Source organism: Podarcis raffonei, chromosome 5 (assembly GCF_027172205.1).
Source record: "Podarcis raffonei isolate rPodRaf1 chromosome 5, rPodRaf1.pri, whole genome shotgun sequence".
NCBI classification, from domain to species: Eukaryota; Metazoa; Chordata; class Lepidosauria; order Squamata; family Lacertidae; genus Podarcis; species Podarcis raffonei.
In genome coordinates this window covers 60859722-61148079 of record NC_070606.1, presented here as the reverse complement: position 1 = coordinate 61148079, position 288358 = coordinate 60859722, and the positions used below count along the sequence as shown (strand labels likewise).

General features: G+C 42.0%; 4 protein-coding genes, 1 long non-coding RNA gene and 1 pseudogene across 5 annotated transcripts in view; 2 read left to right on the top strand and 4 right to left on the bottom strand.

Moving 5' to 3' along the window:
* Positions 1–66224: 66224 nt before the first annotated feature.
* On the bottom strand, positions 66225–80507 carry PLEKHB2 (pleckstrin homology domain containing B2). Its single transcript, XM_053389597.1, has 8 exons — positions 80384–80507; positions 77954–77999; positions 76247–76399; positions 74732–74834; positions 72372–72411; positions 71027–71116; positions 70533–70641; positions 66225–68337 (listed from the first exon to the last, which is right to left on the bottom strand). The coding sequence occupies exons 2-8, from the start codon at positions 77988–77990 to the stop codon at positions 68201–68203; spliced, it is 669 nt and encodes a 222-aa protein (XP_053245572.1). The 5' UTR covers positions 77991–77999; positions 80384–80507; the 3' UTR covers positions 66225–68200.
* Positions 80508–83892: 3385 nt separating this feature from the next.
* FAM168B (family with sequence similarity 168 member B) lies at positions 83893–103271 on the top strand. The gene is made up of 7 exons (XM_053389595.1): positions 83893–84185; positions 89338–89418; positions 92343–92426; positions 94628–94770; positions 96180–96357; positions 97438–97562; positions 98544–103271. The coding sequence occupies exons 2-6, from the start codon at positions 89349–89351 to the stop codon at positions 97548–97550; spliced, it is 588 nt and encodes a 195-aa protein (XP_053245570.1). The 5' UTR covers positions 83893–84185; positions 89338–89348; the 3' UTR covers positions 97551–97562; positions 98544–103271.
* On the bottom strand, positions 102992–263123 carry ARHGEF4 (Rho guanine nucleotide exchange factor 4). Its single transcript, XM_053389587.1, has 15 exons — positions 262650–263123; positions 256589–256624; positions 204376–208719; positions 201603–201923; positions 200450–200579; positions 150805–150938; positions 117162–117341; positions 116357–116551; positions 115301–115480; positions 113472–113704; positions 112576–112705; positions 111670–111801; positions 108581–108824; positions 107994–108071; positions 102992–107283 (listed from the first exon to the last, which is right to left on the bottom strand). Exons 1-15 carry the CDS (start codon positions 262860–262862, stop codon positions 107126–107128), a joined length of 6708 nt encoding a protein of 2235 aa, XP_053245562.1. The 5' UTR covers positions 262863–263123; the 3' UTR covers positions 102992–107125.
* Positions 135098–138484, bottom strand: LOC128414392 (uncharacterized). The gene is made up of 2 exons (XR_008330650.1): positions 137895–138484; positions 135098–137545 (listed from the first exon to the last, which is right to left on the bottom strand). It is a non-coding gene; the product is annotated as an uncharacterized LOC128414392 (long non-coding RNA).
* On the top strand, positions 220808–220905 carry LOC128414966 (uncharacterized; annotated as a pseudogene).
* A 7192-nt stretch (positions 263124–270315) lies between the features above and the next one.
* Positions 270316–288358, bottom strand: part of AMER3 (APC membrane recruitment protein 3) — a 21584-nt gene continuing 3541 nt past the window's right edge. Inside the window, exons 2-3 of the mRNA XM_053389588.1 lie at positions 285774–288358; positions 270316–271211 (exon numbers count right to left, since the gene is read on the bottom strand). The exon at positions 285774–288358 is cut by the window's right edge and continues 431 nt beyond it. Coding sequence (XP_053245563.1) covers positions 285775–288358 — 2584 coding nt within the window. The 3' untranslated portion in view covers positions 270316–271211; position 285774. The remainder of the gene's footprint in view (positions 271212–285773) is intronic.

Genomic DNA, 288358 nt, shown 5'->3' with positions numbered 1-288358 from the left:
TGTGGTCTTTTTCGCCATGGGAAATTTGACAGTATAGGGTATCCCTTCATCACATATATCAACAGATCTCTTTCGTTGTTTTCTCCCCCACTTACCCACATTTCATTCTGGCAAAGTTCCATAAGATGAGCAGACACAGTGATTTAGCCTTAGACATCCCTTAGGGTTGCCATATTTCAAGAAGTAAAAATCCAGACACAAAAGGTTGCTGAGCTTTCCTAGGGCAATCGCCCAATTGCCCCACTGCCAAGCCAGAGCCTGAAACTGAGCTGCCTGGGGACATTTAACACAAATCAAATCCATAATCCAAGACATTTGCTTTCAAATATAAAATTATCCCTGGGTGGGCATGTAGGACTCCCAAAAGAGGACATGTCTGGGAATCCCCGGACACATGGCAACCCTACCTTTACTCTTCAGCATAATGCGTATTAAGTTAAGGCAGAGCTCTTTACTGTTTGTAATTCTGCTTACCTTTATAGTCCAGTCTCAACTGCATTCATTTTAATACATGATTTACTTGCTTCTTTTATTGGAAAAAAAAACCACAAAAAGGAAAGAAAGAAATTAAGCATGGGCAATCAGTAAGACAGACCGACTGACCCTTCTAGGATACATGTTGGCTTCGACTCTTTCACACAACTCTTTCAGCCTCTGTTGAGTCCCATCTCCATGGATGCAGCACTTCTACCCAAGAATTTTAAGACAGGTGAGGCAATACTGAGAAAGATAGAATTGCTGAGAAGGGTGAACCGGGTCACAGTGGAACTGAAGTCCAGACTTCCACAACATCACTGGCCCCATCTACACTGAGTGAGGGAGAACTGATATGTGATGGGATGGCCAGCTGCAAGTATAATGCAACAAGCCAGACTTTATCTCATGGATTGCACAGGTGCTGCCTATAAGGACCAATGATTCTGGCAATAAACCCTGAAGGAGTTGCCAAGTTAGACAATGTGCTTGTTAATTTTTAGAGAGGAGGGGGTCCTTCCTTCCTTCCTTCCTTCCTTCCTTCCTTCCTTGCTGCAACATTTGCAAACTTCAGATTTTGATTGTCAGTTATTACATATGGCACTTCCTCCCCATCCATTTGAGGGTCACAGTCTAAATCCTTGGAGAGAAATCTTACTAGATAATTAGGTAGATGTGCGATCAGCTGTGCAAGAGTCCATCACACATGTTTATGAAGCCTTAAATTATATGTTTTAAAACCCACAAAACTGATTGTTTCAGGTCCCATCTGCAGTTATCCAGTGGAAAATAAATGACAAGTATCTAATTTTTGCTTTCTCCTGGTTCAGCTTTCAAGAGGGGGCCCTTGTCATTCCCACCCTCAGTATGTACACAAACATACAGCCCCATATATTATGGGATAGGGTAGTTGTCTCTTCTCTGAGAGACATTTGTGTCATCTGGTTTATGGGACTCCTGTGAATTATCTGGCAGGCAATGTGGTAATTGAATATTTAGACTAACTAGGTTACATTCTCTTGTGGTCTAGCAAGCATTTATTTTGCTGATGTCTTGAAGAGTTTTTTAAATGCTGCAAGAAAAAACCCACCGTTGCATCAGAATAAACAGTTCTAAGTGGAGTTGCAGAGAGATTTTCGGGTGTTTGTGAACTTTCTTTGTGATAGAAATATAGCTTCAGAGATACCTGAGATATAGGAGCCTTGAAGATCCCTAAAGACACACTAAATTCCAAGTCTCTCTACCATGGGGAGGGAATCGATAATACTCTGGTTTATGAAGGACAGGGTGATTAATGAAACAGAAAATGAGTCACTTCTTTTATTCACTTAGCCTACAGTCCTGCACACAGTTTGTCTGCTTAAATCCATCTGAAGTCATTGGAAGTTTAAAAACCCAAGTGTATGCAGGGCTGCAGCCACAGATTGTTTTGGATCATTTAAAATTAAAAGGAAATAATTTCCAAAAGGTCCAGTTCGATTCTCTATCACAGGAGCCATCACCAATATCAGAATCTGTAGGGGACTCATAGAATCATACAATGCAGGAATCTCAACATGCGGTCTCCCATCCAATTGGAAACCATACCAGGCCCTGCTTAGCTTTGCAAATGCGCTAACAGTTTTATTGCTGCACCACTATGAGGACACAGAGAAGAATAAACTAGAGATATTGAGCTTAATCCCCATGGGTAGTTCCACTTGATACTAGCCAGAGGCCTTAGTTTGTGAGCACGTTGGGAGACCCAATGTCACACACGTCAAGATGTTGGGAAGAGCTGGGGGCTGGGCCAAACATGGCAGCTGTGTGGCATCAACGGTCGGCAGCTCCTCCTGGTGCCATCCCTGCGGGGAGGCTGCTTCAATAATAATAATAATAATAATTTATTATTTATACCCCGCCCATCTGGCTGAGTTTCCCCAGCCACTCTGGGCGGCTCCCAATCAGTGTTAAAAACAGTACAGCATTACATATTAAAAACTTCCCTGAACAGGGCTGCCTTAAGATGTCTTCTGAATGTCAGGTAATTATTTATCTCTTTGACATCTGATGGGAGGGCGTTCCACAGGGCGGGCGCCACTACCGAGAAGGCCCTCTGTCTGGTTCCCTGTAACCTCACTTCTCGCAATGAGGGAACCGCCAGAAGGCCCTCGGCGCTGGATCTCAGTGTCCGGGCTGAACGATGGGGGTGGAGACCTTCAACCTTCCTTCCCCTCCAGAGCAGCAGAAAGAGATGGAGCCGGCCACTAGAGACACACTACGCCATGCTCAGCTCTGCGCATCGCCTCAGTGCCTTTGGGACATTGGGGAGAGGGTGGTCCCAACCCCCAAAATATTGAAGAGGCCCAAAAGGGCTCAGCCCCCACGAGCTGGTGCCTCTGATATTAGCACAAAACTGGGCTCCACATTGGCGTATAATTCGATGGCTACCACAAGCATTAATGTACACAGTCTGGGTGAAATGTTGTGCTTGGGAAAGGAGACCATTTCGAGGTAGGTGCCAGACTTTTCAATTGCCCAAGAAGCAATTTGGAGATCCATGGGGGCAGTTGCTGGATTCTTTCTCTTTCTCTCTCTCTCTCTCTCTCTCTCTCTCTCTCTCTCTCACACACACACACACACAGACTGACTCATGGTCCCATGGGGAAGGGCTGTATCTCAGAGGGAGAGCACCTGCCAAGTTCAATCCCGGACACCTCCACGTAGGACTGGGAATGTCCCCTGTCCAAAATCCTGGATTGCCACTGCTAGTCAGTATAGACAGTACAGACCACAAGGTGGGGAATAGGCCAACTCAATATAAGGCAGTTTCCTGTGCTCCTATTTCTTACATGAACAATCATTCCCTGGAAAAGTGGGGAAAGAATTCATCTCCTTTCAGGCTAATTTCTTAGGAATTATGACAGAGAAAGCTGAGACAGAAATCCTCTCACGTGGAAATGCATGATTCCATCAATATCAAGCCCTAGTATTTGTCTACACTCTTCAGCAACCACCTCCCACCATTTTCCCATTCTATTTTCCCATTTCTCATTCTATTTACAAGCTATAATATTTTTCTGTAATGTGTTTATTCCATTTATTTCCAGGAAATCATAATACTAAATAAATATAATTGAACTGAATGTGTATAAAGCAAAAGGCAGATATTAAAATTGGATACAATAAAGTGAGTTAAATACAACTGCGGTTTAAAATGCTTCATGGTTTTGAGCATGGTTATTGTTTACCAGATATGCAAACATAGCCACTGGATTCATTTTATCATATTTATTTCCCAGGAGAAAGATATTCTTTTCTGCAATGGAAATTTAAAATCAGAGGATAGATTTACTTCAGAGTCTGGTACACAACTGAAAACTATACAAAGATCCTCAATTATACCAAGTGAATAAAACAACAGGAACTATTGTTTGTCAGGAGATACAGATACATGCATTATATAACCTGACACTGCAATTTAATATTGGATAGCTGTGTATTCCAAGATGCCGTTTCTGAATAAATCAATCCCAGATATTTAAACGTATTAACTTGGTTTATGATGTGTTCATCCAGGGGCCAAACATGCTTTTTAGGGCACTTCCCAAATACAATGACCTGCGTCTTAGCGTAGTTTATAGATAAAGCATTCCTCGTGCAATATGAACTTAATTTTGCAAGCAGCCATCTCAGGCCCACCTGGGTTCTAGATACAAGTACTAGGTCATCAGCATACATTAAGACCGAGAGTTTTTGGTCGAGAATTGTGACAGGGGCAAACCGTAGGCCTTCCAGTTCTTTAACCATGTCATTAATATAAAAATTAAACAGGAAAGGTGCCAAAATGCATCCCTGTTTGTCTCCAGTAATGGTCTTAACCTGACACTGTAGTCTAAAGGCATAAAAAATATACACTGGAATATTGACATCCTCATCATAGAATCACAGAATCAGAATTGGGATGTCCGCAAGGGTCATCTAGTCCAACCCCCTGCAATGCAGAAATTTCAGCAAAAGCATCCATGACAGATGGCCATCTGCTTAACAGACTCCAAGGAAGGAGAGCCCACAGCCTCCCAAGGGAGTCCATACCACTGTCAAACAGCACTTACTGTCAGAAAGTTTTTCCTAATGTTTGGTTGGAATCTCCTTTCTTGTAACTTGAAGTTATTGGATCAATTCCTGCCCTCTGAAAGAGAAAACAGGTTTGTTCCCTCTTTCATGTGACAGCCCTTGAGGTATTTGAAGATGGCTATCATATCTCCTGTCAGTCTTCTCTTTTCCAGACTAAACATACCCAAGCTCTCTCAATCGTTCCTCATAAGGCTTGGTTTCCAGACCCTTTATCATCTTGATCACTTTCTTCTACACACATTCCAGTTTATCAATATCCTTCTTAAATCCTATTTCTATACCTTACTATATCATGTATGGCAGATATTAAGACTGCAACTCTATACCCACTTATCTGGGAGTTTGCCCCAATGAACTCTATTGAACTTAGTTCCGAGTTGACAAGAGTAAGATTGTACTATGAAGATACTGACTGAGTTGCAGAACGTTGCTTTAGGGATTTCTATGAAACTTCATACAACCCAGCTCAGATATACACCAAAACAACCCTAGCATTAACTTCCAGTACATCTTCAGCCTCCTTCACACATTATATGCATTAAGAGGATACCCATCTTCAAGGAGGTAGTGGAACTCCACCATTGGCCTGCCTCCTGGTGTCCATGCATTGAGTTTGAACACCTGAGCAGAGGAAACCTGTGTACTAAAAATCTGCATGCATAGGTATCACCATAGCTCACAGGTCCGCTCAATGCATGGATGTTAGGGAGCAGGGAAGATACCGTATATTAATATGTAAACAGTTTACAAGCATAATCTGTGAGGAGGGCTTTCTTGAGTGGGTATATTGAGGATATCCTCAGCAGGATGGCATCTAGCAAGAGAGCATTATGGCCCAATTCAGGCATGTTAAGGCTTATGCCAAGCTATGCATGCCTTTTGATTGCATGCTCCATCCTTGCACTCTCTCTTCCATCCTCCCTTCTCAGCACATTGCAATTCAACACGTCTTGGATTAATTAACCATAGTTTAATTAACCATAGTGTATACATAGATGGCTCTTCTGAAATAATTACATTCCATTGTGAGCCAGGAAATTATTGTTACTAGGATCCAAACGTCACTATTCAAAGTTGGTCTATGATCTTAGCCAGGTAACCATAGTTTTCTCAATTTTTTTTTTAATAAAATTTTTATTAGTTTTTCAACATATATTATAAGACATTACAAAAAACAAAACACAAACAAACAAACATATAAACATGTATAATTTCATAATCTTTTTTTCTTATACCCAATTTCAACGACTTCCCCATGCCTCCCTTTTCTGCATCCCTGTTTTAAACTTTTTCAGCAACCCCTGATCTAAATTACTTATAAATCCCTTTCTTTAACCCTTTTCTTTCCTCTTATCCAATCATTTATCGCTGCAAATCTGCTATGCTTTACCCATGACATTTTAACACTCATTAATTTTGCAACAATTTTTAAGATAAAATTTTAATTTCTTCCAATCTTCTTCCACCGTCTCTTTCCCTTGGTCACGGATTCTGCCCGTCATCTCTGCCAGTCCCATGTAGTCAATCACCTTCGTCTGCCACTCTTCCAGCGTGGGTAGTTCTTGTGTCTTCCAATACTTTGCTAGTAAAACTCTTGCTGCTGTTGTAGCATACATAAAAAACGTCCTATCTTTCTTTGACACCAATTGGCCTACCATGCCCAGGAGAAAAGCCTCTGGTTTCTTATGAAAGGTACACTTAAGCACCTTCTTAATTTCATTATAAATCATTTCCCAGAAGACCTTAATCCTTGGGCACGTCCACCAAAGGTGATAGAAAGTACCTTCAGTTTCATTACATTTCCAGCATTTATTATTGGGCAAATGGTAGATTTTTGCAAGCTTGACTGGGGTCATGTACCACCTATAAATCATTTTCATAATATTCTCTCGTAGGGCATTACATGCCGTAAACTTCATTCCGGTGGTCCATAACTGTTCCCAGTCAGCAAACATAATGTCATGTCCAATGTCCTGTGCCCATTTAATCATAGCTGATTTAACCGTTTCATCCTGTGTATTCCATTTCAACAGCAAGTTGTACATTCTTGACAGATTCTTAGTATTGGGTTCTAACAATTCTGTTTCTAACTTTGACTTTTCCACCTGGAAGCCAATTTTCCTGTCCTGTTTAAATACTTCATTCATAGTTTTCTCAATTTAGATGCAGTGGGAAACTATGGTTCATTAACCCAGCAAGTGCTGAATTATGATGTATTATGAAGGAAGGCAGGAAGGGGTGGTGCAAAGACTGGGAATGTGGGCACAAGGCTTCTGCACATCTTGACTTAATAAGCAAGGGCACACATCCCAAACTGGGTGCTGTTTGGATTTACAAAGAGCTACAAGAAAGAAAGAAAAACCTCAAAATAGGATGATACCATTTTCTGGTGTCCTATCAATCCCACCTACCTAACTTTAGCCTGAGGCTTTATTGGACTTTCTTTCACATAGGAAGAGTGAGTTTCCAGTTAGTATATGTGTGTTGCCTGGCCCTTCATATGCACATCCAGCAATGGCATTACCCATGACACAAAGAGCATACACTGCACCAGACTTAGAGGACGATAAGGCTGCAGCTCTGTCCTTGTGGGAAGAACTGTCAGAACCATCTTCAAGAGCCAACCAAAGAACACAGCCTTGCCACCTTCCTCTGATTTAGAGGAGGAATCTACCATAGTACCTTTACTTCCCACGCTGCAGTCCTGCAATAGCAAAAGACTGCAAAACAAGGACTGCAAAACTGCATTACACCCCTGCCAATATTCTTCACCAGTGGCGTAGCGTGGGTTGTCAGCACCCGGGGCAAGGCAAGTAATTTGCGCCCCCTAACCCATGGATTTGCACCCCCTAACCCTAACCCCCAGATGTTGCGCCCGGTGTGGCCGGCCCGCCCCTGCACCCCCCACGCTACGCCACTGCTTGTACCTGTTTTGGGCATAACCTCTGAGGATCATCTTGTCCAACCCCCTGCAATGCAGGAATCTCAGCTAAAGCATCCATGGCAGATGGCCATCCAAACTCTGTGTAGAAACCTCAAAGGAAGGAGAGTCCATCCTCTGCTAAGGAGGACCATTCTACTGTTGAACTGCTCTGTCAGAAAGTTCTTTCTGATGTTTAGTCAGAATCTTTTTTCTTGTAACATGAATCCATTGGTTTAGGACCAGTTGTAGCTTGCAGCTTACACAGTGAAACCCTAGCCCTGTCTACATAGAAAGTAGAGTGAATTCAGTGGGGCTATCTCCTACATAAGGGGGGTTAGGATGGCAGGCTTTCTGTACAAAGCCAAAAATCCTATCCTTTGCTCCACACACTGTTCCCTCTGGCCTCGCCCTCCACTAGGATGCGGTCCGTGAAACGTTGCAGAAGATGGAATGCAGCGCCCAGCTGAAAAAAGATTCCCACATGGATCTCAGTGACTTTTAGCATGTAAGTGGACTCCTCTCCAGTAAATCTGTGGTGAATCCCATTTTCGGTTTGCATTAGTGAAATCCAGCATAAAAGGACTGCAGTGAAGGGAATAAATGCAGAACAGGATATACCGTAGCTTCACCTTATCCTTTGACTCCTCTCCTCTCTCTCTCCCTGGAGAAATGAAGCAGTGACCCGACAAGAAGTAGCGAAGGATGGGCGTGTTTCGTCCCTGATCCGGATGAGATCAAGGCGCCGGCAAGGGGAAGGAGGCGGGGGAGAAGCAGGAGCAGGCCAGCCGGGGCTGCTCCAGACCCCCCCCCCATCTCTCCCATCGCCGCTGGAGGGGTCATGGAGGCACTGAGCCCGGGAGGCGAGTAGCCAGCCAGGGCGCACCTACCCAACCTCGCCGCGCGCCCAGGCGCGCTGCTCTCTCCAGCTTCCTCCCGGCCGGGCCAGCGGCTCCACCTCTTCCTTTGCCTCTTTGAGGCGCTTAATTCCCAGCAAGCGATTAGCAGGCTCGGATCGGATCCTGCGGCAGGCGGCGCCTCCACCTCCTCCCGGCTTTGCTGCTGCTGCTGCTGCTGCTGCGCGGCTCTTTTCCCTCCACCAACGGCGCGCTGCGCCTTGGAGAGGTTCCCGCTTCCTCGAGGGGGGCCGGCCAAACGGAGATGACGACCCCCCACTCCAACCAAGCCTCGATTGCTTGTCCCTTCCCTCTGGACTCGCGCCCCCCCAGATGTTGCGCCCGGTGCGGCCGGCACCCCTGGCACCCCCCACGCTACGCCACTGTTCTTCACTGTAATTGCTGAATCCTGGAAAGACTTTTTGTTGTTGTTTAGTCATGTCCTACTCTTCGTGACCCCATGGACCAGAGCACGCCAGACAGTCCTGTCTTCCACTGCCTCCCGCAGTTTGGTCAAACTCATGCTGGTAGCTTCGAGAAAACTATCCAACCATCTTGTCGCCCCCTTCTCCTTGTGCCCTCCATCTTTCCCAAAATCAGGGTCTTTTCCAGGGAGTCTTCTCTTCTCATGAGGTGGCCAAAGTATTGGAGTCTCAAGATTTACATGTGAGTAAATGTTATATTTTCTTATGCTTACTACACATTCTGTTGCCTGATTATTTTTGTGGGAGGGGAAAGAGGGTGAACCCAGACTGCTGGGGCAGCCTGGGTAAGAATATTTAAGGCTAAGCAGCCTAGTTTCAAGTTTCCATTTTGCTCTGCAAAGGGATGGTAATATTTTAACAAAGAAAGGCTAAAACTCCAAACCTCACTCAAGTGAGACTGTGGAGATAATCCTCTCCTCCTTAATCAAAATCCATCCAATAAATTGTAGCCCACCAATATCTAGAGGGACAGAGGTTCCTTACTACTGCTGCACTAGTGTAGGGCACATGATTTGCTTGGGTTAATCTGGGGATCATTCCCTGGCATCAGCAATGAAAGGACATCAGGATCGAGCTATAAGTTGCATGTGACATTTTCTTGATATTTGTTTTTAATGAAAAACAGCCTTCAGAGGCTGAAAATTTGATCTGAGAAGCAGAAGGGGAGAAGCAGCCCTTTCGTTTAGGGCTTTAGCTGATCAGAATTGTCCTCTCTGACCTGCTTTTCCCCATGAGGCACTTCTTAGCTGGAAAATGATCAGCAGGAAAGGCTTGGTTTTTCCTTAAAATCTCACCACTTTTAATAGCATCCTCCCAAAACTGCTTAAAAAAGAAGAAGCATTGGGAGAAAGTTACCTACATCTTAGTGGTCATGCCTAGTCTGACCCACAGATAGCTGAGCCGGGAATCACCTCTCTCTGCCCAAGACTACTGACAGCCAGCTTCTTAGATTCTCACAAATTACTGCTCTGTGATAAATTTCTGTTAGCTAATGATTCCTATAAAACAGAGCCATCCTTCATTTTAGCATTTTGCTCAATACAAATAAATGCATCTAATTTCTTTTACCATATCTTTTTCCCAGGGTAACCAGTTGTTGATTGGATATTGTTGTAGCTCAGCATACACATTTGTTACAGAAACAGACCATTAATTAGGGAATGTATCATTTGAACTGGGCCATCATCCTTCTACCTGGATTTGTGCACAAATACACCATTAAGAATGACGAGAACCCGCCTGCGCAAGGTGGAAAAAACACGTCCCCAGCACGATTTCTAATCTGATAGTAATGATACATTTTATCATGTTAATGATTTACCTTCTATTCTTGGGTCTTTTCTTCTCATTGACTGCTCTGTTAAAGGGGGAAGGGGAGTGTTTGAATAAGAAATCTTGGTGGTGTACGTAAATGGACTTTGTATTCACCTGGGCCTTGGTAGTTATTATGCTACGTTATGAAAACCATATAGGTTTGTAAAATAATGTTCATAAAATGTTTGTCTTCCACCCCATAAATGAGGGGCCTGAACAGCACGAAAAAAGGGAGTAGCGTGCTGCCTCCAATTCTCACTGAGGACTGGTCAAGACACCCCAGATCATGAGACACACACACACACCATCCCCAGGCCTTTTGGAGGGCTCAGTAGTAGAGCATGCTTTTAATCAGAAATGCAAACAAGTCTGCATATAAGTTTTTCCATCTAAACTGGTAGTATGAGGTAGGATCCACATCAAAGAAAAGGGAAGAAGTACCCAGATTCTGATTACCTATTTTCCTCATTCTCTGATTACCGCTATGCTAATCTGTCACAAATAAACTTGAAAACCTCATTGCCATCTCATTCATTAGCCAGATCAGGGAAGAGCCACCCATTACCTTGGCATCCCAGCAGATAATATCAAGAGTCCTGCCAGGAAAAAGGTTTCAGAGCTCTCCCTTGCCTCTCCCTTTCTATACCGCTGTTGTCATATATATTTTTCACCTTTCTGGGTGAACATCTGTCTGTTGCTCCTCCACAGCAGGCTAGCATAGGCCATTTATGCTTCCTAGCTTACAGCGAAATAACACAAGCACCATGTTGGATGTCTGTGTTGTCTTTGTGGTGGCACTGTGGGTCTGCTCTTCTTCTAACTCACTCAGCCAAGCTATGTGGCCTTGCCCTGGCAACCTCCCATTCCTTTAGTGCCACTGGAGCTGTGACAGGCTGTCTTTGTTGGACTCTTCACAGGCTGGACTCATGTCACTCCATCATATTATTGATGGAGAACCCCATCAATAATATGATGGATTTTCCTATCAGATTTTGATGCGTCAGGCTATCTGTGCTGGTTGCCCGAGGCATTTCTGGCCAGATCCTTGGACTTGCTGGTGCAGACTGTAAAGTATAATGAGAACTGGAGAAAGTTCACCATTGAGACTATACATGCACATAGGGACTCTGAGACCCTGACTCAACAGGGGACACCTGAGATTTCATGCTTGGGTAAATGAATTCAAGCTAGGTTTACTACACTGCCTCAGAAAGCACCTCAGCTAATACTAACCGTGTCCAAACAAATCCTGAGCATCCACAATTACTGTTTTGCTTTCATTCATTTGCAAACAAAATCTCCATGCTCCTGTTTTTCGTTGGCCAGTGTGGACCATATAATCCACAGATGCCAGAAGTGTATGTAGTCCATTCATTTCATTGGCTCCCATCACCCTACATGTGCCAACTGAGGCTAGCAATCCGTGTTTCTGATGGGATTTCGTCCACAAAGGCTTATGACATGATAAATCTGCCAGTCTTTTGAGGCGTCACACAAATCTATTTCTTGTGTTAAGAGCATTCAGGCAGTTTAAAGCTGAATTGCAGCATCAGACACTTCCAACGTGTTTTGGAGTTTCAAACAAGAACATTTGATTCAGGGTCAAATCGTTCCAGATTAGTTATACAATTATAATGGGCTTCTCCTGCTTCTCTTTATGAATCATTTATATACTCATTTATCTACACAATTTCTCTCAATGGTTTCTGACATACCAGTGGATGCAGGCTTTCCACAAACTAGTTCCTTGATTATGTTGTTAGCTCTTCCTTATTGGATGCTGTATGACTGTGCCCCTTATGTTCCTATATCACTGCTTATGACTGACTCCTTACGACTAATTAGAAACAGTTATACAAATACGTATAACTGAATGGTACATAATTGTGTCATGTACCAACATAGCCAGCCACAGCAACGTTTTATGGAGCAAATCTATCCTGGAATGGAGTGTGACCATTCTTATTCCATAGTTCAGTTCATTATCCTGTGAACTAGTGAAAGCTTTTGTGGTACTTTCAGAGCAGGAGCAACAACAGTCCTTCTGGTCAATCTAATCATCCCATTTGCCCATGATTTCTTCTTGTGAATATTTTTACAGTGCAGTTCTATACAGTAAAGCTGCATTATTAGCTACATTTATAGCACAATCCCATGAATGTCTACTCAGAAGTAAAGCACATACTCCCACCTAAGTGAGTATAGGATTGCAGGTTTCGTTTCTGGAAACATACTGTATATGTTAAGATGCAAATAAGCAATTCTGACATGATTACATAGGGGTGGAAAGGAAATGCTTGAGCATGACTCACTAATGCAAAAAGAATGGCTTTGTTTTCCATCTTTAATGTCAGCAGATATATGAGTGAAGTGGAAGGCATATGGCCAACAGCACATTCTACTGCATATTTGAAGTTTAGACAAGCTTTAATAATCTGCCTCTTTCTGGAATTGTGTTCCCTGAATATAGAAGCAAAAAAACAAATTTCCAAAGGGTTTGGGAACATTCTCCCCAGTTAGGCAAATGTGATGTTCCATCTGGCTACAAATATGTTTATACAAACTATGATCTATGTTTTAGGATGTAATCAGATGATTTCACCATTGATGTCTTCTACTAATTTATGAGTAGAGGGTGATGTTTATGTTACAAATTTATTGTAATGTATGATGTTGGTCTTTTGTTTTTGTTTTGCTTTGGTTTTTGTCTGTTTTTTGTAAGTCTTGGCGGTTTTAAATTTGGAGGTTTAAGTACATTATGTTGGTATGGAAAACTGTCGTGTGATGGGCCAATGGCCGTAATAAAGATCAATACAATAAATATGTTTATATATTTTAACCTGAGATTTTAATGTTGGTTTAAGTAAACCAGTTTGCTTGGCAATGGAGCAACAACAACAAGCAACTTATTTGACCATGCTATTGAGCTCCACACATGTTTTTTCTCCATTGTCAAATGACTATCTGTAGGTCAGATTTCCCCTCCATACCTGATAAAGCAGGCTTATCCCTGTGAAAACCCAATTAACTTATATGGTGTCCTGGCACATTGTGTCATTCATAGTGGATGGACTTTCAAAAGAATCCTAATTCTTAGGATGCAACCCTACATGTACATACTTGGGAGTTAGTCTCATTGAACTCAAAAGAACATCATTCTGAATAGACATTGATAAGATTGCATTTTAAGTTATGCAATCCTGTGCCCACTTGCCTGTCATTAAGCTCAATAGGACTGACTTCTTGGTAGGGATGGGGGGGATTCAATTTGGTTTGTGTTTAAGGTTGAACGTATGTACTTCATTTACACTTTCTGAAATGACATGAGAATTGAAACAATCATCTTGCAAAAGTCACACTTCTCTGAATTTTGCAATGCAGTTCTCTGGATAAGTAATGGGTACAAAAATGCATGCCTTGGAGTAAACTGCATACAAATGCATACAATAGTGAAAATGACATACAAAAATGAATTATTTTAGGGGAACTGCTATGCAAAAGTTTATTAGACAAAATGCATACAAACATAATAGAAGAAATTTGCACTAAAATGCAAAATTTTCTTGAGGCCATTTTTTTAAAAAAAGCAAACTGATATGGTAATGTGGCAGACTGAACTTATAAAAATGAGAAACAGAGAAACCAAACTTGACAGATTTGCCCATCCCTCCTTCTGAGTAAGCATGTATGGAACTGCACTACTAAGGGGCTTACCCAGAAACTGGCCTCTTACTTGCAATCTTGCAAAAGACTGAATATTTCACCTGAAATATGCTTTTGCAATGGAGAGCTGTGCATAATGATTTCTACGAACCGATGCCAGTAATTGTCGCTTTGCTAACTTGTGCCTTTTTCAATAGCAAGGTAAGCCTGTTCTGGCCTGTGCTTGAAGCAGAAGCAGGTGCTGTCCTCAAGCTTTTGATCTGTTTGTAAGTCATTGCTGCAGATGTGTGTGCCTCCCCCCCCCCAGCTGCCCAAACCTGACACACACAACCCACCAGTTCTCTCATGAGGCCTGGGTAAACAGAACTCATAAAAGGCTAACAAATCCCTTCTTCTCCTAGACTGACTTATATGTGTGTTTCAATCTTTAAACAAAATGAGAAAGTTTAATGAAACAGTCCCCTTTTCAGACCTTCGCAAGAAGAGCCTCCAGACAAAATTAGATTGAAGTACATAAATTCTTAATTTGCTGTAGATAATGTCTACCAGATGATAGGATTGGGAGCATGAGTGGAAAACAGATTTGGAACAAATGTCATTCAGCACTTTTCATGCAGAGAATAATTAATGACTTGACCTCAGGCAAGATTGTCAAATCAGGGCAAAAAAGAGAGAGAGAGAGAGAGATCTACTGAGGTCATTCAAAAGACAATCCAAAAGATGGCATCCTTCAGGAACCTGACTCATTTGCAGAAAGAAGCCTAATGTATTCTTCCAGCTAGAAATGTACAATGCAGTCTAATCTAAAACCCTGCCATGAGGAATATCTATAGCTTTGCTGGCTGCAGCACCCAGCTGTATAGTGTTGGGCTGCAGAGCTTGCATTGCCCAATGGATCAAATAAATATTTTTAAAGAGTTATTGCCCTTGTGGACTGGGCACAAATGCTAGCAATGTAGGGCTCAGAGGAAATTGAATCCCACCCTGGAATCTGCAATACAACTGAGTTGAAGACACTGATTTTTCCCTGCTTTCTAGCAGGGATGAGGAACCTGTGGCCCTGAAGAGGGCTGTTGGATTACAAGACCCATCAGTCCCAGCCAGCATCACACCAATGGTCAAGGGTGATGAGCTGCATTCCAACAACCTCTGCAGGGTCACTGGATAGCCAAACCTTATTTAAAGTTCCTAAAATTGAGAAATCTTCAAACCACCACTAATTAAATCATTCTCCCCTCGGTATTTTAAAATAGATCCCCTGGAGAAATAAAATATAAGATGCCATGGGGCTCAAAACTGGGCATGGCTGCCTGCTCCCTTTGTTATCAGAGTTGAGGACTGAAAGAGGGAACTGTGGGCTGTGACACTAGGATCATCCTAGCCAAGAGAATCGAGTGCTTAGAGAACCACACTTCCATCACTGCCTAGAAAGTTCTCAATCCTTTCCTATTGTGCAGATAAGAGGCTCTCTTTTTGCCAATTGCCTGTCTGCTCCAGATACTTCCCATTCCTCAGGTTCAAACTACATCTGCTAATTGCATTTGTGCAACTGAGGTGATACAATTTTTGCAGTACAGTGGTACCTCGGGTTACAGACGCGTCAGGTTACAGATGCTTCAGGTTACAGACTCCGCTAACCCAGAAATAGTACCTCGGGTTAAGAACTTTGCTTCAGGATGAGAACACAAATCACGTGGTGGTGGTGCGGTGGCAGCAGGAGGCCCCATTAGCTAAAGTGGTACCTCAGGTTAAGAACAGTTTAAGGTTAAGAACGGACCTCCAGAACGAATTAAGTTCTTAACCCAAGGTACCACTGTATAAACAGCAGCCATGGGAGGGAGCAATCAGAATTGAGTCCATGGTGCACACTGAGATAGTTTAGTTCTTTCCCCCTTGCCATGGTCCCCATGGAAATCCCTGCCCAGAAGCTGTGTTTAGCCCCCAAGAGGGCTGCTTGCATTGGTGCTAAGGGACACCTGCCTGCTTATAACAGCTTGAGGGGCAGGGCATGATTTTTAACAGGACCACAGTGTGTAGGGTGGGAGAGAGTTCATCTCCCCTCCCCCCCAGGCATGGTCCCGGATCCTGGTTGTCATCACCACCACCCCATGGCTGATATTAAGTTAAAAATGTTTGTTGCTTTCAAAAATTCATGTAACTTGTGGTTTGATCATCTTATCTGAGCACCTGACAGAATGATTGAGAAGAAGTTCAGATTCCAAAAGGCTTTTCCAGCATGTGGGTGATTATGAGCATTCAGCTTGCAGAAGGGAAGATAAATGGTTCTGTGTATTCCTTTTAATGATTTCTAAAAACTCTGCCTCTCGGAAGGGGCAAGACCTACTCTTTTGCACACTATGCTACAACGACAGGCTCCAAGAATCACCATTAAACCAAAAGCAGGCAGCTTCATCAAAATGAGCCTTGACTTGGAAGAAATTTCATGTGCAGTCAAAGCTTTGCTCCCTCTTGTCACTGCAGCAGTTCCCCCCTGCTGTCAAGCATACACATTACATTTTAAGCTAAATATCAGTTTTGGCAGCAGAGACTGCAGCAGCAAACTCAGCAAGTGAAGCTGCAGCTATGCAGGTGGTTCTCTTCCAGCTACATACATCTTTTCTTTGGATCCTGGCCTCTAAATTAGTTGCAATGAGAACCTGACCATAATGACTAGGAACATGGTAGATAAAAGGCTATGGCCTTTTAAATGTGCTTGTGGGGCAGGGGTAATTGGTTTGTTTTTGGTTTATTCTGTATTTTGTGTTCTCATTTTGTATTTTTATATCGTGAACCACCCTGTGAACTTCAGGTGAAGGGCAGTATATAAATTTTAGTGATGATGATGATGATGATGATAGTAACTGCTTTATTCTATGTCAGACACTTAGTCCATCTAGCTCAGCATTATCAGCTCTGAACTGGCAGTGGCTCTATGGGGGTTCAGATAGGAGATCCCAGGAACTGAAGCTGGGACTTCACTGCATGAAAAGCTTGTGCTCTAACCACTGAGCCTCAGTGTCTCCCCTGAATGCTGTGCACTTGCAGAATCTGCAGCACCAACCAATACTGACCCCGTGGGGGTTTTTCCTTCTTTCAAAAAATGATTCCACTTAATACATTCCTATAGAGTTCGCCAGTTTATTTCTGTAGGACCAAAATTTCTACTGCATCTTGATGGATGGTAAAATGTAGGAAGTGTCTACATTTATAAAGAACCAGATGGTGCAATGGAATTCAGAAAGAGAACATGTCCCCCAATATCATGTATCATGTTGATTATCTGCCAATAATCTCCATGGCAAACCATACAGTGGTTCCTCGGGTTACAGACGCTTCAGGTTACAGACTCTGCTAACCCAGAAATAGTACCTCGGGTTAAGAACTTTGCTTCAGGGTGAGAACAGAAATCATGCGGCAGCAGCGGGAGGCCCTATTAGCTAAAGTGGTACCTCAGGTTAAGAACAGTTTCAGGTTAAGAATGGACATCCAGAATGAATTAAGTTCTTAACCCGAGGTACCACTGTATTTGTTAGCTATAGACTATTATCATCAGGGACGCGGGTGGCACTGTGGGTTAAACCACAGAGCCTAGGGCTTGCAGGTCGGCGGTTCAAATCCCCGCAATGGGGTGAGCTCCCGTTGCTCGGTCCCTGCTCCTGCCAACCTAGCAGTTCGAAAGCACGTCAAAGTGCAAGTAGATAAATAGGTACCGCTCCGGCGGGAAGGTAAACAGCATTTCCATGCGCTGCTCTGGTTCGCCAGAAGCGGCTTAGTCATGCTGGCCACATGACCCGGAAGCTGTACGCCAGCTCCCTCGGCCAATAAAGCGAGATGAGCGCCGCAACCCCAGAGTCAGTCACGACTGGACCTAATGGTCAGGGGTCCCTTTACCTTTACCTTTATCATCATCATCCTTATGATTGTCAATATTTTAAGAATTTTCTATGAAAGCTGGTCTGATATTTTTTTTAAAAAATACATTTTAAAGTAATACACTTGCTTTCTCAGTAAAAGTCAGGTCAGTATTCAACTAAGTTATTGAACTAGTGCAAAGATTAGCACTAGTACAATGGGATTTCACCCATCTCCTCCCCTTACATGTGTCCTGCACCATCCCCAAATCTGCTCTGGAAGGTTGTGAGATGCCCTGGAATAGATTTAGGGGGTACAAAGGAGAGGAAGAGATGGGGAGAATGTTCCATTGCACATGGGGAAATCCTTGCAGTGATGGAACATTCACCTTATCACTACATTGAATGCAACCCAGGAATCAGTATTTTTTTAATATGCTCTACCTGACTATATGACTGTTTCCCTAAGAATATTTTACAGACACCTGCCATGCTTTGGTTTTAATTTAAGATCATGTAATTTTTTTCTATTTAAAACTTCATCCTTGTATCGTGCTTTATTATTTATGACATACAACTGTTTGTCTCTCAAGGTCACATACCTAGAAAGACCAAACACTCTTTTTAAAAGGCATGTTTTATCTCTGAATTTCAATCAACTGAGGAAAGAATACCAGGAAAACTATAGTGGCAGAAACAAAAACCGTAATAGTTTCTGCAAGTGCATTCAGGCCTGGAAATCTACTGAACAGCTCTTTAGTGAACATTTCATTTTAATGGTACATTTAACTAATATCATATTTCACTGAGGGCTCTCTGAAAGCCCATATGACATGCATATAAATATGAGACCAATTCATCTGGACAGGTGTTGCTGAAAAGCATACTAAAAGGTGACAGCAAGCTAGAAGCCTGCAGCCAAAGTTCTAGGTGATAAATACCTATGTGCACAACCACCCAGAATCAGCAGATTAGGAGAGATGCCTGTCTTTCTCTCTCGTTCTCCTCCACAGTCCTAACCTTGCTCTTTCTTCCTCCCTACTGCTTGACATTTCACTTTCCTCATTTCATGATCCTAGAGATGGAGGCATCGGTCTAATCTAGGCCCATGACAATTTTTCATCCCTAAGTCTATACCGTCCCATTTTTTCATTAATCTATTACGCATTGCAGAATGACCATTCTTTTTTGAATACCTTATTGAATACATATTACAAAATGTGTACCTATTTCTAAACATATTTCATACTAAAATAGGCCATGTTTATGCATGTTGGTATGCATTTTGTGTAAAGAACTGTATCAGTCAAAGCACCAAATCTGAAGGATAATTACATTCTGATCTGTGTATCAGTCCTGGAGATGTAAATAAGGTCAGTTTGCTTAAAACTGTGGATCAAACAAATTATCCTACATCTCTGCCTCTGACACCACTATACCCCACCATTTATCTTTCACACATCCTTCTATAGATCGATCCTAATCCCCCCCCTTATTTTTCTCCATTCATCCTAAGCACCAGCCCTCCAGTCTCCCATAAACATACTTTCTTCTGCTCACTTCTTTCCTTTCTTACAGGTCTCCATTCATGTCTCTGCCACTCTCTCATCCTTCCCTGCTGCACATTCTGCTGTCATGCACTGTCTCTCTTCCTGCCTCATGCTACATGCTGCTTCACTGCCTATATTTCAATTAGTCCTTTTCAAATGCAACTAGCAATTCCAGCAAGAATGATCCCCAGGAAGGTTGTCTTTCCAAAAAAAATCACACATCTAGATATATATATTTTAAAGGGCATTGGGAAGGCAGAATCCAGTAACAGGTGGTACACATACAGCACTTCTGAATTTTTGACAGCAGTGAGGAGCAGACTGGATGTGGGAACTGGGTCTAGGCATCGCCTCCACAAGTGATCAGCACTGTCAGAACTGATTAACACCAATAAGCCATTCAGTGGGGAGGAATGGAATCTTTGTGTACCACAGCTGACAGTCAGGCACTGTGCAAAGATATTAAATTAGGCCCTATACATATAATAAATAATAATTTTTTTATATATACCCCGCCCTTCCCGGTTCAGAAACCGGGCTCAGGGCGCCTAACAACAAATTTAAAACACTTAAATGTAATACAACATAGAAACAGCATAAAATACAGTATAAAAGCATGAATAACAATAAAATTCAAAGTTCAAAAATCAATTTGGGGGAAATCCATCCAATAAGCATTAGTCACCAGGGCTAGCTGGCTGAATTAGTCCTACTTGGGCCAGTGAGGAGGCCAGGGGAGAATTAGCTGTGGGGTCTCAGAGTGGGTAATCTTTGTAAAAGGGGAGGGAAGAGAAGGCTGAATTCAAATTAAAGGCCAGGCGGAATAGCTCTGTCTTAAAGGCCCGGCGGAAGGAGGTTAAATCCTGCAGGGCCCTAGTCTCATTGGACAGAGCATTCCACCAGGTCGGAGCCATCACTGAAAAGGCCCTGGCCCTGGTGGAGGATAGTCTGACTTCCTTAGGGCCCAGGACCTCTAAACTATTGTTATTCATGGACCTTAAGGTCCTCTGCAGGGCATACCAGGAACCACTGCAACTGGTAAAGCACTGAATGAATATGCTCCCATGGCAGGGACCCCGCTGGAGTTTCTGGGACAGTTCCAAGGGCAGCCCCACGTAGAGCAAATTACAGTGGTCAAGCCTGGAGGTGACTGTCGCATGGATCACTGTGGCCAGATCGGGGCGGGAAAGGTAAGGGACCAACTGCTTAATGCAGCGAAGATGGAAAAATGTCGCCTTAGCTGTTGCTGTAACCTGCGCCTCCATGGAAAGGGAGGTATCAAGGATCACACCCAAACTCTTAACGGAACGCACTGGCACTAATTGGGCCCCCACAAGAGAAGGGAGTTGGTCCCTCATCCCCATGCCATCCCGACCCAGCCAGAGGACCTCTGTCTTTGAAGGATTTAGTTTCAATCGGCTCCCACGAAAACCATCCAGGCACAGCTTCCAAGCATCTGGTCAGTGTGTCCGGGGCCGAGTCAGTGTGGCCATCCATCAGCAGATAGAGCTGAGTGTCATCAGCATGTTGGTGACAGCCCGGCCCAAAGCTCTGGGCAAGGGGGCGCATAAAGATGTTAAAAAGCATCGGGGAGAGGATTGCACCCTGCGGCACTCCACACACCAAGGAATGGCATGATGACATCTCCCTCCCTAGCACCACCCTCTGTCCCCGACCAGAGATAAAAGAGCACAGCCATTGTGGGGCTGTGCCCTGTATCCCCACATTGGAAAGGCGGTGGTCCAGAAGATCATGATCGACTATATCAAAGGCTGCTGACAGATCTAAGACTCAGCAATCCTGACCCACCTTGATCCAGTTGTCTACAGAGATCATCTGTTAGGGCAACCAGAGCCGTCTCGGTCCCAAAACCAGGACGGAAACCAGACTGAAATATGTACTTATATTAACAGAACTCAGCAGTCCTGTGTTGATGTGATGCCATGACACAGGGGCACCATCCGGGGGGGAGCTGAGGCCCCCCTCAAATTTTGCAGGATGGGGCCAGGCCCCCGCAATTGCGGGGGCAAGCTGGTGTGCCTGCCATGTCAGTTATCAGGATTATACAAATGTGTAAAAATATAATTCTCTAAACCCAGTTCTTATGCAGAAAAGAAAAAGGTCTGGTTGTTTCTGAAAGTCTCTACCACCACACCACCCTCTGTACAATCAACCCTCTTACTTGAGTCAAGCCAGAAACTTGTAATTTAAAAAATAACTGCCCCACTTCTATCGCCTTGGCCAATGCCTTATGGATTGTTTTCCCCCAATTTGTAATACTGCAGATTACATTTCTGTTGCAATCATATTACTTCTCTGTGGCCACTGCAGAAATTGATGAAGTGGGAAAATAGCATTTAGGAGGCATCAGAGCATTTTGCCCTAATCAATAAGACACACCAAAATTACTTGTCCCTTAAAATTACATGAGTCCTTGTCCAGATCCATAATGAAGGAATCTGCCAACTCTGTCTCCTTGCTGGGTGGTTAGAAAGATATGAACACAGCATAATAAAAGCAAGACGTTGGCTTTCACTGGAACAAACGGCTGTCCCGGTTTTCTGTTGGGCTGGATCAGAAGCTATGATCCCAAATGCTTCAGTGTGAAAAGGAGCAGCCACAACTGCAGATGCAACAAAGATTTAACATTTAAACACAAAACAACAACCACCAGAGCTAGCCCAGGCATTAGGCAGGGTGATGCCACTGTCTCAGGTGGCAGAAGCCCCTCAGGTGCCTGCCTTGTCACCACCTCCAGCAACAAAATCATGCGAGATCTTGCCCAAAATTGGTATTGATAGCAGTGCCACTTCTCTGCCAGAAGCAGGCCACATGGTGGCAGCACAGCAGGCAATGGCAGGAGCGGGTAGGTGGCCTGGCAGCAGTGGCAGCAGCAGGTTAAAACGGCACTTCCGGTTTCGCCTCAAGCAGCCTGACACCAACATTGCAGCACACCTCATCAAGATTGTCAACAGTAGTACAACAACAACAACAACAACAACAACAACAACTCTTTAGTGGCAATTGAATCTGTGCAAACTAAAACCACCACATACTTAGCCAAAAGCCTTCTGATTACGAGTGTTCAATATGTGCATGACCGTGCATACGCACATCACTCCAAACCCAGAAGTTACCCAGCAGTGTCATAAAGACGTCACTGAGACATCACTAAAAGGGCAGAACAGGGGCAGAACAGGGTGTTTCCGGGCTTTTTGAATGAGTCTCGGTTATGTGCAATTTCACCCACACTCAAGTACCTCAGAATGTAACCCCCATGTAAACAGGGGGCTGCCTGTACACACATCACGCAGAATACCCAAGCACCTGTATCACCCTGGTCAACATAAGGTTCTATAGAAAGAAAAATGGGCATGAAGCTAAAGGGTTTTCATCAAACAGACATAGCACAGCATAGAATCATAGAATTATACAGTTAGAAGGGACCCTGAATGACAGTGCAGGATGCTGAACAAGATTACACGTGACAGGTGGCCATCCACCCTCTGCTTACAGAAGCATCATGAGGTCCATGATCAGGCAAACCATGTGAAAGGTCACAGGAACCTATGTGGCCCTCGGAAAGGCAATGGAGGGGGGGGACCTCCAGTGGACATAGTAGAAATGAATAGAGAGAAAACAAGGAGGTGCCTTCATGAAGGAAGACACTATAAGAAAGACAATGGGATAATATGAGGAACTAAGTGAGTATTAGGAAATTGCATCACTACCATAGACATTTACAGCTAATGGTAGCGTCACATCCAGATATGAGGTAGAAATTCAATTCAGTTTACCTAATCCCTTTCCAAAACAATACGAGAAATTAAACATGGCTCTCCTTCAAAATTTGCACTTCTCTGAATTTTGCAGTGCAATTCTCCAACCAACTAATGTGTAAAAAGAATGCCTATACTAGGGTAAATTGTGTATATAAGTGTGAGTGTGTGTGAGAGTGTGTGAGTGACTGTATTGTGTGTGTGTGTGTCTACAAAATGCATTATATTAGGGAGAACTGAATTGCAAAAATGCATATATTTGTCCAGATTACATGCAAAAAATGTTTACATTAGGAGAAATTCATGCAAAGATACTGATGATGTTTGGTGAGTAATTTTGTTATTTTTAAAAAATGCAAAGTGATGCAGAAATGTAGAGAAATGAACCTGTGACTTGAAGAAAAGAGAAATGGTGAGAAACTGAAATTGGCATATTTGCCCATAAAGCCTCAGCGCCTAGGGCTTGCCGATTGAAAGGTCGGCGGTTCAAATCCCCGCGGCGGGGTGCGCTCCCGTTGCTCGGTCCCAGCGCCTGCCAACCTAGCAGTTCGAAAGCACCTCCAGGTGCAAGTAGATAAATAGGGACCGCTTTCTAGCGGGAAGGTAAACGGCGTTTCCGTGTGCGGCTCTGGCTCGCCAGAGCAGAGATGTCACGCTGGCCACGTGACCCGGAAGTGTCTCCGGACAGCTCTGGCCTCTTAAGTGAGATGGGCGCACAACCCCAGAGTCTGTCAAGACTGGCCCGTACGGGCAGGGGTACCTTTACCTTTAACTTTAATCACATCGCATATCAACACATCCAATGTTCACAGAATTCTTAATCCCTTCAATCCCCCCAGTACTGCAATTCTTACTTTATTACTCCGCTCTCCCATTTTCTCCCAGCATCTGAGATATGACTGTGAAGCACTGCCAGATATAGATACTAATGAAATCATGATAACAATCTGCAATGAAGACATAGACAGAACATAATTGCAGCCACTGAGGTGATCTAGATCATAATCTCTCTCCTGGGTACACCCCTTGAATTTCCATTGTGAGAACAGTGTTAAATGTGGGACAGCAAAGGAATGAGTCTGACAGTAAATTGGCTCATCTATTTGAGTACTTCTCCTGGAAGAATTAAGCATAAGTTGCCAGATTCACTCGTGGGAATAAGCAGCTCAACAGTTTTTCAGCAGCTTATTACTACATACAAATTACTTCATAGTTCTTCCTTTGGGTACATTTAAATTATTCAAATTCTACAATGCCTTATTGCAAAAGGAGGAAGAATATCTCATTTGTAGGTTATCCACCATGAATTGGTTAGACAATGTTTATTCCTCCCCATCCTTGTTAATATTCGAGAAGTGTGTTATAAACAAAAATACATGTATGTGCTCTGCATATACAAACCAATAATTTCCCACTATTGATCTTTTATGCAACAAAATAATATATATCCTCCTTAGCCTCATTAAAGCCATTGACCTCTGAGAAATACTGTATAGGGTCCACCCTATTCTCTTGTTTGTAATTTGGTTTAACTGATTTTAATATTATATTTTTAAATTGTTGTGACTCAGTTTGGGACCTCATGGCAAATGATGGGTAAGAAGTCTGGTAGTGGTAGTAATCATCATCATCCACTGAGTTCATTTCTTAGATATCTGTGAGCACCTAGATATAGGATTGGGACGCGGGTGGCGCTGTGGGTTAAACCACAGAGCCTAGGACTTGCCGATCAGAAGGTCGGTGGTTCGAATCCCCGTGACGGGGTGAGCTCCCGTTGCTCGGTCCCTGCTCCTGCCAACCTAGCAGTTCGAAAGCATGTCAAACTGCAAGTAGATAAATAGGTACCGCTCTGGCGGGAAGGTAAATGGTGTTTCCGTGTGCTGCTCTGGTTCACCAGAAGCAGCTTAGTCATGCTGGCCACATGACCTGGAAGCTGTACGCTTGCTCCCTCAGCCAATAAAGAGATGAGCGCCGCAACCCCCGAGTTGGCCACGACTGGACCTAATGGTCGGGGGTCCCTTTACCTTTACCTAGATATAGGATTGGCTACTAGCTGGAGGGGGCTTTTGAGCTCATGCCCTACTTTGGGGCTTCCTACAAACATCCGGTTGGCCACTGTGGGTAAGCAGATCCAGCAGGGCTCCACTTGTGATTTGTTTCCTGTGATTTGTTTACTGTTAGACATCCAGAAGTATTCTAGATACATCATTTTAGCCCCCGTTGGAGAAGCAGACTTCAAATTTTGTGTCTGGCTGGTTGTCTTAAAGAGCAAGCGCTGATTTCCATCTCATGGCGTATGTCCCACATAACAAGTTACATTCCCAGTCACTGGTCTGAGATATTTTCAAACCATAGTATAAGATTCTGGCTTCTTCTAATCAATTATCTGATTATCTAATGGGAAACCCTGGTTACCTATTTTACTATATTCATTCAAGAATGGGTTAATGCAAGATTTCTTCAGTTGCCACACAACAAGGAGGGAGATATGAAGGGACAGTCCAAGGACACTGTGTGTGGGCACAAGGCTCATGCATATCTCAGCTTATGTTAAGCACGCTCAATAAAAATGGTTCAGAGCGCATGGAAAACTAGCCCAGTAAGCGTTAAATCACAGCATGCCAAAAAGAGAGGAGGGAGGGACAGCACAAAGATAGAGCATGTGCCTCATACAAGGCCCATGTGCATATTGCCTTCAGAAGCTGAGATCTATACAGCCAAAGCAAATTAATGTGTAATTTGACCCTCAAATGAATATTTCTGAAACTGAAAGCAAACATGAAATCTGTTCAGGTGCACAATTCACAAAAATGTGGGACTTGCCATCCATAGCTAGTTGCCGCTATTTTTATGGACAGCTTTCTAAGTTGAATTGATTAATGAGTTTCCTACTTACTATGAGAGGCTTAAATGTGAAGAAGCCATAAAAATTAGGATGAGAGAGATGAGGAAACCCTGTGACTTCCTCTGAGCTTTTGGGATAGTGTGAAGAGCAAATATAAATCTAAATAAGTAGGGAGAGAACTAAGTAAAATGTGGGCTCCATCTCCTCAATAATACAGGAGTCTTCCTCTGCTGCTGTGGGAGAACAATTAGCCCTCCTCTTACCGCCAGTTGCATCTCTACCTTCCCTCTATGACTCAGAGTAATAAATATTTGATTTTGAAGCCGATTCTGGTTCAGTCCTTCCATCCTGAAAATGTTTTTGTGAGAAGTAATTAACCTCAGCATGCTTCTATTCAACCTATGTGGCTAGCCTATCATAAATTCTCTTCTGACTCACAATCTGTGCCAAAGACACCTCCCTCGTCCACACTCCACTGCACAGTCAAGGGGCTGCATTTGGAACAGAGATGGATTCTGAAGGGATTCAAAAGCGAGCTCTTAATTGAAGTTATCCACAGCTATGGAGCAAAGGAAGGGGTCACCTAAGTGATGACAGGCTTCCACTGAGCTCTGCTGACGCTGTTAGACTCTCCCCCCAGCAATAAAGAAAGCTTTGGTGCATCAGTGAAGAACTCTAACATATCCTTGAGCGAACTGTGGGGGACTTTGGGGTACTGTGCAATGAATGAATATGGGCCACAAAAGCCAACTTACAGAGTGATTTCTGAAGTCTCTGTTGATCATGTTACTTATTGCCATTAATCATGTCCAAGTCTGCTTCTGATTAACTTAACAGTAGCCATGGGAAGAGTAAAGGAGGAGATGAGATCTGTGGCTGATGAGTGACAATGTAAAAATACACCAAGGGTAGGTGCTCACCAGATTCAAATGCATGACTCATCCAGATGACACTAATGGGATCTCAGGTGGCCAAGTCATTTCACAGCATTTGGGGAAAGCACATTTCACTTTAAAGGCATCAAGGGGAAATGGAAGGCCCTAAATATTCAGAAGTATATTCTTTGGCGATTTTTCAAATGTTCTTTATAGCCTGCCCTACCTCAAGGGCTTAAAGGGGGGGGGACTAGAGACTGGCACACATATTACTAACTTGAAAAAGGCCCTCAAAATTAACAAATCCTGGAAAGAACATTGCAATACACTGAAAAAAATGAAGTTGTCAACCCACAGAACAGCAGGTGCAATCAGCCAGTCTGTCTCAAATACTTTGTGAAAGAACCATCTTTCTTTATAAAAATGGCAAAGGACCAGCAGCAGGACCAGGAGGCCTCATTCCATAACTGGTGTTGTGACCAAGAAGTCATTTCCCCACATCTCCACCCTGTTATCAGAGAGTGGGAATACAGAGAAGAACCTCTGGTGGAGATCTGGGTCAGGGAGAGAGTGGTCCTTCACTCTCTAATAATAATAATAATAATAAATTTTATTTATATCCCGCCCTCCCCAGCCGAAGCTGGGCTCAGGGCGGCTAACAACAATCAAAATAATCCAACATTCTAAAAACATTCATTATAAAATTAATTAAAATCAAATTAAAATCAAATTGATGGCAACCATTAAGCAAAATTCTGTGCAGATTGCCAGAGGAGGGGGTCAGGCTGCGCCCTGACCAAAGGCCTGGTGGAACAGCTCTGTCTTGCAGGCCCTGCGGAAAGATGTCAGGTCCCGCAGGGCCCTAGTCTCTTGTGACAGAGCGTTCCACCAGATTGGAGCCGCGGCTGAGAAAGCCCTGGCTCTAGTTGAGGCCAGCCTAACCTCTCTGTGGCCTGGGATCTTCAGGATGTTTTTATTTGCAGACCGTAAATTTCTCTGTGGGACATACCAGGAGAGGCGGTCCCGTAGGTACGAGGGTCCTAGGCCGTATAGGGCTTTAAAGGTTAAAACCAGCACCTTAAACCTGATCCTGTACTCCACCGGGAGCCAGTGCAGCTGGTATAGTACCGGATGAATATGATCTCGCAGCGAAGACCCCATAAGGAGTCTCGCCGCGGCATTCTGCACCCGCTGGAGTTTCTGGGTCAGTCTCAAGGGCAGCCCCACGTAGAGCGAGTTACAATAATCCAGTCTGGAGGTGACCGTCGCGTGGATCACAGTGGCTAGGTCAGGGCGAGAGAGATAAGGAGCCAACTGCTTAGCTTGGCGGAGATGAAAAAATGCCGTCTTTGTTATAGCTGTAATCTGCGCCTCCATAGAGAGGGAGGTATCGAAGATTACACCCAAACTCTTAACAGACGATGCTGGCACTAATTGCACCCCTGCAAGAGATGGGAGTTGCCCCCTCAATCCCATATCGCTCCGTCCCAGCCAGAGGACCTCTGTCTTCGAAGGATTTAACTTCAACCGGCTCCCACGTAACCATCAAGCCACAGCTTCCAGACATCTGGTCAGTGTGTCTGGGGCCGAGTCAGGATGGCCATCCCTCTATTATCATCCCTGACTATTGGCCATGCTGGCTGGGGCTAACCAAAATGTAGAGGGCCACAGGCTTCCCATCCCTGTTCTTACTGGTCAGGTATATACATATGCATGGGCAGAACTTTTTCCCCAGCCAGAACCCATTGGAACTCAGTTCCGGCAATTCTCAGGTGGGCACTATTGTCATTATAAGAGAACAAGGGGGGTGTTCATGATGAGTTCCAGCACCTCTTTTTCTAGAAAAATAGCACTGATTATGGAAATGGTCTTTAAGAAATCTCTATTCCAGAGGGTGGTATTCAGTTAGATTTTAATGATTGGGATTAATGGGTTAAGAGTTGACCCATTGAAATTAATGAATCTTATTAGTTTAAGTACACTAATCTCAATGGATATAATAGCACAGTAATGTGTTCCCTTTATTTTGCCCCAATGAAAACTCTGGCAACTGCATCCTGGGTCAGCTAAGGTTTCTGACTTATTTCTTCTGAGAAAGACTTGGCCAAAAGTGTGAGCAGATCTGTCTTGTCTGGGACAAGCTGTTGGTGGACCAGCCTTAAAGTCCACCCAAGCCACTGTTGCCACCAGAGCATCCAACATTAGTGACATATCTAGGAACACTCCCAGAATGGGAATCTGATCCTTTGGGGGGAGTGCAACCCCATACAAAGCATTGTTTAAGCACCCAAATTCAGATCAGTCAAAAATCTGTGTTGGTTGGGATTTTGCCTATCTGGATTAAGCTTCAGCTTGTTTCTCCACATCCAGGCCACCACTGCTCTAAAGAGATTGCAAAGTAATACAGAAAAATAGATCCACAAAACAGGAGAAGCTGAAGGACTATGCTAATCACACTAAACAGCAGTGTTAGTCACTCAGCACATGTTCAGAGGGATCTTGAAATTTTCATCCTAGAATATGATGGGTTATTGCCTCTCCCCCCCCTCCCCCAATTACAAGGATTTATGGTGGAGAGAGAAAAAATCTCAATTTCCTTTAATTACTCCAAAATATTAATTATTGTTAACATCTCACTGAACCAATCTTTCGCAACAGCGCAAATCATTATTTTCACTAGCAGCTTTGTGTATTATGAAGATATATTGCAGCATTCTCATTAGGGTGAGTTATTTAACATTGCCATCTGCACCAAAACAACCTTCCACCTCAATAGCAAATGCTCTCCATTATATCTTTTAACCACATTCTAACATAGCTTTTATGTGTGCATAGTTAATACAGTGATTGAGGATTGGTCTTTTTTTTCACCCATTATAAGTCATGCTAATTCTCTCTTATTCTGTGCCGTTTGTGGTACAGAGAGTGATAGGGGGCTAAATTCTGCATTATTTCATAGTGCTTATTGCAATCATATTTTAGTTGTATAAGCTCAAATCACAGACAAAAATGAGCAATTAATGAACAATGGTGATTTAAAATGGCAAAACTCAGATTTCTCTTTTGGGATATACAACTAAATGAGAATAATTCTAGTTACTGATGCTATTGAAATGCTTTCTTCCACATCGCACTGTAAGACAAATGTTACCCAATCACTTTAGTGAGACTAAACAATATATCATATTAAAGTTTACTATCCAACAGAAACAAATAAAATATATTATAGAATGATATAAATATAAATATGTGACACCAACATCTTTCAGAACATTCTATTTGAGCCAGAGCAGAGACAAATGGGGAAAGAGAAATTCATGGGGCTTCCTCCTAGGGTTACAGCCACATTATAATAAGTTGAATTTGCTTGAAAATTCTTTAATTTAGCAATTTTGAATGTTACATTATTATTCCCAACTACGAATACTGTTGGTATTTATGATTTTATTTAGCATATTATATTAATTATTATTATTATTATTATTATACCTTATTTGTCACTTGTTGCTCCAAGTGACTTACATCAAAAAACCAACATAAAAACCACCAAGAAGAAAGGAAAGAAAAATTAATATAAACTTTAAAACCTGCTTTATGCAAAAACACACATGTGGAACAACCATAGGAAGCTTTGACAACTAGAAGAGACTTAAGGGCCTCGGACATAAGATCACCAGATTGATGGACTGGATGTAATGGTCAGAAAGGACTGACATAACCCGAGACCAGGAAGAAGGGACGTTGGATAAAAATTAGAGATATCAAGAAAAATTTCTTTTTATTTATGGAATTAGTGTAACTTACTTACTTACTTATTCAAACCTTTATTAGGCATTATACAAATAAAACGATAAAAGAGAAAGAAACATATAAAAGCCTTGAGATATAAACAGAAAGGCAGCAGTTGGCTACATACATATATATATATATACATATAAAATCAGTGGTTTTCCTTGTTAACCTGCTCCTTGGAGGACTGCTACCAAAAACTCGGCTACCCCCGCCGTTACCCTTTGGTCAACGTCGGATAGGCAGAATCCCACACATTCACCTTGTTGGGGCTCCAGACCGCCCAGAAGAGGGGACAGCACGCGTTGACGGAGCGTACTGTACAATGGGCACTGAAAGAGAATGTGCTCTACCGTGTCCGGGACATTCATAGAACATCTGCAGAATCTCTTATTTCTAGGGATGTTTTGATATCTTCCCCTGACAAATGCTGAGGGAAAAACATTCAAACGGGCCAGCATAAAAGCCCTACGTTGGGCTGGAATTATTAATTTGGTGATGTAATTGGCTCTGCTATCTAAGATATTTAAATCATAGAATATGGGCGAACAAATTTTGTTTACAGCTGCCATAATATTTTGCCTCTCGACATCCTTTAGCCTAGTTAGGATATTATGGAAAATGTATTGCTCATTAGAATTGTACAGGGGCTCCAGCTCGATGCCTAAAGATTCAATCTTTTTTTCGAGGTACTGATACCATCTTGATTTGTAGGAGTCTTTGAGCAAATCAGCGAGCAGACTTGATGGAGGGCAGCGAAAATGGCAGCGTAACCAGTACTTTATTGAGGTGGACCAGGCCCAATATTCCATTGTGTGTATGCCTATTTCTGCACACATTGTTTCATATTTGATCACAGCTGGGAGTCCAAGAATACGTCTCAGAAAGCTGGAGTGAATCTTTTTTAGATCACTATTATATGCTTGGACCCATAGCGGGATTCCATAGAGTATCTGGGATTGCACTTTTGTTTGGAATATCTGATTGGCCGCAGGAATAAATTGATTGCCTTTCTGATAATAAAAACGGGCAACAGCTGATGAGGTGCACTTTGCCTGTTTTATGGCATTTGTGCAATGATTTGCCCACCCTAAATTGCTCTGGAATAAGATTCCCAGATACCTATAGATTTTCACTTGTTGAATTTCCTGCCCTCTTATTTTCCATTTCTCTAATTTCCAACCATTCGAGAAGACCAAAATTTTTGTCTTCTCGTAATTTATAGAGAGCTTGTTACATTCGCAGTAAAGGATCAGAGAAGATATAAGGCGTTTCAGACCCAAGCTCGTTAATGATAGTAGAACAGCATCGTCTGCGTATAATAATAGAGAAACTGGTTTCTGATTAAGTTTAGGGGCATGTGATTCTATTTTTTGAAGGTGATCTGGCAAATCTGATAAAAATAAATTAAATAGGAAGGGGGCAAGAATACACCCTTGTTTTACCCCTTTCGAGTTTGGGATGTCTGATGAAAGGTGACCTTTGGTGTTAAGTTTGACTTGACAGATATTGGAAGAGTATAAATTTTTTATTAGGATCAATAAGCGCTGATCAATTTTTAATTCTGCGAGTTTCCTCCACAGCTTTGGGCGGTCAATTGAGTCAAATGCACCACGAAAATCTACAAAAGCAGCATATATCTTAGATTGCCTTTGAGATCTGTATTTTTCAACCAAATGCATAAGTATAAGGCAATGGTCTAATGTAGAGCAACCTTTGGAGAAACCTATTTGTTCTTTCCCTGGTAAATTTAGATTTTTCATCCAGGTAAGGAGTTTAGATAAAAGGTGCTTAGCGTAGATTTTCCCTATCACTGATAATAGGCTTATCGGTCTATAATTCCTTGGTTCTTTTGGGTCGCCATTTTTAAAGATTGGGATAATTATTGATCTTAACCATATCTCAGGTATGATCCCATATTTATCTATGAGAGTAAACAATTGAGCTAAGGGTTCTGCCCACCAATCTATATAGGTCTTAAATAATTCTATTGGTAGACCGTCTGGCCCAGGAGATTTCCCCGATTTGAAATTTTTAACTATCTCTCTAATTTCCTCTTCTTCTACCCTTGGCCACTCCTGGAGTTTATTGATTTTATTTTTAGTGGTTTCATTTCCTTTAAGTTCACTGTGTAGATTGTTAAATACCGATGTAAAATATTGGGACCATTTGGATTCTGCAATTGGTGGTAGAGTTAGTTGATTTTCGGGTTTCAATCCTCCGTACACTAGGTTCCAGAACGCTTTGTTATTTTTACTCTGAATTGAGTCGAGTAATTGTAGCCATTTTTGGGTTGCATATTTCTGTTTCTTTTCGGCCAGAATGTAATGATATTTTCTTTTTTCATCAAGATAAGAGGGCTCTAGTTTAGTGCGATTATTTTTAAATGTTTGGCGCAGTTTTCTTTTTAGCTGGAAACATTCATCGTCAAACCAAGGGCTAGCGCTATGTTTAAGTACCCAAACTTTAGGTGGAGTACTAAGTTCTACGAACATTTGGAAGATCTCATTATAAATTTTCGGAATATCGCTGTAGGAATTAGTGGTCTTTAAGTTGGATAATACTTGTTTTCTCAGGTTGGCTGTAAGTTTTTGCCCCACTACTGCACTCATTTCCTGGGACCATTTTAATTGGGTCATTTGTTTGTATTGAGAGGGTTCTATAATATTGTGCTTAGTTATCTTGGTTTCATCCTTTAAGTTAATAGACAACAATAATGGCTGATGGTCGCTTTCAGTACGCGTTCCAATTTTGAGGTCCATGATCGAATTTATAATATTATAAGGGACAAGAATATAGTCGATGACACTGCATCCTCGGGGGGAGAAGTATGTAAACTCCCCGCTTCTATCGCCTTTTGTTGAACCGTTCACAATCTGCAAATTAAAGTTGTTACATAATTCAAGTAGGCGTAAGCCTTCGTTGTTTACAACCCTATCTCTGGAGAATCGTCCTATTTTCAAGGCATGTGCGATATCATTATCAGTATTCCAATTTAGTTTGCTACATAGTTGTTCATTGTTGGTTCCCACTCTGGCATTAAAATCACCTGCTATTATCAATGAGGCATTTGGGTATTTATCGGTCAAATTTTCTATATAAAAGGTTAGTTGTGACCAATTTTCACTGTTGGTGTTGTTTTTGGATGGGGGGATATAGACATTTACAAGTAGCAAAGTATCGTCTTTTTGGGTTAAAAGTAGGGCTTGTGCAAGTGGCAAGCATTTTTCTAACTGCTTGATTTCAAACCCTAAGTTGTCTTTGATCATACAACAGAACCCTGCTTTCGGCCGGCCCTTCGTGTTTATTTTCAATGCGGGTTTCGTATAGGAGGAGAATCCATTGATTTTAATATCTCTAGTTGACCATGTTTCTTGTAGAAGTATTAATTCAAAATCTTTAAAGAAGTTCATTAGGTCTGGGTCTCCGTCTTTGTTTCCCCACCCTGCAATATTCCAGGACAGCAAGCGTAGGATCCGTTTTTGAGTTGGTGGCTGGTTGACAGCATTTAGTCATTCTAATTCTGTTATTGAGTCCAGCGAGGGATTTTGTCTTGTGCCGATACAGCCATTTGTCGCTACTTTCGGTGGGGAACATAATGGTGGATCTTTTAGATTCTTTTTTAAAGTGCGGGAAATTAGAATTTCCTCCCTTTCTTGATTTTCTTCCTTGGCTGTTCCTTGTTCCTGAGAGATTTCTGTGGTTGGTGGGCTATTATGGACAGTAGGATTGTTTTCGGTCTCTACTTCCATTTCTTTGGTTTCATTTGGTGTTGAGCTCAGTGTGTCAGGTCTGTTGGAGGTCATCTTTTGTTCGGCAATGTTAGAATCCTTTGTAGTACTTAAATAAGGGGTACCTATTTCGTTTGGAGCTAGTATTTGATATCTCAGCCAGGAATTTGTGGTCTCATTGCTGGAGTTTTTCCTTGTCATTTCATATTTTAAAGGAGGCTGGATTTGAAGCTCTGCATCTATACATTTGAAAGTTCCATTAGTAGCTCTCTTTTTGACTATGCATTTTGGGGAGAGGGCTGGTAGGTGTGAGGTTTGATTGTGTATTGTTTCTACTGCATTTTGTTGGCCTTGTTGGTGAATTTCGGTCAATCTGGCCTGTAGTTTCGTCAGTTTACTGAGTATGCTTGTTTGTTCTTTATCTGGTAAGTTGGTAAAGTTATTCAGCAGATCTTCTTCTTCTGGGACTGTCCAGTCTGTTGTGTCAAGGGCGAGGCTGTTAATTGATGCTACAATCGCATGATTTGGGAGCTTAGATTTTTCTTGCGTGATTTCTCGGGTAGCTGGCAGCGGTTTCTCCCATCTACTGGGTTCTTCCACGGGAGTAGGGCAGATATCGGCTTCTGTTGGGATGGCCTTGTTCAACTTGTTCTGGAATTAGTGTAACACTAATGAAATATCAGGGAACATGCTGGAAAGGAACTAAATTGGCTTTAGTAGAAAAGATTTAAGGAGATATGTATGAATATGGTTTAAATTTTGAAATTTTAAGGTTTTTAAGGTAAGATAAGGTTAAAGAAATTAAGGTAAATTGAATAACAGAATATACTAAAAGATGGAAAGGATATGTTGAATTAATAAATAAGATAGATTGTTAAGATAAATTATTTAAATTAAAAATTGAGAAATATGGGAAGAATTTGCTGGAATAATGAATTAAATTAGAATACAAAAAGGGAGGTGTGAGGAGGTCCAAGAAATAAGCAAATGAAAAGATGCAATTTGAGATTTGTATTTTTCTTCTTTTTTGGTTTTTCTTTTTATTTTATTTTTTTGCTGTATTTTTCTGTTTTTTTTTCTTTTTTCATACTTATGTATTCATGAAACTTTGAATAAATATCATTTTTTTTAAAAAAGGAAGCTTTGATAACACTCTTACAATAAAACAGTCCATCAAAGGCCTGAGAAAAAAGGGAAATCTTTACCTGGCACTGAAACAACATGTTAAGTGGACCTCACAGGTCAACTCATTGCAGTCTTCCCCATTAATGCGAGATCTATTGTGTTATTTAAATTAGAGTCATTGTTTCTGAATTTGCATATATTCCAAGGGTAGAGAAACATTTCAGTCCAGTGGGCCACATCACAAGCTTCCCTCACGCACCGTAGGCCACTTTTGACAGGTGACGGGGGCTACCCAAACAACGATCGCATCCTAACATCAGATGACACATTGCCGCTTGAACTCAAACAGCCCTGAAAGGAAGCAGTTTCCTTTTGAAGTTGCTGCCAAGCAGCTGATCGGCTCTGATTTTCAGCCTTGTTTTTAACAAGGATGGTGCATTTGGTGCCAAATTTGAAAAGCAGGGAGTATAAGCCCTGCTTGCCAATAAACAATTGGGAGAAAATTTTAAGGTAGTTGATGGCTCCTTTGCAGCTGAGTCTTTTACCTGTTCCACATCTGACATCAGGAGGGAGGGGAGTGGCTTATAGGAAACAGCCTCATGGGCCATATTAGGAACACTGTTGGTGATGTTCCCCACTGCTGATCTATACATATAAATTAGGATATCCAAATTGCTGTTTTCTTTTGTCTTTTCTTTTTTTTTTAGCAATGCATACATGGCCACCATAGCCACTCCCTGAATGAAATGCACATCCAAGCAGCACATCAAATATTTGTTGAAGTCAGCCAGGTAACCCTGATGGCTATGTTCTACCTCTACTGTTGGACACAGTATGTTTCTGAATACCAGTTACTGGAAACTGCAGGAGGGGAGAGTATTGTTGTGTTTGGGTTGTGTAGGCTTCCCGAAGGCCAAAGGAAGATCTAGGGGAGTACAGCCAGTGCGGTTGCACCAGGCTCAAAGCCTCTGGGATGCCATAACTATGACATCCAATGGAAGGCAAGAGTTGGGGGCTGTTGGATTTTGGCATCACTGAAATCTGAGACTCCAAGGCCTGCCACTGCAGAGGCATCTGGTTGGACACCATAAGACCAGCATGTTGGGTGAAATAGGCCACAAGCTGGATCCAGCAAAACTCTTCTGATATTCATCTGAATAGGTGCCCTTCTCTGTGCCTGAGACTTGGGAGGCATGGCTTATTGATGTCAAGCTGGATGTCAAAAGAACAGATGTGGTTTGAGCCATGGAGCATAGCTACAGGGGTGAAACTAGAGATGTGCAGGCCAAGAAAAATGGGAGGAAATCAAGAAAGATGTATGGCCCTGAGGTTTAATTTGCTGTCTGCCCTGAGATGCTAAGAATAAACCACCAATCCTGAGATTTAACTCTCTCCATCCTCCATTTCTCTTGCCCTCTTGTTCTCTTCTACACCGGTTATATACATAAAAGTAAAATTTTCTTCTCTTTTAGTGTTTATTTCTTAGAATTATTCCCCCACCCCATTTTTTTTCCTGGTGCTTCAAGGTTGCCTGCTGATATATCCTGTAACAGTGGCAAATATATCACAGTATACATCATCCTGTAGCTCTCTGCTTATTATTTCAAAATGTAGTCAGAGCCGTTTAGATCTAAACAGTGCACCAAGCTTGCTATTTTTCTTATCTCTTGTTTTTGAATATACTTTCAGTGGAGGGTTCTGATATTCTTTCAGTGGAGGGTTCTGATATTCAAACTAACAATCTAAGCATTTCTACTACTTTAAGGAGCTTTCAGACATTTATATATCAAACTCCCAGGTGTGCTTACCCGCAATCAGGAGAAAACAGCGCTATGCTATTATCACTCATTCCATCCACAAGACATTTTTAAATTGCCATAGTCTTTTTAGTATCCCTGTTCATTTTTTATTTGACTCAGGCTTAGCTTCAATGCTCTGGCCCAAGCCAGCCTACCTTTGGTAAACAAATGTTCTCTCAGTGGTACGATATCGCTGTACATTTCCTCTCAACTCTGATTTTATTTTACCACAGTTCTTTCAATAAAGCTAGAATTATCTGATGTTCCCATACAAACCCAATGCCATCACAATTTGAGGGGAAAAACTCATTTAATTAAAACTCATTGTAGTGTTCTGTCACATGGAACACAGTCTTTCGCAACCAGTTGCCTTCTAGGCATCTTTGAACTACAGTTCTCATTAGCTGTAACCAGTGCTAGCTGAGGCCAATTGTTCTCCAGATATTTTGGATTGCAACACCAATAGGTTGGAAAAGGCTGACCTATGAGGCAACCCACAACACTGTTAGATTTTCGCCACCAGATGGGTAAACTGATGCATTATGAAACTCCACTATGTGTCTGTCTTCACCTTTAACTTGATCACTCACAGCTGTGCTTCTACAATGATAACCAGGGCATGTTGTTCCTTTATTAACAGTGCATGTTTGTTCAGAAATAATTCCCACTGTTTCCCGCTCTGAGTGTCCCCCATGGTGCTTATTCTCAAGTAAACACACTTTGGAAGGCAGCCTAATTTGACTTTTCGGCTTGGCCTTGTGTGCTTCAGAAAACTACCACTCCTCAATAGTCTTCCTCTCCTAATCAAACATTCCCTCCCCATAGGACATGACTATTGCAGCACTAACCTGTTGTCCTGAACCACAGGGTACCTGGCAGCAGGTACTGCTGGAGTTCATGATCCCACAGCAGATGGTGGCACACAGTCCAACAGGTCAAAAGTCCAGTCAGGCCAGGTTCCCGTCTCTGTAGTCAATTCAGGGGTCAGGGCACCTGGAGGTCAGTCCCACACAAGCACAGTCCTGAAGAGCTCCCTGGAACATCCAAGCCATGGTCCAACCATTGTGGGAAGCTAAGCAGACACAGCCCCTCAGCTCTGCTTCCTTTTTATACCTTTCATGCTGACTGCAGCATCTGGGCTTGACGAGGCACATGACCCTCACCTGTTCTGAGCTTACTCCAGCTAAGGAATCACACCTGTCCTCCCATACTTAGCAAGCCCCACTTGGTCAGTTAGGGAGATGAGTGGTGGGGCCTCATAGAGCAACCTTCTTGCTGCTCCCTATACCTCAGTGCCTGCTGTATTCATGAAGACAGGGTCCCATTTGCTGCTCTGGTTCCTGTGCACTGATCCCCAACCCCTTGCCATCCTCCATTATGCCAGCAGTACTTCCTACACCAACCTCTCCCTCCCCTTCCCCAGCTTGCCCCAGTATGTTCCAGTCCCAGCTACCCATCTCACCAGGCTCCTCTTCCTACTCCCTGTCATCCTGCCAGTTCATGACAGCTGTTCTATCTCACAGATTACCAGACTGACAAGCCTTAGCAAATTCATGACAGGAAACAGTCTTATCGCTACATCCAGAGCTGGCCCTACCATTAGGCAGAGTGAGGCAATTGCCTCGGGTGACAGTGCTGGGGGGGTGGCAACCCAGCAATTTTTCCAGAAACCTCTTTGAAATTCTCCTCTGTTGGAAATCAGAGTTGTGTGTGCTGCACAGCCTTCCACGTACCCCAAAAGCTAGTGGGGTCCCCTAAGCTCTACTCAGGTGCAGTGGAAGATTCTAGCAACTGTCAGCCCAGTCAGCTTCTGTACATGAAATGGGGAGGTGGCAGTTTCCCATCTTATCCTTTGCCTGAGGTGGCCCTGACTACATACTGCACCAGTTGAATGTCTACCTGTAGTTTAGCTATTAACTATACAGAAGGTCTGCCATTAATGACTGCAGCAACCCTACTGAGGAAGCCATCTGCTAAAAACCACCCAGCCATGCAGACAGTTATACTGAATGGTAGAATAGCTCCGTCATTAAGAGATTCTTCATTCTCTCTGTTTCGTTGGATCGTTTTGGCTGTAAACCAAAGAATACAATGGAGAGGGCACATTTATTTCAAATGGCTACAGATGTGAGATTATCCAGGTCTGTGTTGATTTTGTTTATTAAAAAACCTTCTTGTGGGACTACTTTTGCAACCACAAATAAGCCTTACTAAATGGGAGCGACTGCTTATTTCTTAGAGTTCCAGTTCTGTGGAATTTGACAGCTTTAAAAAAAAATGAGATGAGGGAAGTTGGAAAATTGGAGCATACATCAATCAGGGAAACACAAATTTGCTGCACATTACCTTTAAAGTTTTTTGGGGGGAAGCTCCCAGACACAGTGTTTTAAAGTGAGGAAAACATGGAGCAAAAGGTAAGTGTGGATAAGCCCTTTGTCTTGCAGAAAGTAAAATATTTGGTAATGAGATTTTTCCTTTTGATATAAGGAACATAGGATGCTAAGAAGCTACCTCACACTGAGTCATACCATTGGTCCATCTAGCTCAGTATTATCTACACTGACTGGCAGCAGCTCCCCAGGGTTTCAGACTGGGGCCCCGTCATGATGAATGGCTCAAGTGCTCTAGGTGGAATTCAGTGATGCATGGATAGACTTCTATTCATACAATGGGCATAGCTGTCAACTTTTCCCTTTTCTTGCGAGGAATCCTATTTGGAATAAGGGAAAAGTTGACAGCTATGACAATGGGACTTCTCTTTCCTGTCCTTCCTCCATCCAGAGCAGATTTTGATGGAGTAAGGAGGACTGAAGAAGGGAAGACAAGTAGATGAAGTCTGTTCTGCTCATGCACAAACAGCAATACAACCTTTAGTCCCCAACTGAGGCCAATCATTTGCCTCTAACTAGAGAAACTCACAAGCAGGGCATTCGCCAACCCCAGTTGTTTGGTAATAGCAGGTATTCTAAAATTGGATACTTGGCAAATATGGATCATAGCCAGCCCTATAAAACTTTGTAAACTGTTTTATCCAATTCAGCGCTAAGTGAATTTAAACTTGTACAATGGGACTTCTCCTCTCTTCCCTAGTGGGTTCCCAATGCCCTGCAATAATTTGCTCCAGAAGGTTGGGGAAAACCCAGAACAAATTTAGGGGTTGTGACCTTGTGATGGAACACATTAGTTGGATACCACCCATCATTAGTTATCATCCTTTTCTTCATTAACAGTTGTCTGACAAGGAGGATGCCATGAAATTCTCTTGACTTTTAATCACAGACTATGGATATGTTTGACTGATTTCGACAGACAAGACAGACATTGTTTACTTCAGTGCTAAGATGCAATTAATATTCACCAACAAATAAATATTTGCCAATAGGGTTTGGGAGGGAACCAAACTCTCTCTGGTTTAGACTCCAGGTGTAACCCTTGCTTGCAACTGCCTAAAATACACAAATTCACACATCCAGCATTGGGCACTGAGTACAATGGAGTTTAAACAGGATTTAGCCTTTGGGAGCTTACACCTGCCCTTTAATCCAGGTAGAAAAGATTTCTCTTTGAAAGTTACCATTTTATTAGCTTTAATCTGACTTCTTAAGTGCCATAAGCTATTAGCACATAATTAGAAATTCCCAAACAGGATTTGTCAGTCATGTAATACTACATCGAGTAATAGTATAATATTTTAATACCATAAATAATTATAAAATGCAGCCAGATATAGTAATATGTTATCCAGAAGAAAACTGGTCAGAACAGTCTCTGGCAACAAGAGGACAGTAAGTACTTTGGCACAAAAAGGATTCAATTTAGTGTGACAGAACTGGGCTACTATAGGCAGACAGCTGTGTGCGCACGTGTATCTGAGAGAGAGTTGAGGGATGCTGGAGTATAAAAACCAGACTCACCGCCTGAAAGCTAACATTACCAACAATGCAAAAATATGATTTATTTGTATTTTTAGACAATCCTTCATTCTAGATCAGACACAAACATTAATGTTATATTAAAACCAGCCATTGTCATTCTAAGAGAACGAGGGAGATGTTTATGGTGAGTACCGGCAACTCTTTTTCTAGAAAAATAGCACTGGATATATACTTAAGATGTTACAAGTAACACCAAAAATGTAAAGGGTAAATTTATTTATTATTACATTTGCATCTTACCTTTTCTCAAAAGAGCTTAAAGTGGCATACACGAGTCTCCTCCTCCCCATTTTATACTCACAGCAATCCTGGGAGTAGGTTAGGCTAAGAGATGGTGGCTGGGCCAAGGTCACCCAGTGATTTTCATGGCCGAGTGTGGATTTGAACCCTGGCATTCCAGGTCCTAGTCCAACACTCTAACCACTACACCACACTGTGTCTTATAGGTGCACGTGGCATATATATGCTTGCAAGTATGCATACCTTATTGGTATTTTTGCTGCAGAACCACAATTGGCTGAAGGAACCTGCTGAATGAACTCTCAGTAATGTGTCAAATGGTTCCATCTGGCTCCATGATCCTTTGTACCAGCTGTCAGCACCTACGAGAGGCGTCATGAAATACGTACCGTAGTTCCCCAATGCTTGCCAAGAGCATGACCCAAAACCTCCACCCCTCAGATGAGGATAGACTGTCCAAGTACAGATAACCAAGTGATGATCTGACAATAACGTGTCTTAAGATTTACATTTGGATATGAACCTAAAAACTGCCTCTTTCCCCTCTACCAAAAGGCATTAGTTCGAAGGCTCCATTGGCAATGTAATCAGATTGTTCACACATTGCATTTTCAGGTCTTGGCTGCTTCAGAGGATAAGTGTTTACTTAACAGGAAGTGAACCATCTTAGTGTCAGGGGTGAGATGCCCTTCTTTGAGGGTAGAGTGATTCCCATCATTCCCTTTCAGATATTGCAGTATAGCCAGAGGTCAAACAACTAACGGTGTCTTCTATAAGTCTGCACAAAGAGACTGGCTGACAAACAAGGTCCTTCAATTTTTAGAAACATCTTTGTGCTGACTTATTAGAGACACTATTCCATAACTCACTTAAGAAGCTACCTGTTGTGAGGCTTTGTCCCCTCTATCATTTCGAAAACACTGCACAGATGATCTTCAGCTACTGTAATTTTGCTATTTTTATTTTCCTTTGCTTCAAAGCATCCAAACTAGTCTTCCACAGTTATTTGTCCATGTTTAGCACATAAGGGAGCAATCTAAAGCCAGACACCAACCCCATTCACACTGTCCATTCAAAGCAGTATCATACCATCTTAAACAGCCATGACTCCTCTAAGAAAATTCTGGAAACTAATTGGTTAAGGGTGCTAAAAGTTGTCAAGAGCCTCCTCTTCTCCTCATAGATTTATAATTCCCAGAGTTCCCTAGGAAGAAGGATTTATTGTTAAACTGCCAATGAGAATTTCATCCTAAATTCTCCCCTTTGATAATTTCCTTTTTTTTTTAATAAAATTTTTATTGGCTTTTCAACATATATTATAAGACGTTACAAACAACAAACACAAACAAACGAACATATAAACATGTATACCGTATTTTTTGCACCATAACACTCACTTTTTTCCTCCTAGAAAGTAAGGAGAAATGTCTGTGCGTGTTATGGAGCGAATGCCTACGGATGGCGGGGGGAATCTGCTGTAGTCGTGAGCAGAGGATCCATGGTTCCCCTTCCTTCCCTCCTCCGTGGCTCGCTTTGAAACAGCAAAGCGGGAGAAGAGCCGCTGAGTGGGGGGGGGGAGAGAGGGACAGAGAGCCTGCTTGCTTTAAAGGAGCAAAGCGGGAGAGGAGAGGAGCCTTCTCCTCTTATACCCCTCTTCTGCATTATTAACAGCATCCTTCTCCACCCACCCCATGAGTGTTCCTTGTCCCTTGAGTGCTTTTCCTTCCCTCCCCACTTAAAACATGGTTACAAAGCACGGATCCACATGGATCCTCAGGATTTTTGCACTGGGCTACCCCAAACTCACCGTCAGATCACATGTCTGTGGCCACAGCATGAACCACAAAAATCATACATCCACTGTTTCGTTTAGAATATTTTTTTTCTTGTTTTCCTCCTCTAAAAACTATGTGCGTGTTATGGTCGGGTGCGTGTTATAGAGCGAAAAATACGGTAATTTCATGAATTTTTTTTCTTGTACCCAATTTCAACGACTTCCCCATGCCTCCCTTTTCTGCATCCCTGTTTTAAACTTTTTCAGCAACCCCTGATCTGAATTACTTATAAATTCCTTTCTTTAACCCTTTTCTTTCCTCTTGTCCAATCATTTATCTCTGCAAATCTGCTATGCTTTACCCATGACATTTTAACACTCACTAATTTTACAACAATTTTTAAGATAAAATTTAAATTTCTTCCAATCTTCTTCCACCGTCTCTTTCCCTTGGTCACGGATTCTGCCCGTCATCTCTGCCAGTCCCATGTAGTCAATCACCTTCGTCTGCCACTCTTCCAGCGTGGGTAGTTCTTGTGTCTTCCAATACTTTGCTAGTAGAACTCTTGCTGCTCCCTTTGATAATTTCCAAGTGCGTTTTCTTTCCGGGGTTAATTGATGTAAAATTGTTTTAAAGAAAGCAGAAGAGATTTCCAGCACAGCACTAGCAAGTACTAAGTAGGAAAGGTTGACTTATATGAAATACTGCCAGATGCAGGCATTGGGACCCTGAGACCCTCCAGAGGTTGTTAGACTCCAACTCTCATCAACCCCTGCCAGCATTGCATGGGTCAAGGATGATGAGAGTTATAGTCCACCAACATCTGGAAGGCCACAGGTTCCCCTGTTCCTGATTTAATGGCTAGACAAATCAGTCAGTAGTAGCCTTCTCGGTGGTGGCACCCTCCCTATGGAACAGACTCCCTACAGATGTCAAGGAAATGAACAACTATCTGACTTTTAGGAGACATCTGAAGGCAGCCCTGTTTATGGAAGTTTTTAAGGACTGATGTTCTTCTTATGCTTTTAGATATTTTGTAATCCGCCCAGAGTGGCTGGGGAAACCCAGCCAGATGGGCGGGGTATAAATAATAAAAGTATTATGATTTATTATCCAGTGAATATCTTAGAATGTGCTCAGAAGGAAATTCTGCCACCAAAAATGCTAAAATTATTAAATAATGCTATTTATTTACCTGATGATCAAGATCTTTTTATAAAGCAAACTTCCAAAGCCAACTAAAACTGAAATGATTGCAAGAGTAGTTATGAATATCAAACAAATGACATCTGATTATTATTTTTTAAGCTGGAGAGCTGCATGCTGCCCTCTTCGATAACCCTGGGCATTCCATCATCCTAGACCTCAGGATTATCATTGGGTAAAAAGTAACCAATTTGCTCCCCTATCTTAGTAAATAAAATACTTATTTTTGAGATGACGAATCCTCTAGAGCATCTGATATGACATTTAAGCTTTGGAGCAGGATGACTGAGTGGAAGCTAATAGAACCTGCCTTAATGACAGATTGTGTGTTAACTTTCTATTCTCTCTCCCTCAGTCATTGTCAGCCTTCACTGTTTTATTATTTTTCTTCCCAGCTGAAGGTTTGTATGGGTTCTTAAGAAATACTTCATATTAAAGACTCTTGAAAACAGATGAGACCTTTCGAGCAGCCTTCTTAGAAATGTAAACCCATTCACATTTTATTTCTGTGTGGGCTTTAATTTTGTTTGGTTTTCTTGGCTCATACGCTGATAGGATTTCCTTTGGACTTCCCCTCGTCTTCAAAAGTCTAACCTTTACTGAAATTGTGCCTGTATTGTTTCATTTGGTTCCTGGCGTTTTCTCATTCTCAAGAGAAGTTATTGCCCATTACTCTACTGTGGTATGCATTCCAGAGCAGATATTTAGGCAGCGATATCTCCAGGTTGCTCTTAACAAATACTGATGTTACTCAATTGCCATACCGCGGACTCACACAACATGGGGCAGATTCACACAAGATGTGACATGGACAGACAAACATGTCCTCAAACACTCACAAATAGGGGTGTAAGAATACATCATTTCCCCTTCTGCTCTGCATTCTTCAAATGCAGCACTGTTTCCTTTCTGCTGCAGTTTGTCTTTCCCAAAAACTACATTATTCATATCGCTGTCTGCTGTGATGAAATTTTACACGTATTTTACATAATTAATTGTGTAAATTATGCTACCACTATACTATTCTACCCCATTGGTGTCAGTGCAAAGGAAACACCATCAATTATGTATTGTTTGCAGGCTCAAAGCTGTGCAACAGCAATCAGATTTATCTTTCAGGACATGGGACAAAAAAGCAAGCAATTTCCCCTCCTGGGGAGCCAGTGTGGTGTAGTGGTTAAGAGCGGTAGACTCGTAATCTGGTGAACCGGATTCACTTCCCCGCTCCTCCACATGCAGTTGCTGGGTGATCTTGGGCTAGTCACACTTCTCTGAAGTCTCTCAGCCCCACTCACCTCACAGAGTGTTTGTTGTGGGAGAGGAAGGGAAAGGAGAATGTTAGCCACTTTGAGACTCCTTTGGGTAGTGATAAAGCGGGATATCAAATCCAAACTCTTCTTCTTCTCTTCTTCTGTTTCTGTTCTCCGACATCCCTACTCACAAGACATGACATGGCCTCACATGCATACCATAACATGGACTCATACACACGTACCCCAACACAAATTCTCACACACATGCATGCCACAACTTGCATATATGCACACGCTCCCAGAACCACCTCTATCAGTAGCTCTTCCATATCACTGTGCCAGAAAGAGAGGTGGAGTCAGCATGACACAGACCAACTCCTGTCAGGCTCCTTTCTCCCAGAACTGTCTCCCGCAATGGTCATCAAACCTGTGTAACAGTCCAGCTGTTCCAAATGGCTTAATTAAGTATAAAATAAAGACGCAGAAAAGCAACAATATTTCCTTGGACTGAGGACAGCTCAATTCCACATCCTCTCCCTCTCCAGTCCGTTTTTATTACCCTTTGTTCTCACCAGCCGCATGGCTGCTTGCCAGGGTCTCATGTTACCTCATCTGGCCAAGGCTTAAGCCCACCCACACCATATAGGGTCATCACTGCCCAGAGGAAACACAACTCCTTTTAAGGTCAATACAATTCTAATACACGATAAGGCACAACCATGCTGGTCACCGAGGTCAGCGAGGCACCAGGTGGCGCTACAAGCCTTTGCCATGACTTCCTGGCTCCCACATGCCCTCTTTCTTTATATTTTAATCAGAATCATATATATCAGTACCAATACGGTTATATCGAGAGCGATAGGCGACTCTTGTGAGACCGGAAGCGGGCCGCGGACTGGAGAACCATGCAGTACATACAGAAATTAAAGAAGGAATACATTGTATACAGCAACACAAAATAATGCAAATAACTACTATAATAATCACTATAATCAATAAATGTCGAAGCCAACTTCCATCTGGAAGCCAAGAATATAACCATGCCCATGGATCAACGGAAGGAGGGGGGGCAAACGGATTGTGGGCTACCATGGTTTCCATATGGTCGATCGTCGCAGATATGCTGACATTATTATCAGGAATAAACATACAACAATGAGAATGAACAAGTGCACAAACTCCTCCTTTTGAGGCTAAAATCACATCCAAAGCAAAGCGATTCTGTAAAACCACTTCTCTCATTGCAGACAACTCCTGGTTGAGTTTCCTCAAAGCTTTTATGGTATCATTGAATAATCCTTCAGTCCAATTAGCTAGCCGATGGAGGTCCCTATAGTTCATTGCTGCACCCACTGAGGGCAGCAAGGCCCGAGAGACCTGGGTACCGATATATTGATTTATGGGTGAATTAACCTCCCGACGATTCCGTAGTCTAAGAGAAGATGGTAACTTATCAACCTTATACAACAACGGAACCACGAGACCCAATGTACATGTGCCTGTGAGGTTTCGAGGAATGGCTTTGTATGCTTTTTCGCCACAAAGCAACCATAACTCTCTTTGGAGTAAATAGCTGATATTACTACTCTGTTGGGACCAACTAAAGGCTGCAGTAAATAAGGAACTGATATGAAATTGCTCATCTGTGGCATTTGCTAAACTAGGGATAGAAGAATTCAGACTCCAATTTGCATGGTAGGTTTCTTTCCTAGTTTTTAGCCATGCACTGGTATCGCTTCTATAGCACTGAGATTGGTCACTGTATGTTCCTGTAAGAGAACAAGAGCTATTAAACATGAATTTCAATGTATATTGACAGTTTGGATATATGCCCCATGATTCTTTCCCCTCCTTAATTTGAAAACAAATGGGGGCAGGCTCATGGAGGGTCAATTGTACTGGAGGCCAAAAAGTTTGCTTAGGGGATATGATATTAGTAAATTGAAAAGATCCATTAACAGGCACACCATGAAGCATTATGCCTGAATGACTGGCAAAGGGCGGCATGTGCATACATAACCAACATTTAGAAGCATGCAATAAACTAGTAAACTTAATCATATCTTGTACAAAAATATTATTCCTCCATATCTTATGATAATTTTCACCCCTAAAAGTCTTATTCAACAACACTGTTCTTCTAGTTCGAGAGTGGCTGAGCCGTGGATACTGCCAGCCAGAGTAGGATTCAGGCGACAGCTGCTTGCCAGCCGATAAGGTGAAATATGGTGGTTTCAACTGGACCGTGTCGTCTGCTTCTCTTCCTTGTATAACGGTGCAGCAAAGGATGGCAAGGCAAATGGTTAGGAAGGCACTTCCACAGTTGAAGGGACTCGCCATGGCCGCACACATCGAGCTGGAACCCACAAAGGCTTGTCCTCGACGTCCACTGCCGCGTACCCTCGTCCCCACGTGATCAGCGGGACAGGTCCATGCCAAGCGGGATCAGGCAAGCGTCGGTACACCACCAAGGGGCGGGGGAGTGCCTCCTCCTTCCTAAAATGCAATTCCGCGGGAGTATGGGTCCTATTATGTGGATATAAAAGATGGTTAAGCACAAAAAGAACCTGGTGAACTGCCGAAGGGATGTCTGCTGTTGGTATGCTTCGGCCGCCAAGTTGTTTAAGCAATAGTGTTTTGAACGTCAGGTGCGCCCTTTCCACTATCGCTTGCCCTGTGGAGTTAAAGGGTATACCATGAGTTAATTTCACATTCCACAACATACAAAATTCTGAAAATGTTTTAGAAATATATGCTGGACCATTATCAGTTTTGATGCGCGCAGGTTTACCCATGACTGAGAAACAGCGGATAGTGTGCTGAATGACATGCCGAGCTGTTTCCCCCCTCATGGGCGTAGCCCATATGAATCCAGAGTGGGTGTCCACCGTGAGGTGAACCTTGGAGAGTGGAGCCAACACAGGTGTGTGTGTGACATCCATCTGCCAACACGCCAATGCAGACGTGCCCCTAGGATTGACAGCATCAAAAGGGATGGCCAGCTGAGATTTAGAACAAGAAGCACATTGGGACACAATATCCCTAGCTTGGGCCAAAGGAATAGAAAACTGCTTAGCCAATGCTTTCGCAGGGAGATGAAAGGTGTTATGACATAGTATAGGATCAGAAAAGAGAGAAAAGGCAGAAATGTTCTTCAGAGCTGAATCTGCTCTTGAATTTCCCTCTGCTAAATACCCTGGGTGTGATGTGTGGGAGCGAAGATGTGCAACATAATAAGGGAACTCTCTGTGCTGAAGTAAGGCCTGCAGGGCGAGAAACAAGGAAAACAAGTCAGAATCCAAGGAAGGAGTTATATAAGATATTGGTAAAATAGCAAAAAGGCGATATACATACTGAGTATCCACAATAAGATTGAAAGGTTGAGTAGGAAAGGATTGAAAGGCAAGAATCACAGCCGCTAGCTCTGCTCGCTGGGCAGAAGACTGTGGAGGGGTGAATAAACATTTCCATTTTCCTCCCTCCTCCCACGTCACTACTCCCCTACTTCTTGTTCCATCCGTGAAGAGGGTTAGCGCCGAGGGGAGAGGTGTGAGAGACAAGGGGGTAGCCAAAACATAGGTGACCTGTGTCAGAAATGTCAAACGGTCATCCTTTGGAGGATTAAAAATGATGACACCTATAAAATCAGCCAAAGCAATTTGCATGGCAGCATTTGTGATCAATAATGCTGCTGTTCAGTCTGTGAAAAAGGCAAATAAATTGATGCAACATCAAAACCGCTCAAAGCTATAGCACGTGAACGTCCTTTGATAACAATGTCTGATGTGGATTCAATTACGGAATAAATGTTCTTCGGAGGGGTATGAGGTAAATGTAACCATTCTATAATGCAGATAGTCTTCTTCTTGTCCGTCTGAGCATATAAAATTCCTGTTGGCAACAATGGTGTAGCAAATACGGCCAGGTGCAGCTCGTGTGCAGAGGCCTCTGTGATCCTGTCCACGAGAACAGATCGCAGTTGCTGATTAACAGTTTGTAATGCAGTGATCATTGCCGAAGTGACCTGGATTACATCTGCTGGATCCTTGTGTCCTGCGAGCGCTGAAAACAATGGTGATAATGTGCTGGTAGGTAATGCAAGGAAAGAGCGAGCCCAATTCAAGTGCCCAAGAAGTTGTTGTAATTGCACAAGCTTCATGTTTGAAGGGATAGTCAGTTGGGGAACAATAGGCAGTGCTGCTTGCGCAGAGACTTTATGTCCCAGATAGGTGGCAGGCAACATCAATTGAATTTTTTCAGGTGCTACGTAGAGTCCCGCTTCTGCTAACGTGGCAGAAAGTTCTTGAAAAATGCCAGGCGGGAGTTCCTTAGCAGCGATTAAAATGTCATCCATGAAATGATAACATATGACCTCTAGGTGGCGCCTGCGGAAAGGTTTCAATGCTTCATCCACAAAATGTTGGCAAAGTGTAGGGGAGTTCCGCATGCCTTGTGGCAGAACAACCCACTGATATCGCTGGGTGGGCTGCGAATTGTTATATACTGGCAATGTAAAAGCAAACCGTTCCCTGTCCGCTGGATCCAGTGGGATAGAAAAAAAACAGTCCTTTAAATCAAGCACAGCCAACTGATATTCTCGTGGGAGCATATTTGGATTTGGCATGCCAGGTTGTAAAGTTCCCATTGGCTGTATCTGTTGATTAATTCTCCTCATATCCTGTAAAAGACGCCATCTGCCTGATTTTTTCTTAATAACAAAAATTGGGGAGTTCCAGGGAGATGAGGACGGTTCAATGTGGCCAAGAGTCAATTGTTCAGAGATAAGCTGGGCCGCCGCTGCTAATTTTTCTTTTGGTAAAGGCCATTGTTCTACCCATACTGGGGTAGTGGTGATCCATCGTAACGGCAGTGCGGTGCGTGGAAGTGCAGGGGCGGCCCTTAGAATAAATTTGACTCCAATTTGGTGTCTGCAATAGCCAAAATATCGCGCCCCCATAAGGAGACTGGAATGTCCATTATTAATGGATAGAGGGTGATCTGAACCCCGCTATCGCTTTGGATGAGTATTGGGTGGAGACTGCGCCGTGCCTGTGATTCACCTCCCACACCAATAACTTGTGAGGCTGGACAGGTGGGCCAACTGGATGGCCAAGCAGATTTTGCCACGACTGTTACATCCGCCCCCGTGTCCAGAACTCCCACAATGCGCCGACCTCCCACTGTCAGAGACACAGAAGGGCGCGAGGCTGTAATGTTCATGGCTGCTGCAATGAGGGGTAGTTGTTCGGATGGGGGGAAAATGATAATTTTCGCCACTGAAGTATTTGATTGTATTTTGCATGGACGATCCGCATATAGCGTGATCTCAGGGAAATTCACATATGGTCCGTGTGTTAGCATCGGTACCGCATGAATTCCTGTTGCTTGTGCAGATAATAAAGGCAATACCAGACAAGTGGCATGATTGTCTAACCCTGTTTCAGTGAGAACATGAGTCTTTAAAGGGCAGAAAGGCAAATGGAATTCCACGTCCTGAGTCAGGCGAAGTTGTGGTGCTGTTTCCCTGGACTCTGGGGGGTCCCCTATTGATTTGTCTGGGCCCGGGGTGGGCCCTGCTGCCAGTTTCCCTGCTGTTGTCCTTGCTGATTTCGGGCAGTGTGCTGACCCTGCTGTTGGTTTTTAGGAAGATATCTGCATTGATTGGCCCAATGAAAGCCTTTTTTGCAGATTGGACATTTGGTAGAAGGACGCCTTGGCTGTGGCGTGGATCTACATTGTGCCTTAAAATGTCCTGGTTTGCCACACTGGAAACAAGTTTTATCAGTGGTTACAGGCTGGTTTTTATTTAGCGCTGCTGCCAGCAAATGGGCCTTGTGGGTGGCTGTACCAACAGACTGACAAATGCGAAGCATGGCTGCTGTGTCTGTGGCAGGATTGTGTATTATCGGGCGCAACGCAACCTTACAATCCTCATTTGCATTTTCAAAGGCCAATTGTTTGATAATTATTTGTTTGGCTTCAGGATTTTCAATTTGTCTACTCACTGCTGTAATCAGCCTGTCCATAAAGGAAGAATATGATTCTCTAGGTTCCTGTCTGATAGAACCCCACCTTGATTGAATACTGGTGGGTTCCGGGATTTTTCTCATTGCTTGTTGAGCAGCAAGAGCAGTATCCCTCAATAAGATCTGCAGCAGTGTGGCTTGTACCGAAGCCTGAGCAAAAGGGCCACGCCCCATCATAGCATCCATCACATCTGCGAGGGTAAGATTTGGATTATTCCCTCTGATTTGTTGTAACAAGGCTGGAGCATAACCACGGCAGGCAGTTTCCCATTCATGAGCAAATAATACACCAGCTGATGGGGGTAAAACTGTACGTGCCAAAAGCTTGATGTCATCTGGAACCAAAAGCTGGGCTAATGTGGCTTCCAAAAGAGCTTGTGTAAAAGGAGCTTGCAGTCCATTTGTCCTAACTGACAATTGGAGCTCTTTCAAGATTTTAAAGTCAAAAGGTTGGTGCTGAGCTTGTGTTCCTGCTGCAGCACCAGCAGGGGGCACAATGACAGGGAATGCCATAGTATCCTGAGATAAGGAACAAGCAAGGACTGCACGTTGGAAAGGGGTAGCTGGTTCTGCTGCTGCTGCTGCAAGAGCAGGGTCATTTCCAGCCAGACCATGGTATTTTTGCAGGATTGGGTCCTCTAGTGAGGAACTGTAGTCCGGAGGTTTGGGGTCTGGGGCTGCAGGCAAAGCAAGGGCTGGAACACATGGCAGGACAGCAGGCTGAATTAAAGAAGCTGAAGGTTGTATTGGCAATGCAGCCATGGAGATATTTTTTGGTGATAAAGAACCCATAGCATATCGAACCTTGCACCATGCATTTAAAATCCTAACATCAATGCTGGGATGTCCATGAAAATGTGTTCCAATCTTGTCCCAATGTTTTAATTCCCATGTCCCATCTGCAGGAAACCAGGGACAATGCTCCTCAATTGCCAGAATGAGCTGTATCAAATCACCCTCAGGGACTTCCAATTTGTTGGAGGAGAGGAGAAATTTTAAGTCTTTAAAAAATTTTTGTTGGGGAGTAGTCAAAGAGCTGCCCATTTTTCTAAAATCAATATAAAAAGAAAGAGAAAAGGGATCGGTCTCACCTGGATCTTTTTAAAAGATGAATTCAGCGCTGTGAAACCCTTGCCGGGCGCGATGAGCCGATGATATCCACTGCTTGGATCGAAAATCCTCTCACAGTGTCTTTTAAAATCCTCTCAGTCTGTCTGAGACTGCTTGCTTCAAGTTGCTTGTTTTTTTCTCTTTTAAAACCCTCAGCCGTATTCTTTTATTCAGCCTCACACGGGGCACCACTTGTAACAGTCCAGCTGTTCCAAATGGCTTAATTAAGTATAAAATAAAGACGCAGAAAAGCAACAATATTTCCTTGGACTGAGGACAGCTCAATTCCACATCCTCTCCCTCTCCAGTCCGTTTTTATTACCCTTTGTTCTCACCAGCCGCATGGCTGCTTGCCAGGGTCTCATGTTACCTCATCTGGCCAAGGCTTAAGCCCACCCACACCATATAGGGTCATCACTGCCCAGAGGAAACACAACTCCTTTTAAGGTCAATACAATTCTAATACACGATAAGGCACAACCATGCTGGTCACCGAGGTCAGCGAGGCACCAGGTGGCGCTACAAGCCTTTGCCATGACTTCCTGGCTCCCACAAACCTGGCTATTATTTAATTATGTAACACCACGTAAAAATAGACAAAAAATGCTTATTTTCTCTTCATTCCCCTGTTCCTTTTCTAAATTGTAGAATTCCTATTAGATCATAAGCTACTCTTGTCAAATGCAAAGCCACCTCCAGTACTTTGGCCAAAAAAGGCTAAATTTAATTACTTAGCCAATTAATTAAGCCCTTGCATTTTAGTTTCTATTAGAAATATTAGCAGGTGATTAGCCAAGGCTCTAGACAAATGGGTGCATTCGTGCAATAATGTAAAAATACATCATCTCTCTTCTCCCCCCCCTTGTTGTTTTTTAAGAGAGACTTAGAGGCTCCAATCACAAAGAGAGGCTGGTTAAAGGCTAGGAAGTGAGAGAGGATGTGAGATTTTTCTCCAGACCAACTGGCCATATGTTTGTTCTTCTTTAACAAGTTACAAACAGCTTTTGTATACACAACACACACACACACACAAATAAGAATGCAGATGTTAGAAAACTGGGCAGGCTGCATTTTCATTGTTCCATATACAATCTCTTCATCCTGTGATCTCTTCAACTCTTGTAATCTCTTCCTTGGCACCTCACTCCCCTTTCTCTTAATGCCAGAAGTTGGCCTGCTCTGATGTCACTCTGTGGGTGTGTTGTGGGGTGGGTGTGTTACTGGCACACATCTCATGATGTCCCTTCAGGCTGCCATTTAGTTCTTTGATGTAACGTGGAAGCTTAAACAGGGTAGAGATAGCTTTAGGGATTTGAAATATCTGGGACTTGGAATGTTAGGATTAAAAAACAACAGCACTTTGGTTAAATTAAATGGCTTCATCATTAAACAGATACCATGAGGGGTTTTTTTTAAAAAAAAAAAATCTTAGGCTGCTTCTAGGCCATTGGCATTTTGTGGATGGGATTCAACCACATACCCAAGTTGCTCAATTAAAGTGGATTTGACGCTCATGCACAATCGACCTGCTTCCAAAAAACGCAAAAGTTTTGCTGCAAGGAAAGTGATGGGGAAATGCACTGGAAAGTGTAGAACAATAATTTGTTGATGCAACGTTGTATAACCTCCCTGCAAAAACTGTTGTATCACCATCCCATAAACTTTGTCAGGATGATCGTTTAATCAATGAGTCATCCAAAAGTGACTTTTGTTAGATTGGTTTGGTTGAACAGTTTCAGAAATAAAAAGAAAACATTTGATGCTTATGCATGTGACTCTTCTTAGGAAGTCTGTGATAAATGAGAAAATCTGTTTAAGAGCCTTGTCAGGCATTCATTAAAACAATGATGGGCAAACTTGGCCCTCCAGCTGTTTTGGAACTACAATTCCCACCACCCCTGACCACTGGTCCTGTTAGCTAGGGATGATGGGAGTTGTAGCCCCAAAACAGCTGGAGGGCCAAGTTTGGCCATCACGGCATTAAAGGAATGCATGGTTGAAAGGTTGGGCTCGCACCCATTCGCCCTTCACCTGACCTCCATACATTCCAATGCCCCCTTTCCCGAGGGGCTATGTGTGTACATCTGAGCACACCTAACCTCAACTGTTCACAGAAGCACACTTACAGAAGCTTACAAGCATTCAGGGCTACATGTATGTAGGCCCTGTACAAACAGGCTACTTGAATACCTGGACATTGAAGGAAGGGTGGGATTGCAATCCCCAACCTTCACCTATTAACTTAAACTGCTTAAATCAGTGCCTGAATACGACTGTAATAGTATGAAAGTGATAGGAGGAAACTGATCCTTAACATACACAAAAAGCAAGATGTTTACGGCTGTGCTCCAGTTAAATTTATGCTGTCTGATCACTTTCACAGACAGAATAACAGACAAACCAGCTTTGATAGTTAATCTGAGATTGGGGCAGTCTAGATTCGAGCCCCTAAAATCAGCTACTTTGCCAGTCATTGACACACTCTGAAACTCCATCAATTTCCCAGTAATTATAGAAAGATGTGATGTGCACTACCTTGTGTTATTTTCCTCTTAACTATACCCCAGCACGTCCAGAGCTCAGGGATGGGACACTCAGAACAGGTGGGGGACTCTTCCAGGCAGGTTGGAGCCTCAGCACCTCTCCTTATAAATCAAACTCTTGTTTGCATTAGGAGGACGCAATAAAGTAATCTGGCATCACCCCTTGCGATGAGCTAGCAAACCCAGTTTGAAATGGAATTGAGCTGAAAAGCACTCCAATCAACTTACATTGGAAAAACAAATCCATCCTACCCTTACTGAACAAAAGGGCACAGCTTCAACAACAATTAGTTCCACTGATAGCTTATCTGAATAGCTCTGGCGTTGCCACAAGATATTGATCAGAGCAAAGAGCTATTCCAGATTGTGACATCTGAAACAATTGGCTTTAAAGCAGTCAGAAGTAAAGCTATTGATTTAACTGAGGATTGTTTTGTCCTTTCACTCTGTTTTGTTTGTTTGCTTTTTGTTTTGTTTTTTCCTAACCTGTCACTGACTTTTATATATATTGCGGAATTTTTGAGGGCATTCATTTCAAAACCGTGGCGTTTCCAGCACCTTGCAGGAATGACTGACTGTCTTCCGGGGAAACTACTTAAAGTAATATGCTGCACCAGCCATCTGTGATCACAGATGCTTTGACCTAAGATTTAAAGGGGCTTTGCCAACCTTAGTGCGAAAAATACAGATGAGATGTCCCACAAACCCAATTCCGCAAATGGCAGAAAAATCTACACTCATTTATCTTCTCACACAAAAAGCCAAGAATAAGCCCCAAACACTTGCACCTCCCCACCTCAGAAGGAGGATGGGGAATTCCCAACATAGAACTATACTGCATCACCAACCAAGTATGCTATATAATCCCATACATTCTAGAAGACGAGACGAAACAATGGGTACACTTGGAGAGAGACATAATCGAAAACACTCCCACCACAGCATACCCTTTCCTCCAAAACAAACTAAGGAAAATCCCCACAACACAATAGGTTCACACAGACCATGCTTAAAGCATGGAAGGAAGAAGTAGGCAAACTGTCCCCAACCCCATCCCCACTAATCCCCCTGGCTCACCACCCACTATTCCACCATGCAGCACAAAATCTCCAGATAAAAACCTGGCAAGCCAAAGGTCTATATCGCCTAGCAGACTTCTACAAAAATAACAAACCCACTTCGACACGAGAAATACAAAACAAACTAGGGGACACCCAAATACCTTGACTAACACACCACCAACTGCATGCCTTTTTAAACAATCCAGTATTAAAATCAACAGCCACTAGGCCCTTGACCACCTTCAAAAACCTTCTCCTAACAACAATGGGACATGGCAAGGGGATGGTGTCCACAATATACAAAACACTGCTCTGAAGCCCCACAAACCCCCTTGATGCAATCAAAAAACAATGGGAGGATGACACAGGCTATGAAATTAACCCCACCCAATGGACTAGAATGCAGTCTAAACCTCCCTTTAAATCCATATCAGCAAAAAGAAGGGAACTCACTCTGAAACTCACTTACAGATGGTACCTAACACCATGTGAACTGGCACTGATATGCCCAGGAACCTCATCAAAATGCTGGAGAGGCTGCAACTCCACAGGCACATACCTCCACATGTGGTGGGAATGCATCAAAACCCAACTTTTCTAGACAACAGTCATACAGGAAATAATCAAAATAACTAAACAGGTACTAGAAGTCACCCCAGAACTGGCCCTACTGAACATCTTCCAAGATAACGGTGCCCACTCACACTATAAAGAGCTCATAAGCCACCTACTCTCAGCAGCCAGAAGCATCCTAGCCAGACCCTGGAGGGACCTGTCAGGAATAAACATGGAACACTGGTATCAAGTAGTATGAGAAATAGCCTTACTAGAAAAGCTAGCCAATAGACTGAAACTGGAATGGGGACAAATAGAAGAGGACACCTTCACTTCAGTATGGCTCCCCTTTATCACATACACAATCCAACAAGACAACAACATGAACCCACCGTCAGCATACGATTCAATATGGCTAACTTAACCCACGAGCCCCCCCTTCACACAAAAACAAATCCCACTGCAGTCAGCCAAAGACAATCAGGCACACCCTAGGCCATCCCAACCTCTCTTACCACTAAGGAAACATAACAAGCGAATAGAAAGAGAACACACCCAAGTGATGTTGACACAAAACCCCCACACATACTCTAAGAACCTAAGCTTTACCACCCCACCCCACCCCCTCTCCCCTGCCCCCCTTTCTTCCCAACCCTATACTACATATAACACCAATGTCTCACAGTAAATGTAACCAGTCTGTAGAAAACACAACCTGAAGAAAGAGATAACACATGTGCTTTGTAAACAAGGAAAATCTTAAAGAATAATAGTAGTAGTAGTAACAATGAAAACAACAATAAAAAAGATGAGATGTCCCCTGATTTTTTTCCTCTAAAATAAATGTTCAGGCTCACAAAAGCTGAGATTATGGTATAATAAGGCAAGACTTTTCTATAGTCTTAAAAGCTCATACCTTCCATCAGGGAAAGAGGCAAGTGAAGTCAACATCACATACTTACTCCTGGTTCAGCTAGACTGTCTGCATCTCCCCACTCCTACAGCCACATAAGACTAATGGTCTTGAAAGAGAACTAGAAGAAACAGGTCAAGGCTGTTAAAAGTGTAGAACCCCTGTCCTCTTCCATCTTTTCTCCCTGGTAGTCTCACTGGATTCAGTAATCTTTGTAATGATTACTGGCAATGCAGTCCCATGCATGGAACATGCGTTTGATGGGAAGTTTATGAATGTGATGTTAGAACCCCTTAAGCATTTTTTCTGGGATCACCAGACTGATGGAATGATTCAGTGAAAGGCTCTGGGATAGCTCAGTTGATAGAACATGAGAATCTTAATCTCAGGGTCATGAGTTTGAGGGGCCCCGCCCCCCCCCACACACATTGGGCAACATATTCCTGCATTGCAGGGGATTCGGCTAGGCGACCCTTGTCCACAATTCTATGACATTATATATAAGACACCACATTGCATACTTGTTTCTGCTGTGAGTTGCTGTTGATGAACATTCTAAGCTGCTTTGGGGATCCAGTTTAAAATCGGAAAACAAATCAAATCAATATGTAAGTCCATAATGCCAGAATGACCATGGACAGCTCAATCAGCTTGGGAATATGCATTGTAGTGAGTCAGATCATTAGTCCATCCAATTTAGTGTTTTCTGGATGGACTGGCAGTAGCACTCCAGAGTTTGCAGATAGGAGACTTTACCAGCCGTATCTAGAAAGACCTGGGATTGAACCTGGAACCTTCTGCATTCAAAGCAGGTGCTCTGCTGCTGAGCTGTAGGCCTAAGCCTGTGCATATTTATGTAGCCCTCTGTCCCCTTGTGGTCAGTTACTCCTATCCCAAGTGTGGTAAGTGTGTACAGGATTGTTCTCAGGAGGAACATTTAGCCAGTGCGCAGGGTTCTTGAACATTCAGCCCAGTTTAACATCATTCTCATGGTTGTTGAGTTTTATTTCATACTTTTATTATATCTGGAGAGACCGGGAGACTCATACAAAATGTTATCTCTCTTTGCGCTTGTATTTGTCCCATCAGATAAATAAACACATGCAGAATCCAAGGAACCACTTGTCTATTGCACGTGCCCAGAAAATTAGAAGTAAGCACCATCAAACTATTGTAGTATCCTGTCTTTGAGATAATTTGATTTAAATGTGCCACTAAATGCTAAATCTGAAAATATCTGACCACCTATGATTTGATTTGAAATTCTTAATTATTCCTGTTCAAAATTATACAGGTGTATGAATGCATTATTTGTCCTTGAATTATTTGTTCTTTATATTGTGGTGATTAGCATTTACCACCAAAGTCTGTAAGTTTGGAATAAGAATATTTCCACCTCATAATGACCAGGTGTATTCCAAGGAGAATTGCTGCTAGATTCTGAATGCAAAATAAAACTATTACATGTTTGTGCTGCTTTTGCATTCATCACACTTAGGTGGTCAAGATAGGAAAAAATGCAAAAATAATAATAATGGAGAGCGTCCAAAATGATCCTCAAAACACAAGTGAATCTGTCCCAAGATACGTGTTTGTGTTTAAAGGAAATTATTTTTAAAGCAGTCCAATGAGTTTTGGCCAATTGTAGTTTATAAGGTCTTCATTGCGGGTTAAACTGGGGGCAAAGCCTGCAGAGATCTCTGTAAGATAAATCTCAGATGTGCACTGAGCCACCAACTAATGTGAGTGGGAGATATACCTAACAGAGAGCTCAGCAGGCTGTCTTTTCAATTCAAGTCCTGATCAAGATAGCAGCCACTGTTGGCGCATATTCAGAAGTTTATTATTTTAACACACCAGTGACTTTAAATCTTGATTATTGGTGCAACTGGCAAGAACTTTTAAAGGGGGCAATGCCATTTACAGAGCAAGGCATTGGCAGGTATGGAATCAACTGGCACCAGGAATTCCCAAGCTTGGGAAAAAACACCCTAGGTGCTTCTCAAATGTAAATATGTTTTAAAGCAGGGATGAGAAACTTTGGACCCTCCGAGTGTCGCAGGACAGAAATGGAGTACAACAAGATTTTGAGGGCCACAGGTTCCCCAGCCTGCTTTAAAGCAATTTACAATTCTGTGTCCAAAGGATTGGTGGGGGGAACCCTTGGTGTTTTTTTACATGGTGGGATCTGGTTCCACTTGTACCCTAAAGAAAACACAGAGGAAATGGAAGGAATCAAGACTAAGCAAAGTCCACTTCCTCTTGGAGTTGTAGCTGTCATTGATCTGGCAGGTGACATGGCTTCCTGGTGTCCCAACTACCCCAACCACACTCCTGTTCCAAAACGGTATTATGAGACTGCCTTTGTGTCCTGAAAAGGAAGCAAGCATGTGCAAACGTTTACAGCCAGTGTGGTGTAGTGGTTAAGAGCGGTAGACTCGTAATCTGGGGAACTGGGTTCGCGTCCCCGCTCCTCCACATGCAGCTGCTGGGTGACCTTGGGCCAGTCACACTTCTTTGAAGTCTCTCAGCCCCACTCACCTCACAGAGTGTTTGTTGTGGGGGAGGAAGGGAAAAGGAGAATGTTAGCTGCTTTGAGACTCCTTCGGGTAGTGATAAAGTGGGATATCAAATCCAAACTCTTCTTCTTCTTCTTCTACAAGCCAGTTTAAGAACTCCTGGAATGAGATGCATGCTCCAGTGGTGTTCCGAATTGCTAACCCAATTCCAAGTGGAGCCAAGGGGAATTCTCCCATCACGGATAATGTGCACTACGGTAGGTGCCCTCGGCAGATTGTCTTTAAAGCCCTGTAATACTGAAGCACAACCAAGCGCGTATTGTTGCCACTTGCCTTCCCAGCTCTTAAGAGAGTTGCTAACCCTCCAAAGCTCTAACGGCCATGTATGAAAAGCACTTGGCTGGCACAACTGTTGAAAGGAGCCAGCCAGCAAACCTGGAGAACAATCAGTGAGCTTTGAGTCTGTGCACCTGCCAGCTGCATTTCTGTTGCTCAGTGGCCTGTGTGCAGCACACACTGTTGGAACATGCAGATGAGGCTTCCCTGGAAAGGGGGCCGGAATTCTGGAGCCAGATGGCAGAATTAGAATGACCTTCACCTGCCCTTAATCCATGTGAAGCTCAATGGACATCAAAGCTTTACAGAAATAATAACAATAGGGGGGAAAGCTATGTCCTTGGCACAAAGCAAAGAGCAATCTCTTTCATTCTCAAACTGCTTCAAGTTCAAAGGCCCAGAGTCATCCTCCGGGGCTGTTGCATAATTTGTATTACAGTAGAAGCGTATGATCCATCTAATACCAATATGTCATGCGGTGGCCCATTGCAGTCCAATGCTAATACCAGAAGAAAGGGATGAAATACTCTCCACTTCCTAAACAGATGTGCAGTGCAGAGAGAAAAGATGTCCTAAATCAATATATTTGTGGGTAGGTCTATAGAACCTAGGGACGCGGGTGGCGCTGTGGTCTAACCACTGAGCATCTTGGGCTTGCCGATTGGAAGGTCGGCGGTTTGAATCCCTGCATCAGAGCTCCCGTTGCTCTGTCCCAGCTCCTGCCAACCTAGCAATTCGAAAGCATGCCAGTGCAAGTAGATAAATGGGTGCTGTTGAGTCGGGAAGGTAAACGGTGTTTCTGTACACTCTGGTTTCTGTCACAGTGTCCTGTTGCGCCACAAGCGGTTTAGTCATGCTGGCCACATGACCCAGAAAGCTGTGGACAAACACCAGCTCCCTCGGCCTGAAAGCGAGATGAGCACTGCACCCCATAGTCGCCTTTGACTGGACTTAACCATCCAGGGGTCCTTTACCTTTATAGAACCTACCATTTAGCTCCTTGGGGCTTAATCTCAGGGAAGTGTGTGGGAAGTGTGTGTGAAATGCAGCTGCAAGGAATATATTTACTGTATTTTTCGTTCTATAGGGCGCACCGGCCCATAGGACGCACGTCGTTTTTTTTGGGGGGGAAATGAATAAAAAAAATTTATTTCCCCCCCCCAGCCGCGGCTGCCGCCCCAAGCCTCGCGCGCCCGTCGGGACCTCCCGCCGGGCGCGCAAGGCTTGCAGACACTCGCCCGAAGCACGGGGAGCCCTCCGGAGGGCTCCCCGTGCTTCGGGCGACAGGCTGCCGCCCCAAGCCTCGCGCGCCCGTCGGGACCTCCCGCCGGGCGCGCAAGGCTTGCAGACACTCGCCCAAAGCACGGGGAGCCCTCCGGAGGGCTCCCCGTGCTTCGGGCGACAGGCTGCCGCCCCAAGCCTCGCGCGCTCGGCGGGACCTCCCGCCGGGCGCGCAAGGCTTGCAGACACTCGCCCGAAGCACGGGGAGCCCTCCGGAGGGCTCCCCGTGCTTCGGGCGACAGGCTGCCGCCCCAAGCCTCGCGCGCTCGGCGGGACCTCCCGCCGGGCGCGCAAGGCTTGCGGACACTCGCCGGGGCTGCAGGCTGCTGCCCGCAAGCCTTGTCAGCCCGCGGGAACTCCCGCCGGGCTTGCAAGGCTTGCGGATAGCTTCCTGAAGCCTGGAGAGCGAGAGGGGTCGGTGCGCACCGATGCCTCTCGCTCTCCAGGCTTCAGCGAAAGCCTGCATTCGCACCATAGGACGCACACACATTTCCTCTTCATTTTTGGAGGGGAAAAAGTGCGTCCTATGGTGCGAAAAATACGGTATTATATCCGTACTCCACCTTTGCTGCAAGGTGATCAGGGTAGTCTAAATTATCCTCTTTTATCCTCCCACATCTGTGCAGTAGATTAGGCTCAATTGGGTGGTCCTGTTGGTCAACGTAGACAATACTAAGCTAGATGAACCATTGTTGAGTTGCTTAGGAATGGATGGCTAACACATACCTGCATGTTATCGTCTGACTTTTGTGTCAGCACATGTTTACGTCTAGTTGACGGTTTCACCCAAAATAATCTTCCCTTCCTTTCCTGTTCATCATTGGCTCTTGTCACCTGCCTGTAGAATCACTTCAAAACAGTATTATTTATCTCCATAAAACCACTCCCCTGTAAAACATTAGCTCACTTTCATCTTAACTTGAATCCATAAAAATCTGAATAAGTGAGATTATATTGGGTTTTAGTAGCTTGGTGAAGGCTTCGTTTGTGCTAAATAGGTGAATCAGCCACTAAAGTGCGGCACATAAAAACCTTATTGAAGGGGATGTTACCGGCTTGTAGGCATTGCTTGATTTTGCCTGCCATCTAGTGGTTTGGTTCCGCCACACTTCTTGCTCAGAAAAAAAGAGTGCTGATATATGGATGCAGTTTCTTTTCGTAATGGCACAAGTCAAATCAAAGCACATGTGATCATTAGTTCAGTGATGCTTTCTTTCAACCAGTCACTATCAAACGGTACATAATATATAATTGGGACCAAGTGTAGCTCAACTTAAGCCTGTACCAGTTTTCATCATATTCGAAATGTCTGTCCAAGCTTATTACTGTGTTTGGGCTTGATATTGAGTACTTGAAACACAAATAAAAGCATGCTGAACTGTAACATCTAATCATACTCCTAGCATGTACAATTACTTGCTGAATGAGGTTAACAGCACTCTTGAAAGCAGAGGGTATATAACTGTGTTTTAAAGGGCTATTTGCAGAAATGGGTACCTGATTTCCAACATGCCAAGCTTCTGGGCTCTGACCCACTATTCTCAATGTATTTATTTAGTTTACATTTGTATCTCACTATTCTTTTGTCATGGAACGCAAGCCTCCCTGGCAATTAGCCATCAGCCACTGACCAGATCCAGACCTGCTTAGCTTTGTGTGCCTATTTCCCCATTTCTTCAAGGAAATCTCATTTATTTTCATTCTTATAACATGCAGTCCTAAGCAACTCACCAAAGGAACACTAAACAGTAGCTCAAGAGGCATTAGCATTAGCCATGGATTTGGCTTGGCACGAGCACTTCCTAATCTAGTGCTCCTGCTTTGCTTTCCTGAACTTCTTAAATTACAGTGGTACCTCGGGTCACATACGCTTCAGGTTACAAACGCTTCAGGTTACAGACTCCGCTAACCCAGAAATAGTACCTCAGGTTAAGAACTTTGCTTCAGGATGAGAACAGAAATCGTGCTCTGACAGCGCAGCAGCAGCAGCAGGAGGCCCCATTAGCTAAAGTGGTGCTTCAGGTTAAGAACAGTTTCAGGTTAAGAACGGACCTCCAGAACGAATTAAGTACTTAACCCGAGGTATCACTGTACTTCTAGACACCATCTTTCAGAGGTCTTGAGTTTAATGACCTTTTTTGGATATGTCCCCTGTTTCCTAGCTGTTCTTCATTTAGGTTTCCTAGCAAACAGTCATGTTTGTCATAATTTGTCAGCCTTGTTCATTTTTTTAAATGCACTTTCTCTCTTTTTTTTACTCCCATATAAGGGATGCCTAGGGCTTGCCAATCAGAAGGTCGGTGGTTCGAATCCCTGCAACGGGATGAGCTCCCGTTGCTCGGTCCCTGCTCCTGCCCACCTAGCAGTTTGAAAGCACATCAATATGGAAGTAGATAAATAGGTACCGCTCCGGCGGGAAGGTAAACGGCGTTTCCGTGCGCTGCTCTGGTTCGCCAGAAGCGGGTTAGTCATGCTGGCCACAAGACCTGGAAGCTGTACGCCGACTCCCTCGGCCAATAAAGCGAGATGAGCGCTGCAACCCCAGAGTCGTTCGCGACTGGACCTAACGGTCAGGGGTCCCTTTACCTTTTTACTCCCATATAATTCCACCAATTTAAATTGTGAGCTCAGTCACATTGATCATGTTAGATTGGCCTGTTCAGGATTTTAGCACAGATTTTCCTATGCCTTTTAATTTTGTAAAAATGTCTTTATAACAGATTGTGCAAAGCCAGTATGAACAATTGTGACGGGTTCCAGCCCAAGCATATTTTGCTATCTCTTTCCTCCCCATTCATACCACCACAGTCAATCATTCCAACTCTTCCCTCCCCATAGTACATTCCTGTGGCCTCTTACATTTCTGCCCCTGAAAGTAAGCCATAAAAGTTGACAGGCTTTTGTTTCTACTAAATAAGTTTCCATTTTGACAGTCTGTGTGCCAAAAAGCTGTTGTGTCTATCTCCAATATTTACGTAAGCGAAGCCCATCTCTCTTCATATTTTTTAAAGGGGCTGGCAGTGAAGGAGGAAAAAAAAGGGGGGGCTGGCAGCAATACCCTTGCCTGTTATAACCTGGGACCAGTGGCGTAGCGTGGGGGGTGCAGGGGGGGCCGGCTGCACCGGGTGCAACATCTGGGGGTTAGGGTTAGGGGGCGCAAATCCATGGGTTAGGGGGCGCAAATCCATGGGTTGGGGGGCACAAATTACTTGCCTTGCCCCGGGTGCTGACAACCCACGCTACGCCACTGCCTGGGACATTGTGGCCACTGTGACAATCACAAGACCATTCTCATATATTCCTGGCTGAGTACATTCAGCTGGTCAGATGCTCGATTTGGCATTTCCTTCTGGATGAGAAGAGGGAGATTTGTAGGTAGGGAAAGATCATTTACCTAGTGCTGGTTTGAATCATGGAACAGATTAATACGGTTTGCTCTTAGGAAGTTCTCAGCAAGGTTTAGAAAAAAGATTTATTAAGACATCCTCATTATTTATAACTCCCCCTTTTCTTCCTGGTATTATCAACAGAAATAAGAAAGCCAACTGAATTAGCAAATTTTCCATCTATGCTGGCAATGTCCTCTGCACCTGAGGGAAAGCAGGCTAGCTTAGGGAGCGCAAGTCACACAGCACACACAACTCTGTCCCTCCAGCACTCTTGCTATCACTCCCTGCTCTCTCCAAGCATCCGCTCCCTGAAGCAGCTACCTTAGTTTGTTCAATAGTAGGGCTGGCCTCCAAGGGTGCGTTTACAAGGCTATGTCTCCAGACTATGCCTTCTTTCTGCCACTTCATAGCAAATAATAACTCCTTGAATAATATTTGGAATTACGTGTCATGGGGAGGATAGATGACACTGCACGTTATCTTACTCGCAATCATATGATGCAAAATCTAGATTTCTACCCAAGTTTTTGGAACCCTTCTTGAATATTGAGCTTGATCAAGATTTATTTCCTGGTATTAATGCAAGATAAATGTGTTACCTATGGAAAGATTTTATTTGCTTTGCAGTTTACCGAATTCACTGGACATTTATCCAACATGAGCATATGATTTAGCAGTTATATTTTAAAATCCAGCTAGTCAATGCCTTATGTTCTTTCCCGTTATGCCCATTACAATATGCAAATAATTATTCAGGTAAAATGAAGGCCCCCCCCAGCTCATAGTGTACTTTTCTATGGTTATAACCAACTTGAACTTGACATCTTATCAAGGAATGACGAGTGTATTAAATTTTTGACTTGCCAAAAGTTCGAAGACTACATTTATTTTCTTCTCTCCTCACAAAGTAACAAATACAAAGAAAGGAGTTTTCTGGAAGTTCTACAGTTCTGTACAGTACACATAATAGCACAGAAGAGATGGTCTTAAAATTACACTAGATAAATTACAAAATCAGAGCAGAAACTAGTGCTGCTTTTAGTGTATTATCGGTTTCTTAGTAACTTACAAGGCTTCCAACATACTTGCCTGGGTATTAAATAAGAGACTGCAGACCTATTAAATAAAGCATCTTCAGTTCACACATTCTTCAGTTCACAGTACTGTCTTTTGAAATGTCCTAGACTGCTGACAGGGTTTTTAAAAAGCCACACTTTCAAATCCAACAACTGCTGGATGCAATAAGGTCCCCCTGTTGCATTTCAACAGCAGTTGCATAGACACACCCAAGGCAAACTCTGGCATACAAGGTGTACAAGACCAATATTAAGACTTCCAGCACCACTACCTTGCCTTTCCCTCACTCACAATTCAGTTTTCCCATTTAAATAGGAATGGAATGCATTCGGCTAGGGTTTGTCATTATGGCAGGCGGCACAACCCAAACCCCCTTTGCTCGCTGCTGTTCAAAGCTTGCAGGTTCACCAAAGAACACAGCACAGCCTATAGACACTTGGAAGAGTCTTGTGTAGATCTCAGATTTTAACAGGATGCACGAGCAACGGATGGATAAAAACAGGTGTGCCTTTCTTTTTGTTAACCTACACCGCTGAAAATAATTTCTGGGTGGGGATACTTGCTCATTTCTCTGTCCTCTCGCAGAAGTAGGGATCTTACGTCTTTAAAGCAGATAATTTAGCTGCAGAAGGAGAAGCACATACAAGACTGGAGCGTGCAACCAAAACAGAGGTATCTCTGTAGTGTGTCTGGAAAGTAGAAGCCCTTGTTAGAAGTAGTTTGTAGTTGCAGGTAAGAGAGCATAATTACTTTGTGTAAATCTCAATACAGATTCAAAAGGTTCCCATATACCTAAACCAGTAAGTTAGACTTTGAACACATTTATCCCCAGAATGATCACAACACCTCCTACCACCTATTAATTAACTATCCTTCTACCTGCCTTAGCAAATGTTCCGGAGGCCTGATGTCCGCATGTTAAACTTTCTTTCCAGCCACTGTTACCCTAAGGAACTGTTACTAGGATCTAAGTGAGGTTGCGGTTTCTAGGACACTGGAATGGTTTGCATGGTAATCCAAACTCCTTTCTAGAAGAAATGTCAGATTTTTCTATTGCTTAGACGAGGGAGAGGGAATTTGAGCTCTCCATATTTTGTTGAACTCCTGCCAGCATAGCCACTGATCAAGGATGATGGGAATTGTAGTCCAAGAGCATCTCAAGAGCCAAAGGTTCCCCGTCCCTGGTTTAGCCTTGGAAAGGACTTGTTCAGTAAGTGTGCAATCCTTGTCAAGCTACTGAAATGCCAGAGATCTCCCTTGAATACAAGAAAACAGTCAATGGATCCCATGGCATGGCTACTGAATCATCATCTTTGTCTTCTAGGAGTGCTAAGAAAAATATCGGATTCAAAATCCCCTGGATTCAGAAATGCCCACTTTTGTGCTCCCTTGCTTTCCAGTTAGCATTCTGAGGCAGTAGCTGAAGTAATTTTAACAAGATGGTTAATATTTGACTGTAAAAATGAGTCAACTGTGGCCATTTAGCCATCATTAGTAACACTTCATTGATATTACTGCTACTTACTTATCAATGCATAGAATCACAAACTCATCTGACCACGAGCCATTATGCTAACCACTTTTCAACTAAAGGGCACCTTTGGGACAGCTGGGAATTTTTGTTAACTACAATCTGCCTGTCACCAGCAAAAAGTACTACTAGAACCTATTGAAAAAAATTGTAGATTAAACTGAAGTACTTTGCAAATACATATTATTGCACACAGAAGACTTCAGGTCTCCCTTCGCTTTGTGGCTCCAGAGGGAGCCTAGAACACCCAGAACAACGAGCCCAGGGCCATTCCTGTTGCTGCTCCAGCAAGCATGCCAAGCGCCAGGTCCCCATCATTATCCCGATAGCGCTCTCGAATGATGACATGATTCGCAGGAGGGTGGCCATAAGGACCTGGAAAGAAGAACACCGTGGGATTTAAATAGAAATAAAACTTGAAACTTCTTGTTCCCTTTCATTGATCTCCTTAAAACTGAGAGGCCAACACATTCTGGACTCCATAAAAATGGAGAAAGGAAAGCCTTGCCGTTAATGTGGGCTAGATAGCTGGGTCTTTAAAAGTAAATGATTTTCAATGCCAGGGAACCTGAACGAACACACAGAGGAGGTAATGTGAAGGAAGACCGATAAAAGCTGTGGGTGATGTCTACGTCGTACTCAAGTAACTCAATCCACTCATTTTTACTGAGTCTACTCTGAGTATGACTAACACTGTATTTCACCCAGTGGCTACATTCAGATATCATGTTCCCCAAGGCAAGTGTGTACACACACACACACACACACACACACACACACACACACACAAATATGGCTCATTGCTGATCCTCTATAATGTGGTTTGGGCAGGGCAGTCCAACATGTGTGTGACCCAAGGGCCGCCTGTAGCCCTCAAGGCATTTTTGGACAGCCCTTGACAACATTTGGCACTCCCACACCACAGCCCTTGCACTGCCTTCCCAAAACTGGGTAACCGAGGCACTAGGCCAGGCATGTCCAAAGTCCATGTCTAATCCGGCCCGCTGGTCGGTTTAATCTGGCCCCTGTGGCAGTTTATTTCCTGGAGTAAAATCCTAAAAAAACCTTAACAACTTCAGTCCTAAAAAAACTTTGGTTGGCCCTTTGGTCGGCCCTCACGGCCCTTCACTTCATCAAATCTGGCCCTCTTTGAAAAAAGTTTGGAAAGTGCTAACTAGGCTTTGGAAAGGAGGCATGAGGGTTTGGCAGAGTCCCAGAGTCCTTCACCCTCCTTTCCCAAAGCCAAGTTAGCACTTTCCCAGCTTTGGGTAGGAGGTAGGAGGCCTCTAGGACCCTGCCAGAGCCTTACGCCTCCTTCCCAGAGCCTGGCATCTTGTTTAGCTGGCTTCAGGAAGGCAGCGTGTTGGCTGAGGTGGTGTCAAACTTTGGCCTCACTCCCCCTCTTGCGGCCCACTTGGTATGAAAAGTTGGAGCACCGTGGTTTAAAGGATCACATCTCAACGCTTGTTATTGTGAGGGCACAAACCACTCATGCCAAAGAACAGGAAGTCAGGCCAGTCAAACCATAAGGCCACATTCAAACACAATACAATCCATAAAGCAGCTGTCATGTCACAGAAGCATATGATACAGGATAATTAATCAAACGTTTTTTGTCTTATACATAGTTTCGCAGTAGCACAGGCTGACCTAATAATGGGTTGAGAACTCACACGCGGGTTTCTTTGCCCATCAGAAGTGACAGTGTAAGAATACGCCAACCTTTAATGGAGGGATGGGGAATCTGCGGCCCTTGAGATGTTGCTGGACTACAGTTCCCATTGCCATGACTACTGGCCATATTGACTGAGACTGATGAGAGTTGAAGTCCCAGAAACATCTAGAGAGCCACAAATTCCCCAGTACAGATTTAATTACAATCTGGCACTGAAACTCCCTCAGTAACCTGAGCATGGGCATATTTTATGACCATAACTGACTTAAGCAATTAAATATGGCATATTTCTGATACAAGCAAGCAGCAATGGAAGCCAAAAATACTCAGCAGTGCAAACCTTTACATGTTTACTCAGGAGTAAGTCCCACTAAATTTGTGGAGTATCTGAAAAACTATGATATATTTGTGGAATATCTGAAAAACAACTAAGTGCATTGGTAGGGTTAACTTAAATCAAGCAGTTAAAAGTACTGTTAAGATTAATTGTAGAATAATTCAAAAATGGAGTAAAGTAGAAAATGCAGTGTTAAAAATTTAAGTAAGAGAAGACACCAAAAAAGGGGGAACGGGAATTTGTATTGGAAGAACGGTATTGTAAAATCTGTATTTGTAAATTCTTGAATATTGATTTCTTAATTTAGGGTTCAAAAACACAGGGGTCATCTTATACATGAGGGAGTCTTATAAACGAAAAAATATGGCAAATGCATTATATACTGCAGAAATGGTAATTTTAGGGTATTTATTTATTTATTCATTTATTGTTGAGTAATAAAATACCTTACTACCAAGGGGGAGGGCGTTGTGTGGGGAAAATACTGAATGCAAAACCAAACTGCAGAGTTCCGAATGTACTAAATCAAGTCATAGAAGAATAAATATTACCAGTTACCTTGGTTTGGATATTGATAGGGGATTGCATACGTCTGTCCATTAGAAGTAAAGAAGACCTGAGCCCCGGGTGGTGGATATGCGCCATTGTACTGTGGGTAGCCATAAACCTGATGACATTGAGAACAATTGTTAGCAGTGTACATTGGAACCAAACATTCCTGAGTGCGGCATCCCATTCTCTTTAACTACAAGGCTTTTTGCTTGAAACTGAAGAGGACACCTATACAATACGCCATGCTGTGATGGAAGATAGGGCAAGGGTTTAAGACCTCTTTTAAAACTAGACACAGGGAACAGACTTCATCTGCTGAACAGCTCAAGCAAACGGGTGCTGCCTGACATCACCAGCTCAGGTATGATGCACCATCTGCTTCTTCAGAACAGGTGAAACCTGCCAGCTAAACTTTATGCATAGGTCACCTCACAAAATGCCCAGTTTTAAGCAACTTGCACTAACCAAACTCTCCTTATATCATGTTTCCCATAGCTTACCTCAGGCGATGGTGTTGCATAAGCCGTGTACGGAGGAGGAGACGAGGAAATTGTATTGTCGTCATACATCACTTCCGAACCAATATAGGCCTGGACATGTTAACATAAAACACAGAAGCAGCTGTTCAAATTCTTCAGTTGCAATCACTGCAGATGGGAGCAGGATTGGATAAATGGAGCACTCAATAGGAAATTGAAATGAGGTTAGCATCTTTGGGAAATGCTGAGTTGTTGACTTACTGTACAAAATAGCATTACTGATCAACAATACTTAAACTGAGGAATATAACGCACAATGCAGGGCAAAATGGAAAAGTGCAGCCTTCCCATTCTGTTCCATGTCAGGTAGGTGAGAAATGGGAAGAACATCAGACACAAGGCAAAGTGGAAAGAAGATGCCACTGTCGGAGGCAGAGGGAGAACATACCAAAATTACCAAGTTCTTAAAATTTCTCTGTGTTCTCTTTCCCTGCTCTCCAGCAGATGGCTTTGCTTCTAGCACACGAAAGGATTATTATTTTTGTTCACCCTGTGGATATGCGGCAGAAGAACCATGATGCCACTTTTATGTTCCGCAGAAGACAGCAGCAACCCTGACACAGATGGCTTTGTGGATGATCACCAACAGCCACATTGTGTTTTTGTTCAAGCTGCAAAGAGCCCTGTTGAGTTGGCTTGACTTGCTCTCGTACCTTTTTAAGGATCAAGGGAGGGAGCTGGGACAGGTCTGCAGCAGAGATGAGAAAGCACCAAAGGACAACACTTCTTGGACTACAGGGCCAGAAATGCATAGCAATTTCCAGCAGCCCTGCTGGATTCTTTTCTGATTCCAGGAAAGAGCACGATGACAAGGGTGTGTGCCTGTGTATTAAGCAGAATCAGAGGCTGCAGCTTGTCTGCTCCCCTGGGAAAGCTACTTGCTCCAGGCATGCTAGGCGAGTGGCAAAGGGCACCTTGGAAGCGTTACGCATCATGTTGTGCGTAATATTTGACTTTTGTTCATTTCTGAACAAAAGATTCCTTCCTAAAGATTCCTTCACTGGCTAACATGATCAAGAAATGGATCATACAAGTTGGGCCTGTGATGATGATAGGAATAAGGCCAGATGACCACTGTAAGAACAGGATGCTGAACTACAAGGAGGCTTTTGTTTGATGAAGCAGGTTCTTACTAAGCTTTCTATGCACTTCCTACGCTTACTCATTCCATCAGAACAAGGGAAGTGTGGGCCAAGGTACTAGCCACACAAAAAAGGTACTCAAAAAAGAAATCTAAATGGAAGGCTATTTCTCGCAATGCTACTATTGCAAACACACACACACACATACACAAAACCCTACTTACCCCATTTGTTCTGGCATCCTGGAGAGCAATTTTCCAAGCTCTGTATAAAATATGAAGCAAACAGTGTAAAAAAACAAAAGCATAATGGTGGAAGGATCACTAATATAAATTGTACATCCATGTTAACAAGTTTAGGAAAAAAATTGTAGCAACTTTTGTGACTATATAAACCTGGCAAGACTCACAGCATTCATAAGGGGACAATCAGACCAGAAATTATTAAAAGAAGGGAGGTGCGCTAAAGAGTATATGAAAAAACATTGTTCTGGAGTAAGTATATCGGTATGTAATGAATGATGCGTTACAGGTTAAAGAAAAGAAAAATGGTGTAAAAAAGTACAAAGATGGAAGTAATCTACACTAGACACAACAATTTAGTAAGAGTAAAAATTTTGAGGTCTTAGAACAAAGGAATGAAGTCAATATGTGTATATGTATGTAATGACTAGATTAGAATGATGATATGGTTTTATTTGTAGATGTGTGCTTTTTCTTTTCTTTTTTCTTTTTTGTTTTCTTTTTTGTGTTCTGTTTTTCTTTCTTGTTTGTATGGTATTATTTTGGATTCAATGTTTGTAATTTTTCTTATAATTTTGCATCAGATTGAAAATAAAATAAAAGATTTTTTTAAAAGAAAAAAATTGTAGCAACTATTTGTGGTGAAACTACATGGGAGGAGCATGATTAGAAGACCTAGTGTATTTTTATTATACAAAAAAAGTAGCTATGGTTGGGAATACAATTGCAGAGGGAAAGAGTCTAACTAATGTTTTTGGATTTGGGTCACAGTGTTTCCTCCCTTTCTCAATCCAAACTGGCTACTGAAGTGAAAAATAGCTGAGTTCAATGTCCTGAATCCATGTCTTCCCCTCAAGGACTAACAGCAAGCTTGGGGTACAATTAAAGCCAGGGAGCAAAGGGTTAAATCTCTCCAATCTAGCCACAAGACGTAGCCAGAAAGAAACCTTGGCTACAAGCTGTGGTTATGGAGGAGAAAGCTTCAACCACAAGCCTGGGTTCAGGCAACATGCTAAGCTGAAGGACCAGGAAGGAGCAAAGTGCCTGCATTGTCCCCCAGTGCCCACAAGTTTGGCTTAATGTCATGGTTTGGCTTAGCACTACATGCAAATGCAGCAAAACAAATCAGGGTTTGCTGTTACATGCGAATGCAGACCATGTGTAGCCTGATGCTCAATCTGACGAGTCACTAGCCTAGAAAATAATCTGACCAGCAACAACAATTCCCTTTATCAGTATGCAAGAATAAAATATCCCCAAAGACATAAATCCTTGAAAGGCTATTAATAAGTGGAGGGAAATTGAACCATCTGTTAATAGGTGATAATCTGGAAAGGAAAAATCAAAGATGCTCAGCTAAAGTCCTGGTGTGAAGCTGCCATTACACTCCCCCACTTTCAAAAGTGATGGGGAAAGTTAGTTATCGGACCATGATAATTAGCTCAAACATCTGCTTTGGGAAGTGAGCTAAGACGTGGGTCTGCTTCTTGCAGTTGGGAGAGTTGCAACTGTTTTGCATAGCAACTCATTCAAGAACATATAACCCACTGCCGCCCATTATGCACACATGTCACTCTTTCAGAAGGGAATCAGAGTTGGAAGAGACCACAAGGGCCATCGAGTCCAACCCCCTGCCAAGCAGGAAACACCATCAGAGCACTCCTGACATATGGTTGTCAAGCCTCTGCTTAAAGACCTCCAAAGAAGAAGACTCCACCACACTCCTTGGCAGCAAATTCCACTGTCGAACAGCTCTTACTGTCAGGAAGTTCTTCCTAATGTTTAGGTGGAATCTTCTTTCTTGTAGTTTGGAACCATTGCTCCGTGTCCGCTTCTCTGGAGCAGCAGAAAACAACCTTTCTCCCTCCTCTATGTGACATCCTTTTATATATTTGAACATGGCTATCATATCACCCCTTAACCTCCTCTTCTCCAGGCTAAACATGCCCAGCTCCCTTAGCCGTTCCTCATAAGGCATCGTTTCCAGGCCTTTGACCATTTTGGTTGCCCTCCTCTGGACACGTTCCAGTTTGTCAGTGTCCTTCTTGAACTGTGGTGCCCAGAACTAGACACAGTACTCCAGGTGAGGTCTGACCAGAGCAGAATACAGTGGCACTATTACTTCCCTTGATCTAGATGCTATACTCCTATTGATGCAGCCCAGAATTGCATTGGCTTTTTTAGCTGCCGCGTCACACTGTTGGCTCATGTCAAGTTTGTGGTCAACCAAGACTCCTAGATCCTTTTCACATGTACTGCTCTCAAGCCAAGTGTCACCCATCTTGTATTTGTGCCTCTCATTTTTTTCCCCTTTTATTTTCAAGTAAGCAGAAGAAACTCACAAGCAGTCATCAGCACTTTCTGCACAGAGGTTGAGCACTTTCCCATCACGGCAAATGATCTGCAGCAAGCAATCCCTAGGCTTCCCCTCTGGAGGCTGGAAACCTGCCCAAGAGAAAGGCAAAGTAAAAGAATGGTACTTTAGCTCCACATGGCACAAAGCTAAATGCGTAATTCACTTTTAAACTTAGATCCTTCAAAGAGGCTTGAGTAGGCACATACGATGGGAAGCCTGATTCAGCAACTAAAGCAGAATCCTAAGCTTGACAAACGGAGGAGACACACCCAAGCTCCACTTTATTTAAGGTATGTCAACAAAGCCTTTACTGCAAAAAGGAAGACCTAGAGGTGCAAGGCTGTGCTGCAAGTTTCCAGGTCTTTCAATTGCCCATAGGAAGTGGCAAAAGGGGGTTTGCCTAAACTTCATTCCCATTACAGCTGGGAAACGAGAAGTGCTTGCAGAGGAGAACTAATGACAGCTGCTGTGTCAGTATAGAGATCTACAGCAATTGCTGTAGACTGCTTATAATTTCTGGCATTGCTTGATTACAAAAGCAGGAGAAAAGGAATGTACATGTGCCATGCAAGGTCCCAGCTAGTGCAACTATTCAAGACACTGATGCCAGAAAGTATCCCCAAGGATGCCTTACCTTCTATATACCCTGCCCAGGCATGGCAATCTGAGGAAAAGATACTCCCAGAAGCGCCAAAAGTTCTTGAGATTGGTCTTATGTCTACTATGACCAGGGCTTTTAGTGTGGCAGCGGGTGCCCTTTGAAATGTACTTCCAATGAACACCAGGCAGGCACCTACAATATTGGCACCTAAGTGTAAAATTTTCTTTTTTACCCAGGCTTTCCCTGAGGTGGTCCAATTATGCTGACATACTAATCAGATCTACTGATCTATGATGCATTCTATTTAAGTTTGATCAATGTGGTTTTATCATTGCTTTCATGTTGTTCACTGTCATAATATTTTGCAATGTTGGTGACATAATTCTTTTTTGCAGATAACTAGAATAAAATAAAATAAGCAGCTTTACAAATAAGCTCCCTTCTCCCCTGCAAAAGACAAAACAAAAATATGCCAGTTATGTCCTGAGAAGCGGCAATGGGGATCCTCAGCATTTATGTGAAACCAAGTAGAATAAGGTTGTAATTCACTGCATGTATGGGTGCAGTGGAAATGTGCATAGTGCCACATTTATACCATCACTGGTCATAGTTTAGCACAGGCATAGGCAAACTCGGCCCTCCAGATGTTTTGAGACTACAGTTCCCATCGCCCCTGACCACTGGTCCTGTTAGCTGTGGATGATGGGAGTTGTATTCCCAAAACATCTGGAGGGCCGAGTTTGCCTATGCCTGGTTTAGCACTGTGAGAAATGGCTTTGTGAATTTAGAACCAAGTCTACATAGAGTGGTAAGTCCTTCATATTTGTATTACAGGTGGCACCGAGCAGGTGTATGTATGCAGAGGGTGGGAAAGTTCAAATAAAAAGAAGATATTCGCACCTCGGCATTCATTTCCCACTCTGACGTTGATGCAGTCAACTTTCATGTGAATTCGATCCTCTAGATCCTGCCGATGTTGGTCATCATAGAATAACAAATGGCCATGAGCCCACAGATCAAACCAGTTCTTCTTCCAGCGCCTTAATATAGTACCTAAAAGGAACAGGGATCAATTGGTTTTTCAGAGGTCTAACTAAACAGTATCAAATTCCACATTGATTAGGTTGCTAGATATTTGTTTTGCTTTCAGTGATCATGCTTGAAATGCTCTTAAACCAGAGTTCTCTGAATCTCTAACAGAAGTAGCAAAGGCAATTAATGTCAAGGAAAAAGCTCCTATTTCTACTTCATAGCAACTATTTGATTTATTCTGACAAACCTTTAGCCAGACATCAGGCAACCAAAGAACCAAGCAGACATCTTTTTATTCATTTGGTGGCCAAAAATACTGCCTTTAAGGAATTTTGCATAAAACATTGTTTGTTTTATGTTACCACAGCATGAAATTCACACACATATATACATAAAGTCCAAATATGATTTGTGTTTTTGCCATATTTTTCTGAAATAGACATGCTGAGCTAAGCCATGATCAGCATGAATGAACAAGACTGTAGCTACTCAGAGCAAAAACTGAAGAAGCTTCACTCCTCCCCAGACGCTGCTTCTGTTTTGCTATCCAGAGCTAAGCCATGATTTTGCTTAACATTGCATCCAAACCTGGGCTCATGGTTTGTATCGCTGAAAAAAACCACAAACTTTAGTCAAGGCTGTCATTTTTGCTCCAGGCATCAACATGCTTGCTTGTCCCGAGCCATTGCTTGCCTTAGCGTTGCATGCAAACAGAGTCATACTTTAATTCCAAACTACAGTGGTACCTCGGGTTAAGTACTTAATTCGCTCCCCAAGTAAGGACTGGTGTACCTAGGCTGGAAGAAGGTTTCTGAGACAAACTGTGCCTCTAGTGACAACAATGGGCCAATGAATATCCCTGTCTTCAGTGTGTTTCTAGTGTGATTTTTTTAACAACATTTTTATATAATACAAAACACTAATTTGTCCCCCTGAGACCTTGGGAATATAAACACAAATAAATGTTCACACTAAAGATAAGGGGAGCAAAATCAATACAGTGGTACCTCGGGTTAAGTACTTAATTTGTTCCGGAGGTCCGTACTTAACCTGAAACTGTTCTTAACCTGAAGCACCACTTTAGCTAATGGGGCCTCCCGTTGCCGCCGCGCCGCCGGAGCACGATTTCTGTTTTCATCCTGAAGCAACGTTCTTAACCCGAGGTACTATTTCTGGGTTAGCGGAGTCTGTAACCTGAAGCGTATGTAACCCGAGGTACCACTGTACACAGAATTGTACACTGTACACTAGAATTGGATTTCTGGTGTTTTGTTTTAATTCAACACAGCTAATTTAATCCAAGCAGAAGCGGGGTAGGGAGAAGGTTCCTGATTCCGAGTGTCATTCTTCCCATGAAGTTCAGAATAATCTGCCTGTGGGATATCAGCACAGGAGGAAAAACTCTCTCCCACTGCTCATGCTCAGGTCAAATTGTCAGCCTCAGTGGCTGCACATCACAGAAAATTTGATAAGATCCAGTCATGGATTTTCTACATAATGTGTTGCTTGGCACCGAAACAAGTCAGGGAGGGGGAGAGAGAGAGAGAGAGAGAGCTGACAGAATCCATTACTCACTTTGCCGGAGCAGCCATCCACTTTTCACCAGCGCCATCTTCAAACACTAGGGAGAAAAGAAGGGCACCAGTGTGATGATACAGAAGGACTTTCTCTGTCTCTCTTTTTCTCCAAATGAGAGACAGGCTTCCTTACAAGGCAGAGGGTAGGGTATGTCTGTGTCTCTTGTGTTTAAAGTATATGGGAGGTGGCAGTCTCCAGACATACTATACAGGGGTAGCAAAGCTGGTGCTTTCCATATGTGGTGGACTGCTATCAGTATGGCTAATGATCAGGGGTGATGGGAGTTGTAGTTAAAACATCTGGAGGGCACCATGTTAACTACCCCTCTTATAATTAATTGGAGCTGCAGGTTGATCCTTTCCAGGTTTACTCCAAAAGAAATCCCAATGAGCTCAACAATACTAATGAAGCATGCCTGGGATTGCAGGTTCAATTGGAGGGGAAGCTACTCTGTGGGCCAATATAGCTGATAAGATACCAAAAAGCGATTCAATTACAGAAAGAAAGGGACTTGCAGTGAGAGACCAAATGCACATTTATTTACAGATAAAGGATTAAGGGAAAAAATCTTAAATCTTCCCATGAAGTTCAGAATAATCTTTCCAGGAAGTAAATCCCATGGGACTTGCATCCACATTAACACATTTTTAAAAATTGTTCTAGGAATCAAAGTTCAGCTGCTGTGTTTACTATGTACATGAAAAGCTCTCTCTCTTGTTATGCACTGCATACCACATTTTCTCACAAATAATGAAAATAGCTGAAAATACAGTACTGGTTGTTTTTTGCCCACTGTACTAGGTTTAAAAAGCCACTACTGTGATTATGAGATTGTTTTGTGAGGGCTTGAGCTTGTCCATAGGAGTGTATGGATTTCCACTAGGCAGAGCCAGGCCATGGATCCATCTAGCTCAGTAATGTCTACAGGGTCTGGCAGCAGTTCTCCGGGGTTTCAGCCAAAAGTCTTTCCCACCTCTGCACGGAGATGCCAGAGATTTTTCTCATATAAGGTGTGGGCTCCACCACTGAATTACGGCCCTTCTTACTGAGAGTCTCCAGCAGGATTGTTGGATTGGGTCCTGCTACTAGAGGTTGTTTTCACCAGGAGATGCCAGGGACCAAGGCTGCAATCCTATACACACTTATCTGGGAGGGGCAGAGCAGTCCAAACTGCCTCCGTGCTGAGCAGAGGGCCCTGCCAGCTAAGCTGGCTTCCCGCTGACAACAGAGTGATGCAAGCAGCATTCCCGTGGCAGGGCACTCCCCCTTCCCCCAGCCAAATGGTCAGGTGGGCGTGCTGTCATGAGGAAATGACGCCACACCAAATAAATAAATCACATCTTCACTGTTACTCTAATCTGGAGACAAAGCTACCAAAGCAGTTCCCACCCTGCCATATTCTGTCCATATTTCAGCAGCACTTTCACACGCCGCCCAATTAAATGTGGTACAACCCAAGCTAGAAAAGAGAGCTCGACATCCCAAAGTGTGGTTTTTAGAGCAAAAATGACATCATCACCATTTAATTAAAAGCAGCAGTTTGACGATGAAACCATCTGTAGAGATGATGCTTTTGTTTTCTAGCAGGCCTCCCATGTCCTGAAAGCTGTCAATGTCCCCACCCCACCTCCAGTATGTTTAGTGAATGTGTTGCCCACCAAAGAATCCTGGAAAGCTTTGTTTACCCCCCTCACTGAACTACAATTCTCAGCACCCATAAACTATGGTTCTCAGGTTGTTGTTTTTTGATGAGGTGGGGGGGTGCTATTATACTACAAAGTACTTTATCGGCTTATTTTGTGCTCCTCGCACACAGGGGTCTATTTGACGAGGATCCTGAATTACATTCTGCTGTAAATTCCAGAATTAATCCACACTGCATCTTGAAAGCACAATTGTGATAGGAGGGCGACTTTGAAAGGCGTTCTCTCATAGCCGTCAACGTTTCCCCTTTTTTTAAGGGAAATTCCCTTATTTCGAATAGGATTCCTCGCAAGAAAAGGGAAAAGTTGACAGCTATGCGTTATCTTAAGAGCCCGCCACTCCACCCCAAAAAGGGCTTCGCTGACTGCCACTCAGACGACCTCCGCCCTGACTGAGCCCCCTTCTCCTCCGACGCTAAGATGGAAAAAGCAAAAAGAAAGCAGGAAGTAGAAGCACCTCAAGAAGCAAGCGGAGCGCTTCTCCGAGGAGGATAAAAGGCGAGGACAGCGACCTAGACTGCGTGCACTTGTTACAGTCCTGGGGATTACAAAACACGGTGGCCTGACCTCGTTGGATTTGACCCCTGCTCGCCCAGACAAGCTGTAGCCGCCGGACCAGCTGCCCGCCCTCCGTCCCCGGCCCACTGCAAGATCCACACACCGCGCGCCGCCGCCCTTCGCTCTTTCCCGGGCAGAGGGGGAAACGAGCCCCGGCCCAGCCTACCTGTTACGCCTGGAAGCGACCGCGCGAGCCCCAACAATCCTCGCTTTCTTCTTATTCTTCCTTGTTGCTAAAAGGAGATCCAAGATCGCGCGCCCCACCCCGCCCTCGTCTGACGCCAGACGGGTCCTATGATCAACCGCGTCACTCAATGTCTACTGCTCATGCCCGCAAGGGTAGATGGGAGTTGTAGTTTCTCAGAGCGGAAGGAGACGGCAGGGCAAATGTTTCATTAAAAAAATTCTGTATCAGCGTTCCCGCAGGTTTCCTCCGCCCCTATTACGTCTGGGTCAGTTCTGGAACAGTCCCTCCCCAGCATGCCAAAAACCGAAACTGCAGTTATGTATATTTATATACAAATATCTAGATAAGGCGAAGCGTAAAGCGATATGGAAATATGGAATTGTGCGCGGTAGGCGGCCCGATCCTATGGAAATGCGCTCGCAAGTAAAGCCCGCTTGTTTTAATCGGGGGCTGTCCCCTGGTGTTTAGGAGTAGGGATGCAGGAAGCTTTAACCTTCCAGATGTTGGTGGACTACAGCTCCCATCTTCTCCCACTACTGGCCATACTGATGGTTGGAATTCAACATCTGCGTGGCCACAACTCTCCCACCTCCCCTGCACACCTGATTTAGGATTGCAGCCTTCGGCACATAGTTGGAGGTGCCAATCTTGGCAGCGTCGTGCTTGTTGGAAGAAGTAGGATATCTAATACCTTCCAAGCAAGCAGGTATGCTGAAGTTTTGGTGTCAACCTCATCTTAAAGTACTATCACAAAATAGCAAAAGTTGCATGTACATGTAGTCTCTGAATAGATACAACATATTACTGTGTTTCTCACTCCAGATGGGTTGTACACTTTTCTATTCAAATAATGTTCATGAAGTACTATTATAATCATGAAATACTACTATTATAAAAAGTATTGTGACACCTTAAATACAAACTTCAAATCTTTAATTTCTTGAAACAACCCTGAGATCTGCGGGTATAGGTGGTATACAAATTTAATAATAATAAATAATAATAAAATCTTTCATGACTTCATATTGGCCCACTTGGGAGAAAACAATAGTGATTGAATCTGTGGTTGACATATGGGAGGGAAATTTCCCTTGCCAAAGTGCTTTTAAAGCAAAATGTTTCGGCTCTGGTTTTGAAGGGGGGGTAGAGTAATTACATAATTATTTTTTGCTTTTGTCCGACAACAAAACAATCCAAGGAAACACAAGGGAGAGGATTTAGTTTTTGTCTGAAATGCAACACACACCACAAACTGTTAAAACTATTCTAAGATCCAGGAAAGCTAGCACATGCGAACAAGGCTTGCTGGATCAGGGCCTATGGAAATAGCATGCAGATATGCATCCTTTTGCATAAGTCATAAACCAAGAACAATGAGATACCATAACATCCTAGAATGAAAACCTAAGTTTGAGTTTAAATATCACATATAAACTTTGCCTAAGATTCTTTATTCACAGTAATGTCCCCAACAATATTTCAAGAAATACGAGAGAATTTTTCTTTATTTTTCATAAATTTAAGAAATAACTTCACAATAAATAATTCAACTCTAAATCTCCAGTACAAGAAGGACAGTTCACCACACAGTAAAGTATGCTTAGGTACACTGATATCAGTGGGGTTAAATATGCTGGAAATATGGGTTGTGAATAAGGCTGTGCTTCAGGACCAATGACTGCTACAAAAAAGGCAGCTCCCATTTCTCAGCAGCATGTCCCAGATGCAACATCCAGGAAATTCTGATGAAATTAAATTACTGCCACCACTGCCAAAGGCAGCAAGCAAATATGATATTGCCAAATAAATCATGAAACAATGCTGAAAATGAATAAAATGAAATGACCTGTTTTTCATGCACACCCAAATGTGTGAAAGGTAGGGGACCACCACAGAGAAAGTAAGGTATGTTCCTTCTCACTTCCTTAATATGATTTGTATGAAAGATATTAAAACATTATTGATTTGAATGCTCTCATATTCTCTTTGTTATGCAGAATGCCTAAACATATTTTATTGGTTAAGAATGGCAGTTACAAATAGATAAGATTTATAAATGCATACATGTGTGTGAGGTGGTTTTTTGTTACAGAACAGTAAGATGCACAGTTCTGCAGTGCATTTTCTGAAGACACACACCTGTTTCCTTTCAGCAACTTCCAGAAGGCAAGTTGTGTTAAACCAATGAAGAGTCTTGGGGCACCTTAAAAACTAACATTATTATGTTATGCTATATTATTATGTAAACATTTGTGTATTAGAGTTGACTTCATCAGAATCCCCTTTTCACATTTGTTCGGGCATTTGCCCCAACTAACAAATGCTGAATTCGTGGACAGTGGGATATATGCAAGCCCTGTGCCCAACACCCCACCTCAATGCTTCTCTGCTCAGCGCTCAATCTATCCCACGCTGAGCACAGAAGTTCTGCAGGGGTCTTTTATTTGCACTGATTTCAATGTGAGTAGAAAACTCTTCGTGATTTAGGAACCCAATAAAACCCTTTCCCCCGTTTACAATTTTAGCCTTCTGGCGCCCTCCTTATCCGCCATCTAACTATTAAACTGTATTATGGGCAATCATTACCGTACAGGAATGAGTCACCTTGGCTCCAAAACAACACCAGAAATAGTTATGCAAGCATGTCCTCTCAGGAAGGTGGCTGGCTGCCATGAGCATCTCTTTGTGCTCTTAATCAATATTGGGATAGCTACCCGGCTCCAACATTTTAAAAAACTCCCTGGTCTCAAAATATGCAGTGCAAAAGAATGCAGACTGTGTTTAATGGATTGTGTAGTTTAAGTTTTAACTGACTGCATTGCAGCGTTTTATTTTGATTGTGAACCACCATTGTTTCTTTCTCCAACTGCACAGCCTCCATGAGAGAAACAGGTAGTGGAAGGGAGGAGCAGGACAGGCTCCTGAAGTGATTGTAACCCCGGAAATTTCCCCCTGTCCTCTGTCTTGTACGCCTTATACATTTATTAGGCCAACCAAAATAACACAGAATTGCACGCAAGCTTTCGAGTTCTGCAAGGGGAACTGCCCAAGCTCAATTCCCGAGCATGTCGAGGAAGGGCGGACAAACGCTGCCAGTCAGTGCAGACAACACCGAGCTACATAGGCCATCAGCCTGCCTCGGGATAAGCAGCTTCCTCTCTTCCCCACTCCCGCTCTGATGGTCCAAGACAATATTGAGCATGTGCCTTACAGGTGCAAATGACCCTGAGAAAGCGTGCGCGCGCGCGCGCCTCCAGCCTCCTACACGTGACCAGCCCTGAGGCCACCTAAACAAATAGCAATTAAAAAAACAAAACAGCCGTCGACTCCTTTGCTTCTTTTGCAGTTTGAGGGGGCGGGAGGGGGTAGAACAGCAAGGCGCGACGGCTCCTGCGACCACGTGAGAGGGAGCCGCGGCAGCGAAGGAGCCTTTCTCCCCCCGCACGTGACAGCGGCTTTCTGCTCGCTTTGGGGGGCTTCAGGCGCGCGCGGCTCTCGTCGCCGCCACCGCCGTCCATCCTCTGCACCCAGCCGACGGGCGGATGTGACGTTTTGGGCCGCTAGGTTGCTGCGCAGTTCTCTGGAAGAGAGAGAGAGAGAGCGAGAGAGAGACGGGAAGGCGCAGCCAGGAAGGGCTCGTAGTTGTGGTAGCGGCAGCTCCAGGCGGCACTAACACACATACACACCCCGCCCAGGCTTGGCACCCTCCCGCCTCAGGCCCCGAGAGCGAGAGAGCGACAGCCGGGCCGGGGCCGCCGCCGCGACGAAGCGCCGCAGTCTGGTAAGCGAAGGAGCGGGCGCCCCCCCCCGCAGCCCCTGCCCTGAGGGGAGGCCGAGGTGGTCGGCCGTCCTTGTACCTGCAGCTCCCGGCCTCTGCAGGCTTTCGGGGCCGCGGCCAGAACAGCTGCCCGGCGGGCTCCCTCCCCTCGGCTGGCCTAGTCACTCCCCGGCGGCGCCGCAGTCAGTCCCTTGCAAGGCCCCGGGCGAGGGATGCTTGGCCGAGGCAAGGCCGGGGCCGCAGACTCGCGCCCGCGGGCGACCTGCAGCAGCTCTGCTCCTCGCGTTTTCCGGGGGCGATCAGCCGCTTTCGTTTCTTCGCATATTCCCCCCCCCTTCTCCTTTCCCTTTTTGCACCTAGCCGTGCTGCTGAAAGGCGATGCTTTGCGGGCGCCTTAACTCTCCCCAGTCTTTCTCCTTCTATTTTGTGCTGGGGGAGGGGGGAGAGGTCACTTTAAAGGCTTTTCTCGGCCTAGCTTTAGAAGCGGGGGCGGCTGCGTCTCTTGCACAGAAAAGGATCTGCCCAATTGCCCTGGAATTCCTTGGGCCGCTTACTTTTCCCCGACGCTCCGCGGTGACAAAGAAAACGGCGTTTTAGGATTTAAACCGGTTTGCGCTTATTGGAGGCGGTCTCTGAGAGAGACGATCGCGCCCGTTATACCTATCGGCTGTGGCTTTCAAGGCTCAGTCTTGAATAACGTGGGTGGGCTTCGTGGGTCTCGCGTGTTTAATGGCAGCAGGCCTGTCTGTGCACGCTGACATGGAGGTAGCTTCCACTGAAAGCAGTTGATGGCTTTTTAACATAGACATGTGGACCAGATTGCACGGCTATTTTCTTATCACCCTACGGTGCCACTTAATGCTTCCAAATAAACATGCAGGATTGGGCTGCCCATCACTTCATTTTAGGCATATGTTGTATATGCACATTCTGAGTATGTTTCGGAGCAGTTTGCCAAAGAGGTTCAAGTGTCCTTGCAATATGTCACTGGCTAACTTGTTTAAAGCAGGTCCAAGTCTTGTCTTAGCAGCCATGTTCCTTAAACTGGATCCTTTAAATATCTGTTGGACCTTAGTTTCCATATTTGGGTATACCAATTCAGGTTGCATATGTGCACAGATAAGGCAGATCATCCTTGAAATGGCTCTAAGTCCAAAAATCAAATACAGACTATACATAATGATACCCTCATGATGCTTTCCTTAATTTTTTTAATCCAACTTGCTCTATAGTTATCTCTATAATAAAAATAGAACACTTGAAGGCCTTTTAGACTGATTTGCAGTAGACTGGTATCACTTGTTTAAAATACTTTTTAATGACATTATAAGCCAAAGAATATGTTTGTGTTGTCTGTTTTAATTATTATCAAGTGTGGTTTGAGAGTTTCCTTAATAACAATATTTGGCTCTTGTCTGTTCATCTTAATCTAATCTCTAGGATTTAAACCATATAGTAATGGAGAAACATTGCTGCCATGTGTGCTGCCTTGATTTTAACCTTACTCTGAAAGGGATAGATTGGAGTTTGCTTTGTTTTTTGAATACAAGCTAACAGGCAGACAATTAAAGTGTCCTCACATCTGGCATTTGAGCTTTTCTTTTTCTATATTTGTGCTATCTATATCATGCTTGAATAAACGAAATGCCTTATATTACAACTTAGCATGTCATTGTCATAACCCTGAGCAGTAACTCATTTGTTTCTGTTAGTTGTTTTTCACTATGACTATACCCTTTCCAGCTGTTTCTGCTACAGTTTTCCTTTTTGTCAATTCTCTGGCCATTTGCATTCAGTTCCAACTTCTAGGCAGCAGAATATTACTGTTTTTAGTTTTGTGGTCAGCGGAGCAGTCAACCTGATTTTCTTGATTTTGGCCTGATTAGGAACCAGGTTATCTGATTTGGAACCAGAACCCACCTGCAGTTGTCAGCCAACTTGGGCTTTAAGACCATCTTCTGAGGCCCTGCTCTCTATCTTGTCAATAAAAGAAGTAATGATTAATACCAAGGACCAGATTCTTGATGGTGGCCACATATTTGTGGAATTACCTTGCTCAGAAAATACTTGTGGCCTGATTATTGAAACTTCTAAAGAGAAAACTTGGCCATTTTTATTTCATTCTGTATTTTAAATTAATTGGTATTGTTTATTTTAAAGAGATAATGTAATGTGGCTTTAATATGATGGTTTCATATGTTATGTTTCCACTGAGAAACTTTGTACACTGCATTGTGAATGTCATTGTGTACTGAAAGTAAAGTTTTGAAATTCTTTTAACTAATGTTTCTTCCCTATAATTTTCCCCATCTTTCAAGACCTACTGCCACTCTAGTCTTGTCTTGGGTTTTCAGGGTACCCACATAACTTTTAACGACATATGTTCTTCTAACACCTAAACACATACATTTTATTCTTTAGGTTGCTTATTTTTTGCAAAGACATGAGGAGGATTTAAACATAATCATAAAAATGTAAGATGTTGATAGTAGCACCCTACTAATTTGACTAGACTTTCTGTCTTCTCAGATACAATCTTTTTAGAGAAGCCTATAATTGTAAATGTTATAAAAGTTTGAAGCTCATAAAACAGCAGAACTTCTCAAACACTGTTATCTGTGGGATACATGCAGTTCACCCTTCAGGCCAAAAAGTGTCTAGATTTTTTTTTACCCATATACGTATGCTTTCTGTTCATCAAACAGCTTCATCTTAGCTCAGTTTATCCTACCCAGTTTCACTACTAATTTCATCAAAATGTTGTGGGAGGATTATTGGCAGAAGTGGTATTTATACACTAGAGGTCAGTTTCCTTGTTTTCTAATCTATGTATTAAACATAATTTATAGACCACTTAATCAAAAGATAAACATCTTTAAGCAGTTTGCATAAAGTAGAATAACCAAAATGTTTATTTAAAAATAACATCAGCTAGTATACATTTTTAAAAAAAACAAATTGAGTACACTTTCCTAAACAAATAAGTTTTTATCAGGTGTCAGTACAGTGAAGGTGCCTGCCTGATGTTAATAAGCAGAGAGTTCCAGAGCATTAGTGCTGCACACTTAAGATTGATTTCTTGCTGATACAGAAATGAACATTATAAGAATAATCTTGCATTTAAGGCCTCAAGCTGTGGAAGAATCATCATTGACCCACTTTTCTATAATTTTCTTCAGAATTATGGAGGTACAATGCTTCTTTGGAATTCTGTTCTGTAAACTATTATTGTCACTAGGTTAGTTTAAATGAATATTTTTGATTATGATTCAAATGGTGTACATTCTGGTCTTTCAAAAAATCCTAGGGCCAGACACAACTTTACCAGCATTTTGCAATGTAAAATTATTATTTTTAATGCTGTTTCCCTTATGCCCCAGTCTTAAGTGCACTGAAGGAAAGTAGGTTCTGTTGATATCAGTAGACTAATAACATAAGATGTCTGCAATCCAGAAGAGCTACATTGCTCTTTAAGTACTCTGAAAAGTGTGAAAAGCACTCCAGTGATTCAGTTCTGAAAGGTCTTGAGTTGAAAATAAAGACACGGTTAAGGTGCTTACACATCCCTCATATTTGCACCCTTGAGTATTGTGATCAGTGTTCTACAACAGTAACCTCCAATCATTTCAAACCTAGAATCGGCTTTCAATAATTGCTTGCAACACAGGCCATAACGTGGTTCTTTAAGCATACACGAAAATTGGGCTTTTCTCTCTCTAGTTACCATATGTGACTGAGAACAGGGATACTGACTTTTAAAGAAGTGGAATTTTGGCAATGATAGTTTGTCACGAAGGGGTGAAAGAAACGGCAGCTGCCTCAATTTCTTCTTTACACAAATTTTAAAAGTACAAACGCCCTATCATAGCTTGCTGTTGTCATGCATATATTGACAACCCATCATTAACTTTAAGCCATAGTTCATGAAGTTTATGAACCCATAAGTAGTCTGGGGGACATAGCTTCATTTCCAAAATGAAATGTGTAACCTTGATCTTATATGCTGTAGTGTGTATTGATTTCAGTTACATGGATGGATGAGAAAACCTTTCCACTTGCGCTGTTTCAACTGTCATTGAGATTAATCATAGTTTGTTTCTCATGGGGCACCAAACTGCAGTTAATCTAAAATGGAAGTAGAGGCTTGTGGTCACCTTGTCCCCATGCAAGAGGAGTGGGAAAGCACTCAGGCCAGAGGCTTGTTCTCATAATACTGAACCCTGACTTAAACTATGCTTGAATTCACTCACACATCGTGGTAGGTGATGCCACCGGTGTCTCACCTTATATTTGTTGTGCTCTACTTATTGACCGAACACCAAGAAGCCAAACTAGTAGTATGTTTTGCTTATTTGTCTAGTACATTTATAGTCCACATTTTTTTCCATCATGGAACTGCAGGCGACATACTGTACATTGAGTTCCCAGACAGTTTCCCAGCCAATCAGCCATCAGGCTGAAAACTGCTCAATTTCTCCCAGATAGCTGCATTATGTACTTCACACGATGGCAAGACAAGTCTTTGGTGACTTAAGGATGGAATCCTAAGCATGCTGTAATGAGTAAGCTCCGTAGGTCACAGTGGGGCTTCTTTTTGCTCTTGACAGACACCATCTTTATATGGGACATCTTGTTTTCAAAAGTAAAGCCAGACTATGAACCGCACTTCAAAACGTAGTGTCAGAAACTACTTGTCTCATCTTCGTCAATTGTGCTCATCTACAGTGCTTTAGACTGCAATCCCAAGCATACTTAAAAGGAGAGCAAGTGTCATTAACCTTTTGTGATACTGAGTGAATAAATGTGTTTGGGATTACACCATTTGAGGTGTGCCATTTTGTCTACCTGTTATAAATTAAAGACCACTCTTGAGAAATGGTTCTTTTTCTAGATAGCAGTAACAACTGTTGACAGTTTTATTGCATCTCATGTAATAGATGCCCAGATATCATGAAAGGTACAACATATAGCCATATATGTTAACAAAATCTTAGTTGCACAATTAAAATAAAGGACTTATTAAGAGGGACTTTGTGGCAAGCACATGCCAGAATAACGAAAATGTAGTTGATAATATTGTAATAAACATTTTAGTTGAACGTTGATGACTAAGACTCCCTATTCTTTTTCTATACAAATGCTTTCCCCCCTATAGTTTCCGAAATCATGAATCCTGTTTATAGTCCTGGATCATCTGGGGTTCCCTATGCAAATGCCAAAGGAATTGGTTATCCAGGTATGTAACTGAATCTCTTAAATGTATTACCTGGGTGCTGTCTATTAATCAAACTGGACATTGTAGTAAACCTAACTTCAGGATGCATTGGTGTAGAGTAGTAGCAGTTACTCCCAAGTAAGTACCTGAGTGACAAACTTCACATATAGCCTGTGGACTGCACAAATAGCTCCAGAGAGAAAAGTGGACTGAGTGTTGTCATGTCATGTCAGAACCACAGAGGCATTTTATTTGGCTGTAAGGGCAGCCACAAACAGAGGATTGCTCTTAGACTGTACCATCTACCAGAATCCAGAAGGTCAAGGGAATGTACAATGCCTGCAGTGTAAATCTGTGTCTAGGCAGAGAGCTGTGCTGATAGTTTCTGCCCTTTTGAGGCCACAAGGAATGGGAAGGACTATGTATAGTGTTTGGGTTGGGGGAGACACTTTTTCCTACCTCTGCATTTCTGAAAGCTGCAGGTGATTTGAACATTAGTTTAAATTGCTGGTTTCTAACTGTTTTAGCTTAAACTAACCTTTCTTATATGGCAGCATATAAACATCTTACTGTTTCATGCAGTTTGATTATTATTATAATTCATTTCACTTCTATACCATTCATATTTTAAAGAAAAAAATCTCAAAGCGGTTTACAACACATTGAAACATCACATAAAGCGATCCAGAATAAAACAAGTTTAAGCTCCAAGGGAAATACTTCAGATCTTTCTCCAAGTGACATTTTGCTTTTGCAATTTTTATTTACCTACTTAATTTATATAGCTGTTCCATAGCAGAAGTACTCTAGGAAGCCAGTGTGGTGCAGTGGTTAGAATCTTGGGCTAGGACCTAAGAGATCAGGGTTCAAATCCCCACTCAGTCATGAAGCTCACTGGATGACCTTGGGCCAGTCACAGCCTCTTAACCCACCTCACAGGGTTGTTGTGGGGATTAGCATTCAGGCTAAGGCCACAATTTGGTTTTTCATGATGTCTGAACCCGGCCAGTTTTGAACTTGCTATTTATTTTGAAAAGAATACATACAAATAGAAAAATGCTTTGGATGCAGGCTTAACCTTTGTCCTGTAACTAACTGCAGATAAGAGAACACAGGAAGGGCCATAGCTCAGTGGCAGAGCATTTGCTTTCTATTCATATGGTCCTAGGATTGATCCTGGTAGAGCTGGGAAAGATTCCCTGCCTGAAACCCTGCAGAATTGCTGCTAGGTCAGTTTTGACATTACTGAGATAGTTGGGCCACTGGTCTGGCCCAGTAGCTTCCTGTATGTCCCTAACATCGTTTTCTGCCAGTGCGTGTCTTTAAAGCATTGTGCTTTTCACCCTTTGTTTCTCCATGCAGAAGTGCTTAGTTAGCCAAAATAGTCTGCTGTTGCTGTTGTCTCATTTCAGGCTGTCCATACCATTGAAAATATACATTTGAATGCTATTATAAATTATTATGTTATAACTCATTAAAATATCTCCCTATTTTAAAAAGTAGTTGAGAGTGAGAATATTAGGGGTGACTTTAATATTATTTAGAGCTTTTTAATTTTTTTATTTACCTGTGTGTTGCTTTCCACAAAGAATTCCTGAAGTGACTCATATTAAATATGAAACTACAAAACAGAGAGCATACATCAGTTAAAGGTTTGTCCACAAAAATGAGTCATAAAGCAAAAGACTCCTCCACACAGCAGCAGGGTTTAAGGACCTGTTGCTGAATTTCTCGCTTACACGCATAGGCTCGTACAAACCACAAGAGTCCCTAGTATCATTGCTGCTTTGTAATCTTAAAAACAGTTCTCTGAATACATAGGAAAAGTGCTATACTGGGTGGTAGTAATATTGAAGGTCCTAGCATTTACTATTTACTGTGTATTATGTGGATGGGAGTGCTTTACAGTCCTCATCCTCCAGCATCTAAAATACACTTAATTGGACTTTGGAATTAGCAGAATGCACAAGTAGTAGCGTATAACTGTGCAGAGGTTATTTTTTAAAAAAATAATTCTAGAGAGTTGGGGTGGCTTTGCATAGTATAGATTAAGGATAGACACCTGCCATTCTGAAGCCTTATGCATCTGGCTGGCATCCACACATGACCACAACTTCCTGATGCATGGGCAACAAACACAATGAAATAGATCCATAGCCATTTCATATGTGGCAATGTACCATATCAGGGGTAGGCAACCTAAGGCCCGGGGGCCGGATGTGGCCCAATCGCCTTCTAAATACGGCCTGTGGACAGTCCGGGAACCAGCATGTTTTTACATGAGTAGAATGTGTACTTTTATTTAAAATGCATTTCTGGGTTATTTGTGGGGGCTGCCTGGTGTTTTTACATGAGTAGAATGTGTGCTTTTATTTAAAATGCATATCTGGGTTATTTGTGGGGCACAGGAATTTGTTCATTTCCCCCCCCCCCCCAAAAAAATAAAAATATATAGTCCGTACCACCACATGGTTTGAGGGATGGTGGACTAGCCCATGGCTGAAAAAGGTTGCTGACCCCTGTACTATATAATACATTTGGTTTATTGTTCATGCCTATCCTATGAAGATCTCCTCAGAAAAGTGGCTACATTGCACTGTATAATTTCAACCTCTTTTTGGCTGACTGAAGCAGTTTTTTATCTTTGTGCAGTTGGCCTGGAAGCATAGGGGTTAGATGGCCATGATTAGACATGTCCTGTAGCCTTACAGCTGGCTAGGGTTGGAGGGGTTTAGAGCCTAACAGCATCTGGAGGGCACGACATTGGATGCCCCTGGTTTATAGCCTGAAGCCTCACAATATTAATCATGGGCTTGATTACATCACTGAGATACAATTGAAAGAAGTCATGTTCACCTTATTTTAATTAGTTGTAAGCTTGGAAAACAATACAAGTAGATCATTGGAGGTATTTCTAAAAGTAATTTTCAACTGTTTTCTCTTAGCTGGATTCCCAATGGGCTATGCAGCTGCTGCTCCTGCCTATTCTCCAAATATGTACCCTGCAGCAAATCCTACATTCCAAACAGGTATGTATGCAGACATGTCGAAGTCAACCATATAAAGCATTGGGTGGGAATAGTGATATTTTTTGGCATCTGCAGAGGATTTCTGAAACAAAGAAACTGAGTAGCCAAACTTTTTGTTGTTGCTATGTTTGAGAAAGGAGTGTGACAGACAGAGGTAGCAGGTTCATCTTTCCCCAGCTCCATGCTAGGTACTGTTGCATCCATGGCATTTGTCTGTCATGTACTCTGGAAAGGAACTGATGTCCTAATTAACTCTCACAGATAATTCCACCACTCCTGTTTCCCATTATAGGCCTTGATTCTGGGAGGCATGACAGTACGGGTTGGAATATGATGTTAAATGGCCATCTGTCATGGATGCTTTAGTTGAGTTTCCTGCATTGCAGGGGGTTGGACTAGATGGCCCTTGGGGTCCCTTCAATTCTATGATTCTATGATTTCTTCCCTCTGTATGTCGAAGGCAACTTGGTGCCCTGTTGAGAGACATGGGGATGGTAAATATTGGGTATTGCCCGCAGTAGGGTTCTGTGACTAGCTGCTCATTAGAGGGTGAACGTGCAAGAGAGGGTTCTGCCTCCTGTATACTCTTCCAGTTGATGTTCTTCAGCCTAGTTCCCACTCTCACATGGGTAGTCTCCTTGGCGCTTGCAAATGGTTATTTCACATATTGAGGAAGTTAAGACTAAACCTTATCATCCAATGTAGGGAGTTGCAATGGAACACTATCTGCATTTTGTTTGTTCTGCTTTTTGTCTTTTGCTCTTATCCTGTGAAGATAAATGAGTCATAAGTTTTTGGCAGTAAGATGGAGAGGAGTGTTGGGTATTCGCCAACATGTACTCCATGTTCCCTTCTGCGTGCATCACAGAGTTTACTGGGGTTTGCACAACGGGGGCTTCCTGGTGACACTGTGTATTCTTTCCTTGGTATTCCCTGCATGTGGGGATACTGCTACAACCTATTGGGTAATGGACTGTTTGCCAGTGCACAGTATTCCTGATTGTTGTTGCTGAGGGTGGGGTGGAGAAGGAAGGTGCACTGCATAGCCATTATTTTTCTTGATTGTTGGAGCAAAAGGTGGTCAAGGGTTGTTTGAACCAAGGTCCCCTCACTGTGCGGGGCATCCCTCCATTTTTTAATCATTGTGCCTTGTCCATCCAGCTCCACATCCTACCCAATTTTAGAATTAGGCACCATCCTCTTGAACCCCTTGCCCCCACCCCCTGGGGGTTTTAGCAACCAGGTTCAGATCTGTTCTGGATCCAGGATTATTGTTTTTCGCTCTGTGTGTATTTGTATTCCAAGATCTAAAGAAAGTTACTGTAAGAGATTATTACAAGATGAGTGTTGTTTGTTTTCCCTATATCTCCCCATCCCCCCGGCCACCCCTGAAGTGCAGAACTTAGTGGAAATATCACGATGCTTCTAGCTAGGTGAATGGCAGCTATATTAAAATAGTGCTATGCATCATGGGTATCAGAAATCTGTATAAAAACACTCCAAAATGGATTCTGTAATCTAACTTCAACCACAATCAGTTTTGCAAAGTGAGTAGACTTGTTTTGTTTTATTTATTTGGTTATAAGTATATATACTTCTATTTGTAAAATAAATAAATAAGAGTGGTTTATAACTATACATAAAACCATACAAAAAATTAAATCCAAAATTGGCTAACTATTGTGGAAAGACGTATTCTTAATTGCCCTCATAAGCCTGACAGAACAGAAAAGTTTTCAGCACCTATTTAAAAGCTGAAACAGAAGAGGGCCTGCTGAATCTATTGGCAGAGTATTCCAAAGTTATAAATACTTGCTGCCTCGTATTATTATTTTTAATCTGGTAAATAAAGTACAACATTTCTGTTGTGCTTTACCTAACTTTACCTAACTGTTGTGCTTTACCTAAAACCCAAGTACTATATTGACCAACCTTAATACCTGTACTACTCTTTGATATTCTGTTGTTGTTGTTTTTGATTATTGAATTGTGTGTGGTAGCAGATTCTATTTCACTAGAAAATTTAATGGATGTTACTAATTCTTCTGGTTTATTAATCTGCTTGATTGTTAGAAATTATGAAAGCATGTATGTGCATTCAAACGGCTTAATGGAAGGCTCACATTTGTGCCCAGGTGTGTTAAATAAATCTGATTAACGCTCAGCAAAAAAAATTTAAATTTGGTTTTTTCTGTTTGTAGGTTATACACCAGGCACACCATATAAAGTCTCTTGTTCACCTACCAGTGGTGCAGTGCCTCCCTATTCTTCATCACCCAACCCCTATCAGACTGCAGTGTATCCGGTTCGAAGTGCCTATCCACAGCAGAATCCATATGCACAAGTAAAAAATATAGATTTACTGTTTGCATTAATTCTGTAACAGCCCAGAATGCTATCCTTCTCTACTCTGTTAGTATTTTCTGTAGAATCAGTGTGTTGTGCAGAAAGTTTTGACTTCGGTTGCTCTTGCTTTACATTACTCTGTTAGGTTACTGCACTTGTGGGAATATCTGATTTTTCTGAGCATTATCATTCTTGGAAATATGTGGTGATGTTATTGTTTTGGTAAATATGGCTGCTGTGTAGCAAGGGCACAGTAATGTAGGCCACATATCCCAGTATCAGCATGGAAATTTTATAAATCAATTCTTTAAAAAAGGTTCAGTTGAATGATCTGAAAGAAGGCACATGAAACAGTAAGCTTGCTGCACCTAAGGAGACCAGGGTCTGACCGGTGCCTGAGTGAGAGACTGCTTGAGAACCATATGTATGTTGTCTCGAGTACCATGGAAGAAAGATTTGCATTTATATAAATACTAAATGAGCTCTTTTTAAAATGGGGCCTAAAAATAAGTATCAAGATGGATAAAATTACTTGCTTCAGCTAAAACAAAAATTTTTTCCCCCTTCCAGTAGCACCTTAAAGACCAACTAAGTTAGTTCTTGGTATGAGCTTTCGTGTGCATGCACACTTCTTCAGATTCAGCTGAAAAGGTTTTTTCTGTGCCTTCCACCCTCTCCTCTAGATTCAATTTTCACCTTTCCTCAAAATCTCTGCCTACAAATAACTGAGGTGTAAACCTGCAACTGAGCTTTGCCACTCAGATGGCAAGTAGGAACATTGCACACATTAAGACTCCATGGATATAAAAACACAGATGTAAAAAGCTATATATAATCCTTCCCCTGGGTGTCTAGATTTCTGTGTGCAAGGAATCTTTTAGCTTTATGCAAGTCCCCAATTGCGGGTGCTGTACTTGACCAGATGTTTTCTCTTAAGAGAAATAGTTGCAAATACAAACAATAGACATAAACGTCTGGATTCTGAATTACTGCGTTGTGGCATGCAGGGTGAAGCAAAAAAGAAAGATAACCCTGCTTTATTAAACTATCCCAAAGATTTAAGCTGATAAAATTACAGGATCTCAGTACAAAGGCGATCTTGCTTTTTGGAAACAAAATGTGAGACTTCAGGTGTGAGAATAGTGACAGTTCAATTAGAGATTAAAAAGGCAAGCGTTGTGGGTTTGTTTGTTTTTTCAGGGGTTCAACTCCCACCTGAGTTGTAATGTCAGAGGAGGAAAGAGATGTAATTTTCTGCCTTTGATCTCTCTCACACACCCCACCACTCCAAATTATATCTGTGGTCTGTACTTAATGGTATTTTTCCTGAAATAGTTTTGTGTGCCCTTTTAGGATGCATGCTGTGGTGGCAAGGATTTTACTAAACCAACTATTTTTTCCCAACAGCAAGGCACTTATTACACACAGCCTTTATATGCAGCACCACCCCACGTAATTCATCACACTACAGTTGTGCAACCCAATGGAATGCCAGCAACTATGTACCCAGCACCAATTCCGCCCCCCAGAGGAAATGGTGTCACTATGGGAATGGTGGCTGGGACCACAATGGCAATGTCAGCAGGTAAATAGATTTTTGTTATACTACATTCTGGGCCAGGGTCAGTATTTAGTCTCACTTAATAGCAATCAGTGTGGCCAGTTTGATAATGCATGTAAATTCTCGTGCAACTTGTGATAAGTGGATATTGTATATCTGAACTTTCTTGGCTACCATGACTGATAACAATACTTCAAAAAAGTGCCATTTAGAACTAGAAGTCAGATCATCCTGTAGCACTTGAGTTTCACAAGTTAATGTGCATTAACTACTCTGATTTGTCTGAAATCTGCTGCCCATACACTTGAGTGGTGGTTGGATTTTAACTTGAGACTTTGGCCTGGTTCACACATTGTTTAGTGTGGGGGTTCCAGGGGCAAAGATTGTGGCCACTTTACTCTTCCTTGGTATTCTGCTGCTGCACTGCCCTGAGTCATGGCTTGATTTAGTGTGTTCTGTGAACCAGGGGTCATGGTTTAGCTTTCCACAGACTAACCACAAGCTGTTTGCCCTATGGTTTACACAGCTTAAGGTCTGTCCAGGAGAGCTAAGCCACGATCCCAGGTTTAGACAACATGCTAAACCAAACCATGGTCACAGCCAGCAGAGCAATGGGGAGGCACAAAGTGACTTTGATCCCCTCTCTCAAATCTCACACAGTCACGTGTTCCTTCAGAGCCATGATTTGGCTTAGTTTGACTTGTGAACCATGTCACCCAATTCTACTGATAAATTTTATATGAAGCATTTTTATACAGTGGGGAAATACTGCAAGCTGAAGAACTGCTCAGAGGATGTAGATGTACTTGGGGCAGGGAGTGGGAGAGTCTTAACTCCTAAAAACCTTTCCTCTTCCATGTAACACACGAAGTAGCATCATGAGACACGCTGTCTCGGCCCCAAACTAGGATGATATACCTGCCTCTCGGTGTGTAACTTTCTCTCCTTTTCTTGCTACAAAATTGGGGGGGGGGGTGAGCAAAAGGGACACATGGCCACAAGCTTGCAAAACGATGTTCCTTTTAAATCCTATGTAAGTTTTTATCGATATGTTGACTTCTAAATTAAAGCAACATTATTATGAAAATATTCTTTGCTCCTCAGGTACCTTGTTGACAACGCATTCCCCAACTCCTGTAGCCCCACACCCAGTTACAATGCCCACCTATCGGGCCCCAGGAACACCAACCTATAGCTACGTGCCCCCACAGTGGTGATTACCACACAGTGTAAGTACTGGTATGGTTGTAACAATCATAGCAATGTCTTTGCTAGAGATCTAGCACAAGTCACAGGATAAGTTATAACTTTTTCTGAGGTGCTTTTTTGATAGTAGGTGCTTTGGTATGTGTCACCTGTAAATGTCAGGCATGGTTATATGTTTTTAAACATTGCTTCTTTCTGGGAAAGAATGTTTTACAACCACAGCGTTTTGGCTTTCTGAAGAGTGTCTTATATCCATGTATAGTTTTTCACTCTGTACAAAAGAAATTTAAAAATAAAATGAAGCAAGATTTATTTACCTGGTTAAAGACCCACCTATGTCGCTTTTGTGCTTTGGGCTCCTTGGATGAATACTTGGCAGATAAATTTTTGAATTTGGCATTTGGATTCGGAACTGTGTGGGCTTCAGTGGAGAGTACTGATGAGAGTTAGCTTTGGCTAACATCTGCACTGCCTCTTAATATGATCCAGCAGCACATGGAGTTCCCTGATGAAAGGGTCTCCCTCATTCAATTTTCCTGACTAAGATAGTCAGGAGTTAAAAGAAGCTAAAACAAGCTTTGAGCAGCTGTTAATTGCATGAAACGGGGCATTTACTGTTGATTTTTGCTTTAACATATTACATATATCTCTTTGACTGAGGATCTGATTACTCTGCTAGAATGTTCTGATCCATTTGCAGAATCTGACTGTCTTGAGTCATGGGGTTTCTAGGCTTTCTAGTACAGGTTGGATAGATGAGCTCTGAAAGTGAAATCTGCTAGGTTAGATTGAGGAGGCAGACAGAAGAATAGGGCTATCTTGCTGTTGAGCACAAGCTATGAATCTGCCAGTTCTTGGTGAGTATATGGAACAAGGCGAGTCTGAGTGCAGAAGTAACTATTATGTGCCACATTTGAATTGTTTCTATATTTGACATTGCATGGATCTTGTTACATGAGGTCAGACATTTACTTAGTTGCCTTCTTACCCTTCTTTGAATGTAGGTTTGAAGATGGGAGATATGCAATCAAGTAACTGAGGTTTAAAAGTTGGTGCTGAAGCCCTCATGCCTCCAACCAGGACTTGTTTCTTCTGAATGCTTGCAATCCTTTGCTAAACACTAATTCCACATCACTGAAGATTTCCCAGTGCTGCATATCTTACATCTTGGAACTCCAGCAGTTAGTCTTAAAGCAAATCCTGTTTTGTGGACTGTCTTGCAATTTTTAGCTCATTATAATGATTAAAGGGAGTATAAATTTATTGATCATATCTAGTTGAATGCATGTCTAAGAACACACAAAGCTTGCTCAATCTACCTGCTGTGACTGATGCAAAAAAAAATGTCATATGCAAAATCCAAAGGAGCCGAAAAGTATTTTACAATTTGTATCACTAATGCACTGTTGTAATGTATGCAGGGTCTTAAGAGGTAGAATTGTGACAGTGATTTTTTTCATAGAAAAACATAATATACATTAGCAACTTTCAGTTGATGAAGGCACCAGTTCAAGGGGGCACTGTTAAGTGATATTTTCCTTTCCTAGTTCAGTGACTGGAAAATTAGTTCATAGTTTGCAGAGAATCAGTTTACCAAGCATACCTTTTTTTCCATTTCCTTTTTTCTTCCAGTGGGAGGGGGTTAGATTCAGTGTTGCATAAACATTCTTAAGGACAAGAATGAAATTTTGCAGGAAGTGTGGTTATCAGTGGCAAAAGCAGCTTGTCTATAAATCATCAAGGTATACTTCATTAGAATATTAGGTGGAAAATCTATCTACATAATGGCTTGCCTCCTTTAAAGAAATCAAATCACAGTTTTAAATGATATGTCCAAAAAGAAATTTCCGCACTTCTGGTAGAATCAGATTTCCTTTGGTTCCAATCCCCACCCCACCCCAAGATAATTTTTCTTACCAGTCCTGGTCAGCTAAAAAAATTTCAATTTCAACCAGTTTGCTTTTGTAAAATGTACTAATGTAAATAGGAAGGAATTCAACTACATGTTAGATATGGTAAAGGCAAACAAGCCATTTGAAAATATTTTACTTGGCTTGGTTTCCTCGCAGCATAGATTATGAACAAAGTGTGGTAGGAGTTGTCATGATGGAAGAGTTCCAAAAATGAGTACTGAATTAGAAAGTGATCAAGTACAAAGACATTAATTAGTATTTTGGCATAATCTCCTATCCTTATTGCTTCCTAAATTGCATTTAGAAGACAGTAAATTAAGAAAGCAGATGCAGTGTTTCATTGCAGCGAGTGACTCCTGAATTCCTTGCCTATGACTTTTAAGTTTTTATAAAAGTTCCTAAGTCAATTCCGTGGGGAGATAGGGCTAGTCTTGGAACCCACTTGTGTACCAAAATTATTATGAGATTTTATTTTTAGGTTAGTTTCAGTGCTAAATGCAATCAAGGGCTTTCTTTAAATTGGCACCATTTAGGTAAACAATAACAGGACATTATTTTCCCAGTATTTCCAGCGTACAACAAATTGTGCTGTAAGTGGTTATAAAATGTTCCGTTACAAGTTGGTATTTGTATGTTAGGTTATAGTGTTGGTAGACTACTCAAAAAGCTTCTCTTTTTTTAATTGTGAGATTGAGTATCCCTGTACTTTATTTTGGGATGATCAGTTTTTAAATCGCATTTGGCAGCTACTTCTGTGTAGTATGCATGCTGATTTTAATGCTGCCGTCCTATATTTTCCTGGGGCAGGAGGGTTCCACATCTCGTATCCTTGTAGAGGTGAGGGCCTTGATAACTTTATTTTATAATAGACACTCTTCATGTTTTTGTTTTAGCGTAAGGTTTTATAAAGTTAATTTTCCAAGGAGCACATTGTAGATGGCCCCCTTGATCCAAATGCCTTTAGCACAACAAAAAATTAAGATATTTAAATTTTAATCTTGAGCACTTGTTGCAGTTTAGAAAGTCCCATATGCAGAGAACAACAACAGCAAAATCCTACCCCTACCATTTGGAGTCTGTACTGCTTTGGACGAGTCTGCTTAGCTATACCATTTGTGAAATTGATCTGTAATTCTTATTTTCAAAGTGCTCCACAGACCTAGTGATCATCCAGTGTGGGCAAATGTCCATTTTAGCAAGTTTAGAAAAAAATATTTCTTGCCACAGATATGAGCATTGAAAATACGGCTTTGTTGGGGACATGTTGAAAACAAATGGAAGCACTGCTGCCTTCAGTCTCTTAAATGCTCTGAACTCTCTTCAGCTAATGCAGCACTTTGTGAATGGTAAGGACAAGTTATAATTTATTCTCCTCAAGCTTCAGATTTCCAAATGCTTCCTCTTGCTTTTTTGGACACAGTAGTAGTAACAGCTTTCTAGGTGATCTCACTTGAGCACTTTTTTCTAAGTTGTGTTTTGGGATTCATCTGCAAGGGGGGGGGGAATAGTACTTTTTGCAAAAGATACTGCACCTTCCAGAAATTCTAATCTGTGGGTGGGAGGGAGGGAGAGGGCATTTTTTGGGAGGTAGTTCCATGCCTCCATTACAGTCAATAGGGAAGTAACCAAAAGCACAGTGATGAGGGGGGTGTATATAGCTTGGTATATTGTTGCAAATAATAAAAAGCATGAATATGAAACTGAAAGTTTGTACTTCAAGTGGGTTATAGGCAGCAGGAGGTGGAATTCTTTCTTCTGCTGTTTGTTCCATTCCCTGTTTTAGAAATCCTGGGCGGGGGGTGCGCATGGGTGGGTGGGGTAAAACCTCAAATTTTTAGTACGTGGCTGCATTGGAGCTTCCCAGAAAGTTATAAAGGGAGCTAATGCAGTGTAGACAAGGCTCAAATCAAGCTGCTTTTTCAAATGAACGCAGCCTTAAATGTAATCAAAAATTACAGCAATAACAGAAAACAAAAGGATCTGGGCTTTTAAACTTCAAAAGTTATGTTTTTGAATAATGTTCAAAGTATCATTTAGGAGACGTTCCCAAGGTAGATAACACAGCGTTCTAAGTGTCTCTTTTTTAAAGAAGAGCAAAATAGCAAAATAGTCACATTCTATGGAAACATCATTTGCCTAAGAATTGGTAGATTTAGTCAGTGGTGTTTAGCACTAACCTACTGACAGGAAACTAAACCTCAATTATTAATCCTGATTATAAATGTGTAACTAAAATATTGTTGAAGGCTACAGAAATTCAAGTACTCTGACAAGCTCATAAAGTAACCATGAATGGTAGCGTGATGCTATAATGGAAATATTGTTTGGTGGGATTCACTTCAGCTGAATTCCTGTAAATGAAAAGCCACTTAGAATGCAACACTTGTAATCTGGTTAAATTTTATGGAACGGTATTTGCATAGGGATATTCCATGTCAGCTGATCTTCACAGATCTTAATTTCTGAATAGAATTTTGAATTGATTAGGCAAATCTTTCTCCTATGTGTATCAAATGAGCAGTGTTCCTCTTGGTTGAGCACAGTATTGTAAAGCTAGCTTAATTTGTTTTATTAAAATGCAGGGAAATTGGATGACACTGTTCTACACAAAGCAGAATATCTAAATTGCTTATATGAAAATGGTGAGTTGGCACTGTTAGGTAAATACACGGTATTTAGCGGCTGCTTCTGAAAGAAGTCAGCATCCATATAGAGGTTTTAACTAACTTCTTGATAGTTGTGAAGGCTCACCATAGCATTTTCTATCGGGTAACTCTGCTAGAATAACATCAAATAGTACAAATGCCATTTCTGTCTGTGCATGTAAAATACTAAGCCCCAAATCCAGAGTTCGGTTGTGGGGGTTTTCTCCATGGGTGTCTGCACATGGAGCTTTTTCCAAGCCCCTTGCTTACTAACTTGAGTGGTGCTGTATAGATACTTTCTCAGCCTGTAAAACCCCCTTCATTCTGAAGTGGAGGAGGAAGGTTGTGCAGGCAAGGAAGCTGCATGTGTGTCTTGAGTCATCTGTGAAGGATCTCTTTAGTCAGGCTGTAGGTCTTCAATAGAAATGGAAGGGAGAAAAGCTACATAAGCATGTCTTTGCATTAATATCTCAAACCATCAAGATTCTTGAACTGCCTTTTCAGGATAGTGAAGGCAGGGGGGCATCTGACCCTTTCTAATGTGACTTGGAATACATTTTGAGTATCACAGTGTCAGGAGCCAACTTAGTGTATCAAAATATTCTAAATAGTTTGACCTCTTATTACCTGACATGATCTGTGTGGTTTTTTCCAATCTGATGTGACTTTTGAGCACTTAGCAAGCAAACCGGGGAAGTTTCATTTAGCTTGCTGCTGTACAGACTTGTTTTTAGTAGAATGGATTTGTTAGTGGGATTTTATTGTAGTGCTATTATTGGCTGCCCTTGTGGGGTGAAAAGGGGGAGTGCATGCAACAGAGGTGCAAGAGGCCCCAGTAATAGTGTTTGTTATGAAATAGACACAGGTTTCCTTTTTTTATAACTTTTTTTTAAAAAAGAAGACTGTCTTAAAGCAGTTGTATTGGTACTTTTTCCAAGTTTAGGTCAATGTTGTCTTCCAGAACCAGTTTAAAGCATCATATCTGCATTGAACTATTGCATCAACACATAGGAGTGGCAATTTCATTCTGAGCCAACTGTGTAAAATTCATTTTTATTTTTATGCAATCCAATGAGTAGATGAGCTCAGAGTTAAATTCTTAAAAGCACGTTTATGTAACAGGAATTGTTATGTATTAATACTTCAGTTTTCAATAAAGATTGGCTGTGTTGCTTATCGTGGTCCTTTAGTCTTGTTTTTTTTTTCTTGGAACAACTACAGGTCTCAAAGTTCCCATCTTACCTTCCAGTTGCCTATGCTAGCTGGAGATGATGGAGCATCTGCACATTCAGAGAGCCCCAGGTTCCCTGCCCTTGCTCTGTAATGTAACTTTGTATGCTTAGCTTGCTGCTTCAAATCAACCACAGCATATCAAAACAGCTGCTTTCTTTACTCAAATGGAAAAAGTGTTAAATTGGCATCAGTCCTTCAGTTGGTTGTATAGCTCACTTTCCCCTTTTGCTGGTGGTATCAAAGATCCTATATTACTGCATGCTTTCACAGATAATTATCATAAGAAGCTTTCCCTGTGCTGACATTCTTCTATGGAAGTTAGATTTCCTATACTGTATATATACAAACCCAAAAATGAGAATTCTGCTTATTCTATGAAGCTTCTGAAAACAGCAATATGGCAATCTTGTCTGTTTATATAGGATATGAGGAGGACTCTGAAGTATGTCAGGCACTAAGCTAAGTGTGAGGCGGGTTTTTTTGGATGGAGGGCACTTGTCTGGACCAGTATTCCAGTAGTGGGTGGTGGCAGATCCACATAAAGCTATTTCACATGGATGCAGAGGCATGTTTAATTCTTGGTATTAAATTCTTAGTAACTCCACAAGTTTTACCTGTTTTCTTTAGACTTTTAATCCATTTTATCCATCCTTTATAGACTTGAATCAACTCTTGGGGGCTTCATGTTCCACATCCCTGGAACAATGGAAGCTATGTTCTTGCATTCCTTTTCTGGGCTCTGCAGGCTACTAACTTCACACCCATCTACCATTGTTAAAAGCAGCAGGATGTCCTTGCCACCCAGTTGTGGGGTGTTCTGGCTTGGTTCAGTACTAATCCCTTGCTCCTTGTTTCAGTACCTGATCTGTACTGCTGTATACTACAGTATACGATTTATCCCATGGGACTGATAATTCCTGAGATATGTTTACTCAACAAATAAAAAGTGCTTTCATTTGCAGCACTGGCCATAGTTCGCATTGGTTGAGCAAAGGCATTACTTTGAGGCTGGTCTTTCTCTTTTGCTATTGGACTTCCTCTCTCTGACGACTACTACACTTTTCTTCAAATACTTCTGTGCTTAGTAGCTGGCTAGGTTGAACTGTGTCGTTAATACGATTGGTATTTTCAGGTCTACACATCTGACAGAAGCGTTCTTAGCTCTTGATCATGTTGCGGCACACCATTTTTGAGTCTCATTGTAAAACCTGGTGGCTTTTGTTAATCTAGCCTCACTCATGTGGAATGAATGGCTTGGAAATCACGCTACCTCACCGCAACATTAAATAGTTCAAGAGATGAAAAGTACTAACAAATTAGGAGTCATCTTGTACATGATGGCTATATCTGGACTGGCATCTAGCCTCTCCAAATCCCATGCTACAGCCCAGAGTGCTGGAGCTATCAAAGTGTAATTGCACTAAAGAAAGCTTCAAACAGGGATGCATGCGTATCATTTCTCATCAGTTGAAGACTTCCAGCCAGTTATGTAAACTGAAAAATAAAGGGTTTAGTCTTAATGGTTGCTTGTGTGAGCAGAAGGCAATGAGTTAGCCTAGCTTAGTTCCCCTGCCCTGCTGCATCCCATTCAATTCACAGGGCCTGCTTTAAGGGATGCAACAGCAAGGAGATGTGAAAGCCCCGTTGCATCAGCAAAAGCTCTGAAATCTTGGGGTCCAGCTTGGTATGTTTGAAATTATGTAAAAAGTTAAATTATGTCCACATACAAGTCATCACGTGACGCTGCAGTCTCACATGCATCTTTTACAATCCTTAAGTAATGTGAATCAGCTTTTAGACCAGGTGGGGAAACTGAGGTCCTCTAGCTGTTGCTGGATTCCTTGGGCTACAGCCACACCATACATGTAAAGTGTTCTCGCATCATTTTAAAAGTCAAGGATTACTGTGCAAAATCCTGGGATCTGTAGTTTGTTAAGGGTGCCGAGTGTTAGGAGATGCCTCACAGAGCTACAGTTCTCATCAGCCTTAAACAATAGTTCCCAGGATTTGCACTGGGGGGGGCATGACTTACAATAGTGTGAGAGTGCTTTACGTGTATGGTGTGGATGTGGTAGTCCTCTCTTATAAACTACAGCCAGCGTGGCCTATCAAGGACGATGGGAGTTGAAAAATTCAGCAAGAGCTTGAGGACCATGGATTCCACATCCTTGCTGTCGACATGGCTGGACCTGGAGAGAAACAAAGGCAATAGAGCCCAGCCTGCTAGGCAGCTCGCTCCTCACTTAAGAATAACCAGGCAAAAGGACGAGACTGTTGGACCAAGAATTCTATAACAGACACACACGGAGTGGAAATCACTTTTACAAGTTTCTTTATGAAATTAAATGTAGCCCCTCCCACGAGGGGAAAGATATAGTGCAAGAATGAATTTGTACATGCTTCTGGATTTGCGTAACTATCGGCTGGGTAGCCGTAGTTGGACACTGCATCTCTGTGGCAGACTTCTGAGTGCTCACCCCCTCACAGTAGTCTCATACCAGAGTACATGGTTTTCTTTTTAAGTTCACAGTACCAGGAAATCCCTAAAGGATGGGATTCAGTCAGTTATGGCTTCTAGCTATCTTGCTATAGTAAGGCAAATCTTTCTCTTTTTCTAGTCAAGGATTACATGGGTATTTTTGCCCACCATTTTCAAGTGTCAGTGTGTCTATATATACACCCTTCTGTATAAATTCTGGAACTCTGTGGCCCAGGCTTCCTATCCCCGCACCGCCTCTGCAGACTATTGCGTGGGTGGCACAGTTCCCAAGGATAATACTGATTTGCTTGTAAGTGGTACTGGTACATCTGAAATTCACCTTCAGACACGTCTCATTTTTTTTTAGGAATATAGGCTTACAAATGTTGGCCTTTGTCTTTAGTGGGGAAAAAAAGACAAAACAGGCATCAAGTTAACATCTGACAAGACAGATTACAAACTCTTACAAAATACAGTTATCTGCACTTTTACCATAAATAAACATTTAAAAACACTGACAGAAAAAAAAATTCATTGGCCAAGAACTATGGCAAAGTGTTGGTAGAGAATAAAAGTAATTTAAAGTTAATTTAGGCACATTTCCCCCTCCCCCACAAGGTACATTAACTCAACTAGGTCTCGGCTGTTAGTCATGCTTCAGGTTGGCCAGTCAGGTTCTGGTTTGTGGTCAGTAGGTCTGCTTTCAGCAAAAGAAGGTCGAAGGTGGCTCCCTGGCCATGCTCGGATTCTTCAGGATTTCTGTGAAAATGGGTGAGGATGGTGATGGGAAAGGAGTCCGTCGTCCCAGGAGAAAACTGTGTAACAGCAGCAACAACACTCGAACAGCTTTTTGGAGCAAATGCAAAGCTGGCACTGGGACTGCTCATCCCCTTGCCCCTATTTTGTCTGGCAGCCTTGTTGAAACTGCAAGCAAATCATGGTCCCAAGGGAAGGAATGGTCCAAAAGGAAAACAACAAAATAAGGGTGGTTTTTGTGTTTTTTTAAGGAAAGAAAACAGGAAAGGTTCCAACTATGTTCTAACTCAAGCCTCTTGCTTTCTCTTCCTGGGTATTCAAAAGAGATGGGCAGGCTCAGCTCACTTTCACAGACACACGCATACGTACACACAACAACAAAAATGGTCCATGTTGTAACACTTTTGAGCTCATTCAGTCTGGCAAAAGAAACAAGGGAGTAAAGGGAAGATGCTATCCCTCTGAAAGCCAGGAGGGGGAGCTAGTGCTTTGTTTTGCAGGACTGATGCATAAAGTGCTTTCTCAGAAGGTATTCAGGCACAAGATCAGGCTGCTTCCCCTCATTTTCGAAATGGTGCCAGCCTGCTGATGTTCTGCCAGAAATTCGAAGGCTTGCGCTTGGGCTCCGCCAGCATGAAAACTTGCTGCTGAGGGAGGTTTGTCGGCAATGTGGGGTGCTTCTGGCGCATCAAGAAATCGTAATATGTCCGGGTGACCACTGTTAACAACATGAGCAAGAGGATAAAAGGTTACATTGACGCAGATTCAACGCATTCTTGCTTGTGATGCCCAGCATGATCTAAATTTAATAGAATAATTCTTCAAAATAACTCAACGCTGCCTTTTAGCAGAAGCATCCAATAGGACCTTCTTATCTCTTATGTCCATCTTCTACCTGATCTCATGACACTTTGTGGGGGAGGAGAAAAAGCTGATAAAAGGGTCCTTGTGCTCAAGCCATCTGCAGCACAACTACCATTTCTCAACATATGAGCCACTAGTAATATTTTTATCTTGAAATGTGGCTAGGCATCACATTAAATTTTGCATTTAACATGCAGGTTTCTTTAAATAGCAAACCTGGAAGGCCTGATTATTATGGAATTGCAGCAAGTGGGGGGGTCTTTTTTGAGGGGTGATCCTGCCTTCCCCTTCTGTTCTGAGGACAATTCTACCTCTGAAGTAGGTACTTTGCTTTTGGGTAGATGCTTCCAACTGAATAAAACTAGCTTCCAAGAGCAGGTTCTTGTATATTGCCCTGTATCCTGGATCTCCTTGGCAGGGATAAAGGCAGCTCCATGTGTTCAGGGTGCTCTGAAATGCATGGTGTGAAAAGAGAAAAAGTGTCTCCCCTCCTAATACTAGAACTTGGGATAATTCTCCTATTGGGGGGAGAGATAAAAAGAAAGGATAACTATCCTGACTTGCCTTTTGGTTTTCCACTCTGGTTCAGTTTGCTGGCATTAAGCATGGCTTGTTTCTTCTGCACCTCAGTAATGGAAAAACCTAGAAGATGAAACAAAGCTCATTAGCTCAGCTGTGCCTTTGCAAGGTGCGTCATAGAAACACACGCACAGCAACCAAGGTGGGGGGGGGCAGTCAAGTGCAAAATCCCAAGAAGCAAAAATTACACTAGCAGCTTGATTCTGCGCACAATGACTTTGAAATCAGCCCCGCTGCTCTGGCCACTTTTCCCTTTCGCCCCACCCACCACTGGAAGTTTCTCTAAGGGGGAAGGAAGCCCTTGGGCTGAAAAGGGCTCCCCACCCCTGACTCAGGAGATGCTTTGGCGCAGCTAGTGGACCAGTGCATCCACCAGACAGAAAAATTACATAGGAGGGCCCTCTAAGACCCTAGGCAATGTTTCGTTTGTTACATCCGTAGGGAAATTAGAGTATTTCAAAAGTTTGACATGCAGCTCAGGTGGCGCAGGTGAGAATCTTCTGGGGAAAGGGTTTTCTCTGCTTAATGGCTGCACAATGCCTTAAGCAGCAACCCCAGCAACTGTTGCATACCGGTTTCCTGGTCAAGCTGAACCTGCTTCCTTTCATTCTCAAAGGCCTTGAGCCAACGCTGCTTCTGCTCTGGCTTTTTTGCACAGAATAAGTGGACTTCTTCAGTGTCCCTGCAGTGCAACTTGAATGCGTTTTTAATGGTGATGTTGAAGTCCTTGTCTTTCCCATCTTCCACATCCAGAATCTCCATGTTATCCATGCCAATTCGACTCTTATAGTACAGGATATCACGTCGCAAGAGATCCTAAGAGGCAAAATATAGTCCTGTTCCACTTGGCTTCTCAGAGTCTCCTGGTGCACAAATACTCAAGACAGAAATATACATGGGCTACCATGTGCAAAATATATGTCAGAACATCAGAAAAGCCAATCAGGCCAATGGCCCAGCTAGCCTAACAACTGGTTTCTCACAGTGGCCAACCAGTTGCCCATTAGAAGCCCTAAGGCAGGATTTGAGCCCAACAGCCCTCTCCTCAGATACGATTCCAGCAACTAGCATTGAGAGAGGCATATTCTGCTTCAGAAAGTGGAGGTACAATGTAGCCTTTGTGGGTATTTTTCCAGCATGGAGGTTCATCTACAGTTATATATTTTCAGGATTTATATTAAGTTTCCCTCCCTTTGTTTGTGGGAACAGCAATTCAAAGAGGTGTATTCCAACACAGGGTTGGGGGAACTCACAAAAGTCACCAAACGCAACACAAAAGAAAACCTACACCTGAATCTTCCCTGGCACATTACGAAATAAGATAGAGGAGTGTAAAAATCAGCTGCTACTGTCCAGGCTCTTGTAACATAAGAGAGTAAGGGTTTCTAATGTCACTACTAATACAACAAGGAAAGTTGTGATACTGCCCTAGGAAGTCTTGGTAGTTTTTAATTGCTTGGAGAATGTATGGTAGGTTTGCACTCATTAAATGGAATATAATAGTTGCACAAGAATTTCTTCTGGTTGTACAAACAATATTATACACATTATTTTTTAGGTTACTAACTTACTGAGTGATTGTACTTAAGATCAAAAGCCCACTGTGTATTTCCATTCTCCCAAGCATGGCAAGAGGTGGGCTTTTGTACATATACTCAAGAAATTTAAGTCATATTGAACAGCCTAGGGACCTTTAGGCTGTAGGGCATCATCCTTCAAGAAACTCAAAGTACCTCTTGATTACATTATAACACACATGGTTGGAAATGGTCCTGTGCCATTTTGTGCAGAAATGTGTTCTGACAGCTAAAACATAAAACCTGGCACAATTTTAGTGGGGCTTACCCAAATCAGACACCTCAAAGTGCCCTATTTCAGACACCTTTCATTTAAATTATAAGATGCATAACTGAAACCAATACAGTGGTACCTCGGGTTACATATGCTTCAGGTTACATACGCTTCAGGTTACAGACTCCGCTAACCCAGAAATAGTACCTCAGGTTCAGAACTTTGCTCCGGCAGCACGACAGCAGCAGGAGGCCCCATTAGCTAAAGTGGTGCTTCAGGTTAAGAACAGTTTCAGGTTAAGAACGGACCTCCTGGAACGAATTAAGTACTTAACCCGAAGTACCACTGTACTAATTTACATGGAAACTAGGGTTAAAGTTTGGGGGGGGTCTTCTCCCCAATCAGAACCCTTTTTAAATAAAGCCTTTTGTTCACCTCCCAAGGTACATAATTTTATGTGGAAATGATTACCTAACTCCTGACATGATTTCTGGAGCCCTTACCCAAACCAGATGCTCACAAATGTCACTCCACAGCCTACCTACAATATCATCAGTTTACATCGTAAGATTTATATAGGAAGTCATTATCATTTTGTGTGGCAGTATGGCAGATAAAACAGACAATCTGAAAAGTTAGGGGGCTGCTCTCCCATTACATGTCCTTTTTACAGAGATAGACTGATGTTAGGTACTTTGCTACAGCCACACAAACAAATTATTCAGTTGTGCTGCAGAATGTTTCATACCCTGCAAGAATATTGTGCAGTTCTGAAAAATGTTTATTCGGTTCAATGAATCCATGTGGAATGTATCAAGAGAAGCTGCCAGCTCTCTCAAGGCCACATACGGTACGGGCTCTTTGCTCTTTAAGTATTTTTACAGCATTCAAAATTTCCATGGCAACTGGTAAGATGTGGTGCATACACTTGCATCTGTTGAAATGTTCCCCTAAGATATATATCCTTTTGGTGATCTTGCAGCCAGAGTGCATGTTCTATGAACAAATGGGCAGATTCTTCAACATATTTCCCCCTAACCAGGAGACTGTATCTTATGTGATGCACAGACACCAACGTGAATATTGTAACTGCACCATCCTATTAATTGTAGTCATATCAAAGACTTAGTATAATCATAATAATAGAGGACACAGATAGGATAAAACCCATCACTTCTGTTGCAAGGATTATGATGCCTCATATTACTGAAGGAAACGAGAATGTAAGAGTCCTGCTGAGTCAGACCAAAGGCCTATCTGGTCCAATATTCTGTTTTCACAGTGGCCAGTCAAATACCCATGGGAAGCCTCCAAGCAGGATGTGACCTTTTCCTCATCCCACCTCCTGGGCTTGGCTTTGTAAGATTTCTACTCAGGCATGCATCTTAATGAATGACATGAGCGTTTATATACGCAGGTGGAAACATTGTTAGACTCTTATCTATTCAATACAACCATAGAAATTGCCCTGATGCTTAGAAAGAACGTGGGTGGCACTTTCTGATGGATTTAATTTGATAGCATTTTCAGCTGCCGTATTTTGATCTTGCAAAAGCTAAATGCCTCACTCTCCTCCAGCGCCGCAGGAGAGCAGTCCACAGCAAGGCTATTTCATTAACTGTTGGTAGAGAAATTCACAGCAGACTAGCATGGAAGAAACGATGGCAGGGAAGGCAGGTCTGCAGTAGGAAACCCTTTCCTTGATTTATATGAGTAGTGACGTTTAGATTAATGCTATCAGCCTGACACACTGGGATGTTCTTTAATGCAATGCTTGAGTGCCAAACAATGAAAAGCAGTGGGGAATTCCACTATCGGTGGAGAGTGTTAACTGGCAGAGGCAGAAGTGGACACAGCTTGCTTAGCTTACCTTCTTGCAGCAGACAAGCTGGTGATCAAAGAGGAAGAACATTCTTTGATGGCTCTTTGCTTGAGGCTGGGAAATTTTGGTTAATTCCCCAGAGTAGATAAGTTCAGAACTCTTCACAAGGACATCTTCACCCTGTCACTCACAACACAAGAGACATGTCATTTTCTTTCTCAAAAGAAGCTGACAAGTAAGATATAGCAGCCTATTGTGGAGATACTCTGGGGCCAAACAGGACGGTGGTGTTGTTTTTTTAAAAAAGTAACCATCTTCCTAGCCTTGCACTCCCAGATATTTCCCTATTAAAGCTCAAAACACACACATAAAAGCAGTTAGTGCCAGTAGGCCAAACACAAGAAAATTAGATATTTTTTTTTTACTTTTTCAAATTATTTTTATTAATTTCCCAAATTATTACAAATCAAACCAAATTCATTTAATTTAATACAAACATATGATCACCATCATTTCCTCGCATAGCTGCATCATTATTTAGCTACATCCTATTTAGAGTCCAGTTGACATCCTTCACTTGCTGTTAAACCGTTCTTCTAGCTGGCTTTTTTTTTCATCTTACAAGCAGCACCTCCATTACATCTTGTAAATAAACAATCTATTTCACGGTGTGGTCCTTCAAATACATTGTTGTTGGCAGACACGGCTTCTGTGGCACAGCGGGATGCAGTGAGCTCCCCAGAACCCACTGGGGAATGTTGCCAGGTTTTTTGCCTCATAAATCTTGGTTTTCCCCTGCCTGAACCTCCTCACTGCCCATGGAGGGAAGCGAGGAGCAAGCACCATTGACTCCTGATGTGACCGGAAACCTCAAAAGTTAAACATCACGCTTAACTTTTGAGGTTTCCAGTCACATCACGATCACTGGCAGAATCTGTAAGAACATTTCTTTACCTCCCAGTCCTCTATTGAACTTTGCCACTGAGCAATTTTGTCTATGTTTTCCAAACGCCTCTTCCTCTCATTGATGAGTCGTGCTACGTTCTTCATGGCATTCAAAGCGGCTTCGACGTCCTTAAAATCCCTAGGTTTTAAATGGATTCCATTAGAGATGTCAACACGAAGCAGCCACAATGCAAAGGGAATGGCCCTCTTCCCCAAAGCGTAAGAAACTAGCAAGCAAATTGTGGGGTTAAAAAGAAAAAAGAACAGCCAGGAGCTCTACCCCTGACTTGAAGTACATCTGATGTAATTGCTCGAGCTTTAATAGTTTCCCTATCTGCGGTGCGGAGATAATATAGAAGAGTTACAACTTGTGACTTGGTTTGCTGATGCCTGCGAAACACTTCAGCAGTATAAATAACTGTGAAGCTAGCAACTGCTGTGATTGCACTCCCGTGCTTCTCTGTACAGGACCTGGAGTGGTGTCCACTTGGAATTCTCCCCCCTCACATAATATGCCACACAACATACATCACTGCCCTTTCTTATACTTTACTTGCTGTTCAGGGCACCAGCAGTAGGAATTACAGGCACATCCTCAGTATCTGGAGGAAGCAGCTTCCATAACCAGCATCAGACCTGCTTAAGCTTTGTTGCATCAGCAAAACCGCCATCCCCTGGATGGGCATTAGCTGCAGAAACTGACCGTTTGCACGTTCCAGAGAAAAAGCCTATTTGATCACTGGAAGGTCACAAAAACAAAATGGGACCTAGACAAAACCATAAAGAAAGGCCTGCTCAAGTTACTACCGACTAATTTTTACAAGTATCAAAAGAAAGAACAAACTAAGATGGCTGCATCTGAGACAGCATATGTATCCTCCCTGCCCCTCTGTAATCCTCCGTACCTGTGTTGTGGGTTGGTATACTTCAGCAGTTCTGCAAGCTGCAGGGGGTACTTGCAAATTTTCTGCACGGGAGTCAGGAGGAAGCCATCCAGAGAGATGTCGATCATCTTCTGAAGCAGGCGACATGCTTCGAAGAAATAAACATACTTGCTCACTTTGGTGAGTCGAGAAAGCTCCATGCAGGCATTGGGGTGATTATTGCAGTACTCAGAATAGATCTGGAACTCGTTTTGCTAAATTGGAAGCAAAAAATATATCTTATTATTACTACTAATACTACTAGTAGTAGTACATTTATTATTTTAACTGTTTATTTATCTTTCATGGGTGTTATACAGAACAATAAAATTCAATAAGTTCTCCCCCCATCCTCCCATGGAAGAACAGATTCATACAAGAGAAACAGAAACCTCAGGGTAAGAACTTAATTCGTTCTGGAGGTCCGTTCTTAACCTGAAACTGTTCTTAACCTGAGGTACCACTTTAGCTAATGGGGCCTCCCGCTGCATGATTTCTGTTCTCATCCTAAAGCAAAGTTCTTATCCCGAGGTACTATTTCTGGGTTAGCGGAGTCTGTAATCTGAAGCGTCTGTAACCTGAAGCGTATGTAACCCGAGGTACCACTGTAATTTGAAAGAGCAGGTGGGGCTCGCTGACCTGGGAAGGTAGCCAATTTAGGAGAAGAAAACTTTGATCCTAAACCTCCGCTGCCTTGTGGGATATCTTCAGGAGAAGAAAAGGCTAAGGCTTAAGCCCTACACAAATCCAGAAAGGAGTCCCCAAGACAGTTGGGTGGTGCCTTGTACCCCTCCTTCCAGAAACTCCTGCAGCCCAGCTGGGGCCAGATGGATTGCTCTGTTTTGCTTTGGACAACATTAGTGAGGCCGAGAAGGGGGTCTGTGTCGCCTGGGTAGCCCAGGCCCTCCATACATACTGACAAGGCTTGTGCCCCGGGGATGTCACTTCGGTGCTGCAAACGCTGCCGTTTGACTTCACCCCCGGAGGCACACTCCATTGTCTCTCAAGACAAATGGATGCCAACAAATAGTTTGAAAGTCAGCCTACTGAGAGGTGGTAGAGAGAAGTCCATGATTTGCTGTGAATTGCTGGTGGTCGACAGGCATGCTCTTTTGTATATGCGTATGCAATAAGGTCAAAGAGACACCTACTGGAAAGTGTCTCTTTCTTTATTCTTCGTTCACCTAGTTTTTCAGTGATTTCATCCATTAGGGCCACATCCCAGATTTGATTCAGTCACATTTCATATAAGTCAACATTTATACTATTACATTTCTGATCTATAAAAATATAGCTTTTTACTTGGAAAAACAATGATAGAAAGGATCCCTGCTTCAAAGATCACAAACAGAACAGGTGAAGGAAGGAAGAACACGGGGAACAAGGTGTTCTTTTAAAAGCACAAAAAAAGAGGAGGGAGGGAGGCAATAACTAAATGGAAGTGAAATATCCAGAGGCTGGCTATAGGCAGAAGAGGCACATGAAACAGAACAAGAGAAGCCCTGTAGTGAGATTAAATTGTGGGGAAAGGGATCAGTTTGAAAAGAGATAAAGTCAAAAGTAGATCTGCCAGGGACAACTAAGCACTGATCCAGCTTGTCCAACTAAGGTAGTAACAACTATTGTTCTAAGGGTGGCGCAGCAATTTTATAAACAAAACATGTCCAGGTAAACTCTAATCCTAGACCCACTTACGTCCCTCAACTCCCTCCCTTTCCCAAGCCTAATGTTCAAATGTAATCACCATCTCTGTAGTCACAATAACAGGAATAATGTCAATACTTTCCCACATAATTCAGCTGTCAACTTACATATTCTAAGAAGCAGCAGCCCACCTCACTGAGGTGTGGGTAATCTTTGTTGAATTTCTTCTCCAGTGCTTTAACAAATTTTTTCTGGCACTTGTAGATGTCTTCAATATTCCCAAAGATTGTCTTCAGCTGCTCCTCTGTGAACATGTCTGCTCTTTTACGGCATTGTTTTATATAGCCCTGTAAACAAGTACTGTTTTATGATTCAGGTTTCTTGGGAAACAAAACCAAAGAGAACTGAAGCCCAGCTCATCCTTGGCAATACGTTTAACAGCTTGATGGAGCAATCTGATGGTGCTAAAGCACCTCAGAGATTATGGACCTGCTATGAAAATGATGATTACTGCAGAAACAAAAATACTTCTGATGTCTGCATGCAATATTCAGGCAACCAGTGCAAAGGATAATGCCTCTATTTTGAAATGCAGCACTAGAGGCAGACATCGCAGAATTCTCCAGTGAAGTAAAGCTAAGCTGCTTCTGGGGTGACATGCAGAAGAAACACTCTACAGTTTTAAGGAACTCAGAAAGATGTACAAAAATGCTCCATTTGCATTTTATGATTTTCCTAGAAGCTGCTAAAACTTAATGTCTTGTGACACCCAAGTCAAAAGGCAAATGTGTGCATTTTAGTGACACTTCACTTTCTCCTCTGTGACCAAAGGTTATGCTGGACAATAATGTTCTAATGTTGTAAGTGGAAAAATATATGATTCAATAGTAGAATAAAAGACTACAGTTGTTAGGAATTCTATATGGACCTTTTGAAGGAACTTGCTGCTCGAGTCTGACTAAAACCATTTCCACTGAAGTAGATCACCTTCCTAAGGCTGGTGCTATCCAGATGTTGGACTCAACTCTCATCACCACGTCCAATGTCTCGGGATGGAGGGAGTTGTCATCCAACAACATCTAGAGGACACCACGTTTAGAGCAACCATGTCATGTTTAACTCGATGAAATCAAGGTTTTCAAGGAACTCCTATAGAGTTCCATATTTCAAACATATTTCTAAAATTTAGCTTCTGGACTTCTTTTATCTGTGTGACTTGTTACCTCACATATGTCCTTCAGGTGCTTGATGTAATCTCTTTCCGTGCTTAGGATTTCATTGATAACATTGGTTCTCATTTGGTCCTTAGTTGTTTGCCCCACTCCATAACGGTGGGCAGCATTTCTTGAGTCGTCCTCCCTGCCATCTTCTAACTTCAAAGGATAGTCTTCCATCGGTTCATCCTGGTTCACTCGGAGCTGTTTCAAAACAGGAATATTCCCATCATATAGAAGCAAAGGCAGGACAACAACTTATTGCTTAGGACAAAATATGGGAGAAGAACATTCTGGAAGGCGGAGCTTACTGCAAGTGTTCCAACTAGTTTGTGACTCCTAGACTTGGAATATGAATCTGGCCTTAAATTCTGTTCCATCTCCCAAGGCTACTTACAGAACAACTATTTAAGATACAGATTCAATAATAATAAAACATAAAAATACAATTCCCACAAAAAATCCACAACCAAGCACCCAAAAGCCAATTCAGCAGCAAAAAGTGGGTTTTCCTGGAGAAAGCAGTGGGACGAAAGAAAAACCTCTTGGACCTGTGCCTAGAAAGTATAGGACAAGCAGAAAAAAACATGGGACAAATGGAAGGGTGGAGGAGCCCAAATTTAAGGTAGCAAAAAACTCCCATCTGTCCACATACCCAGTGGCTGCTACTGATCACTAAATCATATTAAAAATGTGTCAACTGCTAGAAGTTACTGAAGCTACAGGAAAAGTGCTTCTCTTCTCAAAATGACCCCTTTCTTGAAAGAGTTTGCTGTTAATGAATGAATTTTTAAAAACAGTGAATAGTTCTTACCCGTACGAAGCTGGCTGGGAACCAGCCCTCGCTGTCCATTATTCTGCCCCACCACCATTCTTTGTTAGTTGCATCCATTACTTCAATGACATCACCAGCCTTGAAGCCCAGCTCTTGGTCATCCATGGTGACATGATCCCAGAGTGCTTCGGCGTAGACCACACCACCATCACTGATGAGCTGGAACAGAGAAAGTAAGTATTTTCACAAACTGATCTTTGGTAGGAGATGCTCAGCTCTTGTCATCCAAGAGGAAAAGGGTGTTGGTTCAGTGCAGTTGAAAGTCCAAGACTCTGGGGTAGCTCAGTTGGTAAAGCATGAGGCTCTTAATCTCAGAGTTGTGGGTTCAAACACCATTTTGGGGGGAAAGTCCTGCATTGCAGGGGGTTGGACTAAATGACCCTCATGGTCCCTTCCAACTCTATGTCTATAATTCTATGACTGGATATTCTGAGATTTGAGCTGGGAATCTGGGTATGTAGTGTATAGCTACAGTCACAGACTATGCTCTTAGTGCCCTAGGATCTGCATAAATAGCTGAAGCAGATGGCCTAGAATCAATCCAGGTGTTTTAGCATATAATTGATAAGATGGAGGGGTTATGCTCATAAGTGTGTGCACATGCACACGCGCACACACACACACTACATCAAACACAACTACGTTAACCTGGCAGCCTCATTTATTTCTACTACTGAGCTTGTGCTACAGAAGGACTTGGTGTGCCATAGCTTTATGTAAAAATCTGGGTGATATATTCTTACTTTAAGTTTGCATTCCTTCTCTCCTGCATCAGGAGTCATCTGGAGAGAGTCTGCATTGGATTTCAAAGTTATTCTGTGTGACAAGGTGCCCATCAGTAAGGGCCAAGCCCTCCTTTCATGTTCCATTTATCTTTACAAATAACTGTTTAGCTTAATCTGTCTGGTTGATTATTCTTCCCTAAATTTACTTATTAACTAATATAACACCACAGATTTAACCATTCTTTCCCTCTCTCTCTCTCTCTCTCTCTCTCTCTCTCTCTCTCTCCATATTCCCATCTGTTGGACTCAAAGGCTACCAGTAGTTGCAGTTAAATGCCTCTTTTCCATGACAGAGCTTTTTCACTTGTTGCAGACCAAATCCTATCAGGGCCCACCTGCCCAAGAGGTGAGATGAGACAGTGGCCTCAAGGTGGCAGGCTCTGGACAGCTGCAAGGGGTGGCAGATCTGCCTCCTGCATTTGTGGGCTACCTCTTATTCCACCATGCACCCACTGCTGCATGCCCGTCTGCCATGTGCCCACCACCAGGTGGCAGCAGGATGGCAGTGGGTATGTGGCTGCTGGCAGGCAGAGGAGGAGGAGGAGGAGGCAGGGATGGCCTTTTCTGTTTTACCCCACCCAAAAGCTTCCTGGGCTGGCCCTAAATCCTATGCATGATTACTCAGAAATAAGTGCTACTGTGTCCTAAGACTGCAGTTTTAAGCATACCTCTCTGGGAATTAGGATGCTGGAACAGCAATGGATTTACTTCTGAGTAAACTAAACACACATAGGAGTTAAGGCTATTAATTTTGTTCCATAATATAATATTGCGATACGGTTAAATATTATGGCAAAGAGCACCACAGAAAGTTATGACCAGCAGAATGAGGAGCATTCATCTACACAATCAGGCAGGTAATTTCATTCTGCATGGGAGTCATGTTAACTTTTAAATGTGGATAAGCTTTTTGCCAAGCATGAGGTTGGGGTTCGCAATTATCTAGTGAAGCTGATGGTGTCATTTGCTCTGCTTCATTCTCATGCTTCACTTAGCAAGGGTAATAGGAATGTGCTGCAGAAAGACTGCTTTGCGTTGCAATCATATTGCTATGCAGTGAGCTAATTATATCTTTGCAAACCGAACTTGAGCTTCATCAAACACAGATGAAGCTAAGAAAACACACACAAACACATATTTTAAAGCAGAGGCAACAGATGGAGATAAACTATATATAAGGTTACACTCATTTCACTGCCTCTTATGAATACTTCATAAAATGTACTTTACAAACTGTGAGCCACTCAGGGGATTTTTGTTGAATGGGGAATATAGAAAGGTATAAAATAAAGCAAAGTGATTCAGCGTGATGGGGGACACCTGGCATACTAGCAGTACATGTGAAAAGGATCCAGGGGTCTTGGTGGACCACAAGCTTAACATGAGCCAACAGTGTGATGCAGCAGCAAAAAAATGGCTATTGCTATTCTAGGCTGCATCAACAGAAGTATAGTGTTCAGATCAAGGAAAGTAATAGTACCATTCTTTTCCGCCTTGGTCAGACCAAACCTGGAATACTGTGTCCAGTTCTGGGCACCACAATTTAAGACGAACTTTCCAAGCAATTTATTTTGCAAGGAGAGTGCAGTTGCTACCCATTTGTTATAGAGAATCCAAATATGTTTTCCCAAAATGTTTCTGTTGCAAGAAGAATCCAAAGCACATTACCACTTCCTGCACGTAAGTCACAATTTGCTCTTGCTAGAATTGTGAGTATCATAGAGGCAGAGGTCATGAGAATGTCATGGTACCAGTCATCAGCAGTGAACAATGGCATACTCATGCCCACAATGCAGGCACTATTCAAAAGTCTTCTTACTATTTGTTTAAAAGAAGAATAAATGCTATGCTGTTATGGTCCAATAGAAGCACTCATCTAGTTTACAACTCCAAAGCCACTCCAACATTGTGCATCAGTGATCTATGGTCCCATGTTGGATACTTCCTTCTTTGAGGTCTTAGAATGGTAGGCCCCTCCTTGTTTTCAGACAGTCCCCTAAACTAGAACAGCTGCTCACCAACAACAGGACACGTAAGAGCTACACAAACACAAGCACCAAACTCTGCAACAAACCCAGAAACCAACTCTATCCCCTTATCTAGTAACATCAGCCACAACATCAAGGTTCATTTACTTGCTAATCTTCCAATATGACATATACTATCATCTGCCTGAAATGCCTCTTTGCATTCTACATAAGCCAGATTATATGTAAAATAACACATTTGGACACACCATGGCGTAGGTGAGGCAGAGAGCTGGTGACTAACTCACTCAGTGAGCTTCATGACCAAGTAGGAATTTGAACCCAGGTCTCCCTTACTTAAGTCAAGCTCTCTAGCTACTGTATCATCTTGGTTTTCATTAGCACATCAAACAGATGGGTTCTAGTTTAGGCTTGTCATTGATGTCTAGTTTCCATGTGCAGATTTTACTCTTATTTCCAGTCAGGGGAGCATATGGAGGAGCATTGAGATTTATTTAGAAAAAAATATATGCTGCTTGATTAACAGAACCTCTAAGCAATTTACAAAGCTGTGCAAACCCCAATCTGCAGCCTGAAGTGCTATGGTCAAGCCACAGATTTACTGTTTTAATGATAGCTAGGCCTAAATATTATTTATCATTCCTGGTGCCCAAAGCTGGAGGATACTAAAAAGGTCCCTGCCCCAATCTCACCACAGTTTGCTGTGGTATAAAATTTAAAAGGCTTCTTTACACCAGGCTTTTTGGCTTGCTAGAAACATGCTTGCTGCCCAAATGCAAGACCCATAGCTGAAGCTAGATATATTGACTGTACCACAGGTGCTGCTAGAGCTCATTAGCATTTTTACACATCAGCAGCTGTTGTTAAGTATCTGCAGCAAAGCCCTGCTGCAATCTGTTTGCTTCTCCTTAAAAAATACAGATGAAACCCTACAGAGTCTTCTAGTCTTGTGTTTATTGTTTGATGTCAGAAAGTGTATACTGTACAAAAAAAAGATATAGTGGAATTTGTTGCACTAGAGCCTCTGAGTCGGGAGCAGAACAAATATTGCCAAGAGGGAGGCAAAACAGCCGCAGCCAATCCAGGTTAAAGTAATTACCACTGAAAGGAAGCAATTTATCCCTATGCATAGTAATACACATTGCCAAACTATACATCTCTGTGCACATCCTCATCATAACCATTCAGCTCTTATTTGTCTAAAGTGGTTCACCTCTGCATAATTGCCTTCTAAGTTGGCATGCAGCAGCGGAAGCACTAGGCAACAGATATATGTACATTTGGTGGGTGCAGATCTTTCATCTGCAGTTTATAAATTGTGGATTAAGGCTATTTTAGGAAATAGTCATCGTGCTAATCTTTTAGCTCTTTGGTTGTGTTAAAATACTTCTGTAATAACCCAGCACCTATAATGCTGAAGATATTTTATCACAAGATCTGGAAAAAAAATCACACATATTTCTACCAGGTGCATAAAATGCTATGTATACAGCAGTTGTTCAGCAAGGATATACTGTTTGTGAGCCTGTGTACAGCTAAGGCATAGGGTCCTAGAGCAATAAACTGCTCAGAAATGTGGGTGGGTTTAACAAAGGCCACAGCTTTGGTTAGAGAGCCCTCCATTTAGCATGGCATAGGGCAAGGGTGTTGTCATCGAATAGCCCATCAGCTGGCCGATGTCTCCAACCTAGCCCAATTACTTGGCCTTCCAATGGGAAGTTGGTCCGATGTTTTGGGCTTGCCACATTGTGAACCCATATGCTGAGAGCCCCTCAGACAACTTGGGGGCACTGGGGCCCTACAGCCCCCAGAGCTGCGGCTACAGCTGATAAGCACCACCCCAAGACACTGTGGAATCCCCCCTCCAGCAAGAAGCAGGGTGCCCATCCCCTGCTTAACCCGGCTATGGACCCTGCCCAATGCCTCCCCAAACAGAGCAAAGTTGTAACAAAATAAGCCATATAATGGGGAAGGCAAAACCCTCACAGGTCATTGTTAACCAGAGACTGACCCATATGCACAGCCATATTCTGCACAAGTCATCCCAAGAACTCCTCCCAAAAATTATGTATAATCAACTACATAAGAGGGTGGGATGGGTGGGGATGCTGGCAATGAGGCTGAGGATATTCCTGGACATACCTTTGTTTATTTCCTGGGGTCAGATCAGACAAAGCAGAGTCTTCACTCTGGTCCAAACCAGGCCCCCAGCCACAGCCCCTCATTGGCTTCTAGGGGCAATGCCACCCAGGTTCCAGCTGGGAGCAGCAAGGCAAGACAGATCCCAGGCACACTGCAATGGAACCCATCTCCCTCTTCCCTGGGGCATGCTGGGGTCCCCAGAAATCCAGGGGACCTGCGACATACCAGAATGCTTCCTCACAAATGGATTTGCAGGTCAGTCAAGCACAACTAGGGTGGCCAGATGCTAAAGAGGGCGGAGCTCCTGCACCTCTAACAGTTCTGTAAAATAGAGTTTCAGCAGAAATTCTCTCCACCACCCAGCAATTAAAGGTGCAGGAGCGCTGTCCTCCTTTGCATCTGCTTACATTATCCACACCATCTATAAATTTGGGGAGGGTGTGTGTGCCCCAAAAGCAAAAGTGGCCATTGCCCCCAAAGCTACCATTGCACCCTGCAAAATAAATGTATTTCAAATAAGTGCATGCTCTTCAGAGCACGCTTGAATACTCAAATAGTTGAACTTCCACCTTTCTTTTCTGATGGAGCAAGACTTCCTCTGATAGATTTTGAACTCCAGTTATGGTAGATTCTCAGTAGGGATTCACTTACCACACCTAAGAGTTGCCGAGCCAAGACATAGTCTGGAGTGTGCCAACAGCTATGACAGCTGGGTCAGTGTAACATTGCAAAAGCGGATGGCATGCCAAGCACAGCTGCAAGGTTATAGCACCTTTCTGGACAGACTTGACAGCTCAAATGTTGACGTTAAAGAGTTGGCTGGAAAGCTAAACTCAACAAGGAACACCTAATCAATCTCAAAATGGGAGGAAATACCAAGTTGACCTTTTGCACTGATGTAACCTTGATACAGATACAGGACTGTCCAGCACATTCATATAACTGTCAAGAAGGGGAAGAAAGATAATCATGTTTGAAGATGACACATAACAGGAATACATTGCTAGCAACTTGGTTCTAGCAAGAAGAGCTGACTGAGCTACTTGAATTCCTGCACCAGAGTAATATTCCTTCAGTGGTACTGCATCAGTGCTTGGGACACCTGGAATAATCTACAACTTTTTCAAAGGCAGGGAAGAGGCAGTGTTTCCTCCTTGTGCCCCTGATCTTCTGTGGAAATGTTTGTCCAGTGATGACATATGTCCATATGTAAGCTTCCATGGGGGGAGGTAGTATGGGGCTCAAGCAGGCCCACCAGCCTACCAACTTATTTTAAAGGGGAGCCCCAGCCAACCTAGTTATCATTATTACTTGGCATCTCAATATTTAAAGTTTTACTTGTGGTATTTTCCTCAGTATTTAACTTTTTGTGTGTGTTGGGGTAATAAAATTGCAATATATGGCACAGGACTCATTTAACCAGTCCTGTCAGTGGAAATCCTGCATAGCATAGGCAGTTCTTAAGCCTGAGCCTCCTTATTCCATTCTGCAGCCTTTCCATCACTATTCTGAACAGAAGCATCCTGTACACCAGGGAATGTTAATCTGTGGTCCTCTAGATGTTGTTAGACAGCAGGTCCCCTTCACTCTGACCGTTGGTCATGCTGGCTCGGGCTAATGAGAGCTAGAGTCCAACAACTGGAGGACCAGAGGTTAGCCACCCTGTTCTACATTCTGTGCCCCACTGGGGTCCCAGACAGTAACAGCATGTCAGATGGTGTTCTTGAAGGTTACGCTGCAACTGTGGGACTTTCTTTTCCTGGATACATGCTGGATGTGAACCAATTCCCCCCCCCCCCCAATTCTTTTTTTTTACCAACTTTTGGCAGGCAGGTTGAAGTTGAGCTTTCTACCACAAATGCTTTGCTTTCATCTGATTATCAGTAGATTCTTTATGCAACTGTTGAAAATTAATTAAAATTTGCCTCCAAATTAAAGTAACAGATTAATATTTTATAAGCAATGATTATGAAAATTAAAATAATATCCCTGACAGTGAAACAATGTTCCCTGGGCACAAGGGAGCTCCCACATATGCCTCAGAGGGTCGCTGGAAAGGAAGGTTTTAACAATTATCTCACAAACAATACATTACATGCTTTGCATTGTTTCTTAGACTGCTACCTTACTTTATTTATTATGACATGTATCAAGATATCGTAATTGTAATAAAAATGCTTTAATTGATTTGCAATGCTACAAAATAAACATGCTTGCTTCCAAAACAATATAAAAGACTTTGATTGATAAATTCTTAAACCCTAAGACACAGAGAACTTAAACTGATCTAAAGCTTTAAATCAGCTTAAACAGTTTGAGCCCATCTAAAAGCCATAAAGTGCCCTAAGCAGCTTCATGCAACCTTTAGCCCTAAAGTGGCTCCAGTAGCTTAACAGTTCCTGTTTCCCCTAACCCTGCTGGCCAATTCCTTTTTCTCCATTCAGCATTTGGGATTTGAGCTTTGATGGAGATCTCTGTGAGTTACTGACAGAACCCAACAGTTGGTGGTCTGACTTCACCCCAAATCCTGTTTGCTGTTTCTCTGGGGCTGCAATGAAGAATGAACAGAAGGCCAAGCTCAATGCACTGGGCCTAGGACCATCAGCTGCTGGGAATTTGTGCTCTCTCCCTCCAGCACAAACTCCATACGTAATGTCAGATGTTTCCAATGTAGCTGCAAAAGGCTCTGGCTATTCTGGGAATAGAATTAGTAGAGAGTAACAACAACTTCTTCATTTCCTTTTTGAAGTGTAAAATTATAATGTATGAGTGCTATGAGTATAGGTGCATTCACATACACCCATACAGTAGAGAAGATGGAAAACCTATTGTAAGTATGGACTAGGCCAGAGAGAGCCAACATGATACTCTCTAGATGTTGTTGGACTCCAGTTTTCATCAATCCCACCCAATGGCCATTTTTTCACAAGACCATCAACCCATTAGCCTCTATGACCTAGATTGCCTTTTGCCAGCTTAAACTAGAACATCACCTAGGACCCCACCTGGACAGAGCTGGCCTTGCTTCATTTAGTCATGCCCTGGTAACTTCCTGTTCAAAGTACTGCAATGTTTTATATGTGAGCCTGCCTGTGAAGGTGGACTGGAAATGTCAGTTAACAGAGCATATGGCGAAGAAACTGTTAAACGGGACTGGGTGATATGAACACAACATGCCATTGCTTTGCCATCTTCATAGAATCCTAGAATTGTAGAGCTGGGAGGATCCCTAGCTCATTTCTAGGCCCAATTCATGGTGCTAATTTTGACCTTTAGCAGCCTTCATAGCTTGGGACCAGAGCACTCAAAAGTCCACGTGTCTCCAAACATCTCTACCCAGTCCATGAAATCTTATTTCAGGATCCTGCATTGAATGGCCCCACTAAGTAAGGTACAACAGGAGGCTTGTGGGGAAAGGTGTGTTTTTATTTTTTTCATTTTTTGTTATGGCTCCCTGCTATGGAGAGACTTTCCTGGCATCTAACTTTGTGTACCCTTGGCACACAACCTTTTTATTTTTTCAGACCTTGAAAAATATAGTGGCACAATTTCCGCCCTGTGTAACATTCTCAAAAGAAAAGAAAAGAAAGAAAGAATAATAGTAATAGTGGACAAAGTGGACTGTTTCAAGAAGTGGCAGAGAGATATTTCAAGATTTGTCTGGCAGGGCAAGAAGCCTAGAATAAAATTTAAAATATTAACAGACGCAAAGGAAAGAGGTGGATTTGCCCTGCCAGACTTTAAACTTTATTATGAATCAGCAGCTTTTTGCTGGTTGAAAGAATGGCTACTTCTTGAAAACACAGACATTTTGGACTTGGAAGGTTTTAACAATGTATTTGGATGGCATGCATATCTGTGGTATGATAAGGTCAAAGCGCATAAAGCATTTAAAAACCATATTGTTAGGAAAGCACTGTTTAATGTTTGGATAAGATATAAGGATTTATTGGAAAATAAAACCCCAAGGTGGCTGTCACCGATGGAAGCGAAAGCTCAGAAAAAGCTCAATATGGAGGTTAAATGGCCGAAATATTGGGAAATTTTGGAACAAGATGGAGATAGACTAAAACTGCAGAGTTTTGAGAAACTAAAGAACAAAGTGCGAGACTGGCTTCATTATTATCAGATAATGGAGGCATATAATTTGGATAAGAAAATTGGCTTCCAGGTGGAAAAATCAAAATTAGAAACAGAACTGTTAGAACCCAAAACTAAGACTTTGTCAAGGATGTATAACTTGCTGTTGAAATGGAATACTCAGGATGAAACGGTGAAATCTGCTATGATTAAATGGGCACAAGATGTTGGACACAATATTATGTTTGCTGACTGGGAACAGTTATGGACCACAGGTATGAAGTTTACGGCATGCAATGCCCTAAGAGAGAATATTATGAAAATGATATACAGGTGGTACATGACCCCAGTCAAGCTTGCAAAAATCTATCACTTGCCCGATAATAAATGTTGGAAATGTAAAGAAACTGAAGGTACATTTTTTCACCTTTGGTGGACGTGCCCAAGGATTAAGGCTTTCTGGGAGCCGATATATAATGAATTGAAAAAGGTATTTAAATATACCTTCTTGAAGAAACCAGAGGCCTTTCTCCTGGGCATAGTCGGCCAATCGGTGTTAAAGAAGGATAAAACTTTCTTTATGTACGCTACAACAGCAGCAAGAATACTTATTGCAAAGTATTGGAAGACACAAGATATACCCACTCTGGAAGAATGGCAGATGAAGGTGATGGACTACATGGAATTGGCGGAAATGACTGGTAGAATCCGAGACCAGGGAGAAGAGTCGGTGGAAGAAGACTGGAAGAAATTTAAAGACTATTTACAGAAATATTGTAAAATTAATGAATGTTAGAATGATGTTGGATTGAAAATTAAGTGGTTTCTAGCTATAATGGTATAAAAGAATATGAAAAAACGGTTTTTTATAAGTAAAAATTTAATGTTATAATAACGTAAGATTAAAGATCAGGGTAGAATAAAGAGGGAAAGAATCTGCTGAGCTAATAAATTGAACTGGAATACAAAAAAGGGAGGTATGAGGAGGTCCGGGAAACAAGTAAATGAAAAATAATGTGATGAAAAGATTGATTGTTTTTAACTACTTTTATTTTGTATCTTTTCTTTTTTCTTTTTCTATTTTGTAATGTAAAAACCTAATAAAAATTTTATAAAAAAAGAAGAAGGAATAATAGTAAGAGTATTATTCTACATATTACAAAAACCTCATACCAGGTCGCACCATTGCAAGAGAGAATGGGAGACAATGAGCATCCCCATGCTATTTGAGTTGATCTTTAATTCAACCAAGGCTGTGAAGATCCAGGCTTACTTGTGCTGTTTTTTACAAGACGGCATATGTGCAGAAAATGTTGAGCATTTGAGAATGTTGGAAACATCTCAAGACTTCAGGGGTCAGAGAAGCAGGCCAAGAGAGTTTAAAAGATAACAGCAATTAATTCCATTGTATGTAGTTTATTCAAAGCTTAACATGCTCATGAGCACATCACAAATATGTATGCTTCTCATTGTATATGTTATCTCAGACATGTCATGAATGCTTTTGCTCAAAATAACAGCAAATTCAAAGAATAGCTGATAGCATCATTTATTCATTTGAAAACAAGCTTCCCATGCATTCAGACTGCTGCCTTGGGATGGGAAATAAATCAGAAAGGCAGCAGATAATGATCAGAGACCCCCTTTTATAGAACATCGCCTGGGAGCATGGGGTAAAATAAGCGAATAGCTGCCTTAGCATTCTTTCACACATGCCAGAAGTAGACCTGGGATGGTCTAAATAAAAGGTTCCTGAGGCCAACTTAATCATGGGTGAAGTGGGGTATACAGCCATTCTTTATCTCTGAGCATCAGCTATCTAGATACAGTGGTGCCTCGCAAGACGAAATTAATTCGTTCCGCGAGTTTTGTCGTCTTGCGATTTTTTTCGTCTTGCGAAGCCCAGTGTCGGGAAAGTTTTGGAAAAGCTTCAAAAATCACCAAGTCTTTAAAAACCTCAAAAAAAGGCTACCACACAGCGTTCTATGAGTTGCTCCTCGAAGTCAAGTCGCAACTGTATTAATGGTGTTAAGAAAAAGGAAACAAACTTGCAAGACGTTTCCGTCTTGCGAAGCAAGCCCATAGGGAAAATCGTCTTGCGAAGCAGCTCAAAAAACAAAAAACCCTTTCGTCTAGCGAGTTTTTTGTCTTGCAAGGCATTCGTCTTGCGAGGTACCACTGTAGATGCAGTAAGTCATCCTAACTTTCATTTGTCCTTTGAACTTAGCACAGATGTTCTAGTTAGTGCACAGAACCTTACATACATATATATTGCACATATGTAAGATGTGTGCACAAAGAAACAATCAATTAATTGAGGGGGGCAGCAGCTGCAAACTTTATCAAATTTCTGCATGTTCATTGTACCCATTTTATTACTCTAGGTGTTTGTTTTTCAAAAAAAAATTCTAGGTATAGGCGTGGGGCATTATCATTGACAATGCACAGAGATGTTTAAGACCTTCCCTCCCTTCCATCTCAGTAAAAAATAAAAATAAAAAAAATCACACCATGGTCAGACTCCCACCTGACTCAGACCCTGGGAGAAACCTTATCCAAGAAGGTGATTTAGGATCCCACAGCAATCCCCAGTACAACTGAGGACCTGGTCATGGACCTGATCCCAAGGTAGCCTGAAGTACCCCGTATCAAGGATGTTTTGGCTGGGTTCTTTTATACACTCTATGGCTACAGCCAAGCCCTGCGTCAGTGCCCAGTTCTCACTCTTTGCTCCCAAGGGTTTTGAAAGTAAATGCAGGAGCTAAATGAGTGGCAAACAGCAAGCTGGCATAAGGGTACCTGTGTAGATGCCAAAAGACACAATTACTATGGTTCTACCCCAGGAAGAGTCTACTCAGGAGAAGGGAGAAGGTTGCAAACAATGATCCAGCAGATGTTCAGGGCAAGAAGGCTGGCAGCGAGGATATAAAACTCAGCCTCCTCTGGATTCTTGCTGGCTTAATCACTCTCTTGTTCCTACTCTTCAGCACATGGGAGCCTATGTACACATTACTGCCTTAAAGCACAGCAAGGTCGGGTTTATCTTTTGCATTTTCAACTTGCATTGTCACATTGTTGCAGACATCAGTACAGCTTGGTGTTTTCCCAAATTCTCAATTTCTGTCCACACCAGCAGGTGTAGAGGGGGCATTGCTGTGTTCATATGGCTTACATTTTCAATTCAGTTTGAAGCTGGGGGGGGGGCATAAAATGCAGTATTTCTCAGGAAACCACAGGATAGGTGTGGATTGTGTATATACAGAGCTTCACAAATCAGCAGTGGGAAAACACTAGATGCAGAGGTAATGGGACTGAGCATTTAGAAGCAACTTGTGGTATTGGTGTAAACTGCTAATCATGTTGGTAACATATGTGTAGTTAGGCCCTTAATAAGAACCTGACTGCATCAGAGCAAAGGTCCATCTCATCCAACTTCCTGTTTATAACAGTGGCTAAGAAAATTCTTCTGTAAAGTCCCAACTCCAGACATGAGTGAAATAGCCTCTCTCCCCCTGCCCCTTGAATCTTGTATTTAGTTGTATTTAGTTGTATGCTGCTCAAAACCAACCCATTTTACAGTCCGGAGCAAAGAGATAAGATTTTCCCCACCTGAAGCCATTCCATCTGCATTAGCTGAATCTTTTTAACTCTGGTAAAGGGATCCTATATCAGTATCTACAGACACTCTTCAACGGGTTGACTTCCATTGTCTGCCAAGATCAAGGTTACCAGATGTCCCCATTTCCCAGGGACAGTCCCCGGATTTACAAATCAGTCCCCATACAAAATCCATCTATTTAGTAGAAAGTTGAAAAGTGTCCCTGGATTCATTGAAAAAAATCTGGTAACCTTAAGATCGATGCCAACACATAAGAAGGGCACAATCTCCTGAGGGCAGCAGAGTACTTTAAGGGAGGGTACCTCTAACAAATGGGAAAGCCTGGTGGGTTGCAGGGGCGGAAGAAGGGGGTGCTGTGGGGGCGGTCTACCCCAAGTGTCATCACTTGGGGGGTGACAAAATGGTGGACAGCACTTACCACAGGGCCTGCAGTGTGCCCAAGCCACACGTCTCTCCTGGGAGTGATGCAGTGGCTTCGGCACCCGCAGGCTCCATGCTGCCCCAAATGGTCTGCACCACCTACCCCTCAGCTGTAAGGTGGCTGAGTGGGAGGAAGCAGGCAGATTCCTCAGAGGCCCCGTGGAGCATCCTGCCCTTGCTGGCCCCATCCCTGCAGGCGGCTGGCCCCACCCCCGGGTGCAGGGCACGTGCGCTGCCCCAGGCGCCTGATCGGCTTGCTCTGCAGCTAGTGGGTTGAGTAGCAAAAACCAGGGGTGAAGCCAGTACTGCCACCCTTCCACCCACTACCTGAAGGGCTCTCTCTCCCCCTTATGATAGGGCTGGCCCTGATACTTGCTCTGACAATTTAGTTACCATGGTTAATAGTCACTGATAGACGATGAATTTGTTTAATCCCTCCTTAAAGCCACAATGTGTTTTGAGGCTGTCTGAGGGAACAGGCCTCTATTTTGAAAGAAAAGATGATGAGAGGCTCCCCTGCTGTTTCTTCCCCTGAGGTGAGTATTAAGTGTAATTAGAAGTAATGCTAGGATTGCAGACAAAACTAACTTCCTTCTTCCTCCCAGCGTTTTTTTTTTCCACCAGGGCCACATCCTACACAAGCTACAGGACCAGTAGACTTAAAAGTGCCTTTTGTTCTTCTTTTATCTACAATGATTAGGGAGGGGTGTTTCCACGCTGAGCTCTGAGAGCACTTTGAATGAGTCACAGTCTCTAAGTAGTGACCAATTAGTTCTTTTTGAAGAGATATAAAGGTTTTAAGGCAAAGAAGCCTTCTTGCATGGGCAGATACAGGCACTGTAAGCAGCTGAAGAAGGCAAGCAAAGGTTAACTTAAAAGGTTTGGCCGTTCACCAGAATGATGGATTTGACAACTTTCCCAAAACATTGGATGAGGCCAGAGTGCATTCAGGTTTAACAATGAGGTACAGGGGAGTCTTCATGAGCCCCTGGATAGCAACACAATTAGTCAAAATACTAAGACACCCAGGGCACTGGGTGAACCAACATAGGAACCAATGGTCCACTAAGCTCAGTACTGTCCATACTGAAGGGCATTGGCTCTTCAGGGCTTCAGGCAGGGGTCTCTTCCAGCCACACCTGGAGAGATCAGCTATGAAGAATGAGAGTTATAAGTCAGGAAATCCCATGTTCAAATGTCACCCCAACCATGAACTCACTAGGTCACCTTAAGCACGTCACAATCTCTCAGTCTCAGCCTTCCATGTGCAGTATGGGAATGGTGGTAATAATATTAAGCCCTTTTATAGCTTAGTTGTTGTAACAGTTATTGAAATCTAGCTGCTAAGGATAGTTTGCTTCAGTTTGCTACTGTGTGCAGCTGAGGCATGTTGTCAGAAAGTTATCATGACTGCAGCAAGGAGCACGTTTCCAGCCCTCAAGTATTCCCAAGTCTGTTCTGTCCTATTTCTGCAATAATTTTCCCATAGTGGTTTTTAATTTGCATGAACATCACACTTTGACATGTATTTTTAAATGTAAGTTTCTGTTTAAATGCCTTTTTATGTGTTTTTCTCTCAACATACACTTTAAAAAAAAATGAGTCAAGAACTACATCGAAAAATTCGAGAGGTGGGAAGTTTGGTTCACGCATTAGTCCATGAAATGCAGATCACATCAGCTTGTATTTGAGTTTGCAAAACATCAATTTCCCCCAGCATCACTATTCCTTTCTGATCTGAGATCTTGCCTGAGCAACAAGGTCTTCCTGGCTCTGGTGTGTTACTTTCTAGGTGTCCCTTAACTCTTACTCTCTTACTGAACATCTGTCTAAAGCTTGACAGTGAAACACTTTGAACACTCTCAAACACCTTGTAAATGGAAAGTATTTTATATGCTGTTGTGTCATCCAGTTAACAAGGTCTAGTGATTGTATGAGTTTTGATTGATGAATCAAATCGGAATGAAGCACAATTTCTTTGTATTCAGATGCTGTCTATACAATCATTTACCACATTAGAAGAGGCATTTCCTCCTGTGTGAAAGAGGGAGAATGCCTCTTCTCAAATAATGACTGTCATTTGCAATTTTTGATACATACTTATATTTTTAAAATTAACATCCAGGTGGGAGGCAGCAGGTACAATCCTGATCACCTCATTGGGCCCTGTTTGAACCTGATGTACATATCCAGTTGATCAAAAGGTTTTTGAGTGATCAGCCTAACTAAACTATCAGTGCAATCTTAGACAGAAGTAAGCCTACTGAGTTCAATGAGACTTACTCCCAAATAGGTGTATAGGGCTGCAGCCTAAATATTGCATTTGCTGTTATGATGAAAACATGGTTTTCTCTCATCTGTTCATTCTTCTTTTTAAAAAGGCCCATTTTAAACATACAGTGGGATCAAGTTGTGGTTTCCCCCCCCCCCATGGAGGAGAGCACAGGAGAGGAGTTGCATGTTTAAATGCTCCCCACTTGCCCCAACAACACTTTTTCTTGCATGTAAGAAAGTAGTATCAGCCTAGTCTTCTTTCGGGTTTATTTTTCTGTGTAGGAGTTAATTTCATCTTTGGATGAAGAGCAGTGTACAAATAATTCAAACCTGCAACCCCCTTCCAGCAATATGAAGTAATTTGCTCTAGGAAAAGCATTAGCACTTCTGCTGCATATACACAAATTGGGTCAGAGACAGTTTACTCGTGAATCCCAGGAGCTTTCCTTGGTTAAGGGTCCTGCGTGTGCTATTGCTGCCTTTCAAGAACAAAAGAGATATCCTGGCAGGCTGTGGTGAGAAGAGGATATCTGTGCCTTGGAGGGACCTTATCATACTGCTGCCCAAACTCATGGGACTCTTCACAAGTGGATATTCCACCTAGCAATGGCAGCTGTCATCCTTGATCGCACATACCCTCCAGGAACTTCTCTACCAGCTGCTGTGTTCTTTCCTCAAAAATACTGCTAACATTAGTTTAAAAAGTTAGTAGGTTTCATCTACATCCCTGATAATCAGGTGCTATAACAGGGCTAAAAGGTATAGAAAATCTGTGACCTAAACTAGCTCTGGTTGGGAGAGAGCCCATAATCTTGATGGATAAAGGCAGTGCACGTCCTGCTATTTCCAGGGAGGAAGTGGAAGTTCTAAATCAGTGCCTGGGGTCAGCTCTGTTTGTTCAGTCAACAAAGTGAAGCTTAATCCAGGTACTGTTGGTCAGTGATTCTCAAAACCTAGATACAATTGTGCAGCTATGGCTATACTCCTAAAAAATCAACCACACAGCTTGGGGTACTCCTAAATCTAGTAGCCTTGCTCCTGGGTGGAATCTACACACATATAAAAAAACACCATGAAAATGCTTTTTTAAAAAACGTTTTGAAAAATACATTGAATTTGGCATAGAACATTTGTATATTGCACTTTACAACACATTTAAAACATTTTATTTGCAGCTGTATAGCTGAGTCTCTGGATACAGAGGTAGTGGAACGAGCTAACAGTGCCTTTTACTAGCTGCTGTGCCCTTTCCTGAGCTTCAGTCACTCATGTGATGGTCACTTCCAGGTTGGATTACTATAATGCAGTATTTATGAGGTTGCCCAGAGGGCAGCAACATGAGAATGGGCCTTTTCTGCAGTGGCTTCCCATTTGTGGAATGCTCTCCCTAGGAAGGCTTACCCCGCACCTTCATCACATATCTTTAGGCAGCAGGCAAAACATTTCTCTATAACCAAGAGACTTTGGCTGATTGAACATTCTATAGCCTTTTAAATGTTTTTTGAGAGGGGAATTATTGGTTTTTGTTCTTGTTTTATTCTGTATTCTATGTTCTTATTTGTATTTTTATGTTGTGAACAGCCCTGTTATTTGAAGGAATAATAAATAATAAAAATAATAATCTCAATAATTACCTCCATCCATATGAGATGTCCAGGCTCTGAGGTCAAGTGTAGAGGTCCTGTTCTGTCCCCTCACCTCCCATTCGCTAACATAAAGGGGGCAGCTGGGTTTTTTATGTGTCCTGGAAAAAGAAGCTCGCCTGTCTCCTTAGCGAGCAACGAAGGCTTTTCTTTCCCAGCAGGCTTTTAGGAATGTGGTTTTCTGAATTTGCTTTTCACCTGCTATGGATCTTAGAAATGTATGCTTTTTTATCAGACGGATACATTGCTAATGTTTTATTGTCTTAGATGTATTTCTTTGCCTAATTATTTAGAAAGGCAAGGTACACCTTTTGGAAATGAAAGATAAATAGAACAACCTCCTAAAAAGGATGGGATGCTGGCAAAAAATATCAGAAGAGGGAGACAAATTTGATACCTTGTCTGAGTAGCAAGCAACACTTTATACAAATATATATATATGAACCTCACTAGGGAGTCATTACAGTCAGATATGATTTTGGAGTGCCTGTTAGAGAAGCAAGGAATGCTACTTACTTTCCTTTCGATGTCATAATGAACAATGTTATTACTGTTTATCACATTGCTGTCACAGAATTACTAATAAGATCTATTCCTGCCCGCTTTTCAAGGCTAGGCTCTAAGTTTTAGTGGGACACACACACTTTCTTAAGGCAAGGAAAGGTGATCATTATCGATTCCTCCCACCTCAAACTCTAGATCTTAAAGGTGTGCAAGTCCAGCAGTTTATTATCTAAAAGGCACACAAGACAGGTGACTGCATGGATAGAAATTGTGTGGGAGCACCACACATGCTACTTCGAATTCCCTCATGGAAGAAAGAAAGGGTAGAAATGCAGTCATAAGCAGCTCACTTCTGACAATGTTCATGCTGCTACATACCTCCCTTGAAGTGTAAAGTCCCAGTAATTAGTAATTTGGTTATTGCCTACTGAGGGTTAATTGACACACATTTCCATCCATGTTTATTTGAATACAGTTTGGCTTTATTTTGAGGAACAGTTATAACAGTTCTTTTTATAAGAAGCCAGAATTTATTCAATTTTTAAATGTCAAGCACCAACATTAGAAATTTACAATATGCCATGAATAAATGCATGAGGAATCTTATTGACAAAACAGCCTCAGAACTCTTTTTCTTATAGCTCTCCCGGGATACAGTGTATAGAAAGCATTGGGTATTTGTCAGGGCTGATTTGCATGGTCAAAAATTGGGCTCTCCCCAGCACCAATGTTTCTCATTGTACGCTCGCCAGCCATCTGGGTTTGTAATGAATTCTTAGAGGCGCATCCTGATCCAGTTATAAAGGTCTTTGTATGTAAGTAGAGGCTTCCTTTTACATACTACCTGCTGGATCAGGAACAATGGAGGTTAACTGGATTCACATCTGCAGTCTACATTTATGGACAACTAATGCCAGAACTAGTGGCACAACTAGAATTGGTTTGGGGATGAATGACACACATTCAATCAAGGCAAAGAGCTTGATTATACAATAAATAAATATGAAAATAAATATGAATTGGCCCTCAGTATTTTATTTCTGGCTATGGCAAAACAAAAGTTCTGTTTGTTTCTTTATTAACACTGCAGACTGCTGCAGCATACAACATTTATTTATATTTAAAATGTATACACTGCCTTTCCAAATATGTTGCTCAAAGCAGTAAGCAAAGAAGAATGGAAATTGTAGCAGAAGCTGGAGCTAAGAAAACCAAGCTGAGGCCTTTCATATTTTTTTATTTCGCCATGAAAGCAAACTCCCCCCACCCACTACTCTCTAAAGTTATACAATGTCCATATAGGAAATCAGGCTTTTAGCCAGACAAGTAAAACAGATTTTTGGTTGGGTTTATTTTTCCCAACTTTACATTAAACTAAGAAAACAATACATTTAAGAAATGCTACATGCTCTTGTGTTGTTTGGTTTGCCTTAAGTGCAGAATGGGATTGCCTGTTCACATGAATAGAGTCTATGCAAAAACCATTCTGAGAACTAACTAGCTGTCAGGCTTACATCTCTGAGTGTATCCCAGACTTGCTTCCATTTGCCAAAAATCACAAAGTATTTTCAAAATGAGCTTTCTTTAAAAAAGAAGGTGTCTAGCACAACAACAGAGTGACTCATGTAACTAGTAGGAATGGAGAACACTGCACAGAACAGGACACACACACAACTTAGAAAAAATGGCTCTTGATAATGGATTCAGTTCTTTTAGGTTGGAATTAGCATTAAACTCCAAGGAGAAGAGAGCAGTTTCATTATCAAATATTGGACCACGTGAGATGAATACACCTGAAAGTTCTTGCTTTGCAACTTCAATGCCAGTAAGGGGTTTGCTACGTTTCTGGAAGGCTGGATTTCTACTCAAGGCTTGGGAAGCAAGCCACACTTGTGAATTTTCCATTGGACAATGTCACAGGATTTATTTGAACTTCAGTGTTTCTTGAAGAATCAATTGCCTTTGAGACTACCAGCCTGACTGCTTTTCCCTTGCCTCCCCTCACTCCCACTTTCAATCCATCAGTGTCTGAATTTCCAGATGGAACAAGACTGGTAAATAAAAATATATCATTTCCAAGTTGATTATCAAGTTGGCTTTTCTCCATTTTAAGAGGCCTGGATTAGCTCTCCCACAACACCTCGACATTTCAGCTAGAAACAGAAGAGACAAAAGCAGTTTCTTGTCCAAAGATCCCACCAACATTTTTTTTTTACACGTTTCTCTACACATAAGCACTCTGAAGTCATTAATAAAATGGGATAAAAGCCAGTGAAGACATACATTCCACAGGGCGGTCGCTAAACATAAACATAGATTCCTGATGTACTCTAATGATCCACCATTAATCAATTACAGCTAATTGGGCATTACTCACAACCCAGCGCACATATTCTCGAAGCCCCGATGGTCTCAATTAGAGAGCAATATTTGTTCTAATGGATTGGGCTTTTCTCACAGCAGCTGCAGACATGTAGCCGTTTTCTTGTATAATAGTTCATCAAATAAGTGCCACTTAACAAGCCAATGGAGTGCATAGATAGAGTCTGCTGAGCACTTCCAAGTCCATTCAGCTAAGAGGCGGAGTGTGTCTGTATGCAGCATCATTGTGATTACGGCCAGAGGTGGCCGGCAGCGACTCAGTTAACCAAGCTGGCTGCATTACTTCTTCCCTTTCCAAGATGTGATGCCGCTCTGGCTGGCAAGGCACAGGCAACGGGAACAGGGAGAGCCAGGGATACAGTGCGCCGATGAATAATCACAGGAGACATGCTCAGACACATGGCTACGACAGAAGACAAGGCGAACCTGAATCAGACAATGACGAGCTGACCTGCTGGTCTGCAGCCCAGTCCTGGAAGCCCCCAGCCACTCTTTGCCACACAACACAATCCTGCTTCTCAGTAAACTGCCAGGAGAAACATGAGCACAACATTAATGATGATGAGAAAGAGCAGAATGACAAAGACCACCACACGCTGCGTTTCCGGGTTCATGTTGCACCGGAGGAATGTGTGAAGCGCACTCCATTTGTGCCTGCTCTGGTTCGACCCCTTCGCCATGTCTGGGATTGGCCTCAGCCCCTTGAAAAACAGCGTCTTAGCAGGTTAGCAGCAGCGCTGTTTCCGGAAGAAAGCGTGAGGGGAGGCAGGGGAGGGGGGCTACAATAGAGGCATTTCTGCAGCTGTCAGGAAGCAAAACCTGATCAATTCGGTACAGCCATTATTATGATCGGCTTCCGAGCATAATACACGCACATGCAAGTACATCCTCTTCCCCCAAGCAATCCTCCTTATCTGGTTTTTGTTTTTTGTTTTATCTCAGCAAAGCACCAGCTTCCCACTTCATCTTCAGCAAAGTAACTGCCTCCATAAGCATTAGCTGAGTGAAGCTCCTATAGGAAGAGGGCTGCGTGTGCTGGAGCCCAGAGATCTCAGCGGCGATACTGGCTTTCTAAAGAGCTAGTCAGCTATTTGCTAAGCGCTGTAGCTAGGATACATGCAAGCCCTAGCAACGGGGGGAGAGCGGGGAGGGCAGCAAGGAAAATGTGGGTCTTTCAAGGAGGGTTACAGAAGTGGAGGCAAAAAACCAAAGGCAGCTGTGTTGGTCCATAAGGGAGGAGGGGAACCCTCCAAAATGCACAGCTCTGAAGCATCTTTATTAAGATCAGCCAAAATGTTGGCAAATAGGGTGCAAGCTTTTGAGTTCTCCAGAATTCTTTATCAAGCTAGGCACTGCCCAAGCAGGGGTTGGGGAAGAGGAGGGGGAGGCATGGGTACAAAAATCCGGTTAGCTGTTGAAGCCTGAAGGTCTGCATTCAGACTCAGTCTGCAGATGGAGACTTTAACTGAATTAGTCAATCTAGGATTGAAAGATGAAGAGGCAATAGCTCAATTTTGAAAACAATTTTGATGCTGTTAATCAAATGTGGCATTCATTAAAAAAAATACAGCTATGAGCTGAGTAGGCAAAAATAAATTAACAAAATTAATAAGATTAATGCAGGTGCTTCTTCAGATATTGCATAATGGCAATAGCAGTAGACAGAAAAGGAAATACAAACTGTAAGTGTAGATAACCTAATTCTTCAGCAATGGAAAAAAGGAAAAACCTGGCCAGCCTTGGGTAGTGAAAAAGCAAAGGCAGCCACTTGGATCCAGAAATAAAGCCTCCATAATTGTTACAAAATAACAAGCAAGCTTTCCCGGAGTCCAGAACTCTTAATGAGGCTGGAAGCTATACAAAGGAGAGTTGCAGGGGAAGGGAACAAAAAGAGAGCAAAAATAGGCTGGTATGTAGTCAAAAGATCATCATTTAGACCCAATTTCAAGATGGAATTTGCATATTGTCTCTTTAAATAGACACATCAGTTTCAGCAAACTATTCTAAAACTGATTTTCAATCATCATGTAAAATATACAAAAACATCTATGTTCTGTATACTCTGAATGAGAATATTCCTATGATCAGAAATAGGAATTGACCTCGTTCAGATCTATTATTATTATTAGTAGTAGTAATAGTAGTAGTATTTATTTAATTTATATACTGCCCTTCATCCAAAGTTCTCAGGTGCTTTCAACATTTTTGAAATCTAGAGATTCACTATGATTTTTAGCAAATAATTCACACAGCTACTCAGAAAAATGTGAGAGGACAGATGCACTCTTCCCAAAAACACACCACACTAATAGCAACCAGGTCATCTGAATCATCTATCACAAGCATGTACGGCAGGAAGCAAAACCACAGTTTGTGCACAATTCAATTATGCAGATAACCAAATGTCTTAAGTTATAATGTTATGCACTAACTTGGTAACTTCTGATTTAATGGCATTGTATATGCTTTAAATACAGTAAATAAAAAGAATAATACTGTAATACAGACAGGTGGGGGAGGCAGGTGGACATCCAACACACAAGGGTTCCTTAATCTACACTGAGATGTTTTTTCAAATGTTAGTACTTGAGAGACCAGTTCTGTTCTTGAACAATTAGTCTGGCCTGATTGCCCTCTTCTCTCCCTCGCTAACATAATTTACTTTTTGCCCATAAATCTTTGAAAGTCCTCACCAAAGTTATCTATATTTGTGAATTGACACATAAGAGGGGATTTGGAAGACATAGAGTCAACACAAGCATCCTGTTTGACTTGAGTTCCTGGTCAGATTGTGGGAGAGAATGCATATTCCACATTTTATTTTTAAGACTGTGTACGAAAGACTCCAAGCCACTCAGGAGACAGGTGCTGGAGCATGGTCTGATTGAGGGAGATTTCCATTTGGAATTAAACAAACAAACAGACTACCATATCTGATTTAGGGACTTAGCACAAACATGTAGGCAGGCAGGCTTAGTATGCAAACTCCCACCACCGCCCCAGCTCAGATTGTTATCTTCCTTGTGTCTAGGAAAGGCTAAATGTTATGAAAGCAAAAGTATTACCAGTTTTTCACAGAGAGATCAACATTTCAACAAAAGACTCATGCAACCATCTTAAGCTGGCAACAGTACATGATCAGGATGTGAAGTTTGACTTTTTGCACTGTGCAGTCATATTCGTTGAAAACTTTATGGTAGTATGGCAAACACAGAATCAATGGCACTGCCACTTTATCAGGAAAGAAAAAAGTCAAACCGTACCCACTGGCGGAGGGCGGGGGGGCACACCACCTCCGGCACCATTGGTGAGGGGGGTACCATTGCAGCTGCCCCCGGACACACGCCGTGCACCCCCCCACTGTGCAGGGCGCCATGCCGCCTCAGGTGGCGTGTCACACCCCTCGGGAGCATGCCACACCCCGGGACGCACACCATGGCCCCACAGGTGACGTGCCACACCCTGGGATGCACGCCACACCCCAAAGGGCACGCGCCAGCCATGCCTCCGCCTGCCCTCTGCCCCCAGTGCCGGAGCATGCACCTTTGCCACTGATCATACCAGTTCAACCAACATTGCTGTAAGTTCATTAAGCTGTAGCCTTTTGTCGCTGTTGTTCTGCACAAAAAGAAAGCATCTATTCAGAATGCAGCTTTGCAGCAGCAGCTGTAGGTTCTTCCCCAAAACGATGTGTCTTTAATTCAACATCTAATTGAAAGAAACATGTCAAAATGCCACCTTTCTGCATGCATTCTTTGTACATGGAACTGTGTCTGAAAGGAGTTTGTATAACACCTGTAGCCTTGTGAAACATTGCCCATAAGCTGGAATAGTAGAGTTTTCAGCAGACATTTAAAGTATGAAACAGATGGTGCCTGCTGCATTGTTATTGGCAGAGTATTCCACAGGACTGGGCTCATGATACTAAAGGCTCCATTTCTTGTTGATGTCAGATGAGCCTCGCCAACTCAGCAGAGAACAAACAACACTCTTGTAGAAGATCACAGTGATGAAGCTGGGATATAAGGGTTCAGGCTATTCCTAAAGTTACCTGCACCAAAATCGTTCACGGTGCTGTAAATTAACGCAGTGACTAGAAACTGGCTCTGAGGTAACTGAGCACCCTTTGCAATTGACTAGATAAAGAGTTTTTAACAGTAGTGTCACATGTTGTCAGCTATGTGTCCCCATCAGCAGTCTGGCTGCCACATTCTGCACCAGCTGGAGATTCCAAACCAGGCCCAAGGGCAGTCACATAAAGCGCATTGCAGCAATCCAGACTTGAGGTTACCAAAGCAGCACTCAGGACGTTCCTGACCCAGAACGGTCAAATATAGCAAATCAGATAAAGCTGGTAAAAGGCACTCCTACCAAGCTGAACTACAAGACATATGGCTAGTGGTCACATTTACAAAGACCACCACACAGAAGGAGGTTGTTTGTTTGTTTTTTGCTTGATTCATCTACGAAAAGACATTGCTTGGTATCTCATCACTTGAACTTCACCTGAGTATGTGAAATGGTGTGAAGATGTTATGAGGCAATATGAAAGCTCTGCCTGGGGTGTTGGGCTGGTGACAGCCATTTCACACGTGCACATCATCAAGATTTTATTTCGTGCTAATTTTATGTTTGCATTTTTTTGTGAACTGAGTGTACTCCATGTTTAGCTCTCTCCTTTTTGTTGAAAATTGAATTAGAATACTTTCAATACATACACAAATGTCCAACATGCTCATGTGAATGCACACTTTTATTTGCAGGTATTTTAATTCCAGGAGGAAGTCCTCTGGAACTTGTCTCATTACATATGTAGGAAATGTATGTATATGTATATAGAGTGAATGTGGTACAGCAATTAAAGCATCAGACGTTAACCAAGGAGAATGAGATTCAACTCCTTATTCAGCCATTAAGTTCACCAGGTGACCCTGGGTCAATCTCTCTCTCAGTATAAACTTCCTTACAAGGTTGTTGTGACAATAAAATGGAGCAGAGTGAATAACCTTATATACAACACTGAGATGCTTGGATGAAGGGTATGATGGAAATTTGAACAATGGTGAAAACTATGGGTCATACTCCATGCAGCTCCATGAGAAGACTTCCAAACACACAATGGAGTTTTCTCTCCCTCTCCTGCATGTTCCAGGCATCCCCACCCCAAATAAAAACAACTTCAGAGGTTTGGGGGATGTTCCAGAGCAGATTTGGGGAGCATGTGGGGGAGAGATGGAAAGAGAAGTGCTGCTGCACCAGAAGAACTATGCATGTGAAGCATTGGGAACAATTGTTGTCCCTAGCTGATTTTGATGCTGATTTTATAGATATAATATTTCTTACGTAACCTGTTTTAGACAATGAACTGATATCAAAAATCAAATGCAACAGCTACCCACCACCAAAAGTCTGACAGAACAATGGGGACAGGCTGTGTCTTTTTCAGGAACAAGATACAAAAAGGGCCTCACACAGGAAGAAACACATGGAACTTTAAGGCAATCTTGTCCCATAAAGTTTATAAGTAGCAGCACCTTAAACTGGCCCTGAATAGAATAGTACAGAATAACTGCAAATGTTATTGGGATTGTGTGCTCTATCTCACCAGCACCTGGCTGCTACATTTTGGACTACAGTAATCTAAACACTTTGCAGTGTCAGGCTTACATAGAGAACATTTCAATACGAGCTGGAAATTCTCAAGGAATGAATTACTGTGCCCAGGTCAGTCGTATCCAGAAAAAATACAAGATTCATAAGGACATGTGTATATGTTAAAGATCAAGGACGAGTAAGATTATCCACAGTGAGATCTTTAACAATACTGAATAATTTAAGCCGGCATCTGAGCAAAAGGGGCCTTACCACAAACTTTACCAACCGGGTACCATCCAGATATTTTGGACTACTGGCTGGGCCAATAGCCCAAAACTTCTGTAGGGCACAAGGTTGGCAAAGACTGCCTCCATGCATAATCAACTGTGTGCCGCTTTCATGAACTGAATTGTGCCCTAAATCACCACACACTTTTGTGCCAGATTATTTGCCATCTTTATTGCGGCCTTGCTCTATAGTGCATGAGCCTGTAAAGATCTGTGCAATCTATTAGCTGGGATAAGCAAAACAGCCTGCTCTCCAGTGAATGCAGTTCAGTGTTATACTGGGTTATGCCAAGTGGCTTTATCTGGGTATGAAAAATTAATAACACTAATAAATCTGCTTGCACAGATCAAGGAGAGAGAGAAAAGATGAAAAGCCTAACGGTAACATTAGAATTTACTTCACTGTGAAAGCAAAGTGTGGGAGCTGGTTTGGCAGTGCCACAAAACAAACACACAATAGCCTCCTCTTTTACCCTCACAATCCAGGATAAACCAAGATAACAAGATAACTAAACATAACAGACATACAATGCTTGGCCATCACATACATATTCATTTTTTTGTGTTCTTCTATGATCTCTGGTCTAATCAGGCATGCAGGTTTTCATAGTACTTCACCCTGTACTAGGGTAGCTATGTGAAAAATAGGACAGGGCTTCTGCATCTTACATAGTTGTGAATGAAATTTCCTCTACTACATAAAGGTGCCAAAACACTTTCCTCTTCTGCATCTAAATAAAAAAATTGTCCAGTAGCACCTTAGAGACCAACTAAGTTTGTTCTGGGTATAAGCTTTCGTCACGAAAGCTTATACCCAGAACAAAATAAGTTGGTCCCTAAGGTGCTACTGGGAAATCTTTTTATTTATTTCGACTACATCAGACCAACATGGCTACCTACCTGAATCTATTCTGCATCTGGTCACCCGCCACCTCAGGCCCAAGCCCTGGGTGTCAGCAAACTCCAACCAGACCCTTCCAACCAGATTCTGAAAATCAGTAGGTTGCCAGCACTCCTCACTGTCAGACCTTACTGGACATTCCTGCAGATTCAGATAGACAAAAGCTAAAAGTCCAATTGAACTCAGTCAGACTTACTTCCCAGTAAACAGGCTGCAAAGCTCATTTGCTTTTCAAACCTAATCTGGATCCCCATCTTTCTGAGATGGTAAAGTTCACACACAGTGTTTTGCCACCTCATTTTTCACATGGCAAGTCATTTTCACATGGCAAGTCATTTGTGTGAAAACAGCCTCTGTGTGGGGTGGGGTGGGGAATGAAAAACTACCTTGTCCGAAAAAAATGCTTAAAAACATGACAGTGTGTTAGAAATGCCACTGTGTATTAATCGGCAGCTAAACCTCTCCTTGTCACTGAAGTATTGAGTGAGGCACTCCCCCCCCCCAAGAGCATGATAACAAAATACTGTAAACTTTTATTATTTTTAATATGGCAGGCACAGTTAAATGTTCAACCTCACCTGCAATCTTAAGAACCAAGGCCCAGTGCCGAGGGCCTTCTGGCGGTTCCCTCGTTGCGAGAAGCCAAGTTATATGGAACCAGGCAGAGGGCCTTCTTGGTAGTGGCGCCCGCCCTGTGGAACACCTTCCCACTAGATGTCAAAGAGAAAAACAACTACCAGACTTTTAGAAGACATCTAAAGGCAGCCCTGTTTAGGGAAGCTTTTAATGTTTAATAGACTATTGTATTTTAATATTCTGTTGGAAGCCGCCCAGAGTGGCTGAGGAAACCCAGCCAGATGGGCGGGGTATAAATAATAAATTATTTTTTATTATTATTATTATTATTATTATTATTATTATTATTATTATTATTATTATTATTTAAGAAGAGTGTGCTGGATCAGGCCAATGGTTTGACTTCACTCCCTGGAGGCGCCTTCCACTGTCTCTTGAGACAGACGCCAACCTCTAGTGGGGAGTGTTGTTGTGTTCAGGCCCTCCTTTCGGGTTGGCAATGTGACAAGCAAACACTGGACTAGATTGGTCTTTAGGCTGATCCAGCAGGCCTCTTTTTAAGCTGTTATATGGCAAACTGGTGGCAGCTGGTGTGGAAACTGTTGAGCCCAGCCCATGTTGAAGCCCTTTCAAATATCACTCAGCCTTTGCCAGAGCAGGAGTGCAGCTATTTCAAAGGTCCCCTCAAAGGTCCATGCTGTGAGGCAGAGAGAGAGAGAGAGAGAGAGAGCTGCAATTACATGCCGTTTGAAGTGATTTTAGGGGGATTTGAAGTGAAGCCCACCTTTTCTGGATTGCCTTTATTGGTAGGCTGAACAGTGAAAACATTCACAGATTTAGTTTCGGGAGTGTGGGGTGGGGGTGGGGGCAAGAAACAGGAATGGAATGGCAAGAGACCTTTCAGGTGTATCTCAGCAGGAGCTGAGGTATAAAATGCACTATGGGAGATTACGCAGCTCATGTAGGAGTGAAATTGTATGGACTTTTAAGAGCCGAGAAAGAAACAAAAAAAGAACTAACAACAAAGGTTTGGGAGAGAATTACTTGAACAAGTTCCGAAGGGAAGAAATGCATAATGTACTTAGGAGCTTTGGGTTTCCAGCACTGCCTGAGGAAACATATTAGTGATTTTTAAAAACTTAATTTTATTTGATGGGTTAGTAGAATGTATTCAATTTAAACTTATACCTCTGGGTACAGGGCAGTATATAAATTCTATAAATAAAATAAATAATAATAATCTTATTATTACCAAAGCAGAACTAAAAAAATAAAAACTGGAAGATGCTGCACAGCAAATGTGCCCTAGTTCTCCAATCTCGCAATGTAAATTATGTGGTGCAGTGTGCAGCTCATACAACCTCCTTGTAATATACTTTCCATTAAAGCTGTGAGAGGGTGGGCAGGATTTCCCTCATCAAGAGGGCAAAAATATATTTTGAACCCTACAGGAAAATCTGGAAGGGAGGGAGAGGTATGGTGGGTGGGTAAGGGGAAAGGAATGGCAGATGAGGAAGAGTAAAGCACCCTCCTTTCCCACTACTTCTCTGTTATAAATTCTACTTCCATCTGAAAAGGATTCTCTTTTTTAAAAAACCAAACAAACACTGTGACAGGTCTCTCTTGCACATGCTAAACGTGTTGTTAGCACCGGACTGAGCAACAGAGACAGTATGAATAAAGTATGGAGTCACAAGGTCAAGGCTGTGGTTCACCAACCAGATGACCTGCCAGAGGCACTGGAAATGGTGTGTGTCTATTATTATTGTTGTTGTTGTTGTTGTTGTTATTTTATGGTTTTAATACTGTGAACCATCTGGATCCTCTGAGAAATGCAGGGTGTATGTATATAAATCTGAAAACATGCCTGACAAGGAAAAATCAACAGTTCCACATTCATTCAAATTGTACTTAATCAAACACTGTTAAAACGTTTTGCCACAATGTCTCCTCATGTAAAACAACATATCTAATTCTATTCTTATTATATTCATGGAAGATTAGAGTACCTCGGGTTACATATGCTTCTGGTTACAGGCTCCACTAACCCAGAAATAGTACCTCGGGTTAAGAACTTTGCTTCAGGATGAGAACAGAAATCGTGCTCCGGCAGCGTGGCGACAGCAGGAGGCCGCATTAGCTAAAGCAGTGCTTCAGGTTAAGAACAGTTTCAGGTTAAGAATGGACCTCCAGAACGAATTAAGTACTTAACCCGAGGTACCACTGCAACAGGATTTTTATTTTTATTTTGCTATTTGCAATTTTTTTTAAAAAAGTACAAAATGAAAGGAAGTTGTCCAATGATTACATAATCTACAGTTCCTTTCCAAATAAATAAGTAAGCAAGCAAGCTTACAAATTCACTAAGGCTGCAATTCTGACCCCTCAACTCCAGTGTTGATGGCTAGGTGGGTTAGGGTGCAGCACAGGCTCCCCTCTCTGCTGACTTCTACCAGAAAAGTGATGGTTTAAATCTTCACCCAGCCATAACTCTGATTGGGTGACCTGGTCCTGTCTCTATCTCTTAACCTAACCTAGCTCATAGGGTGACGGAGAGGACAAAATGAGGATAATGAGTCAAAGGCATTTATTTGAGCTCTTTGAAAGAATAGCAAAATATAAACGAAATAAATCAACAAAGAGCTACAGTTAAATAACTGGTATGTATATTTATAATATCATTAGTATAAAATAGCCAGATGAAAACAGCCATATTGTGCTTATGATATCATGCCACTTTGCAAGAAGTGTCAATTCACACATCTAGTTTCAGACCTGTCACAAGTACATGTGAACCAGAAAGTGGTGGTGGAGGAGGAGAACTTTCATAAGGAATTACTTGCATCTTCATTTAAGCAGTGGCAGTCTAGCTAGCCAGTACTTAAGATGAAGACCAAAGGCATATCTAGCTCTGAATCCTGGAAGTCTGGGCAAAGAAGAACCAATGTTACATGCCAAATGATCAGAGGTAGCCAACTCAGTGCCTTTATCAGCCGCTGCCCACACAGCCAATTTGGGACAATGGGAGTTAGAATCCAACCTCATCGTCTATCTCTGAACTCCAAAGTAGTTGATAAGAACCCATTGACTAACAACCACGGGAGCCTTCCCTCACCCCAAACCAGCAGCCATTCCTCTTGCTGCATTTCTCTAAAGTGTTCACTAAGGGAAGTGTCAGTTATAAGCCTGTCAGTTATCACCTCTGCAGAGGTTATTCGATCAGTCATCGTTATAGAGTTAAGTGTTGATGCTAAGCATTCTGCAATATCTTTTGAATACCGTATTTTTCGCTCTATAAGACGCACCAGACCACAAGACGCACCTAGTTTTTGGAAGAGAAAAACAAGAAAAAATATTCGAATCTCAGAAGCCAGAACAGCAAGAGGGATCGCTGCACAGTGAAAGCAGCAATCCCTCCTGCTGTTCTGCTTCTGGGATAGCTGCGCAGCCTGCATTCGCTCTGTAAGACGCACACACATTTCCCCTTACTTTTTAGGAGGGAAAAAGTGAGTCTTATAGAGCAAAAAATACGGTAACTCTGCAAGTGCCTGCTGGTGAACTGCCATATAAACAGCAGCTGCAGAATTATCTATCACCTTCCTTGCGGACACAAACATCACAACTCTCTCTTTCCCTTTCCATCTAATGTCATGCACTCTGAGCACAGTTGCCAAGACAAAGTCAATATTATTTCTCAGCTGACCTTGCAAATTCAGGGCAGATGAATTATCCCCAAACGCACAAAGAATCAGAGAATCGCAGCTGTCACTCATAAGGTCCCTGGCCACTCCAACCATTTTGTTTTATTTGAGGCTAGAACATGGCAGATGAGCCCCCCGCTGCCGCCGCCACACAAAAAATACTGTGTATATAACTCAAGTTTTGAATGTGCAGCTAGTTTGTGTCCATATGACAGGAATGGCAGCTGATATTCTTGGGCCTTTGGCAGATCAGACAAGACCTCACATTCAGTCTTCACACAGACCACAAAATTTTAACCACATATCTGAATGCAGAGTTTGGTCTTGCTGTGGGTTTCTGATTACTGTGGTATCTTTAAGTCCATTAGTCTAGCATAGAAGGTACATCATTCTCAATTATTCTTGCAAAGAACGGAGGTCTGAAACCATGGGGATAACAACACCAACAACAACATTAGCAAATTATATAATAATGATGATTTATACCCTGCCTTTCCACTACAATTTGTAGAGCTTACAACAAACCATTCACTACAAAATCAAGTAAATAACAACATACTATTTTGCCTGGACTGAGGCTTAATTTTCATGTCCCTTACCAAACACTGGAATTTAATTATTACCCAAGCCTTTGTGGTAGATTTTTGATAGCTATTGCAGCCTTGCACAGCAAAAGGGCTAAATCTAAGAGGATTATAGGAGCGACAATAAAACAGCCCTTCAGGTTCATATCCCTTGCACCTTTCTTTGATACATGGCAACAGCATGTTACAAATTTATTTATTTTTACTAGCCTCTCTGTCAAAACTTACTTGTGTTAGTTGCAACTGGGCTAAAAGGAAAAAAGAACCAACTTTTGGAAAGCCTTCCCATCTAAAAGAAAGGGCATAGACACACCTCCTCATCTGCTGCTGCTAAATATCTGCAAAATATCCCCTGCATAGAAACAATACTTGTTTAAATTCTTTCATTAACCTGAATACATGTAAAAACACAGCAGTTAAATTTCTAATGGGAATTATCTGTGAGCTATATATTTTAGAAATGGAGTAGAAAAATGTGGTTACATACCAGAGAGCTTTATTCATAATCTGGAATGTGCCAGTATACAATTTGCTAATAAACATTTATAAGTCTTATGTAAAATACAAAACTTTATCTCTGCTTTCATTCTTACATGATATTCTAAGCTGGGGAAAGGCTACTAAAGCGGAGCAGATTATGCTACAGTTCAAGCATTCATACCCTCCAATGAAATTTTTCATTAATTTATAGAATGAATGTATTGCTATTTTCTAATGTAGGATATTCATGAGTGAGTGGGCTTAGAAACACAGTTGGGTGGCAACATTCTGATCTTAATGCACCAGATAACAAAACCCCTTAAGGCAATCAACATCAGTATTTCAATACATACACAACCATCGTTCTTCCTTAAACATACTATTTCTTTCGTCATTAGTATTTTGAATAAGGAAGGGAAGGAAATACAAATGGAAAAAGTGTACAGAAACTATCTTCACTGAATAAAAAAGCATATTTAATCCTTGATCCTAGATGGTGACTTGAAAGCAGTTTTAATAATGAACGGAACACTTTTCAGGAGGAAAAATCACCAAGCAAAGTCTGCAGTTCTACAGGAAATCATCATAATCACTATGTATCCAGGCCAAATATTTTCTGGAAGGTGCATTCAAAGTTGCTTCCGAAAGAAAGACAGAGAGGTCCTCAGTAAATATGAGAGGACCTCTCTTCCTGATCAAATAGTGGAAGCACAGCCAAGTCCCATGCCATCCAATGAGTGCAAAGGAAGTTGGTCTGAGTTGAACGACCTATCTGTGCACTTATAGATGCATGTAAACAAAGATCACAGTAGCACAACACTTCTGAAATTTTGTTTAACCATTCTGCTGGTTAGCCCACCTATAACATTAAGATAATAAGAAGTCTTGTGCAGAACTTCAGTATACATGCTGCTTGTCCCAACAAAGTGAAACATAAGAGCTGAAGAATCAATTTTGAACACACCAATAAATAATCACCAATAAAATCACACACAACTGCTAGATCAGCAGTGCATCAGGCAGAGCTCTGATTGAACAATATGGAACATACCAGCTGTTAGGTTCATATATATTAGTAGACCGAAGAACTTTGTTGCCTACTTTTCTACTCAAAGTAATTGAGATTAATTTTAAAAGTCACAGATCATACAAATTATTCTAAAATTCAATTATATGTATTAAAAATCACCCAGAATACCCAGCATCAACTTAATGTTTAGGATAATAAAATAATATCACAGAACAAATGCTCACAATTAATTGGCAATTAATCTAAAGGCCTTCCAAAATATGAAAAATTAAAAGGAAACAACCTGGTGTGCTCTAATGGTGGATTCTGGGACATAATGATTCTGTCTTAAGCTAACTGGCCTGATTGAGCTTATTGATGCATCCTCCATCATTTCTTCTCCACCTTAAAATTTGCAAACACATTTTTAAGCATCGTATGTCTCCCGTATGCTCTTTCAAAGGAAGTTGCCTTTGCAAGTCTGCCTACTAAAATTCACATACATGAGGGAGTTAACAGATAAATGAACCACTAGGAAATGCATCTTCTGCAAAGAGAGTCCTGCCTGGTTAATCATAATAGTTTCACTGTTGCTGTTGTTTAAAAATGATAGCTCTGTCTTATTTTCCTTAGAAACCCATAGTTGCAGTACCTCATTAATAGCAAGCTGTTCTCCTCCTCCACCTGGGTGGCCATAACGATGGCTAGAACTTCGAAAGTCTTCATACAAGTCTTCTTCACTTCCCACATCATCACTGGTTTTCTCCAGTGATCCATCAGCAATGACTAAAATAATAAACAAACAAAAAAATCAGGAATGTTGGCCAGATGCAGAATGGAAGGAAGCACAGTAGGTTAGTGTGTTCAAAACAAGGTTATTATAAATGTAAATTTTCAGGCTATAAACAGACCAGGTCTAACAGAAAAGAGAAATAGACAGGACCTGTTGGAATTTATGAAGCTCATCAATAGCCCTGCTTTATCTTGGAATGATACAGCTCACCTGTGGCCATAAATTTCCCTGCTTTCTTTGGTTCTGGTCTCAGTGGTCCCTACCAAAACGCATGGTTTGCATACAGAATCTCTCAAATTCAGTTCCTGGCATCTCCAAGCATGGTTGGGAAAGACCCGTTTGAAATCCTTAAGAATTACTGCTAGTAAGTCCAAGCAATACTGGGTTAGATGGACCAGCAATATTGACTTGGTATAGGACATCTTTCTATGTTCCCTTAAGTGCTTAAAGGAAACAGGCTGCTGAAAGGGTGGTCAACAGCTCCTGTTTACAACCCTTCACCTAGGCCTGGAACATCTGTCTGTTTTGATTGCTCTGCTTCAGCTCTCACCAAATCCTTCACCATGAGGTAAAATACAATATTAAAGTCAGATAAAACAAATTACAGTCATTTATAGATGATATTGCTTGTAAGTGATTGCGATAGCTCTCCACTAATGAACAGAGCATTTTCTGTTGGCAGACTTTGTCTGCATCCTAAACCACCATTTTGTGACTTTGGCTGGTAGATTCCAGTGCTCCAAGGGACAGAAGTAGATCCTCTAAGCATGAAGTCTGCCTACCCATGAACTAGGTCAAAATCTTAGGGGAAAATGCAGCAAACAAACCATTTGACTTAAGCTTTTGAGAATATAAATGATGGGAACAGGGAGGGGCAGAATGCCTCTTTAGACGAAAGTATTTCCTTCTAGGCTGTTTGTTCCCTTTTCCTCAGCACGACACTTTATTGTTTCATCAAATGTTTCACTATACTTTTCCTTTACATGCCGCCTCTGCCTGTTCCATTACTGAACTCTATAATTTTCAGCTTCAAGACAAATCTCTCCCATCATCTTTAAAGCTTTCTGGGTTTTTGTTTTGTTTTGCTCCTTCTCCCTGTTCCCTCCCCCAACTGATATATGATTTGCACTTAGATGAAAAAGTTGTGGTCTGCTTTAAAATGTGCTCTGCTAAGCCCCCTTGTAACCTATAATCTGTGTCCTTGCCAAGCACACATTTGTTTGCCTAGCTTAACTCATGTTCAGGGATCAGCAGCATGAGTTTTCCAGGGCAGTCTTGCAAAATGTTATTTCACCCTGTAATAGCTGCTCAAGCTTAGCAAAAGAAAGCAGCAGTGGCAGGTTTCTGCCAACTGTTCCACTGCTTGCGGCAACACCAAAGATGCAGTTCAATGCCACATTGAAAATGAGTAAAAGAGAAGGATTTTCATTGCATTTATACAAATTAGAGCATCCAAAATGTCAAAGGCCCGAGAGAGAAACATTTTTAAAATGTAAGAAGAAAAGCTGCTGACTTATTTTTGAATTCCCAGAAATACTAACCTTATGCCTCTGATACTTAAGTCATGGATCTAGAGAGCTGAGGCTGGGAAGACTTTTAACCCATTACATTACAAGAACAACCCTAAAGTTAATGGCAAATCTTCCATTTATTTCAGTAGATTGGGATCACAACTATTTGCGGTGGAAGAGTAGTACTTGTTTAAACACACACAAACACAGTGAAATGAAAAACAAACAATAGTTTCTCATCAGATTTATCAAGCGTTAAGTTTAAAGATCTTTATGCTTTAAAGCTGAGAAAAGTTCCTTGCATCTCCTATACTTCATCTCCCTGGCTATGTATTTACAACTCAACATCCAGAGTTTGCTACCTCAGTGTTATGCTACTCCCGGAATAACTAATCCCAGTGTACACACAAAGTATTCCAGTGTGTTCAGACCACATCCATTTGCTGAATCTCTTCAGCCAATCATAGGTTACTATGTTTCCCTATGCTACTGGCTTTCATCCACTAATCTTGCTAATGTAAATAAGACCTCACCTGCAATGAAATGGAGGTGAATCAAGACAAGAGCTCTTGATCTTACCAGTTGACCTTTTTTGAACCCCTCTGATTCATCCTTTGAACATGTATATACATGAGGGGAAGAGGCTGAGCTCAATGCTGAGATCCAGGGATACCTGGTTGCGTAAACAAACAGGTCCTGACACACATCATGCCAGACCCTCATTTCTGCCTTCAGTCAGAGGCAATCACATCAATGCACATAGATCTATTAAAGCAGGCATGCTTTCTCTAAAATAGTTCCAGGGCTTGTTGAATGTCAGAGGCTAAAGGGAACTATAGAAGCCAGGTATTGTGGTAGACATAGCAGTGCCCACCCTGACACTAGCTTCCTAGCTGAGAGTGGAGTTCCTTGCATAGCTTCTGTTCTCCTCTTTGTGGTTAAAAATAAATAAAAAGAATCTACTTTTCTTTTACACCAATTAGATAGAATACACTTATAAGCTGCAGCCACACTCCAAAATTCAGAAAGTCTTCTTACTGGTGTAGGGTCCAGGTTTTGAGGGGTCCCTAAGAAAGATCTTAGTGTCCCCGCTCTAAGGACCATCCCCTTCACACTGCTGCATGCTACTTCTGCTCATTCACTTGCCCTGAAGGCAACCCTGTACAGGAAGGTTTTTTAAGATTTAATGTTTTATTACATTTTTATTCATGTTAGAAGCCACCCAGAGTGGCTGGGGCAACCCAGTCAGATAGGAAGGGCATATAAGGAGGAGGAGGAGGTGGAGGGACTGAAACTTAATTATGCCATTACAGCTATTGCTATAATGATTGTAAATAGTACTACTGTGATGCACTTATGGCCGGTCAAGCAATGAATCACTTGACTGAGTTTTATGGCATCTGTGAGTGTTTCATCTCAAAGAGTAACTTCAATTGCTGACCACTGCTTCCAGAAACTCTGCTAAATGAATGAAAGCTTCTAATAAGGTGCCTACACACAAGTCTTTTCACGCAGCAAAAGTGTGATGGACTGTGACCTTTAATATACTAGTAGTAGTAGTAGTAGTAGTAGTAGTAGTTATTTCCAGAGGAAGAGTGCAAGGGAAGTAGAAGATGCTGGTCTGTCTCCTTACTCTTTTCCCCTGGTTGTGTGTTAGATTGGGCGAGTGAACAGGCAGTGACAGGAGGAGGAGAAACAGAATAGTCAAGACGCTCCAGAGATTGGCAGTGGACACACAACTGCTGGAGAGTTGGCCTTGGCAGGTGCCAACAATACCACCGCTAGCCCAATGCCAACTATGCTTCCTTATGTAGCTGACTTTTTTTTGTGAGCCTGACCAACATACTGTGAAGAGGATCTCACCTTTGCCCCATAAAATATTCACTTTACCCAAATATGCCTATTCACCATACCTCAAGTTCTTAGAGCACTGAAGGATCAAAACGGGATAGAGAACACAAAATGCGATACACAACATTTTTACTCAGATATGTAGAGCTACACAGAATTTCAAAATGTGTAAACATTTCTTCCTACACACACACACAGCAATGTATTCAATGTTACCCCTACTACTCAGAGAAGACCCACTGAAATTGCTGGCCATGACTAAGTTAGGTCCATTATTTCAATGGGCCTACTCTGAACAAAATTTAGTTGGATAGAGTCAGCCCAGTGAAATATGTCACTTTCAATTATTCTTGGTTTGAGAGCCAGGTAAAAAAGGTAAAAGCCCTCTCCCAATGTTTTTATCATAGCTGACCAGAGATGTTCTAGTGTGGAGCTGAAATCTTTTAAAAGCTCTCTTATAAGTTTCTGCTTTTTCTTTCCAGTTCTCTCCTACCTCTGCTGTTCTTTGGCAGTAGAGTATACCGCCACAGTCCATTAATGGGTCCATTAATTGTCATGATCAAGCTGTCTGGGTGGTAACCATAACAGTCTGTTCCCAAATATCCACTCAGAGCCTAAATATAGGCATCTTTTATCTTTCTACTTCTATTTTGCATCACACCATGTAAGCTGTTACAAACGGTATTGTTCTTGACAACTGTACAGCTGTAAAATTTCAGCTATATTAGGAATAGTCATGTTTCTGTGGGTCATTAGCTCGTAGGAGCCTCTGAAAACTGCTCTCGTGAGGGACTTCCGGGCGCCATCGACTAATGGCGGATTCCCTCTGAGCTCCAGAGGGAATCGGCTCCGCAGGAATTGGGTCTGGCCGCTGCGGCGACGCGGGGACCCTCAAAAATCACAGGCGGTGAAGCCTGTGAACCTGGTGACTCGGCGGGCACCATTTGCGCCCACCCGACCTGCGAAGGAGCCTTTTTAAAGGCTTCGGAACGGGGGACGGGGTGAGCGGCGCGGTGCTGAGAGTCGACTGCTTCTCCTGCGGAATGAAGCCGCATTGCCATGGTCAGAGAGCGCTGACTTCTTCTTGTGAACAATTGGATTCTAAAAGTAACAACCCGTGAGTACTACGGAAATTGGAACTGTAAAGAAATTTTTTTTAAAGAATTAGGCACGATCGGGGAAGGTGTAAAAAGGAAGTCTGCCTCCCCGTCTTGTAAACAAGTTAAAGCAAGGACCTGCTAACTAAGGTCGAGAGAACCTCTTTTTTCCTTCTTTGGTAAAAGACTTTAATTTCATGGTTTGGCAGTATAAAAAATCTTGCTGGAGGATAAAGAGCTAATTTTGGGAGCTGAAGTGCCACCCTCCTGGACCCGGGAGTGTTCCGCGAGAGAGCCTGTTGATGAGGTACTAAAGAGTTTGACAGCTGTCAAATTAGCTGTCAAGACAGGAAAAGAGAACTTTGTTTCTGTTGCTTCTGTTGGTTATATCTGTTACAATTTTGTTACAATCTGTTGAAAACAAGGAAGAACTGATACAAACTAACTGGATTTTTGGATTTGAACTGGAATGAATATTAAGAAACCAAAATCCCTCTAGAGGGGGTTTTGGGACATTACAAGAATGGCTGGAAGGGGGAGAATTCAGGCTGAATTGGACAGAGTCTTTGTTCTCTTAGGAAAGTTACAAGGCCAAATTGATGTTTTGGCTATAAATGTTACAACTCTGGACTCAACTGTAAACAATATCATTGAAGCTGATAAGGATTTGAATCAGGAAGTTTATTCAACTGAACAGAAAGAGAAACTTGACAACTTTGAGAATTTGGAGAAGGAGACATATGTTGTCCCTGAAGAAAAGGAAGGAGGAGCTGTAATTCTGCAGATGATGAAGGAGGGCTTGAGGTCTGACATGATGGTAATGAAGGAAAATAAGAACTTGATGTGGAAAATCTGGCCTGAATTGGAGATTGAAAAAAGGAGAGATCTCCTTATGTGGAAATCTGAAGACCTAAGGATTACAAATTTGCTTAAGGTGGAGGTTGGAGCCTCGGGGACATTTGGACTTGAAAGGAGTAAGAAACAAGATTTGGGCTCCACTTTTAAGTATGGAAGACTGGTTGGAAGAAACATGGACCCTGAAGGGCCAGAGCTTCTCCGAGATTTGGTGTTTAATTTTAAGGACTATCAATAAAACCAGCAGAGAGGAATTGAGAGAGAATTAAGAGCCTCGGATGTGAGATCTCCAGGCTAATACTAGATTAAGACTGATGGACATTTGTTGGGGACTGAAACCGGGAAAGGGGTGGGGTGGGGTTTGGGAATCCAAAGGGTACATAATTATAATGTGTTTTGTTTTTATTTTGTTTTTGTAATGTGTATGAAAATTGGGAAATTCGTGGAAGGGAATTTGGGTCGACTTTAGAAAGAATGTTTTAAGAATGTGTATTGATGTATAAGTATTGATGTTTAAGTTTGGATAAGGTAAAATTGGTTTTTTAAAATGAACTAAATTAAATGAAAATAAGGTTAGCAAAAATAAATTGAGGAAATGGATGAAAGAGAAAAAGTAAAATAATAATATGTTAAATTAAGTATAGAAATAGGTTAAAAATTATGGATAAGGATTTGCTGAACTAACAATTTGAACTGGAATACAAGAAAGGGAGGTATGAGGAGGTCAGGTAAATATGTTATTGAAAAATAGGTATTATGTACTTTATGTGTTTTTAATTTTTTTTTTTGCTTTTTCCTTTTTGATTCTTTTTTATTGTATTAAATTTGAAAATCTTAATAAATATTTTTTTTAAAAAAAATGAAAACTGCTCTCGTGAGATCTGATCTCAACAACAGCCCAGGACACAAATATTTCATATTTCAAGCATTCCTAGTGTACAAGCATTTGCACAATCATATTTAAAATGTTTACAAAAAAATTAAGCCTCTATCATATTGAAGGGAAAGGAGGAGGAGCAAAACAAAAGCTGGACACTAGATGAACCCAGCCATTTGTCCCAATGGCCACATACAAGATGAATGGACATCACAGCCAAACTAGTGCCTGTTTTATGAGATTCTAACTTTTGTGCTCAATAGCACAAAAGTGAAGTGCTAACCAGGCCAAGGGCCAGGATTTGGTACAGACTGCATTAAGTTACTAACAATATTTACCGTAATACATAACACAAAAATCAGACGTTACAAACATACAGGATGCCACTAATGAAAACAGACAGCAAACAAGTGTAGATTTTGAGATGTGGGATTTGTCTGTTTCCTGTGCCCAGCAGGTGCCCTAATGCTAGAAGCAGGAAATCTTGCTTTTGCTCAACTATTTTTGCAATGTCTGCTTCTCTTTCCTGTAGAAACTTTGATGGCATTCATCAAAGCTTAACAGAATTAAAGCACAACTCCACGTCTGTGATATCCCTTTGTAATAAACAAATTCAGAGCTTGTTAGAACGACAAATGTTGCTTGGGGCTGTAATCCTTATCCAATTGAATTTTGTCACTGATTGCATTCAGGGCTGCATGAATCCTCATTAATATGTAGTAACTTATTTTTAAAAATGAGCTTCTTCTCCGAATGTCACCTTGCATAAGTTCCCAAATGCCAACCATACAAATGGATCAATCCAAGGAAGCGCAGTTATGGATTCCCAAGGAATGTGACATTTCCAGAATGATAAAAGTGTAAAATAATTATAGCTAAAAGGTAAATGTGGGGTGCCTTTTATATATTTTATATATTTTTTAAAAGGTGAAGGGTTAAAAACCAGCAAAGGGAATAGGTTTTGCAATCATATCAGCTAGACCAATTATTTTGCTTTCCTCTCCCATCCCCTGAGGTATCAAAGTGAGACTGTATGAAAATGAACTTTGAAAAAAAGTTACGAGGAAACCTGCTTGTTCTACAGATCCTTTTACACTGAAACACAGCTGCAAAAGTGTTTCATAATATGTATGTGGAACACAAGATAATAGAATGCACATGAAAAACAGGGTGGTGTACAGTGAATAAAATGTTGTATTTGAATTGGGCTGTCCTGGGTAGGGATGGAAGGATTTGTCAATTTGTTCTTTTAGTTTCTAATTTTTCCAATCTTAAATTCAATTATCCACACTTCTGCAGCTCATCAGCATTTTGGTGTGAATTTATCCTAAGAAATATACTTTTGTATGCAGTTTTGACTAATGCACACATCTTTGCAAACAATGTGCCCAAATATAATGGATTTTGGTATGTTCTTTGCACAAATATATTTTTATGCACATTTTGCCATAAAATAATCTTCTTTTTTTTGAGAACTAAACCACAAAAGTCAAGCAAGTGAGAATTCTGAAGCATAGCTATGTTTTGGTTTGTGTATTGTTTGGTAAGGGCCAGTTTAGTAGATTCACCTTTAAACATTAACTGAATCAAATTTCTGCTCCATCCATAATCCTGAGTATTTATTCCTACTCAGCCATGAAGCTGGAACTGGGCATGAGACAGGGAGGAAAGAAGGACTTGCCACGCACATTTTTGCTCCCTCACAAAACAACTGCACAAATATGAAGAGGGCCCAGGGAAGCAGCTGTTGCAGGACTGTGTCTGTGAAGAGGTGAGGGGTGGAGTTATAACTCCCAGTGGAAAGGGATTACATGCTAACATTTCTGTAGGAGAAGAATTTCTACCTGCACACAATTTATGCCATATTTTGCTCATCTGAGAAACTTCACTTTCATATTTAAAAATCATGTCACATTCCCTCATAGCTGTGCATAAAAATGGTCCCCGTATCAAGAAGTATTTTTAAAATTCCCATTATTTAATCAACAGTACATTTTACTGCATCTAATAATTTTTGTACATTTTATTTATGATATTTTTCTGTGTTTGGGTTGAGGTATAAAAGCTCTCTAAGCAGCAGTATTCAACCATTTCAGTTCCTGAACTGAAATATTATCCTTAGGCTACATATTGCTTTTTATCTACTTTTAAGCTTTATCTCTTATGTTTGAGATTCTCCACTTTCTCTCTCCTCTCTTCCTTCTTTTAAAATCAGCATGTCAAAAATGGTGGTGATAATACTGGTGTGATGCAATTGTTGGTCATGACACATTCGTTCAAAGGCCAATTTTCTGTAACTAGAGATATGAATTGGGGGGGGTGCTTTTCCTCCCCTTCCCCAGTTTTCCCTGGGGTTTTCCAGCCTTCTACATCTCTATCTATGATCCATCAGGTCAAAGACCAATTTCCTATACAGTCCTGATTATTCTAGTATCCCAAAAAGTTATATTTCTAGTAGAAGACACTGACAGAGTACACCCCACATAGTTAAAGCACATGACAGTGGGATATATCAGCCTCTTTGGGAGGGAGGAATTCCAAAGTCTTTATTCACCCTCTTCGACCATGTGATTTCAATCAGAAAGGACGTCTGAGTTGGATGTTCCAAACTTTGACCACATGGCTTTACCAAGCCATCTTCGTGTTTCTAGACAAATGATTTAGAAACTCTTACCTTCTTGAAACTAAGTTAAACTGTCTGTCTTTTCTTGGAAAAGCACACGAATCTGACCTTTGAAGAGTTTGTAAGCAAACCATTTTAACTTATCAGACGAGTTTGGAGTTTGGATTTGATATCCCGCTTTATCATTACCCGAAGGAGTCTCAAAGCGACTAACATTCTCCTTTCCCTTCCTCCCCCACAACAAACACTCTGTGACGTGAGTGGGGCTAAGAGACTTCACAGAAGTGTGACTAGCCCAAGGTCACCCAGCAGCTGCATGTGGAGGAGCGGAGACGCGAACCCGGTTCACCAGATTACGAGTCCACCGCTCTTAACCACTACACCACACTGGCTGTGTGTATCAAACTATACACTGGCTGTGTGTATCAAACATGTGGTCTCTTTTTTCACACTGGCTGTGTGTATCAAACATGTGGTCTCTTTTTTCTAAGCTAAGGGAAGTAAGGGGAACTTTGGAAGAAACTTAAAAGGGGATTATTTAAAGGTCTAACAAGCTATATCTCCACTCTTAATTTGTCTGCATGTTTTGTGACTCTAAATCTTTGCTGGGGCTCTCCCCAAAAGAGTATTTGTTTCAAACCCATATCTAGGCATCTAGGGAATTCTTTTATTCTTTTAAACCAATTACAAACAAACCATTAAATACCAACAATGACATCTCCCTGAGATTCATGGGAACTGTAGTTTGTAAAGGATTCTGGGAAATGTAGTTCTGCTGTGGGTAAACTATAGTTCCCAAAATTCTTTTTTGGGAAGCCATTTCTCTTTCTCTCTGGGCCAGTCTTATCTGTGCTGTGTTTGTGGCTTGTTTTTTTTGCACATACATTTCTATCAAGAGCTCTAGTGACCCAAGAAGTGTGTCATTTTCTCTTATTTGTTACAGACCCCGCCATCTCCTTGGGAAAGAGTGGCTGTCAGTTTTCATTGTGTTCAGGCCAGTGACACTCAGATGAAATGCTTGCTGCTGTTTTTGTTTATCACAACACAGAAACTCCCAAGGGGAAATAAACTGCAATGTCCCTCTCCTCATAGCATCACACTACTCCGCGTTAACCCCAAAGGGACACTCAGTGTATATTGCCCTCCTTCTACTACTCTTTACATTTGATGGAGGTATATATAGAAATACCTTGGCAAATTCCATCCTAATTCAGGTGTTTTTTAAAAAAAATCTAATTCATTGTTATTACCAACCCAGAACACTTAAAAAATGTAGGAACAGTTATCGCACTGGCATAACACCACCAGCTGTTGCCCCAAATGACTCATGTCTCTAGTGTATGTTGATTAAAGTTCACTTCCTAGTCAAAAATGACCACATTTGAATACTGGCTGTCAAATATTATTTGTGACAATAACATGCAAATTTAAAAGCTTATTATTTAAGTTCTCCTGCCCTGCTAGGGAAAGTTAAAATGAGATGGCATCCATCCGCCTCAAGAGACAACAGAGAAGTGTGCCCTTGGGGGTAATGTCAAACTGTTGGAGAGTTACAGCGCCTGCTGTGGCTGTAGAAAGCGATGCAGGAGAGACATGTTTTGTTGCAGCAGATGAAGGCATCTAGTTGTGCTGCTGCAGATTCATTTTTTCTCTCTGAGCTCCTCCCAGCTTTATAATCAATTTCAGATGTAGAACAGCCTTGGGAAAAGTGCAGATTCCAATACAGTGGTACCTCAGGTTACATACGCTTCAGGTTACATACGCTTCAGGTTACATACGCTTCAGGTTACAGACTCCGCTAACCCAGAAATAGTACCTCGGGTTAAGAACTTTGTTTCAGGATGAGAACAGAAATCGGGCTCCGGCGGCGTGGCAGCAGCAGGAGGCCCCATTAGCTAAAGTGGTGCTTCAGGTTAAGAACAGTTTCAGGTTAAGAACGGACCTCTGGAATGAATTAACCCGAGGTACCACTGTATGGTGGCCATACAAAAACGGCAGCCCTTATTGTTTTACTATTCATATTTAGACTTTCAATATCATTTTAAGAAGAGGTATGATATCTTATTTTTAAAAGTTAAGGCACGTGTGAACATTAAACACACACATACACAAATTAATATTTAAATTTTAAATAGCCCGAAAATAAGAATATAAGGACCTACTGGATGAAGCCAATGGCCCATCTAGTCCAGCATCCCATTCTCACAGTGGCCAACCAGATGCCTGTGGGAAGCCTGCAAACAGGATATAAATGCAAGAGCACTCTGCCCACCTGCAATGCCCAACTGGCATTCAGAGGCATACTACCTCTGGCAGTGGAATTAGAACATAGGCACAGTGGCTAGTAGCTGCTGAGAGCCTTATCTTTCTTGAATTTTTCCAGTCCTCTTTTAAAGCCAAGTTGGCGGCCATCACTTCCTCCTGTTAGAAGAAGTTCCATAGTTTTACTGCAAAAATGCCTTGACTTCATACTGGAATTTGTGCACTTCCCAAAGGGGCACCACACCTGAAATCAAACATATAACTGAAATCTACAGTCCTGCAAGAGCTGACCTTGTCACAATTTGCACAGTAAAACAAATAACCACATGACAATAACAGCAAAACAAAAGAATTAAAACTTCAGGAGGTCCTATTAGAGATCTCCCACGTCACATCTGTTTCCACCAAGAATAAAGGCTTTCTAAACAAGCAGAAGATAGAAGAATCCATTTCTTGACACTTAACTCCGGTGCTCAGCAATCTTGTGCCCCAGCACTTGTGCTGTTTATATTATTCTCAGGGCAACTGGCTGTTTAGCCAAAACATTTCAAACAGAGCTTCAAAACTCTCTGTGTTATTTACTTTGGGTTTGAAATGGGGAAATCAAAGCTCGGGGCGCTAGGAGATTAAGATCTTCCATTAAAAACTTGCTGAAGCAATCTATATCTTGGAAACACTAGGGCACAAAGTGCCAGCAAATTCTGAAGTCTGATCAGTCTGCAGAATGATTTTCAGAGTCATTGGAGAAGACAGCTCTCTGCATGCTCTGATGATTTAGGCCACAACTAAGCAGCCTTGCGCTCCGCTACATACCTTCATGTGTATGAACATGACAAATGATCTGAGTTATGAGAACGCTGCCACTTCCTGGAATCCTCCCACTTTTAATACCAATGCATAAAACGCAGGGACAGCAGAGCTTTTTGTGATATAATCCCAAAGCTGCTTAGGGGGCAAGATAAAATCAAATTGTCCCTGTGCATGTTCATTTTTATGCACAATAACATCTGGCATGCTGATGCCACAGCATATTAAGGTGACCTTGAGCATTAAAAGGCACAATAATCTTTTTTTAAAATGGAAAAAGATGCCTTGCTGATGGACAGTTTACTGTTCCTAAATAACCTTATGAAAACAGGGTGGAGGCAGACCTTGATCTCCTCTCCTTGGATACTGTGATGACTCACTGTAGTATTTCTCCCCAAAGACCTTGCCTATGCACGACTGGGGACTTTCCATGCAATGCCAAAACCGATTTCTCTCATATAATATCATTGCAATCATCATACTATATGTCACTGGAGGACTCAAACCTTGGCCCCCGGCAGGAGGCCCCACCTTGCACCACCGGTGCAGCTTGCATACAGAGAGAACTACTTGCCTGAACTCTGTGACACTAGAGAACCATCACTGTAGCAGACCAGAGAGTGTATTGCACTAGAAATGGGTAACCTGCAGTCCTTCAAAAGTTGTTGAACATGAACTCTCAGCAGCTTCAGTCAGCATGGCCAACAGTCAGCGATGACAGAAGTTGTAGTCCAGCAAAATCTGGAAGGACACAGGTTCCTCATTCCTGCATTAAAACTTTGCTAGGCTAAGATGGGGGAGGGGATAAAATGCACATATTCTAATCCCAATTTGTCCCCTCATAGAAGCCTACCCCTTCATAATTTAAAGCAGAGGTGCCTAGCATGCCCTCCAGGTGTTGAACTGCAGCTCTCATCACCTCTAACCTTGTTCATGCTGGCTGAGGCTGACGTTGGGAGTTCAGCTTCAGGAGGGTAACAGATTGGTTGTTCTTGATCTTGGAGGGGGACGATTCTCAGAGAACACACATTCTACGATGTGATTTCTCCAGCTCCAATATTCTCCACCCATAGGTTCATTTAAACCAGAGGTGGAAGTCTATGACCCACCAGACATTGTTAGACTCTAATTTCATCAGTCCCAGGCAGCATATCAATTGTTAGGGATGATGTGAGTTCAGAAACATCTGGAGGGCAACAGGTTCCATACCCTGCTTTAAGCTGCAAGAAGGGCATAGGTCAATCTTGTTCAGCATTGTGTACACTGACTGGCAACAGCTTTCCAAGGTTTCAGACAGGACTCTTTCCCAACTCAAACTGGAGATGCCACAAATTGATCCCGGGACCCTCAAAACATCAGTTCTGCCAATGAACTGCAGCCATTCCCTAAAGAAGGGAAGCAAAAAACCCCTCCACTGACCGTGGTGGTGGAGCGGGGAATTGGCCTCTGAAAACATGTTTCCCCTGAGGCCAGTTCCCATCACCCATGAAATCTGTACACAGGTCTTTAGTTGTTAACTATTCTATTCTTGACATAAGTGCCTCAGGATGTAGAGAGAAGGGAAAAGGGCATCTCCAAGGCCTTTTCTACCTTCTTACTGATTTGTCAGCAAAGAAGTACCGGTACATATGGTATAATGGTTCTGTTAGGCTGCCATATGTGAAATGCTGTATTGTAAACCAAATATCTTTTAAAATTCATACTGCATCTGAAGGTGTAGAAAGGCCAAATGGTATTATTATGACCTACAGTGTCCTAGCCACTGAGCCAAGACAACAGCATGCACTATGTTCTCAACCAGTCTGCTAATAACAGTGAAATATAGCTGACCATACCATACACTGCTTCATCTATATTCAGAAGAAGAGGTAGCAGGGGAATCTATCCTGCATTATTGCCAGATGAGTATTGGAACCACATTTAAGACAAGTATGAAAAACACTTCACAAAATTGCATGTTTAAGTTTAAGAGGACACACGATTGGAAGTCACTGACAAAGACCACTTCCAGGTTGTTGTTATTTTATAGGTGAGACTCAATCCTCTACTGGCAAATTTGAAGGGTGGGCAATTAAAGATGAGTTCATGCTCTTGTGCAACAAACTTTCTTTCGTGGGAAACTTTGGGATAACAATCACTTGAGGCAATGTCATATAACCTCCACATAAAGAAATCAAAATGAATGGTTACCAAAGAGTAGCTGTCACATAACCTTCATGCAAACTTCCTGGGGCTTCAGTGGTTTACAAGGTGTTTCTTAAAAGAAGCATTAGATTATCATCACGATTCAGTCTGAACCAAACACAGACAAAATTAAAACATCATCAATAATACCCTCTTTTCCTGTAAAAATCAGTAAGATTCTTCAGATCAGCAAATTTTGAATCTGCCGTAGCTCAGAAGTATAACCCCTATCAGTACACAAGTAAACACTATGCAGTTGCAAAGTGTATTGCAGAACCTTGCTTTGCAAGGTCTAAATGGCAATATCTTCCACATCAGAACTTTGTGCAACCGTCACAAATCCAGGGTTGGTGAATGAGGCATTGGGTCCTTATGCCATTAGCACTAATTGTGCTAATGTAGAGAAGAATGTACCATTGTACATAGAGAAGAAGCTGCCAGATGCTGCAACCCAAACATATTTGTTTAACCCCTCTGGTTTCATAACAGACCTCCACATCTGTATGTGTATATAATAATATAGTTTCTATAGTCAGAAATCTCTTAAGCAGTGACACCTTTGATCACTAGCTAGGTGGTTTTCATTTTTCTCCAAGCCAAGTATGCAGGTCTCTCTCCTTCCTATTTGGCAAGCAATTTACTTCTGAGATGACAGTACTGACAGAATGGACTCCCAGGAGCCCATTCCCATCCATGAGTGATATATTATCAAGAAGCTCCATAAGCATTTTTGTACATAAAACATCCATGTCTGTAATAGTTTCTAAATAAAATACACTTATTTCTCCCCTATGTCAGTCCCCTATGACCACAGTCTGCCCTTTTCTGTTTCTCTTGCTGCAGTGTTTAAGAATAGGTATGAGTTAGTTAGCCTGAGATGAACAATTCATATGCTCCAATTCTTTCTTTATTGCCTGGCATAATTCCCATCATATGGTCCCTATCCCTGGTAAGATGTTGCCTTTGTCTTTGGAAAATATTTTGGGGTTACCCCCAGATATGAAATGCGGCTGAATATGTTTGTAATGCAGCTCTTCTGTAATAAGAGAGACCAGGAAACACAGAGAAATTAGACCACCTCAATGATTAAAAAACAAACCTCTTATGGGCATATGATAAAAGCTCAACCAAAAGGGAGCAACTTACCTGCAACAAATGGAGCATTCCAGTTTAGGAAAAAATGTGAATAAGGGGGGCAAAACAGATGCATATAAAATTATGCAAGGTATGGCAAAAGTGGAAAGGGAGAAGTTTCTTCTCCTCTCTCATAATACTGGAGTCATCCAATGAGGCTGAATTGGGAACATTCAGGATATTAACACAACACATAGTTCTACCACAATAGGTAGTAATGCCAGCTTGGGTGGCTGTAAAATGGGTTTATTCATGGAGGATATCAGTGGCTAGCAGTTATGATTACCTCCGTGATGAGTGGCCCAAAGTCTTCTGAATACTAGTTGCTGGGAAGCACAAACAGGTGTGTGTTACTGCACTCATTTCCTGCTGTGGGCTTCCCATAGGCATCTAGTTGACCACTGTGGGCCAGAATTTTGGACTACAGAGGCCTTTATTCTAATCCAGCCGAGTTAAAGACTGTGCTTCCCAGCCTTAGAATCAATGGAAGGAATAGGCTACAACTACTACAGGCCTGGATTCTTCCAATGCCTCATGCCCTAGAGTGATGGAAGTTTACTGGCAAGAGTGAGAAGAACAACGGGAGGACCTGTTGAAGTAGAATGCCTTGCATTCCTTTGTATAATGCTAAAAGAGGAAAATAGTTGAACCCTCTGATTCCAACTCTGAAATGCTGGATAACCAAAGAAAATCAATATGAACGTTGACAAATTATTCTTTGTGCCAGTGTTGTACTCATTGGGGAATTCTGCTGTATAAGCACAAAAAGAGCAGTTTAAAGGTATTTTAATGTACTTTTTAAATGAAGTTGTCAAAGACTGCATTTGTGCTCTTGTGTTTGATGAATATATAGATTGGTTTTTGCAAAAAGCAGTAAATAAAAATGCAACCTACTGACTTTCACACAACAAAACACCATTAACTGTGCAGTGGGTGATTGTTGGAACAACTGTGTAAACTAAATGTGCCATGTACAATTAAAGTGCACCCCAAATCACTGTTTGCTTGCTGTTACAGCTTTTTTTAACTGATTCTGAACATGATATAGTGAGCATCCCAAAGGACTCATAAATTAATTAAAAGAGCTGTTTTCATTTACACACACAAATACACTCCTCCCCATCTCTCTATTTTCACGCAATGCAGCTGGCCAACCCACACTGTACACTATCATAGATATATATGCCCTAAAGATGTAAGAATACAAGTTTGGAGGTAACAGACTGCCATCACTGTGCAACTTCTAGACTTGAAATGTCCTGCATCATTCAATACCCCTTTCTTCATGCTATGCGCATATATAAGAAAAGAGACACTTTTGTCCCTATAAGAGAATTTGAAATGGGTCTTGCATTATAGTTGGAATTACTGCTAATCAAACATGTTCAACAAAGATCAGAACAATCTGCACCATGCACGTAAAATACTGTTATACCATTTTAACTGCCATGGCTTTCCCCAGAGAATCCTGGGAACTGTAGTTTGTTAATGGTGCTGAGACACCCCTCAGAGAGCTATAATTTCCATCAACCATAACAACCCTACAATCCCCAAGATTCTTTGATGGAAATCATAATTGTTAAAGTGGTATAAGAGTTTCTTAAAGAGTATCCTTAAATTGTGACATTTCAGGTGACCACCAGATGTAGTTCCTAAGAACAATAGGGACAGAAAGTATGGCATTAAAGAAATATTTCTGTATGTAAGGGTGTTGCTGCTTGACAAGAGACATCCTGCCCTTGCTGTGCTGATCCTTACCAATCAACATATACCAGCAAGGGATATGAATAATGATTGTCCCCAATCTCCATCTGGACATGTAGCTTTGTCCAGAATTTGTTTATCACCTGCAAATTACAAACTGGAATCATACACTTACTTTTTGGGTTCATACTTTTGGATTACTAAAGGCAAGGAATTAATTTTGAATTCTCTACATGCTTGTGAAATGATTTAAAAGTCAGTATTTCAGTGATCTCTCATTTCAATAGCACCATGGCAGTTTTAAAAAATCCCAATACAAAATAAAAATAAAAATGCTGCCTAATGCCCAATTATGCTAGGAGGATTCTTTTAATCCAATAAGGACTGTCGGCATTAAAGCAGCTGTTAACAGCAATCATGTTTAGAATCCTAGGTCTGAAAATGCCAAGTCTGCTGATCCAAGGCAGCATCCAAATTGCACTACTAAACAATAAGACTGTGGTGCAGGGGGATCGTACCCCAAGGTACTTGCAGAGCAAAATGCTCCAGCTGACTCAAGCCTACAATTTCTTCTTGACGGCACAGTAAATTGATCCGTCCATGGCAAGCTCAGAAACGTGTGGTAGGTCAAATGCTAATGAGAATCGGCAAGATCAAATTCTAGTCCTGGGCAAGCTACCATTTGTAAAAGGAGAACAGCATACTTCAAAAAAAATCGGTCATTAAGACTCCAGCCCTAAATATGCTTATTACAGAATAAGGGGCTTACTTATGAGTACGCATGCACATAATTGTGCAGCAATAAGTGATATATTAAATTAGTGCTAGTTAAAAGCTCAGCCATGACTTAAGTAATTTTTGCTAGACTGTATACAGGAAGCTGTATTATAATGAGTCAGAGTACTGGTCTACCTAGTTCAGTATTGTCAACACCGACTGACAGAGGCTCTCTATCCAGTGTTCCAGGCAGGAGTCCTTCTCAAACTTACTTGGAGAACCCAGAGACAGAATCCAAGAACTTCTGCATGCAACTTATGTGCTGTTGCCACTGACCTATGGTGGCAACTGGAATGGGAATTCACTGACCAGCAAAATGCTCTGTATATGTATATGTTCAAATGTACTTAAAGTAGGGCCAGAGTTACTTCTAAAATTCCTTTTTGCTCTTCGCTAGCGCATTTTGCCAACACCACATTCGTGTAATGAAAAAGGGTCAAGTAATCTTGCTTCATGTGGGATGAGAGGTGCTGAAAAGTAATTGCCTGCTCGGTGCTTTTCCAATTGTGATATTTGAATTCTACCCTTCCAAGTAACTAAGAGCTCAGATGTTGTATTACCTCACTGGTCTGATAGGTCAGGGAAGGAGGAAAAGTCCAGTTTTGGAAGCATGCTTTTTATATTAGTCAGTGGTGTGTAAAGAAAGTAGACTTGATAGGCTGAGTTATGATGACCCTGCAGGGCTAGGAAAGAATGCTCACAGTCTAAATAGCTTATTGAGGGCAGAACTCAACCTGTCAGCATGGAATGTAGTCTCTGGCTAGAACTGGCTCCACTTTTGCTCTGGCACTTTGTGTAACTAGCAAGGAAGAATGAAGGAGTGATCTTAAAAGATAAGTATTAACCCCGCTTTAGCCGGCTTGCCAGGATGGGAGTTTCTGAACATGAAGATGCCACCTGTCTGATTGAAAATAGTGTAAAACACAAAATTGCTGTTAGATTTTCTCCCCCAGTTGAATGAAAGAGGCTATGGAGATATGAAGGAAACCTTCAAAAAAACCCCCACTAATCACATAATTTTCTCTTCTTACTACTCAACTTTGATTAACTATGAAGATTTTTCTGTAGTAAAAATCCTCCCCACTCCTTTTTACTGCCCCCCCCAACTTCTGCTTAGTGAGAAGCTTAACCACAAGCCAACAGGCTAAGCCAAACCTTGGCTGAGTTCAGTGGGGCAGCAGCAAAGAAGCTGCACATTTCTCTCTGGAAGCATGTGCATCTGCACAGTCCCCCAAAACCAAGCTTGGCTTGCCACGCTGTACAAACCAGGCCTATGTGTAATGACTATCTGGATGTTGTAACTGTTATTTATTTATCTGAATGGGGTGGGTGGGTGGGTGTGGGTGTAGATGTGTGTGTGTGTGTGTGTGTGTGTGTGTGTGTGTGTAAATCATTTTGAGATGAATGAATGCAGAGTGCTGGATAAGGTTTTTAAATATATAACTGCAGGGCTACATGCCTACTTCACCTACTTCGCTACTTCTAGCCATTTATTATTAGGACCTTCTCAGTCAGTCATGCTTTGTTTCATCGGTCGTCACAGTAAAACCATTTCTAGGTTTTAAAAATTAAAATAAGTCATTAAAAATATAGCCCAGAACACAGATCAAGATTGTGATGAAGCAATAGATTATAATGGGATTAATTATTGATAATGCTGTTGTCATGTAGGCCATTCTGCATATTTAATAATGTCTCACATTTAGAACTTTAACCCTATCAAATAGGATATGCCTTGAAATTATGGCAAATAAACTATACATAATTAGCTCAAGTTGTTGACAGGATAAAGTATTAGCAACCCTGATAATCCAGAAGGCACCCAAAGCAAATTCTGCTTGAAAAAATACTTACCCATTTCCTGAATTCTTAATATTATTTTGCAAATTTGAAAGTACAGCAGACGGTAACATTCAATAAAATCATTTGGCCTGGCAGGTGTCCTTTCTCTGATTGGCTGAGGCACCAGTTACTCCCTAATGCGCTACCTAATTAGCGCCTAAAAGACAGCCCTGTCTACAACTGCCCACCCAGAGTGATGACAACAGATACACTTACACTTACAGTGTGAATGGCAAAATCCCAAAAGGGAATTGAGACTTTGTAAGGATTTATGATTTAATGGTCATGTTATACAATCATTTTCTATTAAATGAGCTTGGTGTTGGGTGTTCAGTAACTGGCCCTAACTTTATATCAAGGAGTTACCATCTGAGTCTGAAATAGCATTTTTGTGTCTCTCTTTTAATACAGGCATGCCAGAAGTGGCAAATGGATTGTAGACAGCAAGAGAGGCAGGATGTGATGTGTGCACATTTCAGGCACAGCTTGTCTCCCTCTATCAGACAGTTCAAAAGTTGAGAAGGTAGAAAAGGGTCAGCTTTGAAAAGAATGGCATTCTCACTATAATGCTCAAACCACATTCATTCATGCAAAAAATCTCTGCAAACTGTCCTGCGGTTGCTGCTTCTGTCTCCCCCTTTACGTTTCAGCATTCCTGGCTCTACAGCCAAGAGCACCCAAAGACATTCCCTGCTTCTCTCCCAACAGGATGAGTCTCGTGTAATGGTCTCCTTCTGAGCTTTCATCAAATGACAGCTTTACTGCTTGGTGCTGCCCAAAATTTAATTTGTTGTTGTTTTATGTCTTCCCACACAATATTGAGATGACCATCCATTTAAAGTGGAGGAAAGAAAATAGTGCTAATAAGGAAGAGAAAGATAAGAATCAAACAGGCTACTGTGCGGTATATCTTTTATCTTTGACAAATGCCATGGGAGTTAGCTCATGTATTCAGTATCAGATTGGTGAGGTGTAATTGGGCACACCTAGTAACTGCGTAAATTCAAGAATGGCAAGGGCATGCTTCCAAATATCATTCCTGGTAAGAAACAATTCCTTTTTAAGGGAACTAGGCCTTTCAAAGAAATAAGGCTAGATAACAGTACTGGCTCAAATTCAGCCAAATACATTTTGCTACCTGAGGCAGAGCAGCAGATGCACCCTCTCCCCACAGTCCTTGTGGGTGGTACCAAAGCCATTCAAGATAATTTGGCACGAGATGCAGAAAATCCCACAAGCTCCTCTCCTTGTCCACGGCAGCAGCAATGCAACAATAACAATCTGCAGCTTTTGTTCCAAGACACCCAAAACCAGCCGCCTCAGTCTACCTAACAAGAGGGTCAGTCCTGCTCCGTGTATGTCCCTTTTCTGCAAAACAAGTAACATCAGAGCTGGAAGCCTTGAGGCCTGCTGCGTATGGGAGATTCAATTCACAGCTTGAAAGAAGCCCCTCACAAATACAACATGTGGACAACAGAATCCCACTTTGACAATGAAATGTGGGATGCTGCCTTAAACTGAATCAGACCAGTAACTTGTTCAATCAGCTCTTACCTTCTTTAAAAAGTTCAGTATGAAAAGATATGGATAATTGCCTCTTGGGTGGTCCCTATCTAATTGGAGCAAGGTATCAGAAGCACAGAACTATGACATAAGCTGAGTCGGTGTTCAGCCACGGTAGTTAATGGTTCAAAAATGTGCCCCTACCAGTCAGGAAAAAACACCATCTGCTTCAAGTCAAACAATACATTCCCTATGAGGTTATCCTCATGGGACCATGCACCTTTCACACCTGAGCACACACATGCTACATACATGGAGTCAGATGTTTGTGCATCCAAACAAGAAGGCATATTTATATCAAAGAAAGCATTTTTGTCAGACAAGCTATAGAATCTTCAACATGCTTTCTCAACAGCTTGCGTTCTCACTAGAAAATTGTTGGCGCTAAAAATGTGTTTTCATGCATATCTGTGCCTTCAGGCAATTAGAGTAAAGGCCTGTGACACACCAGTAACCTTAAGATTGCCAGATGTCCAGGACTGGCCTGGACAGTGTAAGAACTGACTCTTATAAAAAACTCAGATAATCTTCCTTATAGGAGCCCCAAAGCAGCCTCCAAGTCCAGAAAATCCAAGTACATTGCTTATTTTTGGTGTAACTAGCATCTGTTTTTCAAAGGAGATGCATATGCAGTTGACAATGGGTATCAGGAATCACACACAAAACGTACATGGCAGTTTTTGTAACACCCCAGCAACTATAGAAAAAAGTTTAACATGACCAATTGAAAAGAAAGCAGCAGGGGGCACCTGAAAGCCAAGTTTGTAGATGCTTTGAAAGTCTATTATTTCCCAGAAGGAACGACAAAAAGGTTTTTTTTTGGGGGGGCAGGGTTTCCTCTGTACTGCAGTGTATAATAAAATGTCTTTTGGTTCCAAATAACTACTTTTTGAAGGGGAAAAAAACCCCAAAATATTCTGCTTTAGACTAACAAAATAACTGGTTTAGGTTCTTTCCCCTTACATTATCTTTCAGGAAAAATGCAGGAATTTCATAATTCATGAAATAAAAACAAAGCTTACATATTTCAAATATCCTTTTCTCAAAGGTTGCAGTACTAATTACTTCTTGGAACAAATAACAATTTCAGATAAATTCCTTGCAATTGTGGCTAATTTCAGAGCAGTTTACATCTGCTGCAGTCAAAAGTTTGGAGTTGTGCCAAGACGTATGACAGGCAACCCAATTGTTTCCACCGTGTAACTACAAGCCTGGTTGGCATGTCACGTTCAACCACAGTTAAAATGACCTATGGTTTAATGTAAACAAGCAATATGTTGTGGTTCGAGGACCCGATCCCCACTTAGTGAAATGAAGACACAAGGACATGTAATATAAGGTTAATGGGTCAAGAAAAGGCCACAACTTTATTGATTAAAGCAAGTGAAAAGGTATTGGCTTAGGCATTGGATCACGTGACTTGACTCCACCCACACGGAGAGGGGTGAGTTTAAAAAGGGGGGTTTATTCACCAGTAGGTGGAGCCCGTTGAGGCTAATCCAACTATAAGCTCTCCCCTGATGTCACTGAGGGTCGTGCCATGGCCCCCCGCCACACAGGCATCGGACAGGATCCACGACTGCGGATTCCTTTAACGGAATACCCAAAATTGAAGGCGTAGGCGATGGCCACACCTAGCCCTTCCACCACCACAAACACATTCCAATGCCTAACCTACCCACCAATACCACGAAAGTTGTGACGGTTGCTACGAGGTAGGCGAAAAAACCACAAAGCCTAATGCCAAATGGAAAAATACCTACCAGGCCCCCTGGACAACCTGGGTGACCAATCTAAGGTCCATAGCAAGGCCAAAAGAGAAATGGAAACCCTGAGCTCTGAGGGAGTGAGGGTGGGTGACTCGCGACGGGATGGCGCAGCAACAAGTTAAGCTGCTGTCCACGCCCCCTTCAAGCCGCCTGGTTGGGCGCTTGCCCGTGGGCGTGGTGCGCCAGCCAGGTGAGTGGGTGGCAGATCGGATCCCGCCCACAACCCCTCCCCTCTTTGCAGGAGGAGAGTCTTTAGTGCACACTGCTGAAATCATGGGTGCTTTGCTCCTCCCCTGCTTCTGCTGCACCACTGGGAAACAAGCTTGCCTGGCTTGTTGTGTCGTCCAAACTCATGTTGTGGTTTGTTTTCGCCAAACAAACCATGAGCGGAAAGCCAAGAGCAAACCTTGGCTGTTTGGAGAGAAATAAAGCATGAGCCTTGGTTCAGATGACACAACAAGCCAGACAATTTTCTGAAAGTGCAGTGACAGCAGGAGCAGGGGAGCAACAATGCTCAGAGAATTTCAGAAGCATGCACCAGCCTGCAGTTCATTCACAGAAACCATAGCTTATTTTAATTATGTTATGTTGTGGTTTATTTATGTATCACTTTTGGACTCAAAGGCCCCCCAAGCGGTGAACATCGTATCACTACAAAGATATAATATGTACTAAATTGAAACAGTGTAAACTAGCAAAATCAAAATACCCGACAGTGGCATACGTATACACAGTGAACTGGCCATAATATAGTGATTGAGAGCTGTCTCACTCATCACTTCAACCTTCAACTCTGTAGCCACTTTTGTTACATCAGGGTGAACAAACAGATTCAGATATTTTTTGGTGCCACTTGCCCTCCCACCCGCTCCTTCTTCTTCTGCCACCAATCAAACTAATGTTAATAATAATACTAGCCTCTAATATCACCTACCAATCAAACTAGATATCTGTTCATGAGCTGCATTTATGCTCTCACCACAGACACAGCTCCCTAGCATTCCATCTCTCATTTGGAAACCAGGTTAATTCACATTCCCCTCACCCACTGCTCCAGTCTCTCACCCAGGAGCATGGTTTAATGTGATGCACAAGTCAGGTCTATGACAGTAACTGACAACCCAGCTGTGCTAAAGTATTAGTATTTAAGCTTGTTGGCACCCACTGGCTTTGAAAGCTGTGGCTCTGAATGTTAGGAGGATTTTCAGAATTGCTGCACTCCTTGGCTTTTTGGCTAACACCAAGTGTAGTGTGCAGAATCTCTTCCTGCCATTAATTGCGATGGGCCTGAGAACCTTGACCCAGATAATTTTTTCCTATGAATAATTGAACTCCATTGTCTGGAAGAAACCAACAGAGGCAACCTTTGAATCATGAATTAGCCTCAGTAAAAGGGAAAAAAGTTCAGTAATATTAGACTGTGAAGCTCATCCTCATGTCTACAAATAAATCCTAAATCACCCTGACACAGTTTACACAAATGACCGGACACTGTAATTTGTAAATGCTTTCAGAATGGCTGGCCTCTCGAATTAGACGACAAGATCAGAATGTAAAGGCTCCCTAAATTCCTGCCACAAAAGGAATAGCAGACAAACTCTCTTATTGCCTTTAAATCAAAAGCCTCCAGAATCTCTAATGAAATGCTGCGTCTGCCATATGGCGACCCAATCTTGCTGACCTCAGTCTTGTAAGACCCCCACCAGCATTAATTTAGCAAGTAAATGTCAATGCTCCACAAAATAGTTTCTGGTTGGATGTATGCAGTGGTGCAGGGACATAAACTGAGATTGCTTCTGAAGTTATTGTGTGTGGTGATGCTGTTTCCTTAGGATAATAACCCTGGTTCAAGTGTTAAAAGGGCTCTAGCAATGCAGGGCAGAACTCACTGTTCCCGCCTCCTCAGTTACATTGCTGTTACTCACCTCTGCCACTTTTCACTTATTGGAGAGCAAATATCTGCAGTGGGAAGACTGTTGAACACAGATAGGCTCCCTGCACGTTTTAGAACTTTGATTATGCAGGGCTCTAAATCACATGGGGAGCATCCACCATTACGGCAGACTTCCCACTGTAAGCATTTGCTCTCCAATGTGCAGAGGGCAATGGAGATGGGATGGAGAGGATGGAACCAATGAGCCAACAGGGCATGAACTGGTTCCTCACATAATTCTAATCAGTATCTTTTTATCAGTGCTCTCAAGTTAGTCAAGCTGACTTTGTGGCTGGTGTGAGTAACATTATGTACATGTGGCTATTCCCCACTATATCAGGAAATTGTTAACGGAGAGAAAGCAGATATGAGTAGACAAAGTCTCCTATATTTTGTTGTCTTTAACTGCATATGTTAATAAAAAAATGACTCCTGCGCAATCTTAGAGACTGGGAGTGGTACTGGACTAATTTTAACTTGAAATTAATGAACATGGCTAAATTAGAGCCATTAATTTCAATAGGTCTCATCTGGGTAAAGATTGAGGTCTACCTCATTTTCCTCTTTCCTCATTGCTTACATCCCTCTACAAATTCCAATGTATATATCTTCCAATGTAGTGCTTTTTTTCTTAAAAAATGTTTAGGGGTATGAGTACCCCTGCACACCCCCCCCAGAAAAAGCATTGTTCCAATGTACAAACTCACAATAATTCTTCATGCTTTGCTTCAAACCCTTTTAGGATGAAAGTTATTAGGCATACAAATAGACCTGAGGTGACCGCTGATGTTACAAAAAGCAAATAGATCTGCAAACCAAGGGAAAGTACTACTAATCCCTTCTGCAGTTCTTAAGAAGAAGAGGTCGGGGAGTGGGCTCTCTCCCACATGAACGGTTGTATGTTCCCCAAACATAGCCCATAACTTGTACTTCCTCCCCACAAGTTGCTAATGGTATCTCTACTGCTTCATGCCACAAAATGGTTCAGAAGGAGCTGGTGGATGTACAAACAGATCAACAGCTGTGTAGGGCAGACATTATTACAGAAGGCTATATTTATTGAAGACTTCAGGTGTTCACAGTAGTTCACATAAAGGCGCCTGTGAGAACACATGAAGCTAGGTCTGCCCCCAGATGACTTCACATATGACAGCAATGCTCCCATGCTGATGTACAGTCAGTTCAGTCTGAATGGGACCTGGTCACCATACAAAGAATTTCCACCATAGAGATGGGAAACTTGATTTGTGAGGATTCCCATCTTTATGCTGAAAACCCTTCATGCATTACAGTGGTACCTCGGGTTACATACGCTTCAGGTTACATACACTTCAGGTAACAGACTCCGCTAACCCAGAAATAGTACCTCGGGTTAAGAACTTTGCTTCAGGATGAGAACAGAAATCGGTGGCGCAGCGGCAGCAGGAGGCCCCATTAGCTAAAGTGGTGCTTCTGGTTAAGAACAGTTTCTGGTTAAGAACGGACCTCCAGAACGAATTAAATACTTAACCCGAGGTACCACTGTATACAGGTCTCTTCAGATTCAGTCAACCATGTGCTGGTTCAGGAGAATTGCCAGAAGACATGATGTCAAAAAGGGAAGAAACTAGCTTTATGTGTTCTCACAAGTGCCTTAGCATGTTCTGCAGTGGGCCCCTTAAAGAGTCTTTATGTGTGCTTCCTTAATGTTGGATTTACAGGAAAGAACCTGCCCTTTTGTGTTCAGAATGCAAGGCATCACTTTGTCTCCGTGACATCACACAGACAGGGGGTGTTTAAATAACACTTCCTACAGATGCTTCCACAAGAACAAAGACAACCTGCTGAGCTGAATTCCCAAATTTAGGAATCTCTCTTCAACCAGGAATCCTCTTGGCTTCTGATTTTTATTATCTGGTTACACTGTCAGATGTCATACATGGCTCCCTATCCCAGAGCCAAGAAGTGACTTGTGAAGTACGGTAACTTGTGTTTATTTTCTGTGGTATAAAATAATAAACTGTCTCAATTCTTCTTTCAGCACCTTCCTCTCACCTCCTTAAAATTTACGTCTTGCCTGTGGAGGCTGCAGATTTTCCTTATGTTACTGCTAAATAGCTCAAAAGCAATGGAACTCCCCACTTTATCATTTAAAAGGCTCACATGTTTAAGGATTAAACACTGTTCTCTGATGAATGATTAAAATGATCTATTATTGCCTCAGAGTTGGATTTCTAAAGTAAAAGTATAGACCTTTGAAAGAATTATCTGCTTGCTGCCTTACTCAGAAAATCTCAAGATAATATCAGATAATTTTCTCACAAGTTTCCTTCCGTGAATCCTAAATGCATATATGAGAAATCAACATATGACTATGTTTAGATGAAGATATGCTTATTTGCCAAAAATAATTCAGATTCTGCACCAATAAGAACATAGTTCTTCATTAAAATTCTAAGCCTAAGCCTTAGATGTGCCAGTGCATAATAACTTTTGCTGTAATCCTATGCACACTTACTTGGAAGTAAGCCTTGCTAAACAAAGTAGAACTTACTTCTGAGCAAATATGATGAGGAACAGCAGCATAATCAGAAAGACCAGTGACTAGGCCATCATAGTATCGAGGGTCTGCCTTCTAACACTTGTGGCATGTAGTCAATCCCAGCATGTTATTTTAAAAAATGTTAATGCTTATTTAATATACATTTTATTTAATGCATAGGGGATAATATTACTCCCATACTTTACAGGTTTGTGGAGATAATATATGCTAAGTTCTCTGAACACTAAATTTGTTTTAAAAAAGAAGATCAATGTGTATTGTTTGTCTCACCTAGTGAGGACCTGAACACTTAATTACAAGTGATTTCTTCCCCTTATTCCCATTTGCAAACTCCACATGATTTCATGATTTGGTGCCTCTTTCCCTCCTAAACAGTATGGATATTTTATCTTGCTTTCGAACAGCAAATGTATTCTGTTTCACAATAAAAAGTCTATAACATAATAAGAATTAAAGATTTGAGACTCTCAGAAATGAGTGCCCAGATGCAACCCTCTAGCAAACATCCTAGATGTTGGCAACATAAAGCACATAAGTTGGCAGCATAAAGCACTGTTGATGTATCATTTCCCAATTAAATATATTTGAAGTTTGTAAGGGGTCATCCGCAACACACATTTAGAATATGCACAGCTCTGTCTGCAACATTGCTCTGTACTTTAATTCCTCAGCTCATTATCATTCTTCATTCACTTTCCACAGTCCATTGTGCTGACTTTCTCCAACAATGCTGTGAAGTGTTGAAATTTAGAGAAATTCAGTTAATGGACTGATCATTTTCTGCTGATTGATTGTTACATGTATTGGCTGCTAATCCTATCCAGCCATTGGAAAGTCTTTTATATTCTTCCGCTTTCTCTATGTCAATTTTTACTATCCAAAAATCCACCTCGGGGCATTGCAGGCTGATTTATTACATTTGTAAATGTCTTACTTTGTAAATGAATATAAGGCTGCTGGAAAACTGAGTGTCAACAGGTGATATGAACTGAGGACAACCTACACACACACACAAACACACACTGATCCCAGTCTAGATTGGGGGCCATGCATGTGCAATTTGCATTGAGAGTGGTAACTCCCATTCACTTTAATGGGGGCTTTCCCCCCCTATACAAACTGTAGACATGGTGGGTCCAATCCAGATAGAGACTATAGTGATGGGGGGGGGCAAAGGGTTAAAGCTCACTATGTTAAGCTCCTCAACAGGACTGGGGGACCTGCGCTGGAAAAGTGTGTATAAAACAACAACAAGTTCTCCACATTTAAAGGGACAGCTATGTAGCTAAAGTAACTAACATGTGGTTTGGTCCTAATTCCCTTACTGTGCCACAAATTATGGCACTACCAACCCACGTTTATGATGGAACATGAAAAACTAAGCTTAGAGGGCTTTCATATTAACTTTAAAAGATCTTGAGAGAGATAAAAGAGAGCAACGATGCACCATAACTCTATTATACAGAGCTTCAGGTCTGAAAATCTTTGTTTAGATGATTTTGGATGCTAGGTAATAATTAACTACACCTAGTGGAAATGTCACACTGAGGTATGGCTGCTTAATTATTACAAAATGGAGCAAACCTCACTGCATCATTCAAATCCCTCACCATGACATCAAGCCATATTGATGTAACTATGTCAATGCAATCATTTCCATGACAACAGACTAGCATGTTCCAAATATAGATGTGTAAAAACTTCAGCAGAGGAAAAGAAGGTAGAGATAAATAGGAAAGATGCATAAGATTTCCAGATACAGATAGCAAAAGACATAAACATCATGAACAAACACTATACTACAAATTTATGCCTTCAAAATCTTCGCAAGGTGACTTACTCTGTCTCTTGACATTAAAGGCACAATGGAGTTTAACCCATATTTGGCAATGGGAGTTCTATTACCATGTTTGAGAACTATAAATAAATTGCATTCAAACCCAAATAACCCTTTAGTTCAGTTAGCTCTCATTTTTTAATATGAAAGTTCTGCAGGCTATTATGGAAGCACATCCACCAGTGTTTGTTCAAGCAAAGCCAGTACTTTCAGAGGAAGCTTCCCAACTGGAGCGCCAGCTCAAAGTCTAAGAAATTGGCTCATTATTAAACAATGGTTTCTGTTCTCCCCAACTGGATGTCCGTGGACTACACCTACCATCATTTCTGTTTACTGGCTGTGTTCAGTGGCGGAGGAAGAGGAGTGTGGGGGGAGCGCACCGCCCCTGGCAGCGCAATCCCGGTGGGGTGCCATCGCGGCTGCCCCCCCCACGCTGGGAGCCATGCCCCCGCAGGCGGTGTGCCATGCCCCTGTGGGAGATGCGCCACACCCTCAGGACGCGCGCCAGCACTGCCCCCGCCTGCTCTCCGCCCCCCGGTGCTGGAGCATGAAGCTCTGCCACCGGCTGTGTTAGCTGGGTTTGATGGGAATTGTAGTCCAAAACATCCAAATGGTACCAGGTTGGGAAGGCTGTATTAGCATATCACATTTTTTTATTATGTGGTTCCAAGTAGCTCTCTTTTCTCTTCACTGAAGGACCTACCACCCTATCTATTGAACCACTCCCTAAATTTGTAGGTCAGAACCCAGTGGTAAATTAGTGCATTGATTTGAGTTACCTATATGGCCACTTTAGTGAAATTACAATGCTTTTTTGTTCACACATGAAGACCCTCCACTCTCCCAATGCATCAGATGTGTGGCATGTTGTGTGGGCTTCTGCTACAGTCTGATTTTGAACAGTAAGTGGCTGGGGGGGCGGTCATGGTTGACTGTGGCTACTGAATTAGTTTATTTACTGAGTTCTTGTGTGTATATATAATAGTTGCTGTGTTTTTGTATTTTGATTCCTTGGACCTGATTATTCCACATTCATATATTTGTTTTCATGTTTGTGTATTTGTGAAATTGTCATAATTTACTTGCGTTTACTGTCTTTTTTGTAGCGGAAATAATAGTCTAAGAAAGGAGGGGCAGGGAGATTTTCAAAATGCACACCAGGCACAAAAATGAAAGCAAGCAAATCAGTGACCCTCCTGCCTCCTTATATTTGCAAATGAAATTATTTTCCAAGTTGAGTGTCCCTTTTTGCATATGTGGGTGGTGGGGACACAAGGCTGGACCAGAGTCTGCTAAAGAGAACGCTCAACTAGCCTTTGCTTTGGGGAAGGGTCTACTGCTGGGCCAAACATGTGTACACCCTTTGTGCCCTGCATGCCTGATCACAACAAAAGATGCTATTGATGAGGAAAGCTGCTGTTTAAAATTGAATTTTCTAGGAGCTTACACATAAGAATGGCCTTTGATATGGTTTGGATTGTAATAAATTACTTCAGTAGCGTGCAGTAAGGAAACAATGCATGGTTGTGTTTAATAAGATTACTGTAGTTTTATTTGTGTTATGTGCTGTGAATAGAGAGGAAAATATGATTCATGTATTTCTAGCCCTGGATTTGGCTTAGTTTTAGGCAGCTTGGGACATGCATTTTCAATGGTGCCGTTATTTTTATGCATAAAACTCTGGTAGAGAGGCTGTATGTAGCCTTTCTACCACATTGGCTGCCAGCTAGTTTTTGGGCCCAATTCAGTGCTGGTTTTGACCTATAAAGCTCTAAACAGCTTAGGACCACAGTGCCTCAAGGACTGCCTCTTCCCATATGAACTGACCCAGACCCTACAATCATCACCCTTTTTTGTGTGCCTCCTCCATGAGAGGTCCAGAGCATGGCAACTCGAGTGTGGGCTTTTTCTATGCCCAAAACTGGAAAGAGGAATGGCTCCAAAAAGAGATGATTGGCAACTAAAACTGATGAAATACACAGAGATGGCGAAACTCACCGGAAGATTAAGAGATCAAGATGAGAGACTTTTTTTAACAGAATGGGGTTGGGTTTTTTTAATATATAAAAACAAATTGTAAACAATTAAAAAGGTTAGCAGGATTGACAAAAACACAAACAGAAATAAATTTAAAGGGATTACAAAGGATAAATTTGTAAAAAGGATAAACTTGGATATGCAGTAAGAATACAATAGAAAAAGAAGAAACCGCAGAAGGGGCGGGAGGGAAGTCGCATAAAATATTATATGATTTGTGTACATTTACATTCATTGTTGAAGGATGGAAAATGGGAAAACTGAATTTTATTTTATTTTTTAAAAAAGTGGGCTTTTCTGTGGTGGCTCCCCACCTGTGGGGTGCTCTCCCCAGGGAGGCTCACTCGGTGCCTTCATTACGTATATTTAGGCACCAGGCAAAAGCATTCCTCTTATCCCATGCCTTTGGCTAATTAAACAATCTTTGGACTTTTAAACTGGGGGGTATTGTTTATTATTGTTGTTGTTGTTGCTGTTGTTGTTGTTGTTATGCTATATATTTTTGTGTTTTTATACAAGCAGCGACCATTTTAGGTGTTAAATTGACACACAATCACTGGTGTGTGGGTCCTTTTGGACCAGGAAGAAGGCAGAACAGGAGCAGGATGGATGGAAGAACATGGGTAGGGCAAGGCAGAATGGGGCAGGGCGTGCTAATACACATTCTGTTGACATGTGGTGGGGGAATGGAATCCCCAAGCAAAATGGATAGTTAAATTATTATTAACTATCATTAATAATAATAGTTATTATTTTTGGTAGTGCCTATCCATATGCAATATTTCTATCTGACATGTATTTTCAGCATACCTTTCTTGCTTAGTGTTCAAATGCTAGCAACTCTATATTCCCACAGTGAAGTCTCTGACCCTTTAATTTCATTCAGTTTCAGGACTGGTGGCTCTGCATTTATCTCACAATTCAATGCACCTTGATATAAGCTGTTGCACGTAAAGATCAAAGCTAATTTACCACAACAGAAAGAGCCCAGTTATTTTAAAGAGAGAGAAGGAATTAATAACACCCTTTAATGATCTAGAAAATTATTGTGCGATTTCTCACCTGGAGTCACAAACGAAACGCAAGGAAAAAAGGAGATTAAGAAATTCATCAGAGTAATTTGTGATGATGAAAATGATGAATCCCACTGATGCCTTCTAACTCGCAATATGTCAATTCAAGCATGAAATACAATGTCTGCACTGGTATATGCTTTGGAGCACCTACGGATTTATTTTTGCTCTTGAAAAGGTGCCGAATGCTTCTTTCATCCTTTCTCTGTTGCATTTTGCTTCCAATTTCCCAAAGGCACAAGGTCAATTAAATCATACACAGCAGTCCATGGACACGGTTCATATATTAGTGCTTCAAGGTAAGTTTCCAGATAAAATCATCTTAAAAAGGAAAACCTCACAGACTAATCAAGAAAGATGCTAACCATCAATTCTGTTATCAATTCTGTAATGCAAAAAAATGCAGCCTTGGAAAAGATAAGCTAATTACAAGGAATGATAAACCATTGCTAGCTGTTTTCATGAAAGGAACCAGCATATTAGTCCCTTGCTTTGCTACCCAGAGTTTCTTATCATCTGTTGACTGCTAGAAGGTCCTCAATCCCCTTTGTGACTATAAAAGCTAAGAAAGATGATAACCTGCAATATATATGCTATCTTTCACAGATGAACCTGTAGAATTTTCAAGGTGTTGCATAGAAAGAACAGGAATCAAGCTATACTAAGAGCCCTGAAGTTGACCAAGCACTGAGCCACGACATACGCTATAAAGGGAATGGTGGGGGGCGCGTTTTCAAAGAAACAAGAGTACTAGCCAATAACCTGTGGCTATCCATATGGCATTTGGACTACAACTCAAAGAATCCTTGAGCATTGGCTATGGTGATTGGAGCTGATGAAAGTAATAAACCAACATCTACAGGCCGCAAGTTCCCCACGCCTGATTTATAGTGTATCAAAAGTCAACCACTCTCATTTGCCACCGAAAACTTAGTGTGACACAAACCCATTTCATTCACTGTCATATCTCTAGTTGGGATAGATGCTGATGTTCCATGGGTGAGGAGGAAAAGCCCAAGATCTCGTGCTAGTTAAAGCTTTCCTGACTTCTGTGGGTTACAACCATGACACTAAAGTAATATTTTTTTTAAAGTATCAAGTCATAAATGTATCTATCTTTACAATAGGCTCTGCAACTCTACAACTGTACATCTTCATCTGATTCTCTGCCTAAATTAATTAAACGACAATTTTAACCACAAGTTCTTGTACCCCAAACAGCCTTGTTCTACCTGAATACACTTTGCAATGTTACCTTCATGAATAAGCATGAATAATTTAGTCAGATTTTCTATTTTACTTGATTCTGAAATGCCATGGTATACCTACACCAGCAAAACTGCATGCCTTCATCTGCCCCACCTGCAACAAAACATGTCTCTCCCATATCGATCTCTACAGCCACAGCAGGCATGCAACTCTCCAATGGTTTGACTTCACCCCTGAAGGTGCACTCTTCCATTGTCTCCCGAGACAGCTGGATGCCAACAAGATAGGTCTCTGATAAATCTAGCTTCCTTCTTATAATTTGAATTCATTCTTCTCAGAGTTATTAAAATGAGTATTATTTCAAATGACACTTCACCAAAGCTTTGTATTGTTGTACTAGAAATAAACCCACTTCCTGTTCCCAATATACTCAAGAACTTCATTTGCCTTATTTGGTTTCATCATGCAGTTGGCTCCTATTCAATTTTGACAAACTAAGACAAGCATTTCCTTTTGGTTCCCTAAACAATAGCACAGCTAAACATTGGAATTCCTCTCCAGATGCATGAAGCAGGGATGGCCCTACCATTAGGCAGACTGAGGCAGCTGCCTCAGGTGGCAGATGTTTTGGAGCCAGTGAAATGCTAGAGGCAAAGAGTTGTGTACACTGAGTAGTTCGCCCTGCACATCATAAATTAGCTTATTGTCCTTGGATATGTTAGAGGATGCTATCTCATCACCAGTGTTGAAGTAAGATTCAGCTGCCATTCCAGTCAACTTCAATATGCAGCAATGTGGGGTTGGGGGCATTTTGCCCTTTGCCTGAGACAGAAAAATTGGGCTAACCCTAGAATGCCTTTACATTTCATGGAACTGATTTTCATTGTGTTCCTGTTGCTCAAATTTGTGAGGTTTTCCAGTATACCTTACATGTCTTATAAACTCCTCATCTGACATTTCCTAAACTCACTTGATCGAATCAGTACACTGAAGATAAAATTAGACACCCAATGGAGGATTTTGTTTTCAATGTTTGGTGAGGCTTAATGTTTACCAAAAACAATACATGGTTATACGTGCATCCACACACTGAGCACACACACCTAGACAGAATGGAAAAATCATAAAATCAATTTGTTTCATAATAGTCCCATAATGTAATAAAAATGTAAATCATAAAGACTGCTTTATTATTTAATTACATTTTACATGTTTTCTAGCTTGCAGAACCTTAGGCTCACTGCCTGCATTACAAATACCTTTTCAGTAAATGCAATATCCTATTAATGAGCTAAAGAAATCCCTTTTCATGTTTAACTGTTTCTCCCAGCAGATCCACAGAGCACCAGTAAAAATGTTAATCCTGCTTTGACATTTTCCCATTTAGAGTTATGGTATTGACAAAGTTTTATAAAACATATTTAGAGCTCCAGGTAAGAGCCTGGTACATAGTTTCACTATCTTTCTTTCTGTTTAAAATATTGGGTGTTTCAAGAAGTGTTTTTATTATGAAATCAGTGCTATTCATGCATTCAAGTTTTTTGCAGCAGCCACATGCAACTTCGTGGACTTCACAATGCCAGTCTCTCTCTCTCTCTCTCTCTCTCTCTCTCTCTCTCTCTCTCTTTCTCTCTCTCTCTCTCTCTCTCTCACACACACACACACACACACATTTAAGCCTGATTTACTCTTTCCTTGGAAAATCCACTAAGTTAAAAAAACAAACCTGTTGTCAACAACCTGTTTGCGATATCTGAATGACCCACTTACAATATTAAGACTCTGTCTAGAAGCAGCCATTAAAAATATGGAGTTGTTTTTCTTCTGGCTGTCTTTGCTGTTTAATTGCTCGTTCTATTTACCATAAGCAAAATAGATTGGAAAATGAATTCTTTGAGAAGCTTGTCCTTTAAGAAAAATGTCAGTCACCACGATTCCTTCCTGTGTCAATGTTCATGAGGCTTGGCAAAAACTGTGTTGTAATCCAAACCTCAAATGCCTTGAGCTTCTTCCCCTTAACAAACACAGCATGGCAGGACAAGTACGGTATAAGTTAAACAATGGCATGGCAAACTCTCTCTCTCTCTCTTTTGGAGAGGGGTTGTTGTAAATTACCACTGGAAGAAGCATTCTGATGAAGAGACTTCTCATTGTCCTCCATCCCTCCAAGTGGGAACATGATGGATGTCAGATCTAAGTCAGATCTAAGTCAATTTGGTACAATGACAATGAGCTACCAGTCTCCAACAGTAGGTAGCAAGAAGAGAACTGTAAATCTTTCCTATAGCTGAAATAAAGAGCCCATAACCTTAAGTCGAGCAGCCAGCTACAAGTGCTACAATTGTTTTACCCAAGCTGCCAGCATGGTGGCCCTGATTTGGATGGACCCTAGCAGGAGCTGTAGAAAAGCTTTAACCCTTTACCCACCACTGCAGTCCAAGCCTGGCTCAAAGGCCCCATGTGTGCAATTTGCATGGATGTAAAAACTCCCATTTGCCTATTTTTTCCTATGCATGTCGCAGGTGCAAGGAGCCCAATCCACATCAGAAGGATTGGATGGGCTCCTGCTATGGAGCCCATCCATAGCAGGAGGCAAAGGGCTAAAGCCCCCAAACTGGCAAATTGTGTGGATGTTTTTAACACACACAAAAACCCCTACACTTAAAGGCACAGCTACATAACTAACATAGCATGTAATTTTGCCCTGAGCCAGTGGTCCTTTGAGAATCTCCCTCAAATTCCCCCAAAATAATTTTCACAAAGCCAATTTTCAAACTAACAGGAAGGAAAGTGAAGATTTTTTTCCCTAATTTCCACAGACCCCCTAAATCCCATCCATGGACCTCCTAAGAACCCCTACCCTAAGGCGTTATTTGCTTTTTAGTCCAAAGCCACAGTAGAAACACAAGCACTGCTAAGACCTTATCTCTACCGCAGAATACACATCAACTGCAAGGTAAATCTTGCATTATAACTCCAATACAGTGAGACACCACATATCAACGAATAGCTTTCACTGAGTTGTCAGACAGCTATAAAAACAGGGAAACAAACTGGATTGCTCACTTGGAAAACATCAGATGATAGTCTACCGTGGATTTATTTTTCCATATCAAGCATACACACATTTTATCAGATGCACATCTTTTGCACCGGATGGGGCTATACCACATGAGCCATAAGGAGCAATAAGGTTAGGTACCTTTGCAAGACAAACTTATTCCAGTAGGAATCTTGCAAATCGCAACAGAAGTGTTGCATGGAACAGGAGGAGATACTTTCAATGGGTTCCAAAGATGAAACTGAACCTTCTATCCAATCCAGGCTTCCAGTGTTAGCACACAGCAAACCTAGTGGAAAATACAGTTCTCTGTCATGCCTGAAGGCCCATGCCAAAACTAACCAAAGGGGGAAAGTAGCTTATTACCAACTAGTGGATAATGAAACTGATGGGCAATATCAATCTAAAACAGAAAGCTTTGCAGTTATCAATGTCTTGATAAGAAATTAAATGTTCATCAATCAATGGTAAAATCAGAATACTGCAAATTCTCCCTATTATATCATGTTTATAGTTCTTACCAGTGTTAGAAACTGAGTTATGAAAGCTAGGAGCTAAAGGTACCTTAAACCTAGGTTGGGGCACAACAACGGAATGTCTAGGTGTGCTTTTTTATAACAAGAATACAAAGCTGAAAATGAATGAACTGCAGCTAAAATATTATGTCCATTTTTCACATGGTCTGGTCCTTCCCCTGCCCACCCCCATAGTATTCTTAAGAGGGTCTCTTAAGTAGTTGGGAGTGGGGAGGCAGAAAAAGGTCCCCTTCCACTCTGCAATTTTAATCTGAAATCTTAGGCGTAGTACTGCGCCCAGAGCTCGGAAACTCCTTACGCTAATGAAATTCCCTGTCACAAAATGTGCCTAGAACAATGGGAGTTTCGAACACTGGTTCTTACCTATGAACGTACAGTGGTACCTCGGGTTACATATGCTTCAGGTTACATACGCTTCAGGTTACAGACTCCGCTAACCCAGAAATATTACCTCGGGTTAAGAACTTTGCTTCAGGATGAGAACAGAAATCATGTTCCGGCGGTGCGGCGGCAGCGGGAGGCCCTATTAGCTAAAGTGGTGCTTCAGGTTAAAAACAGTTTCAGGTTAAGTACAGACCTCCAGAACGAATTAAGTACTTAACCCAAGGTACCACTGTATATTACATCACTTGAATGACAGATGCCAACAACACTGAGCCAGAACAGTGTTGGAAATGAATAATAAATAAGATAATTCTCAAAGAAGACAAAAGGGACACAAATCAGACTGTAATAGGCTGTAATGCTAACCTTCCTCAATAATTTAACAAGGGGGAAGGCATGCTGTATTGTGGATTTTACAACTTTGTCGATGTGGAAACAGCAAGCTGACAAGACTATAAGCATCTTTTCAAAACCTTGAAATCCTTGCTTCTGAACTCTTGATTCCTGAAGTGTGATCAGGTGCTTTTGCTTCTGCTACAGTCTTGAGTAGTATACCAAGCACAAAGCATAGGTACAAAGCTCTGAGGTTATCTTGTTCTGCTGCCCAACGGCCATGCTGCCCATCCTCAGTTATCAAAATTCTCCATTTCTTCCAATTTTATCTCCCAAGGTCAGTGCAATATCACAGAGCAACAATTGAGCTTTCCTTACCAGAAGCTGAATGAAGACTCTCCAAGCTCCAGTATCTGGAAAGGACACCTCTCATCCCACTGCCACCACCACACACCACTCCACTGCTATCTGAATCCGAACCTGGGGAGAGCCCAGAGCTGCCACTGCTACTGCAGTTTTCTCCACTGTGTGCACCGCCAGACTCACAGCTGGAGCATTGCTGGGTCCTCATGCAGGCAGGCAGAGGGGAGAGCCGAGAGGCTCTGCTGTTCCGGAGAAAGAAGGGAGATGGAACAGCACCGTGCAGCTACGCACAGGGCAGTGGCACCAGGTCCTGCTGTCTCAGAGCTGTGTGGGATTCCTCTCCTCTGAGTTGCCAGTCGCCTGCACGATGCAACCTGACATCATAGGGGTCCATCAGGGAGGCTCCCTCTGTGGCTGATGAAAAAGCCTCAGCTACAGTTTTGCAGAAGCTGAGCTTGCTTCTAAGCTGATTGCCAAGGCATTAAACAACTTGAGGACTAGATCACCGGATCGAGAGCTTAAATTCCAAAGGGTCAAGAAATAAAGTGACAATATCATTTGCACACATATCTGTGAATAAGGCCCACAGTAAAGAATGAGACTGACAGCTAAGTAAAACACGTAGACGAATGGGCAGCACATGTTCACACTGTCCTGAGGATATCTAGAACTAGCTGGAGCTGCAGCAGTTAAAACTGTTTTACAAGGCACTGGAACCACCACTACATAACGGGGAAAATATACACTCGAAAAAGATCAGATCCAGAGAAGCAGGGACTGGCCCTCAAGACTATGTGATTGGTGATGTGAGGCAAAATCACTTTTTAAAGTGCATACATCATACCAGGGAACCTGTGACTCGTCAGGTGTTGTGGGGACTCTCATCATCCTTGACTATTAGCTGCACTGCTGGAGCTGCTGGGATTTGGAGTCCAACAAGATCTGGAGAGCCACAAGTTCATCATCCTTGGTTTAAATAAAGTTTCATTCTGAATGTGGAATACATACATGAGAACATTTTGTGCTTCTGGCTCATGCTTTGGCACACAACTGCAAGTGCAGGAAGCATCCCTAGGGAAAATAAGGCATTCAGGTGGTTCAGAGTTTTTCATGCTAAAAGTACATATTTCTGTGTGAGGTCTGCAATTCCCAAGTAGAGTTCTGCTAACAGACAGCTGACCAGCACAGGCTATGCAAAACTATTTTGTCTTTTGATGAGCACACCTAAGACATGAAGAAATCCCCAGAGCTTCCTGGAACGATAAGAAATTTACTAGGATTTCCAATTTTTCCCCAGGGCAGGGTTTCTGTGCCCTTGAGACACTTGTGTACCAGGAAAATTTCAGCAGGAGTACCTTTCTCATCCCTGTCTCTCCATGCAGGGAAAGCTGCTAAATGTTTGCCTTCATAAAGCCATTAAAGGCACTGGAGCTCAGCCAGAAAACAGTTGGCAGCTCTAGGACCTACGAAATCCCCCATGGATGCACTTTCCATGCAGTATCTTTGTCAATCTACAAAAGTTAAAATAGAAACATTCTTGGAATACCGTCTTCCTGAATGCAACTAACTGTTGCATTTGTGATCATTCCTGCAACAGGTTGAAATGATTAAAGTATGCTTCCTCCCTCACAAAAAATAACAACCGCATTTTGCTGTAAAATATTAAATATGTCTCGTAGACATTTGTTTCCCTCCCAATGTTAGCTGAGAGAGAGTCAGAGAAATCCCACTCCTGTGCACAGTGAAACAAAGACAGTACAAGACTGCATTCCCTGCAAGGAAGGAATTCAGCTTTTAAATATGCAGAGACTATGAGCAAAGAGACCCTGCAAGTATTTCCAAGAGGCACAATCAACTGCTTCTCTTATGGGGCCCAGACAGGGATAATATGACATAAGCTAGAACACAGAGAATACAGTTGAAGCAGGCTGAAGCCTTACAACTCTACAAAGGACACCTGTTGTCCATCAATGTAACCCAATTTATTTCAGCTGGGTGTCCTTTTTTCTGTACATTTTGATAATATTGCACACAGACTGAAGTCTCCAGCAGGTCAGACCTAAAGATGACTGAAGTCATCCTTGAATTTCAAGACAAAAGGAATCTCTCCCATGGCTTTTTGTTTTCTGATGAACAGTGTTAATCAAAGAACAGCCTTATAAATGCTCAGGAAAGTTTGTTTTATTCTATTTAAAAGATGCAAGTCATGCCCCTCACTGTCTTCAAAGCAGCTTCCAACAACAATTAAAATATAAGTTCATGATAAAACAAAATAAAACCAGTTAGCATTAGGTCTCCTATGAAGAAAGGTTTCCCCAGCTGGAGGTAATGAAGATCTTACATATTTAGCATCATAGAAGACAGCAAGATTAATCTGCTCTGTCATGAGGCAGTAATGGAGCAAGGTACAGAACAGCCTCTCTCAAACAGCAGAGCTGTCTTACATGTGGTCAAGCGCTACATGTCTGCCAAACAGAAATACCAGCAGCCATCTGGATGTTCATTCATAATGGGTCTATGAGGGGGCATGGAAAATTCCACAGGGCCTGGCTCTTGTGACATAGAGTAGAGTTGGAGCTGCAGTTGCTGTTTCTGCTGCTACTTCCAGCCACTGGTATTCTGACTCTGCCTTCAGCTAAGGGCTCATCCACACTTTCACTTGACCCGTATTTCAATCATATTGTGTACCCTTTAATTCCCCCGGGTCTGAGAGCTTTTATTGTTCCACAAATGTGGCTTGCGAAAATCCGATCTTACCCACTGAACCAAAGCTTAGTTAAACCAAATCTCTGTTTGGTTTCCACACATCTGACGAGATCTGATTCAGTGAGTGAGATCGTCAGAGTCCTAAAGTTTCCAAGCACAACTACCCTATGTTGGTCTGAGTAGCAATGGTGGTCAGGCCATTGTTGTTTTTATATAGACATTTTTGATAGCCACTAAATTACGTGTTGCGATGCTGAGCCTGTTGCTTAGATCTTGTATGCCTTGCTGCAGCAATAAAAGATTATGGTTGATGTTATAAAAGCCAGAATGGATGATGTGCAGTTGGTTCTTCAAGGTGTGCAATAGATCATCTTTTGCAATTTCACTGGGGTCTTTGGAGGGAGGGGTAAGATTTTGTTTTGGCTTTTCCACAGGGTTCTCAATGTGTAATCCTTAAAATGGTGGCTGTATGTTTGCTTGTTTCTTAAAGGATTTAAATCTTGCACCTTCAATCCCGATTGACACCTTCAGGGTGGCAAACTACAGGCAATATATCATAAAAACAATAAAAAAGACAATAAAATTCGTGAAGCAACATATCAGCAACCACACAATACCAAACTGCAGCTCCACTGAGGTGCTCTGTCACATTCTAATTTAATTCACAGAAATGGAGGCAACATCATTAACCATGTTTCCTGACCTATCTCTCATTTATTTAATGTGGAACAAGCATGCATGGGCACATGCTTTAATTTGAACCAGGATCACAAAAGAGGGGAAAGAAATGAAAGAAGAAATAGGGCAGTGATACTTTTATTACGTATAGGACCTACAGGTGTTTGAAATGCAAGTTTTCAAGTTACCCAGTTTCCTCCTCAGATTTAGATGGTTAGAGATATATATGGCAGGGAGGAATCAATGCTGCATTGTCAGGACATGAATGCAGAAGGAAGTGGTATATTAATGAAGATGCTGCTAATTAGATTATAAATAGCCTATGCAACTAAAATTCAAGTTGCAAAGAGTGTGACTCAAAAGTTAGCGCTGAGTATTTTAAATGCCAAGTGGTTCACATAAAAGTATCATTTCACTTGCCTGTTTCTCTTGTTCGTGACCATCATTGCTACTAAGAAAAAAGATACAAACCCTTTTTGATGAGAAGTGGCCATGCGTTTCTAAATATATAACAAATATATACCAAATTTCATATTAACCTGCGAGACCTAGATTCTATGTCACTTCCCACAGATACATTTTTCTTCAAAATGATTAGAAAAGCAAAAATGTGACATTTGCTGCAAAGACTGTGCTGCTGTTTCAATAGTGTTGCCTGTGGGGGATGCTTTGACATAGGCAACCTTCCCCTTTTTTGGGTGGGGGGGGTGCAGCTTGAAGGAATGAAAGTGTATAATTCAGTTTTCTTGTAGCATACAATAGGAATAGTGGGGAAACAAAACGGGCCATTTTCTTGAGAATCTGCACTGCCTGACAAACATGGCACTAGCAAGAGCCAGGCCCTGAGAGAGCTGAATCAGAGCTCAGGAAGAAGCTAGGGCATGGGATGTAGTTGGCTAAGGTGAATGGACAGCAGCAAACCAAACAACTGGGTGAAGAGGAGAACTAGAGAGAGAGAGAGAGAGAGAGAGAGAGAGAGAGAGGAAAATAGCTGGGGCAGAAAGCAGATCAGGGCACAGGTGTGAGAGAGCAAATGTGTGAGAGATAAAGCATGTGCATGCCTGTAAAGTCATCTCAAAGTACCGTATTTTCCGTTCTATAAGACGCACCAGACCACAAGACGCACCTAGTTTTTGGAGGAGGAAAACAAGAAAAAAAATATTCTGAATCTCAGAAGCCAGAACAGCAAGAGGGATCACTGCGCAGCGAAAGCAGCAATCCCTCTTGCTGTTCTGGCTTCTGGGATAGCTGCGCAGCCTGCATTCGCTCCATAAGACGCACACACATTTCCCCTTACTTTTTAGGAGGGGAAAAGTGAGTCTTATAGAGCAAAAAATACGGTAGGTGTTTAGAAACTGGATTCTGTGTAGATGTGAATGCATGCAGATTATCTTGATTCTTTCAAATGTGGCTTCCACTCCAGGTTTGGCACTGAAACTGTCTTTGGTATCCTGGTAAATTATCTAGACTGGGAGATGAAGGGTGAATGTGATCCTGTTGATTAGCCTCCTGGACATCTCAGTGGTGTTCTTACCCTTTCCCATTCCCAAGATGGCACTAACTTGCAGTGGCTCCAGTCACTCCTGAAGGATAGGTCACAAAAGGTGATTGCTAGAGACTGTGGCTGTATCCCATGGCTTTAGGTGTGTGTCATGCTAAAGGTTCAATCTCGTATCTCATGCTATTTCAACTGGAGATTAGGGTTCAGTATCATCAGTATGTTCTTTTTCATCACATCCCAATGTTTGTGATCAGAGGTGGACTTGATACAAGCATCCAGACAAGGCGGAAATAGTGTTAGTTTGCCGTTCTGTGTGCAAGTAAAAATTCTAACAGGACAGGTTAGTTGATTATCACCTTCTGTCTTCACACTATCTTTCCCCTCCTTTATCCTTACATGCCATGATTGACAACTTACTGGGTTAATTAAGTAGAGTCTTCCATTAGGACCCTGATATGGGACTCTGTGGTTATTAGAATTGGAACAAGCCAGGATGTGAAACCAATTGCACCGCCAAGTCAAATGGGGCTGTCATTTTTTAAATTTTAGTATTTTAGGGTATTTAAAATACTAGATTTAGATATGTTTTCCTTGACTGCATACTAATAGTTTCAATTAATGGTAATTTGATACAGATTCCACATAAGCTACAGATTTTTTAAAAAATGTACCTCCAGAGGAACCATTCTGAGACCTGGATCATCTCACTGAGAGCCAGTGTGGTGTAGAGGTTAAGAGTGGTGGACTCGTAATCTGGTGAACCGGGTTCGCGTCTCCACTCCTCCACATGCAGCTGCTGGGTGACCTTGGGCCAGTCACACTTCTTTGAAGTCTCTCAGCCCCACTCACCTCACAGAGTGTTTGTTGTGGGGGAGGAAGGGAAAGGAGAATGTTAGCCGCTTTGAGACTCCTTAAAGGGAGTGAAAGGCGGGATATCAAATCCAAACTACTACTCTTCTTCTTCTTCTTCTTCTTCTTCTTCTTCTTCTTCTTCTCCTCCTCCTCCTCAGAAAATAGCTGCTGAAGATGAAGCAATTTTGCACAGTGGAATACAGCCCTCCCATGTCCTTCATTCTGACATTAGAAGAATTAAGAAGGACAGGAAATGAAACAAGTTACTTTGAATTACCTTCTTTTGAAAAGGTTGCAGTTTCATTTTGTGAACTTTTCTACTGCTGAGCTAATCACATATCAGCTTTCCTTCAGCTTGCAACTTTGCCGTAAGGCCACAAATGTACCATGTTATATCAGCGAAGAAAGCTAGTTTGCAAATCCACCAACTGCCAGCCAGACTTCCTATGCCAAACGTCTCTTTTCAGTCATCAAAAAGTGACACTTTCATTTGCACAGCTTCAGAAATCATTGGTGCACTCTTCCATGACTTGGTCACATGATGATGTTATATTACAGCACACTGACAGAGATTCCCTCCGTTTCTCCTGCAAAGTTTCTCAAATGCTAGTGGGAATGGGAGCGGAGGTAATTTATTGCTGAGAAAAGAACTTTCTTGACCTCTTCAAGGATGAGTGCCTTCCCTCTGAGATTCTCGGAGACTAATGCATCATGGCCCCACGTCTTGTCGACATTGATAGACCCCATCTGGTGATTAGTTCGCCCCATCAATTCAGCATTTTGCCTGTAGTATTTCTTGTACTGTTTTGAAACCATTTTCTTGAAATGAATGTAGTGCCGTTATTTTTGTGTATTTTTGTATGTTCTGCGATTGTTGTTTTTATGCTTGGGGCTTTAGTGTTGATTTAGTGTGTTGTTTTTGATGAGATGGTATATTTATTGCTAGCTGCTCTGAGTGTTTTTGGTTAGAACAAGATATAAATTATTTGAAATAAATACAATAGATAAATTATATGGGCATGTTTGGAACATAAGAGTGTGTACAGCTGTTATTTATACAATACCCTTCAGTTGATCTCCCTTCAACTTATAGTATGAGACAGCATGTTAGAATTTCAAAAATACTTCCTCTGGCATCTTTTATAACCTTGCTAGCTCCTTTTGACACCTAAGAGTTCATCAAACAGTTCAACTTTGATGTACAGAGCAACACCACCACCAGTATGTCACTCAATGTTCCTTCTATACAGTTTCCCCCCAGATATAACTGCACCCCACTAGTTCTCTCCATCCAATCAGGTTTTCATTATGTCCCTTAAATCAATGCCGCCCTCTAAGACCAAGAACTCCAGTTCACTCAACTTGGCACATTAGCATATAAACATTTGTAATACAGTCTCTCTCTTCAAGTGTCTTTCACATTTGTGTTTTGACCTGTGGTGCTTTGGCCTCTCCGAATTGTTATCCCGTGCCCCTGCACTCACAATGCCTAGATCTATGCCTCCCCTATTTAAATTTTCACCAATTTTATCATATTTATCCCAGAGAGATTTGTTCTGAACCGAATCCTCCTCAGCACCTATCTGCTCCCCCTGCCCCTCAAAAGTTGCTCAGCCACCTTTTTCATTTTAAGTGCCAACAGCCTGATTCCATCCAGGTTCAAGTGGAGCCTGACCCTTTTGTGCAGGCCTAGCTTGTCCCTGAATGTTCCACAGTGCCTAACATATCTAAACCCTCTCCCTACATCATCATCTCATCCATGCACTGAGACTACAAAGCTGCCCCATCTAGCTGCCCCTGCATGTGGACCAGCAGCATTTCAGAGAAAGCTACCTTGCAGGTCCTGGCTTTCAGCATCCTACATAGCTACCTAAATTTTGCTTCTAGGACCTCATGACTACTTTCCCCCATGTTATTGGTGCCAGCACGCACCACAAGTGACTACTGACATTTTCCTATCTCCCAGGTTACCTAGACAGCAGGTGACATCTACAACCCTTGCAAGAGGCAGGTAATTCACCCTGTGATCTGTACACTTATGACACACCCAACTATCCTAATGATCAAATCATACACTACCAGGATCCCCCCACCCTCCAGAGATGTACCCTCACAAGAGGACAGCTGCTCATCGTCCAAAAATGGGTCCCTTCTAAGGGATTGTTTCCCTCTTTCTCAGAGCGATGTAGAGGAACTATCATCGTGGGAGTGGGACACAGCTATAATGTCCTCAAAGACTTCATCCACCAAGCCCTCTGCCTCTCAGCTAAATGTTCAGCCTTCCTCTAGCCCTATATGCGTATAATTGAGCACTAGAGAGGGGGAGGAGAGAGAAACAGCTCCTCAAAGAACAATATCTTTTAAAAATTGAAAAACTGCAGGACGTTGTTGTGAGATGAGAAAACAGAATTTCTTGTTCTCTACTTCTCCTTTTTTAAGGGCAACATGAGCACTTCTCCTGCTTGAGTAGTACAGTGAGAGAATACTTTAAAAAGTTCATAACGCCTGTCGTTTTATGCTGTTCAGTTTCCATTACGTGCCATTCTTGGGCATGTTGGGCTAGGTTGCTGTGCTTTGTTCCAGTGTCCTGAAGCTTGTGAATAATTCCAAAGGTTCCAGCTAAGGTCACAATATTCAGTTTCAAAATATTCTGTGTAATCCAAAAGTTACCACTACATTTAATAGCATCCCTTTCCAGGATAACATCTAGAGCGTTCTAAAACCTGGGGCACCACCTATTGGCCAATCTCCATATATATTTCAACTCTATTAAAATAGTTCAATTCTTTCTCTTTTAAACAACTTCAGACGAAAGGTTAACAGAGTTGAAACAACTGTAATCAGTTCTGTGGTAGAGCTGGAGAGAAGGCAGAAATAGGGCTACAGCTAACTCAGCAATCCCACTAGTTTCCCATGTGTTCCTAAGAAACTTTTAAGGAACTTAGAAAGCCTCCTGGTTTTTTGAGGAATAAGTGATCTACCTTTGGTAGATCATCAACAGTATCACAGATAATGAAAGACTGAGAATTTTCACTACCAACTGAAGTCATTTTGTATGGTAAAGTTGAAATAGTAGGTCACTGAGAGTGAGATAAGAAAACACTCTTGAGCTGGAGGAATTAAGAAGTGGATTTCTGGCCTCTTGTTCTTCCAGTATTGATTGATTGATTGCATCTATACCCTATCTTTTCTCTAAGGAGCTCAAGGCGGTGTACATGGTTCTCCTTCTCCTCACTTAATCCCCACAACAACCCTGTGAAGTAGGTTGGGCTGAACAGCCATGACTGGCCCAAGGTCACCCAGTGAGCATGTCTTAGTGGGGATTTGAACACTGGTCGTCCAGCTCCTAGTCTGATGCACTAACCACTACACCACACTGGCTTTCATTCATTATAGTTCATTATATTTTTGTCTGTTGAAAAAGATGCTTAATACATTTCACTGCATTCTAGTTTCCAATGGGGATCATCAAAACACAGATTCTGTTCTTTTACTTGCTATTATTTATGCTGCATGGCATTTGAGGTCTTTTGACAATGGAAGTGTATATCTAAGGATAATAGTAATTGCATAAATAGAACAGAGCTGAAAGCAGGACATTTCAAAATGTTGGTGTATTTGGAAGGGTCCAAATGGCATAAAGATGTTTGCTGAGGAGAGGGAATATTCTCCCATTGCCAAGGCAACCAAGCTCATGTGCAACTTGGTTGCCTCAGCAATGAGAACATTAACTTCCCACACCAATTTGAACCTAGAGAAAACCTTCACTTTATTTACCCGCAATAAGATGGCCACCTATCCAAATAAGATTGGCTTAGTGGCTCTGTAATATCATTGTATTCCTTACACAATCCTTATTGTCTGGGATCACACAGGGAAGGCAAAATCCTATTCTCTCTGCTGTCAGTACCGCCACCCCAGCACTAGGACAGCAGAGCAGAGGAGAAACAAGAGTTTTGAGTCACTGTGCTATACTGTGCAGTCAGAACAATCTACTCATGATGATTCCTGTCCTGGTAATATCCTGGCTAGAGTACTGTAATGTGTTACACATGGGTACCTGGAGCTGCCCTTAAAAGAGAAACTGGAAGGTTCAGTTAGAGCAGAACTCAGCTGCTAGAATTCTGATGGGTACCTTATTTTGGAAGATCAACATTGGCTGCAATTCCCCTTTGAAATCAATTTACAATGCTGGTGTTTACCTTTAAACACAGATTTGTGTTACCTTTAGGACACAGATACCCAAGCAATCATTTCCCCATACCAGCCTGCTCAAAATCTCTTTAGTAGAGAGAAACATTATGTTGACACAAAGGAAAGGGCCTTTTCTCTGGTGGCACCACGATTTTGGAATGCCATTCTTATATGATATTGGGATTGTACTCTATGCTGTTCTTCATTTTTCACTTTGTCTTGTGCTTTGTTATGGTTATTTGCTGGTTCTAAAATATATTTATATATGTTTGCTGAATTAATCCTAGTCACACTTTTTGTACACCAATTTTAATTTTAAAAAAGAAGTATGGAAAGTAGATTTTAGAAGGTTTTCAAGGGGTTGTGTGTGCCCCTTGAAAGCTGCATTTTCACTGTGCAACAATTTTGAGAGGGAGCACTTGGTGCGACCCTAACTAATGTATTGTGTCTCCCCATAAGACTTCTGTGAAAAAGACTAGCAGGGCAGGGCATACCAAGGCAATACCTTAATACCTTTGATTTAACAAAGAAATTCTAACAGTTTGGGATATTCAGGTGAGGCATCTCCAGAGAAACTAATTTTCTGACAGACTTCCCTAAGTGTTCTTCTCAAGCCTAGGAATAAGATGTCTTTCTCCCCCAACTAATTTATGGTGTACCCTGGTATCTGTCTAGTTGTGCCATACATGTGTGGATTTTCTTTACAGAATAAAGAGTTGGTAACAAATTGCTTTCCTTCCATACCCAGGAAAAACCACCACAGCAGGAGGAGATACTTTGTAATGTCACCTCTCTCAAATGTGAAGCCCTCTAGAAGGGGCAGAACCCAGAAACCTTGAAAATGTACTTAGAGAATTCAGTATAAGTCATCACTTTAGCAAAATTCTCATCTAGGGCCACCTAGGGCTCTCTTTCATTTTGTAACAAAGCTTCAAAATTAGGCTTATAGCTTCTCTGACAACTCTTGTCAAAGAGATGCAAGTTGAACACATAACCCATCTCCACTAAAATATTTCATCACATATCTCTTATATAGAAGGGAAGCACCCCAAAGTGACTAAGGAAGTCACTTCACTTCCTCAAGTGAAGCAGTGAAATGCCAACAGTAATACTTCAAAGAAGCTGAGAATTACATATGAAAGCTTGACACGACATGGGGAATCTGTGGCCCTCCAGACTCTCTAATGTTGGACTCTCTAATGGCCAATAGCCAGGGATTATGGGAACTGTACTCCAGCACCAACAGGAGGGTCACGGGCTCCCCACCTCTGGTGTAACACCCATATCTAGTACAAACAAAATAGTACAGGGTGGAGATGGCATAGGCAAACCATTTCAAAATGAACCAATATAATGTAAATATAATGTGCTGGTCAGAAATCAGATGTCAATTTAAACAGTACTCATACCGGGAAATGAGATGCGCCGCCTCAAGCCCACGCAGTCTAATCCTGTAGGTGTGCTCTGGGAATAGAGGTGCAACTTGAGAGGAAGGGCTTCAAAGGCCACAGGTGAAGTAATGAATGATCTCATTTTAACCTAAAGAGAAAGGTAGTAATGGGTAACTAAGGACACACTTAGCTGGGACTCCGAAAAAGCATTTACCTATTTTTAAAAAATACATACAGTGGTACCTCGGGTTAAGTACTTAATTCATTCCGGAGGTCCATTCTTAACCTGAAACTGTTCTTAACCTGAAGCACCACTTTAGCTAATGAGGCCTCCTGCTGCTGCCGCAGCGCCAGAGCACGATTTCTGTTCTCATCCTGAAGCAAAGTTCTTAACCTGAAGCACTATTTCTGGGTTAGCAGAGTCTGTAACCTGAAGTGTATGTAACCTGAGGTACAAGCGTATGTAACCTGAGGTACCACTGTATTGTATTGTCAATGTTGTTTTCAGACCCGGTATGGTTAGACAGAAAAAGGGAGAGGAAGAGCAAAGCAAAGATTCTGAAGCAAAGAAATGTTATTATAAAGAGCATAAGGAACTTTGTATGTATCAGCTGCACAATATGGGTGCTTCCAAGGTGAAGGATTAACTGATAAACAGATCGCTCACTGATGTGGGCTTTCCAGTGGGTGGAGCTTGACCGAATGCATCTATGCTGTGATTAAACAAAGAAAAAAGAGCTTCTCGATAATGACAGTGCCATGTAAACAATGCCAAGATTTTGCATGAACAAGTAGCACGAATTCCATAATAAATTCCTGCCTGGAAGCACCCTAAGACTCAGTATGATGGATCTGAAAGGAAAACAATGGCACCCTGTATTAACCCAAGGGGAATAAAGCTGTATCTGATAGCTTTCATCAATAGTTTTGATTTTTTTTTAAGAACTGTAAACTCTTCAACCTACTCTCCCCATCACTAGTGAACAAATCATGATATAAGAAATGAAAGATAAGCCATTGTGTTGAGGAGTCTCAATGCACAAGTGACTGCCACATGCTGTTAGAAGTAAAGAAAGCAGCAGAATTGATTAGAGGAACAGCCTGAAGAGAGAAGACAACAGTAGAGAGATGCAGCCAGAGAGACGAAACAATATTATTTTTGGTTCCTTACTTTTAAATGATCCTCTGGGAGGTTACTTGATTCAATCTCTCTGTCTGACTGTGCCTCTTTAACAAGCTTCCTCTTCCGATTCCTTTCCATCCATGTGTCATCAAAGCTGAAACGCTTGTATAGGGGTCTGTGTCTCTTCCTCTGGGCATGTTCTTTGGCTTTCCCCTCCTGAATATGGAAGGGAAGTATCCAGGCCTTGCTCTCTATGTTTGAGAGTGAGGGTGGAGATAGTGGCATCTGGGTAGACCTCTTTCTGCAATGGAGACCCCATTTCTCACCTGGTCTCTTTTCTGGTGGGATTTGACTTTGTTGGATATTCTCCTGTTTTATAAGTAACAGGTCAAAACAAAACAAAAATGTTGTTTCTTTGTCTTTTGACTATGCTGGGCAGCTGACTATAAAGCAATCATGTTGAATCCGGAATGTCATGTTACATTTGCCCCTCTTCAAAGTAATAACATCTGTGCCTTATAAACACAACCTACTGAAACTTCTAATGATACCCAGATGTTTTAAGTGTGGACAACTCGAGCTAAATGAAACTCAATTGTGCACTGGTCTGCATAAACACGTAGTGTCAATAATCATGTTCTCATGCACACTGAGGGAAGAATCACAGTCATGTTGTCAGCACCCTTAAGTAGCTGTCAGGGACCAAAGATCCTGGCAAGTCCCACTAGCACTGCTAGTTCCAGGGTATTGTCAGAAGGTGCATGAAGCCACCACTTGGTGCAGGGCTAGGGTTGGTCAGTGCCATATAAAAGTGCCAGTTACACATCTGCAAATCAGAGGGAATGCATCACCAAAAAAGAGGACAACACATCTTGAAATAATTCCTATAATTTAAATAGGAATAAAAACAACAACACATCTCATCGTAATGGGGAAGACTGCAACAAAATGTGACAAGATAACTGCTCAGTTTGCTGTCTGGGTGCTTCAAGGCCCCTGCTCTTTCATCTTAAGGTTTCTTCAAATAAAGAACTGCCCTATTTACAGGAGGACACATGACCACCCAGGCACAGTTCTAGCTGTAAATCCAAGCATGAATATCTTGCAGTACAAAAAATTGCCCCCAGAGGGCACAGTGAAATGAATACACTTCCTTACTCCAGGAGCTTTCAGATTTTTGCTTCCATACACTTGACTGGTGCAATTCAATTTCTGTCAATCTTTTTTTTTTTTTAGAATCCTGCCTCTTCCAGGAATGCTGAAGCATCTCCCTCTGATCACACCATTCTCTGAGACAAAGACTGTGTTCATATGTGCAAGCCAGATGTATTTTTCTACTCCTTGTGATTTTTCCACATGAACCTATGTTAAGTTGGCACTACGCAAAAACACTCTACTATGATCTCCCAGGCAGGTTCACCTGGAGCATTCATTACATATATTTAGGCGTCAGATGAAAATGTTTCTCTTCAACCAGGCTTTTGGCTGATTCACAGTATATGGCCTTTTAAATGTGTCTGTGGGAGGGGGGGATTACCGGGTTTTTTGTTTTTGTTTAATTACTCATTTTGTGTTCTCATTTTGTATTTTTATGTTGTGAACAAGCCTGTCATCTTCAGATGATGGATGATATAATAATAATAATAATAATAATAATAATAATAATAATAATAGAAATATAAAAATTGCCATCATGATCCCAGCACAGTGAGTCTCTGCAGCAATCATTCCTTGAAGCAAAAAATAAATAAATGGTTGTTTTAAATATAATTTGTGGGTTTGGTTATTTGTTTTATTTTAGTAAAGTTGGCTGGCTCATCACTTTCCTTTTAGTGCTTCTTTATCCTAAGGCTAAGCTATGGGACTGCACCGCACTGCACTACAACTGCTACTGCACTAACAATGTGGCACAAACATTGGCAGACCCATGAGACTGAAGCCGAGTAGACACCATACATTTCAAGTACATTTAAAGCATACACTTTAATCCTGGGAACTGTAGTCCATCCCTCACAAAGCTACAATTACCAGCAACCTTGACAGTTTCCAGGATTCTTTGGGAGGGGTACTTTAAATGTATGATGCGCATGCAGTCTATATCTTTGCAAGAAAATGAACCTTGAAGAAAGGACCATAGCTCGGATGACAAACTTTGCATGTCAAAAGGTCCCAGGTTCAATCCTTGGTATGTTAAGTTAAAAATGATCAGGTAACAGATAACTTTAAAGTTATCATCTGAGACATTGGAGTGCTGCTGTCAATCAAAGTAAAGGGTTCTGGGTTACATGGACAGATAGGTATGTACCTTATACCACCAGGTCAGGCTATGTTGCCGGCAGGGAAACCTTTCACTGCCCACTGAAAGACAATGGTGATGTCAGCCACCAAAATTTCAAATCAAACAAGATATATTTAAAATGAAGTCTTTCCCCTTGTCTGTGGTTTACATGGGCACCTCTTCTGACATAATGTTTGGGGAATCTGATTTAAAACCAGTCTCATGATGACTACATACATGTGGACTCAACTGATTAGCTGCTTAACTTCTCTGGTTTAGACTAGTATGCAGGAAGGCCTGGTCCTGCTTGCATTCTGAGAAAGGTATACAGATAATTAGTTCTGATGCCATATGTCCCTGCGTATGCACTCCTAGATTCACTCAGTGTGGCATTCTATATTCCATTTCACTGCTTAACGTATGGAAATGGGCTTTGTTTGGAATGGAAATGATTTTTAGAAAAAAATAAAAATAAACAACAATGATGCCACACTCCAAACTCTCAAAACTAAATCACATCATCACCACCACAAAGCAACTCACCTCGTCTCTGATGATATCACTCACTGAAGAAGTCGTGTCCAAGCTGATTTGTGACTGGCTGCTTATCCCACTGTCCTCTCTCAGATAGTCATTATCCAACGAATGCATAGATTGCAAGAAATTAGGTCTAGGCTTCAATGTCTTTGGCCTCTCAGGTGCTTCCAAGTTGCCATCAATCACTGAAATGTTTCCAAGAGATATCATTGAAGTGGAACTTAATCTTCCAGGGTAATGGAAACCCTTGCGTTGAGAACCAGTTCGAGGACTCTGTGGCTTGGGACTCATGGGTCTACATGGCATATCTTTACGTTCATACATTGACAACTGGGGGCAAGAGGGGGTGAAGTGAGAAAACGATGACTGCAGGTCAATCGGACTAATTGGAGATTTCAACCAGAATTCTTCAAAAGATGTATCTCCATCACTGCTCATTGTTTCCTCTTTCCCATTGCAATCTAGGCTATGCAGACATTTTATATTCAGTTCATGATTCCTCCTCTTGGTATCCATAGATAGAAAATCACCAGTCCCAGAGGAATCAGAATGTCCACCATCTACAGATGAGCCATTAGACACACTTGATTGCATAAACTCTTGTCCATTGCAATCTTCCTGATTTTCCTTGGATGGTCTTCTAGGAAAGCTGCCAGGGATCCTGCTAGAACAAGAACTCTGCTGTGTTGGAAGAGGACTATTTAAGGCAAACCGCTTTTGGCCATCTGTCTCCTTACTTTTCAGAAATGCTTTCCAAGTTGTTTGGTGCAACTTGGCTTTTTCCTTTTCATTTTTCACTGAAAACTTTGGACTCTGTTCAGCATTTTCCTTCTCCAGAGACTTAGATTCAAAAAAACTTGAGAAGGATCTGTGGGCCAAGGCCAGCCGACTCCTGAATCTTTTACTCTCCGAGTTTTTGTTTCTTTTAAAGTCATTCTCAGATGAGGATTTCTTGAGTTCAGGATACTCCACAGACTCATTGTCATTATTCTCAACAGAACCTAAAACTTTCCCTTCAGAGTGCTTTCTTCTTGTCATTATGGGAGAAGAACTTGTGCCCATACCTTCCAAAAGTATCCGGCCAGAGCCAGAAGCCTTTCTCAGGCTCATTCTGTTGAAGAGTCCAGCAGGTTTCTCATAAAATAAGTCATCATCGTCCAAATATTCTGCAAGGCAACGTTCCTTGCTTTGGAAAGCAGAGCTGGGTGAACTGCTTTGAATATACTTCAAGTCATCTTCTATCTCATCCCCTTTATCTCCATCCAATGTTTCTGTCTTGGCCTTGACACTATCTTGATTTTCAGCAATTAGTTTAGATTTCCTGAAGGATGCCATTTTTGAAAAGGCTAAAAATTTAGACTGCTTGGAAGATTTCTCTGTGGCCCCAGCCTTATTGTTTCTCTGAACTGCCTTGTAGAAACTGCTGTTACTACCCAGGAAGTTAAATAGGTTCTCATTTAACTCCTCACTGTTTGTGCTTTCCATGCTGATATTATCTAGGCCTGTGGTGGTATTATCTTGGCTGTCCATTCTCACATTAGTGTCACAGATATCTGTGCTTGGATTCCATTGACTGTCTCTGCTAATGCACTTTGGCTCCTCAGCAGAAAAGCTCCTGTTCAGTCCTGTGCTTGGAGAACCTTCACAAAAGCCTGTTTTTCCATGTGCTGTATCACAATGTTTGGTGCCTTCCTTTTCAATAATTTGCTTACTATGGACATTATGTCCTAGGGTCTTATCACCAGCAATGACATTCTGGCACAGGCTACTATTGCTATTTATTTCCTGTGTTCCTGCAGTGATAACACAAGTGTCTCGCTGTCTATTTTTGGTCACAGATTCATCTGCCACTGTATAGCCTCCTGGTTCAAACTGTAGGTTTACTGCTTGGACCGATTCTAAGACTCTACCTTTCACTCGGGAGGGCTTGATTAGCAGTATCTCAGTATTAGTGGCAAGTGGTTCTAAGAACAAAGCATTTGCATACCCCTCTTCTTTCCAGTTTTGTACAGTACTTTCCATATTTAAATTAGTCCTAGGAGAATTGTTCTCAAGACTAGCTCTTGTATTAATTTCAGGGGCAGGCACTGAAGATAAATCAAGACCCATTGCTTCTGCTTCCTCCTCACCTTTTTGGGTGGAGATGCTAACAGGGAACTCATCTTCACTGCCTGATATAGCATGTACAGGCTGAATTTCATTTCCACAACAGGGTTGTGCATTTGGAGTCTTCTGTGGTTTTGTGGTGTCCACCATGGTGATGAGAGAAGAGGCTGAGTTCTCATGTTCCAATGTCTCAGTGGTTAATTCATCCACATAGGTCTCACTATCCATCTTATTTGACAGTAGTCCTTTTTGATCAAGAGATTTAATCAAGAGAGGTTTTAACTCTGAAAGATTCTCCAATTTTTCTTCCTGGCAAATGTGATGTGGTGTTGGTATTAGTTCAAAAGCAGAGACATCTTCACCACCACCACCACAATAAAAATCCTTCTTTTCTATTCTTGTGAGGTGCACATTTGTTCTCTCCTGAATGGAAGGACGTTTTAAGGCATCAGACGCCCTGCTCATGTTTTGAAGCACTGTTTCCTCTTGTTGCCCCATGACCTTTTTTCCACTTAATGTCAGAATCCCATCAAACATTCCCCAACCTAATCCAAATTCTGAATTGTTCCTTATCTCAGCTGCCCCTAGAAAGGCCTCAGTGTTTTGCGTTTCAAGGCATTTTGTCTCCATGTTCACCTCTGTGCTAACAGTGGAAGCGTGGATGTCGTAAGTATTGCCATACTTATCTGCCATGCTATAGCCACCCAGATAATTGTCTTGGGCTATAGCATCACGGCTGTCAGATTCAGAGCTAGGATTCTGAAGGAACGTGTTAATTTCTATCTCACCCTCAGATTTGAACTGATCTTTTCTTAGTACTATTTTGGCATTTATATTTGCTGGTAGAGACTCCAAAGCTGAAGGAGTTTCCAGTCTGGAATGATCCTCTGAGTGATATGGTAGCTGGGATAGGGTCAAAGAATCATTCTCTAGTGTATCTGCTCTTTTTGTTGAAAGGCCAAAGATATTTGATTTATCATGCAAATTCTTACTGGTATTCCAGTGGGATCTTGTTGCCAACTGGTTCTTATTTGAGACTAGATGAGTATTAAGAAGTGATTTTTCAATACCTGTCTCTTTTTCCATCTTGAAGGACTTCTGTGGGCAGTCACCAAACCTTTCTAAATTGCCCCTTACCTTTTCATAATCCGACATTCCTAGGGGTAATCTGGAGCACGACCAACTTAATTTATCAGCCATGCAAATACAGTCATTAGCATGTTCCCTGACCTCTCGGGCACTTATGTTTCCTGGTGAACTGTGCCATGATTTCATTTCTACAATCCCTGGCTTCGTGGGTGGCACCAGAAATGTAGATTTTATACATGGTAAACCCGTGGCCTTCAGCTTTGTGTCACACAAGTGTGCATCTACAGGTTTCTGACTCTCAATACCATTCTTCCTATTGCACTTGGTGTTCAGTATATACTCCTGTTTACACCTAACTTTGGATGATTCACAGTTTCTCTTACAAGTTCTGTTTGTTTCTAAGTGAATATTCGGCAGACTGCATCTTGAAACAGCTTCTGAGTGGGCAGGAGGATGTTCAGTCTCAAGGGAAGTCAATGAGTTTTCAGAGTTTGCTCTGTGACAAGCAAACACTGATCGTTCTGTATTTTTATTGCCTTTGCCAACAGCACCTTCAGCTAGATTTTTTGAGCAGATATGCAGGTGTGGCTCTCTGTCAACAGATTTTGCCTCCACTACCAATGAGGCCTCTGTCTGTGACGCAAGGACCTCTTTACTAATGTTAAACCCTGTGCAGGTAATACTGTAAGGTAACACTTTCTCATTTCCACTGATCTCTTCTGTTTTTGAGACTGTTGCCTGTACTTCCAATTCACCTTTGCCAGCTGCTATGTGCAAAGGTGAAGGCAGTTCCCCTGCTTCCTTATGCATGCATCCCAGATGTCTTGCACACTCAGCCTTGGAGGGAGCTTTTTCTACTTTTCCTTCAGCATACTTCTGCCATGGTTCCTCTAGTTCTGCAGAAAGGCAGAATGAACTCAGGCTGGTTTCTCTTGTTACATCACTGGCAAAAGACTCCGAGTCTGATGCACTTTCATAAGGCTCTGTCTTGATGTCTGACAGTGATTCACTCTGATGTGACTGGGTCTCAAAATAGTCTTCATCAGTTTCTTGGCCTGATCCACGAATCTCCAACTCTAACGTACTTGGGACCGAAGAACTCCGGTCTTCTTCAAACTCTCCTTCACTTGTGCAATTTTCTACTGGCTCTGGGGCCTGAAAAGAAAGAGAAAAGAATCTATCAAAGATGGAACCCCACAACAAAATGGTTATTATGGAGAGAACTACTAATCCACAGACTTTGATTTGTATTTGGATGATATGAAGAGGTAATCTTGTATGATGCGCCTGGGTAACTTCAGGCCTGGGGTCCAAATTTGGCCCTCTATCTGACCATTGGAATTCTCCCCAGGCCATACACTCTCTTTGGACATTGAAAGATTAGTCTTTCATATTTCCAGAATAATACATAATCTTGCCCAGACTCTAAATGTTAAAGCAAGTTTCTACCTCTCATAGCTGCAGATGAAAATGCGGGGGGGGGGGGTGTCTCTGCTGCTTAGGATAGGGCATAATGCAGCTCCTGTCTCCCACTGTAGCACTATTCAAATTGTATCAGATTTAAATGCACAATGGCACAGCTAAATTAAAGTAAGAATAAAAAAATTCTTACTTTAATATATAAAGTGCTTTCTGGGTTGTTGGCATCTGTCTGTCTCAAGAAACCAATGGAGTGCGCCTCTGGGGGTGAAGTCAAACCACTACATTAGCAGCTTTCCTGGTATGTAAAAGCATTTCTAAACCACTTAATATTTTTACACTCTCTAGGCAGTGTACACTATAAATATGCATTTTATCCCCAGTGCAAATTCTTTTGGTGATATCCAATCTTAACAATATTCAGTGTAGACCAAGTGAAATCAATAGTCTTCACTTAATTCCACTGATTTCAAAGGGTCTACTTTGTGTGTGACTAATATTGGATATGCTTTTAAACTAGTGAACACAGATAATCTTGTATCTATTAAAAGAAATATATTTTAACTTGTCTGATGGTTCCTAAAATGTGGGAACTTAATTTGAATTATGGAATGAACATATGTTTTCCTATTCCTACAAGCAGACAAGTTAATAAAAATGTGCATTACTTATTGCTAGCCATCATTTCATGCTACAGAAAAACATAGCCTCTTGGGACTTCTCCTAGGGGTGTGACATTTCTAGTACTCAAATGTTAGGAGTGATTCTCTCTGAGAGCACAAAAGCATTAACATTTGAATAAACACAATGTGGGTCAACATGCCATCAGTGCAAAAATGCAAAATAGTTGAAGCGATTTTATGCTTCCTGCTTCCAATAAGAGACTGTGCCGGTCTAAGGAGAGAGAATTCTAAAGTGTAGCTGCCACAACACTAGAGGCCCAGTTCCTTCATTGTGTGGAATGGACCTCCCAATAAAATGATATCTGCAGGAGGACCTCATCTACAGAGAACAGCGAGTGATTGGCTATGTAAGTGATCCCAGGTTGCATAAGGCATTATACATTAAAAAAAAAAAAAACCAGCACTCTGAATTTAGTCTGGTAGCTGATTAGCAGCCAGTAAAATTCTTTCAACAGTGGAGTTGCATGTTGGTGATATTCTGCCTTAGTGAGCAGTCGAGCCACAGCATTTTGCAACAGCTACAGCTTCCTAACCTCAGGAGCAATCCTAAGTAGAGCACATTGCAATAATCCAGCCTGCACATGGTGGTGGGCAGGCTATCATGGTCCATCACTACCATAGTTTTGTTTCCTTCCCATGGGCCTAGCCAAGGGGGGGAAGCTGCCCCCTAAAGTAAAATAATAGAAATACTTAACTGACTGAACACACCAGTTCTACCCGCCCCCCCCCAACAAAAGTCCTGACCTCCCTAACAAAGTCCTGCCCCCCCCCAACAAAAATCCTGGCTATGCCCATGTTCCTTCCCCACTACCCTCACCTCAGTGGAATATATGCCTAGAATGCAAGGGTTCTTTAAGGATAACATCTTGCACTGTAGCCTCTGCACCTCCTTGGCCCATAGGAGATGCAGAACCCACTTTCATTATTTATTAAATTTGTACACAGCCCTTCAGCCTTAGGTCTCAGGGCAATTCATAGCATAAAAATACAAGATAAAAATACACAATAAAAACACGAACAAGAACAAAACAAACCACATTCCACATAGTAAGCTGGTATCACTTGGTTTGGAGGGTTCTGTGAATTTCCTTATGCCACAGCAAACATTTCTTTTTTTATCTTTATAAGTGGTGTGGTGAAAAATCACTTAATCTAGCTGATGAACTACTGAACATTCATCGCTCAGCACACAGTAAGAAATGTCTTTGTCATGTTTACACCAGTGTTACAGATGGGACCTATGCAACGAAGGAAGAGAGATGAATGTCTCCCAAAACTCTGGGGCAGCAAGTGAGCACATACTATGGAAAAACTGGTATACATGCCCCTTTGGAGGAAACACCCGTGAAAGTGTGGCAAACATGTGTATCAGCCCCAAGAGGGCATCTGTTCCTTTAATAAGCACCAAGAAAGAAGAGTTTCATTGGGCGCAGCATTTTCCCTTCAGTGCTGAAGTGGAAAAAGAAGCCACGCTTTATTGAAACTTTGCTTCTGTGCAGCACTTACAGAGGCCCTCACAGGATTTGGATGTGATAAGGATTAAGGATTTTACAATCTCCTTTTCCCGCTCTCTTGGCTTTTCCACTACTCCCACTCTGAAGATTTGTTTCAAGGAGGAAGAACTTGGCAGTTGCCTTGGAAACTGGGATGTTCCGTAACTCAGAAGTGATGGGGGGCATAAAGCAGTTCCTAAGCAGCCACCAAGAGTTTATTTGCCTCCATCTGCTGTAGTCACTGTTGAAGAACGACCCTGTGGAAAGGGAAATGGTAGCCTCTGGCAACACCGAGGCCACAAATACCCAAACACCCAAGAGAAAGCACAGGCACACAACCCATGACAGCAGTGCCCTCTTCATATCAGTCAGTGAAAAAACACACTAACAGGATCACATGAGATGGGCAGCATTTGACTTTTTAGCAAGGCCACCCAGAGCAGGACGATATACAAGAAGAACCTGTCTGGTCACGCCTGCATTTGATGTGATCCTTCCACATGAATGATGTACCGAGAAAAGCAGTTTCTTCCTCAGCTACTGGCTTGTTTGCAGTCTTGACTTTCTCAATGCAAGCAAGGAGTAGGTGTAAGTGATTCAGTCATGCAGCCTCCACAAATTCCAGACTTCAGCATCATCTCATAGGGCAGGAGGTTCCAAAGACTGTCACACAATCAACAGCCCAGTTTTTATTTGACAGGAATTAGTGGGTAGGGGGCAAAAATAACCAAACACTGCTGTACATCATATATCGATCAACTAGATTCATGCCACATATCCGGCACTCACACTTTCAAGGAAAGGAAAGAACAGAATTTTTTAAAAAAATCAGCTCTTGCAGGGAGGAAAAAAGATGAGAAATAGGATAGCCACAGTGCAACAAGAAATACTGTTGTCAAAGCAGCATACTGAAAAGCAACTTCTAATGGAAATGTCTAAACCTATAATCATTCCTGACCACTGGACCTGTTAGCTAGGGATGAGGGAGTTGTAGTCCCAAAACATCTGGAGGGCCGAGTTTTCCTATGCCTGCTATAATCCTACATACCTACATTGAACTGAACAGGAAGATGACAAGTTTGTAGTGCAGTTTGATTTCCAATACAACAGTAAGCAAAGCTCAAGAACTGAAATTTTCTTTCTTAAAAGTTGTGCCTCTAATCAGATACATTCTGAAGAGCTAAAGTAAAATTTCACATCTTTTGGCTTTTCATTACTTTCTTTGATATTTTTGCCTAGAAATGCTAGGGGGTCTGTTGCCTTTCATAGGTAGAAGAATCACTGAAGCGACAGGAGAAGCTGCATGTACCAAGTATCTTCATGGTACACAACTACATAAAGCACTATTGCTAACTCCATGTCAAGAACTGACAAAACAAGTTCTGTGACTGATCAGGAAGAGGATAGGAAACCTGTGGGCCTCCAAAAATTGTTAGACTACACCTTCCATCATCCCTGACCAATGGTCATGCTAGCTGAAACTTATGATACTTGGGAGTCCAGCAACATTTGGTGGACCACAGGTTCCCCAATTCTGGTAGCATCATTTCTGTTTATATAATCTTCTCACACTGAACAGAAGACCCTCATGTGTCAGGCCCATGACCCATCGAGTCCAACATCCTGTTCTCGCAGTGGCCAAACACATGCCCATAGGAAGCCAGCAAGCAGGACCCAAGCACACTTCCCACTTTCCACCATTATCTCATCCTATAAGTTATCTTTTATAAACAAAATACATAAGGAAACAAATCCTAAAACAAGTTCAAATGTTAGTAGAACTGAGGATCAACAAGATTAGCTTTTTTAAAAGCAGATGTTGAGAGGGGAGTGGATTTGCCTATTTACCTTACCACAAAATTCTGGAAACAAATTACCGGTATATGATGAATAAATAAATTATTGGATGTTCCTCTTCCTGCAGATCTTAAAATTATATGATCAATTTATCTGAATACTGTAAGACAGGAAGGATTGTTTTGTATATAGTCCTCAGCTAAAATGTTGATAACAAAGCTCTGAAAATAAAATAACTCATCCATCAGTGGTCAATTAAAGTCTGTGAAATCGCAAACACAATGAATCTATAATACAACATTTTTAAAAGGGTTGATAGCAAATCTGAAAGAGCAAAAATCCTTAGCCAAACTGTTACACAACTCTAGAATGTTAAAACTGCTAGTAATCTCTTGCTTTGTAAATTCTTTGAGTTTTATCAAATTTATTTTACATGCTTTTCGCCGTGGTATAACATGATAATAGAACACACAAGTGCATCATTGATGCTTTTCAGAACATACCATCTTGCCTGGAACCTTAGATAGCTTCACACTGTGGCAATGCTGGAAATTGTGAGTTTTCTTTCTGCCCAGGTGGCATTTAGTTCCATGTGAAGGCATCACTTTTTCTTTCCTTTGGTATAAAGATCCATAATTCTTATAGCCCCTCTTTTCCCCATTCTTATTGTCAATGATTTGACGCTCCCATTGCTCTATTGCCGCTGTTATCTTATTGGGTGCTGTTTTAAATGCCGCCTCCATTTGTGACCCCAGCTCCACAGCCTTTGCCAGAGTTAGAGAATCTATTTGCAAAAATAGGGTCTCCCTAATTCGCCAGTCTTCTGCTTTCTCAATCAGCTGGTCAAGCACCAGCTCATCCTGCAAAGGCCCAAAATCACAGCCTGATGCCAAATCCCACAGTGCAGAGGCAAAACTCATAAAGGTCTCCCCAGGAAGTTGCTCCCGCTGCCGGAAACAGAGCCTCTGGATTCTCTTGAAAACACTTTGCCTTGGTGTGAAGTCTTCCTGGAACTCATCAATAGTCTCAAATAATGCAATGGAGCCCAGCTTTGTCTTCTGATTTCCCCAACCAAAACGGTAGGGAAGTTGGTCCTCCATGTTCTCCCATCCAGATAAACACATGAAGAATTCAAGAGCATTTAGTCCATGTGACTAGGACTTCTCACCGCTAACGTTTGGGGGAAAATAATAGAAGAAAGAAAGTATACGAGTCCACCATCTTCCAGTCACAGCAATGTAACTGATAGTAAACACACCACTTTGCTTTTCTAATTAGCAGGTAGGCTTAGTCAGCCGAGTCACATTCAGACTCTTCCCCATAAACTGACCTGACCTGTAATTTGTCATCTGGACATCTCCGCCTTTTAATTTCTTTGTTTCCTGAATATTGTTCGTGGGCATAAAAATCATTAAAAGTACTTATTAGTGCTTATAAACTCAGAATACTACATTGCCTCATATTTCCTGGCATCAGAGGCAGATAGCATCCCTCATTCAATCCCAGGTAGACAGAAAACTCATAGTAAAACAATTTCCAGATGCCAAGAGAAGTAAACTGGACACAGCAAAGCCTAAAGGACCCTCAACAGAACAGAGGCAAATATTAATAAATGGGGTGGTGCATTTGATGGTGTAGTGCGGCTGCTCTTCATGACAGCCCCATAGCCACAATCAAAATAAGCTTTTAAGCAAAGCCCAATGGCTCCAATATCAAACTACCTTTTTTCACACCGGCACCCCACTTTACTTCACATCCAGCCCAATGAAGAGTTCCAGTGGACTCCAAAGCTTGCTCATTATTTGGTGGCATTTGGTTGGCCATAATAAAGTTTGGGTTTTTGGGTTGTTTTTCCCCTCAAACAAAAGTGGCAGTTTCAACCTGAGCCATGCATGCAAATTGAACAAACATCTTCCTCTGCTTAGCTTACCTCCTGGGTTCCTTTCTGAGAAGAGTTTATTTATTTGGCATCAGATAATTGGAAAATAGCATCCCAGTAGATGGTTATCATCCCTGCTGTGAAATAAGCGTCAGTGCTTTATCCCTGACCCATGCCCACTCCGCAACATCACTGAGCACCTTTTTGATTTATTTTTGAATTTTTTTTTATATTTGGAAACCTAATTTCCATAGTATTTGTAGCTATGGGTAAGAATGATTACCTGGAAGGCTGCCGAGAATACACGTGAGGAGACTTGTTTCCTACAGTGCTGGGTGTCACTTTTACCACCCACATCATTCATCTAAATATAGCTCAGTCTGAACTCAGCAGGCAGCAATCACAACTGCAGAAATGCAGCAAGACCACTCTATAATGAGCATCTTCCACAAACTGCCCTGAAAATAAATTAAGCTTTTTGGACATTTGAGCATTTCTGAAACCAGTGCCAGATTTACGTATAAGCTAAACAAGCTATAGCTTAGGGTCCCACACTCTTGGGGGCCCCCAAAAAAATTAAAGGAAAAAAAATCAGGATGTACATTTCTAAAATATAAGATAAGAAACAAATAAAATAAAACCTACATACAGCAACTGTGTTTTATGTTGTGTAGGCTCCTATGATGTAAATAATGGGCCCCGCCTGCTCCCTAAAATATCGCTGGTTTGCTCATTTCAACATTCTGCATGGACTGGTTACATGGCAACTTGTGCAAATGGCTTTAGATACCTATTAGGTCCATAAATTACCATATAGCATATATTCAACCCAAAAAACAGTGACAATTTGTTGTTGACAAAGGACAGCTAGACATATAGAGGGTCCCATTACCTTCAGTAGCTTAGGGCCTCATGAAACCTAAATCCGGCCCTGCCTGAAACATTAAATATGAACACCTGACATGCCCAGCTGATATTTTATTTTATTTTACTCCCTCCTTCCTTACCAGTCACCCCACCTTCTTCAAGTCAAAAAAACTGACTCTTGGGGAAGGGACTAGTTGACAGCTGAGGGCTCCTTTCCTGGCTAGGCCTCTCCTTAACTGTAAATACTGTGTGGAACATCACTTCCTGCTGAGGGACCAAGTGACCTGAAAACAAAAAACTATGTCCCACGATCCTTCAGTAGAAAATGATGTTGCTCAGAGTGTCATTTACTGCCAAGGGTAGCTGCCCTCACCTGTGTAAAAAGGAGTCTGTTACCCTATCCCAAAGTTTGGCTTTTTTTGGCTTGCAGAGAGATGAGGCAGCTGACAGGAAAATGACAAAAGCATTTTGAATCCAGGCAGATTCAAAGCAGGCTGTGACCCAACTCCTAGGCCTAAGAGGGCTTTGCATCCTGCATTACAGAGGGCAGCCCTCAGCCTAACAGAGTTCTCTATTTGAAGGATTATTGGGGTCAAGTCTGATAAGATAAAGAAAGATAAAGATAAAGAATCACCTGAGCAGCCGTGCAAGTCACCTGTTTAGTCTTCTCCATTATGGTGAAATATATTGTATTTCTCTTTTATTCTCTTTTTTGATGAAGCTTTTCCTCTTTTCCAGTAATATGTAACCTGCCACGCTTCTTAGATCGTAATCCCATATGTGTCTACTCAGAAGTGAATTCCATTGAGACATACTCCCAGGTAAGTGCGTATAGGATTGCAAACCTAATGGGCCAGACATTTACAGCAGGTGGAGTCTGCATTACAAACTCCCTGCAGTTGCAAGACTCTTGACATCCTTTTGTTGAGCTATAAGCAGCCTCTCTTAAAAGTATAACAGTTTAAAACTCCCGATTCTTTCAAACTTCTTCCCATGTAACTTTTGTGGTTCTCTGAATCAATCTGTGCTGATTTTCAGCAATGACTGCCATTATGCAAAGGAAGGGACATGGCTCACTGACAGAGCATCTCCTTCGCATGCAGAAGGTCCCAGATAGGGCTGTGAAAGACTTGGGTCTAAAACTTTGGAGAGTCACTTCCAGCCATTGCAGACAATACTGAGCTATGTGGTGTGACTGTGTATAAGGCAGCTTCCTATGATAAAGGGAAATGCTGGTGCTACATTCAGAATTCCATGCGGATCAGCTTTGTCCACACCACTCCAAGAGCAACTACGTGCAAAAACACAAACCGATAGAACCATAACTGCCTTGACATAACTACCATCATATAAGTGCAAATCAGTAAATATGCACCAGTTCAAACTGTGCTTCAGAAAAAGTTATGACAATAGATCCAAGTTCCAGGATTCAGAAGCACAGGATTTAGTTCAGGGAACCACCAAAAGGCCAGAATCTAATGCCTGGACCAAGCTAATAGAACCAGTAGTGGCATTTTAGTAAAATTATCAGTTTTACAGCAGTTTAACTTTTGCAGCTTCTCCCAGATAATCCTGGAAATTGTAGTTCGCACAAACTCTAAGCTGCCTATCCCTCCCCCACAGAGCTATAGTTCCCTTACCAGGGTAAGTTGATGATTATATAAACCATTTTAAATTTAGAGCATAGATGTATTCACCATTTTACACAAACACACACTCCTTAATAAATTCCTGAAAAATAAACATAGAAAATAATAATTATAGTCCACAATTCTACTTGTTAAGGTGTGTTAGAGTAGGATGGAACAACCAAAATTGTCTTAGAAAAACATGTAATCTTAGCAAAGTAGACCTAGATGACTCACATGGCCTTGTGGGAGCTGGAAAACCATTAAGTCTTATTGCTTCATACTGTAGTAAAGGTGACAGCCATGACCATTCCTAATGCTGTACTTATTTTTCTTAGTACAGTCGCAGTGCTCACAAATTGCATGCTTGTAAGTTACAATTTGTGGTCCAAAAGCAAGCAAGTTTCTCAAATATGCTGTGGAAGGCATTACATCTACAGCAGAACTGTATCTAACTTCTCAAACAGATCACAATACAGTACGTACTTAAAAATGGTTTTGTAGTAGACACAATTTACCTCCTAGAATGGGAGTATGGGGTTGTGTAGGAATAAGCTCTGTTCCAATTTTAGGCACGTAGGAAGCTATGGTATATTCTCATTTACAGGCAAGAGTCACCTGAGAACTTCTGCATGCAAAGCAGATGCTCTACCACTGAGCTATGGCCCTCAACCTAAATTTTGTTTAAATACGTGAAGGTCAGGAGCCACCATGATCCCAAACCCACCATTCCACATATTCAGCAGTTCATTGTCTGGTCAAGGCTAGTCTTCGGATATTCATACCTCATTACAGCAAAATGTATATAATTGACTGGTATAGCTATATCCTTTTTATGACGTCTTTCTGTGCTTAAATTCATTTTGTTCCACGTATGCTACTGACACTGCTTTGATATCCTGCATCCACTTGAAACGGTTACACTTGTTATACTTGTCTGGATCATGAGGTTACTTTAGCTCTGGGACAATGCTCATAAGGAGTCACCAAATGGCACCATTTCCTGTCTAACAAAATGAAGGCTCTCTTTTTTCCAATCTGTTATTTTTCTCAGCTGAAACATTGGGTCTTAGATGGTGTAAGCCAATAGTTTTGCTTGAAATTCCATCATTGTGTAGGTATTTCTGCGTGTCCATACAGATTAATTACCGATAAATCCCAATATATACCACAAGGTATTTAGGAACTGTTTCCAGCAAAAACCAAAGGCATGAATTAAATTAACATTTCTGTGGTAATTTTTAGACCACTTCTGAATGACAACCTATCATACTAGGGCAACTATTTGTCCAGTTAACTGATTAACTGATCTGCCTGCGGACTGCCTCGCCAGAGTGGTGCATGCTCTGGTTCTCTCCCGCTTGGATTACTGCAATGCGCTCTACGTGGGGCTACCTTTGAAGGTGACCCGGAAACTACAACTAATCCCGAACGTGGCAGCTAGACTGGTGACTGGGAGCGGCCGCAGAGACCACATAACACCGGTCTTGAAAGACCTACATTGGCTCCCAGTACATTTCCGAGCACAATTCAAAGTGTTGGTGCTGACCTTTAAAGCCCTAAACGGCCTTGGTCCAGTATATCTGAAGGAGCGTCTCCACCCCCATCGTTCTACCCGGACCCTGAGTTCCAGCACCGAGGGCCTTCTGGCGGTTCCCTCACTGCGAGAAGCCACGTTACAGGGAACCAGGCAGAGGGCCTTCTCAGTAGTGGCGCCTTCCCTGTGGAACACCCTCCCACCAGATGTCAAAGAGAACAACAACTACCAGGCTTTTATAAGACATCTGAAGGCAGCCCTGTTTAGGGAAGCTTTTAATGTTTGGTGTATTTTAATATTCTTTTGGAAGCCGCCCAGAGTGGCTGGGGAAGCCCGGCCAGATGGGCGGGGTATAAATAATAAATTATTATTATTATTATTATTATTATTATTATTATTATTATTAGTTTATTTTTATTATTCAGTTTATATACTGCCCTTTGTCCCACAGCAGTGTACAACAATAAAAACCTAATTTCTATCACATAGTAATAAAAGACAATTAAACAATCACAGGGGGGGGGAATCATAATAACGATCCCCCCACATTTAAAAGGCCATAGCTTGTTTAATGGTCAAAGGCCTGGGTAAAGAGGAATGTTTTCACCTGGCATCAGGCAAGACTCTCTGGGGAGAGCATTCCATAGATAGGGAGCCACCACAGAAAAGGCTCATTCTCGTGTTGTCAACCCCTTGGGGAGGGAGAACATGGAGAAGGGCCTTGGATGACAATCGCAGGGTCTGGCTTGGTTTGGATGGGGAGAGGCAGTCCTTAAGGTATTGAGGTCCTGGGCCATATAAAACTTTATAGGTAATCAAATGGCTCTATTATGTCACAGGTTAACTTCTCCCATGGACAGGAGGAACAGATAACTGACAACATGGCGCCTATGATTTGCCATTTGTGGCATATGATAGTTCAAGGGTGGAGATGTGTTTTTCAACCCAAGGGCTGCATTCCTTCATAGTTAACCTTCCAGGGACCCCATGCACACAGAGGGCTGACCAAAGTCATATCCACAGCCAGCCACACCACATTCTTTTCCATACATATTATGCATACCTAATTCAGACTCAACAGCCTATCCACATACTCTCCTTCATTTAGAAAGAAAGCTAAAGGGAAAAAACCCATGGCACTAAGATCCTTTATCCACTCAATATTTTTGTCCCTCTCTGGCCAGCAAAATCTTACTGAAGTTAACATTTCATTAGACTAAGACCGCTTCCATACCATACATTTAAAGCCCTACAGTACTGTACTACTTTAACAGTCATGGCCTTATCCAAAGCATCCTGGGAACTGTAGCTTGTTAAGGGTACTGAGAGCTGTTAGGAGAGACCTTATCTTACAGAAATACCATTCCCAGAGTTCCATCTCTAGCTCTGTCAGGAGATTAGGGATTTCCTAAAAACCCTCAGCATGATGCAATTATATTAACAAAATATCTGTGCCGGTCTCTGCAGCAAAAATGATAAATCTAGCAACTGTTTCTCATACTATTTTGTTCACCAAAAGGGGCTTTGCAAGGTTTGCAACCAAGTCCAAAGAACGATGGAAGCTTATCTTTGCTGCCCATTTCTGGAGCTTCACATCAGATTTTGGCAATGTGTCTCTGGGGGGGGGGTATGCCCTAGATATGTCACTGAATCTGTCTTAGATTGACATTACTCCTGGCTACTTGTTTGCATGAGTTTTTGAAGTTTTTCTAGGACATTTTTCAGAGTAATATCATATTCCTACTTACAACAGCCCTGGTTTCTCCAACGATTGCATGCATTATTCTCTGAAAGCACAAATTCTGCAGATGCCATGCTGAATTGCATGTGTTTCATTCTATTCTCTTATTTGCTTGTCAATGTTCACAAAACAAAGGAAAAGTGCAATAAGAAAATACAAAAGTTGAGATACAACAACGACAAAGGTTCTCACTTTGGCAGCACATATACAAAAACTAAAAATGGAACGATACGGAGAAGATTAGCATGGCTCCTGCGCAAGGATGACACGCAAATTCATGAAGCGTTCTATATTAAAAAACAACAACAACAAAGAGAAAGTTGTTTAAATTTGCATCATCATCATCTTTATTACAGTCACAGACCTGCATATGTTAAAATAGAAACACACAGTAATTTAGGAAATAAAACAGATAAAATGGGTAAAATGAGTGACTTAAAGAAGGGGAGATGCATTTAAGAGAGACTTAAAATCAGCTAGAGCAAGCAGTTGCAAAAGTAACTGTAGAAGGGAGGGTGCAAGAGAGGGCACAGGTCTTGCGTATGAGCCTTCAGTTTAGGTCTGGTGTGGGACCCAAACCATTCTTTGGTGAATGTCCATCATGACAGTGCAAAATCTGACTGCTGAGTATATTACGACTGGGTTTGCATCTTGAAGTAGCAAGGAGGTATAGAGTTGCTCTGTCCATCCAGGGAATTTGTGTAGTATTGGCAGGATGGACCTGACTCTTATACCTGTATAATATTGGCAGTGGAAGAAGACATGTTCAGTAGTTTCTAGTTGCCCTGAGCCACAGGGGCATTTCCTCTCCTCATACAGTACCTTCCTAAAACAGCCTTCATGGATAGCTGAGGGGAGGGCCTTCACTGTTTTGGTATTTCTAGGTTGGTTATATATGGCATTTGGGAATTAAAGTATCTTTTGGTTTCACTGATTAAAAAAAATATTGGGATCTGGCTAGATATGCTTGGCATTCTATATCTTCCATACGCTGTTTAATGGGTTTTTTGTTTTTACTTTTTCGTATTCCATGTAAAGTAAAATTTGTGAGGTAAAACCTAGGGTTGTTGTTTTGTTTAGCACTGATCATTTCCAAGTAATTCAGAAGTCGTTCTTTATAATTAGGGGAGCATGGCCATGCAGGAAGAAGGATAGACTCAGCCAGTAATTAAGTGTGGCAATCCACACTCTAGCCTCAATTCTTACAAGTCCAGTTTCTAGGTGTAGGGTTCCACTGGAAACGTTTTTGGGCACATGTAGGACTGATCTTAGAAATTTAGATTGTACCAGTTCCAGTGTTGCACAGTTGGGGGGGCAGTTGAGCACAATAAAGCAGCCTCAAACTTTGCCTTTGCGCAATATAGACTTTGCCTCAAACAATTTGAAGGCTGCAGATATCATGTGGCCACTTTTGGTCCTGAGATATTTGAGTATGGCCATTGCCATAAATTGAAATAAGCCTTCTGGAGCAGTAAAATGCTGTATACTTATGGTATTTGAAACTAGGACTGCAACAATGGAAGAAGCCTGTTTCCTTCCTGCCCTGGTTATACTTCCCAGGGGCATGTGATTGGCCACCGCACTTTGGAAATCAGGAAGCTGGATTAGACAGACTAGTGTCTGGTCCAGCAGGGCTCATAATGCCCCCCCCACTCTTTTTCCTATTCTTTTCCTGCTTCCTCCGCTCCTTCTCTCCCCAAGGGACCTTTTCTGAAAAGCAAGCTGGGAAGGAACGGCAGCTTCCAGGTTACAATATTGTGGTCCTTCAGTTTACCTATGGAGGTGGCCTAGTTCACATGAGCTGTCTTCATCACACAGACAGTTTAATTCCTCCAGAAAGCCAACTCTCATTGACCACAGCCAGCATGACTAATGGCCAGGGGTGATGGGAATTGTAGTTCAGCAACAACTGAAGGGCCACAGATTCGCCACTCCTGACTTAACTCACTAAGTTAACTTTTCAAGTGCACCTCTCAAGCTACAATCCCCTGCACATTCACTTGGAATATACCCTATTAAATACAGTTTAAGAGTAAATATTACAAAATGGGGCTGACATTATGTACTTTGGATGTACTTTTGTATGCCTGGTAAAAGTACATCTGACACCCTGTGATATATTATTACCGTAACTGCTAACACTACAACTAACCTTATGTTCCCAAATAAAATATAGTGATCTCTCACATTTTTAGATGCAGATTAAAAGCTGTCTGGGTTTGGACAGCCTATGTCACCTGATAATTATGGGTGGAGAAGTAGAGGACCCAGTCATGAAATCCACTTACACTACCCATGGGTGTCTGCAGGAATTTTTCCAGGGAGGAGTACAAAGTAAAACACTGAAAGGTGAAACAGGCTGGTTTCTTGCAAAAGATTGTGAAGAATAATGCCTATACACTTTGCCTCCTATATTAGGTTCCATAAACGCTAGAAACTAACTCGTTTTTTTAACAGAAAGAAAGAAAACTATGGATCTGGAAGATATTATTCATAATATTTATTGAATTTATATACTGCCTTTCATTAGAAGATCACAGCGTGGTTTACAGCACAAAAAGACAAAATGAAAATACAATATATATATCATTATAATAAGAACAACAACAACAAAAATACACCCCCCCAAACACATTTAAAATGCCATAGATTGTTTTATGAGCCTAAAGACATGTTGTGAAGGTGCCAGGCAAGCCTCCCTGGGGAAAGCATTCCACAAACAGGGAGCCACCACAGAAAAGGTCCATTCTCATGTTGCCACCTTCTGGACCTTTCATGGAAGGGGCACATGAAGAAGAAAATGGTTCACTGCGGGGGCCAAATGTGGATCCCCATGGCCTCAGTCCAACTCCCCCCAGTTTTAGCCAAATCATGCCCTCTCACATAGCCTTCTAAAGGCAATCAGTAAAAGGAACAGCTCAAAATGGTTAGGGTGCTATCCCTCTTCTGGTTCTTTGTAATTCAAACATTACCAGAGTTCTCCAAGTCATATTGCTGTTTCTCATATGCTTCTCCATTCACCCTCCAAACATTTGTCTCCCTACCCTACTTTGCACTTTCACATTAATGGCTGGTTGAGAACACACGCAAAACAACAGCCCTAAATGAGCATTATCCATACATCCTTTTTATTATGCATTCATGATTATCTGTGCTCATGAAGGTCAAGGAGGCTATATGTGGTAATGTTTTCGATACTGTTTGCACCTGCAAATGTTTTGGGGTGGACATACTGCTTCATATCCAATCAGTGCACATTCCGTAACTTCCTGCTAAAAACCCTGTAGCTCTTTATTGTCTTGTTTATTTTCTGAACCACTTTTGTCACATGATAGTGCAGTTATCCCTCCAGAGGGTAATAATGCGATAATACGGGGGAATATCACAGGACAAGTAACAAAGCGAAATGATGTGTGGACAATCAGACATCAATTCCCTGTTATTGCATCAATGACACGTTGCAGAATACACCCAGTCTGGAGGGGCCTTCAGTTGTCTTCCTCCTCCTTTTGCTCCTGTTCTTTGGCCTCTCTGTGTCTTACCCATGTGGCCAAAGGGAGTACTGAAATTATCCAGGCTAACCTTTTACATAGCACAATTAATGCAGAGCATCAAAGCACACAACCTCTTTCAGCAATACCTGTCATGTCCCAATTGCTGGCCTGCAAATTAAAGGATGTAGGGTGATTATCTGATCTGGTGAAGAAAGAAGTCAGTCTTCCATGCCTTACCACACCTCAAGAACTGGAAATAAGTAGGCCAAAATACTGTCTGTAGGTATTAAGATTCCTATCTACCTTCTCTTGCTTGCATCAATCACTCTGCTTCCGTTGAGTCAGTTCCCTTGTTTGTGACTTATTTTTAGAAAGCAAAGAAAGCCAGGTAGCAGACTGAACACATTTAACTCCAGAAATGGGGAGTCTGCAAGGAGCAGAGTATGATTGCTGCATATGCTGCTTTTTGGACAGTTCCTCCCACAGCAGTTTACACTGAGGTTAAAAAAACACAATCTATAAAGATGCAATAAAACAGCAAGAGGCAGAGCAGCAACAATATTAAAAGGTAAATAAAAGGAAAACCAGATTAAACGAGTAACATGTTAAAAGGACTGGGCAAATAAGAAGCACTGTAACTGGTGCTGAAGATATCAGGCCCTCCCTGACCAGAGCATTCCAGAGAAGGGTGTTGGCTAAGTTCTCCTGAACCGGGCTCAGAAAAGAACTTCCGGGGCTTATAAAAGCCCACCACAAAGGAAACTGGAGCAGGTGAAGAATTGCCAACTGCTTTGGCTGTCAAATGCTTTGCAAAGATTAAGCCACACCTTTGTCAGCCATCTCTTGGATCGCAGGGACTTCAGGTGCCAAACATCTCCAAACTGGTTCTGCGAAATGTGATGGAGCAAAGTCATTCCATTCCATTGCATACAGATGATTTTAGGAAGAAGATTTCAAGCATTGTTTTTGACTGCTATCAAACCCGCCTCAAACAATTAAGAAATAGAGAAACTTCTCAGATGAAGAAATCAGCTAGGTAAACTTCTCAGGGACTTAACTAGAAAGGGCATTTAAAAGTACTCAAGGTGGTTAGACATACATAGGCCTACAAAACTTGTGAACCACCGAACTGAACTCTGCCCACCAATGAGATATGAGAGCCCACCACAGGATTAGCAAACCTCCCAGGTGTGTTTTTTTCTTTCTACCCCAAACTGCAAAATCATAGAGGTTGTCAAGCTATAACTTGCAACCTACCAAGTCAAGCGCAGCCACAAGGCAATCACATATTCTGGTTGCTTTTGAGTTATTATTTTTTGTGATTTTTACTTAATTTTTGTGATTGATTTTAAGGAATTCTATGGTAGATAGAATGTGCAAACTGCTTTGGTTGCCCTTTGCTGGAATGATAGCTTAATTTTTTTTACAATAAATTACTATAGGTAGGGAATTAATATGGTCATATTAATCTAGGTAATATAATTATTATATTATATTATATTATTAATTAATATAAGTAATTAATATAGGTAACATTAATAAAGGTGGGAAATTTGAGGGGGGCTTGCAGATGCTGTCAGTGTGATCCTGTGGATATCTATTGAGAAGTATTCCTCATTGAGTTCAATGGTACCTACTCCTAGGATATATAAAGTATTGCAGCCTAAAAACACTTCTCAGTCACTTCCCATTAGGGTTTAAAGAAAAAAAATGTAGGAACATGGTTAATGCATCATGTAATAATTGGAATTTGCTCATTCAACAATAAAAATCTGGCTACTTAGTTAATAGTAACATTAGAGCATTAAAGCACAGGTTAGTGTGACACCATCAGGCACATGTGGGAATTACAAAACCTGAATTAACTGAGAACAGCCTTCCATCTGTAACCTCCAAAACTAGCGGGCAAATAAGTACCAAGGCTGTACTACTTTACTGTCATTTGATCAACTGTAGTGTCAATGCCAGGGTTGTATGGATGTTAGACCAAGCTCCACAGACAGATAAGTCAGAACAGAAGTGTAGGACTCTGTTGATGATATTCTGCACACCACCCCAGTCTCCGAGTGCTGAGAGATTCCAAGGGTTCCAGGCGCTTAGACAGGATTTGTGTTTCCTTTGGAATGATGGACAATGGGTGGAGACGGTGGTATCTTTATGATACAGTAGTACCTCAGGTTACATACACTTCAGGTTACATATGCTTCAGGTTACAGACTCCGCTAACCCAGAAATAGTGCTTCAGGTTAAGAACTTTGCTTCAGGATGAGAACAGAAATTTTGCTCTGGTGGCGCGGCAGCAGCAGGACGCCCCATTAGCTAAAGTGGTGCTTCAGGTTAAGAACAGTTTCAGGTTAAGAACGGACCCCCAGAACGAATTAAGTACTTAACCCGAGGTACCACTGTATATTGTTTATTTACACATATATACAACCTCAGCCTGCGATAGAGGGGTTCACAGCATTAACACCCCAAAAGTGTCATGTTTCTGAAGCCTTGGATTCAGACAGAAATCAAACATTGCTTAGACTCTCTCCAGTCGAGGAAGGGGCTCACACAAATCCACTTTCCTTTGTTTCCCTTCATGGCCCATCACCAAGTCTATCACCTCCACACAGGAAGCTAGTCTGACTTATATTTTAACACATGCTAGATCCAGGGGCTAGGAGGGGCTCTTGCATATAGCCTACTTCCCTCCACCCCAAACTCGTAATAATATTAATCTATTAATCTAACTCATCCAATTCTGATTTCATGCAGATTTTCTAACTGTGCCCTAATACACAAAGGTTTTGGCAGGAAATATTGATAAGCATTCAGAAAGTAATGGGATATAACGTTCTTTCTAACCCCCAAAAGATTGTATCGAGTTTATTTAAAAGCAAAAGGGAAACAGTAGATTTAGTTTAGAACTATTAATTTTCTGTCAGCTTCACAAATATTTACAGTTGCTAACTTACGTACCCTTAAATGCCCCCACCAAGTTAACTTATTTTTTTCAATAACAGACTGATAAGTCTAATGAGATGAAAGTGTATTTGCTTATACATTCTTGGAATAATAATTTTGAAGACAAGTTGCAGCCATAGCATTTTTCTATGGTATGTTTGTGTTGGCTTTTCTTTTTCTTGTTCAGATTTTTTCAGTATTAGATCACCATTATTCTATAATCATTGCTTTGTATATTTTTGCATTCTTACACTTTTGTAAGCTAGACAAACACAGATAAGGGTTATTTTTTAGTACTGAAATGCCATTATTTGCGTAGCAACCTATTGCCAGACTTGGAATTTGTCCAAACAAGTTTTCAAAATGCTGACTATATTCTTTCACTACATTTTTCCCCCTTAAGGAAGGCACAGAACACGCAGTTTTGGGGAGGGAGGGGTGATTATGAAATAAGTGGGTCATTTATGGTGTTGTATAGACGCAGGGGGGAGGGAATCTAGAAATCAAAAACCATGAACATTTCTGAAACACCCCATAAAAGCAAAACTTTGATGTTTTCAAGCCACACCTAAATTGCATATTTCTACGAGATACTCCCAGACAGGTTAAATAGCAAAGATTTGCCCTGTTTTGCAGTTACTTGCAAAATTCATTAAAACAAATTAACCGAATACAACTGAATTTGTGCACGGCATGCCACTTGGGTTCACTAGGATGTGCAAAACATGTTTACTCTCATACCAGTTAAATGAAAACTGGCTCCACCCACCTGCGTTTCCCGTAGCACCTGTCACTGTCTACCATGTAACAAGGATTAGGTAAAGGTAAAGGGACCCCTGACCATTAGGTCCAGTCGCGGACGACTCTGGGGTTGCGGCGCTCATCTCACTTTATTGGCCAAGGGAGCCAGCGTACAGCTTCCGGATCATGTGGCCAGCATGACTAAGCCACTTCTGGTGAACCAGAGCAGTGCACAGAAATGCTGTTTACCTTCCCTCCAGAGCGGCACCTATTTATCTACTTGCACTTTGGCATGCTTTCGAACTATTAGGTTGGCAGGAGCAGGGACCAAACAACAGGAGCTCACCCCGTTGCAGGGATTCGCACCACCAACCTTCTGATTGGCAAGCCCTAGGCTCTGTGGTTTAACCTCCAGCGCCACCCGTGTCCACGTAACAAGGATTAAATGACCCCAAAACAGAATACTGTACTGTACTTCCCAAATGTTTTCTGTGGATTGTTCTTTATTGCAATGCACAGAAATAGGTTTTAATTGCAAAAAGGATCTGAAACAGATACCATTCAGCATTGTATAATTATGTGAGTATAGTGTATTGATTTCCAGTTACTTTATATTAGGTGCTTAACAACTGCTTTGGCAGGCAGGTTGCTGTCAGTAGTTTCTGCCTGATATTTCACCACTCATACACAACACTGATGAGGTTGCAACTCTAAGAAGGTGGGGTTCTAGGTACTAGTTATGATGCTTCTTCCCTTTCTATCCTAGTTTAGGATAGAAACTAGGCTAAACTAGGATAGAAACCACAGGCTAAACTCCACAGTTTATCCTGTGGAGGACACCTCCCCACGTTGCAAACTCACACACAAGCACACTGTTTTGTTCTTTCCCAGAGACCTAGGAAACAGCTCACAGCAGCACCCTGTCCTTTGTTTAGCCCTACCAAAAGATTATGTAGGCTACTGCTATCCATGTCTGGACTGCCAGTGTATTTGAACTCTTGATACAGGACTACAGGTGTGTGTTGCTCCTTTATGCCACGCTCCCTTTGAGTTCAAAGGATTAGTACATTTAGGATGGTGTTCAATTTGCAGCTTGCCCCTGGACACCATGAGGCATATTTTGAATGGCTATGCACAATTATGTAGCAATTGGTGGCCCAACCCATGTTGATTCTTCCCTAAATACAAAATACTAGTGCCTTCTCTTCTATCCTCGCCCCCACCAGCCCATAACTACCTATCCAGAAAATAAACACTGCTCAATGCATATGAGGTGCAGCTATTCTGTAAGCACCACAAGAATGAACATAGGAAGTTCCCTTAGAGTGAATCAGAAAGAGCTTTCTGACAGTAAGAGCGGTTCAACAGTGGAATGGACTACCCCGGGAGGCTGTGGACTCTCCTTCCTTGGAGGTTTTTAAGCAGAGGTTGGATGGCCATCTGTCAAGGATGCTTTAGTTGAGATTCCTGCATTGCAGGGGGTTAAATCAGATGACCCTTTAGGTCCCACCTCTATGATTCTTTGAATCAAACCCAGTGGTCCAGCTAGTTCAAAATTGTCTACACTGACTGGCAGAAGCTCTCCAAGGTTTCAGCAGGGAGTCTCCCAGCCCTGTCTGGAGATGCTGGGGATTGAACTTATTGCATGCAAAGCAGCTCCACTTCCACTAAGCTACAGCTCTTCCCCTCCATTGTGGAATTCAGTATTCCGTCAATCATTTAAGGATTTTTTTTCAAGGCAATTTATGGTCAGTTTACTAACACACCTGCCTAAGAAGCAAGTACAGACAAGCTTCAAAAGAATAAATGAACACAGTGTACTGTGTTGAGAAGTAGCCGACGGTTGTAATTCCGTTGCAAAACAAAAACAAAACAAAAACAACCCAATGGTGAGTCTTGTCACATTTATTATGGCAGACGTTTTGTGGACCACAGTCCACTTCATCAGATGCATGATATGCATGATAATGTTGTTCTCCATTGGCAGGGGTACTGTTTATGGATGCAAGGGGGGAATCTGTAAACAAGTTAAAATGGCAAAGACATGCATAAAGTACAATATGTGACAATTCAGTTAAATTTCAGCATTAATTTGAATTGTGTCATGAACTATTTTTTGCATGTCTTGTTTGCCATTTTAACCCCACTGTTTATAGTGTTTCAGTTTTCTCTGCACAGCTTTGTTTTTGAGCTCAGTGGAACTAAGGCTACGGCCCTAAAGATGGTAGGATTGCTTTTTTCTTTTTCTTTTCTTTTATTGATTTTCCTGTGCCTGGAACGGTAGCTAGATGATCATAACTTTAGCAGGCTGCACATACTAAATGGGGTCTACAGAATGTATGGGAAAGGGCAGTATCTCTGGTGGGGGGACACGTTATGGTTCTTCTGGGGTTGTTTAGCCACCTTTTGTGTTGAAGAGAGAATTTGGGCAAAGGTCCCACTTTTTCATCTCTGTATGGGCAAACTGAGCCTGTGGAAAGGAGTTCAGTCATCTTTTACATCTGGTCACCCGCTAAGTGAAGCTGTGATCCTCAAACCTACTTACCCAGCAGCAAATGCATTAGGAGTGAATAGGATTTACTCCCAGCTAATTGAATTAAGGATCAGAAGGCATGGCTGTGGTTCTAAAAGGACAGACTATCAGGATTCTCCCAGGGCACCTCCATTCTTTCCAGAATAAATTGATCACAGCCAAATATTACATTAGTGTGGATAAAGCCTGTACATTTAACGAAACAGAAATAAGAAGTATTGATATGTCACATTGCCTCTGACTGTGCTTTAAATAGCTGCATGACAGGTAGAATTTCTACAGGTGTGGAATTTTCCTAGCTCATCAGTGCAGTGATGGGGACAACTGATGCTTTTGATTTTCTACTACCATGCAGTTCTTAAAGGCATAGAACTTCTATCAGGAACAAAAGACAAGAGGCTACATTTAGACGTAGACTGATCAGGATGTCAGTCTGGCTGTAACTAAGTTAGTTTCATATTAATGTATGTCCTGATAATAGCAGTCTTTGAATTTTGATTCATTTTCTAACTGACACAATGTTTATATAACTGACAAATAAGAGGTCAAGCCTTGGTATCAGCCTAGTAAAGGTGCCTGCAGATTATTAGCTGGAATTAGCTAAGTAAAGCTGTGTTAGTGGGAGAACAATAGAAACACTGTTCAGTGTAATCAGGTCAGACTCTGGGAGGGCTCCTGTACCCTTAGCAGTTGCAATAAAGTGAGAATTTCATGTGGTGCAGCTTCTCTCATCAATGCTGCACCATGATGGGAAAAGTTGCAAAAAGGTTTTTTTAAGAAACCTCCCTTTTGTGAAACTCTTATAAGTACAGGAACTCCCTCAGGGTCTCAACCTGGCAGCTAGGGAGGGGAGATGTTTATTGCAATATTACTGCTGTATTTGATTTTGGTTTTGCATTCAGAAATTATATTAACAAAGAGTTGTTTGAAGGACTCTGGGTGCTGGCCCATAACACAAATGCTCCCATGCTAATTTAGATGCATAAACGCCTCTGAGCAAATTAAGATGCTGGGTGGTTGGGGTCTTGCCAGCATGGCACTTTGAAGTGTGTCTAGCTGCCCTCCTAAGCCAAGCAAGAAAAAAAGAAGTTTTTTCAAGAAAGGAGAGAGAAGAGCAGGAAATGTGAGCCTGAATCAAAATGGCCTGGGCTCAGCCCCCTCAGGGCACTCTCTGAGCATGCCCCTGAATGTTAATGAATGGGTCCCTGCAGGTAGTGAGCTCTGAAGGTTTCGGTCTCTGAATCCAAAAAGCTTGTTAAAGAAATGACAGTGCTTCACGGAAGGATTTTTGCACCTCCATTTCTCTCGGAACCACTCCAAACACATTTCAGTAACTAACGTGTCTTTCGAGGGCCACTCCAAGCTGATTCTTTCAAATAATTTATGCTTGAGGTCCTACCCCATGAGACACACCCAAGTGAAACCAGTTTTCTCTAAGGCTCCACACCCTTCAATTTCACCTTAACAATTAAGCAGAGAGAGAGAAAGTCTCAAGAAGATGTTCCAATATGCTGCAAAGTATAAATAACCCATAAAACAGCCTCCCTTCTCTGCATCGAATGCACAGCTTCAGCTACAAAACAGATTTAACTAATTTACAAAGGAAACTATTCACATAAAAGCCTCACATCAGCCATTAATGTTGTCAGGAGATCAAACCCTCCCAATTCCCACGGCCTGGTGGGCCATATGCAACACTCGGCTACACAGTGGCATAATGTAACTCCATAAAAGGAGAAGATTAATATTCATATGGCATTTAATTAGATTAAACTGCTAAGCAGCAATTCATAGGTTGGCAGGTGTTGGTTCCCTCTGCACTCGACTGGATAGCTAGATAGCACAGATTACAATTAGTACTATTTTGGGCTCCATTTCTTTGAGAGGTCAACCAGAGCATAATCTAGTGATCCTCTGTTTAGTCATTGTTACGCTTGCCATTTTATTCTGGCAGTGCTCCTGTGCTGTTAACAACTCTGGAGGCTAGAAATCTGATTTTTAAAAGCAACTGCTAATCTTGTAAGAATGGAGGGGATATTTTAAAACAATTTGACCTAATTCACTGGTTCCACGCTTAGATGCAAATTAGAACGCATCTATCAGTTTCTCAAATTTTGCAGTGCTGTTTTGGTTTAAATGAAAACACACAAAAACGCATATTTCACATTTAAAAAGTGTAAAAAATGGATATTTTAAGGAAACTCAAAAGTATACACAAATGTGAGTTTTAGAGAGTTGGATTGCATAAAATATGTATAAAATGCATACAGTTTAATGTGAATCTTCTGCAAAAAAAAAAGATCAGGACAAAACAGACCTATGATTGAGCAAATACTGTAAGGTCTCAAATACAAAACTGACCGAAAGAAAGAAAGAAAGAAAGAAAGAAAGAAAGAAAGAAAGAAGCTGATACAGCCCCATATAATTTTGCCAGGATGCAGAACTCTATGTCAGATAACAAATCCGTTCTTGGGCAGTATAACACTAGAACTTTTGGGAGATTCGAGGCAAATAGAAGCAAGTCCTTGTTCACACATCACGTAGTTAAAGTATGGAACTTGCGCCCATAGGAGGCAATCATGTTCACCATCTTGGGTAGCATGAAAAGAGAATTTGACAGGGTCGTTGAGGATAAGGCCCTCAGTGGCTTTTAGGCATGATGGGCCCCATTAACTACAGACCCCAAAATTTGGGATCCTCTCCAAACCTGTGCCAAAGTTTTGCAGTTTCAATGCTCAGTTTGTGTGGCGCTACAAAATGCCGGGCTTTTGCTGCAAAACAACTACAACAATTTGGCACCAGTTTGGAGGGGACCCTAAAATTTGGAGTTCGTAGTTAATATTAAATATGACCCCCATGTTTGAGGTATCAATTGCTCAGTTTGTGGGGCACTGCTAAACACTACCCCAAAACTGCAAAACTTCGGCATGGGTTTGGAGAGGATCCTAAATTTAGGGGTTCATAGTTAATTTTCCTGGTGTTATGGTTATGTGCTGCCTTCATGGTGAGAAGCAGCAATACTTGTAAATACCAGTTGTTGGAAACCACAGGAAGGGAAAGTGCTCTTGTGCTCAAGTCCTGTTTGCAGGTTTCCCACAGGCATTTGGTTGGTCACTGTGAGAACAGGATGCTGGACTAAATGGGCCATTGGCCTAATCCAACAGGCTCCACTTATTTTCTTTGTTTAACAGCAGATGCATTAAATACACATCGCCTGAATATTTTACCCACACCCAATCCCACTGGAAGAGCAGAACCTAGGTCAGTTTATTGGATGTTTGCTTTTGCAACTGGCAGAATTAAGCATTGATGCATTAGAATAGGTTGTTACAAACAAACCAAGTTCAAACATTAAGAACATCTTGGAGAACCCTTTCAGTCTTCAAAGGTTTCTTGCACTATGAGGCAAAGCTTGCACAGGTCATCAACTACATCAACATCAACTACATCAACAGAGTATTATTGTTTAGTTGAGATTACAGCTGTTGTAACATGTGGTTTCAACAATGATTTCAAATACCCAGGAGGATGAACATCTGGTGCATGCCGTTACTTCAGAGCTGTACGATCCTGTCCATGCAATATTTACCAGGGCTCAGTAGACTCAGAAGAAGAAAACAAACATGTTAAGTAGAGAAGCTCTTCGTAAATTTTGGATTAATTGGAGTACAATAACAATTGCACGCAGCAAAAGGCAGCTCTCCTGGTTGTCCTGTTGCCTGCTGAGGCTGGGCACACACTACATCTTTTAAAAATATCCAAAGCACTGTGGTTTGTTATGGCTGCTGGAATTGCAACTCTGTAGGAGGTACACTACAGTACCCATAATTCTTTGAGGGAAAGAATATGCTTTAGAGGTATAGTGTGTACACAGCCTTCAGCACACTGTATTGCAACCCGTGAAGGGGAGGAGAGGGCCTTCTCAAAGATTGGACCTAGCCTAGGGAATTCCCTCTGAAACAAGTCAAGGGACAGCTGGTTTATCAGCTGCAGCCATTCCTGGGCCAGGACAGCCTGGTATCACTAATCCATGCTCTGATAACCTCTTGATTGGACTATTACATTGTGTTTTATGAGGGGCTATTCTTGAAGATGGTCTCAAAGCTGCAGTTGGTGCAGAATGCAGCTACTCAGCAATTAAACAGGGCAACAAGGTGACTCATATGACAGTCATCCTTAAAAGAAGCATTTCATTGTCTCCCTGCGAACTACCAGGCTCAAGTTCAAGGTTGTACAAATTCCTAAACAGCTTGATACCTGAGTTCTTAAAGGAGCACCTCCCTGAGTGTGACACATGTATTGATATCACCAAGGGAGGTCACCTAGGACAGGGCCTTCTCAGTGGTGGCACCCTAACTGTGAAATTCTGTCTCAGCAAAAATATATTTGTCCCCTGGAGTATCAATCTTTATGCTGGCAGTCATGTTGAGATGTCATTTATAGGTGTTATAATGTTTTGCAGTTATTTGATTGTGTTTTCAGATTTTATACACTACCCTGGGCTCCTGTGCAATGAAGGGCAATCTAGAACTAAAACAAATAAAGAAATGCAATATTTAATAGCTATGTTAATCTTTTGGTCTTTATGCATACTTGTAGCTAATGGGCATTTGTATCCTGTAACAGTGCACCATTTCACATTAGAAGATAATACATTCTTTCCTAGCTAGTCCATGCCTTTACATTCTGTATAGCTCAAGTTTCCACCACTGCTTTCGAGTTGGCGACAAGTTTCCTCATAAAGCTGGTGGAGATGTTTACCCTCGTAGGTCCAAGCACAGAAACCCACAGTTCCTAGGGCTGGAGACACACAGTGAAGACCCACCCCCAGTAACAATACACATCTCTATATCTCCCCACTGATCTCTCAAGTGATAATGCAGCAGCAGGTGGTTGGTTGGTAAGGAATACAAAGGTAGCATCCAAGGGCCCTAGGCAACAACACTGTTTTGCCATGTCTAGTCCTTGGCATATCCAGGTAGGACTGAGAGAGAACCCTGCCTGAAACCCTGCAGAGTTGCTACCAGTGGTTCTCAACCTGTGGGTCCCCAGATGTTGTTGGACTACAACTCCCATCATCCCTGAGCTCTGGCCTTGCTAGCTAGGGGTGATGGGAGTTGTAGTTCAACAACATCTGGGGAACCACAGGTTGAGAAAGGCTGGTTTAGACCAAAGTGAGCTAGATGAGGCAATGTTCTGACTTGCTGTAAGACAGCATCTGATGTTCTAGCCACATACTGGAAGAGGCCATGCCTTACAAGGGTCAGAAATCCAATCTAACTCTAATCTAGCAGGTGATTCGTACGCTACAAAGATACACGCCTGTTCCTCCTCCTGTTTCAGGAAGGAAGTTCTATGTTTTGAAGTTGGCATTTCAAAACTTTGCAGGCTGTGTTCGCTGGACGTGTTGTTGGAGTGCCCGCTTTCCTGTTGCTCACCGCCCTCATGGAAAGACTAGCTTGCTGAATGCAACACTATGAACTGTTAACAGGAACACACACACACACACAGCTATGTTCATATCTTTGAATATATCCAGAACTTGTGTGGGTTGGCTGGTGCTGCAATTCACCCTCTGTTGGAGAAGGGCTGGCAACATGATATTTGAAAGTTAATGCTCCTCGTCTAAAGGTACAAAGTTCACCCTTCATAAATCGCTTATTTGGACTCCCACCCAAACTCAGAAGAAGTGTTGGCTGCACTTGTGGCACCCACTCGCTTGCAGAAGTTCCTTCCAGACAACCCTTCTGAGGTGGGCCTCCTAACAGTGGTCTTAGTATGCTGCCCTATACGTTACCCCAGTAATCAAGCTGCAGCCCACACTGTTCTTGAACTAGGACAATGCTCAGCTATAGAGCAAACTGTGTGGATTATTGCTAATGAGCAAGATTTGGAGACAGATTTAAAGGCAGTTTAAAAGCACGCCTTGTCTAGATTCTGACCACATTCAAACCATACATATAAAGCACTTTAAACAGTCGTGGCTGCCTGTAAAGAGGGATTGACAGTTAACCCGCACTGGAAATTGTAGCTCTTTGAGGGGAATAGGGGTCTTCTAACAACTCAGCTCCTTTAACAAACAACACTTCTCAGAGTTCTATAGGAATAGGAAAAGCTATAACTGTGTAAAGTGATGCTGATCTACATATATGTTGTGAATGTGGCCTCTGTTCCAGCCCACAGGCCAAAGTGGGATGAGAGGACTTCTACATCAGATTCGGTCTGCTCTTCAGCAGAGTGTCCATTTGCTACAGAAGACTGCCTGTTACTAAGGCAGACAGGAAAGTGTGGGTTGGGTTGGCCCATGGTGCTAATGCAGATGCAGGGCAAGTGTGGAGAACTGAAAGACCATAACCACCAGAAGCTGGCAGAAAATATTGAGCTAGATGGACAGGTGGCCAAAATTAGTACAGTGGTACCTCGGGTTAAGTACTTAATTCGTTCCGGAGGTCCGTTCTTAACCTGAAACTGTTCTTAACCTGAAGCACCACTTTAGCTAACGGGGCCTCCTGCTGCTGCTGCGCCACCCGAGCATGATTTCTGTTCTCATCTCAAAGCAAAGTTCTTAACCTGAGGTACTATTTCTGGGTTAGCGGAGTCTGTAACCTGAAGCATATGTAACCTGAAGTGTATGTAACCCGAGGTACCACTGTATAAGGCAGCTTCCTATGTTTGTATGGCAGGGATCTCCCCTCAACATTCTCCAGTGCCCTGACTGCATTTTCCTTCCCTCTCCAGCTCCCTGAACCCAGTCAGTAGGCTGCTCATGAGGCAAGGTGGCAGGCTCCAGGCACCTGAGAGAGGTGGCAAGGCCGGCCTCTGAGGAGCATGACACCCACCTCCTTCTGCACTTGTAGGCCGCCACCTCCTCTGCTGCACACCCAGAGGAGAAGGAGCAGTTTCTGTTTTTCCTCTAGGGGCAGAGCAACCTGGGGCGGCCCTGACAGTCAGTGTTCAGGACGGCTTCAAACTGCTCCTCTGCTCCTCAGGAGTGGTCTGAAGAGGCCTGATCCAACCCACCAGACCTTTGTAAAAGGCCCACCAGCTCCCAAACCAGTGTGTTGCCAGCATCAGTGATGGTGAGCAGTGCTTAGGAGCAGATCAGAGTGCTCGGGTATGAGGAAGGAGCAGTCCCATCTGCTCTGATGCACCTGGAAAAAAATGGAGCAGACCTGAGCACTGCTTCCTGTTTCCTGCTTCCTGCTCTGATCTGCTCCTCAGTACTGCTCATGTTGTTGATGTCTCAGCATACACCAGGGTAGTAATTAAAAATGGCACTGACCTAGAGGAGGAAAAGCACTGCAGTATTAGTTGGAGCCTCTGATAGGTTTGGCTACTTCGCGTGTCTCTTGTAAGGAGTTATGCATACCAGAGCGGGGGGCCGAGCAAAGAATGCGTGTCCTTATTTCCACCTATTTCATCCCCTTTTGCTATTATTATTTTCCCCCTCTAGATGTCTTTTGAAATCTCCGAGAGATCACTTCTTCACTCATCATGCCATTGAAAGCCTTCCTGTGTTACATTAAGAAGTTTTCTTTCTGTACTTGCAGACACTCCAGCCCTGGCATGTTTCAGAATACAGGACATAGGTTTAAATAGGGGTAATCTGCTAATACATATCTCTCCTCTGCCTGTGTGCGCGCCTGCATGGATGGGAGAGTGTCTACTGCTGGCATGTGGCTTCCAGAGGGGTTGCAGTGGGACCATGCAAAGGCTTTGGACCAAAAAAACGTTATCTGTCTCCGCTCTGGTTGGAGAGTGTCACCTTCCAAGGCTTGAGAGACATTCAAGACTATCAGGAAAACATCTCTAGCCATTAAAGAACATTAACTCCTGATTACTCATATCTGTACTCAACATAAACTTGAGAATGGGATTTAAGGACTCCAAAGTTAAAAACCTAGGGTGGGTGGTATTCAACTGATTTTTACTTAGAGTACAGTAGATCCATTGAAATAAATAGAATCATAGAATCATAGAATCATAGAGTTGGAAGAGACCACAAGGGCCATCGAGTCCAACCTCCTGCCAAGCAGGAAACACCATCAGAGCACTCCTGACATATGGTTGTCAAGCCTCTGCTTAAAGACCTCCAAAGATGGAGACTCCACCACACTCCTTGGCAGCAAATTCCACTGTCGAACAGCTCTTACTGTCAGGAAGTTCTTCCTAATGTTTAGGTGGAATCTTCTTTCTTGTAGTTTGGATCCATTGCTCCGTGTCCGCTTCTCTGGAGCAGCAGAAAACAACCTTTCTCCCTCCTCAGTCATGTTCATTAATTTCAATAGGTCTATGCTGAGTATGACTTAGTTGGAAGCATCTCTGCATTATTAAAACATTAACACAAAAGTTATTCACTGTCCTGCTTTTGACTCCAGTTGTATCTCTAACATTAACAAAATGTTTTACAAGCACCACCCTCCTAATCATGTTTATTCAGATTTTTATTTTATTTTAATTAGACTTACTTGGAGGTATATATGCTTAGGACAATCTTTTTCTCCAAATGAGCAAGTGGAACTTTACAAAGCATGGAAGTTCTGTCCTTTATAAAAGTAACATGATTTGTTCCATCAATTTAAAATTTAGTATGGAGTATTTATTTGGTGACTTGTACAAGCTCTCTGGATTTCAAAGAAATCTGATGGAAAAATTAGAGGAATGGGAGTGTCTGTCCCTGATCATTTCTTATTTTATTTTTTGCCAGTTAAGAAAATAATCTTAAACTTGTCATTTTGGTGACTGAAATTATTTCAAAAATGTAAATATTCATTGTTTTTTCTTTTGTTAGTTTGTTTAAAATGGGCTTGGCAGTTTTAAAGCTATAGGGCTTTTAAGTTCCCATTTTACCCAATGGAGAGAGAACGATGGGCAAATTATGCAGCAAAAGTAACTTGTATACAATGAAGACAGAACAGAACTGTAGCTTTTATTTTAAACTGATTTAAAACTAGCCAACCCTAATATATTCCCCCTCCCATCGTGGAATGAACCTATTCTGGTTTACATGGGTGTATTGAGCGATATTATTATGGTAACTGGTCCTAACAGATTAGTCGTAGTGACATTTCAAAAGGCTAACTTGAGGAGGGAAAGACATTTCTTAAAGTCTATTCATATATCAATGCCACCCCTTCCAATAACATACTATCATTTGAAAGCATAAAAATATGCTGCAGGAATAACAAGAAAACATGCATGTCAGTGTTGGAGAGAAGGTAAACTTCAGTCACAGAATGCAGTTACCAGAGATCCTATCCCCACAACAAATATTACCATTCAATGTTCTTTGACTCTATCAAACCCCCATCAGCTGTCTGGCTTGCAGCGGGGAGAGGTGCTGGAATCCCACCTCCCCTTTCCCCAATAAACCTTTGTAAATCTCAGCGGGTGGGTTTTGCCGCTGCATTAGCTCTGGCCGATCACGAACTTTGAACTTGGGAAGACAGTTTTCCCAGGTCAGATTGACTAGAGGCATCTGTGTACATCCATGTGTAAGAAGTCCGTGGTCTCTCCTAGCTGTGTCCTGTTTCTCTTGCATACAGCTGTTTGCTCCACAGACACTTTTCTACAGTGCACCCACTCCCTGTTTGTGTTATGTTTGATCTGTACTTTCAGGATCTTGGTGTTTTCAGACATGTTGTGGCCAAGGATAGCATTACCTGACCTATGGGGGCATGTTGGGTGGATGGTCTTGCCATTCAGTATGATAACTTTACTAAATGCCTGATGGACCTTCCAGTGATAATGATTCTGTGAACTGAATGTCAGAAATGTGGCATCTGCTCCAACACTACCTGCTATGCTATGGCAGCTGCCACTCCAGTGTAGCAATAATAGTAATTATAATTTATTATTTATACCCTGCCCATCTGGCTGGGTTTCCCCAGCCACTCTGGGCAGCTTCCAACAGAAGCTTCCAACAGAATATTAATAACATGCTAAAATATCAAACATTAAAAACTTCCATAAACAACGAACTGAGGTGGAGGAGTATACCGTTCTCTAAAAGAAGGATCCATGTGAAGAGCACATGGAACAGTTATGCATTGGGAATTAGACTGTGTTGATCTGATTCACCAAATTACACAAATCATGTTTCTTTGCTTATAAAAGTAATTGTCCAATCTTAGGGGAGAGCCATGAGATGACATTACTGCTTAGAAAATGTTGACTCTGGGAATTATGAGAGTTTTGTTGCTATAAACAAACGAAAAGTACTAGTCCAAGGTTTGGTTGTTTTTTAAAAGGATGTATTCTTGGTTATTTCTGCTATACATGTGGGAGCAAGTGAATGGACAAAATATTTTTAGGGAAGTCTTTTCCCTCTAACCATAGTGTGGAAATAAGATTTTCTTGAAATGATAAAACAACTCACCTCTCTTTTGGCTGGGATATCATACTACAAATATAAAACGGGTGATTAACTGGACTGCACTTTGTGCTGGGATATGTATACCACAGGCACAAACTGTTTTCCATTTTGTGAAAGGGAGTGGTGATGCCGCAAGCTCAGGTACACAAACCACTCAAACTGCTGTACTGGATCTTTTAAGGGCCTCGGTCTCATGGGATTAATAGAGCTGCTTTTAATGTAGATACTGCAGGTTATATGGTTTGTGGATCAGTTTTCCACTTGTTAGTGGACAAGGAAGCTCATGCCTTTTGCAGCGACATGAATATTAACAGATGCTGCCTTTCCCTTGCATGATCAGAAAAGCTGCCCTTGGTGAACATCTGCCTGTTCTTCTGCTCTCACTGACTCAGAGTCAGCAAGCTTTCAGGGGGGAAAGTGGCAACCCTGTTTGTGGAACCTGCTGGAAAACTGGCTAATTTTAACACACATCCAGTGAAGCAGCCATTGTAGGAAATGCAAACTGCAGACAGCCAGGTTCTCCTGGAATTGCATCTGTCCCAACTGTTTGCACCAAGTATGCTTTATAGTCTGCACCCCCACCCTTTCATATGAAGGTTTGATTCACAACAAGCTGTCCTGGTTTAAAACTTCTTTTTTGTTGTTGCTCTTTCTGAAAAGTACACTTCATGTGCTACCTTTCACATTTCACATGTTATCTTTGTTGGATGTGCAGGTAAGATAGTCCTGTGAATGCAAAAACTGTAACATGTAAATACCCCTATCAAAAAGCCAGGGGTGCTTATGGTTCTCATTCAGAGTAAGAAATCCAAGTGTGCCTTCAAGAATGTGTAGAATTGTCCAAATGCAACCATATTATTTGCTATCAGCCCAAGGGCATATCTGTGCACTCCAATCAACAGAACAAGCTCTGAACCAGCTTCCCAGAGGGTGCATTTGCCAGTGCTGTGGTTGTGCACTTGCAAAATATCAGTGCTTCACACCCTTGAAGACTTGTCTGAACTATTGTTGTGCCTTTCTGTTCTGTAAATACAAGGGATTGTAAAGGGAGAGAGGAGAGCAAAGGTACAATAGCAGAAATTCCTCCACTCTACTGTAACGTTTGTCTGGCTACTTGGATGCTTGGCACCATGGCTAAATTCCCTGTTTAACCTGGCAGAAATCCATTTTCAGCAAATTTGAACAGTATCCTATATTAGTTACAGTTTCACGCTACAGCTGAAATTGTACACTCTGCACTCTGCGTGGCGCTTTTTTAATTTTTCAAAGCAGGTGAAATACCGTTTGCGGATTTATCTGTAAATGAATGGAATTTGTCACGGAGAACGAAGTCTGCACACTAATTGGAAGGTAAATTCCATGGAACCTGGAGGGACTTGCACCGTAGGATCAGGCTACAAGGCATGTCAACGATGTCAGCTTGGAGCTTGTGATTAAATATCACTTTCTCCACAAGCCATGGTTCTTGCCATCTACCGTAAAAGAGGATCTACTTGACTTGCACCAGTTCACTCTCAGGCATAAAGACAAAATGCTTGATTACCCCCCCGGAGAATCAGAATGCGAAGGAAGAGCAGTAAAAAGGTCACACTCTTGATAAAATTCAGACATGAAGTATCACCCCAATACTGAATTCCTTGTATCTCCAAAGCTATTTTATAATAATGCACAACCCTGGGGTCCACACAGACAGACACACTTTTGTTCTGAAGTTTACTTGCACTTGCTTAAAATACAAGGGAGAAGTCTCAAGTAAGCACAAAAGTAATGAATTGCAGTGGAATGAATCACTAGCACAATGAATCACTCAGCCTGATTAAATGTTCTGCCAGCTATTCTCCGTCTTCACTCTCTGGAGGAACAAAGTTTAATTTTAAACAAAATCACATAAAGTTTTATTTGCCATAAAAACCAGATGTGGTATAAATATAAGTATATCTATCTATCGGTTAATTCATGCAGCAGATAACCAGTTTCCAGAATCGTATCTAATAATGAATTGAGCTCACACACACAGTGTGCTTCGTTCCAGTCCCCCTGGAAATCAAGTTTTCTTTTACCTTGAAACAATCTTAGAAAAAGTTTTAAAACTTCTTACCTTGAAGAAGCTCCGGAGAAAATACATTATGCTTAGCATTTTTGGAAAAAGGAATAAGGAGCTGTTGAACCTTTAGAATATCCAAGGCCTGTGTGAATTCCTACACCCCTGCTGTGTCTTTAGTTACATGCTTTCTTGTTGCTATTTTGGACAGACTTAGTACAAGAGAATCATATGAGGCATGCCAGGAGCTTATGCTAAGGAGTTGCATAACAATTAGGGCTTATCTGCGCTGGCTGTACAGTGCAAACAGGTTTGTTCACAGTTTGCTGGCCCCGGAGCATTTCTACTGGGCATGCTCAGAACGATAACCATTGTGTTTGCTAAATGTATAATACGAAGGACCATTTGTGAGCTCATCCAAAGGAGCTGGTAGCCAATGAGACTCAAAGGGAAAGTACATGGTCATTTACATCCTGTCCTTCTCTGCTCTCCCCCCCCCCTTTGTTTTGTTTGCCAAGAGTTACCTCAATCAATGGGTATTTAACTCTTCATTTCACTCCTCCTCACTTTAGCCCTTAGCTCAGGCAAAGAACAGCCACTGTAAAATGCAGACACTGAAACCTCATTAAAATCTAGGCAGAAATATACCACTTGAACATCTCCGCTACCTGTTTCCAAGTACAAAAAGCCTGCATTTATATCCCACTCTTACTCCAAGCAGCTACATGTGACGTACATGGTCCGGTCCCCCCACATTTTATCCTCACAACACCCTTGTGAGGTAGGGTTAGGCTGACTACATTCAAGGAGAGCAGGGCTGGCCCTATCATTTGGCAGAGTGAAGCAGCTGCCTCAAGTGGCAGATGCTAGAGGGGAGCAATACAGAGGTGTTGGACAACAGAGTTGTACGTGCTGCACAGTATTACCTCCAGTCCCTAACTTAGCCTGCTGCCCTCAGCGTGGTGGTGGATGTTGACCTATCCGTAGTGCTGAACTAAGATTTCCCTGCAATTAGCCTCAGTATACAGAATGGGAAGGTGTCCCTGCCGCCTCAGCTCCCAAAGCTAGGTTGCATGGAAGTGCTCATGAAGCGGCGGCAGCAGCAGGTTCTGGCTGCTGCCGCCATCACTTCTCTGCCAGGGGCAGGCAGGGTGTCCACAGGGATGCCACGTCTTGGCATTCCAAGGCAGCTGCCTCAGCCTTCCTCATAGGCCCTTCCCATTCCTGGGACTGTCTGCATCGGTTTTCATTGGTTTTCAAACAGACACACCCTGAGGTAATGTAGAATCAGTCTTCAGTGAGCTTTTCTTTTCAGAATGAAACCAGATTCTGAAGGAGAATTTTTCAGGGGCAAATAAAATAAGTGTGTGGGGGGGGGGGAGCATTAGATATTGATTGTCTATGGACTTTGTAGGGGAAAAAAACCCCAATCTCCGTTTATTCTAGAAGAAAATGCAATGTGTCCACAGACCTGGATTCAAATCCCAGGTTAGTCACTGGGTGGCTTTGGGCAAGTTATTGCTGAATCACTTTCTTAGGAGTCAAGCAAGTAAGAATACTTCATTTGAACTAATAAATAAACTACAGAAAATGCAAGAGCTGATTGTTTCCTCCAGATGGGACTTCCTCTCAGCCAGTTCCTCAATGAGTCTGCTTTTCTGCTATGCCAGTCTGCAGCCCGTTACCTGGATGCAGACAGGCTGACAAGGAGAGCAACCCCTGGGATTAATCCTGTAGTACAGCTATTACTCAGCCCCCTTCTCCATATGTGCCCTTCCTCACAAAGCTATTATGAAGGTAAATGAATTAAGGATTGGATTTAAATAGGTCATTGAACATGTCTCCCCAGAGTTTGAGGGATTAAGTGTTCTATAAATCAAAGTAAATTAGTAAATAGGGGTTATCTGCTCTGCACCATAGGGGACTTCTTAACCAATGAATTGCTCAAATCGTTCCTTAAAAGTTGGAGCCAAAGGAAAATGAATTAATTATTGCAGTGGCATTTTTAAAAAGCATCATGGTTCTAAACAATGCGTGCTAGTCCCATCCTGATATCATTACATGCAAGAGGAGGCTGTATACATGTGGCTGTCCATAAGGTCCTGCCATCTTTACCTATTGGGGTGATTGTCTGTTAGGAAATTGCCTTCTCCCAAATGGGTCGGTACTGACAAAGCTGGTTGCCATCAATCAGAAATGTAGGAACGTTACAAATGCACTGCATCGTCTTGGGAGCACAGTTTCAGTTCTTATGGAGATCATGCAGCAAGCAGAAAATGGAGCAGACTTGTCTCCATTGCTCCACTAAAACCAATGGTGAAAATTGCAAGAGAGCATATTTCAGTTTAGGAGAAACTTCCTGATGGTAATAGGTGTTCAAGAGTGGAACAGGATGGCTCAGGAGTGGTGGGCTCTCCTTCGCAGGAGATATTTAAGCAGAGGCTGAATGGTTATCTGTCAAGGATGCATAGTGGTATCTTGCAATGCAGATCCTGTATTAAGCTTGACATTTAGAATAGATGGTTTTGTCTTAATTATTGCATTGCATTGCATTTGTAGCCCATCTTTCTTCCAAGGAGCAATATGTGATGTACATGGCTCTCTTCCTCCCCGTTTTATCCTCACAACAACCCTGTGAGGTAGATTAGGCTGAGGGACTGTTACTGGCCCAAGGTCACGAAGAAGTTTTACAATCTCCAACCGCAAGTCTTGAAGCTGGTCCAGCAACACTTCCTTGTGTGTATGCTAGCTCTCTTGCATAGCAGAGTGACGATTGCACAGCTTCGCGTTGAAAGGATCGAGTTGTGCACAGCCGATGGCAATTAAACCCTCACGGAAGCAGTAAAGCTCAACCAAGCATTGTTTACTCGAAAGGCATTGACAGTCGTGTCGGTAGAAGACTATTTACAACTTTACTACCACACAGATAGTAAGGCACACTTCAGGCCTACATGCTGCCTACACACAGCTCAGCAGTCTCTCCCCTGCAGGAATTGCGCAGGTCTGCAGATAAGTGCTCCACAGCTATTTCTAAGTGCTGTAGAGTAAACAAACTTGCACCTTGATGCTTCAAGAATCTTCAAGAATCTACTCACAGTTTCTGGAAACAAATGGCTCTTTCTCACTAACTCTTAACAGGTCACCCAGTGAGTTTCATGGCTAGGTGAGGATTTCTCCCAGGTCCTAATCCAACACTCTTAATTACTATGCCACTTTGGCAAGATCTCCAAGGTCCCTTCCACCACTGCATTCTAGGTTGGGTGTTTTGTTTTGGTTTTGTATGATTAACAAAAACAGACACTGAATAAAGAAATGGAGATAGATGAAACATAATTGGTTCCTAGTGAGCTACTAAACCATTAAGCCCTGTATCTTTTAACCGATTGTGCCATTCATTCAAACAAGATGGCATTTAAGATTCTGCCAAAGTGACTAGAGACTGGCAGAGGTTGTTTAAAGAGTGAAAAATGTCAGCTTCCTTTGCACAGTTACAAGGAGATAGGTTCCAGGGCTCAGCCCTGTCAATCTTCAGTCTCTCTACTCCAATAGTTTCGAAACATTTTTGTCTACTCCAATAGTTCCCAAACATGGACCACTTGAAAATTGCTGACTTTTGTTCCCATTGTAGCAACTGTAATGCCCTGTGTTTGATGCTGTGGAATTTTTGAGGACCAATTTTTCAGCTGTTGTAGACCACCTGAATGAAGCTCATAAACCACTGTTGGTACTTGAAACACAGTTTGGGAAGCTCTGATCTACATTGACTGGCAGCCAGCAGCAGCTGTGTAAAATCTTTGGCTGAAGTATTTCAATCACCTGGTGTCTAATCCTTTTTAAAAAAAAAAAAAATGTGCGGAAGCTGGAGAATGAACTCAGGGCCTTCTACATGCAAAAGTTCTTATTTTCATTCACATAGTTCCATAGGATTGTTGTGAAATGTGTGGATCCCTATGGCTCACCTTCTCTCTTTGCATGGGTTTCCCTCCGTCAGTGTTCATGGATCAGCATTGCAAACCAAATACTGCCACATAATGATCTATGAATGTGTAGCTTTAAATATTCCACATCTCTCTATCTGCTTCTTTCAGAGGACAAAAATGCTCTAATGAATGCACACACCTTTTCCATAAGAGTCTTGTGGGACCAATAAGAGGAGGACTTGGGAGCGAGCTTTCTCAAGTGTAAGGAAAAGAAGGGCCAGCTGCCAACTATGACAAAAATCGCTCTCAAAAGGTTCTGAAAGGCTTGAGACTTCATGTTTCCAAGGGAACACCACCAAGCAGAGAATCATTAAGCAGCCATTATCTTATTTCACAGATAAATCAGAGGCCAGCTCTTGTCTAAAATAGAGTGCTTGAAAACAGCAACCCCAAAGGAGTATGAATTAGCTTGTGCAGAGAGATCGTCACAGTTTGAAACATGAATTATAAGGCGGAACAAGGCTGAGGTTGTAAGAAAACAAAAATCATAAAACTGAAATGTAGGGGTAGCCTCATGTGAATTTCAGTGGGTAAAATGCTGAATAAAGAGCTCATGGAAGGAAAACTTCTGGGAAACTTCTCTCTGGCACAGAAAATGATTCTGAAAGGGCATAATGAATGGGAGGGTAGGAACCATTTGCCATTCCAGAGAGGGACACAGAATGACCTTTCGTTTGTGCACAAAGAGATTGTCCCCTTTCACATGTATATATTCCACTTCACAAATATTCATTTTCTATTAAATCAGTACTCGCACTCCAAAAAGAACTTCTCTTTCTAATCAAAACCAGGACATTTTAACTGAAACTCCAACCCAAGAATGAAAAACAGTTTCTCATTTTAGTGGGAGGAGCAGAGACCCAAATGTTTATCCTATACTAAAGGGTAGTTCCTTAGCTTTGAAGATGCATGCGAGGAAAGGATCTACTGGTTGTAAAAGATAATATGAATATTTCAATTCTGAATCTGTTTGTTTGTTTGTTTGCACTGTCTGCAATTATATTTTTTTTAAGATTATTTGAAATAGGCAATGAAAAACTAAAAGATAGGAAACTGGAATAGTGATTTGTCACAAATCCCAGCCCAAAAAGAAATACATTACATTATTAATTCTGAAAGATGGTCAGTCCCAGTTTTTTTAGACATCCCCTCCCCCAGAACAGAGGTGGGGAACTGGATCCGGTCAGCTAGCCAGATCTTTATCTCCCCCACCTCCCATGGGCCATGTTAGGCAGATGGAAAGGGCCAACCACCTGCCAATCACTTGACAGCACAGTGATGTTGCATGGCCCATTTTTACCCTGTGCACTGTGCACCACCCTCTACAGCACCACCAGTCGGCTGATCATCAACACTTGTGGAGATCCATGTGCTACACTTTGAAATCCTGATCATCAGCTATTTGCAGGCACCACTGAATAGCTGATCTGCAAGACTTGCAAAGAGCTACAGAAGCCTTCAAACTCCCTTTTTGGCCCAGCTGTGACTTTGCTATTCAATGTGAACCCTGTTTGAGCCTGAGCTCTGATCTGTTCTTTCTTTCATTCTTGGTCATTCTTTGGTCCTATTGTCTCCTAGCTTGTCCTCCAGTCCTGCCTTGCTCTTCAGTCCTGACATTTGTCTTGCTCCCCAACCCCATTACCTGGTTTGTCCTTCAGCCCTCACCTGCTCTTTGGCCCTGACTACCAGTTTACTCAGCATCTTAAAAAGCAGAGACATCACCTTGCCAACAAAGGTCCGCATAGTTAAAGCCATGGTTTTCCCAGTAGTGATGTATGGAAGTGAGAGCTGGACCATAAAGAAGGCTGATCGCCAAAGAATTGATGCTTTTGAATTATGGTGCTGGAGGAGACTCTTGAGAGTCCCATGGACTGCAAGAAGATCAAACCTATCCATTCTTAAGGAAATCAGCCCTGAGTGCTCACTGGAAGGACAGATCGTGAAGCTGAGGCTCCAATACTTTGGCCACCTCACGAGAAGAGAAGACTCCCTGGAGAAGACCCTGATGCTGGGAAAGATGGAGGGCACAAGGAGAAGGGACGACAGAGGACAAGATGGTTGGACAGTGTTCTCGAAGCTACAAACATGAGTCTGACCAAACTGCGGGAGGCAGTGGAAGACAGGAGTGCCTGGCATGCTCTGGTCCATGGGGTCACGAAGAGTCGGACACGACTAAACGGCTAAACAACAACAACACCAGTTTACTTCTTGATACGTCTCCTGTGCTTCTGACCAGGCATTGGGAAGGAATTTGTTCGGTCTGTTTTCTGCTGTGGACCTACATTCCGAAACTAGTTTCAGAAATATGTGTATTCTTACAGATGTTTTCCCCAAGTATATGCATTTCTGTACATATTATTTGACTGAACTGCCTAGCAAAATTCGGAGAAGTTCAGATTTCAAAGGATGACCGTGTTTTGGTTCTTGTAGTCTTTCAGAAAGTGTTGATTTCATGGGAACTGAAATGAATTTAAATGTGAACTGAATTAATTTCCCATACATCCCCACTCTTGGCTCACCTCAGAATTCTGCCCACAGCCCAGCCTTGGCGCTGCCTGTCATAACCCCTTATCTTTCTCCAGTGCCCATCCTCTGTGGAATCTTTGGACTTTGTTGTCAACCTCTCAATAATATCCTTAATAGAACTGCGTAACATGTTTCTGTCCTCTTGAGCAATGGACAGTGGGAGGGAAGCGCCGTACTGAAATCCTAACAAGAAGTTAGACACAAGCTAGTCATTCCCAGCAGCTCTTCAATGAGCTTTTCATTAGATGGAACTTCCCGTCAGACTATTATGAGAGACGCAAGTTTACCAAACAGCTGATCCTTGGTAATGAAAGGTTTCCAACAAAAAAACCTTCTTTCCAGGGAGGCTGGGCCCTTCAACATTGCCAAGCAGCGCCTAGGGAAAGTGCCAGCCGCCAGCTCATATTCTGATCACAAAATGCCAAAATCTTCAGTTGGCTATGGAAAAACATGCATTTGCTATATACACCCACACTAGGGTCTTTGGCATTTTCCTTCGTTTTCTTTAATGGCACTGATGCAGAGGCTGAAGATTATTGTTATACCGTGCCCCTACATCTGCCTATTAACTTTCAGGTCTATTCAGGGATAATCCCAAGCATTGCTTTATATTGTTAGCCAGCCCAAAGTGGTGGAGAAATGTCAGGTTGCGCCCTTTCACTGGATCTGTGCCATCTACTGTCTATTGCTGGGCAACTGTAACTGCACTTTCTGCTCACCATTCATTGCTTTGTTTCAAGTTAGTTTTTAACAGACCAGGCATTGGCTACTGTGAGTTAAAAGGGTCTGTTCTGGCAGTGCTTTATCTGCAAGTACGTATTTGAACCAACTCACTCTCAAATATTTTAGACGTGTTTTCTTTCTAAGTCTCACTCATAAAAGATTGTTAATGCCAAAATTCTTTTTTTCCAGGGTGGGAGATATTCCACCCCCCTCCACTCACATTCAGTGATATGCTCTTAAATCAACAAGGCTGGAGGATGAGATGCCCTATGCATCTGGTGTCACATGGTAACCCTTGAATTTCTTGTTTCGTTCTGAGCAGAAGAGGGGAGAAGGGGAGAAAAACAACCGTCTTCATTTCCTAGTACAGTGGTACCTCACGTTACAGGCACTTCAGGTTACAGACACTTCAGGTTACAGACTCCTCTAACCCAGAAATAGTACCTTGGGTTAAGAACTTTGCTTCAGGATGAGAATAGAAATTGTGCGGCGGCAGCAGCGGGAGCTGAAAGACCCATTAGCTAAAGTGGTGTCTCAGGTTAAGAACAGTTTCAGGTTAAGAACGGACCTCCAGAACGAATTAAGTTCTTAACCCGAGGTACCACTGTACATTCAACCAAAGAGTGGGTTCACCTGGTGTGAAATAGCATTAGGGGGTGGGTTTTTTGCATCATATCACCTGCTCACCTGTAGGGGCTTTGTGCAGTTTGGAACCTCTCTGCAGGCCAGTGAGTCATGACATTGGGGGCAATGACTACCATAGAAGGGAGACATGAGTAGAATGTGACTGCAGGCCAATACCTCTAGACCCGCCTAGGTCAACATGCTACTCCTTATGGCTGTTGCTACTTCTGAAGTGGGGAGTTTCCTCTGACGGAAGGTCCATAACTCAATGGAAGTGCATCTGTTCTGCATTCAGAAAGCCCCAGGTTCTTTCCCTGGCATTGCCAGACAGGACTGAGACTGCCCTCTGCCTGAAACCCCCGAGAGCCATGGACAAATGGTCTGGCTTGAGCTAAATGCATAGGCCTGAGCCCCCTTTTAACATATTTGCCCTGTACACATGGATACCGCTTGAAGAAGCCTAGGATTCTGGCAATGGTTGATAACTGAAAGCAACAAGACTTTGGCTGTGTACACACACTCCTCTTTACCGTGCACCAAGCGCAGTCCCACCACTAGTTTAGGAAGGGGTTTACACACGACATTGGTCACAATCCATATCTGCCCTGTATCTGTTGGCTGTTATTTTTAAACAAAATAATGATTTATTCTGTGAACCGCCCTGAGATCTTGTGGGGCAGTATTTGAATTTAATAAACAAACAAATAAATGCATTTTGATGCATTTCCACTGCAAAGCAACTTTGAAAAAGAACGGCTTAGTTGAGTTATAAATGTGTACACAGCCTTAGCTCATGGTGAAACCCAAGAAGAAAAAGGAAGAGGATGCTCAAAAATAGCAGCAAACTCTCCAGCTTGAGAAGAAAGAGAAATAGCAACATTCTTGGTGGACAAGCAAACAAACCCGAAGGGATGGGGTAAGAAAAGATTAGAGGGTAAATATGACCTTGTGTCTTTGAAATATTTAACATAAGGGAGTGAGCAAACAACCATAAGGAAAGAGCAAGGAGACAAGATGAAAGGTTAACAACTGAGGGTATTAGAAATAAAAAGGCAATGACAATGAAAACCAAAAGACCAAATAAGAGAACCTAAAGGTCAAAGATATAAATATATATATATATATATATATATATATATATATATATATATATGAAATAAAAAGAAAAAGGGCCTAAGAGACACGCTTTTACTGAAAGAGCTATGAATTAACACACTATGGCTTGGATCCATATTTCACTCCTACCAGTGGGAGGAGGGAGGCAACTTTTGCAGAATCCCTCTTTCCCCTCAAGTTCCATGTGCCCTCCAAAAATCTCATCCGGAGGGTTGAGAGACTCCCCTGAACAGCATGGAAGGTGGCATTGGGGTCTGCAGGGGCAGGCAGAAATCGGCAAAAATCACCTTGTTCTCCACCGCCAATGGGATCTCTCCACCGGATCAAAAACCTCCCACTGATAGAAGCAACTTTCCCATTTACAGAAGACAAAGTTTGGATCCAGCCCAATAAGTACAGCTAGGTCACTGCCAGATGACCTGTATAATGAGCATTCATCCTGATTTGCATGCGCAAAGTTTTCAGGGAGGTCAGACGACTTTGGCAATTTATTGAACATTCATTCTGATTCATTTGTAGGAAGGTAAAACATTGCATCAAGCATTATCCAAAACATCTGGTATGTTTCCCCATCCATTTCCTTTTTCACACCCACACCCACAGTTTAGGAGGGAAGTGGGTTTGATGTGCAAGAGCACCAAATAGAACAACTTGAATTTGCCAGTAGTTGATTGAGTCCCACCTAAAAATAATGATAGTCTGGAAGTGCCTCTTGATTCTAGATCTCTTTGGGCCTTCAGCCTGATGACATGAAGGTCCTTCCTCATCCACACCTGATCTTCAGGTGCACATGGAGATAGCAGTGGGGATGTGGAACAACAATTGCATGTTGCTGTGACTTTTATCTCACCATAAACAAATCTGACTAAACGTTGAATAAGGAGTTGATGTCATATAGCCTCCCTCTAATTTTTGTGCAAGCAAATCAGGATGAATCCTTAGTAAAATACTTGTTTAAAATATCTGGAAAGATCTATGGCTCTCTGTTTTATGCATTCCAATCTCTACTAGTCAAGGGTAAGCAAAAGACAGATTTGACAGTACATGTCACAGGCCACTGAAATCCAACTTTTTAGGCAGTGCTCTTTGTATTTCAGCAAAGAATACAGGAGTTAAGCCTATGTTTGTGTACATGTTCGTATTTGTCCAGCTTGCTGATGAAATAGGAAATGTTTACATAATGAAAATAAATCATTTTAGATGCAATGACAGTCTTGACTACTGAAATTAGTAACAATACTGGATGAACCAGTTGTGCTTGAAACATAACATTCTTTGTACTTGGGAGGTAACTTTTTCGTTATCTTAAAATATAATCTAAGGGTGATATTGGTGGTATTCAACTTAGTTTTACACATGCTAGGTGCACCAAAATCAATAAACATAACTAAGTTGTGTCCATTAATATCAGTAGGTTTACTCAGAACAAAATTAGTTGAATACCACTCTAAGCACTCAAAATAAATTCTATTAAAATTCTCAGAACTGATTGTCATCTACACTTGTATACAAGTGGACTTCACTTTGAATCAAGATAGCAAACATTTCAAAATTGCACTGATTTTACCCACTGATTTCAAAACTGTGCTGATCTTTGGTTTCTTAGAATTTCCAAGCAATGCCAGATTTGAGGCTGCTAGTATATAATAAGCAAATCTGCAGAGTATTCAAGAACATTAGGCATTTCACATGGTGTCTCCCCCAAAAACAAGTCAGCCTGCTGCTTCAGAGCCAAGAATGTTTAATCTGATGAGGTGTGCTTTTATTGGCCACCAGAGGGCAATCTGTTCATATTTTTACCAGAGCAATCATGTTGCTAAATATGCAGAACAGAGTTTGTTTTAATAATGAGCGTGAGTGTGTCCACTGGATAACATAATTTATCCTGGATGCCGGAAAAGAAAATAAACTGCCACAATTGGCACCAGTTAAAATTGGATGCTGAGCATTAAACTTATTTTGTTCCTGCATGGTGAAAACCAGGAAAGTAATGAGATGCACAAACGCAAACAAATATTTCCCTTACTTGTTGGATAGGCATAAATCATTCTGGAAAACTTTGGGGAATTGGAACAGCAGGTTTTAGTAAAGTTCAAGCAAAGAGTGGCCTTTGGCTGTTTTTACCAAGAGAGAACTAAGAAGGTTCCAAAGCAACCTGCCGGGATACCTCAGTTGGTAGAGCATGAGACTCTTAATCTTGGGGTTTGGAGTTCAAGCCCCACAATGGGCAAGAGATTCCTGCGTTGCAGGGGGTTGGTCTAGATGTCCCTCGTGGTCCCTTCCAACTCTACGATTCTATTATTCAACCCATCTTAAATAAAGCTCTGCTTCCATGTAATTCGGAATTACAGAATGTCGCCCCTCTGGTGTCTGACAGAGAAAGACAGCATGTACTGTTCGCTATAGAAATAGTATAAAATGGATAGGTTTTTTAAACGTGGATTTTTATTGTTTTTAATTTGTTACACAATAAAAAAAAATTCTAGATGTGATGGACAATAAATCTGCTTGCTGCTATTGAATGAGCAGAGCACTTTAAGCAGCTTAGTTCAGAGCATTTTATTTTACAGGTTCTGGTGCCAGGCCACTGTGCAAAATGCTGACCAATCCTTCTTAGAAGCCTGCAGTGCTGCTAAACAATGAAAGCAGGAGCACAGAAGCAGAACACTTGCAAGGAAAGGGCATGTTGAATGAGCTGGATTTAACAAACAAAAACCCATCAGCATCCTCTTCCCTTGCCCTTTTGACTTGCAAACAGCACCTTGACAGTGGCATGAAAAGTAACTATGTTATATATGTTCTAACACAGTTGAAGCATATTGTTTGAAAGGGATTTGTTAGTAAAGTACAATTTCTAATGTTTAGTGGGGATCCAATCTCCAGTAGTTAAGAAGAGGTACAGCTATCAGCAATTTATTATCTCAGAATAGGTTTCAGTAAATCTGTTCTGTCAAAGGATGATGTTCCATTCTCTCAGTGCAACGTCTGAAACAAAGAACTCACACAATAGTTTGAATGCAACCATAAATTGAAAAATTCTGAATGTATTTTGACTGTCTTCTTCTTCCGTGGTCATCATTAAAAACTTGTCCTCCCAAATCAAAAGTGAAATCTTCTAATTCGGACATTCAGAGAAAGTCACATCTTTTAATCCATTGAGCTTGACTGCATGGAAGCTCCCACACCACTAAATTAACATATGAATTGAGATCAAGACACAGTGTGAACTGATTGTGATTTAAATGTATAATTCTGGAAGTTTAAAAAAAAACCGGCTCAGAAAGTTGCATTTGTGTCATTTGACATTGAGCTGGAAAGAAAGCCAAATGATTGCAACACTTTGTCATCAAAATTCATGGAATAAGACTTCAGGGGACAACAATACACACCATATGTTTAAAGCACAAAAGACTCTTGGGAATTTTAGTTTATCCCTCACACAAAGCTACAGTTCCCAGAACCCTTAACAAACCACAGATCCAAGGATTCTTTGGTGGAAGCCACATGCCTTAAATCTACAGTGTGGCTTTGTCTCCTGGTTTGTCCTTCTACCAACTCATCATTCCAAAGCACGCTTGTTCCCTTCTCTTTAATGTAAGGAGGCACCACTAGGATGAGGAGCAAATTATTCTGCCTCCACTACATTTCTTTCAATAGCAACCCAAATGAAACAGGAAGCTGGATGAAGCACAAAACAGGCTGCAAATGGATTGCTTTGATCCAAGCCCAGTGGCATTTCGAAACAGCTGCAATAGATAAGGTGCGCCCCATATTCCATTATCTCTTCATTCCTCATTTTCCAGAACACAGTTCCATCAGCTACATTGACCTTTACTGTTAAAATTAGAGGGGCTAGGGGTTTCCTTTGCCTTTTATTTATTTTTTTCTGTGTGGAAGGTGAGGATGAGTATTTTGCATTCAGGATGGGTTTACTCCCCCTCCACCCCTCCTTTTCCATACCATTCCCTGACCTCAATGGGTGGGTGTTGAATGGGTTGTTGGGGGTTTTTTTCTGTCAGTTTTGTATTCCTGCTGGACACAAAAGGGAGGCCTTGTGGGGAGGGTCGCCTGTGTGCGTACATGCACAGTTAGGCATGTGGTTGGGGAGGAAAAGAGTGAAGAATGAAAAATGCACAGTGAGCAACTTACAGAGATAATCAATGGCTGCATAATGAGCAGCCTTCTCCTTTGAATATTGATTAGTCCGTTCTGGCAAGAATCTGCTCTGGGGAGGTCGGCACTCTTGCCAACTGCTTTGTGTGAAGACAAGGGAGGAAAAGGATGTAAAGTCCAAATAGCTTGTTGTTGTTGTTTTAATTGGGGAGGGATGTTTAGAGCCAACGTTATGCAGGAATGGAGGGCAGGGAAGCTCAGCTGCAAAAGTGATAGAGACATTCCATGTTAATATAGCTGTTCACATATTTTAAATTGACATTGTTTTTGTTATTGATGTCAAACTTCAGTAGAAACATAACCCACGAAGTTGGAAATAAGATATGTGGTTGACATCTTTGTAATTTGGAAATCTTACGGAATGTTCTTCTTGTGAAATATTAGGTTGCACAATAGCTTTGTTTCTACACCAGTGGCTGTGTGTGTGTATGTGTAAGTGTAAACTATATAATCAGAATGAACTGGTAATTATAGAATCTTCTTTATGTATTGTCTATACTATAATATATACTTCACTGTTTCAATAAAAAGAAAATCTAAATTTCTTATTTAGTGCATGTACAAACCCAGAATTGTTTTGAATCAAGCTCATTTGCCCTAAGACTGTTCAGATGAAACTTTTTGTTAGTTGTCCACAAGAATGGGTTGGGAGTTTGTTAGTGAAGAAGCATCTGGTGGCATTTTATAATTGATATGAAATCCTACCTTTTGAGAGGCTGAGCATCTTTTCTCCAAAGCTCTCTGCAAAGGAAAGACAAATAGCAAAAGTTAGGGTGGCCAGGGAAGGGGCAGGGGAGGGGGGAGGTAGGAAACTAGCAGCAAAGCAAACATCTACAAACACCCACCCAATTCATCCGTGGTGCACTTTCCCTTCTGATGACTTCAGTGGAATCACCCCTGGGATAAATTTGGCTCTGTTTCTTTGCCAAAAGAGAACAACAGAAGGCTGCGAAAGGCAGCTGGTTTTGCATTTCTTTTCTTCAATGGCTCTGTTCATTCTAGTCTGATGATGGAGATTGTAAACAAAGGCCCTTCATGCAAGTTCATTGTGTTAGGCATAATTAGACAGTATAGTCTTCGTAGCTATACATGCCTGCAGTCACGTTGCAAGGGTTTGCTTCTCACTTAGGCTTTATCTTATAGGGTAGGAGGAACTTAGGTGGTGGGAGAGAGATAAAATAGAAGTTATGTTGTGTTCAGACTATGGGTTGATAACACTCCCTAATACTAAATTAGGTTAGGGTATGCCCCCCCACCCCTTCCTAAGGAGGCTACAAAATATTTTGCTAATCTTTTGGAAACAGGTCTATAGAATCACAGAATTGTAGAACTGAAGAGTTGGCAGGGACCATGAGGATCATCTAGTCCAACCCCCCTGCAATGCAGAAGTCTTTTGCCCAATGTGGGCTTGAACCCACCATTCTGAGATGAAGAATCTCATGCTCTACGAAGTGAGCTATCCCAGGCCCAATACACAGCTAAGGCTCGGGATGCTTCCAGAAAAGGGCTTTATGCTGCAAATGGGTCACCCTGCTTTCACAAATGGGTCACTGGCAACAGTTTATTTTGTTTTGTTAAAAAAACGTCTTGGGTTTTTCCGAGAAAGGGAAAATCAGGATATAGATGGAGAAGGCCCAAAAATACCTTTTGGGCTTGCATTTTGATACAAATTATTTTGTGTGGATGCTGCAAAAACCTGCATACATGGGGAGCACCAGTCCCACAATAAACCCTCATCTGAAAGCACCCAGTGTACAGGGTGAGTGCTTTAAAAGAGGCCCCATGGATACAAAGTACATATGTTCCACAGGGCCTCTGTTCATAGAATCATAGAATCATAGAGTTGGAAGAGACCACAAGGGCCATCGAGTCCAACCCCCTGCCAAGCAGGAAACACCATCAGAGCACTCCTGACATATGGTTGTCAAGCCTCTGCTTAAAGACCTCCAAAGAAGGAGACTCCACCACACTCCTTGGCAGCAAATTCCACTGTCGAACAGCTCTTACTGTCAGGAAGTTCCTCCTAATGTTTAGGTGGAATCTTCTTTCTTGTAGTTTGGATCCATTGCTCCGTGTCCGCTTCTCTGGAGCAGCAGAAAACAACCTTTCTCCCTCCTCTATGTGACATCCTTTTATATATTTGAACATGGCTATCATATCACCCCTTAACCTCCTCTTCTCCAGGCTAAACATGCCCAGCTCCCTTAGCCGTTCCTCATAAGGCATCGTTTCCAGGCCTTTGACCATTTTGGTTGCCCTCCTCTGGACACGTTCCAGTTTGTCAATGTCCTTCTTGAACTGTGGTGCCCAGAACTGGACACAGTACTCCAGGTGAGGTCTGACCAGAGCAGAATACAGTGGCACTATTACTTCCCTTGATCTAGATGCTATACTCCTATTGATGCAGCCCAGAATTGCATTGGCTTTTTTAGCTGCCGCGTCACACTGTTGGCTCATGTCAAGTTTGTGGTCAACCAAGACTCCTAGATCCTTTTCACATGTAGTGCTCTCAAGCCAGGTGTCACCCATCTTGTATTTGTGCCTCTCATTTTTTTTGCCCAAGTGCAATACTTTACATTTCTCCCTGTTAAAATTCATCTTGTTTGTTTTGGCCCAGTTCTCTAATCTGTCAAGGTCGTTTTGAAGTGTGTTCCTGTCCTCTGGGGTGTTAGCCACCCCTCCCAGTTTGGTGTCATCTGCAAATTTGATCAGGATGCCCTTGAGTCCATCATCCAAGTCGTTGATAAAGATGTTGAATAAGACCGGGCCCAAGACAGAACCCTGTGGCACCCCACTAGTCACTCTTCTCCAGGATGAAGAGGAACCATTGATGAGCACCCTTTGGGTTCGGTCAGTCAGCCAGTTACAAATCCACTGAGTGGTAGCATAGTCAAGACCGCATTTTACCAGCTTCTTTACAAGAATATCATGGGGCACCTTGTCAAATGCCTTGCTGAAATCAAGGTAGGCTACATCCACTGCGTTCCCTTCATCTACCAGGCTTGTAATTCTGTCAAAAAACGAGATCAGGTTAGTCTGACATGACTTATTTTTCAGAAATCCATGCTGACTATTGGTGATCACAGCATTCCTTTCCAGGTGCTCACAGACTGTTTGCTTAATGATCTGCTCCAGAATCTTCCCTGGTATTGATGTCAGACTGACTGGGCGGTAATTATTTGGGTCCTCTCTTTTCCCCTTTTTGAAAATAGGGACAACATTTGCCCTCCTCCAGTCTGCCGGGACTTCGCCTGTTCTCCAGGAATTCTCAAAGATGACTGCCAGTGGTTCTGAAATCACATCTGCCAGTTCTTTTAATACTCTTGGATGCAGTTCATCTGGCCCTGGAGACTTGAATACATCTAGACTAGCCAAGTATTCTTGTACTATCTCCTTGGTTATTCTGGGCTGTGTTTCCTCTGCTGAATCATTTGCTCCAAATTCTTCAGGTCGGGCATTGTTTTCTTTATCGGAGAAGACTGAGGCAAAGAAGGCATTGAGGAGTTCAGCCCTTTCTGTGTCCCCTGTTTGCATTTCACCATCTTCTCCTCTGAGTGACCCCACTGTTTCTTTGTTCTTCCTTTTGCTACGAACATACCCATAAAAGCCTTTTTTGTTGCTTTTAACCTCTCTAGCAAGCCTGAGTTCATTCTGTGCTTTAGCTTTTCTGACTTTGTGTCTACACGTGCTGGCTATTTGTTTGAATTCCTCTTTGGTGGTTTCCCCCCTTTTCCATTTTTTGTACACATCCTTTTTTAATCTTAACTCAGTTAAAAGTTCTTTAGATAGCCACCCTGGCTTCTTTAGGCACCTTCCATGTTTCCGTCTCATTGGTATTGCCTGAAGTTGTGCTTTTACTATCTCCCTCTTAACAAACTCCCAGCCATCATGAACTCCCTTTCCTTTTAGTATTACTGTCCATGGGATCTCACCCAGCACTTCCCTAAGTTTTATGAAGTCGGCTTTCTTAAAGTCGAGAAATTGAGTCCTAGTATGCTTGGCTGCTCCTTTCCGCTGTATAGTAAACTTCAGAAGAGCATGATCACTCGCGCCTAATGATCCTTCCACTTCTACCCCACTAACCAGGTCATCAACATTGGTTAGGACCAGATCTAAAATGGCTGTTCCTCTTGTAGCTTCTCCCACTTTCTGGACAATGAAGTTGTCTGCAAGGCCAGTGAGGAATCTGTTTGACCTTATGCTCTTGGCTGAGTTTGACATCCAACAAATATCCGGGTAATTGAAGTCCCCCATTACTACTATCTCCCTTCCTTTTGCATGCTTGGCCATCTGTTCCAGGAAGGCATCATCTATGTCCTCCGTTTGGCTTGGGGATCTATAGTAAACTCCCACAATGAGGTCACTGTTATTCTTCTCTCCCTTAATTTTGACCCAAATGCTCTCACTTTGGCTTTGAGGTTCTAAATCTTGGATCTCTTCACAGGTATACACATCCCTGACATATAACGCCACTCCTCCTCCTTTCTTGTCTGGTCTGTTTCTCTGAAATAGATTGTATCCCTCCATTATTACATTCCAATCGTGGGACTTATCCCACCAGGTTTCAGTGATGCCTATTATGTCATATTTAGTTTGCTGTACCAAGAGCTCAAGCTCATCTTGTTTATTTCCCATACTTTGCGCATTAGTGTACAGACATTGAAGTCCATTAATCATTCCCCCGTGTCTCTTATTTAAGGATTTTTTAAAAGACTCACCCTGTATATAAAGCTTATCTTATTGGAAATAGGCCTTTACACAGTGTGGGCTATCTCCCTAGGAGTCTGAATTTCTGATAGCTGCTGGAGCATCCATCGAGTACCACTGGCGGACAATGGTGGGGGCGGGGGCACGGTCCGCGCTGGGTGCCATCCGGGATGCTCAGCGCTCGCCACACCCTGCAGGTGGTGTGCCACGCCCCCTGGGACGCGTGCTAGCCACGCCCCCAGATGTACGCTGCTCCTGGTGCCAGAGCAGGTAGCTTCACCACTGTCGAGTACAGCACACTTTTTAAGCATCCCGCTCCATTTGTCCTGCTTTGCCTTCTAACCTTGGTGCCATCTGTCCTGCTGCTCCTCTCCCCTGCACTCCATGGTCGTGTGGCATACTCTATGGACAGTGCCTCAGGCTGAAGAAGTGCCACGGAAAGAGGGCAGGACAGAAGAAGCCAGGGAGGGATGGCGCCATGGGTCAAGCGCAGGAGCTGGACACAGGCTGGGAGAAAGTGTGGGTGGAGATGTAGGAGCCAGGTGGTAATCTTTCCAATGAAATTTTAAGTGATTGGGGGATGCAGGAGGACCCTGAAGATGTAGCATACTTAGGAAGACAGTATGGTTTCATTAAATCTGAGAAATACTGTCATCTGTCATTTTCTGACACTTGGATGGTCACAGAATGTCATTATCATACACAATGGACTTTCTCTTCTCTTATGGATTTATCCTGTTCATGGGGCAAGGTCAACTTCTGTGCATAAGGATGTGGCCACATTGCAGGATCAGTGGCTGCAGTTAAAGCACTTACATTTAATGCACGTGGCTTCCCCAAGGAATCCTGAGAACATGGTATTTTAAGAGTCCTGGGAATTGTAGCTCTGTGAGGAGCAAACTACAGTTCCCAGCATTCTTTGGGGGAAGTGATGACTGTTAAAGTGGTATGGATGTGTTTTAAATGTATGGTGTGGGTGTTACCATATTTCAAAAGACTAGCAAACACTGCAAGTATCCGGAAGAACTAGCTTCCCCCCTTATCTTGAGTTCATCCCCATTATTTTTTTGCAAGGAAGTAAAAAGGGAAAGGATGGAAGTTCGGAAGTTCAGATATTATGCTATATACAGTTTTATGCAGCTACGAGTTATTATTTCCATGTCTACTGAATTTCAGTGTTTTGAGATTTTCCCTAAAACACAAATGTCAGAATGTCCCAGAGGAGACTTTTAATAACACATGTTAAAGCACCTCTTTCTTTCCTTTAACTATTTAAATATCCCTCTGTTGCTACAGATTTTAGAGGATAGTTTCTTAGCGGTTACGTCAGAGCTATTAAGACTTCACATTGTCTAAACTATATACAAGCTAGTTTTAAAAGTCAGGCCTAATATTGTCACATTCCAGGTCAACAGAAATCTCTGCAGTATTCAATATTCATGTGTTCTGTAAGCCCATCAGCAGTTTAGGCGACAGTCCTTATAACTGCTTATCTGGGAGTAAGCCCCTTTGAACTCAATGGGACTTACATCTGAGTAGACATATATAGGACTCCCCAGATAAGTACAAGGATAAAGTTGAAAAAGACAAGGAATAGCTATTTTTTTCACTTGTTCTCTCATATCCCTAAATTCATTAATCTGTTTGGTAGAGAATGACATGTTTGTTTCTCTGTTTATAAAATATTTATATACCCCATTTATAGGGTGGGAAACCATAACACTTTACAATAATATAACAATCTATACAGCAAAAACCATATTAAAAAGTTACAATAGGAAATCAACTATTGTGGAAAGATGTTAGAAGTTTGGATAGGGGTTATTATTTAGCACTGTGAGAGGGAGATAAAAGGCAGTGTTCCTTGGATGTTTTTCAGTTGTTTAGCATGCCACATTTAAAGGCAACCGTTTAAAGGCCTTTTAAGCATAGCAGCACCCTCCCTTCTTTTAAAAAATATCTTTTAAAATGACCACTCAGCAGAAAGGGAGCAGGAATGACCTGCATTTCTAAAGTTAACTAGTAATGCTCCTCCAGCCTTCTGCAATCAGCCTCTTACCTTACAGAGTTTCAAGATTAGCCAGCATGCCAGATATGCTGTCAGCGTAAACTTTGCCTCCATGTATCTCTCAGGTAAACAGGTAAGATACATTTGTACAAAATCCAGGTCATCACTGACATCGGCATCCGTGCCGCCAGCACTGGCACGAGCCTCCTCTTCTCGTCTCTGATTCGGTCCTCCTGATGCACTCAGAAGCTTGTTGAACTCCATCTTATCAAATATTTCTTCGCCTTGGACAAAGCCACAGGCAAGTCAGATCATCCTTTGTTGCAAGTCGGCAGTTAACTCTTCCCGGCCGCCAGGAAACTCAGCCGCTGCAGTCAGCCCAGAGTTGGGAGGATGCTGGAAAGAACTTCCTAGGACCGAACTGCCTTGGCTTGTTGCCTTTCTGTTATTGAACAAGCTCTTGCAAATGTGTGTTCAGCTACAAGATAAATATAGCACTGACTAGAGAGAGCCTTGTCATACTGCACAAGAATACTCCCATGGTTGCCAAGAGTGAGGAGAAAGATTCCATTTAGCCAAAGTGCAACCCCCCCCCCCCGAATCAGAGCTCTCTTGTTCATGTTAGGAAAAGGGGGGAGTGAGTAAAAGGAAAAGCTATAATCTATGAAAACTTTTTTTGGCCAGTTTTGCTTCCTCAGACGAAGTTCCAGTTGTAGATAGAAACAAAGTTCTTGTGGGGGAGAGATGCCGTGTTGGGGGTCCCCCCCCCTTCCAAACACAATAATTCATTGTTTGTGATTATTTCATATGCCAAACTTGTGAACACTACAGATTTCAAAAGAATAAATGAAGTGTCCTCCGTGGAGTGAAGCCAAACTATTTTGGATTAATGAATGGCTCTTCTGCTTTGCTAACCCTGCTGTCTCCATCAGAGTTTTGGTTTTTGCTTTTTTGCTCAATTGTTTAAAGTGGTTCATGACATATCCAGACAGCATGCATTTGTCTGTTCAAGGCACACATATTTATACTCCATTGTTTGTACCAGTTATATATGAGTTTCACACGGTTGGGTCCTTTATTATACCAATCCCTAATTGTGTCCATTGGAATCAGAAATGTACAGTTTCATACACATCTTTAAGATCAACTTCAATTTCACAGACTTTGCATTGTCATTGCATCATCTTGCTTAAATCATATTTCTTGTCATTGCATTTCCTGCATCTAAAATTCAGATGTAAAACTCACATCCAAAACTGAATTCATTTCAAGTTGGCTCCCACATGAACAACATTCACAAGGGATACATTCGAAGAGTAGAAGCCTTCTTTTATCACTGGCAGAAAATGTGTTTAGTGTCCCATCGTCTTCACCGGAGCGCTGCTGATGCACCAAGAAATAGCAACAGAGTTTACATTAAGCATGTCAATGCATGAGCCAGGTGTGTTGATTCAGAACCATCCTCACAAATCACACAGTACTATGATCCTCACTATTCCACAAGTCAGTCATGGGCAACTGTGGCAGAATAATCCCCATGTGGATCATCAGCATCATCTCAATCAACAGGATCCAGCTGTCTGAAATTTCTGGTTAGTGCTAAAGCATTACTTTTGCAAAGCTCCTATATGCAAAGCTCCAATGGGCAAGACAAATAGTCCATTTTCCGGAAAAAGTTTAGTGTGAAAGCTAAAAGGACTAAAGCTCAGCATTAGAGCACCTCATTTGCATGTGAAAGTATCAGGTTCAACCCCTGGCATCTCCAGGTGAGGCTGGGAAGGACTGCTGTACTTCATCCTGGATTGCTGCTCCCTGTCATTATAGACAACACAGGGCTAGGTGGGCAAAATGTCTCACTTGTTATAATGCAGCTTCTTTCCATTCACTTTCCACTCTCCTGTATGTCCCAATGGAAAGCAATGATCCCAATACGGAACAGCTGTGGGATCTTCAGAGTGGCACAGGTAATAAGGTGTATGGCTTAGGGGGAGAACACATATTTTGGATACAGAAGGTCCCGGGTTCAATCCCAGCCATCACCTTGTGAGGCTGGAAAAGGCTCCTGACTGAAACATTGGAGAGCTGCTGTTAGTCAGTGCAGACAGTGCTGGGCTGGATGGACCAACAGTCTGACTCTTCCAAATCCCCATCTTCTGCACAGCTGCGGGAAATACAATGACTCCAGGGCTGAATTGCTGACTTGTTTATTTATGACATTTATATATTACCCATTCAACTAAGTCTCCTGGGCAGTTAGCATCTTATTCCAGCACCATGATGCAAAGCAGTAGATTTAATTCTCCCCTCGTTGTTAAGACACACACTCTAGGCAGTTCGTGCCAATAGACTGATTGGATATGACCTCCATGCTAATAAATATCAGCTTGAGAACCTGCATGGAACTCTGGGACAAAGCTGTACAGCAGCCATTAATGTCAGAGCTCCTCGGTGATATATATAGAATACAAAGGAGGAGATCCAATTACAGGTGCCAGCAAATCTTTGATATTTTAATTCCCACTGGAGTGTTGCTTCTTACTCTTTCTTGGGGCTTCCCAACCAACTCCCTGTGGCTTAGTCCTCCCCCTGGCCTGAAGGTACACAGTGGGGCTTGTCAGGATGACTTGGGGGAATGAGACAGTGTGGTGTAGGGGCTAACATCACTTGAGAGTTCACATGCCTATATAGCATGAAGCTTGCTGGATGACCATGGGTCACACAACTCTCAGCCTGACCATCTCACAGGTTGTTGCATGCCTTCCAAGTGTCCCAATTTTGCAGGGATAGTCCTGGAATTGCAAATGCCATCCTGACTTCTGATTTGATCCCAGAATGTCCCTATTTCCCCCGCCATTGACAAGCTCAAGGGGGAGGAGGAGGAACCAGTGATAGTCCCAAGCAATGGTGATGGCAGCCTCTCCATGGCCACTGCTACTGGCCTCCTCCCTTGGGCAGCTTGTAGCAGCTGCTGGAGGGTGGGTGAGTAGGAGGAGAGGCTGCCACTGATGAGGTCCAGCCCCACGTGACATGCCGGCCCTGAGGGGCAGGCAAAGCGCAGGGGCGTCCTGAATGGAAAGAAAGAGGGAAACTTTAGAGCTTTAAAGGTCAGCATTTATGTGTTGTTTAAATCCCTTTTGTGGCATTCTTAAGGGTACAGGAAGCCTCTCAGCACCTCCTCTGGACTTGGCAAACCTGTCTTAGAGACCTTGGTGGAAACGAGAGAGATGTGTAGCATCGTATTCCATTTCTGGAGAAACAGTCTTACGAGTATCTGAGAAAATGATCACAGACACGCCAAGCAAATAAAACATTCATTTACTTCTTAAGAAACAGCATGATAGAAAACCACATTCAGAACATAGTTCAAAACTTTAAAACATCCATTTGTCCATGGAGGGCCTCAGATCATTGCTACAAGCAAGCCATTTAATTTAGTTTATATCTCCCTTTATACCTATATACACTAAGAAATGTATACGGAGAGGATCGCAGCCAGTTTGGAGCCTCCAGAATATTTCTTGAGAGCTACATGGGTGTACCTATATTTGAGTTACCTAAATGCAAGGCAAGTAAAGTAAGATTGTAAGTAAACTGGACAGCACTTATGGCAAGCTTTTTTTAAAATAATAGTAATTAGTGATATTATAGTTCAAAGCAGTCATAAAAAGTTATGGGACTGAAAAGTCTTGTTTACATTGGAAGAAGATAAAGGAGATAATATGCAATAATGTATATCATGCATATAAAAACGTGCTGGCACATGCAGAAAAGCAAGAGAGAGGGAAATAACACCACAATGCCATTCATTCCCTCTGTATCCAGCTTCATATATTACACTGCTGTCCCTAATGGTTCTCCCACTGTTGGCCTAGACTTAAAAAAAGCAAAACGTTCACCTCTCCTGCCAATTCTCCCATTTTAAGCAAAACTGATTTTAAGGTTCCTCTAGTTTTGGAGTCTCCCCCATTAAGGTTTCTTTGCTGCAATCAGTTTCACCTCTCTTGCAGTTTTGTAAAACAAGGAACTGGAATTTGAAGTATGCTTTCCCAAGAGCTGAGTGCAAAACTGTCCATCTCCTCTTTGAACTTTGAAAGTCTTCAACTCATTTATGAGTTGGCTCCACTGCCCACTTACCTGGGAATAAACCTCCCAATGAACTTAAGAGGACTGAATCTGAGCAGATGTGTATAGGATTGTGCTGCAGTGCAGTTAATCTGAGCTACTAGGGAGGATACTAGAATCTAAGGCAGCCTTCATCAACCTGTTGCCCTCTAGATGTTTGTACTACAAACCCCTTCAGCCCCAGCCAGTGTGGAGTTGTGTTCCAAAATAAAATACCTGGAGGTCACCAGGATTAGGAAGGCTGATCTAAGGTCTTGCAAACAAAACTTGCAAGATCTTCGATATGAACTATCTATTGATTAGATATATCAAAGTTTCTTAATTTAGCATCTTACTTGGCACCTTGCTGGAGATGCTAGATCAAAATATATACAGCAGAATAATGCTTAAATCTACTGTTCAGCCTTTAAACATGAAAGCAAGATACATATTGATGTTTTTACCCTTGAGATTCATTTAAGAATATAATTTGGTGAATGAAAGTTATAATACACATTCCTTGCTTTTTGTGGCTTTATCATGGGGAAGAGCAGGGCCACGTGGTTGTGACTTCAGAATCTGGTAAAGATAATTTAAGCATTTTATTTTTGACAGGTTTGTATTCATGCAGAAAATAGGAGCACGGAATCATAGTATACAAGCCACACCTTCCAATGCACCATAAAGACTATACATCCATATTCCTTCCCCTTATGTACATGCAGTATTATGTATTCTTATCCCTTATATAGAAGGGACAAGGCTTTATACTTCCATCCCACCTATGACTGTGCACCATCTACTTTTCTTTCAGACATCTGCTACCGCTATTGACTTTAGCAAAGTACTGAGCCCACTGCTACCCAAAATATCCCAATGCAGTGGGTTGACAATTGGCCTTTATTGGATTGGATTTGTTGGTGTGCTATATATATCTATATCTGCTCTGCCAGCGATATATCCACTCATCTATATCTATATATATGCGACGGTGTGCCCTGCTTTGAATGATTTCATGTGGAGGAATCTGTCTTCTGCCCAAGTGTTATGAGATTTACATCTACATCTTCTTATCACCAAGGTAGAAGTACAAGCTAATATTAGCTCCACAACATGTTGTTTATATTAAATCCCCCATAAATGGATGAGGGGAGTGCTTGCTATTTTAGCCATTTAAATACACTTAACATGATTAATCTACGGAGTGCAGACCTGAGAGTTGTTAATCCTTCCTAGTTCCCATGGCCTCAATGGAATTTGGGGGGACACACGACTATGCACTTCACAAAAAGAACACCTGTGCTATCAGATACTCACTAGAATTTGAGGGGGACATCTCAGTAATTATGATTTTTGTCTGGCTTCACAATGGCTTTGATCCCTAAACCATTTGGAGTTTGGAGTGTATATGATTTCATTCTATTGTGGGTTTTTTCCATTTGTCTACAGACAGGCACAAATGTGCAATGTGGCATATATCACAGAATCCAACAACCTGGAAATGCCTACTTTGGTCCCCACCCCACCCCCAAGATCCTAGTCCTTGTGTTTGTGAAGAAAAGCTTTAAAATACATGAGAGATACCTGCTGAGATATCAGAAGTCAGACTTTGGCTGCTTAGATTTCACACCCCATGGATACCGTTTCTTGACTCCCGCCAATCTCAAACTTCTATACCATTTTCTACTTCCGTTTCTCCTGTTTTCTCTTTCTCTTCCCCTCTCATTTGATCGTTAACAATATTCCAGATTCTGGAAAGAAAATAATTACCTAAACTTGAAGCCCAATGCTACAAGTGTGTGTGCGTGTGTGTGATGGAGGCCTTTCGTTGCATTACCATTTTCCCATTTCCGTTCTTCATTTCCAACCTTCCTTGAAATTCATATAGTTCCTAGCCTTCCCCAACATATGGATAAAATGTTTGAGGGCAAGGGGGAAGCTGGGAAGAAGGCATTGTCCAGAGCAGACTTTTCCAGTCTAGTACCCAAATACATATTTATTTATTTATTACATTTATACCCTACTTTTCTATCCAAGGAGCCCAAGGTTCTCCCTTTCCCCATTTTATCCTCACAACAACCCTGTGAGGTAGGTTAGGTTGATAAATGGTGGCTGGCTCAGGGTTGCCCAGTGAGCTTCATGGCTGAGTCAGGATTTGAATCCTGATCTCCCAGCACTCTAACCACTACACTCTCTTTTGTATGTGCTAACTGGAGCTGATGGGAGTTGTCCTAAACGAGATTGGGGAAGGCTGCTGTGGACCATTCCTTCTTTACAACTTCCCCCTGCCTATAATCCTTCACTTTACCACATCTGTCCCTCTGCCTCCTCCATTCCTTCTTTATTTGATCCCTTCTGCCCTTCTCTTGTTGCTCCTTCAGACTCCTGCTTCCCACAGCCTTCTGTCTGCCCTTCCCCTCTGTGACATCAGGTCAGGTGTACACATGTTGGAACCAATGTGAGTTGACTGGAAAAATCCATACCAGCAATTGTGCATATTCTCACGAAGGCATGGAGAATATGCACAAATTGGCATGGTCAGCAGGGGGTTTGCACACTGCCCAATCAAAATATGGATAATCACTAACTGATGTTGAGGAATGTGAATTCATCACAGCTGTTTCATTTGTTGCCATACACATTTTATACGGTAACATTTTCTCCTCAGTGCATAATCACCAAGATGATAATATGTACAATGATAATATGTACAATAATATTGTCCTCTTGTGCACATTCCTCAGCTACATTCCCTGGAAACTATGTATGTTGACTAGGCAATGTGCAAAATCCCTAGTTTGTTTTTTTCTATTTTGTGCACATCCTTCATGTTGCCATATGAACATGCAGAGTCACCAAATTCCTTCCTTTAACTCAGGTCACTGCACTCATTTGTACTTTGTATCCTCAGTAGCATATTGTCATAGAAAAGGTAAATACGGTAAGTGTCCTGGTATGTAATTTTACACAAGACGATGAGATGAAATAATAAGCAGCAACACCATTGGCAGTTATTGGAGAATGAGCTGTCAGCGCTAGAAAAAGATGTATCATGAATGATATCCAAAATAAAGCAACAAAATAAGAAGCAGGAGAGAAGAAATCTCAACATAGAATTCAAGTAATTTTAATATGCAATGCAAGCAACAAAAATAAATTATGATATAGAAGGCACAGCTATGATACAAGAAGAGATATGTCATATGGATATATGAGACTGAGGAATTGTGTGTTGTATTCAACTAAGTCATACTCAGAGTAGAGCCATTGGAATAAATGCACTGAAGTTAATCAAGAGCATTGATTTCAGTGGGTCTATTATCTGAATATATCTTAGATGCAAGAATATTATTATTTTTATTATTAACAGAGCATCTAAAGTAAGTGCTATCATTCTCTTCTGTATACTGGAGTATCATAATCGAAACAGCCCCTTTGCCTAGGTATTCTACTGCAAACATTTCCACTGAAGATGTGACTGGTCTGGGAAAGATGCTCCTGTCTTGCAAGCAACAACAAAAGAAAATAAAAGAAGATGGTCCCAGCTAAATGGGGCCTTCTTTATATACAATGGTGAGAAAGGATTTGAGCCATGGAGGGAATATTTGCTCTCATTTTGGTTGACTTCGGTTTGAGTGCATAATGACTGACTAATTCAGCATGGTATCAAAGGGCCAGCACCATGGGAACTCATTTCTGCTAATGCAAAACATGTTGCAACATTAAATGAACATTCAGATTCGTAAGGTCATTGTGTACTTTCTTTTCTATCTAGAGAAATTTTGGCACATATACTCGAACAGGGTCATCATACTATACCATTGCTTCAAAAGCAGCATTTGGGTCACATTCTGTCTTGAGATAGATCATGAGCACACTCGGTAACTTTTGTTGTTGTTGTTACTGTTGTTTTGCATTTGATTCACCTAGTGATGTTAGAGGGAAATGCCTCATCCAGGACTGGAGCAAGATCATCATTAAAAGCATCAGTCATTTATGCAGGGAAATGGATAGGGAAGCAGAAAGCTCAAAAGCTGATGATCACATTACTGAGACTTGCTTCTCAGTGGGATTTCCAGTCCAGGAAACAAGTGTGCAGCACCCATTTGCATGCAGAGAAATCCACTGTAAGCACAGAAGAAAATGTTCACAGCCTTAGCTGGACTGGGGCACTGCCTTTCAACATTACCCAAACCAGGAGAATCTTTCTTTTGGCGTATATCTATATTCTAAAATAAAACAAGTATTTTCATCCAACTCAAATAGACTGAATCTGTGGGCAAGCATGTCGTTATACATTGCACACATCCATTCAAGGGACCAAGTGGCAAGGTGTCAAGAGCTTATAATATTAAGTTCATTAAAATCCACATTCTTCTGGTAAGAGATTAGGAGGTGCATCCGCAGCAGTGTCTTCATGGGGTTTCTGTCTCCGATGACACCAGTCTCTTACCTCATTCTGATACATGTGAGAAATTGGCATTTGCAGAGCGTGGATCTTTAGCATCACTCCTGAAACATAAGAAACATGTGGCACCATGTCACAGTAATTCTATAACAATCCTTTGCCAAACTACTCTACAATATGAAGAGTAAATTTGATTGTTCCAGTGCAGAATCCCAAACTTAACAAAAAACTATGTTATTTTGATGTTATCCTCTTTTTGGGGGGGTAATCCATTCCCATCATAGGGACGCAGGTGGCGCTGTGGTGTAAACCTGAGCCTTGGGCTTGCCGATCAGAAGGTCGGTGGTTCGAATCCCCATGGCGGGGTGAGTTCCCATTGCTCGGTCCCAGCTCTCGGTCCCAGTTAGAAAGCACACAGTGCAAATAGATAAATAGGTACCACTCTGGCAGGAAGGTAAACAGCATTTCCATACGCTGCTCTGGTTTCCTATGGAACATACAGCCTCAGCTACCTGAAACCCACTATGTAATATAAATTGGGGGGGAATAACTTTCTGCCACTCTCACCATATGGCCTGTTTTAACATGGAGCTGCAACACTCTATATCCTCCACTCTACAATCCCTACTTCCTTTGTAGATTTGGAAAATGGAGCAAGAACTGGACACCAAGTAATGCAGTATATCTCCAGAACTCTCACCAGGACATTTCTTCTCTTTCATCAAAATCAAAGGAAAGAGATGATTCTGATGACAAGGCCTCCAAACTGATTTTTAAAATTATTATTACTATATTTATTAACCAGCCTTCACCAGCAGGTCCTGGGGCAGGATACAACAATTTAAAAATTCAGAATGAATAGCGATTAAAATGCATTACATGGGTTGAAAGCATATCTACAGATTTTCACATGTGAAGCCATGAGACAACTTCAGCAATGCACCCAACTTGAAATTCAGCAACCATCAAGCAGAGGTTTGAATTGTGGCATAATTATAAAAGTGCAGTACTGTAATCTAAATTGGTCTGAAGCAATTACATGATCTAAGACACATTTTCTACACATTCCTTTGCAGCACATTTTGCCTTGTGTGAAGCTGCCCATAACCTGCCAAACTCTGTGTGAATACTGTGTGCATACTCAGTTCATTTCATTGAGGGATTGGGCCTTTCATATTCCTGCTAACTTCTCATAAATTGGTAACACTATTTCTTATAGCAGAGTGACATTGTCACCCCCCCACAAAAAAATCCATGTATGCCAGCTTTGTGTAAACAGAGAAAGTGTTATATTAACAAGATGTACATTATTAAATACTTTATTGCAGATGTATATTTTATCATAGCACTGCCAGAAAACTAACTCCTGCAGCTATCATATAAATTGCTGCAAAATGTAGGTATATTGCTGGTTCTCACAATACTTTACCAAAGGTATGTGCTGTGCTTGGCAACCGAAAGGATTGTGTGAATGGGGCCTTTATTGTGGCTGAAATTCCTTGCTCCTCATAAATCATTCTGTGACTTTGCAATCTTGTTGTGACTTTTGTCTATTCCTTAGACTAATTTATTCCTTAGGCTTCCTCATTCATGCATTTTTCCCCTTTCACATTTAAAGAAAAACTGCTTATGCAGTAAAGTTTATTTCTGAATAACTTTCCCTTATTTGCATCGCAAGATAACTTATTGTGCCTCCTTTGCGCTATATATATATATATATATATATATATATATATATATATATAATTATTTATGTGTCCTTTTTTGCTATAATTTATTTAATTTAGGGATCACCAACAGTCCTAAATTCCCTTATCCTTTATTCATCCATATGACTGTACTTTATTATTTTATTTGCCTTTTACAATATCTATTATGAACATTTTTGAAAATTTAGATTTTGATAAATAAGATTTTGATAAATAAATATATTCCTATTTTATATAACAGTGCTTTGCACTTAATGTTCATTTAAAATAAATAAATAAATTATGTAACAATAACAATATAGTGTTCATCCACACAATCTATATTACAGTCACTCACACCCACATATGCATGCATGCATACATACATACATACGTACATGGGACAAGCGCAGGTGGCGCTGTGGTCTAAAGCACTGAGCCTCTTGGGCTTGCTGATTGGAAGGTTGGCAGTTCAAATCCACGAGATGGGGTGAGCTCCCGTTGCTCTGTTCCAGCTTCTGCCAACCTAGCAGTTCGAAAGCACACCAGTGCAAGTAGATAAATAGGGACCGCTCCGGCGGGAAGGTAAACGCCGTTTCCGTGTGCTGCTCTGGTTCGCCAGAAGTGGCTTAGTCATGCTGGCCACATGACCCAGAAGCTGTCTGCGGACAAATGCCGGCTCCCTCGGCCTATAGAGCAAGATGAGCGCGCAACCCCAGAGTCGGTCACGACTGGACCTAATGGTCACGGTTCCTTTACAGTTTATCCTTATGTCTGTTCTACCCAGTTCTCTTTTAATATAGATTACTATTGGAACCCACTTAGCTATTTCCTCTCTAATAATTTTATGAGGGTACATCATTGCAATTAATCTTGTTTGTAATTGCTTCCAGACCTTTCTTAGTTAAGGGAACAGTCATTTTGGTCTATTTTATCCCTTCATTACCACTACATTTTTTGCGTAGTTTGTGTGTGTGTGTGTGTGTGTGTGTGTGTGTGTGTGTGTGTGTGTATTTAACTGGGTTTCCTTTCTGCATTACCATTTGTGCACTGATGAGGGATGCTTATCATGGAGAAACACCTTTCTACACAGTTTTGGGCCATTTTTGTCTTCACGGGATCATAAGCTATTTACCTCCTCAGACTGACTTGATCTTGGAAGGCCAGTCCAAATATTTGTGCTACTTTCTGTTTTCTCCTATACCAGTGTTGTTTTGGTTACAAAACAAGAGTCATACAAGAAATTGAAGTTAAAAAAAAAAAAATGTTAGTGACACTCTGCCCTCTGCTGGCTGAAATGTTTTTTCCTTCCACCTGCTGCTTCTGATCATGGTTACCTTCCAATCTACAACCACAAAATGTGGCAGTATATCTTGGGAGAAGTAGTGAGCCCTTGCCAAGCTGAAGCCAAACAGAGTGAATCTGTCAAATTATTTATTGTATAAGACTCTACCTTCATCAAGGTTTTGCTTACCCTGTTACTCGCTTTGTGGTATATAGGTGCTAAGCAGTGAAGGAAATATAGCCTGGAGAATTTACAAATATCTATCAGAAAGGCCTCTTAGAATTATGCATATTGTCTAAAGAATGTACAAGATGCAGTTGAGATATGCAAAGCCCCCAGGGCCTATTGGAGATTATGCATATTGACTGGAGAATGTACAAAATGTTCTTGAGGTATGCACATTTCCCAAGGCCTGCTGGAGAATATGTATATTGACTGGGAATAGTGCACAATTCCCTCTTTCATTGATAGATTATGAACACATATTCCATGAGGTGCGGTGAATGTGCACAATGCCCAGCTATTATGCACATCAGCCACTAAGCACACATTACCTCTAATAATGGTTGTGTTCTATTTTAATATTTCTTTCATAGGAGCATGCTATAAAACCATGGAAGAGGCGTTCTCACATCATTTGGTCCTGGTCAGTCCAAATACTAAGCACTATCAACATTTAGTGATAACTGATTTCAGCTATGAGTTAAATTGTATCTCTATCCTGAGTCTTTAGGGACAAACTGCATGGAAAAGAAATCTAAACTAACTAAGTACATTACTGGAGGAGAGCAGGTGCCTGCTGTTATCTTCGTCTCCTGTCTTCCTCTCTCCCTCCTCTCTCCCTTGTGTGAAACGAATGGAGGGGAAGAAGACATCAGAACCTGCTCTCTCATTGTAGGCCCAAATGCCCTGTGGGAAGGAACTTGGCAGGCAGATTTTGAAATGGACTTATAGCCATTTTTATTGTTGTATTTTGACTTTACTCATAAGCCTCCTTAAAGGCAGGATATAAATGACTGGAATAAATACAATAAATAAATAGTTCACTTGGTGTTAGACCGTGGCACCTCTTTCCATCTGCCGAGATGTATGCAGTGGGGCATCTAAACATTAACTATGTATGAGGAGATAGCCAGGAGTGAAGTGGCAAAACTAGTGCTATAGCTGTGGAGGGATTGAATTATTGATATGAAAGCTTGGCTTGCTTGCTTTTTCCTTTTTTTAAAAAAAAAACACTTCCCTCTTTGCTTTTGAATAATACATTAAATTCTGTGCCAGTAATGATCATTTTCTTAATATGCTGTGAGAAAGAATGAGGGCAACCACCACCAAAGCTTTCTCTACACAAAGACGTTGGATTGGCAGCTCAATCTTGCGAGTTGCTGCACCAGCAAAGATGCAGATAAAATGAGGACCCAACAACTGCTGTACCAGCCTATAAGAAAGGCAGTCAGTGCTTTGCAGTAGTTACTGTGCTAGGCTAGCACTAGGGTTCAAATCCCCACAGAGCCACAACGAAGTTTGCTAGGTGACCTGGGGCCAGTCACTGCCTCTAAGCTGCACCTACCCCACAGGGTTGTTGTGAAGATAAAACAGGGAGGAGGAAGATTATATGTGCAACCTTAAGCTCCTTGGAAGAAAGGTGGGGTATAAATGTCATTAATAAATGTGACCCGTTGGGATGCACTTGCTCTGCAAGCCACAAGAATGTTTCCTAGGTGGCTCTTGAACCCTCATTCCAAGGAGGCTTTTGTGCTCTCTCTGGACATCCTACCCAACAAGCTGTGTTGTGTGGACTCTCCTTCCTTACCTTCATGCAGTGTGCTCCAGACTGGTGGCTGCTAGCAGCATAAGGAAATCAAAACAGCTGCATGCCTGGGACTGACAGTAGCAGAGTGGTCATGGACTGAGCCAAGTGGGGCTGATGGCACAGGCAGTGCTGTGGCATGATATTTCGTTTTGTGTGTGTGTTGGTGCAGGGGTGTGTGCTAAAGGCATGCTCCCAACATTATTCGTTTCTGTTTGTTCCTTCCAAGCACAGTTTTTCATTGGTTGACTTTGGTGGCATAGTCACTGCCACATTTGCACTGATTTTGTCTTAAATGGCTGTGTGTTTCCCCCCTCCCTGAATAGGTACTGATGTCCATACACCAGCATAGTGATGCCACCCCTGCTGCAATTGGTGTATACAGGATTGCTCTGCTAATGAATGATTTTAGAGTGTTGTTTGTGTTGTACTTTTGTATTGTTTTATTGTTGTTAGCCGCCCTGAGCCCGGCTTCGGCTGGGGAGGGCGGGATATAAATAAAAATTATTATTATTATTATTATTATTATTATTATTATTATGGCATTATTTCAACTCAGCTAAGCCTCAGGTTACTTCTTAACTTTTACATCTCCATCCTTTCTCTCTTGCAGCCTCATTTTTGTTCTGGAACCCATCGTGTCCCAACATTTCCCCTCATCCTTCTTTGCAATTATTGAAATACTGATCTACCCTGTGCCTTCTTTTCTGATCATTTGGCCTCTGGTCTCTTGCTCTCCTTCTGCCCCCACCCGGGTGTTGTTGTTTAGATTGTATACCTGTGGGCACGGTCCTTTAAAAAATAAAAATAATTACTCTACATATACTTTATCTCCTGTGTATTTTGGAAAGTTGTTTGTCTCTTTGTCTGTTCTCTACACTTTTGGACACCTCTTAAGATATTGTAACCTAATTTTTCATGAAGGGTCCTGAGATCAAGAATCTGGTTTTTGTCTGTGTGTTTCCCACAGCCCTGCCTACCCCAAACCCCATCTCATCTTGCTTTGTATCCAGCCCAGCATTCAGTCTGAACCTTGCCTTGCCTTGTGTCTAGCCGGACTGGCTCCAGGTCACCTAAGGAGCTTCATGAGTGAGGATTTCAATCTGGCTCTCCAAATTCCCAGTCCAACACTCTAACCACCACAGATTTCTGACTGAAACTACATAGAAGATATAACACTGAATCTGATTTGGCCATGCTGGCTGTCAGTACACTTCTAGACCCAGTGCATTGTGGAACAGCTTCCACCTTGGGAACCTTGCCAGACCTTTAAATCGTAACCAGAAGCCCTCTTCTGAGCACCTCCTCCTGTAAAAGTTCAGAGGGTTGTGCCAAGTCAAAGGGCCTTTTCCACACTGGCTCCCCATCTAAGGGATGTTCTCCCTAAAGAGGCCTGTCTGGAAGCAACTTGGACATCATTTCACTGCTGGGTTTAAACTTTTCTTTACTCCCAGGCATTTGAGTGTTGGTGTTTTATTGTTGCTTCTTGGGGATCATCTTTGTTTGAAAGTTTATTTTTTGGCCAAAAAAAATCAATTCTCACAGTGGTTTAATTATCCTTTCTTCTTCTCAGGGAACCTTACACAATATAGTTCTGTGTAGGGAACAGGGGTCTCTTAATAACGCTTGGCACCTTTAACAAACTACAGTTCCCAGAATTCACTGGAGGAAAATATGACTGTTAAATGGTATGATGTTGCTTTAATTGTATAGTGCATATGGGGTGTTGGTCATGTTTATTAACTTCAGGGAATCTGCTCTGAGGAGGACTAGCACTGAATACCACCCATACATACATACAGTCATACCTCGGGATAAATACGCTTCAGGTTGAGTGCTTTCAGGTTTCGCCGCTCGCACATGCGCAGACGGTGAAAATGATGTCACGCACATGCACGGAAGCGGCGAAACGCGAAACGCAACCCGCGCAGACGCGTCTTATGTTCTGTTCAGGATGCGAACAGGGCTCCGGAACAGATCCCGTTCGCATCCCGAGGTACCACTGTAATGAGCTTAGATGGTCTACTGGTCTGACTCAGAATAAGGCAGCTTCCTAAGTTCTACAGAGTACCAAAAATAAATAAACAGCAACGAGAGAAGGGAGAGATCACGGCGTACAGTAGATTTGCTTGCCAAAGAGCAGCTGCTAAGAAAGCCACAAAAGGGGAAAGCAGACCAGGGATTCAGTACCAAATTACTACAAAAAGGAATGTTGGGGAAAGAAGCAAATGCCCTCCCAAATTAAAGGAGGGGTGTCAGGAGCACAAAAGGAGCATTAATGGAAGAGTCTCAGAAAACACAGAGGGCAAAATGAAGAAAACAGACAAGGAGGCATAGAGAAGGGGGAAAATAAATGGAGCCAATTCAAGCAGCAAAGTCAAATAACAGGAAGCCAAGAGAAAAGGGGAGATCCCCAAACAGAACACCTGCCTGGCCTGTAGCAGATCCAGTTTGAGCCTTAACACCACTAGCATTTTATCATGAATGTAGCATTTAGTTGGGCTTTTAAATTTGGGCGTGGGAGAAAGATTCTGAATGGCATCCATTTATTTACTGCTGCAATACATTGCAATAATATTTGGGACTTCTGGATTGATGTCCAGGGGGGAATTTCTGAAAGGGGGCACTTTGTCCTGGATCTTAGGCAAGTCAATCAAAAAATCGCAAGTTTTTTGGCGTTTTGGGGGGGGAAAGAAAGAAAGAAAGAAAGAAAGAAAGAAAGAAAGAAAGAAAGAAAGAAGCTCAACAGCTTTGGGGATTGTCTAAAAAAAGCATCAAACACTAAAAACTTCCTGATACAGAGCTGCCTTCAGATGTCTTCTAAAAGTTGTGTAGTTCTTAATCTCCTTGACATCTGAAGGGAGGGTGTTCCACAGGGAGGGAGCCACTACCAAGAAGGCCCTCTGCCTGGTTCCCTGAAACTTCACTTCTCGCAGTGAGGGAACTACCAGAAGACCTTCAGAGGAGGACCTCAGTGTCCGGGCTGGACAATGGGGATGGAGATGCTCCTTCAGATATTCTGATATTATCTATCATTTCTCTGGTGGCCTTCTTCTCAAATTAAGAATGCCCCATCCACCCAAAAGAGTGGGCACGATCCAGCCAAAGTAATGCACTTCTACATCCCATTTAGTCCAATGGGATAGACTTTAATGTGCACTTACCTGTCCCACCAAAATCTATTGTGGCTTATAATCATTCTTTATTATGCCTGCAGTGGGCACAGCAAACAAACAAACAAACAAACAAAAAGCAGTAATAGCACTGTAATCTGCATGCTGTTTGAGAAGGCTTGTCTTGTCCTAACTGAATTCACAGGGTGGTCTGTCTACTTGGGATGATTTTCTTCAACTTTAGAAAGCTTAATCCAATTGCCGTGCAATTAGTACTGCAGTTCTGTGGGCTTCTTTTCCACTAAAAGTTTTGGAAGAGCATTAGGATTGATTCACATGACCTAGTTACAAAAAAGCTGATGGGCAGAAGGGCTTTGGCTGCTCTAGTAGCACCAAGCAGTTTCCACTGAAACCTCTGCTAAAATAGGTTGAAAATGCTATCTTTTCACAGAGGTTTCAATGGAATCTGCCTGGTGCTGTTGGAGCAACAAAGCCCTTGTACTGCAGTTCCCAAATGCCCAGCAACCAGCTAGCTGCCAGGTCATGGGGAAGCACTGCACACTGGCCCCATCCCCATGGGCCAACTTTGACAGGTAGGCAGGGCAAATCACCTGGTGTCATTATGGCATCAGATGATTGACAGGTGGGTTCTTCTGTCCACCTCTCAAAGTTGGCCTGTGGGGATCAGGCCAGATAAAGATCTGATCTGTCAGGCTAAAAAGGTTCCCCACCCCGACCTAGTATGTAAGGAAGTCATTATCTTTATTGACATTTTACCCATCATAATCAGAATTGTAGAGCAAGAAGGGACTCTGAGGGTCATCTAATCCTCCCCTCTGCAATGCAGGAATCTTTTTGCCCAATGTGGGGCTCAAACCCACAACCCTGAGCTTAAGAGTCTCCTGCTCTACCAACTGAGCTATCCCAGGGGAAATAGTATGAAGTACTCAGATGGCCATTTCAAGCTCTGATCCCTGATGACCCTCTGCTGACCTGGCTAGTGTCAAAAAGTCACTTTGCTTGCCAAGTGTCTGAGCTCATGGTCTAACACTGAGATGACAGCATCATAAGTTCTGTGAGGTCAATGAGACTTCCTAATTAGCACACCTAGGATTAGGGATGGGGGAGAATGTTATTTCCATTTGCAAACAAACTGGACTCATCTTCACCTCCAAGACTAATAGACAGCTTGGAACAGTATTACACTTTCAATTTTGCAGTTCTCTGAATTTCGCATTATAGGAATGCATGTAAATACATTTTAAAATATGCCTTTCGGGGGGAAATGCATTTAGAAATATAGGTTAAAATAAATATTCAACTATGTATTTTTAAGTAAGCATTTAAATCTGTATTTAAATCTTAACTTTTGCCCAGATTTTTATTTTAATTACGGATTAATGAGATAACAGAACACATGCAATGTTGACACGGAGTGAAACAGACACACTCTGCCATCCCTATACTCTTTAGGCTCCCTCACTTCACACATAGTTCACTGTGCCTGTAAAACTAGTGTCTGCAGACAGCAAATGAGTATGTCATACCAGTGCTTTTGCCAGGGAGCTGAGTTTGGTCATGGCAGCCTACCATGCATACAGATGGAGGAGAAATCAAACATTTGCCATGTAACGTATGACGAGACTCTGAAAAGGTTCAGAAGGAAAAAGAGAATGCACACCAGCTGATTTGCCTTCTGCACTCTGGAATCTACATTAATAGTCTTCACAAGATAATTCAACTAACGTAAAACCAGCTACCCAGATTCCTTCCCTGCCTCCTTTTTGTCCCCACTTCATTTCTTAATCATACTGCATCCTATTCGATATGGTTTCTAAATGTAAACCCAGTTATGGAAGTATTTGTCACGGGGAAATATTTAATTGACAGGCTTTGAAGAGGCAAACCGCCTGTACATTTTATCTTAGGGTATTCTCCACTTCGCCTATTTTAATATAACAAGAATAGTATTGTGATCTCTGCATCCTCATCGCTTGGACAATACAACTGCACACAGTTTACAATTTACCGTTTCTTTTTTTAAAAAAAAAATCTATTCATAAGCTATAAAAAGAAAGAAAATAAAAAGAGTATATAAAGCAGATCCTGACTTCAGATTTGCAATAATCATTCACACCCTTGATCTACAGCAGGCTAGCTAGGAATATGCTTTAGTGCTCTCCAGCATTGCCAGAGCATCGCAAGCCAACCCTGTAAGCCTGTATCCATGGAAACGTCCTACTGAAATAAGAGGCATGATAGCAAATCAATCGTTTTATTTTGAGAAAGGACTATAACAATGTCTCCGAATGTCTTATACAGCCCATGTCCAAAAAGCCTACATGTATTTAATTAAAGCAGGGGGCAGGGGAGATTGCTCTTTAAGACTAGTTGAGGCTAAATATTATTTGCTGTGACAATCAGCGAACAAGTCAGATGCTGACAGTACAGTGAAACAAAGCCAAAGCTGGAAGGAGCAATGCTTAATGAAGTATAAAATTGTTTAATTTAGCATCTATTTTTTTCCTTTCTGGGCACATGCTAGATGACGCTCAAAGCATGCCTGCGGAGTCTGGGGCGCATCACCAATCGGATACTGGTTATCTAGTTAGGAACCAGTATCTGGTCTTTCTGGTAGCAAATTAGTATCCAGTACAGTGGTACCTCAGGTTAAGAACTTAATTTGTTCTGGAGGTCCATTCTTAACCTGAAACTGTTCTTAACTTTAGCTAATGGGGCCTCCTGCTGCCGCTGCGCCCCTGGAGCACAATTTCTGTTCTCAACCTGAACCAAAGTTCTTAACCCGAGGTACTATTTCTGGGTTAGCAGAGTCTGTAACATGAAGCATCTGTAACCTGAAGCGTCTGTAACCCGAGGTACCACTGTATCATGACTCTTGCCCATGCAATGATGCAGTCTCCATCAGATGCCATTTCAGAGCCATGTTGCCAGTTTTTGACTGACCCCTGCTCCTGTGTCTTCAGCAGCAGTTTGATGTCCAGGAATGCAAAGCAGCTGTGATTCCTGCATTGCAGGGGGTTGGACTAGATGACTCTTTAGGCGCCTTCCAATGCTACAATTCTAGCATTCTGTTATTTTTATTTCTGCTGACTGAGCTGCTTTTAAAATCGCAAGAGAATAACAGGCCAGTTTTCCCCCTGATTACTTGATAACCCTACTCGGAACATGCTGTTTAACTGCAAGTCTTAAGATTTGGGGATGCTTTTAAAAGCTGAAATATGCATAATTTCTCTTAGTAGTAACATATAGGGAAGAAAAGTGGATCTGTGAAGAGATGCTATTTTTTTTTAATGCCAGTTATCTAGCCACCAAATATGAATACCCCTTATTAGGACAAAGGTTTATGCATATAATCTCATGAAGAAGCCTGAGTACTTTTGCTGTGAATAAAGTTGATTTTAGATTATGGATTCTGTAAATGCCTTTTCTGAGAGCTTCATTAAAAATCAGTGATATCATCTTTGCCTTGAGGTATTTCCGATGCTGTAGGCTGGAATAACAGCCTCATGTAAGTTCCGAGATATGGTCTACCTTCCTCCCACTTCCAATATGAAAGAAATCTCAAGCTTTTCTAAAAAGAGAACAGAAGTGCCAGACACACCTCACAACGATCTTATAGATCTGCTCTTGAGAAATATTGTCAGTGGTACACAGGTAACTGCTGCCACCATCTAAATAGGACCTTCTTCTCCCACCAGTAGAAACATAAATAATAATTTATGATTGCATAGATCTGATCAGATCATAAGGACAATGATCTCATCTGTTGTTTACAAAAGGTTTCATGAAATGATGCATTTCAGCCAAATTACCATGCAATCGTACACATTAATAGCTCCTAACTGCTGAGTCAGCTCAAATAAGCCATCTCACATACTACTTTTCCCTAGCAAAAATTATCTTTTCTAACATATAAATGGCATCACACATAGGTTCTGGGGCAGTTACACAGAACTAGGAATCACCGCATATACAGATTCCTTGATCTGTGTATTTGGAGTATCAAAAATACACTGATATTAATATTTAAAAACAACAACAACAATAATCTTATAGTTTAATCTTCATAGTGAAAAATGTAACATAGGAAGCAATCCCAAAGGCATGTTAAAATGTGGGTTGACTCTATGTGTGGTGGGCCAATAATAGAATCATGAATTTGGAAGGGACCCAAGGATCATCTAGTCCAACCCTGTGCAATACAGGAATCTCAGCTAAAGTATCCATATCAGATGGCCATTCAACCTCTGCTTAAAAACCTCCAAGGAAGTGGAGTTACGTTATAGCAAAGCAGCCTATATGTCCAGGTTCTGATTTTCTCTCTCAGATGTGTTTACAGAGAAGTAATAAAATAAGAACATCAAGACTTTTGTATGTAGTCAAGCAATAAATCAGGTGCATGCCAAAATCCAGCCCACACACCAAGACCTCCAATTCTGATACATATCTAAAATTATGCAAATAAACCTTAGCAGTACACCATTAAATTAATATCTAGAATAACCTGTCCATTCTTTTTCCAGAGAACAAAAGTCATGTCTTCCTTGGGAAGTTAACTATAGCATACAACTGTAATGACGTGTCTCTGGTCTGGCAGGTGTCTACGCTGACAACTCGTGGCATGCTACAGCTGCTAGTGAAACAACGTATTTGAAAATGCCCCAAGTCAGTTTGCGGTACAATCTCATAAAGCACTAGTATAGGGTACATTACCGCTTCTGACAGCTGTGTCTGCTTTGCTTCTGCTTTCTGCAACTACCAGAAAGTAACTCATGCCTAGAAAAGATTTGTTTCCTGCTAGGTCCACATAATTCAGCACTTGGTTTGCCTCAGCTTTAGTCCCTCTGGGTTTTCTCATGAAGGCCGTCCTCAACGTTATATCTAATCCTTTAATCCACCACCATACCTGCTTACCACATTATTGCTGTCTTGAGGGGCTATAGCAACAAAACCAGGACAAAAATAAAAGAGAACAGCCCGCTCCAGCCACTATTTTTATTGCATCTTCAGGACGATTGGTGCTCACTATGCTATTGGGGCGGTCACACACAATCCCACTGTTTGCATCTGAAAAACCTTTGGGGTGGTCACACTGCTTCATTTCCAATCAGTGCATTTCCTGTAGCCTTCTGCTGAAATCCTGTAATTTTATAAAGCACAGGTGTTCTGGTTTATTTTTGTCCCACTTTCATTGGGCTATACAGTCATACCTCGAGTTGAATGTGCTTCAGGTTGAACGCGTTCGAGTTGCGCTCCGCGGCAACCCAGAAGTAACGGAGCACGTTACTTCCAGGTTTCGCTGCTTGCACATGCGCAGACGCTCAAAATGACGTCACGCACATGCGTGGAAGCGGCGAAACGCGACCCGCACACGCGCAGATGCGCCGTCGCATCTTACGTTCTGTTCGGGATGCAAACAGGGCTTCGGAACGGATCCCGTTTGCATCCCGAGGTACCACTGTATAGCAATAATGTGGTAGCATTTGGAAAGCATCACAGAACAAACCAGAACGGGGGGAGGGGGGAATCACCATTAAAGCACTACTGTTGCGTCAAGGGCATGTTGCAGAATACACCTGCAATAAAACATTACTCTGGAGGGTATAAGGAGTAATGGGCTTTCAGGAGGAATTTATAGGATATGCCCTGGTTGGGAATGAAGCAATATGACCACCCTAACACTTATCCAGGCGTAAATATTGTTGAAAGTGGGGTTACATATAACTGCCCTAATAGCATCATGAGCATACATTATCATGGATAAGCAAATAATGGGATATCTGGACAGCCCTAATTCACCTCTGTTGGGTACACTGCCATTTTTAACACTGTATCTGACTTCCTGAGGACAAGCGCCCATGGCCCTTTCAGTCATGGATTCTACCAAACCATGCAGATGTCCTAGCTGCAGACCTATATTATTATTATTAATAATACCGCTCTATACCCAGAGGTCTCAAGGTGGCTCGCAGAAGAAAACCAGAACAGAAAACTACAAAATATATGTTCAAGATAAAAACAACAACCCCATAACCCCCCCAAAAAAAACATTTTAAAAGGGCATAGGATACATCCTATATACATCCTAAACAGTTATCCGTAACGTCTTTCTGCTTTTACTCCTATTCTAAATCCGGCACGTGTTTTCATGTTTTAAATGCAGATATCCCATTTGTTTACTGTGTCAATGTGTAAAATAAGAATAAATATATGTTGCTCCATAAGTAGCAAAATAAAAAATGAACAATTTATTTATGCCATGAGGTTTCTTGAACCTGTCATCATATATGACAGCAAGTGTGGGAAAGGTGGGTGTGGTTTTCTCAAAGTCACCTGGGGGGCCAGTCCCACCCGCTGGTTGTCCGCAGCAAACACAAGTCTCTCCCAGCCAGGTGACTAAGTAAGAAAAGGTTACAAAAGAGTGGCGTCTTTTTATGCAGCCAACAAATACCTTATGTCTGAGCATGCAGACTAGCAAAAATGTTTGGGATACCAGTTTTTCGGGGTTTACTTCACAAACTATATTTCCACATCTCTCAGTAATCAGAGGTAAATTAATCTAATCCTTGCTAGAAAGTTGCTAAAACTGGGGGTAGGATTTGGGGGGACATGTTGGAGGGTAAAAATATATGGACATTGTAAATAATAAGCCTTCAGAGCCTTTGTCTATGGCAAAATGAGTGGGCAGGAAGTACGGTAAGTGCCTTCCTAATGGGTCTCAATGCACTTAGGGTCTTCCTTCAAGGACTCACCTTATGACAGCAAGTCATCACGGGTCTTCTCCATAACTGCTCTCTCTTTGGTAGCATCCTCTAAAAGTGGAAGAGTGGACACCTTTGGCAGTACTTTGCACTGGAACGTTGAATAACCACGTAACGGTGTGCTGCTCGGTGGAACTTCTTGGTCTTGTGAATGTTTCTCCAGCAAACCGCTCCTCCTGCAGAAAGGCTGTGAAAAGCCACTAGTTGTGTCTGAGCAGATGGAACCAAAGAGTGGCAAAAATGTCGGCCTGCAAATGTGTGCCATGGTGGTAGAATTTTGAGCACTGAGTTCAAATCTGAAATCTTTGATATACGACAGGGCTTGATTATTCAACTGGGCATATTCAAAGGGTAGTTTGTTTTTTGCAACTGGACCCATACAGTTTAGGATACTTGTGTTTTTCTGATCTTCAAAACAAATGAGACCTTCCTTTTGATTTGCGAGAGATGTAACACTAGCCCCAATATTTGACTCAATGTTACAGTGACTTGAAGGGTGGCTGGAAGAACCTTTTGGGCTTGGGGTTATACAGCTACATTCATTTTGTATTTGGTTTGTGAATTGAATTATAGCGTCTGTATCACTGCTCACTTCATTTCCGACGCCATCATCTTCCAAGTGATTACTTGCAGAGTCATGATTGATCTTTAGGGAAGCAACCTCAGTGACACAATCTTCCAAAAGCCTCATTACATTCGTGTCACTCTCCTTGGATGTCTGGCTGATCTGGCTTTGGGGATGACTGAGATTCAGTGGCTCAGTTGGCTTGTCACATTCAGCAGACCAGGTTTGATCCTTCATCTCATTTTCCTCTCCAGTCTCTAGAGAATCTGGAGAGGTTGCAGCAGTCATATAAGAAGAACATGATTCTGCATCATGGTTATCCATTACCAGTAGGTTATCATCAGTTGGGCAAATTGTCTCCAGATTCAAAACTTCTAGTGAAAGAGTTTCATTGCTAGGATCTGTGCATTCTTCTACGAGAGATATCTTCTCCATTAAAGAAGTGCTCATTAGGAGATCATCCCAACTCTCTGATCTCTGTGTGTCGCACGATATGCTGTTGTCTGTTGTGAGCCCAGATATTGCACTCCAATTTCTTTCCCTATCTTGAGAACTTTCTTGAGTTGAGCTGCACGAAGGAACATCACTTTGGCTTTGTTCTGTTCTGTCCGCTGAATATACCTCAGTTCCATTATTGCAGTCAGCTGGAGATGTCTCTGTGTTGTTTTTATTTTCCTCAAAAGCTGATTTACACATGTTTGGGCATGTGCTGAGACTGGTGGGCACTGGCTCACCATCTCTCTCCATCTGTGGGGGAGGGCTCTTGGGAAAGTCTTGGGGGGAAATCAAGCCTGGGTTTTTCCTCAGCCAGTTGATGATCCCCATGGTCAGGGAGAGCTCCGTATCACAGAGCTTAAGCAAGCATTCCTTCCCTTTCCATGTGCTGTGAAGGAATCCTTGGCTGATTATGTCAATGGCTGGTTGAGAAGCCATATTTTCTTCTGACCCTACATGAAAGCTGTAAATTGATAAAGGGATTTCAATGGCCTTTTCTGAAGTGCTTTCAGACATACATAGGTCATCATCTAGAACTGGGCTGATCTGAGCCTCATTGGGATCATAAAATAGTTCATAAAGGGCATCGCCACTATAACTGTCTCTTGGAAACCTACCTGGTACCCCAGGGGTCTGATCCTCCCTTATTTCATCATCTTGCCCAGGAGAAAATGAATCATAGTATCCTTCATCACTGGTTGACATAGACTCCTGGTTGTCACTCTTTGGGGTTCCTGTATCTATGGAACTCTCTTTGGAAGAGTCAGGGGAAGAAAGCAGATCAGTCACTGAGGCACTGGTCTCATTTCTAGACTTTCCCAGTTCACTACTGGGTATTTTCAGAAGCCTCCTATCAAACAGGGTCTTCTGATGCAGCTGCACTGATTTGTTGATGTTGTCCCAAAGTTTTGCAAAGTCTCCTGCTTCATTCTGGGCTGGGGATGCAAGCTGTTCCACTCCACCTTGAAAGGTTCCCAAAGCAGGACTATCTTTCTGTTGCGATTGCCTGAGCGAGATTTCTTTGCTAACCTCCAGTTCCATATTAGCTGAGCTCTCGTCTGCAAAGATCTCTCCGCACCCAGTGAGAGAATCAAAGCTCTTCAGGGAAGCAACATCTTCGCACAGAGCACTGGAGTACTCATAGGAGGACTCTGACAGCAGCTCGCCATCAGAAAATTCTTGTGCCAAACAGTCAGCAGAAAACGTTTCTCCGGCTTTGAAGAAATACTTGCCGAACCTGCCTGCCAGCTCTGACTTGCAGCCTGGAAATGGCAGCCTTTTTTGTTTCTCTGACAGCAAGGAAAGACTCTCTGGCTTGTTTTTTTTCATGTGAAATATATCCCGGAGGCCTTTTTTGGATCGCTTCAGGGAAATCCTCTTCCTTGGGATACTTTTTGCAACCGCTGGCACAAAGGGCACCTGTGGCACAAAGTTTCGGTAATCAATCATCTGCTGTGGGCTGTTCAAGAAGTGGCTCGAATTGCCCACCGATTCTTTCTTGCTGCTAGAATTCTGT

Excerpts from the sequence above, each read along its gene's own strand:
- PLEKHB2 (XM_053389597.1), bottom strand. The coding sequence starts at position 77,990 with ATGGCGCTGGTGAAAAGTGGATGGCTGCTCCGGCAAA. Across the intron at positions 71,117-72,371 it reads AGGATGCCAGAACAAATGGG|GCCTATATTGGTTCGGAAGT; the intron begins GTAAGTAGGGTT and ends TAACATGTCCAG. Across the intron at positions 68,338-70,532 it reads CTATCAATATCCAAACCAAG|GTCCTTATGGCCACCCTCCT; the intron begins GTAACTGGTAAT and ends TCTTCTTTCCAG.
- FAM168B (XM_053389595.1), top strand. The coding sequence starts at position 89,349 with ATGAATCCTGTTTATAGTCCTGGATCATCTGGGGTTCCCTATGCAAAT. Across the intron at positions 89,419-92,342 it reads CAAAGGAATTGGTTATCCAG|CTGGATTCCCAATGGGCTAT; the intron begins GTATGTAACTGA and ends GTTTTCTCTTAG. Across the intron at positions 92,427-94,627 it reads AAATCCTACATTCCAAACAG|GTTATACACCAGGCACACCA; the intron begins GTATGTATGCAG and ends TTCTGTTTGTAG.
- ARHGEF4 (XM_053389587.1), bottom strand. The coding sequence starts at position 262,862 with ATGGAGTTCAACAAGCTTCTGAGTGCATCAGGAGGACCGAATCAGAGA. Across the intron at positions 112,706-113,471 it reads TATACCAACCCACAACACAG|GGATTTTAAGGACGTCGAAG; the intron begins GTACGGAGGATT and ends TTTAAAACCTAG. Across the intron at positions 108,072-108,580 it reads TCAGCTTGACCAGGAAACCG|GTTTTTCCATTACTGAGGTG; the intron begins GTATGCAACAGT and ends TTCATCTTCTAG.